Source organism: Sitophilus oryzae, unplaced genomic scaffold (assembly GCF_002938485.1).
Source record: "Sitophilus oryzae breed Bouriz unplaced genomic scaffold, Soryzae_2.0 scaffold_111_pilon_pilon, whole genome shotgun sequence".
Taxonomy (NCBI): Eukaryota; Metazoa; Arthropoda; class Insecta; order Coleoptera; family Curculionidae; genus Sitophilus; species Sitophilus oryzae.
The window spans coordinates 9532477-9737621 of NW_022145749.1; the positions used below are offsets into that span (position 1 = coordinate 9532477).

The 205145-nt window shown below is 33.1% G+C and overlaps 6 protein-coding genes and 1 long non-coding RNA gene across 29 annotated transcripts; 4 read left to right on the forward strand and 3 right to left on the reverse strand.

Annotated features, from left to right (window-relative positions):
• Nucleotides 1–3163: 3163 nt before the first annotated feature.
• Nucleotides 3164–7825, reverse strand: LOC115885622 (Krueppel-like factor 10). Its single transcript, XM_030904590.1, has 2 exons — nt 7605–7825; nt 3164–6189 (listed from the first exon to the last, which is right to left on the reverse strand). Exons 1-2 carry the CDS (start codon nt 7665–7667, stop codon nt 5161–5163), a joined length of 1092 nt encoding a protein of 363 aa, XP_030760450.1. The 5' UTR covers nt 7668–7825; the 3' UTR covers nt 3164–5160.
• Nucleotides 7826–8633: 808 nt separating this feature from the next.
• Nucleotides 8634–10693, reverse strand: LOC115885629. Its single transcript, XR_004050770.1, has 2 exons — nt 10606–10693; nt 8634–8992 (listed from the first exon to the last, which is right to left on the reverse strand). It is a non-coding gene; the product is annotated as an uncharacterized LOC115885629 (long non-coding RNA).
• Nucleotides 10694–13804: 3111 nt separating this feature from the next.
• LOC115885660 lies at nt 13805–100369 on the forward strand. Of its 17 annotated transcripts, none has more exons than XM_030904697.1 (11): nt 58261–58716; nt 74647–74754; nt 74961–75280; nt 77094–77320; nt 77942–78028; nt 78385–78504; nt 81266–81313; nt 83309–83356; nt 83865–83977; nt 93710–94195; nt 99028–100369. In XM_030904697.1, exons 3-11 carry the CDS (start codon nt 75195–75197, stop codon nt 99346–99348), a joined length of 1536 nt encoding a protein of 511 aa, XP_030760557.1. In that variant the 5' UTR covers nt 58261–58716; nt 74647–74754; nt 74961–75194; the 3' UTR covers nt 99349–100369. The 17 variants fall into 17 exon arrangements, with proteins under 17 accessions (XP_030760524.1, XP_030760570.1, XP_030760534.1 ...); XM_030904691.1 differs by having other exon boundaries at nt 74647–74730; XM_030904664.1 differs by lacking the exons at nt 58261–58716; nt 74961–75280; nt 77094–77320; nt 77942–78028; nt 78385–78504 and adding exons at nt 13805–14068; nt 16589–16800; nt 21251–21346; nt 38726–38815.
• Nucleotides 65425–68308, forward strand: LOC115885750. Its single transcript, XM_030904763.1, has 2 exons — nt 65425–66107; nt 68010–68308. The coding sequence occupies exons 1-2, from the start codon at nt 65922–65924 to the stop codon at nt 68217–68219; spliced, it is 396 nt and encodes a 131-aa protein (XP_030760623.1). The 5' UTR covers nt 65425–65921; the 3' UTR covers nt 68220–68308.
• A 1306-nt stretch (nt 100370–101675) lies between the features above and the next one.
• Nucleotides 101676–116395, forward strand: LOC115885636. 4 transcript variants are annotated; one of them, XM_030904612.1, is made up of 10 exons: nt 101676–101860; nt 106873–107087; nt 107209–107442; nt 107565–107945; nt 108075–109658; nt 112285–112359; nt 112421–112477; nt 113030–113077; nt 113515–113630; nt 115134–116395. In XM_030904612.1, exons 4-10 carry the CDS (start codon nt 107573–107575, stop codon nt 115278–115280), a joined length of 2400 nt encoding a protein of 799 aa, XP_030760472.1. In that variant the 5' UTR covers nt 101676–101860; nt 106873–107087; nt 107209–107442; nt 107565–107572; the 3' UTR covers nt 115281–116395. The 4 variants fall into 4 exon arrangements, with proteins under 4 accessions (XP_030760472.1, XP_030760489.1, XP_030760481.1 ...); XM_030904621.1 differs by lacking the exon at nt 101676–101860 and adding an exon at nt 103984–104282 and having other exon boundaries at nt 113515–113641; nt 115134–115244; XM_030904604.1 differs by lacking the exon at nt 101676–101860 and adding an exon at nt 103985–104282.
• A 21328-nt stretch (nt 116396–137723) lies between these two features.
• LOC115885760 lies at nt 137724–173247 on the forward strand. The gene is made up of 6 exons (XM_030904774.1): nt 137724–140021; nt 164592–164683; nt 164738–164803; nt 169704–169748; nt 170493–170626; nt 172539–173247. The coding sequence occupies exons 1-6, from the start codon at nt 137908–137910 to the stop codon at nt 172818–172820; spliced, it is 2733 nt and encodes a 910-aa protein (XP_030760634.1). The 5' UTR covers nt 137724–137907; the 3' UTR covers nt 172821–173247.
• Nucleotides 155901–157968, reverse strand: LOC115885771. 4 transcript variants are annotated; one of them, XM_030904794.1, is made up of 3 exons: nt 157790–157968; nt 156255–157736; nt 155901–156190 (listed from the first exon to the last, which is right to left on the reverse strand). In XM_030904794.1, the coding sequence occupies exons 2-3, from the start codon at nt 156851–156853 to the stop codon at nt 155971–155973; spliced, it is 819 nt and encodes a 272-aa protein (XP_030760654.1). In that variant the 5' UTR covers nt 156854–157736; nt 157790–157968; the 3' UTR covers nt 155901–155970. The 4 variants fall into 4 exon arrangements, with proteins under 4 accessions (XP_030760654.1, XP_030760662.1, XP_030760670.1 ...); XM_030904802.1 differs by having other exon boundaries at nt 156255–157289; nt 157338–157968; XM_030904810.1 differs by having other exon boundaries at nt 156255–156952; nt 157017–157968.
• Nucleotides 173248–205145: the final 31898 nt, after the last annotated feature.

The following is a 205145-nucleotide window of genomic DNA, read 5'->3' on the forward strand; positions in this document are numbered from 1 at the left end:
GAGGATTGTAGCTTCGGAGATAACCCACGACGTCTCTGCGGGTTGTATAGCCACACCAAATACGTTGTAAATTTAAACGTATTTGAGCCACACCAACTTGGCAAGATGGCGGCGCCGGCGGCAAGTCTGGAAATGTGCATTTTATGCATTTTAGTTAGAGACCCCAAAACCTATTAACCTGCAAAGTTTCAAAACTTCCGGACTTTTTTCCAAGCAGGTCCCTTTTTTGATCCCCAATGACTGAACTAACTGGTAGGAACTGTCATATATATAAGTTTATTAAATAGAATATCGGACGATGAAGACGTTGTTAAAGTTCGACGACGTTGTTCTGCAGCTTTAATATTTCTCGTGCAATTATCATAGCCATCAAATACGACGTGGAAACGTGTGTATATAAGACGATTACACCTCTTTGACTCGTTATATCTCCGAAACTAAGGCTCTAAGGAAAAACAGTATTCATACATTTTTTATAGAGAATTTTATGGTCTATAATTCTTTTCTGAGGTAATTTTATGATAAAACTTGAAAATCGCGAAACTCAATTTTTCTCGAGATTTTTGACCTTTGGCCTCGCATAATTTTTTTCCATGCATCGGAATTTTAAAATGTTATTTTTAATTATGTTTTAAACAATTACACGCACTTTCAGCTTGTTGTAAATTTATGTATCTTTACTCTTAATATTTTTTGGTCTAATTTGACCGGATTATGACCAAAAAGTATTATTATCAAGCAGTTTAGCTTTATACCTATACACACTATATTCGATACCAATCAAACTTTTAGTTACGTAATCGAGGGCGCGATTTTTAAATTCATTGATGCCAACCATGGACATATTCGGCGCCGGGCTGACTAACTGGAATTTAAATTTCCCGCTGTATGGGGATTCAAGTGGCAGCTCTGCTGTAAAAAATCTCAAGTTGCCACATTTATTTATTTATTTCCTGACATCGTCATTGATTTTGACATTTTTGTTTTGTATTACGAGTTTTTGGTTTAAATGAATTGTGTTGTGATACTTTAAGCTTAAATTTTTTTACTACCAGATCTTGCAGTCGAACATTGTCCTTTTTAGAACCTCTTTTAGTGCGAAGTGGGTATAAGATAAAGTTAGTTAGATAATTTTAGAATATGTTGACCGGGAAAGCGGTAGTAATGGCCCTTTATGTCCCTTAAGTGGTGTTAAGGAGATGAGTTTTGTTGATGTAAATAATAACTATTTATATATTTATAATTAATTTATTTTTGTTTCCTAAAATTATTTCATTAAAAGAAAATATGTAAAAGTGTGTATACCGGGTGCGTCACAAAAGTGGCTCACCTCTATATAACTTTTTTATTTTTTCAGATAAAAAAACGAGATTTGGTATGTTAGTTATTTGGTAAATTAGGATTGATTGACGTATTCAATTGTTTTTGGTCACTTCCTGTTTTACCGAAAATGACTACAACTTTTGATTTTTAAATGGCACCCTCGGTATTTTTTTGCCTTATTCGATCAAAATAAAAACACTAAATCACCACAATACACCAAAACACTTTTACTTTTACACTGGACGCGCGTTTCGCTAACCATGTTAGCATCATCAGCAGATGATTATAAACTGGCAGTTTATAATCATCTGCTAACATGGTTAGCGAAACGCGCGTCCAGTGTAAAAGTAAAAGTGTTTTGGTGTATTGTGGTGATTTAGTGTTTTTATTTTGCTGTGTAACACCAAAGGTTCCAACCCTCAACTGTAATCTTATTCGATAGAAAATGACATTTTGAATAGAATGACACATCATATATCAACTTTTGACATTCTCGCTTAATAAAAAATTGTATTTTAAAATTCAATCTAGAGTGCCATGGCTATATGTAAAAAACACTAATCCTTAATCAAGGAGCCTTGGAAAAATAGATTTGATCGTCTAATGCTTTTAGTGTCTTACCCTGGCCAGTTAGAAAATACTCAAATCGTATTTTTAATCATATCTCAATTTTTTCAAATGGAACGAGGGTGGCTCATTAGCATATTTGGAAAAAGCATTTTTTACGAATAATTTGATACCACACACTGGGTTCGACAACACACACTTCGAGTTAAATTTTCGTAACGAACCGCAAATTGCAGTGTATTCAGAGTGTTATTTTCTATCAAATAAAGTAAAAAAATACCGAGGGTGCCATTTAAAAATCAAAATTTGTAGTCATTTCCGGTGAAACAGAAAGTGACCGAAAACAATTGAATACGTCAATCAATCCTAATTTATGTCATATACTAACATACCAAATCTCGTTTTTTTAACTGAAAAAATAAAAAAGTTATAGGGGTGAGCCACTTTTGAGACGCACCCGGTATATATGTTAAGTTATTGTGTGCTACTTGCTGTGTCGGTATGGCAGCAGGTCAAGTTTAATCACAAGACTAAAAGTGACTAAAAATTAAATATACCCACAGATATACCTATAAAGTTTGATGACGATGTGATTTGAGTTTTTGTTTCTTTATATAGTGTTTTGTTCTTATATTTTGTTTATGCTTGGGCTTTTTTCTTTTTTTTTGTTCATCTGTACTTGGTATCTGATGGATTGTATCATTCACCTTTCAGTGCTTTTTTTACTCCTGTTAATTTTTAAGATTTAATTTTTAAGATTTAATTTAAATTGAATGTATTTTTTTTTCATTTATTGTTTATTTAGAGGTTAATTTACTACTAATTTATAGCTATATACATATTGTAACTGTTGGGCAATAAAGATTTATTATTATTATTATTATTATTATGACCACTGATTTACCAAAGTTTAATAAATTTATTTTTAAAAAACACAACACTTTTAATGTTAAGTTATTTCAAGAAAAAATTTCAGCCATGTTTCAAAAATATTATCTGCTACTTTAGCATTCAATATAGATACGAGTATTAGAATTTACTCAGATTTATAAAATAATTTAATATTTCAATTAGTTATTATGTGATAGTATTCAAGAATCATTGCAATTCTGAACAAGTTTCCATTAAAATGACTAGATACATAAACAACTAAAAATACGTATTGGACCTTGCTCCGGTATTGGATTTTTCATTTGCATAAATTTTCACATAATGCACAGCACAACTTTGAACTTATGACTAACGGGACCACAAAAATAAAACAAACATATTATATTCAAAACGATATACCTCTTGTTTATTAAATATCTTTTTTCGATTGCATTTTTTATATACAAATATATTACAAAATTCAAAAATAAATAACCACATTAACATCACAGATAGATAATATCTTTTATACTAGTTACATTCCAAAAAAATTCGATCCACATCTTAACAAATTTCGATATTCATTCAAATACAAAAACAACCTATACGCATACTTTCGGTAGATCATTTTCTCTACAAAGTAAATACAAAAAAGTAAACTTTAAACAACACTATATACAAATTGGAATGTGCCCCACAAAGAAAACGAAGAATTTTTAACATTAAGAAAATAAAAAATCAGTCAAAAAGAAATGAAACATATTATACTACAGTGACAAAATAATAATGCTGATATATATATATATCACTTTAAAACATAATAAAATTATTTTTTAATTAGGTACCCATTAGGTAGGCGCGTTTTTAACATTTTTTGAGCATCTTATTTTTCACGGTAGTATAATCAAAATTAAAGCTAGGTCAGTAACGGTGCCTTAACTATTTGTATTATTTCTTAGCCTAATTGTAATAATACGAGTGATTCGTTTTTTTTCTTTAAACAATTTGAAATTGTCAATGGCAGAGGTCTAGTATAGTCTGCCCAACGAGAGGATTCATGACAGTTGTGTCTGTCATTTTAATTCACCGGTAAATTGTAATATCTGTCATTCTTTGGATATTGTCTGTCGAAATCTTCCTTGACTCGTTAAGACAGACTATAGAAGGGTTTTTATTTTTTAAATCTAAACAGGTTCTTTAAAGCGTGTAAATATGTAGAATATAAATTGATTGCAAAGTTGACTACGGTTTACTTAACAAATACAGGGTGTTCCTTAATGACGTGTCTATATATGTAAGGAGATGATTTTTGAATTCATTTTTACCACTTTGTAGAAGTAAAATTTGCAGTATAAAAATGTTTAGAAGTAAAATTTTCTAAAACACTTTTTTTCTAATTACTGTGTTTTTATTATACAGGGCGAGTGTTAAATAAGCGCAAATATTTTTAGGGATAGTATATTTCGACCGCAGAAACAGTTTTTTTCGCAAAAAATCGAAAAATATTGAATTTTTTTTAAAAAACGGGGCATTTTCAAAATAATTTTTTGAAAAAATCACTAGAATTTTTTTATTTTAATTTTTTGTCAAAAAAATATAATTTCTTGATAATATGGCAAATAAATTAAATTTATAAGAAAAAAAACCCAGAAAAGATCAAGTGGTTCTCCAAATTTAAGCCAAAAAACATTTTTTTTATTTTCAAAGTAAAATAACTCGGTTATTTTGGACTTACTTGAGAAACGGTAAAGAGAACCCTTGTTTTTTTTATCGGGATCTACCAGCCCTGAAAATATTTGCACTTATTTAAGACTCGTCTTGTATAATATATCTTATTTTTGATGTACAATTTTATTTATTTTAATCAGTGGCATCCAGTGTCTTACATTAAAATAAACATTAATTTCAAAATCTCCATTCATTTCAAAAAAACTAATCAAATTTTCATTCCCTGACAAAAACTATGCGTCGTTTTTGCTTTAAAAAATTAAATTAATTTTACTTCAGGGTCAAATCGCTAAAAATCTGATGCGGTGATTGTTTGGAAATAGTTTCTGGATGAAATTTAAGATACAACAAACATTTTTTTTGTACTTCAAATAATTAGTTTTTATGCATTATAAGACATATCAAATCTTGCAAGTTTTTTTTTCAGAAATGGGCCTACATTATGCAGTTTTTTTCTGAAAATAAATCCAAGAATCAACCCTTTAAATTTTAGCATATCCTTAACACCCTGTATACTAATGATAAATGATTATGAAGTAACCTATACCTGCACAAAAATTTAGACCTTTACCCTTCTCAAATTCTTTTTATAAACCACTGACATATTCCTTACTTTGTACTCGGAGAAGTTCAAGTATTTATCTTTTTATACACTATCAAGCATTCTTGGTTTTAAAACGTGACAATTCCCGTAGAGGGAGCTGGTTGGATCTTCCTCAAAATCGGAACGATCCCTATTTTAGCCCCTGCCCCTATCCTGTCCTTGGCGTGCCTTTTAACGTGCTTCGCCAAATGATCGGACCTCATAAACCTCCTTTGACACACGTCACATTTGAACTTCTTCTCGCCCGTGTGAGTGCGCTTGTGTCGCGACAATTCGTCGGACCGCGAAAATCGCCGACCGCAATCCTCCCATTGGCAAACAAACGGCTTTTCCCCTGTGTGCGTTCTATTGTGCGCCTTCAAATGCGACGATTTAAAGTAATTTTTGCCACAACCTTCATAAGTGCACTCGTAGATGCGTCTTCTTTGGGGTTGTGGAGGGGGCGGTGCGAGTAGAACTAACTGGGTAGGAACCATGGTACCGTCACGTGATAAGAAAAAGGTTTGTGGTTGATTGGTGGTAAGTACTTTCGGTGCCAAGGTCGGGAGGACTGGTACAGCTGGGATCTTCTGAATTGTCTTCTCTTCTCTGCTGGTAACCTTTTCGCTGGCCTTGACTTGTTCTTTTCTGATACCCATCTTGAACTTGATACTCTTCAAGACGTTAACTTCCTCACCAGGCCACTTGGGAAGTGGTAAGGAAGTGCAAGAACCATCCTGATTTGCTCTAGTGATAACGGATACAGTCCTTTGAGGCGTTGCTCGCTTGTTGATTTGAGCAACTGGTTCTGGAGGTGGGGTCACTACGCCACGTGGTTCGCCTACTTCGTTGGTGATGAGTATCTGTGGTACAGGTGTTGTTTCGGGTGGTGGGGTGCTTATTTGTGGAGGAGGTGTGACGGTGGCTTGCACGAACCTGGCGAATTCATGGTCGTTCCTGATATGGCGTTTTTTGAGGGGAAAGTCGTGTTCTTCGCTTTCCGAATCGGAAGGTTGAGGCGTTGGGGGAAACGCAGTGGAGGCGGGTCGCTTTTGGCCCAGAAACTGACGTAAATGGTCGATGGTTGACGTCTGGATGGACTCATCATCGGATGAAACCTGTAACAAAAATATATTTCTTTTAATACTTAATAAGTTAGCTGAAACTTGTATTATGAATTTGTTCTACTACGGTCTGTCATGTCATCGATGTTCATTTCCAAGTTAACTGGACGCCAGGTTTTTTTTCGATCATTCGGTATTATATACTATTTATTGTATGTTATAGGATTATTAAATCGGAATTAAAATATGCTCTAAAATTATTAAATTGGCATTAAGAAGTCTTTAATAAATACCGTATGAACAAAATAATCGGCGTCAGCGATTGCTATGAAATGAACATCGCTGTTATTTTATATGTAAAATTATATGGGGAATGTAATTCATTGTCTTTTCCAAGCTAACTGGACGCTATGCTATGTTGTACGCCTCACGTGGGGCCACGCATATATTGCATGAAAAAAAAACAGTTTTTTTCATTTAATATAAACCATATTTTTTACTGAAAACAAAGTCAGAAAGCAAAAAATCCATTTTCTGAACAAACTAAACTTAATTATTTTTCTTATTTTTCATTACAATCTTCCTGTGTCTATAGATAAAAAAATAAGTGTGTCAAGGTAAAAATAAAGTTATAAACAACCAATCGTACAAAATATGATCTAAAAACTGATTATTTGCTGAAGGTAAATAAAAACAATTAAACCCTTTCGTGGGTTCATGTTAAATGAAAAATTAATTCCAGTAAATATTAACGGCGACGTAAACAAGCTATAATATTTATTTTTAGCATAAAAACAGGTCATCTAAATGTAATTTATACTCTCAAACAAAGAGAGTTTATTTTACTCATTGTTGTTCAAAACAAATAATGGAGCTAATTAAATCCCAGCAAATGGTAATAAAACTATAAAATTCGCTTTTAATGTTTTATTAAAAGCATGTATAAATACAAACGATATTAAAAATTAATTGGTTAATCTAAAAATAACGAGTCGGTTTCGAGAAAGAGAGAGATTACAAAATTAGAACAATTTAAAGCATCATCCGTTTAATTTAAAAGGAAAACAAACTTAGCGGCCTCTTCTACGTTAGGCAACTATAAATACAGCAGCGCACGGAACTCCGGGAAAGAACATTTTATTTATTTTTAAATGAATACGCGCGCGGAATCTCCTAGACAATTTACGGTCACTTGGTTTACGCGTGATTGAAGAAAAATGCTGTTCTTCGGCCATAGCATAGACTACGTGGGCTTTACAGCTTTTTTTCTTGAATATTAATTTGAATTTGTCATGTATTGTTAGGCTTTTGATGGTTGAGATCATTTATATTTTGGTGAAATTAATTAATATAAACTAACATCCCCGATTTAATGAAAAGGTTAAAATAGGAAGTTATGTTACCTAAATGCCTTGGGAGTTATGTATAATAAATAAGTTATTAATTCAGACACAAAATAAAACGCTTACAATTTTTAAGGGTGGCGTTGAAGGTGGTGAAAGTACCAAATGAAGAGCTTCTTTCACTTCCATTTTTCTTCTCTACACTTAAATCGCACAAAAAATTAAAGTTTTCTCTCAATAAATTCACATTCACTTCCTATTTTCTACTATTCCCGACTAAAGAGCTAGCCAGATCACGAATGAATTCTTTATTTTGAAGCTCCGTATTATTGTTCGGCGGCCAGGCATGTTCGAACGGGGTGTGTAGCGCTTCGCGGCCCGGATCCGGCCAATCGGAGTCGGGGGCTCGTCGGTTCGGGCCAATGGCAGCGCAGCGATCACGCGAGACGGCCGTGTTCTTATGCGTGATGTTCACGTGGACACCGGCTGATTACGGCAGCTACGAGCCGTGATGCTGACGTCACGGTAGCGTGGTGCCCGCGTGACGTCATAGCGAGGCGGGCAAGCCCGCGGATAGGTGTGTTTCGGACTTAGCTGGCGGCGATTCCCTGCTTTGTTGCCACGACAAATCGAATTTACTTAAATTCTGTATAGCAAACGAGCAGGAATGCTGCTAGAGAATAATTTTTTTCTCTAAATTTTAAGACGCTATAATATGAAGCTTTAATTCAATTAAAAATATATCGTATTTAAACTTTTTTATATTATTAAGATTTAGGATAAAGAAAATAGTTTAATATAAAGCAAAGTTTAGGACTTAGAAAAAAAATACGTCTTAGAGTCTAAAAACGATAAAAATAATAAAGTACGTGTTATAGAAGAAATTTTAATAATCGAAATTATTTAATTTTTGAAATTGATGATAAATTATTAATTTAATAAAATATTAATTTTAGTCAAACATTTACAACTCTAATATTAATCAAAACAGGATCTATTCTATAGATATAATAGAACAGAAAGAGAAAAAACTTTATAATTGTTTAATTTTTTTTTCCGGTAAAAGTGATGTCTTATTATGTAAATTAGAAAAAACAGGAATCTGTTCCATTAAAGCAAGCTTTTAGGAAGTGAATAAAATGAAAACTACATTTATTTAACTCGTTACTGTCTTTATTATAGAGTAAGTATAATAATGGTAATGGTGACTATACTTTATTCAATGGAAATATGCACCAAATTCAAACAAATATAAAAGGCATGAGTATAAACAGTATTACTACAGTAATATTGAACATTGGTTCAAAAATATTACATTAATATAATACAATATTACTGTAGGTATTACTGTCAACGTGCAAGCTTGTTTGAAGCTTGATGTATTTGTATGCGCTTGGTACATCTTGGCGTTGGAAAATGTATAGAAAATTATTAAGAAAAACTAGTACGTAATGGGGGATATCTTGATATACAGAGTGGTCGGAATTGTATTCAGGAAACTTTGGCAGCATAATCTGCAAATAAAATCAGTAAAAAAAATAGTATAAATTTATGTCCTAAAATGCTTCGTTTCAGAGATACAGAGTGTAGAAATTTCATTTTTATTTCGCTTTTTTCCAAATAATTTATGAAGAATGTATTGATTAATTCGTTTCCAAATATCTTGAGAACTATACTTGTGGCGAGTGTCAACAAGAGACCTTATTAAGTAAAAAACGTTGGAAATGTAAATTTTTCTCAGTAGTTTTATATAGATACAGACAAAAAGTATTACTCTTCAAATAACTTAAAAAATATGTAGGTGGCGCCCCCTATTAGTAAAAGTCAAATTGACATCTAAATCTAATTTTTCATGTCAAAAAACTCCCAAACGCCAATTTTCGTCCAAATATTGACGTCACTTCAGAAATTATTTGGAAAAAAATCGAAATAAAAATGAAACTTCTACACCCTGTATCTCCGAAACGAAGCATTTTAAAAACTTACAAGTTCATTTTTTTAGAAAGCCAATGCAACATTTCTGAGTTTCAAATAAAGATAAAAAACAGTAAAACATATAATAATAATATGTAAATTATTTTCTTGGATACATACATATATGGCAAATAATAACAGATTGTTTTATTAAAGATTTACGTTTTGGTTAATTCTAAAACTATCTTCAGATTATATGTGATATTACTTAAGTGATATTACATTATAAAAGAAAAAATGAAAATTATACCTTATAATCGAAAAAAAACGGCGTCAGCGATGGCTATGAAATGAAGATCGCTGTCATTTTATATGTAAAATTATATGGAGTATGTATCGATGGTTTTTTCCAAGCCAACTGGACGCCGTTTTTTTCGATCATACGGTATTACAAATTAATAATAGATTAACAGTCGAGAAAAAAAAAGAAAAAACTCTAGGTAAGTACTGGATAAATTTTAAAATGGCATATTTATTTTATCTTTGTTTAATATAAAAAAAACGAAATATCTACCTGGTTTACATAACCCTGTATAATTTGTGAAATAATAATGGACAAAAATGCAAGCGGTAAGAAAAATATTTACAAAAAATATGTACTTGTTTACATTTCTGGACCATTGTTCGTCATTTTTGTTATCATAATGGTGACCCTATCATAAAAACGTAGTTATTTCTATACCTGATGTGAAACTATAGGGAAAAAGTAATGTTTGTAAAATATTTTAGTCTTGAAAAAAAATAAGGAATGTTTGGTATTTTAAAATGTTTGGTAGCTTGTAATTTTTTCGACTTTCTCGATTGTTTATAGTTTATAATAAGCCTTAAAAATTGTTGTTTCATAATGGAATATCATTCTGGAATTCCTGTATGTTATTTTAGATTCTAAGGATGGTTTTAGAATAAAAAGAAACACATTTTTCATAAAAAAAAGCATTAAATTAACCAATGCCCAAGAAAATAATGTGTCTACTTCTTATGTACTTAATAATGTATCTACTCGTTATATTAATAACGAGGTTAGTAAGAACCTTTACGTAAATGATAAATATAAAAAATACAGATTTTCCAGGGTTTATAATTTACTAAATTATTATCTAAATAAGCGCCTTTCTACAACGCCACTGACGCCAAAATAGTAAATTTGACTTACCTGTGGAATGTTGTTCCAGGACTTAAATAGTCCAATTTCTTACAAATTTGGCACTGACGAACCATGTTTTATAGTTTTTAAATAAAAGTAATCAAAATAAACACTAAACCGACACTACACACTAAGAAAATCGAATCCAAAAAATACAAAATCAAAACATCCAATAAAAACAATAAAATAGCCATGGAGAAACTGTGACAACAAGGTTTTACGACACGTGCTTTACTCTACTATGGCTCTACTACGAGAGAATAAAGAATGAACAGGCGACCCGGCGATTGATGGGTGTTGCCAAATTGTAAAGAATTTGTCATTTTTAAATAGTCTCTCGACTTATAATTTAGTAGTATAGGGACTATTTAATACATCTTTCTACTATTAAACACTACTTTATTAAAATACAGTTTTAATATCTCAATATATGTGTATAACAACAAAAAAAATATTAATAATATTTTAGACGTGACAACATAGGCTGGAGGCGAAAGACTCAGACGGCCGAGGTCAGCTGCACCCAGGAGTAAACATGTTTACAAAAATTAATATTGGACCGCGCTTAAATGTAAATAGTGTAGTCTATATTTTATTCTAAGTCTATGGTTTGGTCACTTTACAGTAGGACAACGAAATACTACGTAATTAGATGAAATTAGACAGAAAAATTTTAGGTCCCTATTTTCATTAAACTTTTAGGGAAAATTAATATTTTTTATTAATACTGGCAACGTTGTAAAGAAACAAGCGTGGGAGAGGTCATTGGAAGTTTCCCATGGTTCCCCAACATTTTTTTTATTTCATTAAATATTGAACATCAAGAACTGACTAATAAAAATTAAAAAAACAAAATAGTGTTTTTTTAATTAATCAATATTTAACATAGATTTTGGTTAACAATATTCTAGAATTCTATAGAAATGATGTATAAATATTTGAATCATTTAGGTATACAGAATGGGCATAAACCATGCATAAACATTAGTAAAATTTGCACTGTTTTATTATTGTAGTATTAAGTGGTATGATCCTCAATGAAAACTATAAAATTTTCCTTTGATTTAACATTTAACTTATAGATAGTTTTAATTAAATTTGTTTAATTATAGTACACTTTATCTGGTTAATTGTTTTCTGGGCACAAATTAGTATAAAAATAATTTTATTTATTTATATTTTTTAAACAAATACTTAATTGGTTTCATTAAATATATATATATATATAGGTACGTATTTACAATTTTATTTGCGTAATAACATACATATTTACAAATAAAATAATTTTTAATTTACGCTTCTGTATACCGGGTGCGTTTCAAAAGTGGCTCACCCCTATAACTTTTTTATTTTTTCAGATAAAAAACGAGATTTGGTGTGTTAGTATATGATATAAATTAGGAATGATTGACGTATTCAATTGTAAAAAATGTCTATACCTACAAAAAAATCCTTATGGGTTTTTCGCCTATTTATTTATTTTTTTTATTTTTAACAGAACGTCAACGATTTCTTGTAGACGTATCCGTTTTAAAAAGTAAAGTGTTCACGAATAATTCAATTTAAATATTTTAATTAGTTTTTTTCTTGATTCTTTATATTTTTTTGCTTCCGACGACGGAAAGAGAAAACTTTCCGAAACGTTAAGCATTTTTTTCTTTGTTAGGCAAATTTTTATTACTGTAAACACAACTTCTGACAAGCAGCGTCCGTTTAGGTTTAACGCCAGAAGTGTTTACAAAAAATAACTATTTTATTTTGTAGATTTTTCTTGCAGTGCAGTGGCGAAAAACCCATAAGGATTTTTTTTGGATAGTATTCAATTGTTTTTGGCCACTTCCAGTTTCACCAGAAGTAACTAGAACTTTTAATTTTTAAATGGCACCCCCGGTATTTCTTTATACTTTATTCGATAGAAAATGACATTCTGAATAGAATGACATATCATATATGTCAACTTTTGACATTTTCGCTTAATAACAAAGCTTATTTTAAAATTCAATCTCGATGTGCCATGGTTATGTTAAAAAGACTAATTCTTAATCAAAGAGCCTTGGAAAAATAGATTTGATCGTCTAATGTTTTTAGTGTCTTATCCTGGCCATACTTAGAAAATGTTTAAATCATATTTTTAATAATATCTCAATGTTTTCCAATGGAACGAGGGTGGCTCATTAGCATATTTGGAAAAAGTATTTTTTACGAATAATTTCATACCACACACTTGGTATTTCGAGTCAAATTTTCGTTACGAATCGCAAGTTATAATTTCAAATAAACCATATGCAAAAATGTCAAAAGTTGACATATGATATGTCATTCTATTCAGAGTGATATTTTCTATAGAATAAAGTAAAAAAAATACTGAGGGTGCCATTTAAAACATAAAAGTTGTAGTAATTTCCGGTGAAACAGAAATGATCGAAAACAATTGAATGTCAATCAATCCTAATTTATGTCGTATACTAACATACCAAATCTCGTTTGTTTATCTGAAAAAATAAAAAAGTTATAGGGGTGAGCCACTTTTGAGACGCATCCGGTATACTATTTTAAAATAATTTATTTGGTATTTTTTTCGATTGTCTGGTATATTAAGTTATTATTATTGCAATGATTGTCTGATAAACTTTCACTCAATTTATTGGAACATGATTCAATGCGCGTAAATTAATTTTATATACCTAGTGTGTTTAGAACATGTATCCTTATTTTTATTTCATAGAACAAATCTTAGTGTAGTGTACAGTACACAATACACAGTTCATTATTTCGAAGAAAAATGACGATACATTTCTAGTGGTCTCAATGTATTACAATATTCATTTACCTCACTTAATGGGTCTATGTGCAATATTTCATACTCCCAGGAGTCCCAGGACCAATTAATGTAACAAATGTGCATACAAATTTTCACCACTAATGGGGCGCCCCTTGGGGGGCAAATTTCCGTTAATTAGATGTCTTAGCGCTTAATTACGTCGTCACTTGAGGAATCTCTGTGCCAAATTTCATATAGGTACACCCAGAACCAATTTTAACAAATTGTACAAAATTTTACCCACTCGAAATTTTTTAGAAACAACCCTGCCTGTATCTTATTCAATACCGCCATCTTCCTGCCGCACCTGCTGCGAGAGGCGAGAGCAGCTGGAGATCCTGTTTTTATCGAGAGATTGATCGGTCATTGCCTGCTGCGCATATTCCTATACTCGCCTGGGTAGACGGACTATCAGTTGTTAGGCGGTGCTAGGCGTTAACGTTTTTCGTTTTTCGGGAAGCGTTTATGTTTTACAAGGGCGTATTAGTTGGCGAATTTTAACATATAGAGTGTTTCAATTAATTAGAGTCGTTATAGTTTTGAAATTTGCAACAAAATGCGGGTTTTAAGTCGTTGTGCTGCATTAAAGTGCACCAATAATTCCAATAACAGTACTGCCAGTTTTTTTAGATTTCCTACTGAGGTGGAAAGGTATGTATTGTATAATATTACTTTAGAAAATTTATATACTACCGCATAGAAAAAAAGTGTCAGGTTAGCTAATAAATTATAAATACCAATTAGTGACAAAATCATCACAACCAAGACTAGCATTAAATCTGCAAAAACAAGACCAAGACCCAGCGTGCAAGACTTTTGCGTTTTTTGTGGTCTTGCGCCTTTTTCCCGTTTTTTTATACCGGGTTAGCCAAAAGTCTGGATCCCACTAAATATTTCAAACACCTGTAATGTTATGTTTTTGAAATTTTGGACATGGGGTATAGTATAATAATCGCGGATAAAATAGCATCTGGGATGTTGTCGGACTTATCGTTTTCCAAAACAATGCTAACTTTTGTTCTTTAAATGCTATCTATTTTATTTAAATTTTAAATCCTACACAATATTCTAATTTAATTTTCAAAACATCTATAACTAAATTAAACCATTATCGAGTAAAAAAAATTAAATATTTAGACTCAGGCCCAGATTTTTGGCTAACCTTTTTGAATAACATTACAAGCAAAGCCACAAAGGCTCTCATAATATGCAGAACACTGGTGGGAAACGGATGCTAACATTTTGCGCTGGATTTATACCATGTAAGACTCATGATTACCTATGAAGCAGTTGCTTGGTTTACCACACTAAAGCACCATCCATCAAGGCAAAGCCAGTCATTCTAGACCGAACAATACTGCACATTTTCATTGGTGGATATACCAATGCGACAATGATTAGAATGGTCATTGCAATAACGGAAACAATACTGGGAGAATTACCAGATCAAGAGCTTGGAATACGCTCAAAAGGAACATTCGTAAGTATAGAGTAACAGCCATCTTATCCGATTGTCGAGCAGCCTTAAGAGCGATTAACTCAGTAACATCAATTTGGTCAAAGTTGGTTAAAGAATACCTAGAGAAGCTGAACAAATTAGATAAAGAAAATAAAGTCCTTCTACTCTGGGTGCCAGACTGTCAGATCACCAATGGATAGGAGGTAATGAAAAAGCAAACGATCTAGCTAGAAAAGGAGCGAACACTCTACTAACTGGACCAGAAGCGTTCTGGTTCCCAATAAGATATGGAGAATTAACCTCTATAAAACCGTCTCATAGTCTCATGTCTCATATACCGACTTTTGTTAAAGTCCTGAGACTGTATAATGAGTTATAACTCAAGAAAGAGGGACATAATAGAACTCAAAGGTCGCGGTGTTGAACTTCCCCCCATTTAGAATTTTTTAGAATTTAGAATGAGTGGGAGGGGGGTTAATCACTTCGACCTTACAGATCCATTGTGTCCCCCTTTCTTGAATCATAACTCATCATACAGTCCCAGGGCTTTGACAAAAGCCAGTATCTGGGACGGTTTTATAGAGGGTAGTTCTCCATCTCCAATATCAGTCGTACCAAAATTCATGGCACGAATGGTTGTCGTCTCGGCGCACTCAGTGATGAGGTGTACTGGTGTTTCACCATCTTCCCCACAGAATCTGCATTCGCCGTTTCTTCTTAGTTTCAATCTACTGAGGTGTTCATTGAGGAGACAGTGTCCTGTTAAAAACCCCGTGACAATCCGAAGATTGTTCTTACTCAGACCCAGGAAGATCTGTGATTTTTCTTGATCATAAGCCCTCAGAAACTTCTTCGAGTGTCCTAGACCATTGCAAGATTTCCATTCCAGGTTGCGGATGGAATCTTCCAAGTTCTTGAGTTCCGCCTTGAGTTGGTTACCACTTGGAAAGCAGAACGGTTCTGGTCCAGTTAGTGGAGTGTTCGCTCCTTTCCTAGCTAGATTATTTGCTTTTTCATTGCCTTCTATCCCTTGGTGAGCAGGCACCCAGTGTAGGAGGACTTTACTTCCCCCCATCAATCTACATCGCTACATATTTGTCTAACCCGGTATATTTTACATGAAGAAACTTCAACAAGTGAACTAGATTTTTTTTCAGTATTATTATTTGAAACGAGGGGTATCTTTTCTTGGGTAAAAAGTAAAAAATGTACATGTACTGCCAAAATATAATTTTATTGCTAAGCGACTGCCAATGACTGCGAAGAAGACTGCCTATGACTGCCAAGAAAATCTACATTCCAATAGTGAGACACCCCTTGATTTCAAATTATCACAGCTTTTGTCGGTGGAGTATTAATAGGTACCGCAGACTAACACGTAACTTTATAACCAAATTTAGTTTGTGTAGGTACTTAATATTGAAAAACAAAAAATTTCATCAAACAGATACTCTCCTTTAAAGTTTCATTAGCCCTAAATTAGTTTAAAAACTTGTTTGAAATATTTTCTATGTAGAAAGTGCTTCTAGTTAAAATCTCTCAAAAAGTGCAAGACTTGCAAGAGTCTTGCAGCCAAGATCAATAACTAAAAAACAAGCAAGGCTAAGACCAAGATCATGAGGCTCTTGGTCTTGTGTTAGCTCATGACTAAAAATATTGTATCTATTTTTCGATTAATGATGCGGATGTATCTTTGTATGTTTGATTTTTAGGGCAAAAGTCTGGTTACAAGTTATTCGTAGAGAAGACTTATTACAAGATGCGGCAAGACTAAATCAATCATCATATAAGGTGTGCGGCCTTCATTTTGACAGGACGTTGTTTGCCAACGCAAAAGGGAATAGATTACGCAAAAATGCGATGCCCCAAGAATTTAAAGTTCTGGAGGCGAGTACAAGCCTCGGTGCAGAAACACTTTGTAAAGGTAAGCATTATATTTTTTAGTCCGGAATGGTTGGTATATTGAATAAAAGACTAAAACCCCTGTCTTGTTCAGTTAAATCGTGTCGAGCAAAACCTTATGTGTAGACGAAAAAACGATCCGTTTTAAGCTTGATTTTCATGCATCCGTTGTCCGAAGATACGTTGATACGATATTAATTTTATTGGTAGAATTTAAAGACTTTGATTGGTTAGAAAATAACGCAGTTTTTAAATTTATTGTATTTTGATGCCTCCGTTTATCGGATATACGTTAGTGTTATTTTATATTTTCGTTTCCATAACGATTTTGCTATTTTACTTATATTTTTATTAAGATTAGATTAAATTTGTCAAAAAAGTGTCAAAATGTTCGTTATCATATGAAGGGGTCCGTTGACGGGCTGAAGTAAAATATTTACGGATGAAGAGTGGCGCGAAAACGCTATGACCAATCAGAGCACCGTCGGACCAATGTATCAACGTATAACGGATGCATGAAAATCAAGCTTTACTTGAACTGAATTAAGGGCTCAAACGCACTGACGACCAGGTCTCCTCTACCTGTAATAACATTAAATCAAATGATACAACGCGCACTAACGACCACGACCAAGCCTGGCCGTTGGCTGGTCGCTGCGACCAGTAGACTGCACTAAAATATTATTATTTTCTGGCGCTTGTTAAAATTATTAATATGGAAGGAAAGAGACAATTTCTTCCAAATTAATAATTTTTCAGATGAAGTCCCTCAAATTCAACGCAAAATTTTCTATAAGATATATACTTAGTAAAAAATGTCTATACCTATGTGGCGGATTCATCTCTCCAAAAAAAATCCTTTATGGGTATTTCGCCACTGCACTGCAAGAAAATCTACAAAATAAAATAGTTATTTTTTGTAAACACTTCTGCGTTAAACCTAAACGGACACTGCTTGTCAGAAGTTATGTTTACAGTTATACAAATTCGCCTAACAAAGAAAAAAATGCTTAGCGTTTCGGAAAGTTTACCTCTTTCCGTCGTCGGAAGCAAAAAATATACAAAGAATAAAGAAAAAAAATCTGTAGATGTCAGTAATGTATGGCAATCGCTTCTTTGATTTTAAAGAACATAACATAAATAAACATAACATTATAACATACGTAAAATTTAAAAATAATCATACAGAAAGTTTGGGCTTTTTGGTTTTACCTTATTAAGTAATTGTTATCAGGTAGTAATTGTTAATTTTGAAGTTTAACTTGATATAATGTCATTTTAACAGAACGTCAACGGTTTCTTGTAGATGTCTCTGATTTAGAAAAGTAATGTGATCTCGAATAGTTGAATTTAAATATTTTAAATAGTTTTTTTTCTTTATTCTTTGTATTTTTTTTGCTTCCGACAACTTTCCGACGTTAAGCATTTTTTTCTTTGTTAGGCAAATTTGTATAACTGTAAACATAACTTCTGACAAGCAGTGTCCGTTTAGGTTTAACGCAGAAGTGTTTACAAAAAAATAACTATTTTATTTTGTAGATTTTCTTGCAATGCAGTAGCGAAATACCTATAAAGGATTTTTTTGGAGATATATACTTAGTGTTTTAGTTTTAGTGTAGTTTTTGCACACGTAGAGAAAAACCAAAGAAATAGTATACAGACTGGATCAAGGTCGATTCTAGTAAAAATTCAAAACATTTTTATATGACATACTCTATTTATGGTTGGTATGATACCTGTTATACCTTCGAGTTTCGATGGTAAAAAATAAAAAGCTTATTTAAAGTTTCTTTTTGCGATCTGCCCTGTACACTGTATAATATTTTTTTTCTTCCTCTACAATGTGTGAAAACTATATTAATTACCCTACTGTAATTACCATTAATATTTTAAATGCATTATTTAATATTAGAACACTTAATAAGCTCATGAATAGGATCTTCGCTTTTTAGTTAACTCGGATATTTTAACATTTCTGAAAACATTATTTTCTAATTAGTAAAATGTAACAAATCGTTACATTTTTTGCTGAAACTGGTCGTTCATCTGGACCCACCTAGGTACGCAAAGACAGTTTCCGAAACGCTTAAAAAGTATCACCGGTAGCCTCTAATTGACAAGAATGACATACGAAATGTCATTTAAGGTCACCCCCACTATCTTACGTACGATAAACATAAGAAAAACGATAACGTTACGCATGCGCAGAAGTTATAAATTTGTCTCTATCTTTTTCTCTCCGAAACTGGTTCATTTTATTTGACATTTGATTATGACATTGTAAGTGATGTAAGTTGGTATCAGCAACAAAAGAAATAGCAAAAGTTGATTGCTTCTCACTTATATTTGTATTATACTAAACACTAAATTAAGCTTACTTGGGACAAATCAAATCGAAAGCTAAGAACAAAATATTTTATAAACAAAGGAACAATTCGTACGTCAAGCGACAATGACGTAGAGGTGACGTTAACAGCAAGCGGGTCGCGTCGAGAAAATCATTATGCCTATACAATTAATTTATTTCTATTCCCAAAATATGTAGACTGTAGTTCTATGTCCACGGAATATACCCTGTATAAAATAGGGTACACCAGGGGTACACTCAATATCTATGCTAGTCTGGTTTAGCGTTGAGTAAATAAATGTTAATAATATTTAAAATTCGTTAAAACCATCAGATCTCGAATAAAAATAAACAAATTATTGTAATTATTCAGTAATAATGTTATAGGTACGCTACTGAAACAACTAAATAAAGTTTATAAAATTGAAATATTCTAATTTTATTTTTAAATATGATTTTATTATTTGACAGGTTTAATTATTGTTTAAAAAAAATGTTACCTATATAGAGTATGTACTATGTACAGGGTGGTCGAAATTAGTCTGTTTTAACAGAGAAAACACATTTCCTGATTAGATAGAGCAAAACCGATATAGATGTCATGGGCTCGATTTCTGAGTTACGTTTAATGGCATAAACCGCTTGTTGATATTTTCACTGCCAACAGAGATACGGGGTCTTTTTGAATTTTTTACCATTTTGAAAATTGCCCATAACTTTTTTATTTCGCAGAATAATAAAATTCTGTAAAAACGTTCTTAAGGCCCTTTTTTAAGTACAATCCAGTGGCGTACTCAGTTTTTTTCTATGCTTTTTCTTTTTGTCAGAAATAATAAAAAATATAATTTTTTAAATGGAAATCATAGTTGGCTATGAACTTAAAAAATGCTGGCGTTTAACCCTTTCCAACGATATAAAGTTATGGGTATCTATTTCTAAGAATAAGGGAAATATGAGGGTTTCTATCTTTATATCAAAGCGGGCTTTGATTTTGAGTTGACCTATTTGCTTAATTATTTTTTATCACAATTTAATATTCTATATTATTATTTATCTGCATAATTAAAGACTTTTTAAAAGGTAAATTAACATTCTATTATTAGTAGTAATAGTAATTATTAGTATTAGTAATTGCAACTGAAATCGATACAATAAACAAAGAACAAAACTAAAAAAACGTATTTTTTGAGTGACGAATATAGTTTTCTAAAAAAATCAAAGATGTTCAAATTGAGCACCTCCTTGTTGAATACACAATAAACATCTTTTGCGCACAGAGTTACAACGATTTATTAAGCGAACTGGTTAAATAACTCCAAAAGCTTGCCTAGTAGCCTTCTGCAATTCTTCTCTTGTCCTAATGGTTCTTCCCTTATATATAAGGTCTTTTAATTTCCCCTATAAAAAAGTCGAAAGGAGTAAAATCACAGAACCTAGGACGCCAAGATATGGGCCCCTGTTCCTACCCAATTCTCTCTAAATTCTCCATTTAATAGTTCAGTGGTAACCCTAGCGTTTTAATTGTAATTGGTAATACTAATATAGAATGTTGATTTATCTTTTCAAAAGTTTTTAATTATGCAGGTAAATAATAATATAGAATATTAAATTGTGATAAAAAATAATTAGGCAACTAGGTCAACACAAAATCAAGGCCCGCTTCGATACAAAGATAAAAAGTCTAATATTTCTCTAATTCTTAAAAATAAATACACATAACTTTATATCGTTGGAAAGGGTTAAACGCCAGCATTTTTCTAAGTTCATAACCAACCATGGTTTCCATTTAAAAAATTATATTTTTCATTATTTCTCACAAAAAGAGCATGTATAGAAAAAAAACTGACTACGCCACTGGATTGTGCTTAAAAAAGTGCCTTAAGAGCGTTTTTACAGAATTTTATTATTCCGCAAAATACAAAAGTTATGGGCAATTTTCCAAATGGCAAAAAAAATCAAAAAGACCCCGTATCTCAGTTGTTTACGACATTAAATGTGTCTCAGAAATCGAGCCCATGACATCTATGTCGCTTTTGCTCTATCTAGTCAGGAAATAGGTTTTCTCTGTTAAAACAGACCAATTTCGACCACCCTGTACATTTCTTTAGAAGTGTTTATCTTTTAGTGGAAATGTATTCAAATGAAGAGGTATTTGATGATGAAATTGCTGAAGATGTGTGCTCCAGGCTGACACAAACTACACCCATGGATCTTCTGAGAGGTATGTATCGTTTTCTTCTCTATTAAGCCAGTCCCATCCGATGTGGCAAACATCTTCTAACGTTGGACACATTATACATTTGCCATATCGCATATCTCATCGTGTAGGAGTAGGAGACACACTTGTGAATTGCAATAATGTCGAAGCCTATGCCAAATGATGCGTCCAACGTTGGTCCCAACTCCTAACGTTGGAACCAACGTTGTAAGCATCGCGTAGGACCGGCTTTATACACACCAATAAATAAAGAATACAAGGATCAAAACACCAGGAACAAAATTGTCACCACCGTGGTTAGCAGTTGTCACCAAACACCAAAGCTATTTTACCAGTACCGTACCGTGCCAAAGAGTTGACATAAAAAATGCAGAATTAAATAAAAACTATAATTTTAATTGTATCTGGACGGTAATGAAATTTTAATAGTTTAATTATTATTTTAGAAGACATCCATAAAAATGTAAGCACTAGTTGATTGAAATATATACTAATAATATTTTTATTGATTAATTTATTTATTAAATTATATTTTATCCATAGTATATGCCTATTTAATTTTTTCACTATGTAATGGGCACTTTGTTTACTCACTTGTTTTGTCGAACTGTGTGAATCCATTTTTGCTTTCGATGAAATCGGTGTGTGATAAAGCTGAGAAGTGCAATCTTGTTCCGGGAGAGTTGTATTGAGTGTTGCGACCGAGAAAAATCAAAGATTTTTTCCTTGGTTTAAGTAAGAACAATCTTCGGATTGTCACGGGGTTTCTAACAAGATTGTCCCCTCAACAAACATTTGAGTTGATTGAAGCTGAGAAACAGCGGCGAATACAGATTGTGTGGGGAAAAACCAGAACATCTTATCACTGAATACGCCGACACAGGCGCCGAGACGACAACCGTTCGTACCATAAACATTGGTACGGCTGATGTCGAAGATGGAGAGCTGGTCTCTGTGGAGCCGTCTCAGATACTGGCTTTTGTCAAAGCCCTGAGACTGTATGATGAGTTATAGCTCAAGAAAGGGGAACACACAATAGATCTGTAAGGTAGCGTTGATTAACCCCCTCCTAAACATTCTCATTCTACATTGAGTGTTGCACCCAACAACCACACAATTATACTCTCCTTTTCGTGTTGCCGACATTTTTTCGGCAATTTTATTATCATTTGAAATTGTCATAAATAACATAACGCGTCATCCAGTTTGGGTTCTTTTTCGTTTAATTTTTACTACCCGAAATACCCGTTACATCATATGTACAAAATTCGTACCTGAGAATTTTATAGTTTTAATCGGTTTTAATATCTACACTAGTAAAAACTAAAATACGTAAATATATGATAAACCCATATATTATTCAATATTATTTCAACGCCATTACCATCAGCATTAACCGTGAATGCGTGAAATACAGAGCCGGCAAGTTCTGATTTCTGCCGTACCGAGCGCTGCTGTCGAAATTTTAAAAATCAACTGAAATGTACCTATAAAATAACATTTGCAGTTATTACGCACGACACTGTCTAACGCCGAGGAGGCGTTCACCGGCAAAGAATTGATGACGCTCCTGCCTTTTTAAAGGGTAACACCATAATATTAACTAAATTGATAATATATTAACTAATATTTGATATGTATATGGGTAACACGCATATTCTCCAGCAATGAACTGAATACTATACGTACCTGTACCATGCCTGCACCCATCCTGTACCTATACGTAATCCTGGAACGGACCCGAGCGTTGCCGAAAACCGGCTTTTGTGTGTCATGGGCAATGACAAAGACAGAGTTATTAAGACGGTAACCTATCTCACTCCTATCCATTGTGATACATTTTGTCGGTGTACACCTGGGACCATCCTGAGACAATAATTTACCTTTTTATTAGTTTTAAAACGGCTTTTTATCGATTTCTGGTGGAAGCAAGATTCGTTTTAACGGTTATTGGTTGTTTTTTGTGTGTTTCGTCGCGTGTGGTATTTTAAAAGTGTGTGAAAAACTTAAAAATTGTGTTTTGTTAAGGTGTTTTTACACAGACAAGACGACAAATAAAGACCATAAACAATAATGGTGATCTCGTGTGTTGCTTATGGTTGCAATAATGAGCAGGATAGGCGAAAAATTCCGTTTCATACGTAAGTTAAAAATATAGGAATATAATATTTTGTATTATATTGTTTATTTTTAACCGTCATATAAGCTTTTTGGAACATTTATAACGTCTTAACGACCTTAACGTAGTGCTGTTTTTTGCAGTTTTCCTTTTAAACGACCTGAAATATTAAAGCTTTGGATTCAGGCTCTTCGTAGAGAAAAGTGGACACCATCTAAAACTAGCCGGCTCTGTGGGGAACATTTTCTTCCAACTGACTACATTGATCAGCCAGGACTGGCTGTTAAAAGATTAAAGCCTGATGCTGTACCAAGTGTGTTTTCTTTTCCAAAACACCTGTTATCAAAAGCCAATGTTCCTCGTAGAAAAATAATAAAATAGGTTGGTAAATGGTATAATGTTATTCTGTGGTGATGGATTATAACATAATTTTCAGATTCCTACTACAAGCGTTCACACTGAAAGTGAATTAATGGATATTGATTTACCTTTAGCTTACACATCAACTACTCCAGAAATTACTCTAAAATTCAGCGTCTGCATTGGTAAAATACTCAAGTTTTGTTAAAATTGTTAAATAAAACTCTTATCTAATTCTTATCTTCCTATATTTTATCAATAAAAGAGGTGGGTTTCTCAAATTATCAAAAGAAAATCGCAAATATTCACAAAAGTCTTAATATTTTCCTTAAATCCCATTTAGGTCAATAAGATAGATACCCGTCACAACGACGGGTTGCCTATGTTTTGCGCTTTGCCTCACTTTTATCGATTGGCGGGTCCTTTGCAGTTAGTATCCTTGTTTATATATTCTTAATACAATTTCAGCACTAAACATTTTTTTATATATTTTACATGTAAAAAAATGTATACAGTATTGTGATCAAATATGTAAAATAATAATTATTTTACCTGCACTTTATCATTTTCATAGAATTTTTCATGTTTTTTTTTTATAGTTTACAATTATTGTAAACTATCAAAAAAAAACATTCATTTCATAGCCATCGCTGCCGTCGTTTTTTTTCGATGTCATTTTATATAGTTTTATGTCATTTTATATGTAGAATTATATGGGGAATGTCATCGATCGTCATTTCCAAACAAACAGGACGCCGTTTTTTTTTCGATCATACGGTATACTATATGTATACACACGTTTAAAACATATACATATATTTACATTATTTTTTATTTAATTATACATTATACACACGTTAATAAATAAACAATTCTCTTGATGATCAGTCCACTGTGACTGTTAAATAAATTTTGCATTATCGACTTCGATATTCTAATATTATAAAGGTGAGATTATGAAATACAAAATTGTATATGCATTACTCAAAAATGAACGATATATTAGTTTATGTTTTAATAAATATTTTGTATCGTCTCGGTACAAGCTAATTTCTGATGCTACGCCATTGGAGAATTTCGACTGGTGACAAGTGGCCTCACTTTCAGCTGCTGTGTTACCTGTCCCCTCCATTGGTCCCCTCTCTTTCCTTGTCTAAGGTCGTCGTCATGTCGTCGCGTCCGTGTGAAAATTCGACGCGCCACGCCGCTCCCCGCCTGCCTTGTAAATTCTTGCCAGTTTACATCCGTTACTCGACGTGTACGCAGTACACCGGGCTCCAAGTTTATTTGAGTTTTGTTTTCAGTCCGACGCATAGGTTGAGCTAAAATATAGTGTTTTATTTGATTTGTTCGAATTGTGAAGAAAATGTCTGCTAGAAATATTTGTGCAGTGGATGGTTGTGAAAGTCGAATGACGGACAATATATCGTTCTTTAGGTGCCCAAAAGATGAAAGAAGGTATGTGTTATATATAGTAATAAGCCTTGGTGCTGGCTGAATGCCGTAAGTGCAAGTGGCCATATCTGGATTGGATCGGGAATTGGATGTTTCTAGAGTCATAGATCTTTTCTATAGAAGGTGAAAACAAGTAATTAAAGTTAAATGCAAACATCTAAAAAGCAAAACTTGCTGTAATTTAAGAAATACTTATGCAAATATTTCCGATGTAAACGATTCCATAATTATTAATAATACTTTTCCTGGGTCCCCTGACGAAAGTTGCGCATCGAAAACAAAAAAATAAAAATACCGACGAAAAAGTCCAGTTTCAATAAGTAGTTTTCAATAATAAAATTTGTGGATTATCGCGTATTTTTTAAAATATTTAATAAAAAAGTTTGTACTATTTGACGTTGCGGATGAATTTTGACCACAGATGTGTGAGGTTCAAGTTAACGTCTCCTTTCTGCTGCAATGGCTAAACTGGACGGGACCTATTTTGTTTACGCGGAATCCGAACCGCGGTCCTCGGCCATATCATGGGCAATGGCCTACCGACTTAGGAAGTGTCTAAATTAACTCTTACTCACGAGATATCCGATCTCATCCGGCCTCGAACCGGCGTGAATGAGCAGTGTGTATCAATAGATTTTATACTTTTCCCTTGGACAACAGCACGATGCAAAGTTTCGAACCGGTCACCCGTCCACCAACTAGCATCGCCTTACGTCGCTTAACTTCGGTGTTCTAATGGGAACCGGTGTTTCGACGTAGTTGGGCCGTTGCCCTTTGACCACAGAACCATAGATAAATGAAACAAGTTTAGATTGGAAAGTGTCCATAAGGACAATGTAAACACTATTTGGCGCTATTCTTGCAACGGTCGCAACCCAAAACTTTTGAAAATTTCGGAGCGGTTCGACTTTTTCCGGAATTATATCGCCAAATATTGTTTATTCAAATTTATTATTATTTTCGTTTAATTTTATAAATAAAATACAGTGTGTTGTATACAAGAAACTTGGCTTCGGTGAACTATCCTGACATACGATTTTTCTTAGAAAATGAAGTTTATGTTACCTTAAAATGAACTTCTTGGATTCTTTGACTGAAATCTGATGCGGAAAAACACGTTTCACATAAAAAATATTCTTAAAATGTTGTTATTTGATTTTTATAGCAAATTCCAGGGGCGCTATTCTGTAAAATCGTCGGTATCGGTAAGTTACGACAGCTCTCGATACGTATTTGTATATAGTAAAAATGTGTTAATTGTTGCCATAGTTACCGATCGGTCCTATGGCAGATATCGCAAATTTATACCGACGAAAATCGGTATCTCTACCGTGCCCTTGTCAACTTCACGGTAGAGATACCGAGAGTCGTCGGTACAAATTTGAGATATCTGTCATAGGGCCGATCGGTAACTATGACATCAACAATCAACACGACGCTCATTGGCCGTACGTACCGATAGCTGTCGGTAACTTGCCGATACCGACGATTGTACAGAATAGCGCCCCAGGGGCGCTATTCTGTACACGGCATCGATAATCGTCGGTATCGGTAAGTTACGACAGCTCTCGATACGTATTTGTATATAGTAAAAATGTGTTAATTGTTGTTGTCATAGTTACCGATCGGCCCTATGGCAGATATCGCAAATTTGTACCGACGAGGATCGGTATCTCTACCGTGCCCTTGTTAACCTCACGGTAGAGATACCGAGAGTCGTCGGTACAAATTTGCTATATGTCCTATTAATGACAGCTAATACTATGACAACAACAATCAACACGACGCTCATTGGCCCTACGTACCGATAGCTGTCGGTAACTTACCGATACCGACGATTGTACAGAATAGCGCCCCAGGACAAATTCCATAACCGATAATGAAAGAGTCTCGGACTTGTTTATATCCGTTTCTATGTTTACGCTGACAGTAGTGAAGGTCGAATTTTGACAAATATTGCGAATTGATACATGGTTGTCAGATCAGCTAGTAAATTATCCGGAATTTCATGCATCTTTTTTGTTTAGGGAAAAAAATGACGGCATAGGTTTTAATTTTTTTTTAATAGGAATTAGATTACTTTAGTTTGTCAAATTGGCTAAACTACCGTGCCGGCGAGACAATTGCAATAGTTATAGCTCTAGCAATGAAAACAGGCTGTAAGCTGGAAGCCACCAAAACAAAGAAAACACGCTGTAAGCGTTTGGTCGGGTTGGTTTGGGTTGATTTGGCTGTTTTTTTTTTCTTTTTATCTGTTTGATTGATATTTTGGTTTAAAAAAGAGCTTCTGTTGTTTTTTTTTAGTTTTCCCATTCACACATTACCAACGTATTTTTATTATTAAAAATGGCTATTTTTCAAAATAAAAAGGGTGCTTTTCGCACCACACCGGTGGAGAGTCTTTATGCCTTATCTGGATATTCTTCCTTGTATCATAGGAGAATTCTCCATACTCTTAATTATGGAATATCCATTAAGTCAAAGCCTTTTTTGATTGACTATGGCAAGTTCTTCGACTTACAAGACAGTGAAATGTATACAGTTCATCTAAAATACTAACGCCCCATTAATATAAGATACCACCTATTTTCCTCCCAACAAAACATTTCTAATATCTCTGTATCCACTTTTTCCGACACACTGTCCCCTCCATGGAAGGATCCTATTTCAGTTAATATGGAACTTTGTAAATTAAAAAAATCTAAAACATCCAGATATCTTTACAAAACTAGTCTAATACAAATCTTAGACGAAAAATATCGTGATTATATTTGTTTTTACACAGATGGTTGTAAATCTGACAAAGGTGTTGCCTGTGCTTTTTACAGCCCGGTTGCTAATAAAAAAATCAGATTACCTAATTTCTCTGGCATTTTAACAGCCGAACTCACAGCTATTTATCAGGCTCTTATCCAAATTCAGAGCATGCCACCGATTGAAGCATTAATACTATCTGATTCACTTAGTTCCCTCAACAGTATTGCTTCTTTAAACCCCAAAAACTCTCTAACCTGCAGCATTCGAGATCTAGTATATAAACTTACTGAAAGAAACTACAATGTTAACTTTATGTGGATTCCTGGACACTCTGACATTGCTGGTAACGACCGAGCAGACAAACTGGCTAACGAGGCAACGCTCTTACATAATATTGAAGGAACTTGTCGATTTCAGAATCCGTTGTCGATTTCAGAAATTTGCACAAAAAAGTGTTCTTCAGTATACTTCAAAAAGAATGGGACATCCTCGAGGGAACTAATAAACTTAGATCACATATGCCACTTCTTCATCTGTATCAAAATATATATTCTCTTGAACGCGGATCTTTTTGTAAAGTTGTTAGAAGCCTCACAGGACACTCATATCTTACAAAATCATATATTATCGTAAATGAACCCCCTCCGAAATGCACCTTATGCAATAATTTAATGTCAATGAGACACATTCTTTTTGAATGCTTACCTGTTGCCTCCCATAGGTCGAGATTCTTTAATGCTGTTACCTATGAGAATATTTTCGCGCCTTTTAACATTTCAAAGATTAATAAAGTTATGGAATTCTTAGAAAGCATCAACATAACGAAAAAACTTTAATTTCTAATAATTTAAAATGGCCTCATGTTGACTAAAGCTTGTTACTGAGCGCTAAAAAACCCTCGTTGTTGACGCGCTCTATAAACCAATACCTCTCTCTCTCTCTCTCAAAATAAAAATAAAAAACAGAAAAAGAAAATTCAGTGGAATTGGCAACATTGCTTTTCCTTTTGTCAGTGTCTTGTTAAATCAAGTGTTAAAATTCTCCATAACGTCAAATATGTGTCAAAAACTACGAAAATTAAATTAAAATATTTTAAAATTCCGTGCATAATCTCCATTTACTTTTGTTTAAAACTACTACTAAAAATGGTTACTTTTTGATAAAAAAAAGAAAAATGCAAAATCGTGTGTCAGGATAGTTCACCGGACCATGGGCGAAGTTAGGGGGGTCCTGTGGGTGCTAACCCCCCCAATTCCTGAATTAGCCCCCCCAGACCAAACTAGCCTACACAACAAATAATTGAACATTATCGGTACTCAGACAAAACCAAAAACAAAAAATACTTTTCTTATTTGATCTGTAAAAATTGTATAATTTTTAGTTTCGACTCAGTAGCGAATGCGAAATTGAAGAGAAATTGGCAACCAGGTGTAACGGGAATTATGCCGATAAAGGGAGCGACAAACAGGGTTGCCACCTTTTGTATTTAAAAATCGGACAGCACTGGTGAAACATTTTTTCTTAAATGTAAAATTTTATGTACCTAACCAAACCAAACCAAATACTTATCATTCTGGAGGAGTTTTTGCAGAGCGGAAATCGAAAACTTGTTCTTCAATAGACTGTTTAATTTTTTTTGCGTTTGGATCATAATATACCTACCGATTTGAAGAATTGCCTGTTTTCTTTTAGTTTTAATTTAATAATCACATTACAATAAACTTATTATAAAAATAAAAAGTAATTTAGTTATTTATACAACAAGAAACAGCATACAATATACAGACAAGAAAATTATATTTTAATTATATTATTATCTATTTATTTTACCCTAGAACAGGTATTGGGAGTCCAAATACCTTTTTAATAAAGTTTTTATACTCTTGAGAAAATGTAGCCTAATTGGGGCGTGGCACCCCAAAAATTCAAAAATCAAAGTTGTAGTCATTTCCGGTGACAGAGGAAGTGACCGAAAACAATTGAATACGACGAACTATCAAAAAATACATGAATTCCGCTCATAAAATACATTATTATTAACTTCTAAGGGTGTTATTATGAAAATTCCACACCTGTAATTTTTAACCAATCAAAACGTGTTTTTTACAAATCACCATGGCAACGGATAAATTTTAGTGAAAAATTTTTCCTTGTGGGCACCTAACAGGGAATTATAATGGAATTTTTTTGACGTTTTAATGACAGATTATCTTTTTGAGAGTCTGATTTTTATTTGTTTACATGATAATTTTGATACATTTCAATTACAAAGCTGAAATGAAAGTTTGTAAACTGCTTCCATACGCTTGACTTCGATTTCCTAGTATTGGCGGGTGTCAACTGCTTAATCTCCTGGCGAATATTTTCTTTGCTTTCATGACAGAAGCGAAACATTTTTTTAAGCCGTGCCGCTTGACAGCTTCAAAACTGAAATAGTTTTTAGGTTTGGGTCATGTTTGGTTGTCACTTAGTTGTCATAGTAACTAAATAATCAATTCAACCAAAAATCGAAAAATACATTTTAATTATTTGATTTTCAAACACAATTTGGTGTGGAATTTTCTTACCGAATACCACACGAGGACAAATTAAATCCGGACATTTTTTTCCGGTCTCGTCTTCGACTGCAAAATATTCATGAGCTCGAAAAAATTTCCGGATATAATTTGGCCTCTAGTGGTATTACCAGAGGTATTACTAGTGAAAATTTTAAAAATATAGACATATTTAGCATGGGCAGTTTTCGTCATGGTAACCCTTTTCCTATTTATATTTACAACTCCATTTTCCAAAGAATTAGGATAGATCTACTAGATATATTAGGTATACTTATCTAATATTAATTTATATTCCATAATATGGTATAAGTCTCTAAGAGTCATTAGATTAGGGTTTTAAGGTGACTAGGGGCATCTATATGATATAATCTAAGGTATAAGTAGAGTCTGCTAAGGAAAATAACTTGTAGGTGTGGAGCCTGGAGAAGCGCCTTAGGATTTACAGGATCTCACAGATATGCGAATTATACACTAGAACAATATCATAACCGTATTAGAATTTGCGGTTTCCATTTTGATGAAGATAGTTTTGCAAATTCTTCGAGAAGCCGTATATATTCATATGCTATTCCATCAATCGGGTTACCAACTAAAAAAGGTAATTAACTTAAAATCAGATTACTTATATGGTTGAATATTGAAAACGCCATATGTTATTAAAATTAAAATCAAGAGATACACAATGGATAAAAACTTTCTTCGAGTGACTAATAATATGTTTTATATATTTTAGATGATGAACAATGGTTTGATGTCGGTCGAAAACTTAGTAATCAAAGTGTTGATGCCTCGGTTCAGACCGAGGTTCAGATCGAATACGTTATTACGAAGGGTAAGATAAAAATTATATAGTTCATATCAAATAAACTTTTAGTCACGTGATTAAGCTTGACCGGCACAGCGTTGCCCACTTTTACATATTTTCTTATAATCAAAATATTTTAGGAAAGAAAAATAAATTAATTATAAATACATAAACTGTTATTATTTACATTAACAAAGCTCACCTTCTTAACAGCACTTAAGGGACATAAAGGGCCATTACTACCGCTTTCTCGTTCAAAATATTCTAATAAAGTTTGCGATGAGTATTTACGGCTATTAAACCACTTCACGCTAAAAGAGATTCTAAAAAGAACAATATTCAAGTGCAAGGCCTGCTAGTAAAAATGTTTAAGCTTTAGTAGCGAGTGACTTTATCACAAAATGTATTAATCGTGTGAGCAATAAAGCTCCACAAAGTTCTAAGCGAGGAATTGATTGCGTTTTGAGCGGCGCTACCTTGATTTAGCAGCGAGCAGAATTGTACTTATTCTGTTTTGCGATACAATTCGGGCATAGACACACGCTGCATACGCATGTTGGGATCCATCACAAAATCCACATAAATCAACATATTCGTACGTTTCCGAAAAAATACAGCGAGGTATTCGTAGGGCGGGTATTTCTGATAACTGAGAATTATAATCGTTCCATCCTTTTAAAATATGAGCTGGTGGAACGTCATCCCAATCTAAGTTTAAAGCCCATAACTTTTGTATTAATAATTTTGAAAAAAGCGTTACCGGAGTTAGAAAACCCAGCGGATCATATACACGGGCGATGTCTGACAAAATATTTCTTTTTGTACAGAGTCTCTCTGACGGAGTGACAACATAAGAAAAATTATCTTCGTTTGGATTCCACTGTTATCCTAAAATTTTTAATGTAGGAATCGGCTCCGAATCAAAAGATACACACTTAGTATGTAAAAGATCTGAATCGATATGTGTTATCACAACACAATTCATTTAAACCAAAAACTCGTAATACAAAACTAGAGTGTCAAGACGAACGACACTGTCAGGAAATAAATAAAAAAATATGGCAACTTATCATTTTTTACACTAGAGCTACTACCTGAATTCCCAGCGGGACATTGAAATTCCAGTTAGTCAGCAATAGTTGGCAACAATGAATTTAAAATTCGCGCCCTCGATTACGTAACTAAAAGTTTAATTGGTATCGAATATACTTTTATAACCGTCGTTTGGAGTGAAATTGATCTCCGGGGGTGAGACTGATCACTAATAGGTTGCATTTTTATTAATTCAAATGTAGCGCGCGAATCGTCGCCGTCGCGTCGATTCGTTTAATAGCTTTGTTCGGGTTCTTGTTATTACCGATTCTGAACCGTCCTAGAACTCTGCAGCGCATGCGCAAATGAAATAATGTCTTCATATTTCCTTCTGCGCATACGCATCACAGTTCTAGGACGGTTCAGAATCGGTAATAAGAGAAACCCGAATTAAGCTAATGTTAAACCGTCAAGTGATTTTAGTAGAAACATGACCGAAGGGAATGTGTACAGGTCACGTTGTTAAATCGCTGTTGTTTGTCTAAAAAATACATTCAAATTGTTTAACTCTGTTTTTGCTTTCATTTACAACTTCTAGAACTTTGATTGGTAAGTCAAATTGTGATATAGTAACGAACACACTGATCACATGGCGCTATTTGTTAGTGTTTCTGCACGTAATATTCCGAAATTTAGTTATTTTCGATAGTGAATTATGAGGTTATACTTTAATTTGTTCGAAGGGGTCAGATTAATCGCTTAGTACGGGCGAGATTGATCATCAAATGATCAATCTCACCCCGTGAACAATCTCACCCTGCGTGTCAATTGTGGTAAAACAAGAAGGAGCTGTTGGTATTTCTTTCTTGTTTTTGATGCAGATAATAAATATTTAGTTTGAAAGCCTCATCTTGTATTTTTTTACATCGCAGCAATAAGGATTTTTCATTGATCATTCTCACCCGCACAAACAATTTCGCCCCAAATACTAAAGAATCCTATAAAATTTAAACCATGACTTTAAAATAGACAGGGGTTAGATTAATCAGTTTCTATGTAGGTATACGCTTATTCAATGCATTAAATAAAACGTGATCAATCACACCCCACACGTAGTATGAGATTGTTCAGGACATTTTGTTCGTTCCAGGCCTTCAATATATTTTTTTCAAATTTTCTGATTATTTGGTGTTGTTCATCACTTAGATCTACCGAAAAAACTTATTTACAAAAATAAAATTTTACACAAATACCAAATCTCGACTAAACACTTTTTCTTATGATCAATTTCACCCCAAACGACGGACCTACATTTCTTTTGTAATCTGTTGAAAGATTGCTATCATCTATCATTGCTCATAATTTCATTATGCGCCATCCGTCTTGGTAAGGTAAAATAAAAGCTGAAAAAATAGCGCCGCAGGCGAAATAAAAGTCTCTAATTTTTAGGTGAGCTTCATAAAAATATATTTTATAAGTTTTATGTATTAACTTTGTTATATAATTAACATGAATAAATTAGTATTGCTTTTATAAGACACCTAAAATTGTTATTCAATAGAACTAGTACCACAGATTAGGTATCCTATAAGTATACAGATAAAACTCTTGTCCCTAATTCGTGGTACAAAAATTGTTTTTTATGACGATGTGCAAACGAGTCAAATTTCCTGTGCACAAAAATAAACTCGCATAAAATAACAATAAACAGCGTAATAGAGAGATATCGCTAAACCGAATAGCGTGCATGGACGTTAATAAGGCCAGGTGTTATTTCCTTTACGTGAGGTGGTATTAACTCAAGAATGGTAAACTAATGAGCTAAACTAAGAGCTAACTATGCTAAACTAAGAGCTCATTAAAACCGGTCCAGTCGTTCTTGAGTTATAATTAGTGGAACCACAGATTAGGTATACTATATGTATACAGATAAAAATCTTATCCCTAATTCGTGGTACGAAAATTGTTTTTTATGACGATGTGCAAACGAGTAAAATTTCCTGTGCGCAAAAATAAACTTGCGTAAAATTACATTAAACAGCGTAATAGAAAGATATCGCTAAACCGAATAGCGTACATGGACGTTAATAAGGCCAGGTGTTATTTCCTTTACGTGAGGTGGCATTAACTCTCTTCATTTATTTATAGTTATCGGATCGGAAAGAATTCTGATCGCGTCGCGTCCGCTATTTAAACTTAACCTAACTTTGAATTTAAAACTTTGAAATTGTTTTGTTTACTAGGTATTTTAAAACTAAAGGGCTAAAGTGCTTATTTCCAGTGCTTTATTGTTCAACGTCTGCCAATGGGTTTCGGATAACAAGAAACAAATTCTCTTAGGAGGGCTAAGTCGTCATCTGCTGTAAACCTAAGACTCTTTATAGGTTCTTTAGTATTGGAAGAGGTGGAATCCATATTTTGGGCCATATTTATTTAATTAAAACTAATTCCAGCTACTTAAATATCAAATTACCTAATAAAACTAAAGCAATAATTCAAAACAATTCAAACATAACCTAAAATAAAAGATCTCGCCGGCCGGCTCCGGTTGTCAAATACCCGCACATGCCCATTTAAGCAATTTTTAAACGTTATCAGAGGTTATTTAGAAAGAGCGCTTGGTGTAATTGATCCGCACATTACGTCAGGCGGTAACGTTATTAGCGGGTGTTGCTTCGACTCGCGCATATCGTAACCATGATAAGGTACGCGTAAATACTGGATGACGCTATTCGGTTTTCCGATATATCTCTAATAACTGTGCCGGTCAGGCGCTGTGCACAATTTTAGAGGCCATTAGTGGGCGTGTTATGTGCGCAAACTAGTAACCTAACTAGTGCCCGATTTCGAAAATTGGAACCACGAAAAACAATAAAGAAAAAACAAACATTATAATCTGTATAATCTGTGCTAGTACTTTATTTTTATTTTTCTACTTTCTGTATTAAAATTTCTTAATATTTTTAGTTGATCACTGGTATACGGTCAGCGCAGCGTTCTGACTGATAAAATAGCATTTCCGTTGCACCCGGTCAACGTACACATTTTTTTTTGTTACCTCAAAGGGATATTTTCAATTTTTTAAATTTTATCATTACATATGCCTCTATGAATACAAAGGAACAAGACATGAAAATATTAGTTATTGTTCTATAATTTAACTTCTGAACTCTCTTAGTACCAAAACTAACTAAAAACAAAGCAGAACCTATGACTAAGAAAAATCAAAGATTTTCCTTGATTTAAGTAAGAACGATCTTCGGATTGTTACGGGGTTAACAGGACACTGTCTCCTCAATGAACACCTCAGTAAATTGAAGCTAAGAAACAACGGCTAATGCACATTCTGTGGGGAAAATGTGGAAACACCAGAAACCAGAACACCTCATCACTGATAGCGCCGAGACAACCATTTGTGCTATAAACTTTGCTACGACTAATGTCGGAGATGGAGAACTAATCTCTGTAAAACCGTCTCAGATACTGGCTTTTGTCAAAACCCTAAGTCTGTACGATGAGTTATAATTCAAGAACATTATATAGAGAACAAGGGGATAACAGGGGATACAATAGATCTGTGAGGACGCGGTGATTAACACTTGTGTATAGCCCTAGAAGGCAACTATTAAGCCCGACCAATCACGTTAGAGTTTTTGACAAACACAAATGAATTAACACACTTCAAATAACCACGCTAACCAACCTGATTGGTCAAGCTTAATAGTTGACTGCTAGGGCTAGACACTTCTGTGATTAACTTCTCCCTCCCATACATTCTACATTCCACAAATAACAAAGCATTCCACGACTAAATCCGGTGTTTAACCATAGTACATTTTTGTTATTTTTAATATAAAATTCAATTGAAGTGATTAAAAAGTACTCCCTCAATAGAAAAAGAAATACAACAAAGTTACAATTAAGGAATAAATAATAAACCAAATTCAATACAAATTTCACTGGTTTGAAATAACGCGTAGAAAATTGTGACGTCACCTATTCGTATTTGACTGAATAGTTGACAGAGGGCGCGAGATAATATTGTTCCAGCAATGCCGTCTCTAATAGAACAGCCTCGGAGCGAGAATTATGACGTCACGCTAGTTAGAGACTACGGATTAATAAATATGTTGTAGAATACATGGAAAACATAACTATTCCTCAGATTTTTGGCGTGTATTTTAAAAATGATATAGTTTACATAATATACAGTTAATAAATACTACTATATACTACTACTATATATATATATATATATATATATATATATATATATATATATATATATATATATATATATATATATATATATATATATATATATATATATATATATATATATGTAATGTATATATATATATATATATATATATATATATATATATACCTATTTATAGTAATAAATACTTTGGCAAATATGAACCATACAAATGCAGCAAATGTTTTACAATATACAAATAATGAATACGTACAGCTGGTTCCAATAAAATTGAATACGATTTAAAACATATTTTTATTATTTCGGGCAGTATATTCTATGATCTAATTTAATGCCCAAAAACATTCAATATATACTAGTAATGTGTTATTATTTGCATTCACAAAATTTATATGTATATTTTGCAAGTATCAATGTTCGAAAAATTATATTTGCAAATAATACAATATCATCGAAAAAAAGGCGTCCGTGTTGGCTATTAAATAAAGATCGCTGTCATTTTATATGTAATATTATTTAGGGAATGTCATCGATGTTCATTTCCAAGCCAACTAGACGCCGTTTTTTTTTTCGATGATATGGTATAATTCTTACATAAAATGTAAATAACATTAGACCAATTAAAACAAAGAAATATGAATTTCTTATTATTTTTAGTAACACCTTTATCCTTGAAACTTGATTTTGTATTGTACATATATCAAATTTTATTGTTATTTTATTCATATTGTATTCAGCCATCACTTAAATATTTGATATTAATTTGGTATTATAAATAATCAACTATCTATCTATAAAACTATCTATCGAAGCTGAACCAACAACACTTAGGAGTGGAGATGCCACAATATGAATAAAATAAATATAATTGTCCAGTTTTCTTTAATACCAGCCTGGGAGAATATTATTTTTCAATCTATTAAAGATATTTTCAATAGAATTATCTTGATTTATAACTCATACCCACTTTTCTTACTCTTCCGGACACTTTAGGCTGCCTAGTATAATAATCCCTGCAACCAGGAACACAACAAAAATGAGGGATAGCATCAAAAACACATTCCACTTAAGCTTTATTGATGAATTGTTAGAGTCTTAAAAAACATACACAAAAATTATGATAAATATAAAACTTTAACAAAACCTGTAATATTTCGTGTTTTTTTTATGAGAAACAGAGTGACCATATATCTGGTAGTAGTTTATGTCACTTAAACACTAAAATAATTAGTTTTTTGCACTACAATAACAAATAATATCAAAAATTAACCGACAAAATATGAATACAGAATCTAACCGAATATCTAACTATGAACAGCTGATGAAGTAAACAAAATAATATATCTACATACCTTGATGCTTTTACACCAGCAATTTCGGCATTATTAAAGCGATTATCTCGTTTTAATAACTCGTGCACCATAAAAATGTCTACCCTGGGAAGATTGTTAGACGTAGCTTTTACAAACTTCTCCATACTGATAACACTATATCTAGGTCAAACGAACACAAAGAGGAAAGAAAAAAATAACACAATGCAAAATACAAAACGCCTCGTACAAAATCCAAAATCCCGCTAACAACATAACATAAACAAAACTGACTGACATTTGACATTGACATTAATATTGACACATGCGAAATCGCTTCGATCTTGCTTCGACGCCGGCCACCAGCGTCTCTGGTGGCAAACCGTGACACTTTTAATAGGTGACGTCAGAGATTGCAAAAGTGTAAATTTGAAATTCTTAATATTGATTAATTAAAAAAAAAAAATGGGATGAAATTGAAGCAAAATAAAAAAATACGGGTGTCATAAAATTGTATGAAGATTAATTATTTGCAATAAAAAAACTATGGTTAAACTCCGCTCTAAAAAAAGTATCCAAAGTCAACATTATTCCGCTTTCAAAAGATCGTAATTCTGATCGTAATAGAGTGCGTTGGAAAAAGTTGAAATGACATAGTAATTATATATTTCTAAAAACTAATTTCCACTAAAACTTTGAGTAAACCAGAAAATTCATTTTTTTTTATTAATTGTGTATTTTTCATCGCGATAATTTTTTGTTTCCAGATGATGAACAATTGGAATCAGCAGTATCTACCCAAACATATTTAGCAGAATTCGTGAAGAATGTATTTACCCAGACTGATATTGTACCATGTAAGTTAAATTATTACTATCAATGCAGAATTTTTTTTGTTTCAACAATGAATAATCTAAATTTAATTTTTTTTTCGCGAGGAATTAATCTAAAGTGTAAGTAAGCAACAAAATAGCAATTTTATTTCTTCACGAGACGGTGTTTTGTTTGCGCTTTATATCGTCTTTTAAAATTTATATTTTTTGAAAGTAATAGTTTGTTATATTTTTTTTCGCCAGAATTTTTTAACGTTCTTTATAACCTACTATTTCAAATTTTCAATTTGAGTTATTTTTGTGCGCTTTAAAAATAAATATTTTTATTTTTTTCTTAATTTACATTATTTGAAAACGTGAATTTTATCATACTATATAGATGTTTTTCAAAAGTGGTAGCCAAAGTGGTAAAATAGCCATTTGCGCTGAAACAGGCCAACTAACTGAATACGTCAATCAATCCTGATTTATGCGATATACTAACGTACCAACTCTCGTTTTTTATCTGAAAAAATAATAAAGTTACCTATAAGGCTTTTTTTAAAACGGCTATTATTTGTTCTTGTTTCGTGTTTTTCGAGCCCCATCTAAATTCCGAGTGTCAGCTGGTTTCAGCCCCCTAGCTCACATAGTGCTCAAGACGTTTTCACGCTCCAAGATCGTTATCACCTTTCCTCTCGCGTCTCGTGTGTCATAGCCATGTCACGGCCTTCAATTTTTACTCCCATCGCGCGTATAGAAGTTTCACTTCAACAAGGATTGGATCTACCGATTTTTAAAGCTCGAAACTACCGACTTTTGATTTTTGAGGTTAGCAACTTTGTGCCGACCCCAGTCATGTCAGGGAATCGATAGTCAAAAGTCAAAGCTATTTACATCGTGCCCTCGCAATCCTCACATAAGGTTAGACTTCGGTTATATCGGGCGCACCAGACATAAAAGTGTTAATTTTGACTTGATCGAAAGAAAACATGTTGTTATTTTGACTTTGTTTAACTAATAGCATAGATAAAAGACTTATACTATTAAATAGATAGGCAACTTATAATACATTTCAATTTTATTATACAAGGGCGCCTCTGGTAGATGGAGGAAGAAATACTAATGGAAGAGAGGGGTGCGGGGAAGGGGGGTTGTTTTAGTTAATTTAAAATAAATTTAGACATACATGCAAGAACACTTTGTGTGCTTTTAATTAGGTCGAACATATTATAAACGATAAATCAACTGAATTAAAAGCATACAAAGTGTTCTTATATGTCGGATATTAATTATAAAATATATTAAAAAGACTAGAAATAGTATATATTAAGTTGTTACAGTTATAATTTAATCTTTGGCGGTTTTCAGCAAATAGCAGGCAGTTTTACATAATTTTCCTCCCTTTGAAGTGAATTGGAAACGGCTATATAATTTTGGTGTAGGCAAGATTCCCAGTTTGTTTCCGTTTGAGACCTGAAATAATAAAAACAAATTAAATTAGATGTAATCATCTGCTGATCATGCTAATATAACACAACGCGCGTCCTTAATTCCTTACATGCACCGTAATAAAATTAAATAACTGCTCAGCAGGTGGCATTTATTAGCAGTAATAATTTAAAAAATCTATAACTGTAAGTAGATATGTTTAATTTACTTACCATTGTATCCTTCGGAAACCAGGTGTACAACAATTAAACTCCATGATAAAAAGTAATTAAGAGTCTATACAAAACACAAATTGTCCCACCATTTTTAAAAAACATTGTCTAAAACAGAATACTGGCAAAAACTCTGAAGGAATTTAATTTTACAATAATTCGACAAATCAAAACGAAATCAAAACGAAATCAAACCGTAAAATCACAACAAAAGCGTCTCTGAGTGACAGTTAAAAATCAAATTTTATTATTGTCAGATATTGACATTTGCATTGTTAATATTGACAGTTTTAATATTTTGCGCCTCTGCATCTTGGAGGAAAAACTATTTTTAATGAACCGTCATTTCCATTTAAGTTTCTCAGCCATGACTAATAGATAGTGATGCCTTCCCACGGAAGTTATTGTTGTGTAGATTCGTGCAGAGTAAAGTCTTTAAATGACGAAAACATTTCGTTTTTCCGATTTCCTAAGGATCCTTTAAGGTAAGCAATAAACCGTTAACACCCTGCTACTTTTGTTGCTGTGGTGGTGATGGATAACATAATATGCAATATATTTTATTAGGTGGCAACAATGGAAAGAGAGTTTAGGCTTCGTTAGAGAGCATAAATATGCAAATTTAACACCTAAACAGGCATATAGAACGGTAAAAATATGCAGTACACATTTTAGTGAAGATTCATTTTTTTACGAAAGACGTTTAAAAAACACTTCTGTTCCTTCGAAGATACTTCCAGAAAATTTAGGTAAGTTATCTGTGGAGTGCACTCAATGGCATATCTTGAGATTGAGTCTGAGAGAGGTAGTGCGAATATTTAAATAAAGTACTTTAAAGTACTTGTTTAAATCAAATTTTCACATAAAGGTAAGTATTGTCAAATTGTGAATGAACGAAAAGAAATTAGATGGGTCTGAATTATGTGTATAAATATCTTTATGGGAGGGGAAATTACTCCTCCCCCCCCCCCTAAATGCACTCTTGAGTTGCTAATCAAATCAGTCAAAAACTTATGTTCAATATTAATTTTGTCTCATCCTATATAACAATTTGGGTCTAGTTTTAATTTGATTTAAATTACAATAGTTATTTTAACTACATATTGGACTATACAGGATACCGGGTAAATACCAATTTATGTTATTGAAATTTACAATTTGTTCGTCATTTTTAGAAAATGTTTAATATGTCAAAAACCTTACATTTTAGTCATATACTTCTCTAATGAAACTCACCTTTATTTTTCTTCTAGAATCCGAAAATTAATTAACATAAAAAAACTTTGATGTATATCATTTTTGGGGGACACCCTATGGAACTCTATATTTTTAAAACATGCTCTAAATTAACCTACATATGCTCATAAAATTTCACTTCAATACAAACTGTCGTTCTCCTTGGAGCCTCCGCGTTGTATGAGAGGCGCCACCCTGTATATAAAAACTTTACATATTAGGTTCGTTCCAACCCGCGTAAGAAACGGTTTCTTACAGTAAGGAGTTTGCGCAGAAGTTGAAAAGCGTTCCAACCGGATTTACTGCCGGTTAGTAAATCATTTGTTTTCTGTTCCATCTTAAATTGAAAACTGTTTGAAAACTGTCAGAACGGTTTGCAAAAGTATTCTCCTATCATTTATCCGACGTATGCGTATTACCCTTATAACCACGCCATAACTAATAAAATAATAGTGATGGGCAAAACTGTTATTTTTAGATAACAGTTGAAACCATAGACTTAAAATAAAATATAGACTGAGCATCTCATTCATAACTAGCTGGAACATGCGGTCAGACACTGTCTTGTTATTGTTGTGTTATTGTTTTTGTTATTGTTTTAGGTTATAACGAGTGCGACACGAGCGATAGATAGGTTGTCTCTGTCGTAACGGTCGTTCCCTGACGACTCTGCCGAGAAACACAACACTGTCTTTCGTTTCTCAAGTACACCTGAACTTTCCGTATCATAGCCGGGTAATTTTTTTATTTTAATGAAGCTATAACTAAATTAAAAATATATCGTATTTAAACTTTTTTATATTTTATTAAGATTTAGGACAGGTTTTTTAAATAAAACTTTAGAAAAAACAATTTAGAGTCCAAAAAGGATAAAAATAATAAAATACACGTTATAGAAGAAATTTTATAATCGAAATTAGGTAATTTTTGAAATTAATAATAAATTATTAATTTTAGTCAAACATTTACAACCCCTAATATTAATCAAAACAGGATCTATTCCACAGATATAATAGAAACGGCGACAGGGAGAGAAAAAAAAATATGATTGTTGTAATTTTTGTTCTGGTTAAGTGATGTCTTATTATGTAAATTAGAGAAAACATAAATCTGTTCCATTAAAGCAAGGAAGGTGATAGGAAGTGGATAAAATAAAAACTACATTTATTTAACTCGGTACTGTCTTTATTATACCGGGTGCGTCTCAAAAGTGGCTCATCTCCATAATTTTTTTATATTTTCAAATAAAAAACAAGATTTAGTATGTTAGTATATGAAATAAATTAGGATTGATTGACGCATTCAATTGTTTTTTGGTCACTTCCTGTTTCACCGGAAATGACTATAACTTTTAATTTTTAAACGGCACCCTCGGTATATTTCTACTTTATTCGATAGAAAATGACACTCTGAATAGAATGACATATCATATGTCAACTTTTGACATTTTCGCATATGGTTTAATTGTAATTGTAGCACGCGGTTCATAACGACAATTTGACTCGAAATACCAAGTGTGTGGTATCAATATATTCATAAAAAAATGCTTTTTCCAAATATGCTAATGAGTCCCTTGTTCCATTTGAAAAAATTGACATATGTATGATTAAAAATACGATTTGTACATCTTTTAACCGGCCTAGACAAGACACGAAACCTATTAGACGATCAAAACTATTTTTCCAAGGCTCCTTGATTAAAACTTAGTGTTTTTAACAACACCATGGTACCCTGGATTGAAATTTAAAATAGGATATGTTTTTAAGCGACAATGTCAAAAGTTGACATATGATATGTCATTCTATTCAGAGTGTCATTTTTTATCGAATAAAGTAGCAATATACCGAGGGTGCCTTTAAAAATCAAAAGATGTAATCATTTCGGTGAAACAGGAAGAGACCAAAAACAATTGAATACGTCAATAAATCCTAATTTATGTCATATACCTACTAACATACAAATCTGTTTTTTTATCTGAAAAAATAAAAAGTTATAGGGGGTAGCCACTTTTGAGACGACCCGGTATATTAAAAAATATTGTTTCATAATGTAATATCATTTTAAAATTCTTGTATGTTATTTTAGATTCTGAAGATAATTTTAGAATAAACCGGAATATATTTTTAATAAAAACATTATTAATTATTAACAGGGTTATAATTATGATTTTGTTACAATGTAAGTAAGTAAATAATGTAATGTAAGAGAAAAAATTCAGATTTTACATTTTACTAAAATATTATCTAAATAAGCGCCTTTCTACAACAACGCCACTGACTCCCAATGGGTAAATTGAGAGTTGCCTACCGGTCAAAAGTCGTTTCAAGACTTAAATGGATTATTTAAGTCAAATTTCTTGCAAATTTGGCACTGGCGAACCATATTTTATAGTTCTTGAACAGAAAAAGTCAATAAAATAAACACTTAAGCACTACAAGCTAAGAAAATGCGTTAATACAGCCGGGGAGATAGCGGCAACAAAGCTTTACCGCACACGTGCGACACGTACTACAAGGTAATAAATGAATGAATAGGCTCCCTCGCCTCTAATCGGTGTTGTCATATTGTAAAGAACTTATCCTTTTTAAACAGTATCCGACTTATAATTTAGTAGTATAAGGACTATTTAATACATCTCTGGAATATTAAAACCTACTTTATTAAACTGTAGTATTAATATCTCAATATATGGGTATAACAAGAAAAAAATATTGATAATATTAAAGACGTGACAACATAGGCTGGATGAGGAAGGCTCGGTCGACTGTACCCAGAAGTAAACATGTGTACAAAAAAGGTTGTTTGTCCGCGTTGAGATGTAAATAGTGTAGTCTATATTTTATTTTAAGTCTATGGTTGAAACTGTTATAGTTATTTATAAAAAACAGCTTAAAATAACAGGTTTCTTTATTTTACTGCTAAGTATCTGAAAGAGTATGAGGTGGTCACCGCCAGGCGTATTAACGCAGTTGCAAGTTGCAACAATGACGTGCTCGGTGGTAGTATTTCCAGGGTGTCAAAACATTTCTAAATATCGATTGTTATCTAAAATACCTCTCTAAAAACGGTGGTTGTTTACAAATAAGCGCTGTTTAGAAATTGCGATATAAAAAAAGCCAAAATTCCGCCACTCGTCTATACCTATACATTCCGATATACCTACGCCCTGCCCCCCGATCCGCGTAGATCCTGAATTGCGTAGCAGTGTACAGGGTGCATCTCACTCGACGGGCGAGAAGCTCTTAATTATGATTTTACCATTTGCGGTCAAAAAATAGCAATATAAGAAAATGTGTAGTATATTCTTTATAAGTAAACCAACTACACACTAGAGTTCGAATTAATTTTATACTGAAACTAGCGTGTACCCGCGACTTCGTTCGCGTCGAGTTAATAATTTCTAATGGTGATGATAAAGCAAAACAAGAATTTCCATTAACATACAAGCTGGATAAAATTTTCTCACATTTGCCAAAAATAAGCTTTAAACGTCGAGCAGTTTAAGCAGAATCGTGGTTAATCAATTACTCAACTTTTTGGAACACCCTGTATGATTTTTTAAAAAATTTCAAAATATGTAAAAAAACAAAATAAGTTATGCGTGTCCAGGCGTTTTCCCGAAAGACTAACCGTTTTTTAAATAACAAATATTGTAATATTTGAGGGGCGTTTTCACCCTGTTGGAATTTGAGATTCGAGACACCCCTCCTTATCGAACCTCAACCCCACAGTCAATCCGTTTGCCAAAAATCAGCTTTAAACGTCAAGCAGTTTAAGCAGAATAGTGATTACTCAATTGTCATATTTTATGAAACACCCTGTATATATTTTTAAAAAATCTTAAAATATGTAAAACAACATTATAAAATATACGTGTTTTAAGAGTTTTTCCGAAAAACTCACCGGTTTTTAAATAAAAAATATTCTAATATTTGAGGGTAGTTTCACCCCCTTAGAATTCGAGTTTCGAAAAATCCCTTCTTATCGAGCCTCTACACCCTAAAGTCAATCCGTTTCCAAAAATCAGCTTTTTACGTCAAGGGCTTTAAGCAGGATCGTGATTAATTAATGACCAGATTTTTCAAAACACCCTGTATACATTTTTAAAAAATCTTAAAATATTATTCTGAAATTTTTTCAGAATAAATAAATACCTAAATATTGAAACTTAATAAGTAAATACTGAAACATACAGCGCCATAATATCTCGACCTCCGCCCGTTATGCTCGTAACAGGTTGAAAAACAATGTATCTAAAACAACTGATGCGTTATTCTCCAACTTGTTTCGAACCTCCATCGACAATCGACTGATGCAGCAGCGTTCGTTTCCCACTCCGATTATCTCGACCGCCGCCCTGTTATGCTCGTAACAGGTTGAAAAACAGCGTATCTAAAATGACTGCTTCTCCAACCCGTTGCGAGCCTCCATCGACAATCGACCGATGCAGCAGCGTTCCTTTCCCACTTCTGTTATCTCGACCGCCAAGCGTTAGGCGTTATGCCCGCAACTGTTTCAAAAAACCTGCTTCTTTTATATCCTATTATTTTTAAGCTGTTGTAAGCCCAATACGACCATCGACGGCGTCGACCGAAGCAGCTACGTTCGCCGTAGCGCATTCCCCACTCCGTTGTCCGTTGTCTCGCCGCCTGTATCGATGGTTGACGAAATAACATGTTTTCCATCCATACTAGTTGTTTTTTGGAATTGCTTCGAGCAGCATAGAATTTCATGGCGGTGCAGAGCGCCGACTTCGTTTTTCGTTTCACGAGCGGCCGATCTATACGTGTCGTTATTTTATATCTGTTATTTTTTAGAAGTAGTAACGGTTGCGTTATGTTATTTATAAATAAGTAATTGTTATAAAATAACAGATAGTTAAATAACAACCCATCACTATAAAATAATAGCAAATTTGATTATACTCGTATCTGTCTGAATAATTTGAACATGCTGTTCAACTAATTAAAGACTTGTGAATAGATGTCATAAATAAATCGCAATGAGTGAGGAAGAGTATAGTAGTGAGATTAGTGACGTGTCGTCCATGGAAAGTAGTGATGAGGAGGATTTAGAATTGCTACTAGATGAGCACAGAATTAATAATGGAAATTGTTTAGGTAAAATCGACATTTTTGCACATAAATTTATATTTTGTTGTGTTAATATTTTCAGAGGAAACCGTGCCTCAATATTCCAATGAAGTTTTCTTAGAATATTTTAGGCTTACAAGACAAAGTGCTAATCACGTAGCTGAAAGGTTTGAAATAAGCCAGCATTTTAATAGCCAAGTTGTCCAATATGGCAATATTCCTGCTTTGCATCAAGTAAAATATAAAATAATTATTTGCTGAAATTGGTATTTTCTTTAAAGATAATTACCTTGTTGAGCCATTTTCCTAGTTCTTTCAGAGACAACAACCTTGTTTACTCAAATGTTAAGCAGGTGTTCCAAACGTAGTTTCAAATTGGACAGAGAATAATTCATTTTACAGACGTGCGCACTGGACAAGATTTGCAAATTGTCGCAAATCTGTTTATGATTAATGGTTGGAACGAACCTATTTGTACGCCGAGTCACCAGATGCCGGCCCGGTGAGACTTCAATAGCATGTGAAACCACGCCCCTCGAGCGGCCGATGGTGGCCGCTCGCGGAGAATGGGGTACGGGGACGGGGTCAGTATTGTTCGATTTGCCGTCTGTGTGTGTGGCGGACGGTTCAATAATACGTGTGCTTGTGTATTTCCAAATATGCCTGGAGGACATAAATGTGTATATTTGCATTGTTCTACTAGAAGCGGTGGACAGAAGTCATTGTTTGGGTTTCCAAAAGACCATGCAAGGTAATTAACTTAATAATAATTTTACCCAAGTAGCATTTAAAAAGACATAATGGATACGAATTTTTATGCTCGCCGTTTGACAAATCAAACAAACAAATTTAAAATAAAACATGTCGTATATTATAGTTTTAGGGAAACTTTGATAAAGCTTCTATTTTTCTGAATTTTAACACAAACTTGAACTTATTTCTGATGTTACCTTGACAAACGCTACTTATTTATCGAATAGCCATCTAAAACTAGAAATTATTGGGCAAACTCGCACCGAGAGGGTATAAAGTGGGGTATTAATGATTTCAATTGAAGACGGCACTTTGGGATTTTCTAATGGGCATAAATAAAGATAAAATCTTTAGACGTCCCCTTTGTGCCGCTGAATATTATGGTTCTTAATATTATTGAGGTACCTATTGTCGCCGAAAACAAGATAATAAAATTATTGTTTCGATACATTCTCCAAAATGTATCTAAAAATGCTACTTGGGTATACTATTAACTATTAATATTCTCTTAAGATTATAATAGTTATATGATATTGAATTATTTTTTGTAACTTTTGAATGACTTGATGATGTACGTGTCTTGTTTTATGTCTAGGGCTGAAATTTGGGCTAAAGCCGCTGGAAGAGAAGATCTCTTGCAAAAAAACATTCAAACATATAAGATATGCCAAGATCACTTCGAGAAAAAATGGATATCTATATCTGCATCGGGGATGAAACGGGTGTATAATGATGGTGTGCCGTCAATTTTTCAAGGTCCTAAACGGTCGTTAGTGGATAATGCCAGTGGAGAACCTAGTAAAAAGGTCATTATTTTATCAGGTACGTAGAAATCATCAATACTTTCAAGAAATGAAATTTTTTATGAAAAACCTAAAAATTTATGATGCAAATAACAAAAATGTCACTCTAAGATGCAAATTCATCAAATGTTGGTTGATCAATTAACTCAATTCAAATTCTTTGGCAGCGACTTGCTGAAGTCGGTTTTCGATATCTTAAAACTAGGAAAGTTAATCAGGATTGTCTGGAGAACTATTTCGGAAGTGCAGCAAAGTGGTAATTCGGTTAATCCTACTTAATTCGGTTAATCCTACGCCTGTACAATTTGAAAGAACTTTCAGAAAATTGTTTTGTCAAAGTTTTTTGCATTCCGAACATATGAATTGTGAGGATGATTTGGGTGTGCTATTATCACAACTAAAAGAGACAAAAAATGTTTATGAAACAAAAGCTAAAATAACCAATAACTTTACCCGATTATGATTATCGAAATGAAAATATCACGACCCAAAACGCCTTTGCTTATGTTTGCGGATATTTAATAAATAAAGCGCTACACTGATTTTAAGTCATGTTTCGAAAGCTGACTTAAGACCTAAAATTTAAGTAATTTTCAAAATGACTTGTTATTTAAGTCTTTATTCCAAAATAGAAAAAGATTTAAGTCATTAAAAAAGATTTAAATCTTTTTTAATGACTTAACTCATTTTACAAAAAAAATCTTAAAATATTTTTAAGTCTTTTATGAGATTAAGTCTTTTTAGAAAAGATTTAAGTCTTTTTTTTCATATATTTTTATCCTAAATTTTTAATAGCGGCATCAAATATGTGTTTACCATCTTTAGTTTCATAAAAAAGCAACTGTGAAAACCGTATTTTTGTACTGCTGCTCACAAACGACAAACCCTGTAAAACACACAAAGTATGTACCACAAAATTTAATTTTATTTAAGTTGTTGATGTTTTTTTATGTCCTTGATGCATTTATTTTTTTATTGTTTATTATAGTTGTTTATACAATAATTTATTCTAATCTGTATCTACAATAAATTAATATAGATAATAAAAAAATCGGTTAATGGGCAATACAATAAAATTAATATTAACATTTAAAAAATATGTATTTATAATTAAATTCTATATAGTTGTTTTGATTTAGAGGGAAATTATATTGATTTAAGTCATTTTACTGACTTAATTTGCAGATTATCGTGATTTAAGTAAAAAAAGACTTAAGCAAAAAAAACACTTAAATAATGTTATATTGATTTAAGTCTTTACAAAAATGACTTGACTTGAAAGAAAATGACTTAAGTCATTGGAACTTTATATTGAACTTGACTTAAGACTTAAATCATTTTGATTTTGGAAATTACTTACTTAAGTCTTTTTAAAACTGACTTGTTGCAGCTCTGGATACAAGACACATATTTTCTCTTTACCGTTTTTCAAATAAGTCCAAAATAACCGAGTTATTATTGAAGTTTGAAAATTAAAAAAAAATTGATTAATTTTTAAAAAAAAATTTGAAAAGCACTGGATTTTTTCTGTATTTGCATCCCTTTTAAAGCCGTAAGCATGGTAATATCAGATATTATTTAATACTCACCCTGTATATTGCATTGATACACATCAAACACAAAATAAATAATAAACAGGAGGCCCTCATTTTACGCCGTTTATTTATACGCGTTTGCAGTGACTTTTACGAGGTTCACTTACGTTGTTTTATTATTTCTCTATTAGGGCACAAACATAGTGAGGCGGCATCTCGATGCGATGCTCGCCAAGATGCTGGCCGTGCTGCTCGCCAGGATGCTAGCCGCGATGCATCCTACGCGCACTGTTTTAAAACGGCGAGTAAGTGCGCGTAGGATGCATCGCGATTATCGTACAAACACATGATACAAGGAGGGTTAGATAAGATATTACGCATGTAGTGGGCGGAGCTTAACAGAAAATTACTATGCGGGTGACGTCATGCGCGCGGAGAACCGATTTGCCACCGCCAGGGATCTTTTGAGAGAAGATATTGCGCATGTAGTTGGCGGAGCTTAACAGAAAATTACTAAAGTAAATGCGGGGCATTTCATCTCGACGCGATGCGCGCCATTCACCTCGCCATCCGGCGATGCTGAATCAAACATGTACAAATTTATGCGTCAAAACATACTGGAGCCTCGCACCTCGCCACGCACCTATATGTTCAGCGCGGTGCTTCCTAGGAAACAAAATTTTTGTTTTTTGCGAGAAGCGGACGCGGGATGCCTGAAACTTTACATTTGGTTGGTCGGTTTAGGATCACAATTCGTTGAGCATATGTCGAACTAGAGTCGGGTGGAATAAAATGTTCACAATACTAATATTTAATTTATCACCAACAATGTAATAACCTTGATTCAACAGGGTCCGACAATAATGCGTCGGGCTCCTATAATAAAAAAACTTATGAATTTTGTATAAGTCCAGACATAAAGTATGTATTAGGATGTATTTGAGGAAAATATTTGAACTTCTAAAGGGTGGCTCAAAAAAGTGTGAGTGGATCGCTAATATTTTTTAAATGGAACACCGAGGTATATACAGGGTGGCGCAACTCATTCGCCTCGGTGAATTATACAAAAACGGAAATATGTAGAAACAAAATATTTTATGGGCATATGTGGGAAGACCATGTGCATAATTTAAAATTATTTTTTCAAAGTTCTCATCAGTTCAAACATAGTGCGGGGCATTTCATCTCGATGCGATGCGCGCCATTCACCTCGCCATCCGGCGATGCTGAATCAAACATGTACAAATTTATGCGTCAAAACATACTGGAGCCTCGCACATCGCCACGCACCTATATGTTCAGCGCGATGCTTCCTAAAAAAACAAAAATTTTGTTTTTTGCGAGAAGCGGACGCGGATGCCTGAAACTTCACATTTGATTGGTCGGTTTAGAATCACAATTCGTTGAGCATATGTCGAACTAGAGTCGGGTGGAATAAAATGTTACAATACTAATATTTAATTTATCACCAACAATGTAATAACCTTGATTCTACAGGGTCCGGCAATAGTGCGTCGGGCATCTGTAGTTCTAATAATAAAAAACTTATGAATTTTGTAGTCCAGACATAAAGTATGTATTAGGATGTATTTGAGGAAAATATTTGAACTTCTAAAGGGTGGCTCAAAAAAGTGTGAGTGGATCGCGAATATTTTTTTAAATAGAACACCTATATACGGGGTGGCGCAACTCATTCGCATCGGTTGATTATACGAAAACGGAAATATGTAGAAACAAAATATTCTATGGGCATATGTGGGAAGACCATGTGCATAATTTAAAATTATTTTGAAATGTACAGGGTATGTCAAAACTAAGATTTGCACCAAAATTATATATTTTCTTATGGAACACCCGATATTTTATTTCTTATTTGGATCCTTGGACACAAAATAAGGCATGTATTATAAGGGTTATTATATATTAATATGTTTACAAGCTTTGGTTTTTGAGATATTTAAAGATATTTAAATATGCATGCTACAATGGAATAGATTATCAACACCCTGTACATTACTTTTTAGAATTAATTCTTGTGCTGAGTTTAAAGATAGAGAAATAAACTTTACTGAAAAATTGTATTGCTGCCTTAAATTTATACAGGGGTACCAAAAATTGATGATTTATTTTAAATATTTATTTTACATAAAAACTTTGTTATTTCAAATACGACAATCTATTTTTTTAAATAAATCGAAACATATTCAAATGCTCTTTCAAACTACATATATTAGGGTGTCCTATACCTATCTAGCTCAGATTTTGAATAAAGAGCAATTTTTCTGAGCTGATGTCGTCATGGCAAGTTTCTAGTGACAGTAGCTATTTTCAAAATCGAAATTAGTTTATGGACTATTTATTTATAGCAAGTACTCAGTTAACTCAAAACTCAATCACTAGTTGATTAAAAAAAGTATACCATTAATATTGCAAATTATATTTTATCCTCTCATAGTATGTCTTTTTAATTTTTTGATTATGTAACGAGCACTTTCTTTACTCACTTGTTTCGTCGAACTGTTTGAAACCATTTTTGCTTTTGATCAAATCGGTGTGAGAAACTATGAAGCTATAAAACTTTGTTTCAGGAGAGTTGAATATCCGGGAAAGTTGAGTTATTGAATGTAATTGCACCCAATAACGCCCTAATTGCGCTCTCCTTTATGCGTTAACATTTTTTCGGCAATTTTATTAACATTTGACATTGTCACAACACAGCACGACGGCGACGCCTAGTTCGAATTCTTTTTCATTTATTTTTTACTACCCGAAACAGCGTTACATCACACAAACCTGGTACCTAAGTGTTTTATCTCTTTTTGCCTCAATAACTGCACTAGCAAAAAACTAAAATACTTATATATTATAACAAAACCACGATTTCAATATTATTCAATGCGGTCAACATGACGGCGACGTGAAATATATAGGGATAATTTCTGATTTTTGCCATTGACTCGCTGCGGTAGGAATTTGTTGAAATCAACTGAAATGCACCAAGCCTATACTAATTAATAACTACTATTACATAAACTAGTGTTTAATAATATGGCGATGGTAAATGTTTCAGTATGCCTACGCGCACCTATTCGCCGTTTTAAAACAGTGCGCGTAGGATGCATCGCGGCTACCATCCTGGCGGCCAGCATCTTGGCGAGCATCGCATCGAGATGCCTCACTATGTTTGTGCCCTTAGATAGAAATGGTTTAGTGTACGTAACTCAATACGAGAGGAAATCAACAAGTTTTCCAGTTGTAACATGGCGTCTGTTCCATATGTCTAAATTATTTTCAGCATTACAGTGTTGCCGCTTCATACTAAAAGTGGTAGCATCTTTGTCATTTTTAATGGAACACCCGGTATATTATTGCATTTCTCGAAACTACTTTCATATCAAATCTTATATTTTTTTAAGGTGATAAAATATTGATATAAATCAGTAATTTTAAATCGAAACAAAAAAAAGGAAAAAAAAAATAAAAAAGAAGGTGAGATGAACATATCTCACCTTCTGGTTTCTTCAGTAAACTCATTTAAAAGATAATACTATTATAATAATAGTGCCGTTTAAATAAAATCGTTGCCATGACAAATATTCTAATTTTGTAAGTATCAATTAAACTTTACTTTATTGCTAAATTTCTAAAATTGTGATTGTAAAGAAATTCTTGAAATGAAACTGTAATAATAGAAGTATTAATTTTTAAATAGCTACTCAAGGTTTAGGTAGGTATAGGACCATGATATATCGTTGAAAAGCAATTTTATTAGTCTGTTGATTTTTTAAATAATATACATAGTGTTGAATTTAAAATATCAAAAAATTTAGCAATTTTTTAACAAACGAAAATAAATAATGTTTTTGCTCTCAATAGATCGAATATATCGACTTTCATTAACTTATAACCCAAATTTCAATTTTAAAAATGTTCAATTCATGATTTTACCAATGCTTATTCACGATCATGCTTTTGTCAATTTTACACATGTTTTATGTTTTATCTAAAAAATTATTAGATGATATAGATATAATGAGAATGTAATAATATACCGGGTATTCCATCTAAAATAAGAAAGAAGCTACCACTTTTCAAATGACGCGGCAACATTGTAACGTTGAAAATATTTTAGATAGATGGAGCAGGTGTATTTATGTAAAAATCCAAATTTTCAAAAAAAATCTATCACCGGTTCTCCATAAACGTCTACGTACCATCGCACAGTGGAACGGCTATATGAGACAGAGAGACGCTGATATTTTAGAAAAAATATATTATATTTGAATTCATGACAATAAAAACAGATTTTTATACTTGAAAACATAATAATTTATATATTTATTTATTTCTGTTTACAAAATTAACTTTTCTAAATGGCCCAGCATAAATAATTATAAACCTCAAATCTTAATTCTCCATTGTTAATGAATGTTTCATAAAGTTCATTTAAAATAAATATAAATAAAACATGTACTTGAATATGCTTTTCACAAATTAAAGGTTTTCTTAAAAAACACAGGAAGCCGCATAAAAGAAACATATATATCTTAAAACATAAACACAAATGAAGAAGGAAATTAAGGATAAAGAATTATACCTACTATATCCGTATTGTAGCACATTTTTAGATAACTTGTTTATTTTTAGGATTTTGATGGTCAGGCATCAATCAACAAAATATTGCTAATGTTTGGATTATTTTTTTTTTCGAAAACAAAGACATAGTTTAAAATTCTGTTACAATACAGGAATATAGGTAGGCATAGTATACAGCACGTATACAGTAGTTGTCGACCTCGGTCCTTTTAATCTGGCTGTGCAAAATGTTACCAGTTCTTATTCCCAGCCGAGCGGTTTCAGTAGATAGGTATACATATTTTTCCTTAAATCTAACTGAATCTCAATTAATAATAATGAAGTTATTTAGATTTTAGATAAGTTTTTTATAATAAAATAATACTTTCAGTGGATATATCTTTAATACTACGATAATGAATACTTATGTAACTTATGATTTTGCTTGGTAACATAATAAAAAAATTTTTGAATCAAAAAAAGTTAATTTGATTATTAATTAATTTGATTTGATTTTGATTTTAATTAATTTTAATCAAAAAAAGTTAAAATTTGAATAAAAAAAAGTTAATTTCACACAATTTACCTCTACACAAATGTGCTTCGTTTGTCCGTTAGAGGGCATCAATAAAAAAAAATTAGAATGTTAGAATTAATTTAGTGGCATTTTTTTACGAGAGACAAAAAATGTAGTAAATACTAGAAAGATCATTTTACGAAAAAAATCGTTCGTTGGTGCAGTTGGAAAATATTTCTACTAAATTTTATGTAGGGGTGAGGGTAGTTTTCACCCTTCTCGTACTTTTTCTCTTATTTTTGTGAAATTCCAATGTTTAAGAACTTAGCTAAACATAGGGACCCCAAATCTCATTCAAATCGGGTCTTAAAATATCATAAAAAATGTGCTTATTTTTTTAAAAGGTAGATGCCTTCTAACAGAAAAACGAAGCACTTTTCTAAAGAGGTAAATTGTGTCCAATAAACTTATTTTGATTCCAAAAATACAATAGTAGTTTTATGTTCATGGAATATTGGGACACCCTGTATAAATAATATTAGACTCCTTTCTTAGCCTTTTTATTCAAAGATTTTGTGGTGACAAAATGCCCTTATGCAGTTGTCTCTCTCTTGTCTAACTGTCCTATCTTTTTGAACTTTACTATAAGCATAATAAAATAATTCTGAATTAAAGAATACATTTTATTTTAAAAAGAGTAATTACAGTTGCTGTATTCTTCATAAGGTAATCAATATATCAATTAAACTTTTAGTTACGTAATCGAGGGGGCGATTTTTAAATCCTTGGTTGCCAACAATGGACATATTCGGCGACTAATTGGAATTTAAATTTCGCGCTGGGCATTCAGGTGGTAGCTCTACTGTAAAAAATGTCAAGTTGCCGAATTTATTTATTTGCTGACAATCGTTTGCTCATTCGTTTTGACACTTTAGTTTTGTATTACAGTTTTTAGTTTAAATAAATAGTGCTTTTATACTTTAAGCTTAAAAATGTTTACTAGCAGACCTTGCAGTCGAACATTGTTCTTCTTAGAACCTCTTTTAGTGCGAAGTGTATAGGATAGCTTAATGTCGTAAAAACTTATCGCAACTTTATTAGAATATTTTGAACGGGAAAGCGGTAGTCATAGCCATTTATGCCCCTTAAATGCTGTTAAGAAAATTAGTGTTGTTGATGTAAATAATAACTGTTTATATATTTATAATTAATTTCTTTTTGTTTCCTAAATATATTTTGATTTTTGATTAAAAGAAAATGTATAAAAGTCGGCAACGCTGTGCCGGCGAAGGTTAATCACGCGACTAAAAGTTTATTTGGTATGAACTGTATTTAATCATTAACATGTACGAGTACCTAATGCAATATTCCAAATTTTATATACTTTGATAGAATTTTATTTATTTTTAATAAACGTGACATATTTTAAAAATTGCAATAATATTTTTTGTATATGTATAGGGCTCAGAGATGGATTGAACTATGTGGACGTCAGGACTTATTATTAAAACTAGATTTTATGACAATTAGCACCATTCATAACCATTGCCTGGAAACTTATATGGTGAAATTTTGATAAAATAATTTAGTACTCACTAAAAACACGGTATGTCGCTAGTGGTAGGAAAAATAATTTTTAGAGGTTACTAGTTTATTTGGTTGCCTGTGATATGCATATACAGGGTGTTTCCTAATTAATCTAAAAAATAAAAAATCGTTAGAAAACGGCTTAAGGCGGGTTCTTAATAAGTATATTTATTTTTTTCTCGGCAACCGTTTGATGAACAAGAAACACTCAAAAGATTAATTTTGTTGAAAAAGGATGGCCAGTCAAGAAAAAAATATATTTTCTTTAAAAAAGCAGTAGTGTACCATTTATTTTAAGCAAAATATCGATTTTTTTTTAATTTTTAACACTCTGTAGATCAGAAAGGAGGTACTTTAGACCCAATGGTTATATATAAAAATTGTTTTAAGAACACATGAGGAATCACACCACAATTTTTTAGACTAATTAGAAAACACCCTGTATATTGTCAACTTGACAATGATTGTTGATAAATCAAAAAATACCTTTTCTGTGAAAAAAGCCCGATTTTCGCAGGAAAAATGTTGGTTTTTATTGAATTTGGGCCTGCGTCTGCAAATACCGGTATGTTTTTTAATATTCTATCTATCTAAATTTTAGATATCATAGTCAGAAATAGTTTTATTATTTATTAACTGTAAAAATGGTATACTTATAAGTTTTATCAAATATTGTGATTTACTTTCTGCCTTGTAGTCAAAATTTATATTTAATAAACTGTAAAATATATATATTCTTATGTTTTATTAAAGTTACTCTGATATACTAATATATCAGTGTAACTTTAAAACTAAATCCTTTGAAATCAAATATAAACATAAAAAATATTTACAGCAGAAAAGGCGAAGGCGCTGGGTTAAACGTAGTCTCTACTAAGAACACGGAGGGGCGCTTTGACCCAAAATTTTACTATTAAGTTTCATATCTATCTTAATAGAAGATTATTTTCTTTATCTATGTTCATAACTACAGAGTGTGCAGCGATCATTTTGACAAAATGGAATACAACAATCCATTTGAAAGGTTAGGATTAGTGCCCACTGCAAAACCAACACCATTTTATTGTATTGAGTCTTCGTTTAATGGTTAGTCTCCAGTATAAATTAATATTACAGATCTACTAAGATTTAATAATCAAATTTAATTATTTTAGAGCAAAATTCAATAAATACGCTCATTTAAAAAGCCCCCGCTTCGATCCATTTAAAACAAGCCCTACTCAATAGATGGCGCCACTTCTGTAGGACCATTTTTCAGTATGGCATTTTTTATGGAGTCCATTCTTTTTCTAGCTAGGTATATTCTTTGCCTCTACTCATAAACAAGAAACCCTGTAAAACACGAAAATGGGACACCCTGTACTGCTGTACTGTATAAGATCGTTTTCAAATTGTAACAACTTTTACTTAATATTACATATAAAAAAATGGTCTGTCCCGCGGCACGATCTCTGACAGTGACAATTATTGTGATTGTCATTTTATTCACAAGCAAATATTAGCTTTTTTCGTTTTCCTGTTATTACCATAGACTTAAAATAATTACCGATTCCGAACCTAGAACTTTGCAGCGCATGCGCAAATCAACTAATGTCTTCATATTTCCTTCTGCGCATACGCATCACAGTTCTAGGACGATTCAGAATCGGTAATAACAGGAAAACGAAAAAAGCTAGTATTTTCTGTAATTTTTTGAATGTCGCCTGTCGAAATCTTCCTTGTGTCGTTGGACAGGTAATATAAATAATATTTTGCATAGAGTTTTTTGTGTTATATTTAGGTATATAATATTGCCCTAAATTTAGGTAGAAATTGTAAGACGCGGCAACCTTTTATTTATACACGTGCCGCCACTGCCGCCTCGCCTGTCCGCGCCTCACCGTGTGCGTCGGCTCGATGTTCGATTATTTTATTTTTGACGGGTAGGTTTGTTAAGTCGGTACGTCGTGTACAGTTAAAAGACATTTTCCTAAGTTTTGGCTGTGTAATTTCTAAATTTATTGTCAGTATAGTGAATAGTGAGTGTTAAAATCTTGTTTGCACGATTGTTTACGACAGGAAAATTGAATTAAAACATTTCCGTTTGGTTTGCCTGATGCTCGGTCTGATGTATGACGATGATGATATGTTGCTTATGTTATATTGGCTTTATCGTAGAAGACGAAATAGAAATAGGACATATAGTAAGTACCTATCTCTTGTTAAAATGAGAGTCAATTTATTCTCCCTTGTATTATAGTGTTGCCAGCTTTTTGGATAGAAATGAAATAACGAACATATCAATTGTTTCAAATAAAAAATAAAGTTTCTGAAAGATAATAAATTAAGATAAGAAAATTAAAATATAGAGGGCTCAATTAGGGAATAAACCTAAATAAACCCTTTTAAACAACCGCCTAAAATGTATGACTTCATTTACCCGCATTTGACAAATAAAGCAACCATAAAGATGTAGCAAAGACCACTGCGCATCCTGCCAGTTTCCCACTCCAGGATTCCAAGCGCTCGGACCAATGAATAACATTTATTTGAATAACGCGCCGACTGGGGCCGATGAGCTGTCAACCGACTCTATTTTCTGCCATTTTCGTTGTGTCAGCTGTGTGTTTACAGTCGTTCTAGTGGCTTTGTTTGTGTTTAATTTGGACTTACTATTGTTTAAAAATGCCTAGGTGTGTTGTAAAAAACTGTATTTATAATAAAAGTGCCAATTACTATCGGGATAAGACTGATGTGCATTTATTTCGGTAAGTAATATGAAATTTGATAATTTAAAGTAGCCATGTTGTTTTCTGTTTTAACTTTGTACAGGACAGCATTTAGTACGTTTTCAATTTTTTATTAAATTAATGGAATCCAAATTGATAATTGCAGGAAAATCAGTTACAGTTTTCTAGATTAAGAGAATAATTTCCTTATAAATATATGGAGTTCATTCTCACTTTTATTTCAGATGTTATTGACACGAAACAGTATAATAAATTAGAAATTATTTTAGTTATTAATGTCTGTATATCTAATCTAGATTTTACTTACTATCTTATCTAGCCTTTTACTTTAGCTTTTACTGCATATCTAACCTATACCTGATTTATTTTAGATTTCTAAAAATAATGAGATGTGGGAGTCTTGGAGAGCAGCTTTGGATTTAAACAAAGATGATATTTTTAAATATTCTCACGTGTGTCATTTGCATTTTAAAGAAGATTCATTTGATAATGAAAAATCACCCTTTTCATTACATTTAAAGAAAACTGCTATACCTATATTGGTAAGTGCTAATTTAGAATATTTTATGTTTCAAAGTAATATGAAATATTAATAAACAGGGAATTTAAAAAAAACTGCTAGTTCATTATAAAATATATATTTTTATAATTTAGCCTTTGTCACAATACTTTATTATTATATTTTACTATATTATATTTTAAGATTTAAATAAAGCGAAATGAAAATTTTTTGAAAGTAGTGGTTACGTGACCACTACATTTTATTTTTGATCAATTTTTATACATTTTAAGAATATTTATTACTTTTTTATAGATTACAAGTAACACTTCATGTCGTGCTGCAAGTGAATGTGACCTATCTAGAAAGACCACTGATTCCTTTTGTTCTGAACATGCAAATACAATACAGAGTGTCTCTGTAATGGATTGTAGTTCTCTACCGTCTACTAGCACAGGTGTTTTTAAGGACAATCTAGAACTACCATATAGACCATCGAGTAGCACTGAACCTTTAGAAAATATGACTTCACCACTTTCATCCATTGCCAAGGATATTGCGGTAAGTCTGGTTACAAATGTAATTTGAATTAGAGATCTTAAGGGGAATATATTGGGAATTGGTCTATATCATGAAAACCATTTTGAACTATCAATATCAAAGTATGCTGGATCGAAAACCGCTTTGAACATACAGTACTGCAAAATAATCAACCAAACCCTCAACTGTAATACAGTACTACTGTATAATCAAGAAAAGGAAATGGCGAAAGTGAACTTGGAAATGATGATCGATGACATTCTTCGTATAATTTTTTATATAAAATAACAGTGGTCTTCATATCCAAGCTAACTTTGACACCATTTTTTCAATTGTATTGTATAATTATATCTCAGAAGCTGATTATTTTAGGCATATGATGTTTTAGAAAAAATGTCAGTGTAAGTTTACAGAGAATTAAAATATACTTTAGCACATATGCTATTCAAGTATAAATAAAGATATGTAATAAAAAGCTTTGCTTCTAATATGCAGAATACCTGGATGAACTAAATAAGAAAACATTGTTGATAAAGAACTGTTTTTGACACATACGAGTGTATTACACTAAAAAAGTTTTAACTGTATATTTTAATAACAAGTACAATTGCTATAAGAAAAACTTTGCCTGTATGTAGGGATGTGAGCAAATTATAAAAACTAAATACCCCCAAATTTTTTCTGACATTGTCATGTTACGGTCAAAATGAAAATGACGGTCACGTCATTTATTTTTATGACACTCTTGTCATTTATTTCTTTGTTCACCTAAATTTATGACGTAAATTTATGATATATATCTCTTTATTTCATTTTTTCTTTGAAAACCCCCAAATTTTTCTGACATTGTCATGTAACGGTCATAATGAAAATGACGGTCACGTCATTTATTTTTATGACACTCTTGTCATTTATTTTTATGACACTCTTGTCATTTATTTTTATGACACTCTTGTCATTTATTTTTTGTTCACCTAAATTTATGACTTAAATTTATGATATATATCTCTTTATTCCATTTTTTCTTTGAAAACAAATGGACCTTAGTTACTCAGTGTGATATAGCTGTGTTTTGTTTCATTTTTTTTTTTAAATATTATTATTTTATTTTAAAAGTATACCTAAGCTATGCCTTTAAGCTTATTTAGTGAACGTAGAACCACTAAGACTGATTTTTGTTTAAGTTTGTTTGTATTTGTTAATATATCTTTATCTTTACTTCCCTAGCGATTTTTTTACATTTAAGGTAAATGACCATAAATGACCGTAAATGACACATAAATGACAATGTCATGTCACAAAAATAAATTACCATTTTTACATCCCTACCTGAATGTCTGTAAGCATTTTTTGTTGATTTAACATATTAACAGAATTTATTTTATATTTTGTCGGTTGCATAAAGGCAATCCATATGAATATTTGACATAATGCTTACCATGTTTTAAACTACGGCAATAATTATTAGTTCATAAATATTATTTTCTTACGCTTTGCTAGTAATATTGTTTACTAAACATCAATATACTTTTTCAGGATACTACGCCACGAGAAATGAAATTGACAAAGAAGCTAGTCACAGCTCGAAGAAAAATTAAACGTCTTAGAGCCAGTCTCCAGCATTACAAAAAGAAGTCAGCCACTCTTTCTGATGTCATCAAATCATTATGTGGTAAGGTAACTCCCGAAACTTTGGAAACTTTAGCACAAATAGGTCCTAACGAAGAATTTTTACAGAGGCAAATAACTAAGAAGCACAAATATGGAAATAATTTAAAAGCTTTTTCCCTTACGTTTTTTATTACGTCTTATTTTTTTTTTTCTTGGGTCACCCTTATCACTTAGGGGTATAAAAAATCGATAACAACCTAGTCTCATATCCACTGATTATACATATAAAATTTCATCAAAATCGGTCAAGCCGTTTTGAAGGATTAAGGTAATAAAAACTGTGACACGAGAATTTTATATATTAGATGTATATCATTATTCACTTAAAAATTTCTAAATCCGCTCCTGGCGTGACCCCCACCAAAGGAACCCAGATCGGAAAAACAGGCAGCCTTCGCGCATTATAAAATAGAGCATTTGTTACCTCTTTCTCTTTTAACCTCTTTGAAAGCAACAGAGGGCATCACTAAAAGCGTACCTAATTTTGCATCACCGTAATTTTACGTCGTATGTTTACATTTATTTTTTATTTCTTTTATTTTTAGTTATTAGTAAAATATTGGGTTTTATTGTGACATTAATTTGACTGCGATATAAACTTTATTCTGCGAAGTTTATAAGATCTAAGCTATTTTCACTTGTCAGATACACATACATATAAATTGAAATCGTAATATGTGAGAAGTTATTATTTACATAGCGGGGCACTAAGCACTGCCACAGTTTGTAGCGTTACATAAGTTAGGTTAGGTTATACAGCTGTACTTGTTTTTACAGATATAATTTATGCCTATTTTATCTTCGATTATATTGTGTTGTTTATCTTTGCTGTATTTTTACCATTTTATAATCAAATTGCTCAGTGTTCTTAGTTAAAGGTCTGTGCACATTTTTACCATACACGCATCGTTTCCGGCGGACTGTGTATTCGCATATTTAAATACATGAAGCAATATTTAAATACAGTTTGCTTCAGTAAAGTGGTGTTTTCCCATTTTTCTCGTAAAAACATGTGCAATTTCACTTCTACCTGGATGTAAGACAAAAATCAGTAAGAAGTTCAACATTGGATATACCTATCCAATGTTAGTACCTATCCAATGTTCAGTGTTTTAATTTTTTTCAATTCGAATGAAATTTTGAGAGTAAAAGTTACTATCAGTGCTACATATTTTAATGCCAAAAAATGTGGAAGGATTTACCAGGGACGTGCATATGGGTTACCACTGGAATATTTTTCAAAAAAAAAACATTAATGTGCGGCACCAAGGTTGGGTAGGTAGAAAATTTTATATATTCTGTCGTATTTTCTACACGTAGAAAATTAATATTCTACACTAAATATTTACATGTCCAGACGTAGAAAATTAATATTGTATATTGTAAGCCTTTTTTGAGTTGGTATTTATTTCATATTCTTTAATCGCAACGATTAGTACAAGAAATAAGCTAATAACGATATATCTAATCGTTATTTATTATTTAACAAATGGATAGTTTATAGTATGTCAAAAAATGCTTAACTATTAACTTCGGGGGGATTTGTGACATAATTCATAGACATATCCTATTTTCTGTCATTTTTTGGACGTCGTCTGTCGAAATCTTCCTTGTATTAAAAAATACAAAAGTAGAAACTTCTAAACTAAAAAACGGCTTTAAATATGCAACATTAATTTTGTACCTGTTCTCAGATTTTATACATTTTCTACTTAATATTCTACATTTTCTACGCACTTTTCTACATACACGTAGAAAATTTATTTTCTACGCGTCGTTATCCTACCCTGTGTGCCACTGGCTTTTTATTTATTTTTTCTCCCTTGTTAGTAAAATTGTGTAGGACGTTTAATGCCGATTAAAAATTGTATCTTGACGTTTTGTCGGTTTCGATTGCCTTGATAAGATAAACGCAATTTTATTAATCACAATTATTAACAAAATTAAAATAAAACTAAAATTAATAATTTATTTATTTAATCTAATTTATTATTAAATCATATTAAAATGTGAAACACTAATGTTCAGTGATATACAGGGTGGGTCAATGGACACTTTCCACCCCAATTTTTCTCGTTTAAAATTAAAATTTGCAAAAACGCTCAGACACGTCGATTTAGTTTTCGAGGGGGAAAAGAAAATATCATAAAATCACTTTCACACCTATAACCCCCAAGGCGGGGGCGGCGCCACCCCTAAATTTTTAAATGGAAAGGGGGGCCGAGTGATACCTCATGTGAAAGGTCTTTCAATTCCCTTTTTAATGATATAGATATCATGTACTTTCGTTCAGTAGTTTTAGAGATTTATTGATTTAAAGTAGATTTTAATTTATCAGCTAAGTTGTGAAAAAATCGGTTTTTATTTTTTTTCTCTCTCTGTATGTATTTTTTTGGCAAACTATGTATACTAAAATTTTTAACTAATTAATCTGCATCGATCCACGCTCAAAAATCTTTCAATTCGGAATAAGTGAAAAATGCTCAATTTTGGCCAGGAAAATTTTAGAAATTTTAAAAAATTAAAAAAAAATTTAAGCTTTTTTATTTATAAGCTTAATTTTTAGTATACATAGTTTGCCAAAAAAAAATACATACAGAGAGAAAAAAATAAATAAAAACCGATTTTTTCACCACTTAGCTGATAAATTAAAATCTACTTTAAATCAATAAATCTCTAAAACTACTGAACGAAGGTACATGATATCTTATATCATTAAAAAGGGAATTGAAATACCTTTCACATGAGGTATCACTCGGCCCCCCTTTCCATTTAAGAATTTAAGGGTGGCGCCGCCCCCGTCTTGGGGGTTATAGGTGTGATTTTATGATATTTTATTTTCCCCCTCGAGAACTAAATCGACGTGTCCGGGCGTTTTTCCAAATTTTAATTTTAAACGAGAAAAATTGGGGTGGACATTTTTTTTTTGGCTTGCCTGAAAAAAAGCCTTTTACCATCCTTTTACTATCGATAGTTGCGCCTCGGTGGTACGAAAGTACTACCATTGCACGCAGGCCGCTATCTCCCGTTCGGGACTTAATATCTAACCGATACTTTCCGACAAGTCGGAATTAACTATCTCTGCGCTGTGGTTGTCATTTTGTGGATCTCCCAAGCTCACCTGATGATGGAGTAGGGCTCCGAAACCGGTAGTGAGAGCAGGTTGATCCGCATTATGACAAACACAGCGTAGAATTAAATTTCTATATTAGCAGTTAAGTGGCAAGAATCCTTATATAATTTTATTATAAAAAATAATGGTATTATATAAGATTTTTTAAAAATTTTAACATCCGCACCCATGTTTATATGAACTTTTTTATATTTTCAAGGAATCAACGAGTTCATATTTAACACTTTGACCAGTTAATGATATGAAGAAATTTTAAAGGTTGCTATTAGATTTGGATTAAGGCAAATTAATAAAATTGCGTTTATCTCATCAAGGAGACCGAAATCGACAAAATATCGAGACACAACTTTACTCGGCATTAAACGGTCTACACAATTTAGCTAATAATAAAAAAATCAGTGAGGTACATGTTTCTTTAGAAAAATATTCCAGGGATCACCGATATGCACATCCCTGGTGATTATGTCGACACTTTTTTAGCATTAGAATAAAAATGTCGTACTTATAGTAACTTTTACTCTCAAAATTTCGTTCTAATTGCTAAAAGTATTTGGAAGAAAATTATAATAAATCGAAAAGAAATGAAAACTTTAACCTCCTGAGCTAGGAAACAAATCAGAATCAGACGTATGTTGATATAAAAAATAAAAACTTTTATGGAATTATCTTTTATTAAAATTTTATTAGGAATCACATCTCCCTACGGAGAGATGGCATGTGTTTTATGAAACACCCTGTATATGGGTTATACGATTACGTTTCGTTCAGATTAGTTCCGGCAGCAAAAAGGAGACGTGAACTTGTGTGTTTTTAAAAATGAGTGCACCAAAGAGAGTAAAAGTTTGTTTTGTGAAGGATTGCTTTAGTAACTCGGATGCCACTCCGGATAAGATTTTTATCACTGTTCCCTTAAGGCCAAACCTTAGAAGAATTTGGTTCGAAGCAGCAAGACAACCGTATGCAAGTAGGTCATCAAAATATTGCTGCGAAGATCATTTTGATGTGAGTTATTACTTTATATTGCAATTCTATATTACCTTCTTTATTTAATCTTAAGGGGTAATTTCACTCCGTCGCATCGCACAGAGGTCATTTCAATTTTTTTAGGGATTAATAAATCGAAAAAATAAGGTATCAAAAAACCTACGACTGATGTTGTATTTTATTGTTAATAAACCAGACATGCTTAAACAATAATATTTTTGTATCTCAACATTGGTTGCATAGGCGCAACGCCAAAGTTGATTTTGTCCTAGGTTGTTTCTTTAAATGTTTCGTAAAAAATATTTTTCTTTTGTAAGACTGGATTTTGTAACTTTCAAATACAGGATTTATTCATATTTATTTTCGAAAGACGTTTTTATTATGAGTAATCCTTTTATCTAAATACTAATGCCACAAACTTCAAATATGATTTTTAGAGACAATGTCAATAAATAAAAAATATTTGTTTTCCATTTGGTATGAAGGCAGTCCTTTTGAAGATAAACATACACATGTCTTGACATACAGGAGGGCGACCTAAAATATATTTTTTTTATTTTAATATTTATGTTCTTTTCGGAAAACTTTGCCACCCTGTATAAAGTTATGACGTTTAAGATATACATTCATATGTGCAGAATGAGTGGGAAGTAGCAGCTCACAATAGAACTCAATGGAGAAGAATTGTAAACTCAGTTAACAGCGAGAACCAAAAAGTTAAGAGGCAGCAAAGCAATGAGATTTTTGAATGTCCGGAGTGCGGTAGACAAATAACATCACGTATTGGGCTTTTCAGTCACAGAAAAGCTCATGAAAGAAAACGCCTTGCGTGACCATCTTCTGATGCGTGTCAAATACTCGTCAGCGAGTAATGGCAGTATGTATATATATATGTACATTCATATGAAGTTTTTTTCTTAACATGGGTCAAAGAATCAACTCCTGAATACTAACATGTCGTTTAGGAACATCCATTATATTACTGACTTATTTAAACAAACACCCTGTATAAAAGTACGATTAATTTATTTTGCTTATATAATCTACATCACTTTCCAACTATCATTCAAAAAATATACGTTTCAACTTTCAACTTTCCAAAACATGTATTCTCTGCAATACTGACCTCTGTGCGTCCGCGTAGGAAAAGCAGAACGGCGGATCAGCGTATCGATCTCCAGCAATTCTATTGGCTAAAATTTTTGACGTATGAATTTTCGCGTATTCAAGGCCATAACGCCGTATATTAGCGTATATTGTTGAATTGACGTAAATTGACAGATATTATATTTAAATAGATCGCAAAATAAATTAACTAACTTGTCTCCAATCAGTATTGAAGATGAAATCAAAATTAAAACCAGTGATATTGTGAGGAATTTTGCTAATGCCAAAACATGAAAAGTAGATTTTAACATTGTAATATCTTAGTTTTTATAAAATAAATAATAATTTGACAAAGGCTTCAAAAGAACAATATATCAATACAGCGGATTAATAAAAGCTTTTGTTTAAAAAAAAATTAGGTGTTGATTACTAAGACTGGATTAGTATTCAACTGAGCTCCAGTAACTACCTAACTACCTCCTCCGCCTCTGGTAATTGTTTGGATGTCGTCTGACGATAATCTTCCCTGACACGGTAGACAGACGGACAGAGTTAAATGGGAAGACTTAAAAGCAGTTCAAAAAGTTAACACTTTTCGTATATCCTTTTACCTTTGTGACCAGTACTAAGATTTGTACTTTGTAGTGCATACGTTGCAAATTACATCAGAATTGGATTATCCTTTAAGAGATAAAACTTTGTCAATAAAATGCCAATGGAAACCTTATTTAGTCTAGATTATTCAGTTATGTACTTTAAACTAGAGTAGAAACATTGTGTACTATTTTTATTTGTGTTTATCCTATATTTTAGGTGACAGAAGATATAGAAAACTATATGCGATATAAGCTGGTTGGTGGAAAGGTTTTACTGAAAAATAATGTTGTTCCTCATTTATTTAAACACCAGCTTTTCACAGGTAAACATATCGTGAGTCCATTTGTGACTCAGAACAACTTTCGTTGCACGTCATCAGTGACACCATGCGTCGTCTTATGGAGTTTGCTGGTGGTCGTATTATGATGTGCAACAAAATTTATTTTAATTTCCCCATAGCTTAGAAAAAGATTTCAATTTTCTGTGTAAATTTTCACAAACTTCTGTAACTAGTATTAATTAAAAATATGGAATATGTTACATAAAATTGTGAACTAAATTACATATTAATTGGTAATATTTTCCATAGTTTTATGTAACATTTTGTTTAAAATTTCACATTCTAATATATTATTTTATATAACTAATTGTAATTTTACATTACTAATAAATAAAAATGGACATCGTCCAGATTATCCAGTTCCTTAATTCGTAATTATCGATTTGTTATTAGAAAATCCGCCCTCCTTAATTGGTTGAGCCATGTATTAAAAATTTACCCTTTCATTTATTACCATTGTTAAAGTTAAGGGATGTTTGATTTTTCAAATCAATAATTACGATATAAGCAACTGAATAATCTGGGCCCAAATTGAAACAACACGTAGAGGTAAATATTTGTTTTATTAATAAAATTAAAAAACACATAAAATATTATTTTAATCGTAAATTACGATCACCTAAGAGTCTAAACGCTTAATACTTACATATTAACACAAAACTTAATAAAAAAAAATAAAAAAATATAGCTATAAATATTATGTATGTGTTAAATATACCCTGCTGGCAAGCGAAACCTTGGGTCGGCGATTCACTCCTATGTGTTCACTCCTAGAATGCCATTTTAATCAAGGAGTCTTGGAACTTGGAAGAATAGATGATCGTCAAATGTTTTTCGTGTCTTTTCCTGGCCGGTTAAATATGACCAAATCGTATTTTTAATTATAACTCATTTTTTTCAAATGGAACGAAAGTCAATATCAAAACTTTTCTTACGAATAATTTGATACCAAATAGGTACTTCGTATTTCGAGTCAAATTGTCGTTATATTTATTTTCGTGACACTCTAAATTGAAATTTAAAATACAATTCTTTTTAAGAGAAAATTTATAAGTTGACATGTTATATCATTCTTTTCAGAATATTATTTTCTATGAAATAAAGTAAAAAAATACCGAGGGCTAAAAATCAAAAGTCGTAGTCATTTCCAGTGAAACAGGAAGTGACCGTAAGTTATTGAAAACGTCAATCAATCCTGTCATATGCTACCATACCAAATCTCCCTTTTTTACGTGAAAAAATAGAAAAGTTACAGGGGTGAGCCTCTTTTAAAAAACAACCGGTATATTTTTTTATAGCTTGACAAAGATATGGACAACTATATGGAATATCGATTAAGTAAAGTAAAAGTTCGAATGAAGAAAGACGTGCCATATATTTTCAGATGTCAAATAGATAAACTGACGTCATTAATAAAGCCCAGTCTTAATAAAAAAAGATAAAGAAAAGCAGAAGTTGCGGTTTTTACCGAAACTAATAAAACTGAAAACAATGAGCAAACAGAAACTGAAATTAAGCCCAGTCTTAGTAAAAAAAGACAAAGAAAAGCAGAAGTTGCTGTTTTTGCCGAAACTAATAAAACTGAAAACAATGAGCAAACAGAAACTGAAATTAAGCCCAGTCTTAGTAAAAAAAGACAAAGAAAAGCAGAAGTTGCTGTTTTTACCGAAACTAATAAAACTGAAAACAATGAGCAAACAGAAACTGAAATTAAGCCCAGTCTTAGTAAAAAAAGACAAAGAAAAGCAGAAGTTGCTGTTTTTACTGAAACTAATAAAACTGAAAACAATGAGCAAACATAAACTGAAATTAACCCCAGTCTTAGTAAAAAAAGATAAAGAAAAGCAGAAGTTGCTGTTTTTACTGAAACTAATACAACTGAAAACAATGAGCATACAGAAATTGAAATTAAGCCCAGTCTTAGTAAAAAAAGACAAAGAAAAGGAGAAGTTGCTGTTTTTACTGAAACTAATAAAACTGAAAACAATGAGCAAGCAGAAACTGAAATTAAGCCCAGTCTTAGTAAAAAAAGACAAAGAAAAGCAAATGTTGCTGTTTTTACTGAAACTAATAAAACTGAAAACAATGAGCAAACAGAAACTGGAATTGAGCCCCCGAAACAGCATAGGGATGACAACGATTTGCAGAAGGTTCATGTTGCATCTGAAACAAAAATTTTACATTTTTAAAGTAAATCGGTACAAGTAAATATGGCGCTGACAAAAAATGTCGCATGTAAGTATTCTAATCGTCTACATATAGTCTGTCCAACGATTAGATCTTTGACAGTGATAGATGTGTTTGTCATTTTAATTTCAAAGTAGTTTATTTTATTTTATAAAGAAATAAATTGGTACAATTGAAATGCAAAGCGAGAAATTAATATATTTCAGAGATATATTTAAAATTTTAATAATAACTGTATAAAACTGGAAAAATCTGAGAGTTATTTTATTTAAAAAATATACATACAGGACGAGTCTTAAATAATTGCAAATATTTTTAGGGGTGGTATATTTTGACCCCAGGAACACGTCTATGAGTTTTTTTTTGCAAAAAAAAGATGTTCAAAAACGTGCATTTTCTTTTAAATTTCCCTGTGTATTTTTCGAAAACTTTTTAGAACTGCCTGTTCACCGCTAATTTTCGCACGGTATAATTTCTTAATCTCTGATATTACCATAGTTACGGCTTTACTCTATTGTTACGGCACTGATGCAAATACAGAAAAAATCCGGTGGCTCTCAAAATTTTTCCAAAAAAAATGTTTTTTTAAATTTTCAAACTTAATAACTCGGTTATTTTCGACTTATTTGAAAATGGTAAAGAGAAATTATGTTTTTTTTATCGAGATCTATCAGCCCTGAAAATATTTGCACTTATTTAAGACTCACCCTGTATATATACTCGTATTTTAGGGTGTGTGCCCTAAGTAATAAAAAACAAATAACTTTTAATTAACTTTAATTTTCTCTAAAACGGTATGGAAATTTGTAAAAGTATAAATGGGATTATTTTAGAACAAGCAAACATATTTATGAAGAACGTTTTTTTCTCAAAAAATAGTTTTTCCTCTTGTAAAGACAATCCGGGGACATACTGTAGAGTGCCATTGTTGAGTTAAAACCACTAATTTTTAATTGAGAAGCCTTGGAAAAATAGATTTGACCGTCTAAGGTTTTCTTGTCTTTTCCTGGCAGCTTAAAAGATGACCAAATCGTATTTTTAACTATAACTGTGCTATAACTCAATTTTTTCAAATGAAACAAATACGACTCATTAGCATATTTGGAAAAAGAATTAATTGAAAATGTCAAAACTTGATATACCTATGATATATCATTATGTCATTTTATTCAGAATGTAATTTTCTATGAAATAAAGTAAAAAATGAGGGTATCATAAAAAATCAAAAGTTACAGTCATTTCTAGTGAAACAGGAAATGGCCGAAACTAATTGAATACGTCAATCAATGCTGATTTATATCATATACTAACATACCAAATCTCGTTTTTTATCTGAAATAATAAAAAAGTTATAGGGGGTTGATACTTTTGAAAAACACCCGGTATGCTAATTACTACTAATAATAATATGTTTGGTTAAAAAAATACTTTTTAAGGATAGGTAGTGAAAAAGAGGGTAGTGAAATTGCGGGACAATTTACTTAAATAGCGGGACATCTGGCAACTCTGGTGAGCGGCCATTAACGTGAAAATCCATAGGAGACGGTATCGATAAGCTGCAGACAAACGACAAACTAGTCGATTTAGCAACTTTGCTCGGGCGTCGACGTAGTCTGTTTTAATGCGTGCGGTCCTGAATAATATTGTGTTTTTGTTTATTTTCTCTTGTATTTACATAGTGTAGTTTAGCTTAATCGTTTTTAATAATGGAAGTCAACGATTTGAGAAACAAGTTTGTAGAAAATCTAGAGACGCTTATTAAATTGAAACGGGACGATAATAACGCATTTCTAAGCGCGAGCGAATACGAAATTAAAATTAGCGAAGTGAAGAACGCGAAGCTTGTGTTATCTACCGGGAAAACAAAAAAATCCGTTAAACATTACAGAATTGTACGAAAATATGACGTTATAACAATAAATCAAAGGGAGCTATTAATTAAACCCATTGCGGAATCACTCGATTCTCAAGTTGTATTTTATGCTAGAAAAGAAGATTTATTCGAAATAATCCATAACGCACATTTAGCCATAAACCATGGTGGAAGGAATCGTATGGGTGCTGAAATCAGCAAACAGTACTGCAACGTTACCAAAGAGACAATAATGCTGTACTTGCGTCTTTGCTCTCAGTGCCAAAAGAAAAACAGCAAACTACGAAAAGGACTGGAAACTCGACCAATTTTGCATTATAAAGGTAGCAGAGGCCAAGCGAGGATTTTGGGATTTACTCAAGCGCGCCAGAATAAAATAAGGGGAGAAACCACTAGAATCCGCTAAGATATTGCAACTGAACATTTTTCCGTGTCGCTTATTTTTAGAGCTTTTGGTGAACGATTAAAGGCCGGGACACACCTATCATGCACGTTTTGATCCGGCTCCGATCATACAGTCGGACGACTGTATGAGAGGGAAATCGTACGTTATTTTAACAAGCGCAGTTTACACCTTTCCGATAAGTGATTCATCCTCGCTCCTATTCGACTCCGTTCCTGCATCCGTTCGTGTTCCGATTGTCAGTCTATTCGTCTATGCTGGCTGTGGGACGAGTGTCGTTTTGAACTATTTTGTTTATTTTTGTATTTGCTATCTTATTTTTAGTTTTTTACTAAAATAATAAAACATATCAACAATAAAACCGGAGGAACTAATTGAAGAAGTGCGGAAATATTCAGTGCTGTATGGCCAGACCAAAGAGCAGTACCGAAACTCCGACTACAAAGACATGGTCTGGAAGAAAGTTGCAAAGGAATTAAATGTCGAATGTAAGACTATTAAATATGGCGGCAAACGTTTTAAAATAACTTGCATTATCAATTTCTAAACAAAAAACAGACATTTTAATTTGATGGTGTTTTATTTTTCTGTGTAGGTTCGTACATACTCCCCTTCTGCAGATCTTCTTTTCCAAGTAGGATGTACCCAAAATCTGCGTTTTTGGCTGTTTTCTATAAAAGCTTTCTCATTTTCCTCATCTTCTTCTTCCAAACAAAGTGCCACCATGGCTAAATCACTGTTGCTAAAATTATTAAACATTTTGCGCACACAACTGCGATGACTGTTGAATCAAGACTGGCGATTATATCCAGCCGAAGCCCGAAATCGTGAAGGAGTCGGAAGCATGTATGACATGTGTGTACTCACCATTTCCGATCCCACAGCGATCCGCTTCTGGGGCAAAATCGTGCCAGAGCCGGATCGGAAACGTACATGATAGGTGTGTCCCGGCCTTAACGTGTGTTCCGATTAAAGAGTTTGTACTGTATTATCAAAGTGTACCCTATAAAATGTTTTATTTTTTTACAGTTTTACAGAAGAAGATATGGCAAATTATTTATCTACAGTATAGGTAGGTGGTAGGTGGGAATATATCGCTAAAGCCGCATATTAGACCACATAAGTTTGACTGCCAACCTGATCGCAAAAGAGAAGCCACTGTACCTCAGCGCAATTTACCCATTAAACAGGAAAAGAGGCGTATTTGAAGAAGCCCTGTGAATTACTAGCTAGTTTTGATGCGCCTTCAACGAGCATTATATCTCTATTAAAGAAATTGGGTATACTCGCCCTGAAAAAAAAACATATAAAAAGAAAAAACTAGCACATTGTACTTAGATTGTACAACATATGACTCATAATTATTGTATTAGTTAAGTTATTATTCTTCCTTAACTTAGTTTACAATAGTGCCTAGTAACAGCTAATTGTGTAAATATGTCTTATTGGGGAACCACCCATATATGAAGGTTCTGAAGTTGGTGTCACTGATAGTAATAACATTATTGATATTAATAGAGTTCATCAGATGAGAGAATATGCCAATATCAGTGTTAATAAAACAATATAATAATTTGTGTATTTTTAAATGTATTTTTCTTGGTCAGATTAATTAGAGGTAAAATAAAAGACGCTTAAAATGTAAGTTTGTTAATGTACTTGTGTTAAAATATAATTTATACGTAAAACACCGTTATTTTTTTACCCAATAATAAAATTTTGAAAATGATATATATCGTGTGATATGATAATTATAATGAGTCTTAAATAAGTTTACAGTTGAGGGTTGGAACCTTTGGTGTTACACAGCAAAATAAAAACACTAAATCACCACAATACACCAAAACACTTTTACTTTTACACTGGACGCGCGTTTCGCTAACCATGTTAGCATCATCAGCAGATGATTATAACTGTTATTAGTTTACTGTTTCAGTTTATAACTCTGTATAAATAAATATCACTCTGTATTAATAAATATCATATTTTCGAACCCAGATCCTCTATTTTTACATTTTCTTCGTTTTCATATATTTTTTTTTCTTTTCAGGCGTTGAATCTCAAGAGAGCGCTGAATCTCAAGAGAGCGCTGAATCTCAGGACAGCGTCGATTCTCAAGACGATCCCGACCTAGGTAATGTGAACAACATACGAACAGGTAGTAATTTATATGTATAGTTCATATCAAATAAACTTTAGTCGCGTGATTAAGCTTGACTGGTACAGCGTTGTCTACTTTTACATATTTTCTCTTAATCAAAATATTTTAGGGAACAAAAATAAATTAATTATAAATACATAAACAGTTATTATATTAACAAAACTCAACTTCTTCAGAGCACTTAAACAAATTACCTATTACAGATGCGAAAGAAAGCGACTGCATCGGAAACCGCTCGGCAAACCCGACACGCCTATTGAGTGGTGTAAATACACCAGTCGTTTAGTCCGGAAGCCCTTGCTGTGTCGTATTCATTTGCTGAAGCTCGCTGGTGTGACATAGTGCGTGGTTATATGTTCGTTTTTAAAAACGCGTGTAGGATTTTTGTTGAACTTTCGAACTGTTATTTCTAAGTTTTGGTAATTTGTATATTTAAAATGGGATACAAATGTGTTTATTTATACTGTTCTACAAAAACCGGAGGAGGAAAATCACTTTTTAGGTTCCCAGAGGATAAGTTAAGGTAAGGAAAAATTATTAATAAGTAGGTATTAGGTATTATTCGCCCTTTTGTAATAGGAATTATTGTAATTTAGTATTTTCAAACTGATAAAATATCTAAGTACATTCGATTTAAATGAACAAAAATAGAAAAATGAAATGCTCTTTTGCTGGAGTTTGTATTTTAAACCCCAAAAACAGGTGTGTCTTTATTCTTGCCGGCTTGCCTGCATTGCATGCAACATTATTTTAAATAAAACTACGTTCCTTTTATTTTTAAGATCTGTTCATAAATTATGATAAAGCCACGAATATACGTGACTCATCGCTTGACGAAGTTAGAATCGACACGTACGCTCTGTTTTTTTACATTAAGAACGTGATATTTTACGGCAGACGTAGTGTTATAATCCCGTCCTCATTTTAATTAAATTTGTAATATTAGTTTAGGAATGTCCCATCTCAAATAAAAACCTTCATACCTCTGAGGTCATAAACGACCCTACAATATAATTCTAATTGATAAGTTTTACTATTACCTTTGGGAATTTTGATCATAAATTTATATAGCTTTTGCAGACGTCTGTCTACCTAAACAATGTAAGTTTAGGGCAGTGTAAGTAAGGCAGTAGGTTTTTAAACATCTGGTCTAATCATCGGCGTCTGCACTCCCCCTACTCACTCTAAAATGATAGTGTGGTTTTTAATTCTGTCAACTTTGGCGTGGTTGACAAATGACAAATCGCCTTTTGTGGATTGACTCGTTTTTGTCTTTCAGTTTTTTGTGGCTTTTTCTTTAGGTAGTTTTTTATTTTTATTAGACTACATAATATGTAGCACCGAATAATAATATAGCAAGAAGAGTCACTCTAAATCCCGCCCTATTTTACGTTATTTCCACGTGGCTATGTTTTTTAGCGGAAGCTCTTATTTGAAATCGGTGTGTTTTTTTGTACGGAGTATATTTATTAAACTTGTTACCTAGCTCTATTGGTAAAAATTTACTAAATTAAGATCATCCATCTTGACGTTATGTTCTTTTTAAAAAAAATGTTTTTATTTGTCTATTTATTTTAATAAAAAACGTTTATTTTTTGTTCAAAAGTTAAAATTTTTAGATTATTTTGCCTCGGATTGTGCTTTTTTAGGTCATTAAGTTTGTTATTTTAGTTTTTGTTCTGTGTAAATAAATATACACAATTAATATATTTATGTAACATAATATGTTTGTTTATTATACGTTATCCTATTTCAAATACCGACCAGACTTTATACTATTTACATTTAATTCCATCCGCCGCGCCGCATTTATTTGTGAAGAAACCCCGTATTCGAACGCTCGACCCAGCGGCTGCATACGACCATAAAATTTTTTGCTACCGCCGCGGCTCGTCTTTGTAAACGCCACATGAAAGCTAGAACGCCGGCTTACCCTTCTTGTTATATTATTATTCGGTGTATGTAGGTACAAACGCGACAATTTAAGTAAGTTTGTCTGCCATATACCATAAATGCATTATTAGCCCTTTGTAAATCTCAAACCGGCTAATAATTTTTACAACTTAGGGCCTATAACGTTATTATTGGTTTGGTTTTATTAGGGTAGCGGCGCCAAGGTTTTTTTGGAACCTTTGACTAGAAAAGTCTCGTAATTTCTATTACTTTCTATTAACTGAAAGTGTGCCGAAAATTTAAATGTCGTTGTTATTGTTAAATACACGTATATTGTTAAATATATTTCTTCAACATGTTAAAATCTCTGTAAATTTTAAATTAAATCAAAACCAGTATATTTCAAAATACGTTCTTATTTTCATCTAAAAATATTTTTTTAGAGCAAAGGCCTGGCTTAAGGCTGCTGGAAGAGAAGATCTTCAGGAAAAAAATTTAAAAAATTATAAATTGTGCGAAGATCACTTTGAAACCAAATTTATTTCGGTCTCGTCATCTGGTTTTAAACGATTGTATGATACTGCTGTGCCGACAAAATTTCTCAAACCATCGTCATCAAGAAATGAGGATATTTTTGAAGAGCCCCCTGAAAAGATTACAGTTTTGTCAGGTAAGTAGGTAGTAATAGGTAGCTGTTGTGACAGGTAATATTATTTTTCTACAAACGTTAAAAAAACACATTATATTTTAGTTTATAATCATCTGCTGATGATGCTAACATGGTTAGCGAAACGCGCGTCCAGTGTAAAAGTAAAAGTGTTTTGGTGTATTGTGGTGATTTAGTGTTTTTATTTTACATTTTTATATTGTTATGATACGCAAAATAGGTTTTTTTCAACAGGTGAAAAAAGTTACCATGATGGTGATTTATTTTCTTAATAGTATTAGCTATTTTCGCGGAGACGATCCGGAACTAATTCTGAACACTAAGGCAAGGTATGGGCAAGGTCAACTAAAACTGTCAACTCAATTTACTATGACACAACTGCCACTTAATGGCCGCAGCTTTAGCGTTCAGGATTAGTTCCGAATCGTCTCCGCCAAAAATAGCTATTACCTATTCTTTTATTTTAAATTTTAATATTCAATGCGTCAAAATGAACTTATTATTGTCAATATTCATTTTGTGCCTCGACTTATCGGTCTCGCCTAAAATAAACTTATGCCATTAAAAAAAATGCTGATTTTGCGCACTTAATATTATATTTTAAAAATGTGTGTTTCTTTTTAGATATACCTCTGGATGTCCTTCAACGACCTTTCGGGGTTACGCCCGATAAAGAATATGTTACCAATATCTCCGAGGAAATGGTAACTAGTAAGTATATTTTTAAGTATTAGTTACAATTAGCATAACTAAACATACATAATGGGTTTGTTTTTATAGTCCGTACCAAAAATAACTTGTCAATTATAACAATAATAGTTAATTTGTGCTATACACAATACTTACCGTTTTCGCCGGCCCTGGCAATGGATTAGAAAACGTCTGCCTTACCTTAGGTCTTTTTTTACATTTTCAGGTTTAATTACCTTAAATGTCATGCTGATATCAAATTTTATCAAATCTAAGACGTTTTCCATTCCATGGCCAACAACTTTATTAATATAATTTTTGGCATCCCTGTAGAATTATTACGGTCATTGCAAATTAATAAATATTTTTTCCTTCAGGTGAATTAAGCATTGATACTGGATCCACTTGTCTTGCTGCATCTCCTTTGATATCGCCGATGTCTACTCAAACGCCGTCGACTTTGACATCTAACACTCCTCGGAAAAGTAAATTAAAATGTAAGGTCCATTTTTTAAGAAAAAAGTTAATATTTGCCAAAAACCAGTCCATTACCGAAAATAGGGGAAAATCGTCCTTATTAAATTTCAATAAGTTGTGCAACAAATTTCTGAATAAACCTTTAGCCGAAATCGTTAAATTACAAGCACTTCTTAAAAATAAAGTTGCTAAAGCAAGAAGGTATAATGAAGAATATAAGAAATTTGCCCTTACATTGTGCTTTTTAGGTCCAAAAACATATAAATTTTTAGAGAAACTTTTAATTTTACCAACGAAGCGCAGCTTAGAACTAATAACTCAAAATTTTATTTGCAAACCAGGTTTAGGTAATGATCATATTTTCAACTCTCTGAGTCTTATAGTTAAAACTATGTCGGAGTTAGACAAACATTGCAATATATGCATAGATGAAACCTCTCTTAAATCAAATCTATATTTTGACACTGGTCGAGATCAAATTATTGGACTTCATGATATTGGAACTAAGGAAAGAAAATCGTCCCTTATAGCTCAGATCGTGGCTGTAATTATGGCCAGAGGTTTATTCCATAATTGGAAACAACCGATCGCGTCTTTTTTTTTAAACACCAATCTTAAGTCAGCAGATATTTTAGAAATTCTTAAGGAATGTGTAAATAAATTATCAGATGTTGGACTATATGTTCAAGGTATTGTAACTGATATGGGGTCAAATTTTATACAAATTTCAAAATTGTTAAATGTCACTACTGACAATCCAGAATTTAATGTTGGTGATTATAAACTCACATATTTTTTTGACACTCCTCATCTTATTAAGGCCACAAAAATAATCTTATGCAAAATGTATTCTGTGTCGACAATAAAAAGACATCTTGGAAATTTATAGAAACTTTTTATAATAATGATAAAAAGCAACAATATAGATGTGCACCCAAGCTCACGGATGCTCACATCTATCCAAACAACTTTCAAAAAATGAAAGTTAAGCTTGCTACGCAAGTAATTAGCAGAACGGTAGCCATTAGGTTACAGACGCATATGACTCTGGGTGTACTTCCTGCTGAAGCACAAGCCACTCTTGAGGTAGTTGAAAATTTTGATAAAATGTTTGATTTACTAAATGCAGTGGATTTTAATCACCCTAATCCGTACAAAACTGTCTTTAAAGGCTTAGATTTTCAAAATGAATATTTAAATGAAATGGGTTTATTTCTAGCAAACTTAAAAATTTTTAATAACAATAATATAGATATAACTTTAAAATGCAAGTTTCGTACGTGCTGGATGATCACAATAAAGTCCATTCAAATTCTCTGGCATCGACTTTCTTCTATTGGATTTACCTATTTAAAAACAAGGAGAATTAACCAAGATTGCTTAGAAAATTATTTTGGCAGCGTTAGACAGCAACAAGGTAATTCTGTAAATCCAACACCTATAGAATTCCAAAGGGCATTTAGGAAACTATTTTGTCAAACTTTTTTGCATTCTTCCTTTATGAATTGTTTCGATGACTTGGGTATTTTATTAACACAATTAAAGTCCGTCAAAAAGTCCAGAATTTTATTAAAAAATGTGGCACCATTAAAAAAACATCAGGCAATAACTTTACCAGATTATGATTATAGGCATGAAAGTATAACAACTCAAAATGCCTTTAATTATGTCTGTGGCTACATCATTAAAAAGGGTCTTCAAATACGTCAATGTGATATTTGTCTAAAATTTGCAAAAGAATCCGAATCTCTGGATAACTCGAAATTATTTACCCATTTAAAAGCCTTTAATCATGAAAGTGGCACTTATGGGAGTTTAAAATCGCCAAATGAAAAATTTGTTTATTTTATTTACAGGCTGGAAAAATTATTTACATTAAATGTTGATGAGTTTTGCACTGAAGAAAACATTTCTCAGAGGCTGTTTGATATAATGAAAACTATAGAATTTGACCACCCATGTGAGAAATTTCCTCTTTTTACATCATTAAATTATTTATTAGATTGAAAATATTTTATGCATTAAAGTTTACAAATAAAGATTTATATAGTCAAAAAAAGTCCGATAGAACCAATAGAAAAGTAACTATTTTGTCACATCTTTAATTAAATTTTGTTAAATAAATTAATGTTTTTATACTATAAATATCTTTTTTTTCCCTAATTTCCTACGAACTGATATATGACGAGCAATCTATTAAATTACTGTGAGATTATATGCCTCGTTCACATATTGGTGCAGATTATTTTAACCCAAACAAATAATAACGCAAACTATACATTGATGCGGATTGTCTATGAACTCTTTCTGAAGGTCACAGAAACCGAAACGCGGAATTCGGTGTTCTTTCGCATCTGTTGTAGTTAATTTGTGACTTATGGGCCATTACTAACGCTTCACCTTTCAAAATATTCTAATAAAATTGCAATGAGTTTTTTACGGCAATTAAGCTATCTTGTACACTTCGCACTAAAAGAGGTTCTAAAAAGAACAATGTTCGACTGCAAGGTCTGCTTGTAAACATTTATAAGCTTAAAGTATCACAACACTATTTATTTAAACCAAAAACTCGTAATACAAAACGAAAGTGTCAAAACGAATGACAATGTCAGGAAATAAATAAATAAATGTGGCAACTTGATATTTATTACAGCAGATTGAGCTATCAGCTGAATTCCCAGCGGGAAATTTAAATTCCAGTTATTCTGTCTGTTTAATTGATGTCGAATATATATAGTTATTTTATTTTTTATTCTTTCATATTTTTCTTTTCATTTTTAGCTGATCCGATTGCAGATGCACCAGAATTAGTCAATGTGGCGGAAATAAGTAAGAAATTTTATATAGTATTTTAAATAACTTTTCCCCCTTCAAGAAGATTTTGTTATAATACAGATTGTGTCTAAATAAGACGTCACAGGGTGATTTTTAGAGTATTTTTAAGGTAAAATGTTCATATCAACATGTGTTCTAAAATGTTTCGTTTTTGAGATACAGATGAGTGTCAAAGAAAGATACAGAGATACAGATGAGTGTTTTTAAGAAAAATATTGTTATTTATCTTCGGAGCCACTCCCGTCATTTTTATGAAATTTGGTACACTTCGTTCGTAACGTTTTATTCGTTAACAAATTTTACATAGAAACCACCATATTAGATTTTAGCAATTTCGCCATGCATTAAAATTATTTTTATTTTTTTCTCGAAATCCGTGCGCTTAACAAAAAAAACAAGAGACATAATTTGTTCCTTTAACGGTGAACAGACTGTATCGTTTGTTTATCAAAACAATTCCAAATCAAAACTCTGACACCCTGTATCTCGAAAACGAAGCATTCTTTTTACAATAAAAATACTGAGAAATCACCCTGTGACATATCGGACACTTATTCAGAAATACCCTGTGTATTGCTCTTAGACAATTAATGAACTATTGCTTAGAAATCAATGAACTATACGCAACTTATTCTTTAATATACAATATGGTATGCCTAGCGAGTATACAGGGTGCTACAAATTCGATGTACGAGCATTGGTATCTCGGTAACCGCAATAGATACGAACATCGAATATGGTTAAATTGGAGCCAATTTGCGCTTTAGGATGTTCACCAAGATGCCATCAAAAAAGTTTTAAAAATTTCAAGGATTGCTGAGTTTTTGGAAAAAACGGATTTTTTTGAAAAATCAATTTTATTTTTTCCCGTCATTACTTTTTAGAAAATCGAAAAATTATAGCCACTTTATTAGGGCTACATAGTGTTTTTAGATTTTCAAATTAGCTGATAATTTGTGAGATACAGAGGCCAACTTAATTTTTTTAAATACGGACATGCATTTTTTATTTCGGGTTTTGAAAAAACTCGGTCTCCTGAGTACAATGATATACCAAACAACATTTTTTTTCTTTCGGACATTTGAACACAATTTATTTAAAGTAATTTTAAGTCCGGCTCTGTTTTTTTTAAATATTTAATCTATACATCGTTACAATACTGATAAGCTTTCAAACGTAACAATGACGTGGGGTAAAACATTGAATACGGAAAATCAAATGCAATAAAATAATAAAAATAATCTACATACATATACAGGTTGTTAAGTTGTTCATTACTCGCGGCAAGAGCTTTAAGGTTGAAATACGGCAACCTGCCGAGGTTGCCGCTCGCCGAAGAGGCCCGCTCGTCGATAGACGACGCGACGGGACGAGTCGGCAGAAAAATCAATAATGCATGCGTTCTCAATAGGCAGTGTTGCCATTCTGTTTCCCTATAAGTAACTGTCGAGTTAACAACCTGTATAGTATATAAAATGCTTATCTGTGTCGTTTCTACTGAAGTAACGACTTGCTCTAGAAAGTTGCTTTTTTTACTAAAAGATAGCAAATTGGCTCTATAAAAACTGTCGTCGCCGGATTTTTTGTTTTTCATTTAATTAAAAAAAAATAAAAAGTATTTTTTTTTCCTGATGTCGATGTCGATGTCGTGGCGGATGCGTCAGGCTTCAACTAGTATAAATATAATAGAAAGAATCAAATCATTTCCCGGGAAGATTGATTGGAAATTTTTGGCCAAAGATTTTTGGCAATAAGCTTCATAAATTTGGAATTAACGTTTGGGTTTATTTAGGGACTTTAGGTTTATTAAAATTTGATACTCTCTAACGGACAAACGAAGCACTTTTATATAGAAATAAATTGTGTCCAATTAACTTATTTTGACTCCAAAAATACGTAGTAGTTATACCAACGGAATATCGGAACACCCTGTATGGTGTTTGTGTTATGCATTATGATATTCATTATCTTTTTTTCTTATTTTTTCAGAAGCAGAAATAGACGATCCAGATTTAGTGGATCCTGCACAGTTTACTGGTAAAGTATCAATTAGTATTTTGAGTTGCAAATTTAAACATATTTCGAAATGTATTAACGGTTTTCTAACGTTTCAGTTTCGTTTATTTCTAAACTTTATTTAAATTAACTTTTGAGATTTCAGCATTGTTTATAACTATAAAATTGTCTACTGCTTTCATTTTATTTTGTTCCACGCTGACTAACTGTGTTATTTTTGGATTATAGCATTCATTAAAATAGCTAATTATAGTGTTTTTAATCAAGATTTATCACTTATTACCAAAAATGCCACAAACTGACAAATGTCACATATATTTGTAAAAAGTATATTTTTTAAATGGGACACCCTGTATATTAGATTGCACATTTCTTTCTTATTTCAAAAATATAACCCACATGCCCTTTCTTGTTTAAAGCATTTTTGACATTATTGTACAACACGATTTTTTACCATGTTACAAAGAAAATATTTGTTTTCTTGTATCATGATTTATTACTAATATGTGTATCTTGTTGTTGTTTTTAGATGATCCATCAGTTCATATTAAAGTAGAAGTACCGGATGAGCTGTATGAACCTAAACATATACCTGATATTGATACTGAAGAATCCAAAATTGACCCATCATGCCTTAATGAGGTAGATAAAAAGTTTTTTTTCGAGTGTTTAATAGTAATAGTAGTATCTATTTAACATAAATAACTACTAATATGCTACTTGTTTGTTAGTTCTTCTACTTGTTTTTTGTTTCTGTTGTTTGTTGTTTTGTTTTTCTTTTACTTCTTCTTATTTGCGTTTTTCGTTACGTTACGTGTTTGTTTCCAATGTTTCCAATTTTCGAGATCGGGATCCCTAATGAGAAATTTAATCTAAAGAAATACTAAATAAAAATGCAGCCACATATATAAAAAAATGAGAAAAGAGCTTTATTAAAATAGACAAAAAAGTAACATTCATATTTAGTAAGTAAAAAAATACAATTCTTGTATTTAACAAGAAAATATAACTTTTAGATATTGACTTTTTGCTTAGTATAAATAATTGCAGTTGAGGGTTGGAACCTTTGATGTTACAACGGCAAAAAACTGACATGGTTAGCTTAAACCAAATCAAACAAAACGCGCGTCCAGTTTACAAGTAAAGTGTTTTGGGGTATTGTGGTAAATTAGTGGTTTTATTTTGCTCTAGTATAAATAAAATATGATCTTTGAAAGACTAAATAAAGTTTATAAAGTCGAATCGTTTTTGATTGGGCATTTAAATTTTTCGAGATTTTCGTGACTCCGGTGTTTAATATCGGGATTTTGGGGATAAAAAAATCCACCGGGTCTCCTCTCTCTTATTCCGGACTCTCCAAGTTGTCTCTTGTCTCACTTCTTTTGAATCAAAATTTAAACATTATGTTATATTCCATACAATGGAAATTACGCACGACCGACGAATCTTATATGTATGTGTCACTACGTCAGTGAAACGTGATAACCTGCTAACTCCATTTTTTACAATAATAAATTTTTTTATGCCATTAGAAAGAGAAAAAAAATACTGTATAAGGTCCATCCTAGCAGCTAAATTTTTTACAATTAAAGAAAATTTGCTATTTTAACTCAATAATATCTGCTAACTCCCAATGATCTGAAATAGGTAGAAACACGCAGATTCTTTATTCGTATCCAACCCAATTCTTTCAATCAACGCTCGTATGTTTCTTGAGTACAATACGTCGATCCGTTCTGTAAATACGTGGTATCCGTAAGGGGTAAGGGGAGAAACGAAATTCTCTATATACCAGCAATTCATGGACATGCTATAGATATTAAAAAATTAACGTTATCGGTGACTGACTGAAACCGATAACTAACGACTGCAATTGAATCGTGGCTAGCACGGATCCATAACATTTGAACGATGAGATGTAAAAAAGAATCGAGAGAATTGAATCGGATCACAATGCGATCGTGCGTTCAAAGAGTGAGAATTGATTCATTGCTTACAATACGGTTCGTTCAATTGAATCGTGGCCAGCACGGATCCATAAGATTTGAACGATGAACCGTCAAAAAGAATCGTGAGAATTGAATCGGATCACAATGTGACCGTTTCTACGGCGCGGCGCCGGTGGTGATATAGGCACATATAGGCATAAATGCAGGCACCAATATTTAGACTTGAACAAAACCCCTTATCAAACATTATGGGCATAAAATGCAAACGATAAGAAAGTTATTTACAAGAAAAAACTTATTTATACTCTGCTTAGTACGGGAGTATCTGTAGGTATTTAATTTTCATGTTAATATTTTTGTTAAAATAATATTACCGACTATTAAATGTCGGACTAAAAGCCGAAATCGTGTTTTATGCAACTCTAAATAAATATTGTTGGCCTTTGCTCAATGTGATAAAAACAATGGCGTCAGCAACAGGACGCCATTTTTTTTCGATATTGCGGTATTATATGTAGAATGTAGAATATTTAGAAGGGGAGTTAATCACCGCGACCTTATAGATCTATTGTGTGTTCCCCTTTCTTGAGTTATAACGAGTTATAACTCATCATACAGTCTCAGGGCTTTAAGAAAAGCCAGTATCTGAGACGGCTCCACAGAGGCCAGCTCTCCATCCTCGACATCAGACGTGCCAAGGTTCATGGCACGAATGGTCGTCGTCTCGGCGCACTCAGTGATAAGGTGTTCTGGTGTTTCCCCATTTTCCCCACAAAATCTGCATTCGCCGTTGTTTCTCAGTTTCAGCCTACTGAGGTGTTCGTTGAGTAGACAGTGTCCTGTTAGAAACCCCGTGACAATCCGAAGATTGTTTTTACTTAAATCAAGGAAAACCTTTGATTTTTCTCGGTCATAAGTTCTAAGGAACTTTTTCGAGTGTCTTAGACCGTTGGAGGACACCCATTCCAAGTTACGGATGGAGTCTTCCAGATTCTTCAGTTCCGCTTTCAGTTGGTTCCCGTTTGGAAAACAGAACGGTTCTGGTCCAGTTAGTGGAGTGTTCGCTCCTTTCCTACTAGATCATTTGCTTTTTCATTGCCTTCTATCCCTTGGTGAGCAGGCACCCAGAGTAGGAGGACTTTATTTTCTTTGCCTAATTTGTTGAGCTTCTCTAGGCATTCTTTGACCAACTTCGAATTGATGGTTACTGAGTTGATCGCGTTAAGTGCTGCTTGACTATCGGATAGGATGGCAATTTCCTGTTTTCGATAGTTCCTATCCAAGATAAATTGTACGCATCTTTCGATAGCGCAAATTTCTGCCTGAAGGATACTGGGGTAGGTGCCCATTGGTTCGGAGTATTCAGTTTTCGGCCCAAATACTCCTATCCCTGTCCCTGCTTTGGTTTTGGAAGCATCAGTATACCACGTGATGGTATGGTCTTTTATATGCTGAGTAAGCGTTTCTTTCTTCCAATCCTTTTTATTACTCAATACTACAGTGAGGTGTTTCTCAAAGTTGTAAATTCTTGGTATGTCATCCACTGGGAGTTGGAGAAGTGGAATTTTCTTTTTGAGGGTGTTCCAAGCCCCTGACCTGAAAATTCTCCCAGTACTGTTTCCGTCAATGACCATTCTAATCATTGTCGCATTGGCATAACTACCGACGACAATATGCAGTGGTGTTAGGTCTAGAATGACCTCCATTGCTGCTGTTGGACATGTTCTCATGGCACCTGTGATGCAGATACATGCCAGTCTCTGTACTTTGCACAGGGTTTGCCTTGCTGTACGTTGCTCTAGTTTTGTATACCAAGCAACTGCTCCATAAGTAATCATGGGTCTTACTATCATGGTATACATCCAGCGCAAAATGTTAGGGGCGCAGCCCCACCTATTTCCCGCCAGTCTTCTGCATATCATGAGAGCCTTTGTGGCTTTGCTGGTAATGTTCTTAATATGCCTGTTCCAGAGAAGTTTACTATCCAGGGTTATTCCCAGATATTTCACTTCCTGTGATGGCAGTATTTCCTTTCCATCTAGATGGATTCTTTTCAAGTTTTTCAAACTTCGCTTTCTGGTGAATGGCACTACTGCGGTTTTATCTGAGTTAATACTCAGCCCGACAGTCCTGCACCATCTCTCAGCGATGCGGAATCCTCTTTGGATAATATCACACAGGGTGCCTTCATGTTTCCCCTGTGCAATGATGACTATGTCATCTGCGTACCCTATGCAGTGTATTCCCGCTAGAGTTAATTCTTCCAGTAGTTCATCCACTACCAAGCTCCACAGTAGGGGGGAGGTCACTCCACCTTGTGGAGTTCCTTGCGTTGTTTTAACAACTACAGTTTTGGTACCTATCTCAGCCTCTGCTGTTCGTGTTGAGAGCATTTCCCAAAACCAGCGAATTATCGTACTGTTCGCCCCTCTTGTTTCAAGAGATCGCTTGACCACCTTGTGAGGTATATTGTCAAACGCCCCTGCAATGTCCAAGAAGGCACAAAGTGCTGTTTCTTTGCTATCCAGGCTTGCCTGTATTAGCTCAGTTAACTGGTACAGAGCAGTTTCTGTGGATCTGCCCGCTCTATATGCATGCTGACTATCGTGCAGTGGCTAACCTGTAGATGATTTACTCTAATATGGTTGTCGACTACTTTCTCCATCGTTTTTAATATGAACGATGTGAGACTAATAGGCCTAAATGATTTGGGGTTAGCCCAGTCAGTTTTGCCTATTTTGGGTATAAACATGACTTTCGCTCTTCTCCAGATGGTTGGTATATATCCCATCGCTAAGCTGCTTCTTGTAATGTTTAATAGATGGAGTGTAGCTATTTCCTGACCCTTCTTTAGAAGGGCAGGAAAAATCCCATCTATTCCTGCTGTTTTATAAGGCTGAAAGGTGTCAATAGCCCATTTCAGTTTTTGTTCTGTTATTACTAGCTTGGCCGTCTCCCAGTCTTCCCTGCGAGGATTGTGGGGTTCGGTCGGAGCTACTTGCGTATCAATAGATATGCTACCTGGAAAGTGTATATGAAGTAGGAGGTTAGCTCTCTCTTCATCTCCTTCCGTGCAGCTTCCGTCAGGTTTCTTAAGTGCCATGTTGGGGATGGGTCCACTCTTGGCCATAGCTTTGTGTAGCCTAGCTGCATAAGTAGTTAAAGTGATGTTTTCGCAAAAGTCTGAAGTCAGACCGCTTTGCCCTTCTAATCTCCTTATTATACTCAGTTAATTTCTCGGCGTAGAGATGCCATTCGCCGCTGGGTTTGGCTCTGTTGAAGAGTCGTCGGACCTCCGATCTAAGATTGGCCAGCTTTTTGTTCCACCAGGGCTTGTTGTTACTTTTTGTATGCCCTTACTGTGGGGCAACTAGATTCATATGCATCCAATATTGCACCACTGACTTCCTTTGCGTACCATTCTAGATACAGGTGGTTCCTAGCCCTACCTGCATCTATTTGGTCCAGGTTGTTTACGAGATTGGTGTGGTATAGTTCCCAATCGGTTTTTCTTGGATTCCTTCGAATTTCAGTTTGGAGTATGATTCCTCCTAATTTGAACTCGATGATTCTGTGATCTGATAGGGAAGGTTCCGTTGAAACCCTCCAATCTTTCACGTAACTAGTTACACTAGCACTCCCGATTGTTAAATTTAATACTTCCGCCCGCGTTTTTGTCACAAACGTGGGGGTGTTCCCTATATTGAGAACTTCAACATTGTATGCTAAGAGGAATTCTAGTAAACACTCACCTCTAGTGTTAGTATTAGTGCTTCCCCATACCTCATTGTGCGTATTGGAGTCACATCCCAATAGCAGAGGTAGTCGCCGTTGGCTGCAGAATCGCACGAGCTCCTCTATTTCCGGAGGCGGTGTCTGCCCATCACCCGGAAAGTATGCAGAGGCAATCACGATATTTTTGCTACAACCCTCGATATTAAGTTGAACCATGATTGGAACAAGATCCCGGGTTGTAAATTCTGAAACACATGTGTAGTTAATGTTGTTTCTTATAAGAATACAGGCTCGGGGAAGTTCCTGCCTGTTATCATATATTACACTGGAATTTTTTCCAGACAACCCTTTAATTTGTCCCTGGTACACCCAGGGTTCCTGGGCTAGTACCATTACATATTGGTTTTTCTCAAAGAGTCTTGTGATTGTGGCAGAAGACCCTTTTGCATGGTGCAGGTTTATTTGGGATATCCCATGCATCAGGTTTCTGGGGTAGGTAAGGGTCCCCCTGTTGTAGGGAGGACAGGGTATTTCCCATCCCCCCCTGGCAACAGATGTTCCTCCTCCGTGGAGTGGTCATCAACCTCCTCCGAGGATATACACCCTTTCACGGCTGGAGTTACGCCAACCGTGTCCTTCACAGTCGAGGAGCTTGTCTCCGGCTGAGGTACTTGTGAGTTGGAGGCTGGAGTATTTGTCTCCATTTTCTCCCCCTCTTTAGCTTGTTCTTTTCTTGGACCTGATACCGGTACCGTCCCGAATCTATAATAGAGGTTATATCCTTCTTTCTCTATTGCCTCCTTGGATTTGAGGTCAATTCCTATTGTGAGGACCTGACCATGGCCCTCCTCCTTCGAGTTGAGGACTCGCCAGCTCGATGTACTCACATTCTCGTTCTGAGCTTGGATAAGGTCTAGCAGGTAGGCGGTGTCTTTCCCCTTGCTTCTTGGCAGAAAGACCGTGATGGTTGTCCCTTTAGGGATGTTTTCTCCCCTCATTGCAACCAGTCCCGGCCCCTGCCAATTTTTAAGCTTAGGTGCCGTTTCCACCAACCAATCCGCCGATTTTTCAGATGCACAATCTATGAGGATCATGCCCACCCTAAAGTGTATCCCCGCAAAGCGCAGCTGACCCACACTTTGTGGATCGTTGCGTCGCAATCCGCTCGCTACTACTTCGTCCAGTATCGCCTCTTCTAGAGCCGTTTGCTGCTCGGTAGTCAGTACAACCTCAGGATATTCCTTTGGAAGCACCGCAATTTTCACTTGTCCAGCAATAGCGGCATAGCTAGTGATACGTCCCTGCTTGCCTCTCGGTGTGGGACGGCTTTCCATCCTGGCTTTTTTCTCTCCTTGACGGAGCAAAGGGGAGAGGTTTTCGCTCCCTCTCTTGCCCTTTGGTGGAGATGCGCCAGGTTGTTTCTTGGTTCCTTTTTCAAGGAGAGTTTTGGCTTTTGCTTCCTCCGGAGCAAGTCCTTCGTGGAGCAGCCGGAGGTATCTCCGTACTTGTGCTCCGCTAAGACCTACTCTCAGCGGATCGTCTAACCCGCCTGGTTGACCCAAGCCTGGTAGACGGAACGGTAACTGGTGTCGCTTGTTAGGTCTAGAGGTGGACTCCCGAACCTTACTAGAAGAGGTGATAGCTTGTGTACCACTTGTGGAGGCTGGCCTCGCACAAGTGTCAGCCGCCCCTCCTGTAGTTCCCTTTGGGATTGGTCCCTTGGAACTTTCGTTCATAATGTTCCCAGTGTTACTAGGGGGTTTCCCCACAGCTTCACCGGTGGTGTTTTTATGATAGTTTGATCTCATAGTGTTCCCACGAGTCGCTAGGGATAGTCAGTCCACTTCTACAGAGCCCCGCATGTAGAAGTAAGGGGTAAATACAATGGGGTGCCCCCTGATGCCCCAAGGTTGAGACCAGTAATGGCTAGTCCTCTATCTAGCCACGCATCCCTTTGACCTGGCCCCGCCATCGTAGCGGTATTATATACTACGAGTATTTATAATGATCATTAAATCGGAATTACAATATTGTTCTAAAAATATTAAATTGATATTAAGAAGTCTTTAATAAACAGTATATATAAATTGGATTGATAATAATTAATGTTATTGGTAAAATAATCAATCCAATTACGCCAGTGTCATAAAGTGTTGAAAAACAAATGAAAAAACTGTATATTTATTTTTCTGGCCCCATAAGTAATTGTCCTACCAAATTATCGCCGGTAGTGCCAGTTACGATCTTGTTTTTATGAAACGTAAATTGTGCATGTGGTTCGTTCAAATGAACGAATTATAGGAGTCGATTCATTATGAGAAATTGAATCGTGTGATTCGATTCACTAAAAAGAATCGTAATACCCATCACTACTAGCGCGTGTATGAAAAAAAATCTCTAAAAAGTATCTATAAAATACCAGGTGTGTCTCAAAAATGGCCTACCCCGATTTAGTATTTTAGTATATGACATAAATTAGGATTGAGTGACTTATTCACTTGTTTTAGTCACTTCCTGTTTCACCGGAAATTACTACAACTTTTTATTTTTAAATGGCACTCTTGGTATTTTTTTACTTTATTCGATAGAAAATGACATTCTGGATAGAATGACATATCATATGTCAATTTTGACATTTTTGCATATAATTTATTTGAAATTATACCTTGCGGTTTGTAGAGAAAATTTGAATCGAAATACCAAGTGTGTGGTATCAAATTACATATTCTTAAAAAATGCTTTTTCCAAACCACCCTCGTTCCATTTTAAAAAATTGAGATATGATTAAAAATACGATTTGAGGATTTTCTAACTGCCAGGACAAGACACTAAAAACATTAGACGATCAAATCTATTTTTCCTTTCTAAGGTTCCTTGATTAAGAATTGTTTTTAACATAGCCGTGGCACTTTATATTGAATTTTAAAATATAATTTTTTATTAAGCGAGAATGTCAAAAGTTGACATATGACATGTCATTCTATTCAGAATGTCATTTTCTATCGAATAAAGTTAAAAAAAACCAAGGGTGTCGTTTAAAAATCAAAAGTGTAGTCATTTCCGGTGAAACAGGAAGCGACCAAAAACAATTGAATTCGTCAATCAATCCTAATTTATGTCATATACTAGCATACCAAATCTGGTTTTTTATGTGAAAAAATAAAAAAGTTATAGGGGTGAGCCACTTGAGACGCACCCGGTATATTGCTGTTTATTTAAATATTATGTTTTGGAGTAAATTAATAATAGATACTCCAATATTCCATATCCAGTAGACGTACATTAATTCTTTGTGTTTTATTTACTGTTCTATGTTTTGAATAAGAAGACTAAGGAAGGAGCATAATGCTATCCATGTATTCATGCATGGTGGGCGGAAAAAGCTCTCTAGGGTGGGGATCCTTGACAGTTCTGTTTGTCGATTCATTTGACACATTTGAATTTGATTTGAAATTTTGTGGATTTGTCAGTCTTTACGGAGCTTATTTTATGTTATTTATTATTTATTCTACTACTGATAGTTGTATAAAGGTAGTAAATCTAGATGGAAATTGTGGCAGAACTTAAATTAACAGTGACATTATCGCGATTTATCGAAAAAGACTAAAATAGTTGGTTGTGTAGCGTGCGGTAGATCTCGGCAAAAATTGAGTGAAATAATGGAACAATTTTTCGCTAGTAAGTGACTATATAATATACATACGTGTAGTAAACCGATCATTTATGAAATTCACTTAAATTATATATTTTCTTGCATTTTAGCTTTTATTTACTACTTGTCAAAGATCAGATGTCAAAGAGTTTTGATACGTTACCTGACTATTGATACGTTTTTTTGACTATTTGATACGTTACCTATTTATACGTTACCTATTTGACTTACCTGCTTCAGTAGCGTATCGGATGTTTGTGTTAATAAATACTTATTATAACTTATCTATTTTTATTAGAATTATATATTTTTTAACAATTTTAATAACTACCAACATTTATTCACAACGTAAAATAAAATAACAAATTATTGAGTCTACCCCACGCCTACCCTACATCATAGTTTTACATTTTTTAAATAAAATTAGAAAATACTGATAAACCGGAATTTAAGTCGGCCATATTTGAGGCCCATCGCGGTGTACCTAAGATTTTTGATATGCTCCTTCCTTAGTCTTCTTATTCAAAGGTTCTATGCCAATATTGCTGGAAGTTTTTCGTAACAGTATGTATTTACTGAGGTATTTACTAAATATAATACCGTATGATCAGAAAAAAACGGCGTCAGCGACGGCTATGAAATGAAGATCGCAGTCATTTTGTATGTAAATTTATATGGGAAATGCCATCGATCGTCATTTCCCACCCAACTGGACGCCGTTTTTTTTTCGATCATACGGTATATAGGTTGCAAACATGATATTTGTTATTTAAAATTAGTTTTTATAGTATCTCAAGCTTATGTATCTTCTCGGAGGAGCTAAATTTCTGTTGCTTTTTTGTAAATAATAGGAAATATTTAGATCATTTTAATTTTTTGACTAAATTTTTAATGAAATAAAATCATCTTAAGCTTCTTCAAAAAAGTCGATTTTTTGCTACTGGAAAAGAAATCTGCAAAATAAAAAGTTAATAATCTTAAGCCTTATTGTACATAGAGCTCAATACTGTACATAAGATCTTCTTTACATCTTTCCAGGTGCTGTCACTGGTACCTTATTCAGAAACGTCTTCGTCCGATTCGGATATTGTGCTTCCTCCGATTATGCCAGAAAAAAGTAAAATTTGCAGAAAGCGGCCTCAGAGTGATAAATCGGATTGGTTGGCGGTAAAAAACAAAATTCGACGTGAAAAAGGCCAATCTTACCTTGGTCGCATAAAACTCACAGATAATAATAAGTGGAGTTATGAGAAGCCCAAAGAGCCTCGAAAAATGAAAGAAAGATGTACGTGCCAGAAAAAAGAAAAGGGTGTAATGAAATGTGCAACAATATCAGAAAATGACAGGAAAAAACTATTCGATCACTTCTGGGCACAGCTAACCTGGGATGAAAAGAGAGTGTATATCAACAATACAGTAATTCTTGTACCAACCCAACGACATCGGCATAGAAAAATCGAAAACCAATCTAGAAGATCCCAATCTCTGAGTTACCACTTAAGAGTTGAGGATGATAATGTGCGGGTATGCAAAACAATGTTTTTGAATACGTTGGGTATCGGAAGGATGACAGTTCTCAATTGGAAAAACAGTTTTAAAATTGGCAAAGTTCCAAGTTAATTAAAGTTAAGGTTCCAATTAAATGAATTTTTAGATTCGCTTCCGGTAATGGATTCTCATTACTGCCAATCATCTTCGCACAAAAAGTACCTCTTGCCGGAATGGCCATCAAAACAATCAGTTTATAATTTTTATGTAACAAATTGGTGGAAATCGCACAACATTCAACCTCTTTCAAGAACAAATTTTAACGCCGCACTTCTTGAGGAACATTGCTTTGTTAGACCTGAAAAAGATGAATGTGAGAAATGTGCCGGATATAAAGCAGAAACAGTAACAGAAGAATATTATGAATCCCATATATTTAGAAAAGAAGAGGCAAGGTTAGAGAAAGACAAAGACAAACAAGAAGTAATTTTGTTTTCACGGCAGATATGCAAGTAATTCTTATGGCTCCCAAATCACAAGTTTCTACGCTATATTATCGCGCGAAACTGCCAAAAAGCTGAAAAAGTCTACAACATATGTTTTTATAATACCGGGTGTGTCTCAAAAGTGGCTCACCCCCTATAACTTTTTTATTTTTTCAGATAAAGAAACGAGATTTGGTATGTTAGTATATGACATAAATTAGGATTGATTGACATATTCAATTGTTTTCGGTCACTTCCTGTTTCACCGGAAATGACTACAACTTTTGATTTTTAAATGACACTCTCGGTAATTTTTTACTTTATTCCGTAGAAAATAACACTCTGAATAGAATGACATATCATATGTCAGCTTTTGACATTTTCGCATATGGTTAATTTGAAATTATAACTTGCGGTTCGTAACGAAAATTTGACTCGAAATACCAGGTGTGTGGTATCAAATTATTCGTAAAAATTGCTTTTTTCAATTATGCTAATGAGCCACACTAGTTCCATTTGAAAAAAATGAGATATAAGATTAAAAATACGATTTGAGGATTTTCTAACTGGCCAGGACAAGACACTAAAAACATTAGACGATCAAATCTATTTTTCCAAGGCTCCTTGATTAAGAATTAGTGATTTTAACATAGTCACGGCACTCTAGATTGAATTTTAAAAGACGATTTTTTATTAAGCGAGATTGTCAAAAGTTGGTATATGATATGTCGTTCTATTCAGAATGTCATTGTCTATCGAATAAAGTAAAAAAGTACCGAGGGTGCCATTTAAAAATCAAAAGTTGGTAGTCATTTCCGGTGAAACAGGAAGTGACCAAAAACAAATGAATACGTCAATCAATCCTAATTTATGTCATATACTTACTAACATACCAAATCTTGTTTTTTTTATATGAAAAAATAAAAAAGTTATAGGAGGTGAGCCACTTTTCAGACGCACCCGGTATAATTAATAATGATGGTTATTGTTTTTTGTGGAATGAGGTAGAGGGGGCTGTAAATGCGGAAGAATTTGCTTCTATTTGGGTTTATTTTTAATAGAAGAAATTACCTAGCATTGAAAACGATGATAGTAATATCAATAAAAAATTAATTATATACAGTGATGACTGTAAACGCACTTTTGAATTTAGCTATTATTACAAAATATTACAATAGTTTAGAATTATTTAGAAGTGGGTCACACCCAAATGAAGGCCGATAGTATGCAGTCTACTATAGAAAGGTGTTGACGTAAGAAGTGATCAATGTACCTGCAGACTACATAAAGATTTGTAGAAGTGCTCGAAGGAATCCTCAGCCATATGATGTAACTTATTTGGACCACTCATTCTTCAGAAAGGTCGGTGATGTTATGGCTTATAAAAGTATACGCTCTGGACCGCGACTGGGCCAAAGTAGACTTTAGCGTACCCCAACGAAAGGCCATTATAACTAATAAACTATGGGACAAACTACAACTTCTTCATGAAAACAGAGTTTCGATCAAGAAACGTAAATATGAAGATTTGCAGCAAATAAAACTTACACTTCCAGTAGATTATCACGAATTTTATGATAATTTACCTTACACATAAATATGTGTGACATAATTTTGTTTTGGAAAACTATATAAATCAATATTATTACGTGTTGTTTATACCGTCGGTATAAAAAACATGCAAAATACACGCAATACATGCAAGTCCAATTATTTAAATTCAGATTTATTTATATCATTTGACTAGATTTCTTCCAGAATACAGAGCTTTATACAGGAAAAATCTACCATATCTTCTAAGAATTATAAGCTTAATTTTTAAATTATTTTCATCTTCATTATTAGTCCCTAATGGCGCTATTTTAGTTTATTAAAAATACATTAAAATTTTATTCGTTTTTAGACTTGTGTCTTCTGCTTCTAGACCGACGATCATAGAGTTAAAAATTAACCGACGATATAAATATACGAATATCATATTATTATATGAATATCATATTTTTTTAAATTTAATTGTTTATTTCTAAATATGTTTGGGTAATATTCAATTCGATTTTCAATAATTCAAACAATAAAGGTTGTTATCTCCAGAAATATTTTTTTATTTCCTATTTCTGCAAGACGAATATCTGCTATCTCCCTATTTTGTCTGAAAAAAATAAAGCAACACAAAATATTCAGTTTTATTGTTTCCCAACAAATAATATTCTTATCTCTTTATCGTATTAACGCATGAATATACTTCCTACATGTGTACATATTTTTTTGTACCGGTTTTTTTTTACTCTCCTGTAAAATTAGGAATGATGGAGTTAGCAGTTTATCACATTTCACCGACCACTAGTCATTTCTGTGAATGTGATAGACAATAGATCAGTAGTGATACTAAAAAATTTCGAATATTAATTGGCTCTATACAATATGATAAAAAAAGGGCGTCAGCGATGGTTATGAAATGAAGACTGGTGTCATTTTATGTGTAAAATTATACCGTGCTGTCAACTCTTACTTTTGGGTCGGTATTTACATGTGTGGAAGTAAATCGCTTAGGGATCTTACTAAGTCGGAGTGAGAGAAATGCGACATTGTGCTGTTGTATTTGTTTTTGTTTGGTTGCCGCATTTCTCCGGTACGCCTTTCCCTATCAAGTAAAGTAAAATCACGATCGCAAACCGCTCATTTTTAAAAAACTTTTTTTTCGAAAAGCTAACTGGATAAAATCATTAGATATGTTTCTGAGCATCTGAAATGGAATTATAAGGATATCGTTAGTGTATCCATATTTTTTATAACGAGAAAGCGTCAGTAATCGCAATAATTTAAAAACTCTACTGTTTAACACACATAACACGCGACAACTCAAAAACCAATTTAGATATTGAAACTTTTTTTTTATTTTGAAGTTCAGATCTTTTAAAAGATGTTTAAATGAGAAAAAATCGATAGGCTTATTTTTTTTTCATTCAAACGATTAAAAAATAACGTCCATTTGCTTTTAGTGCATATAGCAATTTTCAGCAATCGTGTAACTTTTTTATTTGTAAAGTTTTTCACATAAATCTGTCTGCGAAGGAAATATAGCAGAAATATTAAGGAACTTTTCGAAAAGAATCTATAATTATTTCTAAAAGATTTCGAGGCATCGATTTTTGAATTCAGATTTCTAATAGGGCGACCACTGTCGAACACCATCAGCTCAATACCACTTATTTTTACCAAAAATGCAAGTGTTTCTAACTCGCACTTAAAAATTTACAAGCTATAGGGAAAATTACAAGGACTCGTTAATAAATAAACAAATAAAGTATAACGAGACGTAATTAAATCGTAAAGCTGAACGCATCATATACACCCTTCTCTATATAGAATTTTGAGTAGTGATTGGGTTGACCGATCGACCGCGATGAGTCTGCTGTATCCCCGTCTCTTAGGAGTGTGCACCGATTCTCTGTTTATTTCATACGTTTGGCAACGTTTTTACTGTTCTCTCTTTGTTCAGTGCATTATAAACGTATCGTACTCTTCTTACATACGGCAATCTCGACCCAAAACTAACATTTGGCAGCCCTTAGTATGGAGAATATAATTTTCAAGCCAACTTTCTTCCAATCTTTTTTTGATTCGAACATACGGTATAACTTACTTATTGCCACACTTGGATTTCAAAAGATGTTACTGTAGTTTGATATAAAACGGCTTTTTTAAATTTACGCTTTTTCGAATGAGGTTCCTTGGGTACAACCCGGGTTTCAATCACTTTATGTTGTGCTGCCTTGGACCGCACATTGTCTTTAATACCTGATAACTTCATTGTTTCACCTTTTTTCGTATGATTTCTGTGGTGATTAAGTCTTACATTTAGAGGACGTATTGTGTTTAATCTTTAATATCTTCCCAGTATACGACTCACCGCATTCACAGGATACCTGATAAATGTAGCCTTTCACTTGTATCAATGTGTACGGTCTTCTTTTTGTTAAGACGGTTCTTAGAGTAGTTTCAAACTTAAAAACTTAAAGCTTATTATTATATTATTTGTCTATTCCCTGATCTTTTCTGATGTTTCTTTTATATATGGAATCATCAAGAGAAAGAAAAAGAGTATCTTCCTCAGGCTGTCGCACAAATGAGTGTATTACAACTCATGATCATGATGATTTTTAATAGGCGAGACTTTAAATTAACATTCACTTTTAATATGTAGCAACTTTTTTATGTATTTTGGTAAATGAGACTTCTTAATGTTCTTACCTCTATCTGATAAAGGGAGAGGTTTGCTAGAAATAAAATTTCTTAGAAACTTAAGTATTTTCCTTTGTGTATCCAAAATTTTGACACATAACTGTAATTATGCACATAACTGTAACATTACCTTTATTTTAGAAAACTGATACCGCATTACCTAAAAAAAGACCAGCTTCTGAGCAACTCAGTGAGGAAAATTGCCTATCGAAAAAATTAAAAACGACCATCAAGAAAGAAGATTCAACCATCGAGGATTCGACCATTGAGGATGAAGCATATGTGTTGGCTCAATCTTGGGCCAGAAAATATCGAGAATTACGACCTGGTCAGCAGTTGCTTGCGAAGAAAGCCATAGAGGACATTTTATCTACAGCAAAATGTGACGCACTACTTGAGAATTCAGTTATTATTAACGGAGGTTTAAGTTTACCTTGTGCGGGAACATCTACAAATTTGTAGGCTTAAGTAGTGATATTTTTTCGGTATTAAGTATATTAAGACAGCATAATACAGAGTACGTTTAAGTCTGTCTAATAAGAGACAAAAAGTTCAACAGAAGGAAAAGCTCAACAGAAGACAGCCAAAAGATGACAGAAAATGTAAACTATGTGTGTTTTGTTTTAAATGATTTTGATTTATAGTATAACCACAAAAAGTATATAAATACTGCTCAAAGAGATAATACGATGATAATTTTCTGGTGTATTACATTATTTACAGTTTCGGTTGTCTGTAATTTTAATTCAAACGTAATTACATATTTGTCAGTAGTTTTTCATATTTTTGCTCAAATTTTTGGATGTTTTCTCTTGAAACCATCCTTTTTCTTGTTGAACCGTTGAACAAACTTCATACTTTTTGAAAGACATTTTCTTAATATTTTGTTTTAATAAATTCTAAGGTTTAGTGATTTAAACTGTGATGTTAACTTTAAACAAATAGATGTTTAACCGATATTGTTCGTGTAAAATGACAACAACTTCTGAAACCCAAATTGATGCATTGTTAAACAGGATTTAGACTACAATATTAAGAGAAATGAAATGTAATATTCAGCTTTGATCAATAATATTAAAAATTATACTAATACCTATAGTCCTTACTCTCTGATGTATATATGTATATATTTTTAATTGTTATAATAGGGTCCTTAGTTTCTTAATTATGTTCTGAAAAAGTTGTTCTTCCAATAATATCTATAGTCTTAATATCTAATATCTTATTAAGGTATGTTGTCAAATTAATACATATTCTCTCTGGAAAGATTATTCAAATGTTCTGGATTCAAACCTTATTTTCATATTATATGAATTCTATTTTTTTATTCATATACTTACCATTTATAAGCATATTTGATGTTAACAGTTTAATTTCGTTATGTGTGAAAGTTTATATTTATGTTTTTACAGATGTAAAATGTTCTCTACACTAGAAAACTACTTATATTTTTTATTAAATTCTATAAATAATTTCTGTTTTTGTCAAATCGTTATTTTTTGCAAAAAAAATACTCCTTTTTCTAAAATAGCTTTTATTTTCTCTATATCTAGAGATATTTCTCCAAACTTAACTCCTGGCTCCTTCACAGCAGACCTTTCAGAGTAAAGGCCATCACAGACGCTCAGTTTTTTCACACAAACCAGTTTTGTGTGTGGGGACTTACAGCCGACTATGCAGGCTGTTGGCCTGATCTGAGCGAAGTCATACCCTGCTCGAATTTGGCCATCGCAAACTTCGGAGCCTGAACGTGTATGTAACCGTTCAGTTCATTTCTGTTTATTAGAGAAAAACGGCCTACGGCCGAGTCGGCCGCTGCTGACACGTATACGTAAAGCATCTTATACATGTAAAAATATAGGAAATGCGCGTGCGTACGTAAACGTCTACTTGTTGTAGTCTGTGCCGTTGTTCTCTATTTATTTTAACTTGAAACACACAAAATGTCGAGGTTAAACAGTTTTTATTAGAGATGGGTAGGTCTGGATGGATATGAATCCAAGGACCTCTCTCAGTGCTGGTACTGATGGATGCAGATCCTACTTAATATCGACCCAATAACAACCCGCCATATCGTCGCCAGATAGCGAAAACATAAAAAATGCAGCGAAATAAATCAGTATTGGAGAGTAATGGAATATAGTCCAGGCATCTTAGGGGTTTCACCTCGGAATTCGGGATAACCGGCTGTAAACTCGTATAAACCTTTATTTTAACATCCTAAGGCCCGGTTGTACCAACGAAGTTCACCGACAGATCAACTGTGAACATGAAAAAACATGTCTCAAAACCTACATATGATAGCGTGTGCGCGACTTGTAGATAACTGAGGTCAAAGGTCAAAAAATCGATTTATTGCGCATTTTTTGCAAATATCTCGTTCCCTTTCACATTTACGCTATTTGTGTTTATTATAAATATTGTAGAGGATAAAATTCTCTACAACTTTTGTTTCAAATATGTTTTTGTACCTCAAACCGTTTCTGAGATAGAGGGCGGTGAGCGCGCAGTCTTTCCTTTAAGTCTTTCAAATTGTACAATATCATTCAAGTTCAACCTGTAGTCTCGGTCAAAAACTTTTTGACTTTTGACCTCCGTTATCAGTCGCGCACACGCTATCATATATAGGTTTTGAGACATGTTTTAGAATGTTAAAATAAAGGTTTATACGAGTTTACAGCCGGTTATCTTGAATTCCGAGATTCCTACCGTATTTCGACTAAGATGATTGGACTAATACTATTTTTTAAGTTTACTTTCGTGGAATCGTAACCGTATTCGAAATTATTTTGTATTATTTGAAATTTGTGTTGTGTAGTGTTGTTACTTTATTGGGAAATTCAAGAAATTACATTATGATTGTACAGGGTTCCTCATCAAAGAAATAAGCAGGCGTTGTTCTTTGGTATCATTAGAAATGATACTAAAGAACAACGGCACATATTAATATCCATAACAAGGCAACAGTTACAGCGTAGGTACTCAAAAAACATGTAATGTAAAATGTACAAAAGTTAAGCTTATTATTAACGCTTCAATATACTTGTTTTAAAGTTTGTAAAAAATATAAACTTCAGTAAACTTGAATTTCAATTCAAGTTTTCATCTGATTGCTCAGAACAATACAAAATATCAATGTTTTAACGGCTTTTAACTGAACATCTGACAAGGAAACAAATAAAAGACAGAGAAGAAGAGCTGTAGAAATGTAAGGAGGCCCCTCAATTACGTAAGGTTTGTTCTTACAGCTATAAGAAACATATTTCCAACAGATAATCATGCGCAATAGGGTAAAACGCGTTCGCACAGAAATTTTTGATTGGTTTCCAACCAACAGTACGCTGTTCGCACAGAAAATGCTGATTGTTAGCTGACAGTCAGACCTGTTCGCGGATCTTTTGCAAGTAAAGTGTCCGGCGCATGCGTATTGCGACCCGACGTCATTAATTGGTAACCTTAACCTACAAAACGTGTGTTGTTTTTGTTTAGTGTTTTTTTCTTCAAAAAATAAAGGAAAAGAAATGAGCGATTTTGAATCTCCCTAAGAATCTGAGGCATCCGAATTTTCGAATACAGACACAGACCTAGAAGGGCTGATGGAGGAACGGGTCAGGCAATCAAAATTACAAAACATTAAAACATTAAAAAGAACAAAACCAAAAACATTAAAAGATGTCTTTGGTTAATTCCCTGTTCATTTTCTTCTTTATTCGGTATTACGTAGGAGTTCAAATTAGTGGTATTATTAGATCAAAAAAGAAAAGTAGGGGATTCGCTGTTCGCACAGACAGTTTGAAATCGACAAGAAACTGCCTTATTTGAGACCTGCGCATTAACACCGGTTTGGAAGAAGTCACAAACATGTTGGGAACACGCTGTGAGAACAAACCTATAGACGCGAATCGCGAATTGCGAAAAGCGATTCGCCAAAAAATATTCGCAAAATTTGGACCTATTTCATACAGTCGCGAATTTTTAGGGACATTTCATTTTTGCTCCACTGAAAGTTACTAAAAAAATCATAACCTGAGATAACTTAATTTGTCTTTATTCGTGTTTACGATCTTTATTTTATATTTTATAGCAAACAATATGAGTTTAAATTTGTTTAATGATTATGAATATTGATTACGATTGTGGGATTGGAACAGAAGGTGCAAAATTGCCATTTACTTATTGTTAAAACGTAGAATAGAACGGGTTTATAGGTCATTTGGGACATGTGAAATATTTAAATTTCATAAGCAACAAAGTGCTTATCGCAATTTAATTCAAGAAATGAGGACAAATTTTTTCAGAATTTTCACAGATTGTCTGTACAGGAGTTTGATAACTTGGTTGAAAAATTGTCACCATATATCAAAAACATACACGAGAACCCATTTAACCTGGAGAAATGCTTTCAGTTACTTTGTACTTTGGTATTTTGTGGCAGCGTCGTCAAAATAATCGATAACCGGATCACAACACCATTCTGCGCAAACGCGAACCTTAAAATCGCGCGAATATTCGCAAAAAGTTGAAAACACTTTAACTTTCCCGCCCCCCAAATTTTAAATCTTGCGAATCGCCAAAATCTTAAAATTTCTGACAGCGCTGCATGATCATTAAATAACATTAAACACATTTAACATAAACTGTTAAAATTAATAAGAGAAATGGCTAAAGGAACTTAAAGTCCAGAAAAAATCAGTGATCTGCTGACACACTCTTAATGCGCATGTCAGTCCCTATGATTCTTGCTTTCAGGCTGGTATCGAAATTACGGTCCCGGAATCGATTCACTAACGGTGACAAGTCTTGTTGGAACGCAAAAGTTATCGTTCACTAAACGATTCTCTCGTGGTTGGAACGCTTTTTCTCCACTGCGCAGAAGCGTTACCGTACCGAGTACGGTTCTTTCCGTCGTTGGAACAAAGCTATTATTAGATCAAAAAAGAAAAGTAGGGGATTCGCTGTTCGCACAGACAGTTTGAAATCGACAAGAAACTGCCTTATTTGAGACCTGCGCATTAACACCGGTTTGGAAGAAGTCACAAACATGTTGGGAACACGCTGTGAGAACAAACCTGTAGGCTCTCACGTACTCTCACGTAACCAGCGCGTTGATTTCGCGCGATGAAACTTATCATTTTTTACTCAGCCCTGGCTGAGTATTGGCTACACTGGCAAGTATTTAAACGATTCTGTGGTTGCATTATCAAATGTCAAATCTCTGTATCAGCTGTTTGAAGTCTTTGAACTTGTCTACATATTATTTTTTCAATTTCAATATTTTTCTACGATCTGGAAGGTTTTACAGTTATATACGATTTTATGAAGATTCTACAGTAACGACTCGTTTGCCAAGATTGTAAAAAAAGTAGCCGTTATAACAAAAACGTATCATTTAATCGGTAAGAACCATAGTGGAGTTATTACTTTATTTTTTTATTATAAACAACCACTTCCTAATTATTTAGGTGTTAAATAACTATTAAATTTATTTATTTACTATTTACCTTATGTAATTATTACAGTAAAATCTGGACACAGTTTTTTGGGCGCGTTTTAGATCAAGTGAAAACTATGAAAATTTTGATAAGATTAAGGCCATAAGGGTAAATATTATGTGTCCGTTTCACTTTAGGGTTGTCAAAATTAACAAATTTTCTATAAAATCAAGTGGATATTCTGCCTTTTTAGTCAGGAAAATGCGATTTTTTGTAAAATAAGAGAGAAAAATTTTCTAACCATGAAAATATTTTTGCGCTTTTTCATAACTTAGGGTTAAAAGATAAATTCTTTCTAAGTTAATTCTTTTTTTTTAATTAAAAAAAGAGATATGAACATTAAACCAAAGCAATCAAATTTGTAATAAAAAAAAAGAAATACAAAAAAAAACAACCTATTGAGAGTGTAACCAACGCAATCAAATTTGGTGTCCCTAACGCGCAATTTTAGTAGTATTAACTTTGGTTTGCCGTTGTTAGTTTCATTTCCCTATTAGTTTTTATTATCCCCGTTAGTTTCCATTTTCCTATTTACTTCTATAATACCTAAAATAAACTGTTTTTAAGTTATTTAAGATTTAGTTTTAAAGGGTATATCTTTTCTTTTTTAACCAGTAGCTCATAGATAAAAGAAAATAATCTACTATTAAGATAGATATGAAACTCTTAATAGAAGATTATTTTCTTTTATCTATGTATGAAACTTAATAGTAAAATTTTGGGTCAAAGCGCCCCTCCGTGTTTTTAGTGGAGACTACGTTTAACCCAGCGCCTTCGCCTTTTCTGCTGTAAATGTGTTTTTATGTTTATATTTGAATTCAAAGGATTTATTTTTAAAGTTACACTGATATATTATTAATAAAACATAAGAATATATATATATATATATATATATATATATATATATATATATATATATATATATATTACAATTTATTTTGTTATTTATTTTAGAGTTTCATGTAAATGATCGTAAGTCGACTGGCTGTCTAATGAATAGACAGACATTTATAGATTTTAAAGCGAACGAAAAAAAAATCAAACAACGAATACATACCATATATTTTTCTTTTATCTAAGATACATACCTTATCGTCTTTTGGAAACACGTACATTTTTGCAGTTTTGTTAGTTTCTTTGCAAGATGCAACACAACACGAAAACACCATTTTTACAGTTTTAATAAATAATAAAACTATTTCTGACTATGATATTTAAAATTTAGATAGATAGAAAATTAAAAAACAAACGAGTATTTGCTAACGCAGGCACAAATTCTTTAAAAATCAAAATTTTTCCTGCGAAAATCAGGCTTTTTTCACTGAAAAGGTATTTTTTGATTTATCAGCAATCACTGTGAAGTTGACAATATACAGGGTGTTTTCGAATTAGTCTAAAAAAATTATGGTGTGATTCCTCATGTGTTCTTAAAACAATTTTTATATAACCATTAGGTCTAAAGTTTTTCTTTCTGTTTCTGTTTTTCCTTTCTGATCTACAGGGTGTTAAAAATTAAAAAAATCGATTTTGTTGCTTAACATAAATGGTACACCACTGCTTTTTTAAAGAAAACATATTTTTTTCTTGACTGGCCATCCTTTTTCAACAAAATTGATCTTTTGAGTTTTTCTTGTTCATCAAACGGTTGTTGAGAAAAAAATAAATATACTTATTAAGAGCCCGCATTAATTCGTTTTCTAAGGATTTTTTATTTTTTAGATTAATTAGGAAACACCCTGTATATGCATCATATCACAGGCAACTAAATAAACTAGTAACCTCTAAAAATTATTTTTCCTACCACTAGCGACATACCGTGTTTTTAGTGTGTACTAAATTATTTTATCCATAGATAAATGAAACAAGTTTAGATTGGAAAGTGCCCATAAGGACAATGTAAACACTATTTGGCGCTATCCTTTTATACAGGTACAGACGAAAAGTTATTAGATTTCAAATCAGTTAGTAATCGGAAGCAAAATAAATGCAAAGAATAAAGAAAAAAACTATTTAAGATATTTAAATTCAACTATTCGAGAACACTACTTTTTTTAAAACAGATACGTCTACAAGAAACCGTTATTTTTAACAGAACGTCAACGGTTTCTTGTAGACGTATCTGTTTTAAAAAAAAGTAAAGTGTTCTCGAATAGTTGAATTTAAATATTTTAAATAGTTTTTTTCTTTATTCTTTGTATTTTTTTTTGCTTCCGGCGACGGAAAGAGGTAAACTTTCCGAAACGTTAAGCATTTTTTTCTTTGTTAGGCAAATTTTTATTACTGTAAACAAAACTTCTGACAAGCAGTGTCCGTTTAGGTTTAACGCAGAAGTGTTTACAAAAAATAACTATTTTATTTTTTAGATTTTTCTTGCAGTTTAGTGGCGAAATACCCATAAAGGATTTTTTTGGAGAAAACTATGTTGTATTGTTCAATAAACAGTGTTGTTAAGTAACTGTGATTTTTAATTACGTATTATTATTATTATTTATAGACACCTATATACCAAAAACAAATTCCAAGTACGTAGGAGAATTCAGAGCTCGAAAAAAATTATTGAACCAAAAATCGCCAGCCAAAACAGCAGCTCAACGAGTATTCGAGTTGGGAAAAAACTTTGAGAAATGCCACGATTATAGCGGACATCGACGAGTTCCTCTGGACCACAAGTCACAGATACTCCACATCCGAATACCAGCAGAGGCGATGGTAATACTTTATAAATTATCTTTCTCAAACAAGTAGTATTCAATAATAGATATAAACAATGTTGTTAAATAACAATTACACAAAACTGTGATTTTGAATTTCATATTATTATTATTTATAGACACTAATATGCCAAAAACAAATGCCGAGTACGTACGAGAATTCAGAGCTCGAAAAAAATTATTGAAACAAAAATCGCCAGCCAAAACAGCAGCTCAACGCAATCGAGAATATTAAGCTCGAAAAAAAGCTTTAAGAAATGCCGTGACTCTAGGAAACAATGAAATACCATCGACAAGTTCCTCTGGACTACTGGTCACAGACACTCTACATCCGAGTACCAGCAGAGGCGAGGGTAATATTTTGTACAATTATCCTTCTCAAACAAGTAGTATTCAATAATAGATATAAACAATGTTGTTAAATGACAATTACACAATACTGTGATTTTTAATTTCGTATTATTATTATTTGTAGGCACCGATATGCCAAAAACAACTGCCGAGCGCGTACGAGAATACAGAGCTCGAAAAAAATTATTGAAACAAAAAAGGCCAGCCAAAACAGCAGCTCAATGCAGTCGAGAATATCGAGCTCGTAAAAAAGCTTTGCGAATTGCCGCGACTATAGGAGACAATGAAATACTATCGACGAGTTCTTTTGCGGTACAGGTTACAGATACTCCACATCTGAAACAAAAAATGCCAGCCAAAACAGCGGCTCAAAGCTGTCGAGAATATCGAGCTCGTAAAAAAGCTTTGAAAATCGCGACTATAGGTGACAATGAAATACTATCGACGAGTTCTTCTGGACTACAGGTCACAGACACTCCACATCCCAGTACCAGCAGAGGCGAGGGTAATATTTTGTATAATTATTTATCATTCTCAAACAAGTAGTATCAATAATAGATATAAACAATGTTGTTACATGACAATTACACAATGCCGTGATTTTTAATTTCGTATTATTATTATTATTTTGTAGGCGCCGATATGCCAAAAACAAATGCCGACTACGTACGAGAATACAGAGCTCGAATAAAATTATTGAAACAAAAATTGCCAGCCAAAACAGCAGCTCAACGCAATCGAGAATATCGAGCCCGTAAAAAAGCTTTGACAATTGCCGCGACTATAGGAGACAATGAAATACCATCGACGAGTACATCTGGACTACAGGTCACAGACACTCCACATCCCAGTACCAGCAGAGGCAATGGTAGTATTTTGTATAATTATCTTTCTCAAGCAAGGGGCGAAGTACAAACAACAAGGCCTAGGAAATCATGTGCACAGCGGTGTCGTGAATATAGAGAGCGAAAGAAGGCGAGGCAAAATGCCGAAAATATTGTCTCTCCAGTCGCCAGTGTTTCGTCAAAGTACGAAACACAAGTGCAAGTGTTACAATCCGAAGTGATCGAAGTTGAGTGTGACTTTCCCGCCACTTCAGATGCCGAAAATATTGTCGCTCAAAGACCAGTAGTCTCTCCAGTCGCCAGTGTTTCGTCAAGGGCTACTGACATACAAATTGATTCTCTGCAAGTGTTAGAATCCAAAGTGATCGATGTTGATTGTGATGCTCCCGCCACTTCAGATGTCAGACGACAATCAATATCTACAGATATCCCAATTGATGTGGATGAGGAAAATGCGTACACTGTTTATTGTCGTAACTTGATTCAAACAAGAAATCCGCCTAAATCATGTGCACAGCGGAATCGTGAATACAGAGCGCGAAAGAAGGCGATGAAAGATGCCGCAAATTTTGTCGCTCAAAGACAAAGAGTTTCTCCAATCGCTAATGTTTCGTCAAATGCCACTGACATAGTAATTGATTCTCTGCAAGTGTTACAATCCGAAGTGATCGAAGTTAAGTGTGATTCTTCCGCCACTTCAGATGTGGATGAGCAAAATACGTACAGTGCGTATCGTATCTTAGTTCAACCAAGAAAGCCGACTAAATCCTGTGCACAGCGGAGTCGTGAATACAGAGCGAGAAAGAAGGCGATGAAAGATGCCGCAAATATTTTCGCTCAAAGACAAAAAGTTTCTCCAGTCGCCAAAGTTTCGTCAAATGCCACTGACATACAAATTGGTCCTGTGCAAGTTTTAAAATCGGAAGCGATGGAAGTAGAGTGTGATGCCACTTCAGATATCAGACGACAGTTAACATCTACAGATATCCCGATTGATGTGAACGAGCAAAATACGTACAGTGCTTATCGTCAAGCTCACCAGGAATTTATGAATAAATTTACAAAAAATCCTTTTGGAGACGTTTGCACGATATGTAATAGAGTGTGGTTTAAAGAAGATTTAAAACAACCAGTGGAAGCGCACCATGAAATTCTACACACAATTTTACCTGATACATCTGTGGAAAATATTTTAGCTTGCAATACATGTTTTTCTTCATTGAATAAGAAGAAAATTCCAGTCATGTCGGCATATAATGGATTCAAATTTCCTGACGTTCCGGATCACCTGCCACCGTTGGAAATATCAGAAAGATCGAAACTTTCGCCTCGCATTCCATTTATGCAGATCAGGAGATTGCGCCATGTTAATGGTCAGTACGGTATATGGGTGTTCCAGAAATAAGTGCAAGTATTTTAAGGGGCGGTAGATCTGGTCAAAAGAAACATATTTTCTCTTTACCATTTTTAAAGTAAATTAATCGCTAGTTATTTAACGCGTTATTTAACTTTAAAATTTTTTAAAAATAATTGTAACATTTTGAGAACCGCCGGCAAAAATCGACAATTTCCCGGATCTAAGCTTCTTTGCCGCCCACTGTTGCCACATCGACTAGAAACATTTAAAAACTACTTGGAAGATACATATCACCCAAAAGGTTTAGCAAAGGCGCGTTATTTTTTTTAAATGGGTGAAGTAAGCTCTTTCGGTCTTGGCTTCGAAGAAAACTCCGGAATGTTTTAAGTAGTTTGTAAAAGCAAGTTTTTAATATTTTTTGTTATATTTGTGTAAATTATTATGATGTGAAAAATAATATTTTGCAAGTGATAATTTTGTGATGTTCAGTTTAATAGATATGTGGGTGTATATGTTTGTTTATACATATTGTTAACTGGACGGTTACTTATTGAGGAACAAAATGGCAACACTGCCTACTCCCTGTAGCTAAGCTGCCGACTCGTCCCGTCACGTCTCTCGACGAGCGGGCCGAGGTTGCCATATTTCAACCATAAAGTTTTTGCCGCGAGTAATAAACAAATTAACAACCTGTATGTGTATATGCTGGATAAAAATACTGATAAATGTTCATCAAAAGAGCAAGCACTAACTAAATATTTAAAGGTTAAAACTGTTGATTGAAACGATTGAAAATGTTTCCTAATATGGCGCTGTAATAATTATTATGATTTATTTTTTCAGTTTACTGAACTGTAAAAAGAATTTAAAACATTGCGCCTTTCTCTATAATTAGTATAACAATATACACTAATATAAATAAAATTGATTTTTATATTTTTTTTGTGTAGAAACTTAAAATTACTATGAATTTATGAACATGCAGATGTGGGTAATGTAGGCGGTGACAATACTGCATTCTCTCCAAGATTCTATTCACCGGGGAATTTTCGGGGAATGAAAATTTTCGGTGGCTCTCAAAAGTTTTTCAACATTTTCCGAAATATGTCAAGAAAAAAAACCTCATAGGCGTATTTCTGGGATAAAACTATACTATCAGTTAAAATACTTGCACTTATTTCTGGCACACCCTGTATAGACAAATTATCAATGTGCCAGTTTGTGTAAACACAATGATAAAAAAACAGTGTGTGCACTATGTGCGTGTATTTGAAGTGAAACTTCTTACTAACAACTATTGGATTTGAAGGACATGTTTGAAAAAGTGACATAATGCTGTTTTATTATAAATATTATTTTCAGTTTATTTCTGTAATCTGTATATTTTCCGTTTCCTCAATAGCCTGCAAATTTTGTTCTTTTGATCCGTTGCCGTCGCATATTATTATTTATATCGGTCACAGTCTCGATCCCGGAATAAGTCTTAAGGAACTAGTTCTTTGAGAAACCGGGAACTAGTTCCTTTCATTCCGGGGTCTTAATAATTTATTGGAACTAGTTCGTTTACGAACTATACACCTCTACTGCGTACCAAACTCGCATGTAATCGTCTAATACTAAATTCTCTTCATATGACTCTTTTAAGACATAGTTATTTTAAAAATCTATTTTATATTATCATCATCATCATCATTTTTAGCTTATTCAACCATTTTCAATATTATTATTGTTTGCCTCCCTTAATACTCTCTTTAACTAAAAACTAAAAAAAAATCAAAAAAACCTTTCAGATTCCTCAGTAGGTAGAGTGGCAACAATTGGCTTATGTTAGCTAAAATAAGATAGGTATGTTTTTGACTGAATTGTGACTCAATTTGATTCTCACTTTTACGAAATTTGCATTAAAATATCAATATTTTTGATAAAAACATGGACTGCTCACAAATACACGTCGCGTCACTACGTATTTCTAAACCGTTACCACTTTTCGTTACAACTAGCTCGTGTGTCACGGCCGTCTCGCTAGCTCGTGTGTCACGAGTTTGAATTTTTACTCCCAGCGCACGTAAAGAAGTTTCACTTCAAAAATAACGTAGATAAAATAACTGCTTCTCTTATATACGTTATTTTTAACCAGTTTCGAGTTTAACATCGACCGATACAGCAGCGTTCTGAGTGTTCGCCGTAGCGCTCCGGAAAAACGCCGTTGCTTCCTCAGTCCGCCGTATCTCGACCTCCGCCCGTTATGTTCGCAACCGGTTAAAAAATAACGTATCTAAAATAACTGCTTATTTTCTATACGTTATTCTCCAAACCCTTGCGAGCCCAACAGCGACCATCGACCGATGCAACAGCGTTTGCCGTAACGCGTTCTCCACTCCGCTGTATCTCGAGCGCCGTCCGTTATCGATGGTTGTCGATATAACTGCAGTTTTTAATACTAGTTATTTTTGGCGATCCGAAGTGCCGACTTCGTATCACGTGTTGTCGATCTCTACGTGTCGTTATTTTATATCTGTTTTTTTAGAAGTAGCAACGGTTGCGTTATATTATTTCTAAATAACTTATAAAATAACAGCCCATCTCTACAACCCTGTATTTTTTACATTTTCTTTATTTTCATATATTTTTTTTCTTTTCAGGCGTTGAATCTCAGGACAGCGTTGAATCTGAGGATGACTCCTATCTAGCTAATGTGAACGATATAGGAACAGATAGTAATTTATATATATATAATTTTTTTTCATCATGCTTTCATATTTTCCTTCTCATTTTCAGCTGATCCGATTGCAGATGCACCACAATTAGTCAATGTGGGGGAAATACCATGTATAAGTAAGAGATTTTTTTTTGTATTTGTTTAATTTAAAATTACTTAAAGTATTGCAATTTTCTTTCTTATAATACAAGGTGGTCAAAAATTCACTGCCGAGGCGTTTTGTGAAATCTATCCTCACCCCTACATCAATTCTAATAGAAAAGCCTTGGAACTTTAACAACAATTTTTTTTTTCGTAAAAAGGTCTTTCTAATTTCTAACATTTACTAAATTTTTTGTCTGGTAACAAACGTTATCTCGCATAAAACATTTTTTTTGAAGCTGACATATAAAAAAATATTTCTTGTCACATCGATCCTTGAAATCGAGCGATAATATTCTAGTTAAAAAATGTTATGTCAATGTAACAAATCATATTTGATTAAGCTTCATAAATTGAAATTAATAGTTTTAGAATTTGTATCGAGGTAAATTAAGTGGATACAATTTACTTTAAACTTATTTTGGTTCCAAAAATATATAGTGTGTTCACGAAATATTGGAACACTCTATGTTATTTGTGATATACTATACATTATGATATTTCTATTTTTTTTTCTTATTTTTCAGAAACGGAAAAAGACGATCCAGATTTCGTGGATCCTGCGCAGTTTTCTGGTAAAGTATCAATTAGAAAAATATGAGTGTACTTAATCTAACGTTTTAGTTTCTTTTTTAAACTTATTTAAATTAACTTTTCAGATTTCAGTTTATATTAAGTGATTATAATTATAAAATTATTATATAGTGATTTCATTTTACTTTGTTCCACACTGACTAACTTTTATATTTTTGGAGATAAAATATCTGTTATAAAAACTAATTATAGTGTTTTTAATCAAGTTATACCTATCACTTATTACCAATGTCATAACCTGTCAAATGTCATAGATATTGGTATAAAGAATATTTTTTTTTTTAATGGAACAACCCTTTATACTAAAATGCACATTTCTTTCTGATTTCAAAAATATATCACACATGCTCTTTCTTGTTAAGACATTATTGTACTTTAACACAATTTATTACTAATATGTGTATTTTGTTAATTTTAGATTATCCACCAGTTCAGATTAAAGTAGAAGTACCTGAAGATGAGCTGTATGAACCTAAATATATACCTGATATTGATACTGAAGAATCTAAATTTGACCCATTATGCCTTGATGAGGTAAGTAAATGGTAAGTAATGAGGTAGATAAAGTGTTTTTTTAACCGGGTGCGTCTCAAAAGTGGCTCACTCCTATAACTTAACCACCTAAATAATTAAACTTAACCACCTTAAATAATAACCTAAAATATAAAAAAATAATATATTATAAATACATACTATATTATAAATAATTACATAAATTAGGATTGAGTGACGTATCCAACTCTTTTCGGCCACTTCCTGTTTTACCGGAAACGACTACAACTTTTAATTTTTACATGGTACCCTCTGTATTTTTTCACTTTATTCAATAGAAAATGGGACTCTGAATAGAATGACATATCATATGTGAACTTTTTACATTTTTTGCTTAAAACAAAATTGTATTTTAAATTTCAATCTAGAGGGCCATGGCTATATTAAAAACACTAATTTTTAATCAAGGAGCCTTGGAAAAATAGATTTGATCGTCTAATGTTTTTAGTGTCTTGTCCTGGCCGGTTAAAAGATACCCAAATCGTATTTTTAATAATATCTCAATTTTTTCAAATGGAACGAGGCGTTAGCATATTTGGAAAAAGCATTTTTTTATGAATAATTTGATACCACACACTTGGTATTTTGAGTCAAATTGTCTATGAATAGCGTTTTGCAATTTCAAGTAAACCATATTCGAAAATGTCAAAAGTTGACATATGACATGTCATTTCTATTCAGAATGTCATTTTCTATCGAATAAAGTAACAAAATACTGAGGGTGTCATTTGAAAATCAAAAGTTGTTGTGATTTCCGGTGAAACAGGAAGTGACTGAAAACAACTTAATACGTCAATCAATCCTAATTTATGTCATACACTAACATACCAAAGCTCATTTTTTTTTTCTGAGAAAAATAAGAAAGTTATAGGGGTGAGCCACTTTTGAGACCCACCGCGTATAACTACTAATATGTTACTTGTTTGTTAGTTCTTAGATTAAGCAGTTTTTCTTTAATTTCTTCTTTATTTGCGTTGTTCGTTACTACGGTATGTGTTTCTTCCATAGATGTATTTTTGGCTTTTATTCATGTCTCATAACATGAAAAAAAAACGGAAAATAGAAGTAGTGGTCTATCATCTTATTCTAATATTTTTTGTGTCAATTTTCCGAATTCATGGGGTATCTGGTAGATGCACTCTGTTGTTTGGCTATTTGTCTGATTTTTTATGATGGCTTTTTTATATGGAATCGTCAAGAGAAAGGAAAAACAACATCTTTAGACCACCAATGAGCAATGAGTCTGTATTACAACTCATGATGATTTTAATAGGGGAGACTTTGAATGTAACATTCGCTTTTCATACTAAGCAACTTTTTTAAGTAGCATTTTATGTATTTTGGTAAATTAGATCTCGTAATGTTCTTAGCTGTATCTGAAAAAGGGAAGAGTTTGCTAGAAATAAAATTTCTTAGAAACTTAAAGTGTTTTCCTTTATGTATCTAAAGTTTTGACACATAACTGTAATGATATCTTGATTTTAGAAAACTGATACTGCATTACTCCAAAAAAGGCCAGCTTCTGAGCAACCCAGTGGGGAAAATTGCCTATCGAAAAAATTTAAAACGACAGTCAAGGAGGAAGATTCAACAATCATTGAGGATGAAGCATATTTGTTGGGTCAATCTTGAACCAGAAAATATCGAGAATTACGACCTGGTCAGCAGTTGCTTGCGAAGAAAGCGATAGAGGAGATTTTATCTAAAGCAAAATGTGACGGACTACTCGAGAATTCAGTTATTATTAACGGAGGTTTAAGTTATTCTTGTGCAGGAACTTCTACAAATTCGTAGGCTTAAGTAGTGATATTTTTTTGGTATTAAGTATAAAAAGACAGCGTAATAGGTACAGCGTAGAATACGTTTAAGTTTATCAAACAAGAGAGGGAAAAGTTCAACAAAAGACAGCCAAAAAATGACAGAAAATGTAATCTATGTTTGTTTTGTTTTAAAATTATTAATTATTATTATATTAATATTTTTTCAATATTTCCAGATTTTGATTTATTTTATAAGCACAAAAAAATATAAAAATACTGCTCTAAGAGATAATTCAGTGACGGTTAGGTTAGGTTAAGTTGTTTCTGGGGTCTTTAGCCACTGGAAATAAATCTACAAAATAAAAAAGTTATTTTTTGTAAACACCACTGGGCGTTGAATCCAAACGGAAACCAGCTGGTCAGTGACTTTACTAGTAAAACAAATTTGCCTAACCAACACAAAATACTTAACTTTTCAGGAGGCATGTCTCCTACCGTCGCGCGTCGCCAGCAGCAAAAAACAAAGAAAAATAAACTAAAATATCTTAATACAACTATTCAAGAACACTTTCATTTTTTAGCAGATAACTATGTTACTGACACTGAGAGAACGCCAAAAAACTTAAACTTTCTGTATATGATTCTTTTGTTGGTTTTAAATATTTACTTATGTTGATATAATATGTTGTGGTGTTTTGATAAAAATAAGTAATCAAAGAAACGATAGTCCTACATTACTAACCTCTTGTATCTTATATTAGATTGGATTAAAAAAGCCTCTTTTATTTTTTTGTTTTGAGGTTATCTTTGTGTTTTTTTTTGCTTCTGGCGACGGGAGGAGATCACACCTCCTGAAATGTTAAGCATTTTTTCTCTGTTAGGCTAAAGCGTTAGTTAGGCTACGTTGGGACGTTGGTCCGACGGTGCTCTGATTGGTCATAGCGTTTTCGCGCCACTTTTCATCCGTAAATATTTTACTTCAGCTCGTCAACGGACTAGTGATGGGTTGTTATTTAACTATCTGTTATTTTATAACAATTATTTAGAAATAACATAACGCATCCGTTACTACTTCTAAAAAATAACAGATATAAAATAACGACACGTAGAGATCGGCCGCTCGTGAAACGAAAAACGAAGTCGGCGCTCTGCATCGCCCCGAAATTCTATGCTGCTCGAAGGAATTCCAAAAAACAACTAGTATGGATGGAAAACATGTTATTTCGTCAACCATCGATACAGGCGGCGAGACAACGGACAACGGAGTGGGGAATGCGCTACGACGAACGTAGCTGCTGCTTCGGTCGATCCCGTCGACGGTCGTATTGGGCTTACAACAGCTTAAAAATAATAGGATATAAAAGAAGCAGGTTTTTTAAAACAATTGCGGGCATAACGCCTGGCGGTCGAGATAACAGGAGTGGGAAAGGAAGGCTGCTGCATCGGTCGATTGTCGATGGAGGCTCGCAACGGATTGGAGAAGCAGTCATTTTAGATACGTTGTTTTTCAACCTATTACGAGCATAACATGGTGACGGTCGAAATAATCGGAGTGGGAAAGGAACGCTGCTGCATCGGTCGATTGTCGATGGAAGTTCGAAACAGGTTGGAGAATAACGCATCAGTTGTTTTAGATACATTGCTTTTCAACCTGTTACGAGCCTAACGGGCGGAGGTCGAGATATTATGGCGCTGTATGTTTCAGTACGTTATTAAGTTTCAATATTTAGGTATTTATTCTGAAAAATTTTCAGAATAATATTTTAAGATTTTTTAAAAATGTATACAGGGTGTTTTGAAAAATCTGGTCATTGATTAATCACGATCCTGCTTAAAGCCCTTGACGTAAAAAGCTGATTTTTGGAAAACGGATTGACTTTAGGGTGTAGAGGTTTGATAAGAAGGGATTTTTCGAAACTCGAATTCAAAGGGGGTGAAACCACCCTCAAATATTAGAATATTTGGAAAAACTCTTAAAAACGTATATTTTATTTCGTTGTTTTACATATTTTAAAATTTTTTAAAAATATATACAGGGTGTTTCATAAAATGTGACCATTGAGTAATCACGATTCTGCTTAAACTGCTTGACGTTTAAAGCTGATTTTTGGCAAACGGATTGACTGTGGGGTTGAGGTTCGATAAGGAGGGGTTTCTCGAATCTTAAATTCCAAGAGGGTGAAAACGCCCCTCAAATATTACAATATTTGTTATTTAAAAAACGGTTAGTCTTTCGGGAAAACGCTTGGACACGCATAATTTATTTTGTTTTTTTACATATTTTGAATTTTTTTAAAAAATAATACGGGGTGTTATCCAGTTTTTATGTTAATAGAAATTCTTGCTTTGCTTTATCATCACCATTACAAATTATTAATTCGACGCGAACGAAGTCGCGGGTACATGCTAGTTTAAGTGTAAAATTAATTCGAACTCTAGTGTGTAGTTGGTTTACTTATGAAGAATATACTACACATTTTCTTATATTGCTATTTTTTGACCGCAAATGGTAAAATTATAACTAAGAGCTTCTCGCCCGTCGAGTGAGATGCACCCTGTACACTGCTACGCAATTCAGGATCTACGCCGATCGAGGGGCAAGACGTAGGTAGATGGGAATGTATACGTATAGACGAGTGGCGGAATTTTGGCTTTTTTATATCGCAATTTGTAAACAACGACCGTTTTTAGAGAGGTATTTGAGATAACAATCGACATTTAGAAATGTTTTGACACCCTGGAAATACTACCACCGAGCATGTCATTCTTGCAACTTGCAACTGCGTTAATACGCCTGGCGGTGACCGCCTCATACTCTTTCAGATATTTAGCAATAAAATAAAGAAACCTGTTATTTTTAAGCTGTTATTTTAAGCTGTTTTTTATAAATAACTATAACAGTTTCAACTGTTATCTAAAAATAACAGTTTTGCCCATCACTACAACGGACCTGTTCATACGATATCGGACGTTTTGACACTTTTTTGACAAATTTAATCTAACAATAATAAAAATATAAGTAAAATAGCAAAATCGTTATGGAAACGAAAATATAAATTAACACTAACGTATATCCGACAAACGGAGGCACGAAAATGCAATAAATTTAAAAACTGCGTTATTTTCTAACCAATCAAACTCTTTAAATTCTACCAATAAAATTAATATCGTATCAACGTATCGTCGGACAACGGATGCATGAAAATCAAGCTTAATCCGTTTTACTAGTAAAAATCCACTGACTAGCTAATTATTTCCGTTTGGATTCAACACTGTGGTGTTTAGAAAAATTAACTTTTTTATTTTGTAGATTTATGTCCAATTGCTAAAGACCCAGAATTCTGTTCAAGAAGTGATCCCGCCACAAAGGTATATTATACATTATTTACAGTTCCAGTTGTCTGTAATTTTAATTCAGACGTAATTACATATTTGTCATTAGATTTTCAATTTTTTTGTCATTTTTTGGATGTTGTCTGTCGAAACCATCCCTTTTCTCGCTGAACAAAGTTTATACTTTTTGAAAGAAAGACTTCTTAATATTTTGTTTCAATAAATTATAAGGTTTAGTGATTTAAACTGTGATGTTAATTTTAAACAAATATTTGATGTTTACCGACATTGGTTGTGTAAAATGATAACACCTGGTGTCCTATGAAAAGTCTGGGTGCCCTACCGCCGGCATATGAACGCATTAAACAAGTTGCACCAGAGACACCTTAGACAACTGTTAAGAATAAAATGGTTCCACCTTGGCTCAAACGTATCGGTCCTTGACAAAGCTAGCTGTAGGAGCGTTGAAATCATGATTACTAAATCCCGCTTAAGATGGGCTGGTCACGTATGCAGGATGCAAGAAAACCGTCTAACGAAATCTCTTCTTTACGGTGAGCTTGTCGACGGTAAGAGGAAACCGGGTGGACAACCCAAAAGGTACAAGGATATTTTCCACAAAAACTTAAAGGGGATAGGCATGCAGAATCAGTGGGAAGAAGCAGCGCACAATAGAACGCAGTGGAAAATAATTGTAAACTCAGTTAACTATAACCAAAAAATAAAGAGACAACAACGTAATGAGATTTTTGAATATCCGGAGTGCAGAAGAGAGATAAGATCACGTATCGGGCTTTTCAGTCACAGAAAAGCTCAGGAAAGAAAACCCCTTGCATAACAATCTTCTGATGCATGTCAAATACTCGTCAGTGAGTAATGGCAGTAGTAGTAAAATGATAAACAACTTCTGAAACTCAAATTGATGATTTATTTTGCATTGTTAAACATGATTTAGACTACCATATTATGAGAAAAGGAATGTAATATTCAGTTTTGATCAGTAAGATTATTAGGTATAGTGAATTTCTCATTTCGCTTTTGTACCATAATAAGTAAACTATAGTAATATAGTCTTTACTCTCTTATGTATATATATTTACTTAATAATTAATAACTAAGTTATTACGTCGATTAATTATGTTCTTAAAAAATTGTTCTTCCAATATTTTATAGTTTTTCCGTAATTACAGATATAACTAAATGGTTTTTTTCTATCTTATTAAGGTGTGTTATCATATTAATACGCATTCTTTCTGGAAAGATTATTATTCAAATTATTCTGGATTCAAACCTTACTTTTATATTATATGAATTCTATTTTTTTTTTCTTCATATATTTACCATTTATATGCATATTTGATGTTAGACAGTTTAATTATTTATGTGTGAAAGTTTCTATTTGTGTTTTTTACAGTTGCAAAAAGTTCTAAAATTAGAAAACGGAGAATAAGACTTATTTTTTTTGTATTAAATTCTATAAATAATTTTTGTCATCATTTTTTTTTGCAGAATGAATTCCTTTTTCCAAAATAGCTTTCATTATCTTTATATCTAGATATATTTCCCCAGACTTGGCAACTCTGTTTCCTTTAGTGAAGACCTCTCAGAAACCGGCCAGGAGAAGACACGAAAAACATTAAACGATTAAATCTATTTTTCTAAGACTCCTTGATTAAAAATTAGTGTTTTTAACACAGCCATGACACTCTACATTGAAATTTAAAATACGATTTTTTTTAAGCGAAAATGTCAAAAGTTGGCATATGGTGTATGTCATTCTATTCAGAGAGTTATTTTCTATCGAATAAAGTAAAAATATACCGTGGGTTCCATTTAAAAATCAAAATTTGTAATAATTTCCGGTGAAACAGGAAGTGACCAGAAACAGAACCAGAAACAACTAAATACGTCAATCAATCCTAATTTGTCATACAACATACCAAATCTTGATTTTTTATCTAAAAAAAATTAAAAACCAAAATATCAAAATGTTATTAATTATGACATAAATGTGGATTGGAGAAAAACTAAACTGGCTCGTCACAGCACTTACAAACAAAAAATCACCGTTGCCGATCACACTTATGAATTTTTGTTTGTATTTTCAATAGTACCGCTTCAATTACGTGACCAATGTAGTAATATTATCTCGCAGAATCCTCGACTATCTTTGACTATGTACTATCGTCCAATTAATTTTCTATATTTTTAAAAGAAAATACCTAATTTACCGTGACTGAAACAAAGTTTTCGAGGAAATAAAATAGTTATTACCTAAAGGTACTACCGACGATGTCTAGCATTGATGGTATTGAGTTTATCGTTAAACGTGTTTCACGATTTCTGACTGAAAAGTGTGCAATGCACTGACCGAAACTACCTGCTTAGTCACAAAAGTGTATAAATATTTACGGATCTACACCCAAATTTATGAATGATGATCTAGGAAATATACTGGTAATCTCCCTTCCAAAGTCTTGGATATATTAATACTACGTTCTGTAAATAATATAAATATCAATATGAAGACTACCGATACGGATATCGCCATAGGTTACAAGAGGATTATAGCTATTATAACTCATCAGGCTCATCGGCTCATCAGAATATAAGAGTTAATCTTTTGATGGTGATCAATGATTAGTTAAGAATTAGTTTATGTTAAGCAGTACTAGCAGTAGGAAATATTTAATGTAAGTAGAATTTTATAGAATTATACACATAATATAGTTTGGTTTCAATTTGAAGAATGTATATCAAAATTAATTTAATGTTACGTTGAGCACATCTGTCAAAAGTGACCGCTCCGCTAAATCAAACAAGTTATATTTAGCAAATATGTATTGCTTAGAATGAACAAAATGTTAATAATAATAATAATAGCACCCGTATATAGCGTTTGACGCCTTGGGAGTAGTAAGGTACAGCTTGCCATGCTAGAGCCTTTCGGTATGCAAGAAAGGTAATGTGGCTAGCACTACGCTTCAACCGCCTATTATTACCTCAGGATTGTGAATCCCAAGTACTCATTTAAGGCTGAGTCGACCTAGGTACCCAAACTATTTTTATTTTAATAAAAATAGTCGGCTGATGAAATGCCGGGTGTGGGATTCGAACCCACACCTTGAGATTGGTAGACGAGAGCTTGTACCTCTACACCACCGGGCACCTTTAATGCCTACAAAATGTTAATATTCATAAGCAATAAAAAAATTGAATTAATTTTGTCCAGTTAACTTGCACTGATTGAAACACTGTAAGTCGGTCGTTAGTTCTCACACACAAATCCGGTTTGTGCAAAAAAATTGAGCGTCTGTGCTGGCCTTAAAAGATACCTAAATCGTATTTTTAATCATATCTCATATTTTTCAAATGGCACAAGGGTGGCTCATTAGCATATTTTTACGAATAATTTGGTACCATAAATTTGGTATTTCGACTGAAATTGTCATTATGAACCACAGAATTTCAAATAAACCATATGCGAAAATGTCAACAGTTGACATATGATAATCAAAAGCCCATTTAATAATCAAAAGTTGTAGTCATTTCCGGTGAAACAGGAAGTGACCATAAACAATTGAATTCGTCAATCAATCCTTATTTATGTCATTTACTAACATACCAAATCTCGTTTTTTTATCTAAAAAAATAAAAAGTTATAGGGGTGAGCCCACATTTCTATTGAGTCACAGGCTAATTGTATTTTCTGTCATTTGTTTTGTCACTTAATTATTTTATCACTAAATTGTTTTATCGCTTAAAAAAAAATAATTAAAATTATTGGTAGGTTTATGAAAAAACTGTTATATTTAAATAAACAGCCCAATAACCACACTATCTATTTCATGAAGTGTCATTTTCATGCTACTAATAAAGATAATTTAATCAACAATTTAAACTCGCTTTTTCTAAACTGTCCGATCACTGGCATATCCACCCTATACATTACATTTAACAACTGTGGCTTATCATGATACAAAATTAACAGAAGATAAGATATATTACGCAGCAGTGGGCGGAGCTTAACAGCCGAAATACGTCATCTGGGTAGCGATCGATTATTTCCGTCTATTTACGATTAGTGGTTGTGGTTAGTGCGTGTTCTATTTAATATTATTTTTATAATAATAAATAAAAATATGCGTTGTGCTGTTGCTACCTGCAATACGGATAATCAATCCAAAAATCTTAATAAAGATGTAATGCTGTTTCGGTTTCCGAAAGACGATGATTTAAGAAACCAGTGGTTGTATGCTTGCAAACGTAGAGATAAAGTAAATACAGAACACGCTCGAATATGTTCTTTGCATTTTACAAAAGACGATTATAAAAGAAATTTAAAAGCGGAACTGTTGGGGTATACTCCAAGTAAGCGGCTAAGGCTTTTAAAGCCGGATGCTATTCCGACTTTAAATTTGCCAAAAAAAGATAGTTCTAAAGAAACAAAAAGGACCGACCGTCGATTAAAAAAGTTGGTTGCAAATGAAGTACGAGCGATTCTCGACACTAAGTAAGTTTCTTAAATTTAGAGTTTAACTTTAGTAATTATAACCCTGTTATAACCCCTCATCTTTTGGTAGTTTTAAATATATTAATCAGAAATATCAGCTTAAAGAAGAGTATATTTTATGATGATTTAGCTAATACTTAAAATAATTACGTATCTTTATAATTAGTGTATATATTGCTAGTAACAATAGTGGATCTAAAAAAATGTTATTTGAAACAACTTCTTTAGATAGCGCGTTTTTCTTGCAGGTTAAATTGTCCGTAGTTTTCTCCTGGCGAATCTAACGTTTTCCTACTTTTGGAAACCCTGTATACAAAAACGGGGACCCTGAATGTCTCTGAAGCCCCTCACCCAGTCTTAACAAATTCAAAAATGACTACCATGGTGACGTTACGCGCCAATAATCGCGTAATTATCATATTTATATTCTTAAAAGTATCTAGGCCTAAAATAGTATAGAATGGCCCTGCCACATATTTTTACATGCTTGAAGAGATATTTATATATTTGATAAATGTTTTGACTCCGCCTATGGTATGTGCTACTTATTTAGGTAGTATCATACTAATTAATTACAAAAAAAACGTATTAAAACGTTAACAAAAGGTACAAAACTGGTATCGACGTATAACACATATCCTTGTCACATATCAAGTAGAAAAATAATTATCAAATTCCATAAGAAAATGCTAAAAAGGTGGAGTGGACTGTTTATTTACCTATGAAACGCATCTCCTGGCTCATTCTTATCGTTGCGGCGTTTACACTTGAAAGCTAAACACATCACGACATCACCATTATAACAAAGTTTATCAAAGTTCACTATACTAAAAATCATCGCTGATACGCTGATGACAGATCCATTGTCTCCAAAAAAAATGGCGCCTAACATCACAGATTTTTCTCGAGTCCATAATAAGCTCAATTTTTGTGTTTCCATAGTCATCTTGGTAGCAGCCTTGTAGCAGATAAAAATGATATATTTTTGTGTTTGCTATACTACAGCCAAACATATTTAAAGTATACCGGGTGCGTCTTAAAAGTGGCACACCCCTATAACTTTTTTTATTTTTTCAGATAAACAAACGAGATTTGGTGTCATTTGGTATGTTAGTATATGACATAAATTGAGATCGACTGACGTATTCAATTGTTTTTGGTCACTTCCTGTTTCACCGGAAATGACTACAACTTTTGATTCTGAAAAATCTAAAAATGATACGAAAAAAAATAAAAGAGTTATAATAGGGGTGAGCCACTTTTGAGACGCACTCGGTATATGGCTACAGCAATTATATGAATATTAGCAGTAGAGCTAATCCTGTCGTATCTCAATTTTTATAGTTTCAAATCTTTGATGTTTATGTGTTATACCAAGTTTTTTAATGTTATTATCATATTTCTGATAAACAAAATAATTTAAAAATACAAAAATAAAAAAGAAACATTAAACAAGATTTGGCAATTATTGTACATATAATTAAAAGTTTATTAATTTTAAAAAATTATTTTATTCTTTTATATTGGTTATTTATTGACGGCTAACTTAAACAGAATCAAAATTGATTAAAAAGTTACACTTGTAGTAGTTGTACATAGTTATGCTAGTTAAATTGTAAAAACATAACAATAATTATTCTATTCTCAATGTTTCTGGATTTTATGCCTATGTTTTATACTAATCCGTTCCACTGTGCGACACACCCCGAAATAACGAGCGTCCAGCCTGAGGTCCAGCCTTTTTCTCTACAGACGGCTTTAAGTCGACCAGTGGAGTAGCTAACTTATTTGCCCTTGTTATCGCTGTGTTCAGCTGTGTTTTTTCAACTGGGCCACAGCATTGGCCACTAGGCGCCCGCAGGTCACCCCGCACGCCACGATCCATAGGTGAAAGTACGGTCGATGACGTAATTGGCGGCAGTGTTGCCGTTTCAGTACAGTTGTAATGAATTTAATACAAAATGATATGATAGATTCTGTATGTTAGTACCAGAGATATAGAAGATTGCGCGTCTCAATTTTATAGAGCAGAAAATAAAGAAATTTTATAGTACTTAGAGACCGTGTGCCTCTACCAAAATTTTATTTTCGGTAGATATCTTGGTCAAAATTAAATAGAAATCGGTATGTACCGATCGATAGGTACACGTATTTTTATTAAGACGTGCTAAAAGTAAGTCGTTTTTGCGGCATAAAAAGATACTTGAAAATACGAACAACACAAAATTGTATATTAAATATGAATACACACGAAGAAACTCTTAAATAAATTAATAAATTTCGTTTTAGTACCGAAAAAACGGAAATTTTTGGGGCTAAAACAAATCGACGCTCTTGCAAAGCCTCCCCTAAAATTATTCAAAAATATTTTTAGGATTTCTAATTTTCATCACCTAGGTACTTAATACTCGTTTACCAACTCTCGATACCTTTTTAGTAATACCGGTTACTAAGTTTACTACTACTAAAGCAATTCATTTTTAGAAATTTAAGACATTTTGATCCCTTTATCCCCATGCATTACTTGTCTTCTTTATAGTTTTCAAAAATCGGGATTTTCTCCGATAATTAAATAATTAGGGTTGCCAAAGACATCTATATATTATACAAAAATAAGTGTAAAAAGTAGAGGTTGCCCTCGATAAAACAACGAAACTTTCCCTGATAATAGGGACGTTAATATCTCTACGGTCATTTAGATGTCATTGGATTGGTCATATTTGTGATTCAAGAAAATATGGCTCATTAGAAATTTTGTACAAATTGTACTACAAAATTCTTTTTTAATATCTATGACACCAAAATATTCCGAAGAATGAAAATCGGTAGAAAATATAGTCTTTTCGGTAGATGAATGGAAGATCTACCGAAAAATCATTGCGAAAAATCGGTAGAAGTGGCATCATAGCTCGATCCGGCCTTGCGGTCCGGCCAGCACAGAATAGCACAGACGTGTGACTTGCGACCATCAGATATATAGAGGTAGGAATGGATAGGAACAATGAGTTCAACGAGTGCGCATTCAAAAATGTTCTTATGACTGGTGGCAGCCACGTTCGCGCTTATGCCTACATGAAAAGTAATAACAACTGATAATTTTCAACTTATCTTAGATATGAACTATTGGAAACAAGCAATAGCCATCTTATCCGATAGTCGAGCAGTCTTAAAAGCGCTGAACTCAGTAACCATTAATTAGAAGTTGGCCAAAGAATGTCTAGAGAAGGTGAACAAATTAGGCAAAGATAGTCAAGTCCTCCTACTCTGGGTGTCAGCCCACCAAGAGATAGAAGGTAATGAAATACTCAGATTATCAAAAAATCAGATACTGTTTTTTGATAAAGTGAGACTGAGACTGTATGATGAGTTATAACTCGTTAGAACTCAAGAAAGGGGAAAACACGATAGAGATCTGTAAGGTCGCGGTGATTAACACTCCTATACATTCTATAGCATCTTTTTACAATTACAAAAAATTGCAACATCTGTTGAATGGATAGATACCTTTTTGGATCTTTTTCTACCTATACCGTAATAATCTAAATTGTTAGCAATCCATTCTTGAATCTGATACGACAAATGTTAAGAGGTAAAATGTTTGAAATTTAATCCTCTACAAAAACCGGTTTTCGAAAAACTTATACAAACGGAGATATTTGAAAAAAATCCAAGATAGTGGCGTTTTTTCAAACTTCCCCCACTGGGACCGAATGGGACATTTTTTTGACAGGAAATCATTATCTACACATACCCGCTAAGATTGGTTGGTTATTAATTTTTCCACCTTTACAGATAATACTCGGCCAAAGAGTATAGAGAATATTATTTTATTATATGTATATTATTATACAGGGTGTCATTGAAATGGTGTAAAAAATCAGGGGTGATAGTACTCCTCAAAGGTACTCCTAAAAATAGTAAAAAAAGTTCCTATAAGTATAGGGCGGAAAAAGCATATTAAGGGAGTTAGGGGCACTGAAAGGGTGAATTTAAAAAACGGTTGTTTTGAAATTGCAGGCTTAAAAAACGAGATAAAATTTCGAAAAAAAATGCTCTGCCATAAATTTTGACCCTAAATTAAAAGGTGATACTGAAAAATTATTTGGAAAGGCGGAAAGGGTAGTTTTTGCAAGGGTAGGGGGTTGTTTCGTGAATAACTTTTTTGAGGTTATGTTTTTTGCAACGTGGGTTTATTTTTTGAAAACTAAATACTTTTTCCTACAAGGTACTCTTGTTGCACATCGCCCAGAGCGATGGTTTTCGAGAAAATTGAAGGCAAAGAGTTTGCTCTGATGGGTTGCTAACTGATGGTTAATCAACATAAACTTATTAAAGTTATGGCGGTTCAAAAGTAACCAAGTAGTTATCAAATAATTAATTGAAAAATCAAAATTTCATGATTTTTAAAACATCTTATTGCTTTAAAAAACGAAATAATCCACTAGATTTCTACTTCTGGGGCCACTTGAAAGCTTTGGTTTACTCAGTGCCGATTAATACTGAAGAGCAACTACGGCAACGCATTATTGACTATTCCAATCAAATTTGGACAACACCAAGGATATTCCACAAGGTACGCAGATCTTGGAGCAGATGTCTGCATTGAAATGAATGGTGGTCACTTTAAACATTTACTATGAATGAATTAAGGAAGGCATTATTTTAATACGGAATTTTGGTAATTGGTTTATTTCGTTTTTAAAGCAATAAGATGTTTTAAAAATCATGAAATTTTGATTGTCCAATTAATTATTTAATAACTACTTGGTTACTTTTGAACCGCCATAACTTTCATAAGTTTATGTTGATTAATCAGTTAGCAACCCATCAGAGCAAACTCTTTGCCTTCAATTTTCTCGAAAACCATCGCTCTGGGCGATGTACAACAAGAGTACCCTTTTTGTAGGAAAAAGTCTGTAGTTTTCAAAAAATGAACCCACGTTGCAAAAAAAATAACCTCAAAAAAGGTATTCACGAAATAACCCCCTACCCTTGCAAAAACTACCCTTTTCGCTTTTCCAAATAATTTTTCAGTATCACCATTTGATTTAGAGTCAAAATTTATGGCAGAGAATTTTTTTTTTCGAAATTTTATCTCGTTTTTTAAGCCTGTAATTTCAAAACAACCGTTTTTTAAATTCACCCTTTCTGTGCCCCTAACTCCCTTAATATCCATTTTCCGCCCTATATTTATAGGAACTTTTTTTACTATTTTTAGGAGTACTATCACCCTCTGATTTTTTTTACACCATTTCAATGACACCCTGTATAATAATTATACTAGTTTTTATTCCCGTGACTTAGTCAGCATTAAATTTCAATTTTATTAATATAAAGTGTAATATTTATTATATCACTTAGTAGCAGTATTTGAAAGTACAACTTAACAAGTATAGCTAGAAACGTGAGAAATATAAAATAACACCCGACCGGTGCTATCCCCAAAAGTCTCTTCCTATATTTGAACAACTGTACCTATTATATGTGTCTAGTTATAATTGATAGTCCATGAATAATACCGGGTCCCCATTAGGCCAAACGCCACGCCACGCCACGCTATCTCACGTGAGCCCACGTGTTGCGACGTGGGAAAGAGTGTACACATGAAATCTGGGACAGATGAATCTCCCATCTCATGTATGATAGCGTGGGATGGCGTGGCGTGGGGTGGCGTGAGCCCTAGTGTGTACGCCACACATGTAATTAAATGGAAAAACATACGCACAGATCATCATGACGTAGGGTGGCATGGCGTGTGGCCTAATGAGGTCCCGGCTTAAAGATAGTCGTTTGACAGCGTTTAACCTAACCGTGTGTTATTTTATTGCTCTTCTGGTATTTAACATTTTATTTTTTAATGCCTTTATAAATTACAGCCTATGTAGAATGTAGAATGTTTAGGAGGGGATTAATCACCGCGACCTTATAGATCTATTGTGTGTTCCCCTTTCTTGAGTTATAACGAGTTATAACTCATCATACAGTCTCAGGGCTTTAAGAAAAGCCAGTATCTGAGACGGCTCCACAGAGGCCAGCTCTCCATCCTCGACATCAGACGTACCAAGGTTCATGGCACGAATGGTCGTCGTCTCGGCGCACTCAGTGATAAGGTGTTCTGGTGTTTCTCCATTTTCCCCACAAAATCTGCATTCGCCGTTGTTTCTCAGTTTCAGCCTACTGAGGTGTTCGTTGAGGAGACAGTGTCCTGTTAGAAACCCCGTGACAATCCGAAGATTGTTTTTACTTAAATCAAGGAAAGCATTTGATTTTTCTCGGTCATAAGTTCTAAGGAACTTTTTCAAGTGTCTTAGACCGTTGGAGGACACCCATTCCAAGTTACGGATGGAGTCTTCCAGATTCTTCAGTTCCGCTTTCAGTTGGTTCCCGTTTGGAAAACAGAGAGATCTATTGTGGTTCTGGTCCAGTTAGTGGAGTGTTCGCTCCTTTTCTAGCTAGATCATTTGCTTTTTCATTGCCTTCTATCCCTTGATGAGCAGGCACCCAGAGTAGGAGGACTTTATTTTCTTTGCCTAATTTGTTGACCTTCTCTAGCATTCTTTGACCAACTTCGAATTGATGGTTACTGAGTTGACCGCGTTAAGTGCTGCTTGACTATCGGATAGGATGACAATTTCCTGTTTTCGATAGTTCCTATCTAAGATAAATTGTACGCGTCTTTCGATAGCGCAAATTTCTGCCTGAAGGATACTGGGGTAGGTGCCCATTGGTTCGGAGTATTCAGTTTTCGGCCTAAATACTCCTATCCCTGTCCCTGCTTTGGTTTTGGAAGCATCAGTATACCACGTGATGGTATGGTCTTTTATATGCTGAGTAAGCGTTTCTTTCTTCCAATCCTTTTTATTACTCAATACTACAGTGAGGTCTTTCTCAAAGTTGTAAATTCTTGGTATGTCATCCACTGGGAGTTGGAGAAATGGAATTTTCTTTTTGAGGGTGTCCCAAGCCCCTGACCTGAAAATTCTCCCAGTACTGTTTCCGTCAGTAACCATTCTAATCATTGTCGTATTGGCATAACTACCGACAATGTGCAGTGGTGTTAGGTCTAGAATGACCTCCATTGCTGCTGTTGGACATGTTCTCATGGCACCTGTGATGCAGATACATGCCAGAATTAATTACAGCCTATACCGGGTGCGTCTCAAAAGTGGCTCACCCCTATAACTTTTTTATTTTTTTAGATAAAAAAACGAGATTTGGTATGTTAGTATATGACATAAATTAGAATTGATTGACGTATTCAATTGTTTTTGTTCACTTCCTGTTTCACCGGAAATGACTACAACTTTTGATTTTTAAATGGCACCCTCGGTATTTTTTTACTTTATTTGATAGAAAATGATATTCTGAATAGAATGACGTATCATATGTCAACTTTTGACATTCTTGTTTAAAACAGAATTGAATTTTAAAATTCAATCTAGAGTGCCATGGTTATGTGAAAAGCACTAATTCTTAATCAAGGACCCTTGAAAAAATAGATTTGATTGTCTAATGTTTTTAGTGTCTTGTCCTGGCCAGTTACAAAATGCTCAAATCGTATTTTTAATCATATCTCATTTGTTTCAAATGGAACGAGGGTGGCTCATTAGCACATTTGGAAAAAGCATTTTTTTACGAATAATTTGGTACCACATACTTGGTATAATGGTATTTCGAGTCAAATTTTCGTTACGAACCGCAAGTTATAATTTCAAATAAACCATATGCGAGAATGTCAAAAGTTGACATATGATATGTCATTCTATTCAGAGTGTTATTTTCTATCGAATAAAGTAAAAAAGTACCGAGGGTGCCATTTAAAAATCAAAAGTTGGTAGTCATTTCCGGTGAAACAAGAAGTGACCGAAAACAATTGAATGCGTCAAGTAATCCTAATTTATATCATATACTAACATACCAAATCTGGTTTTTTAATGGTAAAAATAATAAAGTTATAGGGGTGAGCCACTTTTGAGACGCACCCGGTATGTTATTCTGATGTATAAGCTATATTATTGTAAACTTTCATTAAAATCCGTTCAGTAGTTTTTTGCGTGAAAGATTAACTAAAATGTACACATTCATGCATCCATACATCCAAACCATCTAAGATCCAAACAAATTTTCGCGTTTATAATATATATCAGATCCTCTACTCTTTGACTCGGCTACGTTTACTACCCTACTCTATATCTACGATGATCGCGGAGTCGATTCAGTGCGCGTTCTCTAGTACAGAGCACGGTATAGAATAAATATTTGCCGTTCTTGGAATAAATATCAAACTTGTATAATATATTGTTTGTGAGTGATGAAATCCATGTGATTACCGTGAATTGTTCGGTATTTAAGAGTCCAGTATACTAGTCCGAAAAAGTAACGAAATAAATCTTTGGTATTTGCCGTTTTATATAAAACTGGCTGGGTCTTTTCACAAATATGAAAAAAGAAATTAAAGATAAAGGATTATACTATGTCGGTATTGTAGCACATTTTTAGACGACTTCTTTATTTTTACGATTTTGATGGTCAAATATCAAAAAATTATAACTTATGTTTGGACTAAATTTTCTCGAAAATAAGACATGATTTAAAATTCCGTTACAATACCGACACAGATTGAAGTTTTGTGATTATAATTTATATATCTTTGTAACATATTGCTCGCTATTTCATAGTAAATTCTGCTCTGCAAGCCCTAATCCCAACAAATTTAAAAGTTACATTTTTTCGCTGAAACCACGTTCCTTTGGAATTATAGGTGTGGCTTAACACGACAGGATCGGACTACGGTTTAGTCGGATTTCTGAAATATAGTTTACCTAAATTAAAATATTTATTATCCACTAAATTTATTCTAGATATATATTTATTATACTTTAAAAATATTGATTGAAATAAATTTAATAGTCAATTTAATTGGTAAATTATAAACGACAGTTTCTTGTAATTCAAAAACAAATTTTATTAATTTCATATATAATATAATTATTAGTTGTCTAATACATATACAGGGTGAATCTTAAATAAGTGCAAATATTTTTAGGGGTAGTATATTTCGACCCCAGAAAAACAATTATGAGGTTTTCTTGGCGAAAAAAAACTTGAAAATTTGGAACTTTTTGAATTTTTTTTGGGGAATTTTTTTAGTTTTTAGTTAAAAAATATAATTTGTTGATAATATGGCAACATAGGTAGTAGATTAAATTTACAAGAAAGAAAATCCAGAAAAGATCCAGTGGGTTCTCAGAATTTTAGCAAAAAAAATTTTTTTTGGAGATTTTCCATTTTTTTGAAAGTAGAATATCTCGGTTATTTTAGTTTATTTGAAAAACGGTAAAGAGAAAATATATTTCTTTTATCGAGATCTACCTACTAGCCCTGAAAATATTTGCACGTATTTAAGACTCACCCTGTATAAATAACTAAATGATATATATAAGTCCAATCACTTGTCCGAAAATTTAACAAAATGAGTGTCCAGCATTTAAAATTTTTAAATTTTTATGCAAAATAGATTCTTGAAAATTATCGTGTTTATTTCAATTAGACTTCATGGAGTGGAATTACAGAACTGGATTCAAAACGAGATTATTTTTATCAGCGCGAAGAAAAAAGCCTAATAACATTAAAAAATATAATAGGTAGAGTAATTTAGATTCTGAATAAAATGAAAGTTAAATATTAATTAAAGTATTTTTAGAGCTCGTGCACTCGATTTGCCTTGTCTTACTAAAAGTATTTTGACTGGATCCCAGGAACACGAGTAAGTAATTAACAAAATCTATTTTATATAAACTAAAATATAAGATACAGAGATTGAAAAATAATTAATAATATAATAGGAAAATTTTGTATCTTGAGAAGTGAAAAAAAATTGTTATGTATAGAATCAATTCGCCATGTACATAAAATATTGACATCTCTGATATCAAATTTGCAGAAACATAGAAACACACAATCAAAAAAAAATATAATGTAATAAATATTCCATAAGGATAATCCTATGTTTAGAAATTCCATCAAGTGATCAAAAATAATAGTGAGTAAAGGTATATACTTATACCGTATGATCGAAAAATAAAACGACGTCCAGTTGGCTTGAAAATGAACATCCATTACATTCCCCATAGGTATAATTTTACATATAAAATAACAGCGATCTTCATTTCATAGCCATCGCTGACGCCGTTTTTTTTCTATAATATTATACCCACAATACTTGTGTATACAATATGTTTGGTTTAATATGTTACCAAAAACACAATATTTTTTTTAAATTTTTAATGCTATTATCACTCAGTCATTAGTACAGACTACAGAGTACAGAACAAGTAAAATTTATACAATAGTGTCTGTTATACCGTAGTAAAAGGCAACGATAATTCACTATTAATATATTGACTTTGGTTTTCCATTACCTATACCTTTATTTATTTTTTAAATTAATCATAAATTTTTCTAGAAAAAATTATGATAAAACTGTTTATATTGATTGGGATCCGCCCAGTTCAGAATGGCACGGATCTGCGACCATCAGATTTATAGAGGTAGGAAGAATGACTTCAACGAGTGGGCACCCAAAAACGTTCTTATACAGGGTGGCGCATCTCATTCGCCTCGGTTGATTATACGAAAACGGAAAGATGTAGGAACAAATTTTTTATGGGTATATGTAGTGAAGCAATGTGCATAATTTAAAATTATTTTGAAATGTACAGGGTGTGTCAGAACTAAGATCCATACCAAAGTTATATTTTTTCTTATGGAACATACACCCGGTATTTTATTTCATTTTTGGATTCTTGGGCGTAAAATAAGGCATTTATTGTAAGGGTTTGATATGTTTAAATGCTTCGGTTTTTGAGATATTTAAAGATATTTAAATATGCATGCTATAATAAAAAAGTTTGTCAACACCCTGTACATTACTTTTCAGAGTTAATTATTGTGCTGGCTTTGAAGCCAGAGGAATACATTTTATTAAAAATTGTATTGCTTCCTTAAATGTATACAGGGGTATCAAAAATTGCTGGTCTATTTTAAATATTTATTTTACATAAAAACTTCGTTATTTCAAATACAACACTATGTATTTTTTAAAATAAGTCGAAGCAGATTTAAATGCTCTTTCAAACTATATTAGGGTTTCCTATACCTATTTAGCTCAGATTTTGAATAAAAAGCGATTTTTCAATAAAATGGCAATCCAGATCGCTGGTGTCGCCATGGCAATTTGCCATGGCATTCATAGTTAGTAGCTATTTTCAAATTCGACATTAATTTATGGACTTTATTTAAATTTATAACTAATTTTTTTTTATTTAATTCACCTACAACAGTTTAGTAAGTATTTATTATTTTATCGAGAAAAATAAAGAAGTAGTTATTTGATTTATATTACGATGACTTGTAGATATATTGGATTTTCTATAAAAGAGCCAATTAAGGCAAATTCATTTTCTTTACTTCCAAGGACCGGTTTCTGTCTAATATATTTTTCATATACCACACTATCAGCTTTGAGAAATAAAAAAAGTAGTTTTTCAAATGAACGCTTGTCAAGAAAATTCCTATTTGGATATCTTTGAGCAAAAACCCTTGAGGCCAACAAGCAATTGTCCTCACAAATTAAAATCACTATAGTAGTAACATATTCATTCCTTCCGCCAGCAGATACTGCTTCATTTTTTTTGATAAAATAATAAATACTTACTAATTAACCTTATTGTAGGGAAATTAAATAAAAATTACTGTTATAAATTTAAATAAAGTCCCTTAATTAATGTCGATTTTGAAAATAGCTACTAAGTGTCACTAGAAAATTGCCATGGCGACACCAGCCATCTTGATTATAATTTTATTGAAAAATCGATTTTTATTCAAAATCTGAGCCTGATAGGTATAGGAAACTCTAATATATTTTGAAACAGCATTTAAATTTGCTTCGACTTATTCAAAAAAATACATAGTGTTGTATTCGAAATAACGAAGTTTTTATGTAAAATAAATATTTAAAATTGACCCGCAATTGTTGATACCCCTGTATACATTTAAGGAAGCAATACAATTTTTTAATAAAGTTTATTTCTCTGGCTTCAAAGTCAACACAAGAATTAATCCTGAAAAGCAATGTACTGGGTGTTGACAAACTTTTTTATTATAGTATGCATATTTAAATATCCTTAAATATCTCAAAAACCAAAGCTTTTAAACATATTAAACCCTTATAATAAATGCCTTATTTTACGCCCAAAAATCCAAAAATAAAATAAAATAATGGGTGTGTTCCACAAGAAAAAATATAACTTTGGTATGGATCTTAGTTCTGACATACCCTGTACATTTCAAAATAATTTTAAATTATGCACATTGCCTAAAATGATATACCCATAATAGTAGTTTTCGTATAATCAACCGAGGCGAATGAGATGCGCCACCCTGTATAAGTAATAACAATTGATAATTTGCAATTTGTTCTAGTTGGTTCTAGAGTTTAATATTGTCTTTTGTCTTATTGGTATAATTGGTATTCCAAAACCATTGATGCTTCCAAAACCAAAGCAGCAACAAGGGTAGGAGTATTTAGGGCAAAAAGTAAATACTCCGAACTAATGGGTACTTCCCCCAGAATCTATTCTATTCTTAAGATTATCAGAAACTAACTTAAAGCGGATCTCAAGAACCTGGAAACTCCATCCGTAACCTGGAATGGGAATCCTCCAACGGTCTAAACATTTTAAAGAAGATATTTAAATAAAAACGAAAAAATCCAAGATGGTGGCGGTTTTTTACAAACTTCCCGTCGAAATACCCAAGTTTTTGTTTATATACCTAAAGGGTGAATAAATAGTATATTGAATTTGGGTAAATACCATTATACCGGATATCGGGTATACCGGGTGCGTCTCAAAAGTGGCTCACCTCTATAACTTTTTTATTTTTTCAGATAAAAAATGAGATTTGGTATGTAAGTATATGACATAAATTAGGATTGATTGACGTATTCAATTGTTTTTGTCCCTTCCTGTTTTACAGGAAATGACTACAAGTTTTGATTTTTAAATGGCACCCTCGGTATTTTCTTTTTATGTGACTTTATTCAATAGAAAATGTCATTCTGAATAGAATGACATATCACATGTCAACTTTTGACATTTTCGCTTTAAAAAAATCGTATTTTATATTTCAATCTAGAGTGCCGTCAATCAAGAATGGCCGTCTTAAAAACACTAATTTTCAAAACAAGGGGCCTTGGAAAAAATAGATTTGATCGTCTAACGTTTTTAGTGTCCTGTCCTAGTCGGTTAAAAGATGCCCAAATTGTATTTTTAATCATGTCTCAATTTTTTCAAACGGAATGAGGGTGGCTTATGAGCATATTTGGAAAAAGCATTTTTTTACGAATAATTTGGTACCACACACTTGGTATTTCGAGTCAAGTTGACTTTATGAACCGCATGTTACAATTTCAAATAAACCAAATGAAAAAATGTCAAAAGTCGACATATCATATGTCATTCTATTCGGAGTGTCATTTTTTATCGAATTAAGTAAAAAAATACCGAGGGTGCCATTTAAAAATCAAAAGTTGCTGTCATTTTCGGTGAAACAGGAAGTGACTGAGAACAATTGAATACGTCAGTCAATCCTAATTTATGTCATGTACTAACTTACCAAATCTCGTTTTTTTATCTGAAAAAATAAAAAAGTTATAGGGGTGAGCCACTTTTGAGATGCACCAATGGGATACACCCAATCATACTCACGTTTTTAATTTAAGGTATTCTAACAATTTTTAAAAACAATTTGTTGTTAAATTAAAATTATTGAATTACTAATATCGTTATTAAAAAATAGGGGTTGATGGTAGAAGGGTGAATATTTAGGGTTGTATATATTTTTTAATGCCACATAAGAAAATAAAAAAATTTGTTCAAAAAGTAAAAAAATGGGGTGGACCACCCTTAATATCATTTAGGGGTATAAAAAATAGGTAACAACCTATTCTCAGACCTATTAAATATACATATAAAATTTCATCAAAATCGGTTAAGCCGGTTTGGAGAAGTATGGCATATAAAACTATTAAAAAAACAACCCCTAGTAAAAAATAGGAGTTGATGGTAGAAGGGTGAAAGGTTAGGGTTTTATGTATTTTTGAATGCCACATCATAAAAAAATTGTCCAAAAAAATAAAAAATCGCCCTTATTACTTAGAGGTATAAAAATAGATATCAACCTATATATTCTCAGACCTACTAAATATACATATAAAATTTCGTCGAAATCGGTCAAAGCCGTTTTGGAGGAGTATGGTAACTGAAACTGACACGAGAATTTTATGTATTAGATTATTCTCTAATCTTTGCTTCGGTTACGTTTACTATATACTACTCTATGTGTACGATGGTCGCAGTCGCCGGTGCTGTGGCAGCAGGAGTCGATTTAGTGCGCGTCCTCCTTTAGGAGAGCACGGTATACTCGTAATATTTACGTTTTATAATACATTGCTTGCGAGTGACGGAATCCATGCGATTACTGTGAAGTATTCGATATTTAAATTCATTATTAACAATCTGGGGAAACGTACGTGTGTTTATGCGTTCTCTTTTTGTGTTTTGCTCTGACAACAAATTATTAATTGTGCACCATGGATGTGGTCTTCAATTTAATTAATGTTAAAACGTTTTTTAAATATTCGTACAACGAAAGGTTAGAATTAAAACAAAAAGGTAGGCCATTGCCAGACCTTGTCATCGAACAACCTTCCTCGAGCAAAGGCAAAAGTTATTATACACGTAAATTTACTAGAGACATTTACTCGAAAAATAACTGGATTTGCGGATGTAACAGAAAAAATGCTTTATACTGTTTTACCTGCTTACTTTTTGGTGGCGGGGATAAAGCTTGGACGCAAGTGGGAGTCACCGATTTAGAGCACTTGACTAAGAAGATGAAAGCACACGAGAACTCTAGAAACCACCTTCATAATTATATGGAATTTATGTTGCTAGGAGCAACCGATTTTAAGGCTCAGTTAAATTCTGCCTATTGGATAAATGAACAGAGGCATAAAGAAAATGTATCAAAGAATAGGTATGTTATCTCGAAAGTGATAAATTGCATTAAATTTTGTGGAGCTTTCGAAACGGTTCTTTTGGGACATGACGAGGGCGATATTCCCCATAATCCGGGGATAGTTCCCGGAATAATAAAGGTTTTTGCTGAAATTGAGGCAACTTTAAGCGAACACTTGAAGAATTCTTCGGTATTTAACGGCTCCTTCAGAGATATACAGAACGATCTGTTACAGTGTATGCTTGAAGTTTGCCAGGAAGAATTGGCCGAAGAAATTAAGAGTTCTCCGTTTTTAGCAATCATGGCGGACGAAACGAAGGACGTTGTTGCCAAATCCCAAATGATAGTAATCGTTTTTAGATATATCCGCGACGGTGAGCCAATCGAACGGTTTTGGAACTACCTTATTCCTGCGCAACGCGATGCACGGGCGCTCAGCGACACAATTTTAGCTATTGTAGATCCCCTAATTCAAGATTCACCCAACAAACTGATTGCGCAGAGTTACGATGGTGCGGCGCCGATGAGCGATCAGAAAACAGGCGTTCAAGCTTTAATTAAAGAAAAGTATCCTTTCGCTCACTATGTACATTGTTACGCTCACCAATTGAAGTCGATTATGTCTAAAGCAGCTTCCACAAATGGACAAGTACGCATGTTTTTTGAGCATTTGCAAACCATTCTCGACTTTTTTAATAATTCGTCGCAAGTTGCAGAAGTGTTGAACAAGATTGTGATGCGAAAGAGTCTTTTTCGATTGGATTTAAATATACGGACCATAAATGTCGTGTACGAAAATAGAAAGTCCCTTATTGAGTGTACGAAAAAAATAGAAGATCGATTCAGTAACGATGCTATCTCTAGTGCAGCCCCCTATATTCGTCGTACATTAAATGATCCGGTCTTCAATTTCTGGCTCACTTTTTTGCATCGTGTGATGCTCCACATAGAAACCCTATCTAATCAATTGGAAGAAAGACAAATCGACCCCAATCTACTAGGCGATTGTATAAAGAAATTTGAACTTAGTATCGTTCAGATTCGAGAAAATATCGATCAGATCATTAGGGAAGCATTAGAGATAAGCGATGAGTCAGCGAACATCAAACCGATCAAACCTCATATCCGTGTTGCTGCTATAAGCGTGTGTCATATTATCATATATTGCGCAAAAGATCGATTTCATTTTAAGGAGCATCTGGTAGTTGCGTCGCTATTCTTTTCGGAAAACTTTGGGAAGTATTGTGGTACGTTTCCCGAGGACAAACTCACTTGCGCGTGTTCCTGTTATCCCTCGCTCGATAAAAACCGATTACGGAATGAACTCTCAATGATTTATTCTCGAATTGATTGCAGAGCGTTAAATGGTGCACTACCTTTTCTAAAATTTATATTGAAAAACAATCTGGGAGATACATTGAGGGAAACTAGGAAATTATTGGAGATTGTGCTAACGATTCCCATGGTAACGTCGGAGAACGAACGATGTTTTTCAACTTTAAAACAAATAAAAACGTTTCTCAGCAACTCGATAAGCGAGGATCGTTTAAATATCATTGGCTTAACAGCTCTTTCGGTGTTATCCATTGAAAAGAAGTTTATCACGGGAATAGGGAATTTTAATGACAGAGTTATTCGAAAATTTGCCAATACCAAAGAACGTAGGATGCATCTAATTTTTAATAGGTAAGTCTTTTTTAAATTTGCAGAAGAATTATTGAGGAACAGACTTTCTAGCTGCATTTTGTCCATTTTTTCGAATTTTGGCCAACAAAAAAAACTGCCACGCTTTTTGCAAGAAACTTACCGAAAAACTATTATAGGTACTTGAAAATAATCGTAAAAATAGTATACCTATATCTGAAAAATCTAGTTTTGATGATATCTGAAAAAAAAATGAAAAAGACTGTTGACTGTCCTTATAGTAGTAGAGGTAAAATTTCGCTTTATTTTTCTGCCGTATCCCCTAATTACATGGTCCCCAGTCGTACTTCCTAAGTAGTATTATTCAAACAATAGAAAAGTTGTAGTACAAAAAAAATCTTCATCTGGCAATGACAAACAAACAGCAGTATATCTACAGCACGCAAGGACATACATGGAAGTTTAAAGTATTTTCGCCATTTAATTTGAATGGGATTCAATTTATTTAACACGTCGTTTCTGGCATAATATTGTAACTCTTTGTATGTAGTTTGCAATACCACCTTTGGTTGAAAATCTTAAAAAAATAGACAAAATGCATTAGTAAGTCTTCTCCTCAATTATACAGGGTGTTTCAAAACAAATGCGAAAAACTTCAGGGGGTGATTTCTTGTTCAAAATAAAGGGTAGTTTGCTTTATAAACGTTGGGTCAAAAGTCAACCATTAGGGAGATATCGCGGTACAAAGATGGCGGAAAAATAATGTTTTTATTTTTTATCTTGAAAACGAAAAGAGATAGACTAATGAAATTTTACGGAAGCATTACTGTTATGAAACCACACTTTCTGGTAATTTTTTCACTTTTTTAAAATGAGTGGATGGGGTTGAAATAAACTACCCCTATCATTCTTGTTAATGAAATTTAAAGAAAAATCTTAAGAAGTTAATCTGAAGATTCTTAATCTAAAAATATTTTTAGTCCTGACATGTAATGCTTTACATTTTATTTTTTAATTTCAAATCGGTGAGTTTTATAAAAAAAATACAAGAGATAAACAAGTTTCTAAACAAACTAAACTATCCAAATTAATTTTTTTGCATGTGTATGATAAGATTTTTCTTTAAATTTCGTTAACAAGAATGATAGGGGTAGTTTATTTCACCCCCTTCCACTCGTTTTAAAAAAGTGAAAAAATTACCAGAAAGTGTGTTTTCATAACAGTAATGCTTCCATAAAATTTCATTAGTCTATCTCTTTTCGTTTTCAAGATAAAAAATAAGAACATTATTTTTCCGCCATCTTTGTACCGCGATATCTCCCTAATGGTTGACTTTTGACCCAACGTTTATAAAGCAAACTACCCTTTACTTTGAACAAGGAACCACCCCCTGAAGTTTTTCGCATTTGTTTTGAAACACCCTGTATATACAGGGTGTTCCAAATTCGACTGGTATCTATGAAACTGTGTGAGAAAGAGATAAAGGGTGGCGTAAATTTTAGCAATGTTGCCTGTTGATAGGTCAGCGCAGTGATAATCTGTTTAGCAATTGTACTCAGGGGCGGATCCAGAATTTGGGAAAGTGGGGGGACTAGACTCAAAACTTTACTGAAAGTATATACATCAGAGTCGTTTGTGACAAAATAAATTAATAATATCGTTTATTGGGGTTTGAGCCAACAACCCCCAACCACTCCCCGAGGATCCGCCACTGATTATACTTTTATCTTTGCCATTTCAAATTTCCCGATTTCGTTTTTATTTTTTTACCAGTTTATTTTGTTAGAAAAAATCTATGCAGTTATTCTCAAAGAAACTTTCTTAGATTCATCCTTTGGTGACGCAAAATATCAATTTATGGCCATTCGTTTTTCTGGAACCATCATCAACTTTATTTTTTTTAAATACGGATTGGTTTTTTATTTCATTTTTTAGAAGCTTAACTAACAAGGGGGATTATTGTAGTAATTTCACTTTGAATTTTCTTTACAAATATTTAAGATGTTCCCGTAGATTTCTGTGTTATTATCGGGTTAATTATTATAGTTTACGAATATTATTTTTGTGGGTTATTTTTTTGATATTGATTGTAGAGGCTGTGCAATGCCTTCTATTAAAAGATCAGCCTACGGGCGGACTTTTGTTTACTTCATCAGCTGTACATACTTAGATATTGGGTTAGATTCCGTTTCATATTTTGTCGGTTGATTTTTGGTTTTAACTCTTTGATTTTTGGTATTATTTATTATTGTAGTGCAAAAAACTAATTATTTTGGTGTTGAAGTGACATAAACTACTACCAGATATATGGTCACTCTCGGTTTCGCACAAAAAATAGAAATTTTAAAATTACACGTTGTGCAAGTGATTTAACCTAAAAGTGCCCATACATTTTTACTTATCGTGATTTTTGTGTGTGTTTTTAAGACTCTAACAATTCATCAATAAAGCTTAAGTGGAGTGTGTTATTGGTGCTATGCCTCATCTTTGTTGTGTTCCTGGTGGAAAGGATGGTTACTAAGGATAGTTATTATACTAGGCAGCCTAAAGTGTCCGGAAGAGCAAGAAAAGTGGGTACGAGTTATAAATCAAGAGAATTTTATTGAAAATATCTTTAATAAATTTAAAAATAATATTCTCCCATGATGGTATTAATGAAAACTGGACAATTATGTTTATTTTATTCATATTGTGGAATCTCCACTCCAAGTGTTGCTGGTTCAGCTTCGATAGATTCAAACACGTACGTAGGTATTATGATCTAGGGAAAATAAAGAATATGTGTATTAGAGATCATGAAAAAGATTATTATTTTGAGTTCAAATTTTAAAAAAGATTTTGTAAAGACAAGACTGATACAGTTTAAAAGAAGAATGTGTTTTTTTTGATAATATATAATGTATGTTAAGCATAACATATATTTGTTCAGTAATTTTTAATGAATAGTATTGATTATTTATAATACCAAATTAATATCAAATATTTAAGTGATGGTTGAATACAATATGAATAAAATAACAATAAAATTGGTATATTTGCATAATACAAAATTAAGTTTTAAGAATAAAGGTGTTACTGAAAATACTAAGAAATTCATATTTCTTTGTTTTAATTGGTCTAATGTTATTTACATTTTACGTAAGAATTATACCGTATCATCGAAAAAAATCGGCGTCTAGTTGGCTTGAAATGAACATCGATGACATTCCCTAAATAACTGTACACATAAAATAATTAACTAGAATTTTACAATCTTGGAAAATTTGATATTCTTGAACCTTGATTCTAAATATTCTAAATTTTTTGATTTTCTTGGAATTTAGGTTCGGGAAAAACGCTGATTGATTTTTCATTTGGTTTTTCATTATTTTTATTTGGTTTAAAAAAAACGGTTCGGCTAACATTATAGCCTCCATCATTGTTGTGTCATATGAAAAAAATAGTGTCGAATATAATCCAAAAAATTGCATATAAAATATGCACACCACGCACATAATGTTTACTGCGTACTCCATAGTCAATGTAGATAATTTTAGTGTTAAGAATAATAATTTTAAAAATATGTGGTCATCTTTTGATAAGTTTATATTAGTTTATTAATTGCAGTAAACATTATGAGGTGTGAATTATATTGTATATGTAATTTTTGGATTATATTCGACACTATTTTTCTCATGACACAACACTGTGAAGGCTATAGTTAGCCGAACGTTTTTTTTTAAACCAAATAAAAATAATGAAAACCCAAATGAAAACTTAATCAGCGTTTTTCCCGAACCTAAAATCCCAAGAAAATCAAAAATTTTAGAATAATTTAACATATAAAATGCCAGCGATCTTCATTTCATAGCCATCGCTGACGCCTTTTTTAGATAATATTGTATTATTTGTAAATATAATTTTTCGAACATTGATACTTGCAAAATATACATATAAATTTTGTGAATGCAAATAATAATACATCACTATTAGTAGATATTCAATGTTTTTTGTTAAATTAGATCGATTTTCAAACCCCAAAATTTAAAATATATTTACATTTTACCCATTATCTTATGTACCTATACATTATTTGTACATTGTAAAACATTTGCTGCATATGTATGGTTCATAGTTTATTTGCCAAAGTATTTATTACTATAAATAGGTATATATGTTGTAGTTATTAACTGTATATTATGTATATTTCATTTAAACTATATCATTTTTAAAATACAAACCAAAAATCTGAGGAATAATTATGTTTTCCATGTATTCTACAACATATTTATTAATCCGTTATATCTAACTAGCGTGACGTCATAAATCTCGCCCGTAGGCTGATCTTTTAATAGAAGGCATTGGGCTGTGGTAGAGGTTTAAGGAGGCCTTTCAGTGACGTAATACACGTAAACCAGCCCGTTGAAAGCTCGCACGTAACCAGCGCATTGATTTCCGTGATGAAAATTATTTTATACTCAGCCCTTTGCTCAGCCCTGGCTATTCTTGGAGTATTGGCAACACTGACAAGTAGTTAAATGTTTCTGTGGTTGAAATGGAAAATGTCAAATCAAAAATCAACTATCATCAGCTGTTTGTGTTTGCGTAAATTACAGTGTTTTTTAATTTCAATTTTTTTTTGTACGGTGTGGAATTGAGATAAATTAAACATGACTTTATAGTAACGGCTCATTGCCAAGCTTGTAAAAAATAGCCGTTATAACGAAAACAAATAATCATTTCATCGGTAAGTACCTTATTCGGCGTCAGCGAGTTATTACTTTATTTTTTTATTATAAACAACCACTTCCTAATTATTTAGGTGGTGTTATAAAGTAAACAATTAGTACATTTACTTATTTACTATCTACCGTGCCCGGTGAACCGTAATTAGTGTAAAAGCTGAAAGCAGTTTTTTAGGTGCATTTTAATTCAAGTGACGACTAGAAAACTAAGAAAATTTTGAAAGATAAAGCACATAGATAAGTTTATGGCTTATAAGACCTTTTACCGACCTTTTTAAGACTCAAATTATCTCAAATAAAGATTTTAGGAATAGATTAATTAATTTTCTTCTAAAAAATGAAACTAATTCCTGACCACAAATTTAACTTTCAACCAATACAGTTGTAAAGAATTGTTGTACCTACTTGGATTCCTGATTTTTTATAATTCCTAGTAATTTTGAAACAAAAGTCTTCAAATTGTGTTAAACTCCAAAATAATTAGTCAATATTGAAGTACAGTAATGTATGGATAGTCCGAACCCTCTATAATCTGTAATACTCTATAATCCGAACACTCCGAACAACACCCCAATTGTGTAAAATGATATCAATCATCTGAACACACTAAATTCTGTAATCGAAACTACTTTAGATGACTGTAAGATAGAAAGTTATCTGTAAACCGAACGTATTCGGATTATAAATATAATTTCTTATGACTTCTATAATTTGGAAGTTTTGGTAAACTGAACTGGTTCTACTAACTTTCTGTTCGGATTATTCATACATTAGGTACTGTATTTCATATTGTATAAGGGGAGTTTCAAGTCAAGAATATAAAATTCGCTCAAGATTTAGTTGGTCTAATTTTTTAAAATACAAAAAAATTTGTAAATATTGTTTAGCTGTTTAGAATGAAAAGTGGATGTTATATGAGTTATAGAGTGTTACAGTTACCACCTACTATGAAAAAAAAAATTATTACTTAATGGTTTTCAATTTTTATTTCGTAACAAACCTGTATTTATTTAATATCAACATTCTCTAATGTAAACGCAACATCATATTTATCAAACATGTCATACAGCATTCATTTAAATCATTAACTGAGTGAAAAATTTAGGATGTATTCCGTTGCTTATTACAGTTGAGGGTTGGAACCTTTGGTGTTACACAGCAAAATAAAAACACTAAATCACCACAATACACCAAAACACTTTTACTTTTACACTGGACGCGCGTTTTGCTAACCATGTTAGCATCATCAGCAGATGATTATAAACTGCTTGCCTTGGTTATGGTTTTATGTACCATTTCTATCAGTTTCCAGAAAGTTTTCTTATTACGGAACACGGTTCCTGAAAAAATCGATTATAACTGTCACCAAACTAACCAGCGCGAGAATCTGGTTTTTGGTTTTGTTTATCAATCAATGTCATTTATGTGACAGAAACATAGGACAGAAGTCAAGCAAATATTGGAAGTTCAAGTGAAATTCTCATTTAATTTCTAAAATTTGTAATAATATTTTGTGTTTACATCGAAAAGCAATGGAGGTAGGCAGTAAAGGTAAATAAATTGCATTAACTAGATAGAATGAGTTTTTAGGACCATTTAAACTTATCATGCAGCCATTGTTTCTTAAAGTCAGGAACGTTTAGAGAAAACATAAAAACCAAGACAACAAGTAATCGTGAATGTTTTGTAAGCTATAAAAATATAAATATTGATTAGATTTGTTTATTTAATATTGATCTGTTTTAATATTAGTCCTGCAAATCTTCACTTGAGCTCTCTAACGAGTTTAACAGTTTATTAATAAAGTACTTTTCAGTATTAAACTCCATTGAAAAGAAGAAGCAAACGTAAAAGCAGAGAATAGGTACATTAAAAATGCATAAAAGATAAATTTTATAATAGAGGTATTGAAATTTAGAAAACGTCAACATTTGACGTTTCCAGTATTTTACCGAACCGTTCCGCATCAAACCAAATATTTTTCAGGAACCGCTCTTTACCGTAGTTTACCGGTCTGGTTCGCTTGGTTTTGCAACGGAATACAGCCTTAATTAATTGATAATAGGGAAAAATAATTGATATTTTTCTGTTCATTGTAGGTAAAGGCGATTATTTTTAAATATCGGGTGTTTTTCAAAAGTGTGTGGTTCACGCATATAACTTATTTATTTTTTCAGACAAAAAGATATTTGGTATGTTAGTAAAAATATGACATAAATCAGGATTGATTGGCATTTTCAATTATTTTCGGCCACCTCCTGCCTCATCAGAAATGAATACAACTTTTGACTTTTAAATAATACCCTTGGATTTTTTTTTACTTTATTTGATAGAAAATGACATTTTCACTTAAGTAAATGTATTTGAAGTTTCAATCTGGAGCATGGTTGTGTTCATAACAACAATTTGATTTGAAATACCAAGAATGTGGTACCAAATTATTTGTAAAGAAATGCTTCCAAATATAACTTCCAAATATGCTAATGAGCCACCCTCGTTCTATTTGAAAAAAATGAGTTATAATAAAAATACGGTTGGGGCATCTCTTAACCGGCCAGAAAATGTCACTAAAAACATTAGACTATCCAATGTATTATTCTAAGGCTCTCGATTAAAAATTAGTAGTTTTAACACAGCCATGACATTCTGATATTTAAAATACTAATTTTTTTCAAGAGAAGATGTCAAACGTTGGCATATGATCTGTTATTCTATAGTAAAAAAAAGTTGTAGCTTTTTCCGGTGGAACAGGAAGTGACCGAAAGTAATAATTGCCTCCCGAATCCTCATTTATGGCATATTATATTAACATACGAACTCTCGATTTTATATCTGAAGAAATAAAAAGGTTTGGGGGTGAGTCACTTTTCAAAAACACCCGGTATAGATAACAAAAAATAATTTAAATATGAAAATACCTAATTAACATTAATAAATTGTCATTATATTACAGAACTATAACCCTGTTAACGCACGGTATAAGTTCTTTCCGTCTTCGCTCGGTTTGCTCCGATTGGTCATTTTTCGAAAGTTAAGTTAAATGGACATAGGACAGAATAAGCGGATACAGAAGGTTTGTTCCAACGCCAGAGGTACCGTTCTTGGTACGGTTACGCTTATGCACAGTAGAGAAAATACGTTCCAATAACTAGAGAATCGTTTAGGGGACGATAACTTTTGCGTTCCAACCAGAATTATATTTCATATCTTCGGGTATCATTCGTGAACTGTATTCGGAATGGCGATTTCGATATTAGTCTAAAAGCAAGCATCAAGTTTTTCAGTTTTTCTTTTATTTCTTTGGCTATTTTCTGTTTTTAAAATGCATATTCCTCACGTTTTATTTGGTATTTATCGTTTTTATAAATATCTTTATAAACATTTCGTGTCACGTTGTTTGTCCGCGATGGACTCCTAAACTACTGAACCGATTTTAATCAAATTTTGCACACTGTGTACAACCTATATTAATAATTAGGTTTTGAATGTGATTCTAAAAACAGTTCCAAAAAAAGTTCCAGCCAGCATTTAATTTTGGTATAGTAACAGAACTGTCCAAGTCGACACAATTACCGTTCTAGAACGGTACAGGTTTCTGTGTTGGAACCTCGCTTGGAACAGTTCTCTAGTGTAAACCTAAGGTTTGTTCCAACCAGCATTTCGGGATCGTTTCGAAGTCGTACTCGAATCGGTTTTCTTGCACTTTGTTAGCATGCGCGCACTTCGAATAGTTTCGTGACCGTGCAAAAAGTATCAACGTTGGAACGCTTTGTGGGTTGTTTCCGGGACTGTCAAAAGTGTCAAGCCTGCGTGTATCGTTCGGTTTTTGTTTTTTTTTTAGAATTTCATAACATAACCCTATTATTGTTGTTTGCAAATTGCAATAATAATAATTATTATTCTTGAAATGGAGAATCAGAATCCAGTAATTGTTGGTAAGTGTTGTTTCAACTGTATACTCACTAACTCACTTACCTATCCTCTCTTTTATGATCCTGTTATGCGTAGTTTCCTGTTATTTCATTGCAGTATAGAGTCTTTGAACATTATTTTATAAATAAAAAATTAACTTTTGTCCACACAAACTCACAAGCAAAATTATAACGCACACGTATTCGAATTCGTAAAAAATAACCAAGACAGAAGCATCAGCCGGACGCCAGACCAGAATCAGCTGTTAAAAATCGATAATCCCTGCCAATATGCTTTAATGCACAAGTCAACCCAAACAGTGCTCAATTTGGACCATGTACCGAAATTACCGTTCTGAAATCGAGAAGTGTCTAGCACTAGCAGTCAACTATTGAGCTTGACCAATCAGGTTGGTTAGCGTGGTTATTTGAAGGGTGTTAATTCATTTGTGTTTGTCAAAAACTCTAACGTGACTGGTCGGGCTTAATAGTTGCTTGCTAGGGCTAGACACAAGTCTGAAATCGTAACTAAACGATCCTAAGGTAGGTTGGTACGCAAATAGGATCGTCCGATAACCGTCAAATCTCGGTTGGAACACTTGGTTCGGTGACGGTTCTGCGGCGGGTTGGAACAAACCTCTAGTGTCATCTTTGGAAAAATGACCAATCGGAGCAAGCCAGGCGACAAATTTTATTACTACGTGCGTTTAGCGAACAGGGTATGCGTTATTTTTTGTAATTTTTTGAATGTCGTCTGTCGAAATATTGCCTAATGGAACAAACTAAACAGTATGCAGTATGTCTCCGGATGCGTATTTCTATAATAAGCCATGTAGACAGCATATATGGTCTCTAAGCCCCTTCGAGGTGGCTATCGGTCTGACTCACTGCGACCTTTTCGGATCCACTGTGGTCCTCTTCCGATCTTTAGGTTACATTTTCCTATCATTTCAAAAACTCTAGCAACTTGGAGACTGAACGTTGCTCTGTCAATGGCCTATTACAGAGAACCGCACATTTGCCAGGCTGTCGCACGGACATAAAATGTGTTCTGTCGTTTCTTCTTCAGATTAACAGAACCTGCATACGTTTCCCAAGCTTAGTTCAGTACTGAAGATGTCTCTAACGCAGTATAGAATGGAATGGGGAAATGCGTCAAATGCGGGATAGTATGGAGTCTTCTCAGCATTACAAGAACGATGAATGGAGAGTGATCATATTTACTTACGACGTGATTTAAATCACGTAAGCATTCTTAGCCGCTTCTTGTAGACAAACCGCCATTAGGATGGCTGAGCAATGCAGGTTAGAGATTATGTTAAAAAATATAAAACCTAAAGTAGAAATAGAAAGTTTAGAACTTAAAAGTTGTTCGGATTACAAGGCTCTAATTAGATGCAAAATGGTGGGCAGTGATTTTGCCGAAGAAGTTAAGAGTTTTATCGAAAAATTTAGTACCGAGACATGTACAAACTGGATAGTTAGAAGAACTTTTCCGAATTTACAAAGGTTGCTCTTTCGCAAAATTTTCGTATGTCAGCATAGCGATTTTAACAAGAAAGCCGGGAAACGGGCCAATTTTAATTCGAGGGACAGGAACAAGAGATGTAATGCTCAAATTGATATTAAGATAAAAAAGAAAACTAAAACCACTATCCGACGGGACAAATATTTGAAAAATGGCTTGAATGCTCAAATACAGGTCTGTCTTAAGTTAACATCGTTGTAATTTGCTCACACAACATTTATATGAATATTTTTAGATTGATTTCCAACATACACATCGAATTAAGGTGGCGGAAGTCCTGTCATATCTGCGTATGTCTACCTCGACAAGGGAAACTTTTATTCAATATTTTATTGATGGATATTCACCGGCTGCTGCGAAAAAAATACATGAATCTAATATCATGGCAAATTGTGAGGATGGAAAAGAGTTGATGTCCACTTTGGCGAACACAAGCCTTAATCCAACAGACCGTCAAATCTACAATCTATATGACAAATGGAGGTAAGATTATTAACAGAATTTTTTGATCAACAGAATTAGGGACGAATTGATACTCCACGAAACAGTAAAATAAACAAGAAACAACGGAAACGTTTATAATCAGGCACGGATTCAGACATGACCCTCTATCTCCAGTACTATTTAGTGTATAGCATTAGAAAAAATTCAGAGAGGGCGTTCTGTATACAAAAAGACCCCAATGCCTAGCCGTTGCATTCGATTGAGTTATCGTAGCCAGAGATCGGATAGAGCTGATATCGGCGACCAAAAGACTCGAAGGTCAAGCGCAAAAAGTAGGCTTAGTATTTCATGAGAAGAAAAATAAGTTTATAGAGTGGTCAGATAGGATTTTTGAGAAGGGAGATGCCTAGAAATAAATTCTGTGAGACCAAAAAAAAAACGAAACAAGTTGGAGGAAGTAGTACATTCACCTATCTAGGAATGGTATTTATAAGGAATCCAAATTTTTGTTCTAAAATGGTTAATCCCGTTTATACTTTTCGACGAGCACAAACTTTTATAAGGAATTAATTTTTATCAAAAAGTTATTAATAAAAAAGTCCTCTTGACAATCTGGGGACATACTGTATATAGGGTGATTTACAGCGATGGCACGTTAGACTTTATAGAGAACCGGTGATTTGTGGATTTTTACACACAATATTATTACACACATTTTACACATTTAAGGCATCTGCTCCATCTTTCTAAAATATTTTCAGCATTACAGTGTTGTAATATAGCCAGCCCGTATATTTTTTCTTTTTACTAGTCTTCTTATTGAAACTATAAAATTCTCAGGTACAAAACTAGGCGAAGCGCCGTGTTGTGACAGTCTCGAATGACAATAAAATTTTCGAATAAATGTCAAAACAATATAGGGGGCAGTATTGCGCGGTTGTGGGGTGCAATAACACTCAAAACAACCCTCCAGGAACAGTATTTTACACCTTCCCAACTGTACCACATCGCATTGAACAAAGGCAAAAATGGATTGAGGCAGTTCGCCGAATAAAGTGAGTAACATATTACCCAGTAACATAGTCAAAAAAATAATCAGCATAAATATGCTTAAAGAGAAAATATCATTTGATATCAATATTAATGGTATACCTTTTTTTAACCAACTAGTGTTGAATTTTGTTATGAATGCCTTATGAAGCCACTTGTGTACGATACCGGTCTTCAGATTTAGCAAACCGCTGTTTAAAATCTACGTATATATACAGGGTGGTCCGAACTGTATTCCGGAAACTTCTGCAACATATTCTGCAGATAAAAATAAGTAAAAAAGTTCTTATAAATGTATGTCCTAAAATGCTTAGTTTCGGAGATACAGGGTGTAGAAGTTTCATTTTTATTCGATTTTTTCTATAATATATATAAAATATATAATATTTCTATATATAAAATTTCCGAAGTAACGTCAATATTTGGATGAAAATTGGTGTCTGAGAGTTTTTTGACATGAGAAGTTTGATATCGATGTCAATATGGCTCCTACCTTTGGCTCCTACTTGTAGAGGGCGCCACCTATCTATTTTTTAACTGGTTTGAAGAGTAATAACTTTTTGTCCGTACCTGTATAAAACTAGCTAGTTAAAAAATATACATTTACGATGTTTTTTACGTAAAAAAGGTCTCTTGGTAAAATTCGCTACTAAATGGTTCTCGAGATATTTGGAATCGAAATTACCAATACCTGTCAGCATTGACATAATTAAACATGTTGACTAATTAGTTATTAGACTAAAACTTTGAATAAGAAGACTAAGGAAGGAGCATAATGCTATCCATGTATTCATGCATGGTGGGCGGAAAAAGCACCATAAAAGCACTCTAGGGTGGGAATCATTGACAGTTCTGTTTGACGATTCATTTGACACATTTGAATTTGATTTGAAATTTTGTGGATTTGTCAGTCTTTACGGAGCTTATTTTATGTTATTTATTATTTATTCTACTACTGATAGTTGTATAAAGGTAGTAAATCTAGATGGAAATTGTGGCAGAACTTAAATTAACAATGACATTATCGCGATTTATCGAAAAAGTTTCTAAAATAGTTGGTTGTGTAGCGTGCGGTAGATCTCGGCAAAAATTGAGTGAAATAATGGAACAACTTTTCGCTAGTGAGTGACTATATAATATACATACGTGTAGTAAACCGATCATTTATGAAATTCACTTAAATTAACTAAATTATATATTTTTCTTGCATTTTAGCTTTTATTTATTACTTGTCAAAGATTAGATGTCAAAGAAGAACGTTAACAAATTAACGTATCTAAATTCTTTGACATCTAATCTTTGACAAGTAATAAATAAAAGCTAAAATGCAAGAAAAATATATAATTTAGTTAATTTAAGTGAATTTCATAAATGATCGTAAGTCAAAACTTACCTGCTTCAGTAGCGTATCGGATGTTTGTGTTAATAAATACTTATTATAACTTATCTATTTTTATTAGAATTATATATTTTTATAACAATTTTAATAACTACCAACATTTGTTCACAACGTAAAATAAAACAACAAATTATTGAGTCTACCCCCACGTCTACCCTACATCATAGTTTTACATTTTTCAAATAAAATTAGAACGACACTGATAAACCGGAATTTAAGTCGGCCATATTTGAGGCCCATCGCGGTGTACCTAAGATTTTTGATATGCTCCTTCCTTAGTCTTCTTATTCAAAGGACTAAAGTCATAAATTTGTTGTGCCAATGTTTTTGTGCCAAAAGTTCAACAGAAACTGTTTTATCGTCGTTTTGCGAAGAAAAATTTATGATTAGTTTAAAAAAATAAAAAAGTTCCAAAATTTCTCATTTCAGTCAAATAACTATCTACTCAACATGTTTATTTTTAGTCAATAATGACATGTATTGACTATTTCCAATCTAAATATCTTGAGAACGGTTGCTCGTAGCGATTTTTACCAAGAGACATTTTTTAAGTAGAAAATCACGGAAATGTATATTTTTTCACTCAGTAGTTTTATACAGGTACGGACAAAAACTTATTACTCTTCAAAACAGTTAAAACACATGTAGGTGGCGCCCCCTACAAATAGGAGTCATTTTGACATTAAAATCAAATTTCTCATGTCAAAAAACTACCAGACACCAATTTTCATCCAAATATTGACGTTACTTCAGAAATTATTTGGAAAAAATCGAAATAAAAATGAAACTTCTACACCCTGTATCTCCGAAACTAAGCATTTTAGGACATACATTTATATGAACTTTTTTACTTATTTTTATCAGTAAAATATGCTGCGGAAGTTTCCGGAATACAGTTCGGACCACCCTGTATATACATACATGAACCACTTTACGGACCACGTTGCTTGTAATGGCTGAGGAGTCGGTATTTAGTGTCTCGCCACAGGCTTAAACATATAAGAGCAATTATAGCACGTTAAAAAAACGTGTCGAGTACCTACACTACCTCATAGGTGGCGTGGAAATGTGTGTATAATATACAGGGCGATTCCTTTAAGTCGATCATGCTTTCGGGGAATGATAGGGGTCGAAATATTAATTTTGATATAGCACATTATGGGTCGGAAATGCCTCTTACACAAGATATAGGGTGTTAAAGTTTTTGAAAAATTAAATATATCCTTTAATAGTTTTTTTAACAGTTGAAGGTATCGTTATAAAATTTTATTATAGGAGTCTACTTAACAAAGCCACTTTAAATATAAAAAGAAGAGGTTTTAGTTTCAACCAGTGGCATAGATGTTACCGCTGAAAAAAAAAGAAAATTGAATTTTTAGAGTTTTTTTTTTACTCCGTTTATTTCCAAGAAAAGATGTCTCTTGCAACTTTCTCGTATCTAACACCATTTTGTCACAATTTAAAAATAAATTTTTTAATGAGAATCTTAAATATAGCGAATTATTATAATTATAGGGCAGAAACACATGTGCATCGTTAGCTCCCTTCATCACTTACATGTGAATTTAAATAGGCGAAGATTAGAGTTACACACCTTGGGCAACTTTAGTACTTTTTGCTATTAGCTCCTTAAATATATTTTTAAAAAAATTATAAATTTAAACTAGATTTTTTTTTATTGTTAATAATAAAACTCTTAGTTTTAAGGTAGTTTAATAATTGGCATATTTAATTAAGGTTCTCATTAAAAAATATATTTATTTTTAAATTATAATAATAAATATATAAATAAATAAATAAAATGGTATTAGATAGGGGAAAGTTGCAAGAGACATTTTTTCTTGGAAATAAACCGAGTAAATAAAACACTCGTATCACATCTACGTCACTGGTTGAAACTAAAACCTCTTCTTTTTACATTTAAAGTGTCTCTGTTAGGTAGACTCCTATAATAAAATTTTATAACGATACCTTCAACTGTTAAAAAACTATTAAAGAATATATTTAATTTTTCAAAAATTTTAACACCCTGTATCTTGTGTAAGAGGCATTTCCGACCCATAGTGTGCTATATCAAAATTAATATTTCGACGTTCCCCATCATTCCCCGAAACCCACTTACAGGAATCACCCTGTGTAGAACATAACTCGATCGACATTTTTAATCGCAATATATCAGAAGTGATAATTCTTAGGAGAAAAAGTGTAAGGACCATTGTTGTAGATAATTTTATAATTTACAATTTTGGTCGGAACAATTTTTTGGAAAAAGCTTACCGTTTACGAGAAAAATCCCAAAAACCGAAAATTTTGACATTTGACATTGAATAACTTTTTTAGCAGACGTGGGATCGATGGGGACTTTTTTTAACTTCTTTATAATGGTAAACCCAAGGTCTCAGCTTTGTCGGAATTTTGGTAATTTGACACTATTTTTATAGCTAAATTGACCACATTTTGCTGAATGTTAGGCCACATTTTGTGGAATGTTAGTTAGTATTTAAATAGGCTGTACTTAAACTGCCGTTAAACGGTAGCCTACTGAAATGCCGTTAATAGGTATGACGTCGTTGATGTGACGCACTTGACGGCTTTTTAATGGTTTGGTTAAAATGCCGTCGAACGGTCGCGTACTAAAATGCCGTTAATCGTTAATGCAGAGTAGGCTACTGATTAATACTTAATAATTTGTAATGTAATGTTGTCCAAAATCCGTCATGCCTTATTCTGAATAAAATTAACTTGGAACGGTGTATATGTAGGTAGTTGTCACAATTTAAAAATAAATTTAAAAAAATAAATATGTTGCCGTTGTAGGTTTGAAAATGTATTTGCGATAAAATGTAATATATTGCATTAGTTTTTAGGTATTTATTGCAAATTATAAATTGACAACTTAAAAATAATACTACGTCAACTAAAAATAATAATAATGCTACAGATAGCATTCTCTGCAAAACCACAGTTTTGATTTAGGTCGCTTAGTCAATCCTGCACAACGGATATGTCTCCATAGAAGGCATTTACTGCAACAAAGTGACATATGATTTTTCTGCGTGTCTTCACTGCACACAGAACAAAACCAACTTTGTTGAAGTCGTTTCTGCTCAACTAGATTGGTTATTTTTTCAAAGGCTTTCTCGGTGCAAAAATTTCTAAAAATCGTAATTTACATTATTAGTTATTAATTTGGTAATTATTAGCTATCGCTAGACTTACCTTATCATGTGGATATCAACAGCCTCATCAAGAACGGCATGTGATATTTCTTCGGGGAGCATTTTAAGGTCTACAGTTTCAAGAAATTTCCCATTTGTGATGTCTCTAACGATGTTACGATCCTTAACGAAGCAATTCAGTATTACATTTTGTTTTTCATGATAGGATTGTTTAGCAAATGCTACAGTACATCTTTTGTTTTTCTTTGGTAGTCCTATGACTGTTAAGTCCTGTCCTTTTGGACGCCCTCGTTTTTTTATTGAAACAGGCATCTTAATTGTTGTCAAAGCGAAATCATTGACTTCAACTATCTGATGGGACTGGTTGTTGACGTCATTTAAAACTGAATCACTAATATAGGAAAGTTGATGCGCTTCATCTCGTGTCATTTCCTCCTCTATAACCAGCTCGTTACAAAACTCAGGTGCTTCCACAGGTGACTGACCAAGAGTTGATGTATTTCTATTATCTAATATGAGCGCTTCACTCATATTGTTTCTGTCTTGAAGGTCCGTCTCGTCACAAACCTCAGAGTGTTCCACAGAAAACTGATTTTTACTTTCAAATACAACTGCATCATCATAATTTATATGTAGCATTTACTGCAAGAAATTCTGGAAAAGCCTTCATTGTACTTTTCATGGTTGGACTTTGAATGAAAAGTCTTCTGAAATTATTGTCTTCGTCTCGCAAAACAGCTACATTGGCACCGGAAAACAGTTATTGGGACTAATAAGACGATAATAGAATATTTTAGTTTACCGTATTTAGCTTTAAATATATTTAAGCAGCCATCTAAGTTTTCTTTTCTTGATTGATCGGATATTTTCATATTTGTTAAATCTTGTAAAGTAACAATTTTACCAGTACTTTCTTGAACTTTTTGCTGTATCATTTTTCTATTGGCCTTCATATTCAAATAATCCTTGACGCTTTCCTACATGTTACTGGAAAGTTTTCTTTGGCTAGGGTTATGTGCATGTAGGACCCACAAAATATATCTTTTATGAATAAAATACTATTCAAGCAAGAATTCTAAAAGCATGCTGTATGTCAACCATGTCAACTAATGTGTAAACTTACCTTCGAAGTGACATTATTGTGCTTCATTTGAACCTTTGAATAAGATTTGAACCGATGTTACCTTGAGTGCTTTTCCATCAGACGATGCTTTGAATCTTACATGTACTGGGCAATCTTCTTTAAATGTCCAAGACTGTCGAATTTTTTTCCCACTGCCCTTAAACTTCTTTCCACCGTGATTACATGCATATAGAAGTTGATAATAAATCAAAGAGCTTTCTATTGGTCTCACAATTTTACTGCTTGCAATCGTACGGGCATCTCGTTTCCAAAATGTTGTGTAGGTTTTTTCACCAAGTTCCTCAATCGCTTTCTTTGCGTCAGCGAATGAGCTGAATCTATTCCCAATTTTCAGCATGCTAATTTCAGTCATGAAAAATAATTAGGTACCTAACTAACCTAAAAATGTTTATAGATAAATTAACAATCAGAAAACTAACTGAAACACTTACTCCAACCTGAACCGATAATATCCAGATGTACACCTTAATTAAAATCAACTTATAGCACTTAGCACAAATTGTTACTACAATAATAATGCAAACGCGACGAAAAAAACATACCAAAAGGACAACGGAAAACGGAACACAAATTGATTAACGGCATTTTAGTACGCGACCGTTCGACGGCATTTTAACCAAAGCGTTAAAAAGCCGTCAAGTGCGTCACATCAACGACGTCATATCTATTAACGGCATTTCAGTAGGCTACCGTTTAACGGCAGTTTAAGTACAGCGATTTAAATATTATAATTGGAAAGAGACCTTGATTGTAATGTTAAGGATTTTATACTTTAGGAGCATCAATTATTTGGAACAGTAAATTAGAAGATTATAGCAAGATTAAAGCATAATAAAATAGACCTTTTTTATATATCTCAGGTAATAATGGGTGTATCTATAATTTTTTCTTTAGATTCTTTCATGGCAGGTGAATTATTAATAATATAGTCATGTTATTTCACGTCTATTTTGAAACTATATCTAGGGGATTTTCTCGATTTATTTTGGTGTTCTAATTTGTGTTAGCTGACGGACACTGGTTTCGGACACAAGTGGCTGTGAAAGTGGCTTTATATGAAAGTGCTCTTAAAGGCGCATTTATACGAGTCAAGTCAACTGATCAAGTCACTTGAATTAATTTCGCGTGAATGTAATATGACCACCTAAACTCGACAAATCATGTCAGTTGTTAAGATTCATGTCTCATTTGAGTATGGTTTAACTTTTGACGTTCAAGTGGGGTTTCTAAAATTGCCGCCAAGTAGGAGGCCAGAAGAAAATTCTGTAAAGCTTATTAATATTTATCAAAAATACGGATGTATATGGAACTCACAGAATCCGATATATAAAATTAGGCAAAGATTAGTTATTTCTAGCTTAAATGGAGGAGAGATTGCGTTACGCATTAATGTGCCTTGTTTTTAATTCTTGATGCAACTTTTTTTAACAAAGAATTAAATTGGTATGCATTCACCCTTAAATTTTTTTTCTAATCTCTAGGATCTTCTAAGTGTAGCATAGGTATTAAATTATTATTAGGTGCATCATAAGTAGTTCTGTTATGAGTAAATCGATGACGGCTAAACCATTTTCTGATATACAGGGTGTTCCAGAAATAAGTGCAAGTATTTTAAGGGGTGGTAGATCTTGCCAAAAGAAACATATTTTCTCTTTACAATTTTTAAAATAAATTGATAATAATCTAGCAGCAATTGATAATCAGCCGTAAATATCAAGCAATTACCAGAATCTCAGTTTGTTCGACGCCCAGTATTGACACCGACTAGAATGATTTAAGAACGACTTGAAAAGTTCAGATTAAAAGTAAAAAATTTTCATAACATTAGAAAATGGGACTCTGATAGATAGCAGATCGATGCAATTAGGTTAGAGCGTCGTTTTATCACTTTACCTAAACTCGCAACTCTACACTCAACAACACTTCATTTCACTGCGATTCTTAACAGCACTACACTTACACGTGTATTTGGCACAAAATACATTCATATGCCATCTGATCATGTTATTTAGGATTATTTTTTGAGAATTCGATCTCACACTCTTGTGAATAAGCACCAAAATAATTGATATTTCTATTTGAATAAGAAAAGTATTTTTACATTTACCTATTTTTTTTTAGTTTTTTAGGGGTTTACTGTTTTGAGTAAAATCTCAAATGAATTGGATAACCTAAAAATGCCACCAGCTGATCTGTTTAAATGTAGGTCAAACGTTGACTATTTACATATCTAATAGAGGACGGTGACTGTGAACTGTTTCTGAAAGCTGCTATAATTGTTAATTATTTAGTTTCATTATTTCAGTTTACTAAACTGTAGAAAAGGAAAGGTGGGTGTACCATGGACGGTCATGCTCTTTTGAAGGCCAACTATAAAAAAGTCATAGTTATTGTCATGTGATGACATATTCCTTTCACTCACACTAAGCTCCATTAAACTCAAGGACAAAAACGCGGCGAGTCGCTCGCGTCGTTATTTTTTTAGTGCGGTCCCTCGCTTCGTAGACTTCGGTCGTCTATTGTAATTTCATTCTAAATCGCATTGGCAACTTATTTGTTATCTATATAATACTCATTACTATAATTTTTAAATAATTTCCATTAATATATTCTTAGTTATACGATTGTGCCCAAAGAATGTTCGTTGAGTTTTTTAAAGGCGGTTATAATATGTTAAGCATTTAATTTCTCGTGTAAATGAAAGAGTTTTTTTATGTAGTTTTAGTAAAAGCGGATATTTTGATTATTACAACTCTAGTTTTAAGTTGAACGTCTGAATAATATTGGCTTTGTATTAAGCTCTGTTCCTTGCAAGGCCGTTTGGAAGAGCTTAATAAAAGTTAAATTTAATAAATACTGATTACATCTAGAATAAAAAAATAATGTCTATGTTACACAATAAAACAAAGTGTTAATTAATAATTTGTTTCTTTTATTTATCCAGTAAATGAACTAATAAAAACTGTTTATTCGTTACAGTGGCCTTCCATGGTCCACCCGCCTTATTTAAAACACAGTAGACGTTGCAATATAATAATATATACCCCGCTGGCAAGCGAACCTTTGGGTCGGCGTTTACATGTATAGGAGTGAGTCGTTATGGCAATCTAGTAAGTCCGAGTGAGCAAAAGTACGAAATATTTATTACATAACTACTTAATCTGACGCTAGATTCCATGTGCTTGGGAAAATACTCGCCTTCTGTCTTTATTCAGTACATCTTATTTTACTAAGCGTGTTGACCGTACTCTTCGTACACATGAAAACCGGCACGCAAGACCAGAAAGGCCGATCCTCAGTATGCTACTTAATAGTAATCTACAATGATTAAAAAATACACAGTGAATAAAATTAATTAAGTTTTTTTGTAGAAATTTAAATATGTGAACTTATAACTTATAAAAATACATAATGTGGATAACGTAGGAGGTAGCAACATCGCATTCTTTCGAAGGACTATAAACAAATTTCCGGAAACTGAACAAGCAGTACTCAAAAGTTTTTCAATAATAAGTTTTCGGAAAATATAAAAATTTCAACATTTTTTTTTCGCAAAAAATCATCATGAGCGTGTTTCTGGGATCGAACTATACCACCAATTATAATAGTTGCACTTATTTCTAAGACACCCTGTATATTTTTCTTTTAATTCTGGTGTTTTTAAATATACAAACTTTCTGTAAATTCTAGTGTTAAAATATTCATAGTTTGAAGTACAGCCTTATGCACTGCCGCCATATTGAATCAACTAACAGCAGGTTTTTGATGTCAAATGTGTAAACAGGGAAAATTCCTTCAAGTCGGTTAACTTCCTGTGATTTGATCAGATCACTTGACTCGTGAAAACTCGTTAAACGTTTCTCGTTAAAGCTTAAATTGGAATTGTCACTTTTTGTCACGATTTTCGTTACAGTCCAGATGGATCTCTGTGGCAACCTACGAAATATTCTCGAATTTGTAGCCGTCATTTTATCGGCAATGCCAAATCATTTCATCCAAAAAGTCCCAGTTTTGTACCAACTATTTTTCCTAAGATTTGCGGAACAGAAAGAAAAAATGGAAAAACTGCCGCAAAAGACAGGTGAGTAAGAATGTGATGAAATAATTTTAAACAACTGATTGAATACTATTTCATCGTTATTTTTACATTACGTTCACATGATACAGTATACCGGGTGTTTTTCAAAAGTGGCTCAACTCTATAACTTTATTATTTTTTCAGATAAAAAAACGCGATTTAATATGTTAGTATATGCCATAAATTAGGATTGATTGACGTATTCAATTAGTTTCGTTCACTTCTTGTTTCACTGGAAATGACTACAACTTTTGATTTTTAAATGGTACCCTCTGTATATTTTTACTTTATTTGGTAGAAAATGGTATGCTTAATGGAAAGACATACAATATGTATGTAAACTTTTGTCGTTTTCGCTTAAAAAATAATGTTTTAAATTTCAATCTAGATAGTGCCACGCCCATAAATGTAACAACAATTTGACTCGAAATACCAAGTATGTGGTACCAAATATAATACGAAGCATGTAAATACCAGGTATGCAGACATTATTCGCTAAAAAATGTTTTTTTCGGGATATGCTAATGAGTCATCCTCATTCGGTTTGAAAAAATGTTGTTGAAAGAACTATCCAAAATTAAAAGGCTAGAGCTCACAATCGAAATGCACCAAGAACAGAAACCAGGAACTACAACGACGACGAGGATGAGCTTCCCATTGCCGAAATGCTGAGAAGAGTAAAAATTGAGTCTTTTGGAGGTTAAACTGCAGAAGGCATTACAACAATATTTGTCCGATATCATTTCTCAAGAAATGTAATCATATGCAAATGACGGGTGAACGTCTGGAAACTCCCTCGTGTTATTGTTTCATTACAAGAGTGTGAACTCAATTGAAACAAACTGTTCATTCAAGCCGGTTCGAGGCCGGATGAAATGGGATAATCTCGTAAGAGTCGATTTAGGCAGTCGGGAAGCGGGCAATCGCGGTTCGGATTCCGCGTAAACGAAGTAGACCTCGTCTAGATTAGCCCGAGCAGGTTACCTTAACCTCCACATGACCTCCACTTTGGAGATGTTCCGCATACGTTCGTTCTAATGTTATTCGGAATTTTTAGTTGCTATTAAACTTACCCCAGAATTGGGGATGTATTTTTAATTGTCGTTTGAGATTGTCACAAAATCACAAAATTGAATAGAATATCGGCCGTAAAAGACAATATTTTTTAAATAATTTACAATTTAGGTTGAAATTGACACTGAGTGGCAGTGCATAAAAAGATTAAAGGAGAGTATAAAACTATCCACGCATTCACGCATTAGAAACGGAATTGACATCACGAACCACGATTTTTTGGCAGTGTTTTGACACAGCCCCTTTGACACATTTGAATTTGATTTGAAAATTTGCTGGATTTGTTATGCTTTTTTGAGCTTATTTTCTGTTATTTATTATTCTACAATTGGGTTTGTATAGAGGTAGCAAATCGAGATAAATAAGGGAATAAATTTTACTGGTAACTATCGTATACAGATATACGGTGATTGACGGCCATGGTACGTTAGATCTTTATGGAGAACCGGTGATAGGATTTTTTTTAAATTTGGATTTTTGCATAAGGGCACCTGCTGCATCTGTCTAAATTATTTTCAGCGTTACAGTGTTGCAAACATTAAAAGTGGTAGCATCTCTGTTATTTTAAATGGAACACCTGGTATATTATTGTTACGGATTCCGTGGGTCCACTAATTTAAACTCACGATAAAATACTTAACGAATTTATTTTCTCACTTTATACACAATTACTAACTTATAACACACAACAAACTAACTATTTATAAGATTCCTTCACCAAATTGTCCGATTTTCAATTTCCACGCGGTATATTCAAATTTCAAAAACTGTCTCAGTTGTCGATGGCTCCGGCTTATATACTCTATTGACTGCTTCTCGAAATTTCCCCAATTCTCGGAAAGCGTACTTCTTCATACCAGACAATTCTATTGTCTGATTCCCTTACTTCTCGACTTGACTAAAAGATGGCGCCTGAAAAAGTCTTTTAATTTCTGGCGGATACGTTGCGGTTGTGCAGGCAACCAGTAATACATTTTTAATTTCTGGCGGATGCGCCATTTTTCTTGACATTATTATATTTTTTAAAACTACTTTTATATCTCATACTTTTTGTATTATACTAACCTATACCTATCTCTAACAGTTTTCTTTTAAAGTTAAAAAATAAAACGTGTAAAATTGACAAAAACACGATCGTGAATAAGCGTTGGTTAAATCATAGTGTCATCAAGTTTTTATCATATTATACAAGGTGTCCGAATATTGCGCGGACATAGAATATTTGCCTCTACACAGAAGTGCTTTGCTTGTCCATTAGAGGGCATCAAACTTTAAAAAAATTGCTTAAAAACACATTGTTTAAGGCATTTTAAAAACCGATATTCCGATTTGAATGAGTCTCTATGTTTTGCTAGGCTCTTTAACATATGACTTTCACAAAAACATAGAAAGGGTGCGAGAAGGGTGACAACTACCCTCACTTCTACACAAATTCTAGTAGAAATGTTTTGAAACTTTTTTTTTAAACGATCGATGACATTTCCCATCTTCATTTCACAGCCATCGCTGACACCGTTTTTGTTCGATCATACGGTATTTACTACATTATTTGTGTCTTGTAAAAAAAGTCACCATAGTTTCCTAGAAAAAAACATATTTTTCCGAAGCTGACATACAAAAAATACTTATTGTTACTTTAGTCCAAATGGCTCAAAAATCAGGTTTTCGCAAATATCTGCCAAAATACACAATTTACAAATTTTTTCTTGGAATATAAAATGAGGTTTTGGTGTGCGAGTGGATACCGTGCTTCCATGGCAAGAGTGTAAAAATCTGTTGACACACACTGCTCATTCACGCCCGTTCGAAGCCGGATGTAATCGGATATTTCGTGTGTAGAGTCGATCTAGACACTCGCAAAGTCGGTAGGTCATTGCCAATGATATGGCCGAGGACCGCGGTTCGGATTCCGCGTAAACAAAGGAGGCCCCGTCCAGATTAGCCTTAGCAGCAGAAAGGAGACGTTAACTTAAAATACTTTACTGTTTTAAATATTTTTATAATTTAGTTTGACACCCTGTATAAATCCACACCCTTGAATTGTGTACTTTTTATAAGTAGAAATGTTTAATTATTTTTAGCGACGACTCTGATCAACCAAACAGCTCAACTCACAGTGCCGGCAAGAATGACAATATAGAAATTTTCAACGCTGAGGATATGCAAAAAGAGGGTAAGTGATATTTTAGAGATGTGTTGCATTATTCATACTTTTTTCTCTTCTTAGGTATGCTTCCACTTCCAACTGATCCACTTGCAGTAGAAAATGCTGGAAAAAATTATATATTTATCAGTAAGATTTTTTTTTAATTTTTAATATACATATAGGACAATGATGAAGAAATAGTATAGATCTGACATTCAATTTATAAATTGCAATTTGTTTTGTACCTATCATTCGCTTTCTAGCAAAATGCTGATAGGAAAAAGGCTGAGATCATAATGCCCACTTGCACCGTTTGTATAAACTTTGTTTAAAGGCTAAACAGTGATTAACTATATAAAATCTTATTATTGTTAATCACTGTTTAGCCTTTAAACAAAGCTTATACAAACGGTGCAAGTGGGCATCAATCTCTTAAGGTGGATTTATATGCATCTGTCATCCGTTGAAACAATCATCCGACGGCGCTTTGATTGGTCATAGTGGTTTCGCGCCACTTTTCATCCGAAAATTGTTATGCACCAACGAAGAAAGTTATAATAAATTTAACATCTCGTACAATAACGGATGGTCTGACAACTCTAATATAACCTTACTTTTACTGTTGACAAATTTGAGACATTTAACCATTTAACGCTATTGGGAAGCGGTTATACGGTTTTCAGTTTATATAAATATAATTTTACATTTTAAAGATTAGTAAAAACTAAAGCGACCCATACATTATCAAACAAATTGCGCAACAAAGCGATGCCCAACGTTGCGTTGCACAAGTTTTAAATTACCCATACACTTGGCGAAATTTTCATCAAACTTTTTATTAAAAGTTGTGCATTATTCGAGAAACAACTGACGTCCCGCCAAAAAAACCGACTGGCAACTAAAATATTGCACAACGAAGCGCAACACACACACTACACAACGCGTTGCACGAACAGTCCCGTTGTATAAAAGAATTAAAACATTCTTGAAACTTATCAAACAATTGCGCAACGCATCAAACAGGGCGATATATTGGCAACTTGTTGCGTAACAGCCCGTGTTGCGCAATTTGTTGGATAATGTATGGGCCGCTTTACTAACGACTGGTATAGTCAGAATATTAGTGCTGTGCACAGCTTCAAAGGCCGTAAATGTTACAGAATATACCGTATGGTCGAAAAAAAACGGCGTCCAGTTGGCTGGGAAATGAACATCAATGACATTTCCCATATAAATTTACATATAAAATGACAGCGATCTTCATTCCATAGCCATCGCTGACGCCGTTTTTTCTGGATCATACGGTACTTATTGTTCTTGTCTTTTCAATAATTACAAAAAAAGAAAGCTGAAAGATACAGGATATTTTTAGATGCCGTCAGTACCAAGGCGCTTGTCAAAATTATTAAATGAAATGAGACACACTGACACTGAAAAACCATTTAATTTGTTAAGAATCTTTACTAATATTATAAACGCGAAAGTTTGTATGTATGGATGTTTGTTGCTCTTTCGCGCAAAAACTATTTAATGTATTTTAATGAAACTTTACAATAATATAGCTTATATATCAGAATAACACATAGACTATGATTTATAAAGATATTATGTAAATTGTCCAAAATATAACGATAAGAGTCAAGTAATGAATCCAGCAGGAAAAAATTCTGCCATTTGCGAGCTATTCTGGCGTGCGTGACCCGAACGCGTGCGCGTGTGGGCGCAGACGTTATTGACCGTCACCATTGTGTCCGTTTTGAGAATTTTCAAGGCACTTGCGATTTGTTAAAAATGCACTGTACCTATCTAATGTAATAGATGGGTATTGGCATTGTTCTTTGGTTAGGAGTTACACGTATTTATCTTTTTTAATAATATTATAATAATACCACGACGCATTTCTTAAGTATAAAGATAATTTCTGTTTTATTTTAGGTTACCTACCTTCCTTGTTTTAATAATAATAATCAGGGTTGGCATGATTTAAATCAAGTTATTTTTTTATTTTAATTGTGTGATTTAAATAAAAAAATCAACTTTTTTAAAACTTTATAATAAATCGAAAAATAGCTGTAAAAGTTATAAAAATGTGTCCTAGAAAACTATAAAGAATCTTTCTATGACAGAGGTATAGGTATAGGTAGGAGTATATAGGTATACCTACCCTATATCATCAAATAAAATATTACACTTGTTATTGTAACTTTTAAATAATTTAAAAAAATCTAAGAATAATTGTAAATGTTATAAAACTACATAAAAAATGATTTGTGATAATACATATACCTACTTCATATCTTCAAACCAACCTACCTAACCTAACCTACGTCATATCTATTCATCAGTTAAAATGTTGAACCGATTTTTTAAGTAATTTCGTGTGAATTCATTAGACCTGTAAATGGTAGAGATTTATTTTGAAAATTTATGTACAAATGACAAGCAATCCGCAATACATTTTATTCGCAAACTCTAGTGCAGAACTAGGTACTTCTGATGTAAGATTGTATCTTCATTCCCGAGAATCTATAATCGTTGTCAGAAAATATGCTGTTTTATATATTTTTTGAAACAGCTGTATGTTGATCAAGATAACTTCTGCCTTCTCCAATTTATCTTCTAGTTCTTTCCAAATTTCTACCGACATTTCGATCTGAAGTAAGTACTTTATACTTTGACGTTAGATAATACTATTTTATGTAGATTTATACTATTTCATTCTCGACTTAAGAATATTTCCGAACAATAGTGTATTTTTTATTAGGAGTAAAAATTATACTTTTTTGATGAGGCTGTCGTTTGACAGACCAGCGTAAAGCTAGTCTGACGTTAGAGGGAGGCACAAAAAGTATATTTTTACTCCGAATAGAACATACTATTTTTTTCAAACGTTACAAATAATTTTTAATCAATTTTAAATGTTGAAAATAATATAAAAAGTAATACCTTGTAAGTAATTATATATCGAGCAACAATTTGTACACTCCTTCAATTTTAGGTACAAAAGCGTTTTACTTTTATGCCTAGGCGTTAAAATGACAAAAATTAATACTTATGTGACTTTAAAAAAAAACCTTTTGATCTAAGCGAGCGATTTTTTTGCGGAATATATTGGTGACCGATATGGAAATACAACACGCCCCGTTGAATTGTTAATGTTTTCGACAGAGTTACGAAGATTTAGCCATTTAGGATAGTACTTTAACTGGAAATAAGTCTCAATTATTTGGAAATCCGATTTATATAATGTTTTCTATTAAAATCAAAAAAATCTGATTTAAATAAAAAAAATCTTATTTTTTTTTAAAATCATGATTTTTTCCAACCCTGATAATAATAGAATAATACTACGAAAGCGTGATTTTGTTTTTCAATTAGCAAATTAGAATTATTTTTTGCAGACAGGTATTGCATTTTTTTTAGTATAAAAATAATATAAAATAATAATAGCTACCGTATTTTTTAGAACTGTAAAAAACGTACCTACTAAGAATTATGCCGCGAAAACGTGTTTGATCTTTCCCAAAGCTCTAATAAAGCTCGAGCGATGAAAGTAGCTAGACGTAATAAGACGTTTGTACAAACCGAACTGCAAAGGCAGCGTTACGCAGCTCGCACAGCTGGTGAGACTCCGGGGCAGTCCCAAGCTCGGCGTCGACACCAAGCTGAATATATGGCATCTCGTAGAGCTGCTGAGACACCTGAGCAGTCCCGAGCTCGGCGCCAACAGCATGCTTAATATATGGCAACTCGCAGAGCTGCTGAGACACCTGAGCAGTCCCGAGTTCGGCGCCGACAGCATGCTGAATATATGGCAACTCGTAGAGCTGCTGAGACACCTGAGCAGTCCCGAGCTCGGCGCCGACAGCATGCTTAATATATGGCATCTCGTAGAGCTGCTGAGACACCTGAGCAGTCCCGAGTTCGGCGCCGACAGCATGCTGAATATATGGCAACTCGTAGAGTTGCTGAGACACCTGAGAAGTCCCGAGTTCGGCGCCGACAGCATGCTGAATATATGGCAACTCGCAGAGCTGCTGAGACACCTGAGCAGTCCCGAGCTCGGCGCCGACAGCATGCTTAATATATGGCATCTCGTAGAGCTGCTGAGACACCTGAGCAGTCCCGAGCTCGGCGCCGACAGCATGCTTAATATATGGCATCTCGTAGAGCTGCTGAGACACCTGAGCAGTCCCGAGTTCGGCGCCGACAGCCTGCTGAATATATGGCAACTCGCAGAACTGCTGAGACACCTGAGCAGTCCCGAGCTCGGCGCCGACAGCATGCTTAATATATGGCATCTCGTAGAGCTGCTGAGACACCTGAGCAGTCCCGAGTTCGGCGCCGACAGCATGCTGAATATATGGCAACTCGCAGAGCTGCTGAGACACCTGAGCAGTCCCGAGTTCGGCGCCGACAGCATGCTGAATATATGGCAACTCGCAGAGCTGCTGAGACACCTGAGCAGTCCCGAGCTCGGCGCCGACAGCATGCTTAATATATGGCATCTCGTAGAACTGCTGAGACACCTGAGCAGTCCCGAGCTCGGCGCCGACAGCATGCTGAATATATGGCAACTCGTAGAGCTGCTGAGACACCTGAGCAGTCCCGAGTTCGGCGCCGACAGCATGCTGAATATATGGCAACTCGCAGAGCTGCTGAGACATCTGAGCAGTTCCGGGTTCGGCGCCGACAGCATGCTGAATATATGGCAACTCGCAGAGCTGCTGAGACACCTGAGCAGTCCCGAGCTCGGCGCCGACAGCATGCTTAATATATGGCATCTCGTAGAGCTGCTGAGACACCTGAGCAGTCCCGAGTTCGGCGCCGACAGCATGCTGAATATATGGCAACTCGCAGAGCTGCTGAGACACCTGAGCAGTCCCGAGCTCGGCGCCGACAGCATGCTATAATTTCTATATATACATATATAGAAAAGTTATTTAGATTGAAAACTTTTATATAAACATAACAGCAGTTTGCATTAATTTTTAGAATTCTATTAGTATTCTTTGATTCTCTTTTATGATGTTTGTTCTTTTTTTAGAAACAGAAGATAATCTGGAGCCATCTGATACAAACGAATCAAGTGGTAAGTAACAGTTTGTAAGTTCTACACATATATTTTAAAAATATACAGGCTGCCATTAAAAATTGTTGCCTTAAGCTCATTTCAGAAAAAAAAGTGAAGTGATATTCAGTTTTTATATTTAATGAAAATTATTTGTTTCTGTATAGTCTATTGTTTATAATGATTAAAATTATACAGGGTGTCAGAAAATAATGTATCTAACTTTGGTGGGTGATTCTACAGATAAAAATGAAATAAAAAGTTTCTATGAAAAACCCAAATGCCCTAAAATGTACCCCGAAGAAGTTCAGCCCTCGAAAGGTTAAATAAAAATAATATATTTTGTATATTTTTAAGAATATTGGTAAACCGTTTTTCCTGAAATTTGGTACTCTTACACACATTTTAATGCCAAAGCGAATGGCGATAGTGCAAAATTCAGTAGCAGCCCTGAATGTAATAAATCTACCCAAATTACCCCTCTTTATCCTTATAGATAGAGTAATTTGAACAAATGATGTAAAAAGCTTTTTTACGTAAAAAATGCTCTTCATTTAGTTCTATCCAGTGAACGGGTTTCAAGATGTTTTTCGTGTAAATGTTAGTATGCCTCGATTTTAGTATGAGCAAAATGATTAAATGTAAAGAAATATTAAAAACTTTTTGTTTTATTTTTATCTGTAGAATCATCCACAAAAGTTAGATAGATACTATTTTTTGACACCCTGTATATTGTTTGACAGTGTATAGCGCTATTATTTTTAGCTGTTACATACACTGATGTTAAAGTTGAATGTCCAGATATAAAAGAAGACGATCCATCAGACGATATACCTTATGTTGATACTGAAGAATATAAAATTTTCTTCATCGACAAAGACATTTCATCGTTGAATCCGGTGAGTAAATAGGATTTTTTAGTTGAAAATTTTGACAATAAAGTAATCGCAAAACAATTTTGATGCACGTGATCAACTTTGAGTGACAAGATTGTGATGGATTGATGAGATGAATCTTAATGTAAAATTTACGTTTTATTTTTAATTTAATAATTAATATTTTAGTTATTAATTTATTTATTAGTAGTAGTCACTAACACTCACAGTAGAAATATTTAAATTTAAGGCAGCAGCAAAACGTTACAAACCGAAATAAGTAAAAGTAACTTTGAAAGTGGTATAATATGCTTACCAATCAAATTTACTTCTCTGACTGCAATCAAGGATAATATAGGAGCTTTATAGTTACGTTCTTGTTCAAAATAGTTAATCGGGTAAACTACAAGCTCTTTGCTGCGATTGTTTAAGGGCTTCGGCATATTTTCAACACACAATTTCAAGAAATGAAATATAAAAATTCGAAAATTTTCCTCTTACAGAACTATGCTTAAAAGTACAATTTATAAAAAAAACTATGAAAATCGGCAAAAAAAACAGAATTACTCCCAAAGATTCAACAACACGAGATTATACAAAATAACAACTGATATGATAATTGTCAAGTAATAAACGACAACGTTGCTGATCGCGGCGCAATGTGACCAACATAGTGATAATAAAAATAGCTTTAAACTAATTTTTGCAGCTTTAATCTAAATAAAATATCTGTTACAATCATTAGCTCTATAAAGTAAAATGAAGAGCTGCTCGGTATCTTAAATTACACAACAAGCTTAAACATTTTTGCCAAAAATTAATTTAGTCAGATTTATAGGCATCACAACCCTAGAAACACGCCTATGAGGTATTTTTCACGAAAAAAAAAAATTGAAAATTCGAAATTTTTTGAAAAATCTTTTTTTTAATTTTTAGTTAAATAACATAATTTCTTGATAATATGGCAACATAGGTAATAGATTAAATTTACAAGAAAGAAAATCCAGAAATGATCCAGTGGTTCTCAAGATTTGAGTAAAAAAATCATTTTTTTTTGGAAATTTTCAAAATAAAATAACTCCGTTATTTTGAACTTATTTGAAAAACGATAAAGGAAAAATATGTTTCTTTTATCGAGATCTACCACCCCTTAAAATACTTGCACTTATTTCCGGGACACGCTGTATAAGCAACAGAGGGCGTCACTAAAGGATAATATTCTAAACCTACCTAATTCTATGTTGCCGTAGTGTGACTTTGTACGTTAAATTGTTAGTTTTATTACATTTATTAAATATGTTAAAATATTGTGATTTATCATGTCATATAAACTTATTATACTGAGATATTAACTTTATTTTTTAATATTTTTCCCTTGTTTAAAAATATAAATTTAAACCGTAATATGTCAGTAGCTTATTCTCTACTTATCACTGCTAAAATTTGTTTGCACTCTGATGGCAATGTTTGGTACTTTCCATAAGTGACGATAGACGCGCAATTACTCTAAACTTTAAATATTCAATTTTAATTATTTGTTTTATAAAATTGACATTAAACTGGAAAACATACAAGCAACATAAAGTTGTATGAAGATTGATCTTTAATAATATTAAAAATATGCTTAAACACTGATATTCACGGGTACAATAGTTTGTCCAATGAGAGGAACCCTGTCATTTTTGTCTGTCATTGTAATTTGCAGGTAAATTGAATTTTCTGTCATTTTTTGGATGTCGTCTGTTGAAATCTTTTGCTCTTTACTTGTAAACTCAAGTTGACCATGCCATAAAAAATATGTAACGTTTGAGGTCAAATACCACCCCCACCATTAGAAGCAAAAAAAATAATTATTATCGAGGTGTACAATAAGAGTACAGCAATTCGTATGAGCGGATTTTCAAACATTACTTCATATCTGTATTATTTATTTCAGACATCTGATGGTACACCGGGGAAAAGGCCAGGTTCTAGCCAAGTAGATCTCGGAAATTGTCCACAGAAAAGGAAAAGAACGGCAGTATCGGAAGGTGAATCAACTAAGGGGGATAAGTCACATGAGTTAGGTAAATGCTGGACCACAATTCATCGCAAGTTGCTGCCCGAACAGCAGCGAATAGCCGAAAGAGCAATCATCAGCATTTTAAGCGAAGCCTGTCGCGGCAAACTCAACCAGAATTCAGTTGTGATTAACGGTGTTTCAATTAAGGATCTATAGTGTTCAAGAACACGTTCTTATTTCGAACTCTACTTGTCATGTGATAGCTTTAGGATTAAAATAATTGAGGGACCCACCAGAAAAGAATAACCTGTTACTCGGTTTTTATTTAAACATTTAAATATTCGAATGAAAAATGTTCTAATTTTGATACGTGGAAACCAGTGTCGTGCGGTCGATGGAAGTGGAGGCAGCACCAGAGGTTGAAACATAAAGAAACCAATATAATATATGTAATTTTGTTTGATAAAAAAGTGTTTACTTAATAAATTATTTTTATTAAAAAAGCAATTGATCCGTGTTGTACCTCAATAAAACGGTTTACAAATATTGATGTCAAAATATCGTACAAACAACTACAATAGAGAACAACGGCATACGGTCGAATCGGCCGCTGCTGGCACGTATACGTAGACGTAGAGAGTCTTTTACGTGTATAAAAAATAAAAAATATAAGAAATGCGCATGCGTACGTAAACGTTTACGTGTTTGTAGGCCGACTCGACCGTATGCCGTTGTTCTCTAATATGATCGAAAAAAAACTGCGTCAGCGATGGCTTTGAAACGATCGATGTCATTTTATATGTTAAAATAAATGGGGAATGTCATCGATCGTCATTTCCAAGCCAACTGGACGCCGCTTTTTGCGTACAGTAGGGTGAGCCAAAAAACTAATCTATGGAACTCATGGGTTAAAATGAACCTAATAACCGACAAAAAAATATCCCCGGAAGGCAGGATTTTTAATTCAATTTTAAAAGGTGTCGGTGAACATTCAAAGTTTCCCATTTAAATAACACGTAAAAAAATATTTTTCTATTAAAAGTACCATAACTTTGAAACGGTTTGCGATAAAAAAATTTTACATCGCCGATTCTTCTAGAGCATAAAATTTCCTAAAAAATCTGTTTTAAGAGTAATTATCTGAGAGTGATCTAGTTTTTTTGCTAAATATGAAAATTTTTAATCATTAAACATTAAAACTGCATATAATATTTTGTTTTTTTCACTTTTCAAAGCTTTCAAATATACGAATTATTGCATTTAAAACATTTTTATTATTTTATCTCTATGGCGAAATGATAAACATAATGTCATTTATATTTCCATTTCATATTTCAAAAATGTTTATTCTTATATGCAATAAAATGTATTTATAGTTATATTTTGATCACAGTTATAGCGGAACTACTTTAGAAAAAAACACAAAATTTTGTAAAATAAAGGTGGAATTTCTGTTTTTTTTTTAATTATACCGTCGATCGACGGTATTTACATATTTAGCAACAATCAAAGAGCAACAACGGTTGTGCTTGAAAAATCGACCTCCATGTTGTTATTTATGTTAATAAATATGTAAAACCGTCTACTCTTTCTTTCGTCCGTTGTCTATACCGCAGGATAAATATTATTTTTTGTGTGTGGCTGTGTGTGGCCAAATGGAAGTGGAGAGATTTATGGAAGTCCGTCAGTGACGTAAGCGTTTACGTACTCAGCAGAAAAACGTGACAGTTTTCGGCCTCTTTTTATTTTATGCCCAGCCCTGGGAGTTAAAGTATTGGTAGCACTGACAAGTAGATATCTGCTTCAATGGTTCTTTCTTCTTGATTGGTTTTACGGCCTAAGCTACCAGGACTATAAATACGACCAGGTGATCTTCTTGAAATCATTGGTTGAAATTATGACAGTTTTGAAATGTGCAAATTGTGAAATTAACCTCAATATCTGTCAATATCAACTGTTTTTGTGGGCAACGGCCCAGCTACGTCGAAACACCGGTTCCCACTAGAACACCGAAGTTAAGCGACGTAAGGCGATGCTAGTGGATGGACGGGTGACCGGTTCGAAACTTTGCATCGTGCTGTTGTCCAAAAGGGAAAAGTGTAAAATCTATTGATACACACTGCTCATTCACGCCGGTTCAAGGCCGGATGAGATCGGATATCTCGTGAGTAAGAGTTAATTTAGACACTTCCTAAGTCTGTAGGCCATTGACCATGATATGGCCGAGGACCGCGGTTCGGATTCCGCGTAAACAAGTAGGTCCCGTCCAGTTTAGCCATTGCAGCAGAAAGGAGACGTTAACTTGAACCTCAAAAAAAACTGTTTTTGTTTGTCAACATTACATTATATTATTTTCAATATTTTTCTCCGGTCTGGAAAGTGTCACAGTTGTGATAAATTTAATAGGGTTTTATAATAATGGTTTATGTTTGCCAAGCTTGTAACACAACACATTCCTTTAGAATTTGTTCTTTAATGGTAATAAGCGAGAGCTTACATTACTCACACGAGGCCGAAGCTTGCGTGACGATGCGAGAATGGCGGAAAACAAAATGTAATAGATCTGCTATGCGTGTGTGCATACCAGAGACAACATATGGTGCACGCTAGTTCATTATTTGTGTGCCTGCTTGAGGCGTGACCGACCGAGTCGTTGCGAGTCGAAAACGTGCGATCCGCTGGAAGACATCAGTTTGTCACAATGGATACTGGAAAATTAATTAATGAGGTGTTTTTGCGAACTCCTATATGGGATAAAACAAGTTTCACGCACTATAATCGAGATGTGATATTAAAATTGTGGGAGGAAATTGCAAATTCTCTTGGAGTGTCAAGTAAGTAGTACATGTTGATTTAGATTATTTTTACAATACAAAGCTAAATTTAATTGCAAAAGGCGTTTTTTTAAATTTCTACCATTGGTGCCGGGACAGTGTTTGAATAAAACATTTTTGAAGAAAAAATGGCATGCCACTGGTTTTTTGACACAACTTTCGTTTAGCTGAAATCAGTTATGTAAGAAATATTTGTTTATTTAGTAATTGTAAGTGGGGGCGTTTCCAAAATAGAAAGTTACGAACATTTTTCTGCAGAAATTGAGGCGGAAATGCATAATTTTCAGTTTTACATCTTTAGAATAGCTGAAACTAGTTACATAAAAACATGTTTCTGTTTTTCATTCTATACCTTAGTAACCAGAAAGCCGATCCCATTAGCCGCCAGAAAGCCGATCATTTATTATCATTTTCTTCCAAGTGCTTTTAGACATTCGAATGAAATTTTGAGGGTAAATGTTACTATAAGAGCGACATATTTTAATGCTAGAAAAGTGTCAACATATTCACCAGGAGAAGTGCATATGGGTTATCCCTGGAATATTTTTCTAAAAAAAATATGTGCGCTACTGACTTTTTTCTCTTATTAGCAAAATTGCGTAGACTACCAAATTGGCGATTGCCAATTAAAAGATGTCTCTTGATAGTTTGTCGCTTTCGGCAAAGTTTACAGAATACAATATAAGTTTCGTCACTTGTGCCGGCGGCAGGTATCAAAAGCCACTTCACGCACGTGTCTCCCAGTGTATTACTGGTGTGTGGACTTTGGACCCAGCATACACGGCGCGCGGCGGCTCACGTTTGGCGTATTACTTTTATTTCGACGTTATTACAGAGTGGTCTCGCATGCATATGCAATTATTTTTCGAGTGATTATCTAATTTTTATTGCAAAATGTTATCGATCACATTAGCCTTAGTTAATAGTTTATATTAATATCAAAAAAGCATAATTAATTTTATTATTTCTTGAAAAAGAAAAAAATATTGAGTTTTTCGCCATCGGAAAAAAATGGAAAATAAAAATATATTTTTTTAAACACCACTGCGTTAAATCTAAACAGATTGTCAGTAGTATTTTACTAGTACCTCTCGTCGTCTGAAGCAAAAAAAAAGCAAATAGCAAAGAAAAAAAACTATTTAAAATATCTAATTAGAATTATTCTAGAATACTTTTTTTTTCTTTATAAACCGTTCTGTTAAAATAACATTATGTGATGCCAAACTTCAAATTAACAATTAGTACCTGATAACCATTACTTAATAAGGTAAAACCAAAAGTCTTAAACTGTTCTATATAACTATATACTATATAATTTTTTGTTTGTTTTTAATTTTTACTTACGTTGTGTATTTATACTATGTTTATTAAATCAAAAAAGCGATAGCCGCACTAACACAGATACCTCAGATACTCTACAGACACCTGAACAATGTATTTATTTATATTAGATTGGATTAAAAAAGCCTCTTTTATTTGTATTTTTCTGTATTTTATATTTCTAAATTGTTATACTCGTATTTGATTCATGATTCATTAAATCACTTTCCCGCCGTATTTTGTTTAATCTATAAGAACAAATAAGTCTTTGTGTCAGGCCCTTACGAGGGCAACCTAATTGATTCGTATCGCAGACTGTTTATGTTATATTAACCGATCCGTTATATACAAAATGTATTGACTGCTTGGATTTTTGTTTTTTTAACTTGAGAATGTAAGGGCCAAAAAGTCTAATACTGTTTTAAGCCCCGTTCTCAGAACAACGTCGTGTCGCGGGCGACAGAGTTTGACATTTCAAACAACCAATGGGAGCTGTACTAAATTTAAAATTGACAGCTGTTTGAATTTTGTACAAATCTGATTGGTTCTTTTGTCGTGTCGCTGGCGACAGTCGCAGTTCTGAGAACGGGGCTTTAAGTCCCGTTCTCAGAACTGCGTCGTGTCGCTGGCTACACAGTTTGACACTTCAAACGACCAATGGGAGCTTTACTAAATTTAAAATTGACAGCTGTTTGAATTTTGTACAAATCTGATTGGTTATTTTGACGTGTCGCTGGCGACAGTCGCTGTTCTGAGAACGGGGCTTTAGACGGTGATACTTTAGTAACTGTTATTTGAAACCAGTGTTGCCAACTGCTAAAAAATGAAATCCCCTAGATCGATGCTTAAAATCCGCTAAATTTGATATTTTTCCGCTAAATAACTGGGTTTATAAATACATTATACATTAATGATATTGATGAAATTGCTTGTTATTGCTATCATTTAAAATTATTTTTAACTGAATAAATAAACGCAAGGTACTACTTGATATGTTAAAGTCTTTATTAACGGAGAAATACAAAAATAAAATTTAGGTATTCTCATTATTACCTATAATATCTAAAAACAACTCAAAAAAATAAAATAACAAATTCAAATCACGTATTTATAGTGAGATCTATATTAAAATCAATCATCATGTCATCCTTATCATCATAACATTCTTTGGTACCTATTTTGTTAAGGACATCAAGAGGTAAGATATATTCATTGCAACACTTATCTAACCTTTTTAGCCCATATCTTACCGAAAGTATTGCATCAAAGTGGACTTGCGTTTTCCGCTAAAAAATCCGCTGGCCGCAACTGCTTATGGTGGGTTCATACAGCCAAATAAAATAAAATAAGAATAAAATAAAATAAGAAATAAGGAATTCTTATTTGTGTGCGTTCATACAGTCAAATAAAATAAAATAAGAAATATATATTTGCTCATGCGCAGTACGATGAGGCTGGATAAAAGTTAACTTTTACGATTGTTTATAGTAATTTTACTATTTATAGTATATTTATTTATTCGTTGCCTACTATATTATACATTTTACTTATGTGAAATTATAAAATAAATTAAATCCAAACTGAAAATATTTGTAGGTTAGAATTAAGCGTGCGCAAAGCCGTTTTCACATAAAATAAAACAAGAAGTTAAAAGATAAAGACTTCTTATTTTATTTGGCTGTATGAACGCATGTACGGTATCCCATATAACCAACTTTCTTATTTTATTTTATTTTATTCTTATTTTATTTTATTTGGCTGTATGAACCCACCATTTTATAGTTTTCCGTCAAGTTAAATTAAATTCCCCTAAATCTAATTCCGCTAAGTTGGCAACACTGTTTGAAACCTTTTTAAAAAGTGCAGGCACCATGAATTTTGGGCTTGTTTTTGTTTATGTTCAGAATTCCATCGCGCCTCGACTTTTGAAATGTTTGTTTATTTTACGTCAGATAAAGAAAACGTAGCAATTAGCATAGAAAAATAGAGTTCTTACGTTCTTACAAGAATTTAGGCAGAGTAAGTCGGGCTGTTGACACCTATGTTTCGTTCTACTTATGGAGGGCTTTTAGACTCCATAGTTCTACCTGGTTCTACCCTTCTACAATAAAAATAAATATGTCGGCGAATTATTGTTCGGTAGATGGATGTTTAAGTAAAATTGGTGGTGGATTATCGTTTTTTAGATGTCCCAAGGATGAAAAAAGGTACGTTTTTGCCATTTTTGTTTAACTTCTACTTGTTATGAATTATTTTTGGTATGTTAAACTTTTTTGTTATCATTGCCTAGTGAATAATTGTATTTTTTAAAGTTAAAGAAAAATAGTTTTTAAAGAAATGCAAATACCTACCATTGTTTTTTAGGATTCTTGATTGGAAGAATTCGTTAGGCTTTATTGGAGAACATAGATATGCTAATTTAACAGCAGACGATTGTAACAACAGGATTAGAGTTTGTAGCTTACATTTTAACGAAGACTGTTTTGCCAATGTTGCACGCAGTCGCATCCACAAATATGCTGTACCTTCTTTAGGGATACAAACTTTGACAGGTATATATCAGTAATTATTAAAATAATAACTTACCTTTTCAAATGTATATCAAAATGTGTATGGTTTATTAGTATGTACCGGGGCAATGTAAATTTTAAATATTTTATTATATTTTAGGTAGAAATAATGAAGGTTCTGACACCGTAATTTTATCAAACAAGATGGTAGAGGCTTCTATGCAAACAGATTTGGTCTATGAAAACTTTAAATGCCAGAAGTGCTGTGGAGCCACAATAACTAAGCAAACAGGTATGTTTATCATTCATCAGTAATTTTTCTTCATCTTTCGGTTGTTTTGAGACATATTTTAAACTCCTATTATTCAATTGTTAATTGTAATAAATTACTTAAATTGCTTACTAAATCACGACTAAATTATCAGAGAAAAAGTAGGTAGGATTAGATTTATGTAGACAAGTAGACATATATAATGAACGTGGTATACAAAAATTTCACATTTACGACAATTTTAAGTACATATAAATACTTCAATTCAAATGCTCTGAATTTCTAATTTGCCGTTTTTTCAGAGGAGTATACTCAAACTGCAACACATCTAGCTGTCGGCGCAAACACCTAGAAAGCTTGCTCTAAAGAGGAGGTTGCGTTTTTTAGAAAAAGAACTTGACATATCAAAAAATTCATTAGAAAAAGAAATATCTTTAGAAGAGGTAATCTCCTTCTGCGAGAGGAATTATCCTGCTCAGTCCCTTAAACTTTTAAAAAGTCAACTTAATTTATTAAGCAAATCACCAAAAGGAAGTCGATACACTGCTGAGTTTAAGCAATTTGCATTAAGTATTTATTTTCTAGGGCCAAAAGCCTACAAAAAAATGTCAAATTTCATTTGATTGCCTTCAAAGTCCACATTACCCCGATTTACAAAACCATGGACTGTTGATCCTGGATTTAATGAATTTGTTTTTCGTGTTATTGAACAACGGGTTTGTCTATTAAAAGATAAGGAATAGGATTGTCTTTTGTGTCTAGATGAAATATCCTTGAAATCGCATCTATTTTATAATATTTTTAAAGACAAAATAATTAGTTTTGAAGCCACCCCTAACAAATATACCACGGAAAGACGGAAATTGCCACTTATGCTTTAGTTGTCATGGTTAGAGGAATAGGGAGTAACTGGAAACTGTTAGAAAATATCAAAAAAGGTACATGTTACGCCACCTATCAGTAGATGTCTGTACTATATTAAAATAACTTTTCTATTGTACGATTCTGATTGTACGTTTTGTCTAATTAATAAACAGTCGTTTCCAAGTTATCAAAGAAGTAGCATCGTTTGATTTCCCGCAGCTTCCCGCGTAACAGGTTATGAGCCCAGGCAGTCCCAGGTCACAAAAACCGAATTAGTAAATTCAAGTTTGAACGTTGAATAAGAATAAATGGCGGGTAATCATTACGTGGCTAGTGTTCCCAAACTTACTGGACGTGAAAATTATGATAAATGGGCCTTTGCAGCACAAAGTTTTCTAGTAATCGACAATTTAGAAGAATGTCTTCAGGGTACTGAAACCGATGAAAAGAAAATTGCTAAAGCAAGAGCCAAGTTAATTTTAACTATTGATTCAGCTTTATACGTTCACGTAAAGCAGACCACTTCAGCTAAGGATTTATGGGACAAGTTGAAATCTCTATTTGATGATTCTGGATTTACGAGGAGAATAAGTTTGCTACGGCAGCTGATATCTATGCGATTGGAAAATTGTGAGTCCATGGGTGCATACGTAAATCAACTGGTAGAAACGGCTCAGAAACTCAGGGGTACTGGTTTTCAAATCGATGAAGAATGGATTGGTTCACTACTGTTAGCAGGTTTGCCTGAAAAGTTCAGCCCGATGATAATGGCGATAGAGCATTCTGGAATTTCATTTACGACAGACGCCATTAAGGTAAAACCAAAGAATATACCATAGATAAATGCAACAAGTTTAGATTGGAAAGTGCCCATAAGGACAATGTAAACACTATTTGGCGCTATTCTTGCAACGGTCGCGACCCAAAACTTGAAAATTTCGGAGCGGTTCGGCTTTTTCCGGAATTATATCGCCAAATATTGTTTATTCAAATTTATTATTATTTTTGTTTAATTTTATAAATAAAAGACATTGTGTTGCATACAAGAAACTTTATTTTATATAAGGACGCATGCATGAAATACCTATGAAACATTGGAAACCGACGTTATGCCACGATCCACGATGTGGTTTTTGCAGTTCACAGTTCGCAGCACAGCTTTTTAAGTTTTTAATGCCACTTTTTTACAATCTCCCATGTCATACTTCACTCCGACAAACTTTTTCTTATCATAGTACTCCTTATATTTCTTCTGGGTTTGGGTTACTTTTTCTTTTACTTGCTCTCTTATTTGTGTCATGGTTTGATCCTCTTCTTGATTTGCCAACTCCGTCATTTGTGCTTCCTCAAATATTGGGTCGTATCCATATAAACACTTAAAAGGTGTATATCCGGTGGTTTTATTAACAGTACAGTTCAAGTCTCTTTCCACAACATGGAGGTCCTTGTCCCAGTTTTCACCTGAGAAGTTCATAGCTGTTACAATTCTTGGGATAATTATCTTCATTTTCGATTCCACTAGACCATTCGCTTGAGGAAAGTGCGCTGCAGTTAGTTGATGTCTGATCGCGTATTTTGCACATACTTCTTTGAAATCATTTCCTGTAAAAGCAGTTCCTCGATCTGTGATAATTATTTTCGGCGCTCCAAACTGATTAACAAATATTTCAAATTTTTGTCCAGTTTCTTTGGAAGTAGTACTCTGTACAGCAAAGAGTCTTATATATCTTGAAAATGCATCAGCAATTACTAGAATATGAGTGTTTCGCTTCTTACTTTTAGGAAAAGGCCCTAAATGATCTAGGTGCAATTTTATCATTGGTCTACTTGGAACTGAAGGCGGGTGTAGTAGTCCTGGTAATTTCCCTCCAGGCATTTTCGCTACGAGACACTCGAAACAACCTTTTATGTGCCTCCTTACATATCTTCTAAGCCCTCTAAACCAGAATTTTTGTAGAATGGCCGCTGCTGTCTTGTCAAGGGACCAGTGTCCTTTCAGGTCATGATAACGTACTACAGTTGATTTTCTCATGCTATCTGGTATCACATAGAGAAATTTCACCTCTCCGTTTACCTTCACCTTCTTAAATATTCTTCCGTTTTGTAGTACATAATCTTTAACTTCATTTTTCTCTTCTTGATTCTGATCGTTAAGCTCTTTCCTCAATATATCTATTTTTTTTGTTAACTTCTCGTCACTCCTCTGAATCATCAATATTCGGTCCTCTTCAGTCAGTACTGTAAAAATTCTCTTCATATAAACCTCTTCTATCATCTCTGTTGAACTTGGTTCTTCGGTTGCTGCTCTGCTCAAACAGTCCACGTGCGCCATTTTCTCTCCAGCTCTATACTTTATCTCAAAATCGTATTCCGCTAAGGTTTGATACCACCTAGCTATCTGAGGATTCAACGTCTTCTTCACATTTAGATAGACTAGTGCTTGGCAATCACTCACCACAACAAACTTCATTCCTAATAACCAATGTCGTAATCTCTCAATACAATATACGATCGCAAGAAGTTCTAGTTTTGATGCTGGGTATACCTGTTCCGCTGCATTTGTCTTCTTTGATAAGCAATATACTAAATGTAATTTTCCGTCTTCCCTTTTGCAACAACATACCTGCTATAGCCAGCTTTGAGTGGCATCACAATGCAACTCTGTATATGCGTGTCTATTTAAGAGTGCTAAAGTAGGAGCCTCTAGTTAGTTCTTGTTTGAGACTTTCAAAGGCTTTCTGTTGCTCTAGTTCCCATACATAATGGTTTTCCTTCCTTCAATAGATCCGTTAGTGGTCGAGCAATATTGGAATAGCCAGTAATAAATTTCCTGAAAGTACCCTGTCAGACCTAAGTATCTTCTCACCTCGTGTTTGTCTTTAGGCTCTGCAAATTTTCAATTGAATCTAATTTTATCTTACCTGGTCTTAGGCCTCTGTTCTGACAACTCCAATCTGAGAAAACTCACAGTCGTTTCCTCCTCCAAACGGCATTTGTTTAGCTTCAGTGTTAGTCCAGCCTTTCTGAGTGCATTGAAAACCAATTTCAGCCGGGTACACATATCAGAGAAATCCCTTGCTGGAATCAACAAATCATCAAGATATGACACTATCAGGTTGTTACGTAATGGTCCTAAAACTATTGACATGAGCTTTGAAAATTCATAGGGTGCGTTGACTAGTCCAAAACAGAGTCTTTGGAATTCGATTCTTCCTCTAACGGTACCTGCAAATAACCTGACATTAGGTCTAACGTACAAAACAATACACATCCAGTAAGAGTATCGAAGCAATCCCCCAAATTTGGTATTGGAAAATTAGTTTTCTCTGTTTGTTTGTTCAACCGACGGAAATCCACGACTAATCTCTGCTCACCAGAAGCTTTTCGGCACTAATAGCACTGGCGAAGCATAGGGCGAACTTGTCTCTCGTATAATCCCCGCATTGCTTCCATTCTTCCAGTATGTTTTTCATAACGTCTCTATCTCGATGGCTAGCTCTGTATGGCTTAGATCGTATTGGTACATTGTTATCCTTTATTTTCACTTCCATAACCTTTTGGTGCATCCTAGTTCAGACAAATTTTAGGCAAAGACATCCCTAAAATCATTGACTAAGTTTAATAAAATTTCTGGCCTCACCTTGCTTTTAATCCTTTTCCCAAATTCAAGTGACTTAATCTAATTGGTTCCTGATAGTTTGGTACTGGCCTGTCTTCTTTTAACTCTATCTTTAACACCTCGTATTTCACCTATCCACCTCGTCTTTTGTATCAGTCTCTCTTCATTTGTGCTTGTCTCTATTTCTGGCTCTTTCCTAAACATGAATACAGTTTATCTCTGCCCTTGTTTATTGTTAAATCACACCCAGAAAAAAACAGATTCCTTTACTTCTCTATCATGATTCCATTTCTAATTTTTTTAAAGGGTTCTTCTGTTCATACCCAAAATATAAAAGTATCCCTCATTTTAATGTATGCAATGTTCTCCTCTCAGTGAAACTACGGCCGAAAAGTCGATGGTCTGGGGCATCATCAGACACTATCAAAGTAACTCCACTTGTTTCGACATCATCAACTCTCAACAGTAATTTTTTAGTCTTCTTCTCTGGTATATTGATCGCAGGATATCCACAAACAGTACTTTAGTCTTTCTGTATATTGGATCTGTGGATATCCGAAATAGAATATAATCTGTGTCCCACTCTGGTAAGTTTAAATCTCCTGCTTACGCTTCTCTTCACAGTACATACAGCACTACCGGCATCGATCATTGCGAGCCTTGTCATACGGTTAACCCTATTTCCTTAACATATTTGTCTATTCCGCTACCTCTGTTGTATTCACCTGGCAATAATTTTCTTTTCTCTACTAAGTGTCAGCTGGGTATCTGAAGAAGTCTGGTTTCTTGGACAATTTTTAGACTGGTGACCTGCTCTCCCACATGTAAAACAAACTTGAGGTCGGGTGGGTGCTGACTGTTCCCTATTTTCTACAATAACGTGCCACATGCCCATAATTCCTGCAATTAAAACATAAGGTTTACCTTCTTCTGTTTCTATCCGGCTTTCTCCTGCCTATTTGCTGTATGATTATCCCTCTCTCATTCCATTTTCTTTTATACTGAACACTCCGGGATACTGCGTGATTTAGTTCTTTCAACTCTAGCTCTTTTCCACTTTTTTCATACTCCTGGATATCTCTTAACAGCTCATCCAGATCGTTATGTGTCTTAGACAACAGGGAGGGTAATAAATTGTTATCGTATAAGTTTTATTAAGATTTGTTGCTTTGTATCCTGAAAATTTAATTTTAAATTAGTACACAAATTGCATTTCTCGTGAAAATACTCATTGATATCTTCGTGCTTGGATTGGTTTCTTTCTGACATCTTTTTCCATAGAGTGGGTAAATCTTCTTGTCTCAAAAAGGTTTTTCTAAATGCCTGTTCAAAATCCTGAAAATTTCGTATTTCATTCCTCCTCGACAGATACCACTGGTGAGCTCCTCCTTGTAAACTTGAACGGGCACTTTCCAAACTAAATGTGTCTGGCCACTGGAACAATGTCTTCATGCTTGATAGAGTCAGGTTATTAGATTTTCCGCCAGGTTGACTACTGATCGATCGTGATTGCCAGCTTAGTGTCTGAATATTGATTGTAGCCCGATTTCAGACAGGTAACGCCTTCATTGCCATTGTCATTATCTCAATGTTGGATTATTCGTGGGTCTGGTGGTAGTAATATTCTTTTATCATCCTGGATCCATGTTATCCTTTATATTTATAATAAATATATATATATATATATATATATATATATATATATATATATATATATATATATATATATATATATATATATATATATATATATATATATATATATATATATATATATTTTGTTGTTATAAATACTTAAAGGACATGGATCACCAGGATGACTCAGAAAGAGGGAAGTATTTCCACCCTACCACCCGGGACCCACGAGCTATGAATCCAGCATTGAAAGGATAATGCAAGTTTTTGTGGCAGAGAGCCAGCGGCGTGATGCGCTTCTGGAGCGTTTACTGATCAAATCGGAGGGAAATGTCAATATTCAACTACCAGAGACGGCACAACAAGGACATTTTCACATTGTACCCGATTTGTCGAAAAACGTCCCTATTTTTAGCGGAAAATCTTGTGAAAATCCGCAGGTATGGCTCGATACGGTCTTCAAAAAATCTCCTTTTTAGTAGTATTTTAGTTTAACGGCCTGAGCTGCCAGGGCTATTCGGCCATGTAATAGGATATCCAATCCTATACTTTTGTATTTAATTATTTTTCTTCTTTTCTTTATATATCGACTTTCCTCATTACATTCAAAATATACAGCTGACTTAGTAATAGTCTTTTAAAGCAAACTTCACACCACTGTGCCTCTACCGGACTAACTTCACCCCCTGCTTATTTTTTGGCGCCAAAAATTTTGACAAATTTCTTTTACCTTATTTTCGGATTTTTCTCGAGTTTTTCTTATTATCTCCCCAGCCTTTTTCCTATCCTCGGAAATCTGTCAGGAATCCCACTTCTTGAATATTGTTGGCAATTTTTGTTATATTGCGGGCTCCTCTTCAATCAAACTTCCAGTTCCGTGCACAATATGTTTATTATCGAAAAATAATGCCACAGTTTATTCCACACTATCTGATACGACTTCACTCCCGGCTCTCTCTCTCACGCGACTTATTTTATTCGTCTTCGCTCTTTGATCTTGACTTATTCGGCTCGTTGGGCTCTTCCTCTGGACTCTTCAAAGGTTGGACTCTCGCGACGCTCTCTCAGAGACCACTTCTCTCGACCGTTATCGACGACTCTTCCTTAATGGCGGGTGAAGGTCCGTCCGTCTCTCTGCGTTGGCTTCTTTCTCCCTTTTCTACAGCACATTTGGAAAAGGGGGGGGTCTTCTAGAGAGAACCGTATAGTGATCTGTGGTTCATATAAAAATAAAACAAAAGATATAAGGAAAATACAAATAAAACATAAAAATGTATAAAAGCAAGAAAATCTACCACACAATTATCACCGGCTGGAGTAAATAAAACTTGAATTAAACTCACAAGATAGCAATTATTACTTTGAAATTGGACGCTATAAACACTTATTGGAATTTCTTTAATGAGAGCGGTTTGGATGTTGAAAGATTATTATGATTTTTGAAGATTCTGACTTTGACAAGAGAAAATTATTTCTGTTTTTGTTTGCTGTTGTTCTTAGCGACCGCTATAGCAGCGCCAGATCGCGTATAACGGTCGCGACCCAAAGTAATTTCGCGACCTAAAATTTTTACTGGCTTTCCAATCTAAACTTGTTGCATTTATCTATGGAATATACCTAGCTAGAAAAAGAATGGACTCTGCCATACTGAAAAATGGTCCTACAGAAGTGGCGCCATCTATTGAGTGGGGCTTGTTTTAAATGGATCGAAGCGCGGGCTTTTTAAATGAGCGTATTTATTGAATTTTACTCTAAAATAATTAAATTTGATTATTAAATTTTATTTTTTACACAAATTCAACAATACTAATGACAAGTATCGTTGTGTTGTGTAAAAAATAAGATTTAACAGTATAATTTATACAATTATTAAATAAAATTAAAGCCAAATATGTGTAAATATTATTTATTATTCAAAGTTTTTATTTAAAAGTCAAATATTTAAACATCGTTTATTATAATAAAACAAGACCTACGTAATACGCCCAACGTTTTGTAAATGGAGTAAATATAAATAGGTACTTAAATGATGGCAAAAATAAAAGACTTACATTATATTTTTAGGGCCACAAACAAAAGGAATTGTCTAATTAAAACACATATAACAAATTATAGTTTGAAAAACGTCATTAAAACGTTTTGATAATCATTTGATATTATGATTGGCGCTATGACAACGACAATATTTTTTTGAGAATTTGACAATAGTATGACAATGGCCGTTGGAAACTATGGAAACTACAAAAAAATTCTGATTTAACGACATCTGGCAATAACTAGTAGCAACTTCTTAACCTAAAAATCACCACCTAGCGCCTGAGGCTGGAACTATTTTATTTGAAATTTCCATGGAAACGGTGGAACCGCTTTTACTATTTTACTTTCCCGCCCCTGGGCAAAACTCCTTGACATGGAGGGAGATTTTTCAGTAGCCGGTAAAACAGGTAGCGCTTTTGTCAACAAATCGGAGCCTGCAGAAAAAATGAAACATGGCATCAGTGGCAGTAGATCAAATGTACCGTTTGTCAAACGTCAAGCAAATGTCAGATGTTTTGGATGTAAGAAATTGGGTCATTACAAAAATAAATGTCCGAATAGAGAAATAAACAAACAAGACGATTCAAGATTTTCCCAGAAATCAAAAGAAAAATCCACAGACGTTTTTAGTGTAATATTTTTAAATGGAAAGTTTAAAAAAGAAGACTGGTATATTGACTCAGGAGCAAGTACACATATTACTGTAGTGGAAGACTGGATAGAAAATCCATTGAAGACTGAGATGAAGGAAGTTGTAGTAGCGAATAACAACAAAGTTCCTGTCAGATGTGTTTGTGATGTTAAAATTCAAACAATAACTGGTAAGAAAGTAAACAATATCACTGTAAAAAAACACTTTGTTCCAGAACTTACTACTAACTTACTGTCTGTAAGCCAGTTAATCAAAAATGGAAACTCTGTAAATTTTGATTCGAAAGGTTGTAAAATTTATAATAGAGATAAGATTTTGATAGCTAAGGCAGATCTTGTAGATAATGTATATAAATTAAATATTTGCAGTTCAGGAAAAACAGCACAGTGTCATTTAGCTTCCGCATTCACCTGGCATAGAAGGTTAGGTCACATAAATTTGTCTGATTTGAGAAAAATGCAGAATGGAGCAGTAAATGGATTGGATTATAAAGGGAAAATAGAGAAAGAAAACTGTGAAACTTGTTGTGAAGGAAAACAGACGAGAATGCCATTTAAACATATTGGAACTAGAGCTAACGGAGTACTTGATTTGGTACATGCAGATGTATGTGGTCCAATGGAAGTGTTATCATTAGAAGGTTCTAGGTACTGTTTAGTTTTAGAAGATGATTATAGTAAAATGTGTTTTGTATATTTTCTAAAAAATAATGATGAAGTTTTTCAGTATTTTAAAGAGTTTAAAGAAATGGTAGAAACTCAGAAGGATAGAAAGATTAAAATTCTTAGATCAGATAATGGAGGAGCATTTTGTAATAGGGAATTTGATATTTTTCTAAAAAGAAATGGAATTGTTCACCAGACAAGTAACCCATATACACCGGAACAAAATGGGCTAGTAGAATGGATGAACCATACTATCATTGAGAAAGCAAGATGCTTATTATTTGATGGAGAATTGGAGAAGAAATTTTGGGCTGAAGCCATAAATACGGCTGTATACCTGAGAAATAGATCGATATGCAGTGGTTTAAATGATAAGACACCTTATGAAGTATGGAATGGTGTAAAACCAGATTTAAGTGATTTAAAATTATTTGGAGCAACCGTGATGGTTCATATTCCTTATAATAAAAGAAGAAAATTAGACAAGAAGTCGGAAAAAATGATTTTGGTCGGATATGGTGACAATGTGAAAGGATACAGGGTATACAATCCAAGGACAAATTCAATAATTACAAGTAGAGATGTGAAAATATTTGAAAATACAGATGAAAAAGAAGTTATGATAAAGCTTGATTATGAAGAAAACAAAGAGATTGATACAAAAGACAACACTGAATTCCAGCAGGAAGAAGCTTTAGTGGGGGAAGAAAATCAAAGTTTTCAGTCAGACAGTAGGTCAGAAAATCAAGATGATTACTATGAGGCCATAGATGACTTGAATGACAGTGATTTTGTACCCAAGAATATTGAATTACCAAAAGAAACAAGAAAGTCAGATAGACAGAAAAAGCCAAAACAATACGATGACTATGTAAGTTTTCAATGTCAGAATGAAGTCAACTTAGATGATGTGCCAATGTCAGTGTCCGAGGCGCTTTCCAGAGCAGATTCAAGCAGATAGCAGCAAGCGATGGAAGAGGAGATGGCATCTTTTAAGAAAAGTGAAGCATGGGAATTAGTTGATTCACCTAATAGTGGGACATTAGTTGAGTGCAAGTGGATGTTTAAGAAGAAAATCGATCAAGAAAACAAAATGTGTTATCGTGCGCGATTAGTTGCAAAAGGTTATACGCAACGTGAAGGCTTAGATTATGATGAGACATTTTCTCCAGTGATTAGATATTCAAGTTTGCGATTATTGTTAGCACTTTCATTGAAACTAGATTTAGAGGTCACACACCTAGACGTGAAGACACTGCTTTTTTAAATGGCAACTTACAGGAAACAGTTTTTATGTGTCAACCAGAAGGCTTTATTACTAAAGGCAATGAAAATAAGGTTTGTCTCTTGACAAAGGCAATTTATGGGCTGAAGCAATCTTCACGTGCATGGTATCAAAAAGTAAATGAAGTTTTAGTTAAACTTGGTTTCAAAAAATCTAACTATTAATCTTGTATTTTTATTAAACGTAAAAATAACAGTTTAGTTATAGTAGCATTATATGTTGACGATTTTATTGTTTTAAGTAATGATAAAAAGGAGACAGATTTTTTGAAAAAACATTTAACCTCAAATTTTGAAATTAAAGATTTAGGAGAAATTAAGTTATGTTTAGGAATGAGGATTCGTAAAGAAAAAGACAATTTAATTTTAGATCAGAGTGTTTATATAGATCAGTTACTAAGAAAATTTAATATGTCTGATTGTAAAGTTGTCAGTTCACCGATTAATAATTTTGATTTTTCAGAAGGTTGTTTATCTGAAAATGAGGCTGAAAAATATAAAAATCCATTGTATCAAAAATTAATTGGTAGCTTAATGTTTTTAGCGGTACTGACAAGACCCGATATTGCATATAGTGTAAGTTTTTTGAGCCAATTTAATAACAATTATACAGAATATCATTGGAATTGTGCGAAAAATGTTCTTAGATACTTAAAAGGCACGAAAGATCATTGTTTAGTTTATTAAAAGGATGACCTTAAATTAATGGGGTTTGTTGACTCAGATTGGAGTTCGAACAAACAGGATCGAAAATCTTACACTGGTTACGTTTTTAAATTATCAGTTGCGGCAGTCTCTTGGAAAAGCTGTAAGCAAAAAACTATTGCACTTTCCAGTACGGAGCCGGAATATATGGCCTTGAGTGAAGCAAGTAAAGAAGCGATTTATCTTAGAAATTTGTTGTCTGAAATTCAAGGAAGACTGGATATTATAACCGTTTATAACGATAATCAAGGAGCTCAAAAATTGTGCAGCAATCCAGTATTCCATGAAAAAACAAAACATATTGATATCAGACATCATTTTGTCAGAGAAGCTGTTGAAAATAAATTAATAAAGTTAGATTATTTAAGTACTGACGAAATGGTGGCGGATATACTAAACAAAAGGCTTAAAAAATGTTAAGCATTCTAAGTTTTTAAGGGATTTAGGCTTAAGAGTTTATTGATAAGTGGGGGTGTTAGAAAATATCAAAAAAGGTACATGTTACGCCACCTATCAGTAGATGTCTGTACTATATTAAAATAACTTTTCTATTGTACGTTTTGTCTAATTAATAAACAGTCGTTTCCAAGTTATCAAAGAAGTAGCATCGTTTGATTTCCCGCAGCTTCCCGCGCATCAGAAACAGCCATTAGCATATTTCTTTTATAAATCATCCGCTCCATCATCAGACCTTAAAACTATAATTTTTGAATCAGTGAGAAAGTTAACTGAAATAAACTTAAACGTGGTTGGAATCACTTCAGATCAAGGCTCGAATTTTTTTAAATTGGTAAAACATGATTTAAACCTAACAGAAGAGAGCCCATTTTTTTTCGTTGACCATGTCAAACTTGTATATATATTTGATGTGCCACATTTGATCAAGTCAACAAGAAACAATTTCTTTTCTTACATTTTTAAACTTGCTGACTCTGAAACAAAAAAATGTTATCTAGAGGCAATGTACAATACGGATAAAATTAAACAATTTAAACTCGTTCCAAGACTAACCAACGATCATATGTACCCAAATAATTTTCAGAAAATGAAAGTTAAATTGGCAACGCAAGTTTTTAGTCATTCAGTGGCAGTGGCCATGCACACATATATTAATTTTCAAGTACTACCAAAGGATGCTATAGGAACTGCAAATTTCATCCTGAAAATGAATGACTTTTTTGATTTGTTAAATTCAAATAGTTTAGAACGATTTCAAGCATTTATGGCAACAGAGACTCAAGTTAATCTTTTGAGAGAAATGGACAATTTTTTTAAAAATTTACGTGTTTTAACTATGACAGGAAAAGATGTAACAAAACAGATGAAATTTATCTTTGGATGGAGATTAACTATAAATTCTATTTTTGTTTTATGGGACATGCTAAAGGAAAAGGGGTATAAATATCTTTTCACCCGTAATTTAAATCAAGACTGTATTGAAAATTTTTTTGGTCAAGTTAGAAACTCTTGCGGGAATATTAAAAATCCCACTCCAATGCAGTTTTGTAGGGCGTTTAAAAAAATATTTGCGCGTAGACATATTGATAAACAACTGAAGCGGCCAACTGCATTGTTGATATCAGTGAAGTACTTGTACATTTAGGACAGGACCTCACTGATATTCAAAATACAAGAAACGTATTAATCTCTTCATCTCCTCCCACCCCTCTTAAAGTATTTACGAACGATTACGCAAATCTAAAAAGTCCCGTGGGAAATGGTTTAGTGTATGTTGCCGGTTATATTTTAAAAAAATGTTTGTTGCAGCATTCCTGTCATACGTGTACTAATTTTCAAGATTCAAATAGTTTAATTAATGACGAAACAATATTTTGTAGGCTTAAGGCATACAACACCGACAATACCCCGTTTGGTGGTTTAACTATGCCTAATAAAGATATAGTTGATGTTATTTTGGATATGGAGCATATATTTATTAAAGATTTTAATAATATGGCTGGTCAAAATCAAATAGGCTCGTATTATAAAAATAAATTCTCAAGTTTAAATTTTTCTCATCCTTGTAACGACTTACCTTACGACTATTTTTTCTCTTTATATACAAGAATTCTGATTTATTTTACACTGAAATTTTTCAATCAAGAAATAAAATGCAGGAAAGGTTTGGTTTGGTTTGGTTTTTAGTCATAAAGACACAAAAGTCCAAAAACTATCTCTTTTAAAGAATTTGTAATTTTTCTGATTTTTGTATTATAGCGATAAGCTTTCCACTGTTTTACCTATCGATTTATATTACCAACAATTACCAATATATTATCTCCATATTTTTACTTCTGACTTATGTTTATTTTTATATATATTTGAATTATATTATTATTATTGTAATAATGTAGCTGAGTTTTTGATATTATTTTTTCTATGACCACTATAGGTAAAACAGAGAGGAATAGGTATATTGGAAACTATATTGGAATAGTATTTTTTTTCAGAACACTTGTTACGTAATATACGATTCCATTATTTACTATTGATATTGTGTAGCTTTATTTTTTGTATTTGTATTTAATATTTATTTTATTTTTGCTATATTTTTATAGATAGATATATAGATAGATAAATCTTTATTAGTTCCAAATAATACAATTAACTAATATTATTTGACATTAATTACAGTATGTGACATTACTTTTATAGCTTTGGATTTTTTAGCATATTTCTAATGTGTTCGTAGAAAAAGTATAGTACGTAATCGTACGAAAACCGCGTTAGAATTACGCACTCATGGAATACTGCGTGCGTAATATTTTTTGTCCAAAACACTCGTTACGTAATGTACTATTACATTATTTACTATTGATAGTGTGTAGCTTGATTTTTTGTATTTGTATTTAATGTTTATTTTATTTTTGTATCTTTTTTATATTTACATGTTTAAATATTTTTTATGTAATACACCAATAAACCGATATTATATAAGAGTGATATTATTTGACATTATACTGTACTCGTGCATAATATTATTTTTTCCAAAACACTCTTTACGTAATATATTATTATATTATTTACTATTGATATTGTATAGCTTTATTTTTTGTGTTTGTATGTAATATTTATTTTGTTTTTTATTGACTAAATATTTTTTATGTAATACACTAAAACTGATATTATATTTTTTCTTTTGTAAGATTTACCATTAGATATTTTTGAAATGCCCCACGTTCCCCTACGCTTTGTCGCACACTGCGATCGGCAAAACAGCGGCTTCTATTTACCCGGGCTTCCACTCCCATTTTCATCGAAATTCGGCGTCTCGAACGAGGCGGCTTCTGGCTTTTGATACACGATTTTCAAAGTGCCGATGCTAAGAGACCGAACTTTTATTTATTCTGTAAACTTTGCTTTCGGTCTCCTTGATGAGATAAACGCAATTTAATTAATTTGCCTTAATCCAATTCTGATAGCAACCTTTAAAATGTTTTATTCTCCAAAATAACAAAAAAGTACTCATTGATTGCTCATCAAGAATATGAAAAAAAGTTCTTATAAACATGACTGCGGAAATGCATAGTTTATACATACAGGATGTTAAAACTAGCGATGGGAACTATCGAATGAATTAGACTATCGAATGGTTAATGAATGAATGATTTCAACTATCGAATGGTTTTATTCAAATAAAATCATTCATTCATTTGTATACTAAAGCATATGTGACAACCTCGCCGTGCGACTAAATGGTTATCGTTGAGCCACGACTATCGAATGCTTTTAATAAATGAAATTTAGTATTCGTTTGATTTTTGTATGCGTCAGTGCATTATTAGTTCTTCCAAATTTTTATAACTTCGCCGTATAAATACTGTGCTATTTTTGCGTTTATTAAAATAGTTAAAATACTAAAATAGTAGTTATTTTTTAATTTTATTTATTGACGATTGTGTGCATGTGCCGGTGGTCAAAATTTTTCCGAAAATTTGTGTGGTTTTCCGTAGTCTGATCTTTCAAATTATTTAATTTTATATGGTATATGGTTTGGTTAGGTGAACTTACAATTAATTTTAAAAATACATATTTGTATTTTAGATGTTTTAATAATATGAATTAGTTGGAACTTAATAATCATATTTAAGTAATGTGGTTAAGTAAATGGTTATCGAACTCAAACTATGGGGTGAGAAAATTAAAATGAAAGTTTTACACGTGCCAATTTTAAAAAAAAGTTAACGATGTTTGTATTTTGTTTATGCTAATTCTCTTACATGTAGTTTTTTGCGAAGAAATATTTCATTTATTTTTTAAAGTAAATGCCAGTAAAAGTAAATATAATTTTTAAATAGTAATATAAAGCACCCATTATAAATAATTTTGATTTCTAATTTTTATTTATATTTTCCTTCCATTACACTGCATGCTTAGAAAATTAATAAATGTTTATATTTCATGATTTTAAAATTTGTTGTTTAAAATTAGTTCTGTAATTATTATTATTTAATAAACCAACGTTGCCACACACAAAAAATTTAGAGACTATATTATTTTTAAATAGGATCTAATATAAATAATTTTGACATCTAATTTGTTGTTTATATTTTGCTACTACTTAAAAAAAATATTTATATTAAATGATTTTAAATTTTGTTGTTAATAGGTATAACAAATTATTACTGTTATTATTATTTATTAAACCAGTTTTTGCTTAAAAACATTAAAAATAATTTTCCTACATCCAAAATAACAAGTATTATTGCAGTGTAACAACAGAATATTAATAAAAAAAATGCAGAATATATAGACATACTATCCCTAACTAACAGAAGCGAAACAATAATATTCTTTGCTAATATCAACTAATACCAAAATATGGCAACAGCGCCCTTCATAATGTATTTTCTGTGTAAATACTAGCACCTCAATAAAAAAATAATGTGTCTTTATCTATATCTGACTCCGCAAAAAATCAAAGATGCCGGCTTCTTTCATAGCATTAACACCGACCGCTGTCGGGCTTCTCGGAAAGAAACCTACGTCGCCGGGCGACAACTAAAATTCAGTTAATATTTTATTATAATCGATCCTGACGAATAAATGAATTTCATAAATGAATGAATTTTATAAATGAATGGTTTTTGCTGCCGAATTACTAGAATACAATATTTCAAGGCAGATGACGGATCTATTCGATAATTTTTATTCGAATAGTTTTCAACGAATGCTTTCTAACTATCGAATTATTCGAATGAATTGCAACTATCGAATGTTTCGATAGTATTCATTCGATACTTCCCACTACTAGTTAAAACTTAAAAAAATAGGTCTTTTGTGAATATCTGAATTACCATGATTTTTGTGAGTTATTTGCTGTAGGTAGCACTGTACATCTATATATTAAATTTAATAAAACTTTATAATAAATTAGTTAAATTAAATAATTTATTAATTTTTTGAATTGTGATTAATAAAATTGCGTTTATTTCATTGAGGAGATCGAAATGGACAAAATATCAAGATACAACTTTTAATCGGCATTAAAAGGCCTACACAATTTTGCTAATAAGAGGAAAAAAAAGTCAGTGGCGCACATGGTTTTTTTTAGAAAAATATTTCACTCATAACGCATATGCCCGTCCCTGGTAAATTTGTCGACACTTTTTTAGCGTTAAAATATGTAGCACGTATAGTAACATTTACCAAAATTTCATTTGAATTATTAAAAGCACTTGGACGAAAATTATATAAGTCGAAAAAAATTAAGACTTTAACCCCCTGTAGCTACGAAACAAAGCAGAATCGGTCCTATGTTGATATGAAAAATACATCTTATTTTTATATGAGGAATCTCCCCGCGAGAGATGGCACATGTTTTTTGAAACACCCTGTTTAAGTAATTTCTTATATCATATGCATAAACGTGACAAAAGCAAGACTCTTGCAAGAACTTGCATGCTTGGTTTACGTCTTGGTACGGAAGCCTTTTACTGGTTGGTCTTGGTTTTGGCTTTGCTTTTAGTGCAAGACGACACCAAGACTAGTTTCGCTCATCACTAGACACTGTGATCTCTTTTAAAAACTTTTTTGATGATATTGAGAAATTTCTAATATTTGAAATTCCTCGACAAAAACAATATAAAAAATACAAAAAATCAATACAGTATTTAATAAAACATGAGTGTTTCTTTCCAGCTGATTTTGCCAAATCAAAATGGAAGAATTTGCGTGACAATTTTCGTGTTGAATGGAAGAAAATGCGTAAAGGAAAATCAGGAGATTCTGGCACTAGATGGGTGTGGTATAAAACTTTACGGTTCCTAGAAGACCAAATGACATTGAAAAAAATGAAAATGAGCAGTCATCTTTCTACAGCTGGACCATCAAGCGTTGAAAATGAAGACTCACAAGTGGAGGCAAACAATGACAATTTAGACGACATTGAAAACGAAACCGAAGGAAACACGGACACAGAAGATCGATCGTTGCTCACAGCAGAGAGTCCAAAAAACACTAATTATAACAAAAGAAAGAGAAACGCGACAGACAATGAATTAATAAACATAGAAAAGAACAAAAGGCATTTAATTGAATCACATCCAGCGCATTCCAGAAATACAGGAAACCCAAAATCAGAAGATGGCGTATATCACTTTTTAATGAGCCTTCATAAGCCTATGAGTGATCTTCCTACAGACAGACAGATGTTTGTTCGGATCAAAATGCAGGAGTTATTATACAATGAGATAATAAACTCTAGGGATAACACACGATATTCTACAGCAGAAAATATTGTTTCGATACCTAACCAAAAAAACATTCAGTATATTGATCCACCATCTGTATCTTCACTGTGTTCGCACGCATCAAGTAGTAATGATGATTTGTCTTACAAAAGGTTATAAATAAATAACAATTAAATTTAAATACAGAATTTTCTAATATAATAGATATTTAGCAGTAATATTGTTGCATCCATATTGCGACCACTCACTGATTTGCTAGTAAACAACTGAAAAAATTGTCTTCGGTATGCACACAAGTATACAGGATGCTACACATTCGAGGTACGAGCATTGGTATCTCGGAAACCGTAATAGATACCTAGATGGTTAAATTGGGGCAAAGTTGCGCTCATAGCCACTTTATTAGTGCTCTCTGATAGTATTTGTAGACGTCTAACAATTTGTAGAAGTCTACAAATTGTACTACTATTTGTAGAAGTCTACAAATAGACTTTCAAATTAGCTGATAATTTGTGAGATACAGAAGCCAACTTAATTTTTTTAAATACGGTCTTGCATTTTTTATTTGAGGTTTTGAAAGAATTCGATCTCCTGAGTATAATGATATGCCACACTTTATACTTTTTTTGTTTTGGGTACCTTAACATCAACAAAACTATTTAAAATAATTTCAAGTCCGACACACGAGCAACGCGTCACAAATTATCAGCTAATTTGAAAATCTAAAAATACCATTAGATAGTACATGGATAGTACTAATAAAGTGGCTATGAGAATGTGCAACTAGCTTTTTGATTTTCTAAAAAGTAACGACAGGAAAAAATAAAATTGATTATCAAGAAAGTCCTCAGCAATCATTGAAATTTTTAAAACTTTTTTGATGGCATCTTGGGGATCATCCCAAAGCACAACTTTGCCCCTATTTAACCATCTTCGTATCTATTACGGTTATCGAGATACCAATGATTGTACCCCGAATTTGTAGCATCCTGTATACCCGCTCGGTTTCGCTCCGCTTCTCTCCGTACCCTCTCGCTGGCTTCCGTGTTCTACGTGCACGTACACTTATACAGGGTGCCACAATATTTCATATACTTTGAACTACTACCAGTGGCGTGCGGTGAAATCTTTAGGAGGGGACGCGATTCGATAAAGGTAATAAAGAAACGTCGAAAAATATTTTATTTACAGAGATTCGAGATCATATTATAATTCACCACCTAAATTCATATTAGGTAATTGCTCTGAATCATTAATTAAAAAACATTTTTTTGTCTCAACGTTTATCGGGAAGCGTCGCTTCTCTCGCTTCCATTGACCGCACAGCACTGGTTTTAACATATCAAAATTATATACAGGGTGGACCGAACTGTATTCCGGAATTTGGCGTTACTTCAGAAATTATTAGGAAAAAATCTCGTAATAAAAAAGAAACTTCTACACCCTGTATTTCCGAAACTAAGCATTTTAGGACATACATTTATATGAACTTTTTTATTTATTTTTAACTGCAGAATATGCTGCCGAAGTTTCCGGAATACAGTTCGGACCACCCTGTATAGTATTTTTTATTTGAATGCTTAAATGTTTAAATAAAAACCGAATAACAAGCTATTCTTGTCTAGTATGCTCTTCCCTTATTTTAATCCTAATTTTTTTATCACATCAGAATAGGGTGACGGTATGCGAGGTACGCCTCTGACTGCTACTTATTTTTAGAATTAAAATAATTTAATTGAAGACGTTTTACATAAAAGTGTTTTGTTTGTCCGTTAGAGGGCGTCAATTTTAAAAAATAGATCAGAAAAAGAAACAGATTTTTTACGATATTTTTGGAACCGATATTTCGATTCTGGACGGGTATGACAGGGCCGTCCTTAGACTGTTGGCCGCCTGGAGCAAGCCCGAAAAAATGTGCCCCCCCCCCTCCTACAGAAAATTGTTTTTTTATTAGTGCGAAGTTTGATCCGAAGAATCAATTTGTGTGTATTTTGGATTGATGCCGTCCAACGGACAAAGTACGCCCTTTTGTATAAGGGTAAATGTTCGTTAAAGGGTTGTGTTCAATTAACTTATTTTGATCCCAAAAATATGTAGTACATAGTTCTATGACTACGGAATATGGGGACACTCTGTATAAATGTACACTTTTGAATTATGTACGTTTTATAACTTAAAAATTTTCAATTATTTCTAGTAACCGTTGTGAACCCGACAGAAGAATTGGTAGATCAGTCGAGACTGACAATATAGAAATTTTCGAGGCTGAAGGTATGAAAAAAGAGGGCAAAGGCGGGTTTATATGTACCCATCATGCATTCTCCTTCGTTCCGTCACACCAATCGTGTTGAGGTATTACCTGTCATTTTTGAAATAAAGCTCCATATGAGCGACGGATGACGCAAGACGAATGCATATAAGTCCGCCCTAAGTGATATTTTTGAGTATGTTGCGTTATTCATGTTTATCATATCTACGGGTAGGGGTAATGATGTTGAAACAGTATACAGGGTCCGGCAATAGTGCGTCGGGCATCTCTAGCTCCTAGAATAAAAAACTTGTGAATTTTGTGTAAGTGCAAAACTAAAGTATGTAATAGGATGTATTTCAGGAAAATATTTTAACTTCTATAGGGCGACTCAAAAAAGTGTGAGCGGATTTTGATGATTTTTTTTTTAAATAGAACACCCTGTATATCATTGCATTTTTGGCTTTCTTTCACGTTATCGTTATCTTTCTATCATTTATATCACGTTACATAATTCTAAGACATGAGTAAATACATTTCGATAATTTCAGAGATATTAATAAATAAATAAAAATTATATATTTTTCAGATTTTCTTAAAAAAATTAATAATACAAGAACTGTCCTGAAATCAAAACTATATTAGGTATTTACTTTAGATGGTGTGTACTTACTTTGCTATAAATATGGAAATCGTAAATCATACAGGATGTTCAAAATTCTACGCCAAACTTTCGAAAATATAAAATAATTTTCTCCGTTTTTTTAAATGGAACACCCTGTATATCAGTTTTTCAATAGATGGAGAATTAAAAAATGAACATTTTTTTATGTAGAGTATTTCGAAATTTTTAACGGTTTCGCAGATATTCACGGTTTTATATTTCATATGGCATTTTCCACAGTAAATAAAAAGATTTTTCTCTCGTATTTTACCATTGAAAGCGCCATATGAAATAATACTGCGTGTATCTGCAAAACTATTAAAAATTTTGAAGTACTTTAAATAAAAAAATGCTCATTTTTTAACTCTCCATCTAATAAAAAAATAATATACAGGATGTTCCATTTAAAAATCATTCATATAATATGAAAAATAATTCATATTTTAGAAAGTTTGGCGTAGAATATTAAACATCCTGTATGATTTACGATTACCATATTTACAACAAAGTAAGGACAGACCATCTATAGTAAATACCTAAATAGTTTTGATTTCAGAACAGTTCTTGTATTTTTAATATTTTTTTTAATAAGGGCTGAAAAATATATATTGAAATTAAAACAACTTTCGTTGCACGTCATCAGTGACACCATGCGTCGTCTTATGGAGTCTAATTTCCCTTATATATTTGTGATTTATTTTTTAATAAATCTGAAACTATCGAAATATATTTACTCATATCTTAGGATTATGTAAGTGATCGGAAAGGAAGCCAAAAATGCAATAATATACAGGGTATTCCATTTAAAAAAAATCATCCTGATTCACTCACACTTTTTTGAGTGACCCTATAGAAGTTAAATTATTTTCCTGAAATACATCCTGGTACATACTTTAGGTTTGCACTTCAATAAAATTCTCAGTTTTTTTTATTCTAGGAGCTACAGATGCCCGACGCACTATTGCCGGACCCTGTATATCTGACATTCCACATTCCATTTATAAATTGTAATTTTCTTTTTATTAATCTTTCCCTTTTTGTCAAAATGATGAAAAAACAGAGATATTCCAATTGCTGAGTGGTCATTGTCCTTTTTGATATACCAGAAAACAGTATTACAAACTTTTTGCACTAAAAACAGAACATATCACCATATTTACTGCTTTAGAAAAATGTACTTATAAATGCTTTATTAAATATATTTTGATTATATTTCGTATGGCAAACGAAATATAATCTATATTTTGATTTATCACATACAAATTAAAAAAAAACTTAAAAGAATCGGAAACAATCAGAAACAATTCAACAAGAATGAAACAAATATATGTACTTCCAAAAGCATCAAATTCTCAAACTGTAGATGTATCGTGTGTCCAAGACTTTTGGACGCATATGAGAATGAGATAACATTTTATTTTAGGTTTCTAAAGCTTTCTTCCGGTTTTTGTTATTGCCGGTTCTGAACCGTCGTAAAACCCTAAATCGTAAAAGAAAAAACACAGGCGTAAAAGAAATATTGCCGCATATTTGCTACGCGCATGCGTTCTAAGACGGTTTAGAATTGGTAATAAGAAAAACCCGGAGCAAGCTTTTAAAAATATAAAAATCGCTCAAGAGTAAAAATTTTTCAAAATACGTAAAAATGTGTCACATAGAAGTAACACTAATTTGCAGAGAAACCTATTTATATTAATATCGCAATTGGAACACTTTGTTCTTCGATTCTATTTTTTGTTTTCTTTTTTTTTAGAAATAGTAGATAATCGAGAACCAGCTGGTACCAATAAAGCAACTGGTAAGTAACATTTTGTGACTTCTATACAAATATTTAAAAAAAAAATTGTGTGTGGGCACTATGTGCGCATATTGTAAGTGAAATTTCTTACTATCAGCTATTAAATTGAAGGACATGTTTGAAAAAGTGTAGTTTGAAATGTTGAAAAAGTAATAAATTAAAAATTAATAAATAATTTGATTCATTTTCACAAAATTTGTATCAAAATCGTCTGTGCGTCTGAGGACTCCATTCGGGTACCTCTATCCACGTGCCTAGTTGGTTCCAATCGACCCATAATTAAGAAAAATCCTGATGATTTCGTCCATTCAGAGGCATCGGTTCGAAACGTTGAGGGCGTCATCCTGTAGCCCGTCCCCAATTATGCCGAAATCGACCCACATTTTTCTTCGATATCAAATCCTTAGTCCCACACTTGTTGACTTGGACCGTGTGCACCATAAAATAATTAACTAAAAAGAAGTGTCAAAGCTGTGTTAAATCGTGGAAACACGATACGCCACCGAAAGCCTTCGTTGTCGTCTGGAGAACTAATTTTCCAATTGACAGGTTGACATGATGGCTTCATTTTTATTTCCGTTTCCGGTTATTCAATGGCGGGCCCTCTTTCAGTTTAAATTATTTTGTACTCTTTCTTATCCTAAATAAAACAAAACAAAATTTTATTCAAACATATTTATTTGAAATATGAGACAACGTGACTAAATAAATATAAAAAATAAAGAATTGAATGATTTCTACAGCAATTACTTAATTATATGCAATTTTAACGTAAATTAGTAAGGTATAAGCATGACTTACAGTAATTTGTAAATAAATACACGTATTCACAGCCATCAGGGACAGAAAACGGGGGCAGGGACATGAAAACCGGAGCCTTATACAAAAACCTGAAAACAGAAAAACAAATTTTTTTATACTAAAGTTAACAATGTAAAAATATCAATAGGTATAAAATATAAATATACTGTTAAAAAAAGCGTCCATTATTCCCAAAGAGACCTGGTTTATAAATCAAAAAGAAGCAAAAAGAGACTTTTAGTCGGATAACAATCAGATTGTATCAGTCAGATTTATTGCATTACTGACAATAAATCGCACATACTGGAGATAGCTAATGTTGGCTATAGTTAAAAATGATCTTACCTTGCTGTAAATCGTTTCCATTTTCAAAAATATCGCCGATCAAACATAACAACATTTTCTCGCATCTAAAAAATACAGAACTAGTGTTTATTTACTACCTATTTTTAATATACATGGGACATACCTAGTACTGCAGAAACGTGTTTTTCTTCAGGATTTTTCATGTAATATATATTTTATATGCTTTATTATCTTTATATTTATAGATTTCTGCCGAAATATCAAATTGAATTTACAAAACAAAACTAAACGGAGAGAATCAAAATGGCGTCGAAATTTGTTCTAGAACAAATCTGAAGTTGTCTCTGAAATCTGTCAATTCTAAACTGTGAAGTTAGACAATAGTTAGACAGAAACATTGCTGTCCTTGTCTAGGCGGCCATACTTGTCGTCAGGAGATGACAGGAATGAAACTAATGACTGTTTCCAATTTTCCTATTTCACTGTCACCACCCTGGTGTGCACCAATAGGGGTTCTAGAACAAATTCGAAAATATTCGACGCCATTTTAATTCATTCCGTTTAGTTTCGTTTTGGAAGTTCAATTTAATATTTCGGCTGAAATTTATAAATATAAAGGTAATAAAGTACCGTATGATCGAAAAAAAACGGCGTCCAGTTGGCTGGGAAATGACGATTGATGACAGTTCCCATATAAATTTACATATAAAATGACAGCGATCTTCATTTCATAGCCAACGCTGACGCCGTTTTTTCTCGATCATACGGTATATAAAATATATATTACATGAAGAATCCTGGAGAAAATGACGTTTCTGCAGTAGTAGGTATGTCCCATGTATATGAAAAATAGGTAGTAAATAAACACTGTTTTTACATTTTTTAGATGCAAGAAAATGGTGTTATAATCTCTTTGATCGGCGATTTTTTTGAAAATGGAAACGATTTACAGCAAGGTAAGATCATTTTTAACTATAGCCAACATTAGTTATCTCCAGTATGTGCGATTTATTGTCAATAATGCAATAAATCGGACTGATAATCTGATTATGTTATCCGACTAAAAGTCTCTTTTTGCATCTTTTTGATTTATAAGCCAGGTTCTTTGGGAATAATGGACGCTTTTTTTAAACAGTATATTTATATTTTATACCTGATATTATATTTATATTTTATATTGATATTTTTACATTGTTAATTTTAGTATAAAAAAATTGTTTTTCTGTTTTCAGGTTTTTGTATAAGGCTCCCGTTTTCATATTCCTGTGTCCGTTTTCTGTCCTTGAAGTTTGCGAATGCGTGTGTTTATTTACAAATTACTGTAAGTCATTCTTATACCTTAACTAATTTACGTTAAAAGTGCGACTAATTGGTATTGAAACAATACAATCCTCTATATTTTTATATTTATTTAGTCACGTTGTTCCATATTTCAAATAAATATATGTGAATAAATTATTTTTTGGTTTTATTTATGAAAAGAAAAAATACAAAATACATTTGAACTGAAAGAGGGCCCGCCATTGAATAACCGGAAACGGAAATAAAAATTAAGCCATCATGTCAACCTGTCAATTGGAAAGTTAGTTCTCCAGACGACAACGAAGGCTTTCGGTGGCGTATCGTGTTTCCACGA

Coding starts and splice junctions, on each gene's coding strand:
- LOC115885622 (XM_030904590.1), bottom strand. CDS start 7,667: ATGGAAGTGAAAGAAGCTCTTCATTTGGTACTTTCACCACCTTCAACG. Junction 6,190..7,604: donor CAACGCCACCCTTAAAAATT/GTAAGCGTTTTA, acceptor TTTTTGTTACAG/GTTTCATCCGATGATGAGTC.
- LOC115885660 (XM_030904640.1), top strand. CDS start 59,652: ATGTGGGAGTCTTGGAGAGCAGCTTTGGATTTAAACAAAGATGATATT. Junction 59,805..60,076: donor AAACTGCTATACCTATATTG/GTAAGTGCTAAT, acceptor ACTTTTTTATAG/ATTACAAGTAACACTTCATG. Junction 78,029..78,384: donor CTCCGAGGAAATGGTAACTA/GTAAGTATATTT, acceptor TTTTTCCTTCAG/GTGAATTAAGCATTGATACT.
- LOC115885750 (XM_030904763.1), top strand. CDS start 65,922: ATGAGTGCACCAAAGAGAGTAAAAGTTTGTTTTGTGAAGGATTGCTTT. Junction 66,108..68,009: donor GCTGCGAAGATCATTTTGAT/GTGAGTTATTAC, acceptor CCTATATTTTAG/GTGACAGAAGATATAGAAAA.
- LOC115885636 (XM_030904612.1), top strand. CDS start 107,573: ATGCCAAAAACAACTGCCGAGCGCGTACGAGAATACAGAGCTCGAAAA. Junction 107,946..108,074: donor CAGTACCAGCAGAGGCGAGG/GTAATATTTTGT, acceptor ATTATTTTGTAG/GCGCCGATATGCCAAAAACA. Junction 112,478..113,029: donor GGGGGAAATACCATGTATAA/GTAAGAGATTTT, acceptor CTTATTTTTCAG/AAACGGAAAAAGACGATCCA.
- LOC115885760 (XM_030904774.1), top strand. CDS start 137,908: ATGGATGTGGTCTTCAATTTAATTAATGTTAAAACGTTTTTTAAATAT. Junction 140,022..164,591: donor ATGCATCTAATTTTTAATAG/GTAAGTCTTTTT, acceptor AATTATTTTTAG/CGACGACTCTGATCAACCAA. Junction 164,684..164,737: donor TGAGGATATGCAAAAAGAGG/GTAAGTGATATT, acceptor TTCTCTTCTTAG/GTATGCTTCCACTTCCAACT.
- LOC115885771 (XM_030904794.1), bottom strand. CDS start 156,853: ATGCTACATATAAATTATGATGATGCAGTTGTATTTGAAAGTAAAAAT. Junction 156,191..156,254: donor GTTGATATCCACATGATAAG/GTAAGTCTAGCG, acceptor TACGATTTTTAG/AAATTTTTGCACCGAGAAAG.